Source organism: Lepidochelys kempii, chromosome 7 (genome assembly GCF_965140285.1).
Source record: "Lepidochelys kempii isolate rLepKem1 chromosome 7, rLepKem1.hap1, whole genome shotgun sequence".
NCBI lineage: Eukaryota > Metazoa > Chordata > Testudines > Cheloniidae > Lepidochelys > Lepidochelys kempii.
The window spans coordinates 85,893,031-86,128,183 of record NC_136386.1 but is presented as its reverse complement, the minus strand read 5'-3'; the positions used below and the strand labels follow the sequence as shown (position 1 = coordinate 86,128,183).

The 235,153-nt window shown below is 41.3% G+C and overlaps 8 protein-coding genes across 42 annotated transcripts; 5 read left to right on the top strand and 3 right to left on the bottom strand.

Moving 5' to 3' along the window:
* Positions 1-15,298: 15,298 nt before the first annotated feature.
* Positions 15,299-27,490, bottom strand: CISD1 (CDGSH iron sulfur domain 1). Its single transcript, XM_073353674.1, has 3 exons — positions 27,369-27,490; positions 23,196-23,401; positions 15,299-15,640 (listed from the first exon to the last, which is right to left on the bottom strand). Exons 1-3 carry the CDS (start codon positions 27,397-27,399, stop codon positions 15,551-15,553), a joined length of 327 nt encoding a protein of 108 aa, XP_073209775.1. The 5' UTR covers positions 27,400-27,490; the 3' UTR covers positions 15,299-15,550.
* An 8,995-nt stretch (positions 27,491-36,485) lies between these two features.
* UBE2D1 (ubiquitin conjugating enzyme E2 D1) lies at positions 36,486-61,595 on the top strand. Of its 3 annotated transcripts, XM_073353673.2 has the most exons (9): positions 38,319-38,479; positions 46,889-46,952; positions 47,051-47,082; positions 47,994-48,079; positions 51,844-51,961; positions 52,499-52,576; positions 53,076-53,181; positions 56,491-56,584; positions 60,702-61,595. In XM_073353673.2, exons 5-9 carry the CDS (start codon positions 51,911-51,913, stop codon positions 60,745-60,747), a joined length of 375 nt encoding a protein of 124 aa, XP_073209774.1. In that variant the 5' UTR covers positions 38,319-38,479; positions 46,889-46,952; positions 47,051-47,082; positions 47,994-48,079; positions 51,844-51,910; the 3' UTR covers positions 60,748-61,595. The 3 variants fall into 3 exon arrangements, with proteins under 3 accessions (XP_073209772.1, XP_073209774.1, XP_073209773.1); XM_073353671.2 differs by lacking the exons at positions 38,319-38,479; positions 47,994-48,079; positions 51,844-51,961 and adding an exon at positions 36,486-36,691; XM_073353672.2 differs by lacking the exons at positions 38,319-38,479; positions 46,889-46,952; positions 47,051-47,082 and having other exon boundaries at positions 47,098-48,079.
* Positions 61,596-66,887: 5,292 nt separating this feature from the next.
* Positions 66,888-86,980, top strand: TFAM (transcription factor A, mitochondrial). Its single transcript, XM_073353670.1, has 7 exons — positions 66,888-67,038; positions 67,608-67,741; positions 70,704-70,774; positions 77,165-77,314; positions 80,133-80,228; positions 82,448-82,504; positions 86,063-86,980. Exons 1-7 carry the CDS (start codon positions 66,977-66,979, stop codon positions 86,327-86,329), a joined length of 837 nt encoding a protein of 278 aa, XP_073209771.1. The 5' UTR covers positions 66,888-66,976; the 3' UTR covers positions 86,330-86,980.
* Positions 86,981-87,479: 499 nt separating this feature from the next.
* Positions 87,480-112,538, top strand: DNAJC9 (DnaJ heat shock protein family (Hsp40) member C9). 13 transcript variants are annotated; one of them, XR_012160013.2, is made up of 9 exons: positions 87,481-88,041; positions 88,238-88,378; positions 88,810-88,866; positions 92,385-92,639; positions 93,732-93,818; positions 96,193-96,300; positions 98,791-98,855; positions 99,514-103,789; positions 111,827-112,538. XR_012160013.2 is itself a non-coding variant. In XM_073353665.1 (8 exons), exons 1-7 carry the CDS (start codon positions 87,862-87,864, stop codon positions 98,839-98,841), a joined length of 879 nt encoding a protein of 292 aa, XP_073209766.1. In that variant the 5' UTR covers positions 87,481-87,861; the 3' UTR covers positions 98,842-98,855; positions 105,313-105,419. The 13 variants fall into 13 exon arrangements, 4 of the variants coding, with proteins under 4 accessions (XP_073209768.1, XP_073209770.1, XP_073209766.1 ...); XR_012160014.2 differs by lacking the exon at positions 111,827-112,538 and adding an exon at positions 104,790-105,419 and having other exon boundaries at positions 103,678-103,789; XR_012160011.2 differs by lacking the exon at positions 111,827-112,538 and adding an exon at positions 104,790-105,419 and having other exon boundaries at positions 99,530-103,789.
* On the bottom strand, positions 99,212-121,775 carry FAM149B1 (family with sequence similarity 149 member B1). 8 transcript variants are annotated; one of them, XM_073353649.2, is made up of 15 exons: positions 121,147-121,766; positions 118,776-118,880; positions 117,259-117,391; positions 116,014-116,156; positions 115,159-115,278; positions 114,370-114,540; positions 111,834-112,027; positions 110,712-110,845; positions 110,011-110,064; positions 109,370-109,482; positions 108,080-108,304; positions 105,523-105,649; positions 104,982-105,107; positions 103,696-103,777; positions 99,212-100,543 (listed from the first exon to the last, which is right to left on the bottom strand). In XM_073353649.2, exons 1-15 carry the CDS (start codon positions 121,200-121,202, stop codon positions 100,467-100,469), a joined length of 1,860 nt encoding a protein of 619 aa, XP_073209750.1. In that variant the 5' UTR covers positions 121,203-121,766; the 3' UTR covers positions 99,212-100,466. The 8 variants fall into 8 exon arrangements, with proteins under 8 accessions (XP_073209750.1, XP_073209754.1, XP_073209752.1 ...); XM_073353653.2 differs by lacking the exon at positions 105,523-105,649 and having other exon boundaries at positions 100,457-100,543; positions 121,147-121,770; XM_073353645.2 differs by lacking the exon at positions 99,212-100,543 and having other exon boundaries at positions 100,552-103,777; positions 121,147-121,775.
* Positions 121,041-139,206, top strand: ECD (ecdysoneless cell cycle regulator). 4 transcript variants are annotated; one of them, XM_073353656.2, is made up of 14 exons: positions 121,041-121,328; positions 122,037-122,263; positions 123,367-123,484; positions 124,951-125,038; positions 126,705-126,883; positions 127,672-127,864; positions 130,374-130,502; positions 131,753-131,878; positions 133,971-134,056; positions 134,148-134,254; positions 134,688-134,871; positions 136,914-136,981; positions 137,063-137,280; positions 137,957-139,206. In XM_073353656.2, the coding sequence occupies exons 2-14, from the start codon at positions 122,059-122,061 to the stop codon at positions 138,197-138,199; spliced, it is 1,944 nt and encodes a 647-aa protein (XP_073209757.1). In that variant the 5' UTR covers positions 121,041-121,328; positions 122,037-122,058; the 3' UTR covers positions 138,200-139,206. The 4 variants fall into 4 exon arrangements, with proteins under 4 accessions (XP_073209757.1, XP_073209756.1, XP_073209755.1 ...); XM_073353655.1 differs by having other exon boundaries at positions 121,041-121,335; XM_073353654.2 differs by having other exon boundaries at positions 121,041-121,700.
* Positions 130,308-152,806, bottom strand: NUDT13 (nudix hydrolase 13). Of its 4 annotated transcripts, none has more exons than XM_073353660.2 (9): positions 152,748-152,806; positions 149,757-149,864; positions 148,647-148,786; positions 147,611-147,718; positions 147,055-147,161; positions 145,947-146,072; positions 145,561-145,672; positions 144,605-144,759; positions 130,308-131,159 (listed from the first exon to the last, which is right to left on the bottom strand). In XM_073353660.2, exons 2-9 carry the CDS (start codon positions 149,840-149,842, stop codon positions 131,097-131,099), a joined length of 897 nt encoding a protein of 298 aa, XP_073209761.1. In that variant the 5' UTR covers positions 149,843-149,864; positions 152,748-152,806; the 3' UTR covers positions 130,308-131,096. The 4 variants fall into 4 exon arrangements, with proteins under 4 accessions (XP_073209761.1, XP_073209759.1, XP_073209764.1 ...); XM_073353658.2 differs by lacking the exon at positions 130,308-131,159 and adding an exon at positions 140,450-143,820; XM_073353663.2 differs by lacking the exons at positions 130,308-131,159; positions 147,611-147,718; positions 148,647-148,786; positions 149,757-149,864; positions 152,748-152,806 and adding exons at positions 140,450-143,820; positions 147,389-147,604.
* A 13,560-nt stretch (positions 152,807-166,366) lies between these two features.
* P4HA1 (prolyl 4-hydroxylase subunit alpha 1) lies at positions 166,367-232,399 on the top strand. Of its 8 annotated transcripts, none has more exons than XM_073353638.2 (16): positions 166,367-166,621; positions 182,694-182,888; positions 183,536-183,652; positions 184,694-184,790; positions 189,765-189,916; positions 191,900-192,037; positions 198,724-198,963; positions 201,997-202,193; positions 204,044-204,220; positions 208,468-208,538; positions 214,709-214,808; positions 219,220-219,273; positions 222,136-222,201; positions 226,941-227,009; positions 229,303-229,399; positions 229,713-232,399. In XM_073353638.2, exons 3-16 carry the CDS (start codon positions 183,565-183,567, stop codon positions 229,781-229,783), a joined length of 1,617 nt encoding a protein of 538 aa, XP_073209739.1. In that variant the 5' UTR covers positions 166,367-166,621; positions 182,694-182,888; positions 183,536-183,564; the 3' UTR covers positions 229,784-232,399. The 8 variants fall into 8 exon arrangements, 7 of the variants coding, with proteins under 7 accessions (XP_073209739.1, XP_073209740.1, XP_073209737.1 ...); XM_073353639.2 differs by lacking the exons at positions 208,468-208,538; positions 219,220-219,273 and adding exons at positions 207,308-207,378; positions 219,341-219,394; XM_073353636.2 differs by lacking the exon at positions 208,468-208,538 and adding an exon at positions 207,308-207,378.
* Positions 232,400-235,153: the final 2,754 nt, after the last annotated feature.

Genomic DNA, 235,153 nt, shown 5'->3' with positions numbered 1-235,153 from the left:
TTCTGCAAAAGCTGTGCGAGCTTTTCGGTTTGCAGAGAAAACCTCCCGCGGCGCCAAGGCCAGGCCTGCAGGGGTAGCATCCTCCAAACACACCTGAGCTGAGCTTTATGACCGCGGGGCCTGTGCTCCCCAAGCTGAACATAAGAATGGTACTATTGGGTCAGACCAAAGGTCCATCGAGCCCAGTCTCCTGTTTTCCGACAGTGGCTAGTGCCAGGTGCTCCAGAGGGAATGAACGGAACAGGTAGTCATCAAGTGATCCATCCTCTGTCCCACATTTCCAGCTTCCGGCAACAGAGGATAGACACCATTCCTGCCCATCCTGGCTAATAGCCATTGATGGACCTATCCTTTGTGAATTTATCTTTTTCTTTTTTGAACCGTGATATGGTCTTGGCCTTCACAACATCCTCTGGCAAGGAGTTCCACAGGTTGACTGTGTTGTGTGAAGAAATACGTCCTTTTATTTGTTTTAAACCTGCTGCATATTAATTTCATTTGGTGACCCCTAGTTCTTGTGTTATGAGAAGTAGCAAACAACACTTTCTTATCTACTTTCTCTACACCGGTCATAATTTTATAGACCTCAATCATATCTCCCCTTAGCTGTCTCTTTTCCAAGCTGAAAAGTCCCAGTCTTATTCATCTCTCCTCATATAGAAGCCGTTCCATACCCCTAATCATTTTTGTTGCCCTTTTCTAAACCTTTTCCAATTCCAATATATCTTTTTTGAGATGGGGCAACCACATCTGCCCACTATTCAAGATGTGGGTGTACCATGGATTTATATAGAGTCAACATGATATTTTCTGTCCTATTATCTATCCCTTTCTTAATTATTCCCAGCATTCTGTTAGCTTTTTTGAGTGCTGCTGTACATTGAGTGGATGTTTTAAGAGAACTATTCACAATGACTCCAAGATCTCTTTCTTGAGTGGTAACAGCTAATTTAGACCCCATCATTTTATATGTAAAATTGGGATTATTCTTTCCAATGTGCATTACTTTGCATTTATCAACATTAAATTTCATCTGCCATGTTGTTGCCCAGTCACCCAGTTTTGAGAGATCCTTTTGTCGCTGTTTGCAGTCTGCCTGGGTCTTAACTATCTTTAGTAATTTTGCATCATCTGCAAATTTTGCCACCTCACTGTTTGCCCCTTTTTCCAGATTATTTATGAATATGTTGAATAGGACTGGTCCCAGAACAGATCCCTGGGGGACACTACTATTTACGTCTCGCTATTCTGAAAACTGACCATTGATACCTACCCTTTGTTTCCTATCTTTTAACCAGTTAGCAATCCATGAGAGCACCTTTCCTCTTATCCCATGGTAGTTTACTTTGTGTAAGAGCCTGTGGTGAGAGACCTTGTTGAAGGCTTTCTGAATATCTAAGTACATTATATCCACTATCCCCTTGGTCCACACCCTGGTTGACCCCCTCAAGCACCCACAGCATGTTGGCAGGATTAGAGCTGTCACAAGAGCTTTCAGGCTTCCTCCAAACTAGGCAGTTTTAGGTGGATGAGGGAGAAGATACCACTGGTGCTACCACTGGCTTCCAGAGGAGCCCAATGGTAAACAAAGCTCTTGTGGACAGGGGATAGACCTGTTTCTAATACGAATTTAAGTAAACCTGCTCCTCTACAGATTGGATTGAGTGTTGTAAAACCAGACTCAGGCTGCCAGCTAAATTCAGTGGTAGTACACGGATGGGATTTTTCTTCTCTCTAAAATTCCTTATGGTAAACAAAGTCTGCTGTCTATTGTTTCTACATGTAGATTGACTATGGCCATGTCTTCAAGGGAAAGGCTGCTGCTACATCACTGTGGTACCTCAGTGTGTAGACCCTCACTTTCTTCTCGCCTCCCCCAAGAGAATTATCAGCTCTTCCTGTCATGCTGTAATGACTGTAGTTTCTTTTCCCCATTTCTCTTTCTTCGTAAGATTTATCACCTCCTGCATTTGCAACCACCAGATCTGCACTTTGGCACAGCAGCTTACCTGGTTGTAATTAGATAAGTAATCAAGTCAATTGTATTATGTCTCCCACATGACAGTTGGCACCTCCTGGAGAAACATATGTCACGTAACATCATGCTGGGGCATTGGTTCAGTAAGAGAGTAGAAAAGGAAGGAAACCCAGGGGAATCCGAACAGTGTAAGAGACAGGGAGTTATTGCAAGGCATAGAATACTTACTAGGGCATAGTGACAAGTACCTTATTCCAGTGAAAAGTAATAGTATATAGCAGCTCAATTTGAACCTTGATTAAGGTCTTTTTTTTTTTCTTTTCAGACCCCTAATTGCTTAGTATAGAGAGTATAGCAATAAAAGTTCAGCAGGACCAATCCTAGACTGAAAAGACTGCTCATCTCCCTTGAAAAGGTCCATCCCTTCCCACTGTACATCCAATCAATCTCCTGTGCTCAACTTCAAGATTTTGGGCAGCAGGATAGTTGTGAAAGTTAGCTGCTCTCTTCCTCCAAGCACAATAAAGCCATCTAGATTTCTTCCAGAATGATGCTGATAAGGAATTTTAAGACTAGGAACTACGGCTGTCAATCGCAGTTAACTCAAGCAATTAACTCAAAACTAATTAACTCAATTTAAAAAATTAATTGCACTGTTAAAAAATAGAATACCAATTTAAATGTATTATAAATATTTTTGGATATTCTCTATTTTCAAAATTATTTATTTCAATTACAATACAAAGTGTACAGTGCTCACTTTAGATTATTATTTTGATTACAAATATTTGCACTGTAAAAAACAAAATAAATAGTATTTTTCAATTCAGCTCATACAAGTACTGTAGTGCAATCTCTTTATCATCGAATTGCAACTTACAATGTAGATCTTTTGTTGTTGTTACATAACTGCACTCAAAAACAAAACAATGTAAAACTTTAGAGCCAATGTAAAACTTTAGGTCCAATCAGTCCTACTACTTGTTCAGCCAATCGCTAAGACAAACAGGTTTGTTTACATTTACAAGAGAAAATGCTGCCCACTTCTTATTTACAACGTCACCTGAAAGTGAGAACAGGTGTTCACAGGGCACTTTTATAGCCAGCATTGCAAGGTATTTACATGCCAAATAGGCTAACCCAGAGGTTCTCAAACGGTGGTCTGCAGATAGTTCCCTCTAAGGTACACATCTGGGTGGCTGCACACAAGAGAATGAAGGGACAACCACCTAATTAGTGGAGCCACGAAGGCATGGCTCCACTAATTAGGTGCCTGGACCCTGGAGAAGATGCACATGTAAGGTGAGGTGGTGGCCTTGGGGGGAATAGGGGGTAGGTGGGAGGGGGCAGTGGGGTGAGAAGAGAGGGAGGGGGAAATTTGGGATCTGCAGGGCTGCAGTGGCCAGAGAAAGAGGCGACTTTCCCCAGCTCTAGGGCTGCGGCCACCGGGGAGAGACCCCCCCTCCTTCCCAGCCTCAGTTCAGGGGCTGCTGCAGTGGGGGAAGAGAGGGAGAGACCCCACTCCTTCCCAGCCCCAGCCTGGGGGGCTGCTGTGGCTGGGAGAGAGGGCACATCCATCACATTAGAAAGGTAAGACATATTAAAATTTGAGTTGTGTGCTTCTATTTGTGGAGCAAAAAAACGTTAATTATTATTGTTTTTTATATTGCGCTTGTGACGGGTTGGATCACAGAAACCTCCTGGGAGCTGCCACCTGATGTGTCCAGACTACTTCTGTCCCTGCTTTCCTGCCCTGGCAGCTTAGGACTTCAGTGCCCTGCCTTGTTGGAGCCAGACCCACTAGCCTGCTACAGACCCAGACTCAGGCCTGAACCACGTCCCCTAACAGATGTAGGCTTAACAGAAAGCAGTTTACAGAAGTGTGCCTGCCTTTAATACTCAGATGCCCAACTCCCAATGGGGTCCAAACCCTAAATAAATCCATTTTACCATAAAGCTTATACAGGGTAAACTCATAAATTGTTCACCCTCTATAACACTGATAGAGAGAGATGTACAGCTGTTTCCCCCTGCCCCCAAGTGTTAATACATACTCTGGGTTAATTAATAAGTAAAAAGTGATTTTATAAAATACAGAAAGTAGGATTTAAGTGGTTCCAAGTAGTAACAGTCAGAACAAAGTGAATTACCAAGCAAAATAAAACAAAACACGCAAGTCTATGTCTAATCAAACTGAATACAGATAAAATCCTCACCAGTTCCAGTAAGCTCTCTTTTACAGACTAGTCTCTTTCTAGTCTGGGTCCAGCAATCACTCACACCCCCTGTAGTTACTGTCCTTTGTTCCAGTTTCTTTCAGGTATCCTTGGGCGTGGAGAGGCTATCTCCTTAGCCAGCTGAAGACAAAATGGAGGGGTCTCCCACAGGCTTAAATAGACTTTCTCTTGTGGGTGGAGACCCCTCCTCTCTCCTATGCAAAGTCCAGCTCCAAGATGGAGTTTTGGAGTCACCGGGGCAAATCACATGTCCATGCATGACTCACAGTTTTTACAGGCAGAAGCCATTGCTGACATGGCATCTTGAATGTCTCCAGGAAGACTTCTTATGTGGATTGGAGCATTCCAAGGTGCATTGTTCCTTAAGTGCTTCTTGATTGGACACTTAACTTTGCAAATTCCTTTCTCCAGGAACTGACCAAATGCTCTACTAAGGTTATTTAGAAATCAAACGAGTACATGGCCAATATTCATAACTTCGAATACAAAAATGATAGGATACAAATAGGATTAACAGATTCAGTAGATCATAACCTTTACATAGATATGTTACATATTTACACATATGTTACATATTCCAATTATGTCATATATACATTCATAAGCATATTTCCATAAAGCCTTATGGGGGACACCGTCACAGCGCTTTTATCCAAAGCACTTTACAATAGTTAGCTAACAGTACAGACAACATTTGGAAAGATCATTAAGTGGTCTGCTGAGACCCTTAGCGATTTTTAAGTGGTCAACGAAAAAAAAGTTTGAGAACCACTGGGCTAAACATTCATATGCCCCTTAATACTTCAGCCACCATTCCAGAGGGCATTCTTCCATGCTGCTGATGCTTGTTAAAAAAATAATGCATTAATTAAATCTGTGACTGAACTCCTGGGGGGAGAATTGTTTCCTGCTCTGTAGTTTTACCCGCATTCTGCCATATATTTTGTGTTATGGCAGTCTCTGATGATGACCAATTACATGTTCGCAAAAAGAAAAGGAGTACTTGTGGCACCTTAGAGACTAACCAATTTATTTGAGCATAAGCTTTCGTGAGCTACAGCTCACTTCATCGGATGCATCGGAGCTGTAGCTCACGAAAGCTTATGCTCAAATAAATTGGTTAGTCTCTAAGGTGCCACAAGTACTCCTTTTCTTTTTGCAAATACAGACTAACACGGCTGTTACTCTGAAACCAACCATTACATGTTGTTCAATTTAAGAACACTTTCACTGCAGATTTGACAAAATACAAAGAAGGTACCAATGTGAGATTTCTAAAGAGAGCTACAGCACTCGACAAGAAGGTTTAAGTGCCTTCTAAAAGCTGAGAGGGATGAGGTATGGAGCATGCTTTCAGAAGTCTTAAAAGAGCAACACTCAGATGCAGAAACTATGGAACCCGACCCACCAAAAAAGAAAATCAACCTTCTGTTGGTTGCATCTCACTCAAATGATGAAAATAAACGTGTGCCAGTCTGCACTGCTTTGGATCAGTATCAATCAGGACCCATCATCAGAATGGAAGCATGTCCTCTGGAATGGTGGTCAAAGCATGAAGGGGCATACAGATGTTTAGCATGTCTGGCACATAAATACATTACAATGCCATGTGAATGCTTGTCTCACTTTCAGGTGACATAAATAAGTACCAAGTCTAAGATTTCATGATAATTTCGGATAGGAAGCAAAGAAGCACATACCTAAGTAGAAGAGTATTCTGAACATTATTCTGCTCTTCAAATTCTTTTGACACTTTTGGTGTTTGAGTAAGGCCCCAGGCAATCCTGCAAACATACACGTTTAACTTTACTATTGTGAGTTGTCCACTTTAACTCAAGGGAGCAGAGTTAAGTATATGTGTAAGTGTTTGCAGGATCTGGGCCTAAAAGGCAAATGTCAGCAAATAGCACTGATTGATTAGTCCACTTTAAGGAATTAAGCCATAATTTGTCTAGTGTAGACTCCAAATGCCTCAAAATTAAACCCTTCTACAAATATATGTTCAAACGCTTTAATTTTTTATTTCTTTTTTTAAATTGTCTCAAACTCCAAAACATGGCAATAAAAGTTTTGTAACATTGATTCCCTAATGAAAGATATTTTCACTATTCTATATTTCTTTTTCAAACGTACATTATAATGACTTTAAGCCACTCCTCATCTTGACTTCCATGTTGAAATATTAGAGTTAGCTACAAACTACTACAAAATGTTCCTTTGAATTTCTAAATGACGTTCTTAACCCATCTATCTCTGAAGTACAGCCTCATTTCTCTATCACGGCCTTGCAATGAGTGCTAAAGGCATTCACTGTGGTGGGTGTAACAGTTTTGTGTTTACATTTGTATGACTATATGTTCAAAGTCATATCCTGCTGGTTTAGCATTACCTAAGGTAATAATCACTAGCAACCCAGCATTGACTTAAAATGATCAAGGCCTACTATATCAAGAAGTTGTTAAAGAAGCTCTCTAGCTGTGTGTTTGCAAACGTCAGTTTCGTTGGGTCAGTTCAGAGTAAAACTAAATAGAAAGTTCAGCTGTCTGAAAAGGCAGATACCTGGTATAAACAAAGCTGAAAGTACTCAGGGTTTTATACAGATGCTTTTGCATAGAAAGTGATAGAATGTTAATCCTTAAAATACCATTTAACTTTCAGGGAACTAACTTTACACAGCTGTTGGAGTCAAGAGTAAGAATCACAGGGCATGATCCTGCTCCCTTTGAAAACAGAAGGAGTTTTAACAGTGATTGCAGTGAAAGTCTGAGTGGGCCCAAAGGCTGGAGCTTTTTACAAGCTTTGCAGGAGCAAACAGGACAGTGTGTTTTAGTGAGTTTTATCCATGTAAGGTAATATTTGCCAGATACAGAAAACTATGTGAGAAAAGTCATGTAGCAAGTGAAATTATTCTTATTCAGCTTCTTTTGCCAGCTTACGGAACTGCAAAAACATTTCAGCTACTGTACTGATTGTTGCAATATGCTGAGTTTTTAAAACTTTGCACATTTATGGTACCACTTCTGTAGCTTTCATGAAACTTCTGTTTTCTGTGATTGCTGAAGAGGCAGCATTGTTTTTTTTATAATTCATTGGAGTTGCAGAGGGAAAGCTGTAGTTTGCATGACAAAAATGAAAAATACCAGACCAAGAACAGTCCAAGGTCACATCAGAAAGAGGGTATAGTTAATTATTCAAGGTATTAAGAAGGGCTAATCTCAAGAAATAACCCTCAGCGTTTTTCGTATTTTTCCCTGCTATATCTAAGTGCAGATTTCTTTGATACCCTGGATGAATCAACCTTTTCAATAGTCTGTCATATACAGTGTATGAGAAAGATGAGTCAGATGCTGCTTTCACCTTCAGTGATATAAATCTGGACTAATTTCACCAACTTTAATGGGTGTAATAGAAATTTACAATGACACAGCTGAGATAAGACTCTGGGCTGCTAAATATAATTTTAAGTTGCCCAAGACTCAAAAGTTGAAGGAAGAGCTGCATGCCATCCACAGTTAATATTTTATACAAATTATGGTACATACTATAGAGACAGAATGAAATAGAATGTATACAGAACAGAAATAATTTCTTGCACTTTAGCTTAATCCTTCCTGCAACCCCCTAAAAATGGTACTGGTAAAATCTTCTGTAGCTTTTTCCCCCCTCTCCTCTCTTATCATTTCTCTTTCTTTTCCTCTTCCTTCTCTTCTTTATGCTCAGTGCTGTGTCTAGCCTCTTGCCCCCATCGGAAAGTGTTACACAGGCATCGCAGTGGTCATGTAATGGTGCTGTTTTTACCACACTAGTGCTTCCTCATGAGAAGGAAATGAGGTTACTTACCTGCAACGGAATGTTCTTCAAGATTTGTGGTCCCTATCTGTATTCCACTGAGGGTTATGCGCATGCACCATGTGGCCAGAGCTGGAGCTTTTGAAAATAGTACTGTTCGGCAGTCTGCATATACGCCCTGTGCCACGTAACGGTCTTGCCCAAGGCACTAAAGGGCACGGCGAGCCATAGGTATCTCCACTTCCTTCTCACTGCTGCATGATCCGAGTCAGAGCTTCTACTCTCCTATCATCCTTGTGATGCATTTTTCAAAAAAAATCCTTAGTACTGTTCATAGTTTAGATTTCCTAGTTCTACATTTATTTTTTTGTTTTCTGTTCGATATGTCGTTTCGTACCAGATTTAGGAGTTGGGGCGCTGCTTCGTTGGGGTTTCTGGCTAAACTTTACACACAGATCCTGCCCCATCTCCAGTACCCAGTCATGGGTAATGGATTATGCTGAAGACATGGGTTCAAAACCTGTGCTTCCTGCCCTCACTCGTTTTCCATCAGCGACAGGCACCAGCACTGTTTGTACTGCTTGGAGGAAGCCCACATTGCGTCTAGATGCAGTATCTGTCTCTCCTTTCCTGCCCATAATCAGGAGAACCAGACTCTCTGCCTCAGGAAACATTTTATTAGAGGCTGACATGGGATCGACATCAGATCCTGGGTGGGTAACTCCCTCCCACCCCCCGATACCTGGTACATCGGCCTGAACAGACAAAGAGTGCCACCCCTGGCCATGGAACCCCCATCAGACTCCGCCGGTACCAGTGCTAAGGACTCCATGCTCAGAATAGTCCCAGGTACTTACCTGAGAACAGGGCCGTACGGATGGGAGGGAGCCTTGCTTCCTTCCTCCCCCCCCCCCCCACCCCACCCCCGTTTTCCCCAAGGTGTAAGTAAATAAATACCAATGGTTAAAGTCTCAATTTTCCCCTCTATTCAAATAGTAGATGATGCCATTTTTAGCAATAGCTCTGTGAGACCATGCCCAGTTAGGTTATTTCTAAACAATGATTTGTTCATTCATTTTAAAACATTTTCTTATCTAGTAAATAATTACAGTACCACCAATTACTGCAGTTTTTCCTTCAACTCTAAACTTTCATAGCTCTTGTGAATTCAGTCTGCACCAATGCTTAAATCATATACTGGAAACCTTACATCTAGGGCCAGTATGGAACACTAGAACTATGAGAATTCGCTTCTCTAAAAAGTGTCTTATCGCTCGCCTCTACCATATACACGGAGTTCTTAGAGGAAGCTAACATTTTGAACCCTAGATAGGTTGTAAAAGTAAAAAATAACTGTCCAGAAGGATTCCATCACCTGAAAACGTATTCATGACTTTGAATATATCATCTCATTCACCCAAAATTGATGTGTATAGTTTTATTTAAACATTGTAGTGATGGCAGGCTTCTATAGAGCTCTAAACTCCTCTACTAGCTGCCTAAAATTAAATTAAAAGTAACATTGGATCAAATCCTACAATCCTTATTCTGTCGTTTTGACAGAATTCCTTTAGAATTTGCCCAGGTAAGGACCTCAGATACAGATGACAACCTTTTGTAGATCATGATGTATAAATTGTACTCCATAACTTCTTTTTCTGGTTTCCTCTTATTTCATTCTGGTCCTGGAGTATTCTTCATTTAATTTCCATTTATACAAACCTTTACATGTTCTGTATCTTTGTTCCAAGCTTTATCCTACATTAACTGCATATTTTGAGCAATACAGTAGATGTCAAAACAGCAGTGACTGACTATTCACCTACTCAAGAAGTTTGCATGGGAAGATCGTGCTTATCACAATATCTCAAGGGGAGATGCTGGGATCCAGGGTCCCGCTCCACATTTCCTGTCTAAAACTGAGTTTAGGTTTGATAGCTCTACTTCTTGTGGTTATCTTGTATACTAAGTTTTAAATCAATGAACTTTTAAATAACGGAGTTATAAACCCTTGAAAAATTAAGTTTCATTAGCCTGTTTCATCTACAGTGGTTTTAAGATTCTGAACTAGGGTATCATGAGGTAGCTTAATTTTGAAAACTAACTTTTATCTATTTCAATTGATGAGTACTAGAGACAGTGTTAGCAAGAGGATTGTAGTGAAGTCACATTTCCCTAATATCTTGATCCTGTAAACATTTAAATATGTGATAATTATTCTGGTGAGTGGGTCCTCATGCATATAAATTGTTACAGGATTGGTACTTTAATTTGTGGTGCTTTCTTTCCAAAAAGGGGGAGATGTAGAAAGTTATCAAATATGGAAGTTAAACTAAATTTAACCTCAAAAGAAGTGCTCTCCATGCCACAAGTCTGAAAGTTATACATGACAGACCTGACTTTTGACTGGGTATGAAAACTACTCTTTTACAATATAATTTCTCAAAACTTTACAGTAGCCCTCTTTACATTCTTTATGGCCACTAAACATGTTAGTTTTTAGAGCCACAGTTCACTTCTAATCCTCAGTTATGTGAACAGAATGTCAAAAAACAGATTAAAAAGCAAATACAGTACACAGGTGGGAAGCATTCAGTTAGTTTCCTGATTAAAAAAAAGTTACCATAGTTTATATATACACTGTTTTTCACTTCTGTTTGTCAGGATAGCCAGCACATAAGTTCATTTTTCATTACCAAGTTCAAAAGAACCTCAGAAGTAACATCTGGTGGCAAGCACATTAAGAAGTTAGCATCAAACTACAGAAGTACTAATTTAATCATTTTATGGCAAAGTTAAACAAACATGGCATTTCTTCAAGCTGCCCTATTTTCAACAGAAATGCACAGGATGTAAAGCAGCATAGAATTTGGCTTAGTCAATCTTCCCAAAAAGCTTTTCACTAAATGAACTCCCCTTACCCTAAAACAAAAGGAAATATTTTACTGATAGACTTCAGGAAGCAATTTACAACTAGGGGACTCATCTTGAAACTTTTGAACTTGAATTACTGAAAGTCTATAAACATCCAGTGGCATTTTATTTGTTCAGTGGCAGTCAAATATCGCTTTTAATTCTGTTATTTCTTTCCACACTACCTGACATGCACACAAGTTTCTAGTGACAGTAATCTTTTGTGTACAAGTGTACCTATAAAGTAACTTTCTTTTAGAAAAAAGTAGAGTGCAACACCTGTATTGTCGACTAGGCAGATAATCACTGTCAGTCCTACTGTGTATTTGAGAAATAAAGAAACTTAATTCTGCAGTGACATACTTTCATTAAAGCTAAACTCCTCCTGTTTTGGATGAAATCACTGTTTCGTGGAATTTTTTTTTTACCTTGCTGGTACTTTTACTCTGTGTTTGTGTGTGTGTCTCTGTCAGGGTTTCTTACCCCCTCTGAACTCTAGGGTACAGATGTGGGGACCCGCATGAAAGACCCCCTAAGCTTATTCTTACCAACTTACATTAAAAACTTTGCCTTGTCCTTGAACAGTATGCTGCCAACACCAAGCGTTTTAAACAAAGAACAGGGAAAGAGCCCACTTGGAGACGTCTTCCCCGAAAATATCCCCCCCAAGCCCTACACCCCTTTCCTGGCGAAGGCTTGATAATAATCCTTACCAATTTGTACAGGTGAACACAGACCCAAACCCTTGGATCTTAAGAACAATGAAAAATCAATCAGGTTCTTAAAAGAAGAATTTTAATTAAAGAAAAGGTAAAAGAATCACCTCTGTAAAATCAGGATGGAAAATACTTTACAGGGTATTCAGATTCAAAACCCAGAGGATTCCTTTTTGGGCAAAACCTTAAAGTTACAGAAAACAGGAATAAACCTCCCTCTTAACACAGGAAAAATTCACATAAAACGAAAGATGAACTAATTTGCCTTGGCTGGCTTACCTATACTGGTTGCAATATTGGAGACTTGGATTAGGATGGGTTGGAGGAGATGGATTTCTGTCTGGCCTTTCTCAGTCCCAAGAGAGAATCACCATGTAAACATGTGACTTTGTCCTTACCCATAACTACTTCACATTTGGGGACAATGTATACCTTCAGATCAGCGGCACTGCTATGGGTACCCGCATGGCCCCACAGTATGCCAACATTTTTATGGCTGATTTAGAACAACGCTTCCTCAGCTCTCGTCCCCTAAAGCCCCTACTCTACTTGTGCTATATTGATGACATCTTCATCATCTGGACCCATGGAAAAGAAGCCCTTGAGGAATTCCACCATGATTTCAACAATTTCCATCCCACCACCAACCTCAGCCTGGTCCAGTCCACACAAGAGATCCACTTCCTGGACACTACAGTGCTAATAAACAATGGTCACATAAACACCACCCTATACCGGAAACCTACTGACCGCTATTCCTACCTGCATGCCTCCAGCTTTCACCCTGACCACACCACACGATCCATCGTCTACAGCCAAACTCTGCGATACAACCGCATTTGCTCCAACCCCTCAGACAGAGACAAACACCTACAAGATCTCTGTCAAGCTTTCTTACAACTACAATACCCACCTGCGGAAGTAAAGAAACAGATTGATAGAGCCAGAAGAGTTCCCAGAAGTTACCTACTACAGGACAGGCCTAACAAAGAAAATAACAGAACGCCGCTAGCCATCACCTTCAGCCCCCAACTAAAACCCCTCCAACGCATTATTAAGGATCTACAACCTATCCTAAAGGATGACCCAACACTCTCACAAATCTTGGGAGACAGGCCAGTCCTTGCCTACAGACAGCCCCGCAACCTGAAGCAAATACTCACCAACAACCACATACCACACAACAGAACCACTAACCCAGGAACTTATCCTTGCAACAAAGCCCGTTGCCAACTGTGCCCACATATCTATTCAGGGGACACCATCACAGGGCCTAATAACATCAGCCACACTATCAGAGGCTCGTTCACCTGCACATCCACCAATGTGATATATGCCATCATGTGCCAGCAATGCCCCTCTGCCATGTACATTGGTCAAACTGGACAGTCTCTACGTAAAAGAATAAATGGACACAAATCAGATGTCAAGAATTATAACATTCATAAACCAGTCGGAGAACACTTCAATCTCTCTGGTCACGCGATCACAGACATGAAGGTCGCTATCTTAAAACAAAAAAACTTCAAATCCAGACTCCAGCGAGAAACTGCTGAATTGGAATTCATTTGCAAATTGGATACTATTAATTTAGGCTTAAATAGAGACTTGGAGTGGCTAAGTCATTATGCAAGGTAGCCTGTTTCCTCTTGTTTTTTCCTACCCCCCCCCCCCAGATGTTCTGGTTTAACTTGGATTTTAACTTGAAGAGTGGTCAGTTTGGATGAGCTATTACCAGCAGGAGAGTGAGTTTGTGTGTGTATGGGGGTGGGGGGGATGTGAGAACCTGGATTTATGCAGGAAATAGCCCAGCTTGATTGTCATGCACATTGTGTAAAGAGTTGTCACTTTGGATGGGCTATCACCAGCAGGAGAGTGAATCTGTGTGGGGGGGTGGAGGGTGAGAAAACCTGGATTTGTGCTGGAAATCACTTTAGATAAGCTATTACCAGCAGGACAGTGGGGTGGGAATAGGTATTGTTTCATATTCTCTGTGTATATATAAAGCCTGCTGCAGTTTCCACGATATGCATCTGAGGAAGTGAGCTGTAGCTCACGAAAGCTTATGCTCTAATAAATTGGTTAGTCTCTAAGGTGCCACAAGTCCTCCTTTTCTTTTCATGTAAACAAAGAGCACAAACAAAAGCCTTCCTTTTCCCCCCCCCTCAAGATTTGAAAGTATCTTGTCCCCTTATTGGTCCTTTGGGTCAGGTGCCAGACAGGTTAGCTGAGCTTCTTAACCCCTTTACAGGTAACAGGAGGATGCCTCTGGCCAGGAGGGATTTTATAGCACTGTATACAGAAAGGTGGTTACCCTTCCCTTTATATTTATGACAGTGCCTGACACCTTTACTTGGCAAAACAGGAAAAAAAGGTGGAAACATTTAATCACAGCTTCACCTAGTAGTCTCAGATAGCAAATTAGTTAATTTGCTTCAACTCCACCTCTGCTGAAATCATAAATCACCTCTCACTCTGGACTAAGTTCTTTCTTTTCAGTCTCTGTGGAGGTCAGCAACGTTGAAGGGAGTGCAGAATTTGGCCCACTGGCTACTGCAGTTTTTCTATGACACCGTGTCCCAAAGTTCCAGTCTTAGCAGTATGTTGCTACTTTGTGTCTCAGAAGATAAGCACTCATCACCCCCACTCTAAAAGATCCACTTCAGTGATGAAGACGGAGGGTACATACAGGACCTTGGTTAAAATTCTGTCCTATTGAACAGCGCTGGGCAGATTTCCCTATCTCCAATAGTCATCCCCTTTCTGGACACTGGTAAATCAGGGTTGCATAGCATGTAAAGTTACTGGTTACACAACACGCTTCGCTGAGTTATGAGAGCTGGGTCTAATATGAAGTTGTCCCCTATCCCCTCCTCTAATCCAAATCCTGGACTTTTGTTTTCGGAAATGCTTTGTGCATATCTGTGTAAGTGGGGATGAATATGCAATAAACTGATTTTATGGTTTGTCTATCACAGAATTGCAATGGGAAGCAAAATTTTAAATGGCAGAAGGTGTGCCAAACCACCACCAGTGGCTGAAGTTTTGAAAAACTTAGATGAACATGCCCTAATAGGGAAGATTTAATAAGGCATTCTCTGGCATATAAAGGAAGTTGTGCTTCAAAAAAAGAACCCAGTCTCATACAAGCGTGTACATGCACACACCCCCTCCTAATCCCTATCCCACCCCCAAAGACAGTTCTACAACTCTAGACACCACACACACTCTAAGGTTTCAGTTCAACTCTGGTGTAACTCCATTGATTTTAGTAGAATAATGGCCTGTTTGCAGTACGTATGACCCTACCTACTTAATTTTTGGTACATTCTTACAGTAAGCCTTTTTGTTTATTCTTATTAGTGTTTTAACTTGGATTTTTATTGAAGCTGTAATGTACAACTGTTTTAAAAGAATAAAACAGTTATTCTTAATCACTGTATGCACTACACTTTGTGGATGTAGTAAGTTACATTTCGTGCACTTGGCACCATGATTTTTCTGCCATTAATGCCTTTTCAACAGAATCTCATTTGCATCTGAGTATCAGCCATCTTTTCTGTAGTTTCAGATTACTTAGTAAGGAATTTGTTGTTCTACTTAAAGATGGTTTTCCAGTAGAACACAAGTATTTGAGAATAATTTAATATATTATCTTCATACAGTTCTGAGTACAATTGTCACTTTAATTTCATACTTAATGAAAATGTATACACAGTTCAGGAGACAAATAGCCTTAAGCCATTAATATTTTACATTTAGTGTTTAAAACAAGGCAAGCACCATGAAATACACATGTTGGAGCCTACTTTGTACCACACCCAAAAATCTTCAGTGACATGACTAAGACAGAACTTCTTTACTCCAATTACAAATAAGCAGATAATGTGACAAATCATGGCCTCAAACCATCCCGTTTATGCTTCCTTTCTCTTGATGATCAGAGGCCCAACGTTGTCCCCAGTTTCATCATTGTGCTTCGTGTGAGAACCGTCACATAATGGAAACTGAAAAAGAAAACCAGTACAATATAAAAGAATGGGTGCATTTAAAACTAAGTGAGAAGGAAATATAACCCTAAAGTTATGAAAATGGCTTCACACGGTAAAGATACATTTACAATGCAAGTGGTACCTCAAAATGTGTTATTACAAGAACTTAAATATTTGCTAGACATGTTTAAGTGTTCATTAATATTACCTGTGAGTGTAATGTACAAGAGCACTGTAACTAGGGAAAGAACCCAAACTCACAACGCACTTTGGCGCTCCAATCTCAGACTCTTGTCAAAAACAAGCAGCCTAGGCTGGCCTCAAACTTCCTTTTCACCTCCCCCACATCACTCCCTATTTCCTCGGGAGGGCTCTGGAGTGCAGTGAAGATTACTTAAGGTTTGCACAAGCGTCTCAGTTTCTGGATCCTCTCCTTTAAGAGGAAAGTAGGTCCTTGCATACACTAGAACAGGTTTGTCAGTATAGCTACCAGAAAACCCTGCTAATGGGGAAACAGCTTATACTGACACAAGTTCTTTTGCCGTATAGCTAGTCAGTTCCCCAAATGAAGTAAGCCACACCGTTTCCCTCTCCCCACCCCCAAAAAAGTCCTTTTGTTGGTATAACTGCATCTACACTAAGGTTTTTGCCACCATGGAGTGTTTGGTTGTTTAGGAGATCGCCGACATTGCCATACTGGCAACAGTTTCTAGTGTAGATCTGGTAAAAACCTTTAGAACCCCACTTCTGTAAAGAAGCGATCTTTAAAGTCTTTCTTGCTATATTGGGGAAATAAGACAGACACTCTTCACCTAAAGCAAAACCCACAGCAGAGCTCTGTTAGCTAGGTGTAGCAACTTGGCTGTTTAATCATCTCTCAACAACTGTCTCCTGTGCCCGAGACAACATCCATCGAAGTCAATGGAAGTTAGGCCAGACCTTCTAACTGCTCCAGGATGGTTTGTAGAGGCTGTTAAACATAGCTGGTTATTGTCATTCTGCAACTATTTCCTTATCAGTGCTGCAAGTGGCAAATGGAAGTTTCCAAGTAAACAGAAAAGTTTTACAGAATACTAATATTCCTGCATCAGAGATTTCTTTACCACCAAATCAGTCAGTCACTTTGACTTGAGTAATACTCAGCAAAACTTCAAGGCAACCAGAGTGTTTGATGAAATACTGATTAATTCACTCAAAGCTACTGATAGATGAAATTTGGTTTTTCATTTCAACGCAATGGTATGTCTTACGTAAGAATTCCTGCCCCACCTCTGACTCAACCAAAAGGTTTAGAAACCTAGATTTAACAGCAAAACACAGGGGAGAACTCCAGATCTGCATGTTATCATTCCTATTTTTGAAATCATAACCAAGGAAGTATCTGCAAGTTACACAAGACACTTTTGGCAGAATAATGTTCTTAGAAGCTAGAGGATTATGTTATAAGAAACACTGGTGTTTGAGAGCATCCTGATTAACTTGTTTCTTGATGCATCAAAGAGTTGCTTTTAGTTTTAAGTGTTATCAATGTAAAGGCTCTGACTTAAGGGGGGAAAAAAGCTATCAGTAGAGCCACAGTTTGAACAAGATATTGGCAGCCACTAACATTTCAGATAACTAATGCATGTCTAGAGGATATGTTAAGATGGTGGTGAAGACACCAGCACCACCAGTGCTCAGAAAGTTATACCGCTGATCAAACTGCACCAGTGACAGGGTACTTTAAAGGGGGGGAGGGGGGGAAGAGGCTAATGTAAACATCCCCTTAGTAAGCCATAAGGATATTTAAGCACTGGAACATTATACTATATCATGACAACATGACATACTAGCTTAAATAAATCTGTCACCGACATGTGCAGCATAGAAATGCTTTCAACCATAAAGCTTGGTTACAGTATATAGTTTAACATGCCTTAAGTTTTCCCTCACAGTCATTCGGTAGTGAAGAGCAGATTCACTTAGTGAAGAGCAGATTCACTAAGAGACCCAAGAGAGGAAGAAGAAAAACAAAAAGCAAAAAAAAAAAACCCCCAAAATTCCCTCTTCATTCTCTATCCCCACTGATCTTATCAAATACTCTAGATAGTAAACCCCTATACCACACAGCACTTGTCCTATGCCTTGTGAATTAGGCAGACCATATTAGAGTTTTTAGGATCCAATTTATGGATGGGGGAGAACAATAAGTATTGTTCAGTGCTGAGATGCTCTTTCCCACTGAATCTGTTGTATTAACTATGAAGTTTGGGATGGCTGACGGGAGAACATTAGTGACATACACTATGAGTACAGCAGCAAAGAGAGGGGGTGAGAAGAAGTCTTCAATAGAGAGAGTGCACAACAGCTAAGGAACTTTCACCACTTAACTAATCTGGAGTCAGAAGCATCATCCACATCAGAAGAGGAATGCAAACAAAAAGTGTCTGATGTTTGCGGGCGCAGGCTGGCAAAGAGGAAAAAGTGAAAACAAAGGAGGAAGGCAGAAGGTCAAAAAAAGATTTCAAGCTGTAATGATATAACACTAAATTCTAGAGTGAATACCAAATGTTAGTTTAGTCCTTTTGGAGTTCTTAGTTTTAAAATATATATATATATAAATCATCAAATACTTGAACAAAAAAGTAGAAAATATTAGATTACCGGAAGGGTATGTGCTATGCTTTATAGAAGTTATGCTCCATTTATTTATTGAACGAAAGTTGTATTTTCAGTTTGAGCCCAAATGAAGCCAATGCCAAACCCCTAACTACGTACTGTGAGCCTCATAGCTTGTCACCCAAACCAAACCCTAACATTAGATGAGAAATCCTTACACAACTGGATACTTGCTGTTAATTTGCACCTTTCGATCATGGAAAGGTACAAATAGCCTCAAGTTAAAGAGCCCTTTCATGGGATCTAACCCAAGTGTAGAAATTTCATATGAAGTACGTGAAGAGATATACTGCCCCAAAATATTTTGGGGCCAAGAAAAATCAATTATGAAGGATAAATATATTCCAATATACTTTCACTGGTTATCTAATTTATCATCCAAAAGAACAATATAAATAATCTACCATTACTAGTTGAAAAGATTTAGTATTTTGTTATTGAGATTGATTTATAACAGAGGGTAATTTTTTGAATTAAAATGTTCTCTATAATAGCATATTTGAGAGACCAAATATATTTAAGGGAAAAAACTGTGGAAGGCTGAAGTTGATTTAAGAAAATGTCTGTGGAGTCCTTTAAGGCCACCAAGAACTTTTGTCATCTGGAGGGGGCAGGGGAGGGGGAATTCCCTCCCCTCCTCCATCAGATTCTCCCAGGGCCACAAGTTCTCCCTGTGTTAAGTCGCTTGAGGGTTCAGGCTTCCCCTTCTCCTGGAGACTGTTTCCACTCATCTTTATTCCCTTCAAGTCTCCCTCTGCATAACTGAGGGATACTGTCCTTAACTTGCCCCCTTTCCTGCATGCTTGCTGTGGAAAGTTACAATCCCATTATTCTGGGACAAGAGGGTAGGACCAGTTCCAGGAACTTCTCCCAACTCATTTTTAAAAACTAACTCCATTTCAACCTGATGTATCCTCTTCACCTTGATCAAAGGAAAAGAATTAGTGGGGGGAGGGCGGCACATTCAATTGAAAATAAAATGAAAAAAATACAGACTTAAAATTCAGACAACTTTAATACAACTGTTGATAAACATGACGTTTGCATTCAGAAGTTAAGAAATAACATTAGATACTCCGAGTAATTTGACATTGTCAAATTAGCCTGAATGAGGTATGTATCTAACCATATGAAGAAAAATAGCATGACTTTTTCAACCTGCACCAGAGACCCAAGAATTCCCTGTTATATAAATTTGAATCCCCCCCCACCCCCCAAACTTTGATATGCGGCTTGACCGTACCACAGATTAATGTTCCTTCATTTCCACCCTAGCAAAAAGAAAGAATGAGTAAGCTAACCAAGACACAGACTTCACATCCTCTAGCAAAATAACTGACACTTTAGATTACAAAGAATTATTAAGTTGACTAACAGTAATGGACTTCAGACTGTAGTACCATGATGCAAAGATAAGCTTTGCGGACAGAGATTTGTAGGTTTTAAAACTGGGTCCAAGACTTGGTGTCAATAATAGAACTAGAAATAGACACGGATGGATCTTACTCCCTCCTCCTGTCAGTCTTTTATGACCTTTCCTCTGTGTTATCTTGTGCTTAGGAAAATAACCAATTAAGGACAAAACTGACAGGCAGGAACAGTGAAACTTAAATCCCCTATCCCCAAAACTGTTCATCTTGACTATCTCCTAAAGCAGAACGGTTAGATGGAGACCAGATGGTTTCAGAAGATTGATAAAGGAACAGGCCTTTTACTTGTAGGTCATTGCTCTTAATCTGGCTCAAATTGGCTGTTATTGGAAGTTGTTGCCATTTGATGGTTGTTCAGTGAGCTTGGTTTTGTTATCTTAGTACCACATCCAGCAGAGGAGTGTCCATATCACAAAATCCACCATCACAGTTGTCATCTTTGCTAACTGACCTCAGCAGAAAAGGCAAGGATTGAACAGGCAGGGAGACAATTATCCAGTGATACTAGTAGTTGAGTCTATAGAACAGACTGTCCCTCTTGCTTTGTCCAAGTTTGGCACAAGTTTAGATTTTGTAAAGATAGCCTTTTGCAAATCTTAAGTCCACAGAAATATGTTTGTGAACATAACATTGTCCTATAGTGTTTGCAAGCATCAAAGCACCATGCTACTACAGCTTCACTTTCACTTGCTCATGACTCAAACTGAAGTAGCAGATTAGTCCAAGGCAAAATACATGCAAAAAAATACTCCTTGGGGAATTTTGCGCCAAAAAATTAAAAATTCTGCAACAAAAATATAAAATTCTGCACACGCTATTTTAAAATTCTGCATATTTTATTTGTCAAAACAATAGAATCACACCAGTTTCAATTATTTTTTGGTCATTTATTTCAAAATAAATGTCAGCAAGTATGTCTCTAACAATATAGGCAAAAAAGATTCAGGAAACGTTTTTTGACAAATAGATTCCTTACTAGGCATACTAATACGGAACTCTGAGTAATAATTCATTTAAGCTACAATACAGAACCATATTCCTCACACCCTTCAGAAGCAGTGCAAAGGCTTGGGGGGAGCCAGTGGTAACAGAGGAGCTGATGAAGAGGGAAGTAAATATCTGAGAAGGAGCTGGGATGTGAACTTGTTGGGTATGGGTGGGAAAAGTATGGAACAGGTTGGGGGGCAGGGGGGGATTGTTCAGGAGCTTCCCCCATGCAGACCTGGGCTGACCCCTAGCCTCTCCCACTCAGTCAGGCACATCTGCCCTGTCCCCCTGTGGCCCTGCACCTCTCTCCCCCTGTGGCCCCAATCCCATTCAGCCCCTGTCCCAGTCTGTCCTCCCCTACTAGCTCATATGAGCCCGTTTGACCCCCACCCCCAGACCCCACTCTGTATGTCTCCCCATAGCCTCTATCTCCTGACCTGGCCAGCGCTGTGAAGAAGGCAGGCTCTCTCTCTTCTCTACCTGGCTGGGAGCTGCTGTGTTCTGTCACCATAGCGCCCTCTGGTGGGCAAAAGGTGGAACTGCAGAAGTTATTTTCTGCTGGGAGCTACTGCTGTTCTTGTGCCACAGCGCCCTCTGATGGGCAAAAGGCAGAACTTCAGCAACATTTCAGCAGAATTTTTCTGCACAAAAATTAAAAATATGCATGGCTCATTACTTACGCACACATGCAGTAGTGCATAATTCCCCCAGGAGTAGCAAAAGGCGTCTTCACATCTGAGCTGTTTAGCAATGTTCATTGTGTTCTGTTTAAACAGACAGTGCTCCTAAGAATTTAGGTACAAGCTGTTTTTAATCTGAGTATTTCTTTAAAAAACTAAAAATAAAATAAAAAAACAATGGTGGGGCAGAAATAATGCTGTTTCTTCATTATTCACACACACGACAGAGGACTTTGAGAACCTGGCACTTTTTTTGCTATACATTCTCTTAAATGTTAAGAAAAAACAGCTGGGTAAAACTGAATTAATTCCCATCTAAACAGCGTTATGTCGGTTCTACTCTAAGAATAATGTCAACATTACATTAAAAAGATGTGTTACATCTCAGGTAAATTTTAAGACTTGTGAGGAATGCACATTAGAAATGTTCAACCTTAATGAAGAGTAAGAATGAGCTCATTTTACAACTCGGAAGATTTGATTCAATGCATGGATACACTGAAGTTCTTGAAGTTTATACAGACTCAGAGGGAGACAGCTATTTGAGAGAAAACTGGGGCACTAGCGGTAGAACACCAGTCATGCTTCCTTCCCAGATTGGCAGTGACTAAAAATTATTATTCAATAATGGTTTGATGGTCTATGTCAGGGGTGGTCAACCTGAGCCTGGAAAGGAGCAAGAATTTACCAATGTACACTGCCAAAGAGCCACAGTAACATATCAGCAGCTCCCTCCCCCCACCCCACCTCCACCAAAATCAGCTCCCCCAGCACCTACCACTCACCAGCACCCCTCCGCAGCAGCTCCCCGTCCCTCCCCGCACCTATCGATCAGCTGTTTTGTGGCATACAGGAAGCTCGGGGGGTAGGGGGGGAGCGAGCGAGGGAACTGCAGGCTCAGAAGAGGGCATGGGAAGGGGTGGAGTGGTGGCAGGGCTTGTGGCAGAGCCAGGAATTGAGCGGTGAGCACCCCTTGGCACACTGGAAAGTTTGCTCCTGTAGTTCCAGCCCTGGAGTTGGTGCCTATACAAGGAGCCGCATATTAACTTCTGAAGAGCTACACGTGGCTCCAGACAGGTTGGCCACCCCTGGTCTATGTGACTTGATTTTGGTAGTTTCTCCCTGGTTCCTTGTTCTGCCACTCATTATGGATTGTTAAACTGTAGGAGAACCAGTAGCAGAGCAAGCCAAATCAGAAACTTCCTTAGTCTTTATATTCCCCAGCATGCTACATTAATAATGAAATTGTGTCTCTATGCACTTATAATTCCTCCCGTTCCCCATCCCCACTTCTTTCTCTAACACAAGAGAAGAATGAATCCCTTCAGTATAACATGCAATTAAAGAGCTATATGCATAGCTTGACCCCAACAACAAAAACCTGGAGTTCCCACTTATTCCAATGTTATCTACAGGAGATAATGACAATAATTTAGGCCTACAGACAGATCTCACTGATTCACAGACAGTGGATTTGTCAACCAGTTTAAGTGTTGGGTTCCTGTGCTAATAGAGCAATTACTAGATCCTGCCAGCTATGAGGATCTCTAGAATTACATGGCCATTTTGCAGAATCCATGGCTTGAACACCCTCCTTTATTATTAAAACCATTTATGCAGTATAAGAAAATCTGAAGCTTTACAACTGCATGCATTTTACATTTTAGTTTTGTACATTACATAATTACTAATTTAGAAATAGTGTAGGAGTGAAATGTAGCAATAGCTTGTTTTCTTCAACAGACCAAGTATCAAATAATACAACTGAGACGAGCTTAAGAGGATTCTTGCACATTTACAATTTTCCCCTCTCACCTTCTTAGATCTCCAGCAACGACAGTACACAGCTTTGTCTCCCAGATCTTCCATATCAAATGCATGGACTACCTTGGGGTTATCTTTCTGTATATGGAGATTTACCATTGCCTTGCAGCATTTGTCTTTAGAGAGGAATCTTGTGTATGCTAGATATCCAACAGCAGCTGCTCCTGCAGCTAAAGAGATTGCAGCAACCCATTCAACTAGAGCAAGAGATAAAAAAAAGAAAGATTGGCAAAACCTTAAATGGAATTTTTCATTCAATTTAGCTCCCAAAGTCATATTTGTGCTTAAAGGACAGTTCTACTACTTTGACAGTGTTATGAAAATAAAAACCACTTTCTTCCTACACCCATCCAATTAATTTGTCCCCTTCTATTGAACAGGAGGAACAGGAGAAACCTATGGGGAAAAATAGAACTAATGTGGCTTTCCATTTATTTTTTGCTCAGGCATCTGCATCACTGATGAGGTCAACACAGCTCTACAAACAAAATCAGCCACATTTTGTTCATAACGGATTTAATTAAAGATAATGAATGCTAGGCACTGGGCTCAAGAGGAACTGATTTTACATTATAAATACAAAATTGTGATACTTGTAATTGTTTACTTTTTTAAAGGGATCTGATATAAAGCTAAAAGATTAAATCCCCATGTAAACATCACCAGTGTGAACCTGCATTTCTCACAGGCCGTAAGAGAACAAGTTCTACCTGTCTTATCTGTACTAAAGTCTTGAGTGTCTCAAAGATGCTGTTTATATAAACAAATGTTTTTCTCCCCATTTCTCACTTTTCTTTTATCATCTTATGCTCATCTCTGCAACTCTACATCTTTGCACTCTTCTTTGTCTCACTTGATATCATTTTCCTTCTCTGCAATTAATCCACTTTTTTTAAAGTCCTGCTTTCAGGTTTTTGCCTTGTGTCTTCCACTTGAAAGTACCTTGAGTTTCTGCCCAACTGTCACAGAATTCTCCTGCCTGGTTGCCGTAACACCCAGCTCTAGAAGTGGCAGGAGTCACTCCCTCCAGACAAAAAGTCAGCAGCAGGACAATTTGAGGGATCAGTCCCACTCAGATGTTCTCCTACTAAGTATGTAAACACTGTCTGACTCTCAACTGCTCATCCATAAATCAGATGGGCATCTGAGGTCTACAAGGTTCTTTCCACATATTTAAAAGACACTCCTGTGGCGATGCTATAACCAGCAAAGCCATCTCAGACTAGGAATTTCAGTCTGGCTTAGCCTGTATTGTTTATGGTTTAGAAGAGATGTCAATCACATGATACAGTAGGAGTCCCTCATTCTAACCCTAGAGAATAAAACATGCTAACACTTAACATATTCCATCCCTACCTCTATTCTGGGACTTTTACTTACCCTCTTCCTAGTGCTCTTGCCAAAGAGCCGAGTTCCTCTTGCACCATTTGCTTTGGACAGCCTGCTCTCTCCCTTTTCCCACTCACTCCTCTAAAGGCTACATGGACCTAGGCCTTTGCTTCTGCAATATCTGGTCCCTGTTAAAAGGAGCAGCAGCTCAGAAACAACTCTGCACTTCCCCAGCATGGGGAACAGGGGAGGAAGAGAGAGCTTTTACCAGGACAACTTTTCTTCTTAAAAAAGCTCTCCTGCAGGCATAATTAAATCACCCCTAGTGAGCAACGGTAGCTAAGTTGGCAAGACAGCATCTCCCACCAGCACATACATGGCTGTCCACACTGGTTCTTTTGTCAGTCGGGGGGTGGTGTTTTCTTACACCCCAACCAACAAAAGTTTTACCCAAAAAAGTGCTAGTGTAATCAAATCCATATTTGCCCTCAAGAGCCAAATTAGACGTTCCTGAAGTAGATTAGGACCTCATGTTAACATCATTAAATGTACTTTTTACACAGACACACTGCATCCCACACAATGTTCATAAAGTGTAATTGCTTATGATACTCATTACAACAAAGAATTAAATCAAGAATAGATTCTGCAACTTGTCACTGTTATCTTCATCACAGATGAATTTTTTAGCTACATCCTCTGAACAAGATATGTATCCAAGAAGTTTAACTAATTAAAGCCCCTTAAAGACCAGGCAAATGTAAGTTACCAACACTGAGATTAGACACCTTAGTCACATTTAGCACTATTCCTCTTTCCAAATGAAAAAAAGAGTTTAGTCTCAATATACTCCTCCCACCCCCCAAGCTATTCTCCACACCAAAAACAGCATTCTTGGTTGGCAGCATTTAAAACTAATTAAGCTCCCATGAACTTCACCACTTTATGCTTAGAATCATTATACCAGTTCTCATCACCATTACTACCTACTAGTTTCTTTTCATGGGTATTGGGGGGGGGGGGAGGGGAGAAGAATCAAACTGAGTAGACAGATTTATTCATTTTAAAGAGTTTGCACCAACCTACTTAACAGATCCTACACTAGACATATGATGGTTGAATAAGAACAAAGCCTACTTGTGAAAGCTACTTTAAGAAACAAGTCAGACTACTGAAAGAAAAGTTTTTAATTTAACTGTATTACACGGAAGAAAGACTCAACCAGGATTACAAAGACCAGAAGAACACAAGAACACTGCATCACATTTAATTTTAAATGCCTGTAGACACCTATGTAATTATTTTAAAACTGTTCTAAATCACAGACTATAAAAAGAAAAGGAGTACTTGTGGCACCTTAGAGACTAACCAATTTATTTGAGCATAAGCTTTCGTGAGCTACAGCTCACTTCATCAGATGCATAGACTAGACTATGCAGTAGTTTTCAAGGATTTCCAAAAGCTTTTCATGTTAATCCCAAATTTTAGACCTATTATGTAACTTACTTATATCTCACAGTGAAGTACCTGCACCTGGCCGCTCATCAACACTACCCAGTCACATGATCCCCTACGGCCAAGGTTGTACAAGAATTGTATTTTACTACAGGTTTACTATTGAGTTATTCACTTTGGGGAAGGGTTCTTTGTATTTTGCAGTACGAGTCAACAACTTACAACAGTAAACACCTTTTACTGCCTACATTTGTAGCTATAAGAAATTTCCCTCACCTTTTTGCTGAGTTACTCTTCTAGAATATGATACTAGGTAGGTAGCAACATTGTGAGGTTAATAGCCACTAATAGAAATGCTGCTCTTAAATCCTACAAGCTAGAGAAATGCCGACATTTTTAATTTAAAATTAAATTTAAAAACCAGACAGTCTGCGATTTTCAAGAGAAGATCAATCAGCCACTAGTTTCTTCATTTTCAGCAGAGAAGCCAAGCATCCACTACAAGGCACATGGTCAGAGGGGGAAAAATGCACTCAAAGGATTCTTTAGTAAGAGAATGCCTATCAAAGGGCTGCTCCGAAGCAAAAATGGGTGTGTAAAAGAAGGGGCGTTTGCTATGCTTCCACAGCACCTACGACCATGAATGGCCAATCCTGGGGCTTCTAGATACTATTACAAAACACAACATACCAGACCTCAGTGGATGTAACCATTTTGCTAGATTAATAATTTACGACTAGTGGTTATCATAGAAGGTTAGGGTTGCAAGGGACCTCAGGAGGTCATCTAGTCCAACCCCCTGCTTGAAGCAGGACCAATCCCCAATTTTTGACCCAGATCCCTAAATGACCCCCTCAAGGATTGAACTCACAACACTGGGTTTAGCAGGCCTATGCTAAAACCACTGAGCTATCCCTTGGATAAACTCTTGCACGAAGGGGTCAGCCGCATAAGAGAGGCGGTGAAGGTCACTGCATTTCCCAGGGAAGCCCCATCCTCTGCAAAGCAATCGGGACCCTTCTGCAAGTGGGTCCCTTTCCTGTGGGTCAGTCAACGCTTCCTCTGCATCGTGATACTGCACCACCACGACACAGCCACCCAGCTATTGCACACCTATTACAATGACCTGCAAGATAGAGGAATAAGGAATTCTAGCTAGGCCCCTCCTGCAAAACAGGGGTGGAATCGCAACCTTCCGCGTTCAGATACACCCCTTGCCCGAGCAGGAAGGGCCCCAAGGTGAGAATAAGGGGGGAGGGGGCGCCCCAAGCAGTGCAATTGGAAGTGACTTGTGAAGGCGGCGAGCACACAGGAGACAACCCCCAGCGGAGCGGAGCGCACCATCCCGCTGCTCCCCTGCCCGCCCGCCCGCCCGCCTACCCCGCACGGAGGAGTTCGATCCGAGCCCCATCGCTCCCGCACCCAGCGCTCCTCGCCGCCGACCTCCCGAACACCCAGAGGGCACAAACGCTGCTCAGACGCAATGGCGCGTGCGTACAGGAACTCCCACGATAGCAGCGGCGGGCCTTGGTCTTAAAGGGGCAGTGCTGCTGGGCCGCGGAGGCAGGGGCGCGACTTGCGCGTGTCCCCGCCGCTGGGGAGCGGGATCCTGCTGCTTCCCACCTGCGCATGGATACTGAAACGGGCTCGCGGGCCCCGCGCCCGCAAACGTCAGGATTTTAGGCGAGGCCCTGCACCCCTGCCGCTCAAGCCTGGGGGACCTGAGGCCTCGGTGGGCTCTTGTGCAGCCTCCCTACCCAAGTGCTCTGTTAGCATGAGCCAGGGGTCTGGAAAGCATGAGACTAAAGTAACACGTTGGTCCATTGTATGGGGTCCCGTTTTCAGACTTTTCCCCACCGCCTAGAAACTAAAAATTATATCTGAGATACTCACCTGACTCCAGGAGCTGGGGCATGGACCACCTTGATTTTCATACGCGTTGTGAGGAGAGTGGTCACTTTGGATAAGCTATTACCAGCAGGAGAGTGAGTTTGTGTGTGTGGTTTTTGGAGGGGGTGGGGGGGTGAGAAAACCTGGATTTGTGCTGGAAATGGCCCATCTTGATTATCATACACATTTTAAAGAGAGTGGTCACTTTGGATGGGCTATTACCAGCAGGAGAGTGAGTTGCGGGGGGGAGGGGCGGAGGGTGAGAAAACCTGGATTTGTGCTGGAAATGGCCCAACTTGATGATCACTTTAGATAAGCTATTACCAGCAGGAGAGTGGGGTGGGAGGAGGTATTGTTTCATGGTCTCTGTGTATATAATGTCTTCTGCAGTTTCCACAGTATGCATCCGATGAAGTGAGCTGTAGCTCACGAAAGCTCATGCTCAAATAAATTGGTTAGTCTCTAAGGTGCCACAAGTGCTCCTTTTCTTTTTGCGAATACAGACTAACATGGCTGTTACTCTGAAACCAAATACCCTGAGACTTGCAATAAAATCCCACGAGTTTTAGCAACACTGCTTGTAAGTAGTGGGACAAGGGCCCTCGCACCCATATTGGTCCCCTGGGAACATTATCTCTACACAATCATGACGTGTCAGCCACAGATCAAGACAGAGACCCTTGCTTTCATGCAGGCCCCCTCCCAAATACTGAGATGGGCTGTAATATCTATGAAGGCTCATTGCAAACATCATGGGTGGGGAGCACAAATTCATAAGGAGCTCCTGTAAAGAAAAAATGCAGTGGTGGGGCCTTGCAGTTAATGGGTATTATCAATAATAATGATGATAATAATACTTAGCACTGCAGTAAGTGCTGGACAAACTTTAACTAATCATCCCACATCCACCATTGTAAAATGTAGCATTGAATTTTCACTTGCAATTGGATATTTTCTGTAACAATTTTGTATTCATTGTGTTGTGGCAGTAGAATTCCATTTGAAAAGTGGCACCTGTGAAATGATCCATATCAAATGCCTTCAGTTTACAAGTTTAAAAAGTTTTTTTCTAATTGCTAGTTCTGTACATTCAGCCTGGGATCTGAGAATCAAGCAGATTCATTCTTTCTCACACATCATCATTAGTAATAAGGGAGCTGTAAGACAAATTAGTCACTTGTGCAATCCAGTGTCTTCAAACTATGCTTCAGTGATGTTTATGTAGCCCCCTTGTTGTCAATGGGTTTGCACGAATGTAACTGATTGGAACTAAGTAAAGAATTCTATTGACAATGCATAAAAAGAAAGAGAATCCATCTTATTCTCTCTTAGCTGTGGTGGCTCTGCAGGGCTAACAGGAGTAAAACATTAAAAACATACTTTTTCAACTAAAGCAATCAGATAATACTGAGCAGGGAGCAGATCTGTTTAGTAAAATGGTGACAGTTGTACAGTCACTTTTCCAGTGTTGCCAACCCTCACAATTTTTTCATGTATCTCACTATATTTAAATCCCCATTCCTAGAGTTGCTACTCTGAAACCTGTCATTATTAACTGAGAATTTCAGCTTTTTTTTTAAGTACATTTCTCGATTTCATGGTTGCAGAGAAAACTTGAAAACATTACCCCTAAAGACTCAAAAACCAGAAAAACAAATACATACCCAAAATATTTTATTTATAAAATGCCAAGATTTGGCGGGACCTGTCTCATAATTTTTGCATGTTTGCATTTGGCAATACTGCTTTCCAGAGTACAGCCACACTTTAGGGAAACAAACTGCTGTGTTCAAAGCAAACAACTGAAGCAAAAGAGTTTTGCCTTGGAAGAGTGTTCACATTCTACTTAGACTCTGCAGGTTGGAATCTAAAGTTATGATCTAAAAAGTAACAATGTACATTTGTAATGTAATAACTACGCATTACCATGCAAGCTGACTTTCCATGAGCCCTCTCCAAAATGCTGCAAAACACCTCTATTCTGATATATAAACTTATAGAGGAATGAGGCTGGCTGATGTACATATAACACTACCCTACTGTCTCTGCTTTTCCCAGATGTCAAGAACATCAGCAAATATTTGCGTGGTAAAACTTTAATAGTGATTTTAAGGCTATATACCCAAAGTTCTTCAGTCTACAATATTCTAAAAGTTACTATGCAATTGTCTTGTGTGATTAATGTTCATGTATACAAGTTGTAAAACTCTGTGTAAACTCAAGTAACTATCATAAGTCCATTACATTCTGTGGATCAGCCACCACATGTAAGAAATGTGATCAGTCCATCAAATGGTAGTATTTGTGATATAACCTTACTTTTCCCATTACTCAGAGTGATTCTGAGAGATTTTTAGAGAGTAAAATGCATTTGACCTGAACTGTCCTTGAGGTACAAGAGACCATCCAAAGAAGCATCTCCAGTATTATTCTTTCATTCAGCCCTGTCCAAAGAGCAAAACACTTCCCTCAGAAAAGGATTACTTAGTTAAAACATTCACACTGAGAGAAGATTTTTAAAGCAACAAAGTCATATGCACTGAAGGACATTCTTTTCTTTTGGAATGAGGCACTTCCTCAGGAATCATGTATTAGAGGGGCAGCCGTGTTAGTCTGTATTCACAAAAACAACGAGGAGTCCTGTGGCACCTTAAAGACTAATAGATTTATTTGGACATAAGCTTTTGTGGATAAAAAACCCACTTCTTCAGATGCATGGAGTGAAAATTACAGATGCAGGTATAAATATACATCTGTAATTTTCACTGTATACATGTGAAGAAGTGGGTTTGTTACCCAGAAAAGCTTATATCCAAATAAATCTGTTAGTCTTTGGGTGCCATGGGACTCCTCGTTGTTTTCCTCAGGAATGGATCCACAACCTTATGGTCATGAATAATACAGACACTTTTGGCCCAAAAGGAGGCCCTCAAGGTCTTAGTTCAGCCCCACTACTGTTCACCGAATAAAGTGAGGTGACATCCATCTGGAAAAGAGGGAAGCTTGAACCCAGAGGAATCTTCTCAGGCACTTAGGGGGGGAAAGTTTCCATCCAATTAACAGAGCCACCTTAGATCAGGTAACCAGCAGTGGAAAAGGTGATTGTTACTCTAAGAAGAACAATTTTGAAGGAGTTTGTATTCTGCTGATTGTCCAAAAGCAAGTCAGCAGGTCTTTTTATAAGAAGAGGCTTTTCTTTTTTTAAAAGTGTTTCCTTTGTTTGTTTGTTTATTGTTTATTTATTTTTTTGATAAAAGATTATTTGGAACTGGACTTTGCCACACTTAGAATCAAAAGGGGTTTACAAACCCTTTCTGTACAAAAGGGGGAAGGGCAACTTAAACAAATGGCCTGGCAACAACAGACTTAGTAGCAGTTGATGGGTGTATATCAAGAAACACAGTGCACCTTCTCAGCAGTTGCAGCAATTCTAGCAACTTCTGTTCCAGAGGTTTACTAACCCTGCCTAACCTGCAGTCAAGCTTAACCCCATTTTATCCATTCTGGGCTGCTGTAAGGACAACCCGGGAGCTCACCTTGCTCTATTTGAATGGTGTACTATTGACAAAGGGGCTTATGAGATGTAGGCCCACAAATAACATCTCTTGACAGGGAAAGACAAGCTTCTTGCTAAGGCCTGGATGTTTTGGTGATTCAAGACTGATTATGTTAAAACAGTCATGCTAGGTTGCCTCTGGAGTGTCTTCTGAAGGGTCTGATGGAACAGTTTTGCCCTGGGACTTGACATGTAGTGCAATTCTATGTTCCTTATTATGGAGGTGTTGATTGCAGTTCCATCGTTAAGGTTGAGTTCTGTTTTGTGTTATATAGAAAATGCAACATATCTTTCCCCAAACTGGTAGCACTTGCTCCATGAATATAGAATAACTCTTCTGAGAATTTACAAGTAAATCTGGTGATTCAAACTAACTAGCAACTAGGTCCTTGAAGAAATATAGATCTCAGGCTATTCTTTTTTCTGAATGATCTTACTAACAAAATAATGCAGACATTTTAAATTTTCCATTCAGGTAAAATTAACTGAAATATTTTGTATTGGCTGTATTTGGTGAAATTTGGTTGTAATTAACCAAGGTATTAATAATTGTATCTAATTGCTCTGGTAATATAGGCTGTTGGTATCACAGGTAATTTAAGGGTGGGTCATGATTACATCACAGGTAACTCAACCAATCACCACTTCCTCTACAAATAAACTGCAGCTATTGATTGTAGTCGCTCAGTGGCACAGCAGAATTGCCAATCTCAGGTGCTCAAATGTTACGAGATTGTTTTAAAAACCATGATATTTTAATTAATAAAACTTGGAGTTTTTTCTTTGCCTTCTGTTTTTTAGGAATTCAGAATATTTGGGTCACACTTCAAGATTTCTTCTGCAATTCTGAGGCTTAGGAACTTACTTTTGTAAAGTAAATTGAGATTCTATTGTAATCACTTGTGTCCATGAGCTGGGACATCAGCTCACAAAAGCTTATGCTCACATAAATTTGTTAGTCTCTAAAGTGCCACAAGTCCTCCTTTTCTTTTTGCGGATACAGACTAACACAACTGTTACTCTGAAACAAAAAACACAAAATGTCAGGATACTTCATACTAAAATTGCAAGAGTTGGAAACACATCATGAGGGAGACTGAACATTTGTTATTGTTCTTCAAAGGTTCTGTCATTTATATTAGGGGTGCTGCACGGGGGGGCTGTGGGCCTTGACCAGAGAATACATGATGGAGGGGTGGCCAGGCCAAATCTGAGTGGCTCAGTGACCCTGGGTGTCAGGTTGTAATGCTTCTCACTCACGTTTGGCCTGACTGCCTCTCCATCATGATAGGAGGTGACCAGCCCAAATTTGAGAGGTGGTGTGAACCTGTGCACCTGCTTGCCCCCGCCCTCAACACTTCTGCAGGCCTTCCAGCACCCATGGGAACTAGGTAATCCCAGCCTCTGGGGAGAAAAGAAGCAGCAGGTTCCAGGAATGCCCAATCCTCAGAAATGTGGGAGGATTGGATCTGGACTTTTGTTACTTCCTGGGGAAGTGAAAACACAGGAGGAGGAGGATGGGGTCTGTGACTCCTAGAACTGCCTGGCTCCTGCTCGGGATGGTGCTCTTCAGCCTGACTGCTGCTCTGGGTAAGAGTTTGGGGCTGGGAGATCACAAGGGGAAGAGCTCAGAGTTGGGTTTGGGGCAATGTGGGGAAAGAGCACAGGGCTGGGTGTGGGGCAGCAGGAGGAGATTTAATATAAAGCTTGGTGTGGGGAAGTAGGGGTCTGGGTGCAGGGAGAGAGAGCTTGGGGCTAGATACAGAGCAGGAAAGGGACAGCTATGAACTCCCTCCTTAGGAAAATTCTTGTTGTGCCCCTGGGTTGCGTGCAAGCCTGGGCTCCAGTGCTTTTAAGGCTGCTCTGCTGGAATAGTTGAGGCCGGAGCAGGAGAGTCCTTAAATCACCCAGACATTGGGACTCAGGGATAGGATTCTCCCTGCCTTCTACCTTTATGTAGTGCTGATCTTGCATATGCTTTAACTGCTTTGAGTTGTTCTAGTGATTCAAAGCAGCTGTAGATCCACCTTATTTGGCTGATGTGCTCTGGCTACTTGATGTTTTGGTGTACTGCTGAATCGTCCCTTAAAAGTTAAAATAAATTAAGAATGATACTACATATAATCCAATCATTAGAAATAGTGCATGGTAGCATTTGCTTTGGGGTTTTTGTTTAGTATGAAATGTTTGTTTCTTTTAAAAACTTGTTTTATTTTGTTTGAGAATTTCCTTAGTGTTAAGATTGAGTTAAGTTTGAGAATGCATATCTCATTTAAGGGTAAAAAACACTAGAGATACTTGTCATTATCCCAAAGCCAAGCATTGTAAACTTAGGAAATTGAGAGTTAAGGTTACACGTAAAAGAAATCCAAATAGGATAAGGTAAGATATGCAGTAGGCATCCAAACAATCTTAACTCTGTCTTGTAGTAATACCACAAGAGGAAAGGAAACACAATAAAAATCTAATGTCTCTAAAAATCAGCATAAGCTAATCCTGAACCACAAACATTAAAATGCCTTAATCATATTCCTATAATTATTGGATGACACCACTACAGGGCAGAGTTAAGATCGTTAGTTTTAATCTATTTAGATTTCTTTTAAATGTAACCTTCAATCTGAATTTCCTAGGCTTATAATGCTTGGTTTTGGAATAATTACAAACATATGTGTAATTTTTATTATCTTAAATTACTGATACGTACCAGACTGATGCAACCATAACTCCATCTCAATTCTTTGTTGTTGTTGTTTTTTTGTCTTGGAATTCTAAGAAGGTCATTCTAATAAGTGCGTGCCTCTTTTGTGATTCTTTTACTAGAGTCACATGAGACGTCCCAGGGTCGTAGCTCTGAGTTCATTAAGCACTTTTCAGATCCTTGTATACAAGACCAAGAAAGTCTGAAATTCAATCAAAAAAAGGTAGACTTCTGCCCCGCTTGCACTAGATCTGATCAATCTCACCCAAGAACAATGTGGAATAAAGCAAGCAGTTGCTGCCTTTGTCTGAGTCTGCAAGCATTACAGAATAACTTGACTGCATACAGCCCAAAACTGTTCCACTGCTGGTTCTTTGTCCTGATGCAGAAGATGCCAATGGAATTCTCTTGGTTTCCAGTACTGTATATGGATATGCTTGTGTGTTCCCTCAGCAGAGTACAGATCTAGATTATGACTATTGCTTCAGGCTCCTCCTGCCAAAGACATAATCTCATGAGGTTCGTGTATAAACCAATGTATGTGCAAGGCAAGTGAGACCAGTGAGTGGCTAGCTAGGTCTTGGGTTGTCATTGGTGATGGAGAGCAGATATTGCTCTGTCAACTTATTGGATGACCAACCCAATGTAGAGAAACAAATTCCTATTTTTCTGTTGCAACTGATGTGGGTATAGAGCCTTCTAAGGTGGACTCTCACAAGATGTCACAGGCTTAGACCCAATATATGAATATAGGGTCTAATATGAATGGAGCAGGCTTACAAATAAAATTATAATGGAAAAAATAAAATGTGGTCCCAAATAACAGGGGAAATTTCTTGTGAGAAGTGTGCTTGACAAATGATGCCAATAATTATATACTCATTTTCATGAATCTGCATCTATCTAAATCTTATAATCAGACATGCAATTAAAATAACCACAGGTGCCTAAATTTGGAATATTCTATTAAAATAAGTGTATATCTGGAAGAGCAATCTTTCAATGTTTACGTTTTTAACCTTTTCGGAAGATCAAAGATGAGGGTAAACAGTGTCAGGAATTTTGCAAGTCATATGAGACCTGACTTTCTCAAGGAGAGTGCAGATGGTCTAACATTGGTGTAAAAACAGTGTAACTACTTCCCAGGCTGATTTATTCTTTGAACTGTATTAAACTGACTTGTTTACAAAACTAGTTTAAATTTGGGTAGCTTGGCCAAGGTTTAAAGTTGACATTCAAAGGAAAATAACATTGTCTGAGCCCAATTTTATTTCTTTATTATGCAATAAAGACCTGCTAAAATTTAAAGTATTATTTTTTGTTTGTTGTTTACATTAGAATTTCAGATCTAGCCTACCATGTTTTTTCTGGGAGAATCTATTGATGATCGGAGAATAAGTAGCATTATTACCTCACACTCACATGAACCAAGAGTGTGGCTAGCTAAGAGATGTTCAACTAGACTATTAAAAACTCTGGTTTTGTTAATATTTAGTTATTTAACTGCAATAACTGTCAAAAGATGGGAGAAAAGATTTCTTTGTGAAATCTTTCTCTGTGTGTTTTCATTAATTTCAAGACCAGAAGAGACCATTATGATCATCTAGTTGTATAACACAGGTCTAAAGTATTTTTTGGAGCATATCACTTTGAAAAACACCCAATTTTGATTTAAAAATGGTCAGTGATATAGAATCCACCACAATCTGTGGTAAATTGTTCTAATGATTAATTACTAGATGGTTTTCTTAAATTATATATTATAAATAATAATCCTCAAACAGCAAACATCTTAATCATATTAATGTTTTTGACAGGGTAGAAGTGAACTTGCATTGCTACTTTGATAGGCTGGTTGCATATTGTGGCAGCATTAAAATCAGTGCAGCTTGGTCTTTGCATTGCTATAGCCTTCTTTAGTTATGTCTACACAGGGGACATTTTTGAAATATTCCCACTGGAACATCTGGGAGAGAGAACCATTTGGAATTTTTGAGTAAAGTTCCATAGTGAAGAAGACAAGGCCAAACTGCAACCTGAGTGCCCAAGGGGTTTGGTTGGTGGGGGTGGGACCAGGGTTAAGGTTGTGTGCACTTTCCATCCTTTCACATCTCTGTGGGAGAAATAACCATGGAGCAGATGTAACTGTAGCTTTGAATTTGCTCCTCGCATTTAATCCTAGGGTAAAGGCCCCTTGGGCTGCAGCTGGCAGCAATTGCCACCTCCGCCCTCTTGCTGCCCGCTGCATGGGCCTGCAGGCTCCGCAGTGGGACGGTAGGGGGCGCTGCGCCGCCCTCCCGCCTCCGGACTACATGCCCCAGAATGCAGCTGGCGCGGGGCTCCGTCTATAAGTAAAAGCGGAAACAAAAGAGCCAGCGAGTGAGAGCGGAGAGGATCCGGTCCCGGTCCCTCACGTCCTGAGCCCGGCCTCCGTCCGGAGCGACCGCACGCGCCCAGCTGGGGAGTAGCCGCCCGCCGCCGCCTCCCAGACCCCCGAGCCGGAGCGCGTCCCAGCCCGCAGTATCGCCCCCCATGGCGCTGAAGCGGATACAGAAAGTAAGTGCGGCCGCGCCGGGCCCTGCAGTTGGGCGCCGGGCCTGGGGCTGAGCCGCGGGGAGCCCGGGCTCCGTGGGAGCGGGCGGAGGTTCTGTCGCGGGAGAGCGGGGTCGCGGGAGAGCGGGGCCACGGGGGGGGGGGTGCGAGGGGAAGGGAGGATCGTATTGTGGGAGCGGGGCTGGTGAGGGGAGAGGGAGGCTCTAGTGTCGGGGAAGCGGTTATGGGGGAGAGGGAGAACTGCAGGGAAAGGGCTACATGGCGGGGGAGCTGGGGAGAGGGAGGATCGTGCTAGAAGGGAAGCCGGTGGTAGGGGAGAGGGAGGATTGTCTCGGGGAAGGGAGGCTGGATGGGCGCCGAGGAGAACGTCGTGTGTCAAAGGGTAGAATAATGGGTGTTGGATCTTGGCTGTAGTTCTGCTCCTCGGCGTAGTGGGGCTTTCATATCTTTGCTATACCAATGGGGATATCGGTAGTTTATTGCTTCTGGGAGACTGTTCTTTGTTTCTCCTCCCCCATGGAAGTGGAATGTCAGTCTGTAGGTTGGAGGAGGATTACTTGTAGCACAGTATAGTAATGATGCTTCGCAGCTGCATGGCAATCTGGATACAGTTTAACATTAACCTTCACAAGGCCCAGGTGAGGTGGGCAGTTACAGTTATCTTACAGCTGGGGAAACTGAGGCAACAAGCAGTTGAAGGCTTGCCTATACAAAGGAAATATTGTGTGGTGCTGACAGCAGGTGTCAACAATGCAGTTTAGTTGCAAGTGTAAACAAGGGGGAACTGTGTTCAATGCCACTTCAGAAACTGCTTTAATTCTGGTATGGCCAGTGACTGGCCTGAGGTTCCTCAGCAGGTCAGTGGCAGAGCTGAGACTAGAATTTGGGGTTCCTGTCTCTCAGCTCTTACCTTTATTCACCAGAAGATCATGTTGCTTCTAGACAGGATCAGTGTTTTGGTGGAGGGGTCACAGCAGTTCTGATACATCCTTCATTAATCTCAGAGGGACTTTGTATGGGTCTAATTCATCTTGTTCCCCTCTGTAAGAATTGCTCTCCTAAATCTCTGAATGTGATAGAAATGTAAATAAGAGCCTGCTCAGTAAAGCAGCTTGCTATGTACTTTAGTTGATCATTTCCTTCCCGGTGTTGCATACTGTGTGCAAAGGCTAGCAGTGTCTCACTTTGAAGAGAGGGGACTCTCTTACTTAGGCCATGTCTAGGTTACAAGTGCTACAGTGGCATGGCTACAGTGCCATAGCTATGTTGCGGTAGCATGATATTGTATATGCTTCCTAGAGCAATGGAAGGGGTTTTCCCGTCGCTTTAGGAACACCACCTTTGTGAGTGACAGAACTTATCACACCCTTGAGCACTATAATTGTGTTGACGTAACTTTTAAGCGTAGACCAGACCTCAGGTAGTCCTGCCCCAAAGAGCTTACAATCTTTTTGCTTTTGCTCTATTTGTACAGTGCCTAGCTTAATGGAGTCCTGGTCCATGATTGAGACTCCTAGGCACTTTGATAATACAAAAAATAATAATTACTGATAAGCCACTTAAGTGCCCTGCTGCTGCCACATTAGGTCCGACACAACTGCAGTGGAAATGTAGCTGCTACTAACCACTGTGATGGCTGTCATTTAGGATATCTTGTCATGATCTGTCTGAGGAGCATGTTTCTATCTGGCAGCTTTATCACATGAAATATACAACCTGGACATCTAGCAGGAACTCTGCACCAAGGAAAGACCAGTCCAGGTCAAGGCACGGTTGTTATGTCCAAGCAAAGTAAGCATAAATGTAGGGTTTTGTGGTTTAACGATGGGGAGGGTGTAGCAGAGGGAGAATTCTTTCAGTCATTTATACGTTAGGCCGCAACAATCAAGGAAACAGCATATGTGTAGGATATCCCATTTTTAATTTGTCATTAATGTCAGGAGATTGATCAAACTGACTATTGACACATTTCTTATCTTGAGCGTAAGGCTATACTGTTATGACTAGGGCTCCATGTTTGTCATGGAGATCATGGATTCTGTGACTTCCTGCGACCTCCGTGACTCCTGCAGTGGCCCATATGGCTGACCCCAGGGTTACCCGAGCAGTTGGCTCCAGGGACAGTCACACCTGCCACTGCTGGAGCGGCTCTACAGCCCGCCACTCAGGGTCCCGCTGCCGGAGTGGCTCCGGTGCCAGCCTCTGCTCTGGCAGCTCCGGGCAGCTGGCCCCGTGGACGGCCCAAGCAACAGCCGATGCAGCTGGCCTTGGGGACTGCCTGAGCAGCGGTCCTAGCAGTGGCCAGAGTGGCCACTGGCCTCCTTGGGACTCCCTTTACAGCGCTGGCCAGAGCTGTGGCTGGCGCCACCCCTCTCCCTCCCTTTTCTCCTCCCCTCCCCCCCCGGCAGGCCCCCCTGGGGCAGCTGCTCCCAGTGGTGGCAGCACCCCACCTAAAATTCAATCAGGAGTATTCATGGTATAAATCATGGACAGGTCACAGGCTGTGATTTTTTTGTTTCTTGCCCATGACCTGTTCATGACTGTTACTAAAAATACCCGTGATTACATCATAGCCTTAGTTGTGAGCCACTCGGTCAAAGGTAAAGTACCATCATATAAAGTATCAGGCTATTATGCTGATGCAGAAATGTTATACTTACAACTTTAACGTTTTGAGAACATAGCTAACTAATCCTGGTTTTCTTTCCAATAATGTTCTATCCGATCCACAATTAGAAACATTGTCAGCCTATTTGGCCCTTGAACATATCACAAATGAGTTTGTAAATGGCATCTGTAAATGTCAAGGATTTAAATGAGAAAACTTCTTCTAAAAAAAGCCACCCACCTCTCTTTCCCAAATACTACTTGCCCTATCAGAATCAGTCTTTCATTGCAACAAAAGAGATGTTTGTTATGAAAGGTAAGAAACATGGGTGCTCGGAATATTTATACGTATAGCTTATCTAAGGTTATAAAACTGATATGTACTTCATGTTGCTATTGTTGATGCTGTGAAATTAATGTGTTGTTTTCATCTAACCCACTATTTTGCTCTGTTCACATGAATAATTGCTTGATTTCTGCATTACTTTACGGTTGATGGTGGAAATGGAGGTTGGTGGTTCTGTAGTATCCAATTAACATGCTGTTAGTGAAGATATGACTTCAAATGTACCAACTGCTGAAGGTAAAATCAAGAGATTAAAGCACAGGTTGGGAATTGGGAGATCTAAGTCTGTTCTGCCACAGACTGTGTTTGTGTTGTTGAGCAAGTTATTTAACCCTCTCTGCATCATTTTCCTCTCTGTAAAATGAAAACAATTCCTGCCTACCTCACATGGGTTTTAAGGTTCACTAAAATGTTAGCATAGTGCTTTGAGGTCCTTGGATGAAAGGTGCTTTATAAATGCAAAGTATGAGTGTATTTAAAGTTGTTTTGGTGTTGCTCTAGTACTCTTTTAACCAGTTGCTGTCCTCGTTACAAATTGGGACTGCTTTAATGACAATAGCCAGCACGCAAGTGGGAATGTTGGAATTGCTATCTTGGATCAGGTCCATTTAGTTCAGCATCCTGTCTCCAACAGTGGCCAGTATCAGATGCATCAGAAGAAGATGTAGGAACTCAACAGTGGGTAGATCTGGGATATTTTGCCCCCCATGTTAGGTCTCATCCTGATCTCTAATATATGGAGACTGACTCAAACCCTGAAGGATGAGGCTTAATATCCCTCCCCAAATCATCATCAGTCATGATAATTCTGGTTGATCATCTTATCCATATAAATTTACAATCCCTTTTTGAATCTTGCTAAATTTTTGGCCTGAATTTCTGTGGCAATGTTACTTTTTCACATAACACGTAATTTGACTGTATTTCCTTTTATCCATTTCGAATTTGCCATGTTTTGCTTTCTGTGAACGACCCCTTGTTCTTGTGTTATGAGCCAAGGAGAACAGACACTGAGTTTTTCAAAGTTTGGATCATGACCCAGTACTGAGTTGCAGAATGCAAGGCGCTGGGTCGCCTTGCTCAGCACCCAGGGACCCGAGTGGCCGGCCAGTAAAAACTAGTAGTCCCTACCTCTTCTGACACCACGGTGGACCCCGGAAGCGGCCAGCAGCAGGTCTGACTCGTGAGGGGGGGGAGGGGCCACGAGGCTCTGCACCAGCTGTGGGGGTGGTGCCTGTGGGCAAGAGCCGTGCAGAGCTGCTTGCACACCTCTGCCTTGGAGCCAGACTTGCTGGCTGCTTCCGGGGCACAGCATGGTGTCAGAACAGGTAGGGACCAGGAGACACTAGAGATAAGCCTGTACCCCAATCCCCTGTCCCAACCCTACCCCCCCCCCCGCAACCTGGAGCCTCTTCCTGCACCCCAACCCCCTCATTCCTGACCCCCCCACCCCAGAGCCCTGAGCCCCCTCCTGCACCCTGAACCCCTCATTCCTGGCCTGCACCCCAACCCTCTGCCTCAGCCCCCTCCCAAACCCCTCATCCCCAGCTCTGTTGAATTTTGGGCATCAACAATTTTCTTCAACTGGGTTGCCAGAAAAAAAGTTTGAAAACCACTGATCTATATCATTCTTTATCTTATATACTTTTATTATGTCTCCTTTCTAAGATAAACAGTCACAATCTTCTCTAATTTTTTTTTTTATACGTGAGTTTTGCCAAGCCTTTTCTGGACCCCTTCTCATTTCTACACTTTTGTTTGTGATGGGTTGATCAGTACCGTATGCAGTAATCCAAATGCGGACTGCAACATTGAATTTTACATAAAGGAATTATATTTTCTGCATTAATCTGCATCCCATTCCTTATGTATCCATCTTTTTTTAATCTTCCTTGTGTTGGAGTGAATACCACAACTTGTATGGTCAGAATATTTTAAGGAATAGCATCTGTTAGGTGCTTGAATGACTTGTGAATAAATTTGTACACTAAGAGCTTGTGCTGTGTACCTTATTAGTATTTCAAAATGGGGGAGATGAGAATCAGTTAGTCTTAACTACAGATAAACCATCTTAACTACACAATTGTTTTTAATCTGAAATAACTGAAGAAATGCCAAAGGAGGAGTGTGACGGGGTGGATGAGGCCCACAGGCCCCCTGCTGGAGGCTTCAGAGTTCTGCCACACTCGTCCCAGATACGGAGCAGTTGGAGAGGCTGTCCAAACAGGCTAGAAGGGCCCTGTAAAAAGGAGCTCCAGAGACAGTTCAGTTCCTTACTGGAGCTAGAGGAGCGCAGAAGGGCTCCTGGCTGGCAAAGGGAACTGCAGCACAATGGACAGTTCAGAGCTAGTGGGGAGCAAGGAAGAGCTCCTGACTGGCTAGGGGGCCTGATCTTAGAAGAGCCCTGAGCTAAGGGTAAGGCATTGGTGAAGGCTGGGGCTGCAGGGAAGTGGCCCAGAGAATTGAAGGTAGTTTTACGAAAGGGACACAGTGGCATATGGCTACTATTCTGAAGGTTCCTGGGCCAGGACCCAGAGTAGTGGGTGGGCCCTGTTTCCCTCCCGTAGGCCATTGAGAAATGGCCTACAATTGGACATCAGTAAACCTCCAGAAGGGGACTGAATTGTCAGGATGCCCAAGCTGAAGACTGGGGCCAAACCAGACTAAGTGGGCAAAACCATTGCCTCCAGGGAGGAAGCCCTGCGGATACAGCTCGATGGCAGGGCTGGGACTGGTTTAAAGACTGCGGACACACCCAACCAGAGGGGGCGCTCAGGAGAGGTGGGTGCCAACCCTGTTACAAGTAGATATGGAAGGGAAGCTGAAGTTGGTAGGTCCAAAATTAGACACCTTTTTCTTCTAGTTTGGGAAGTGAAGATGTTTGTATTCTCAGGTCTCTTTCCTCTTCCCCTCCCCCCTTTTCCCCTGAACACCTCACCCTCTGGAAATTTAAAAAAAAAAAAGGGGGTGGAGAGGATTTTGTCATCAGCCAAGCTTCATGAATGGTACTACAATAACAAACTAGCATGCATGGATGAGAAAAATGGTAAGGAACCAGATTTCACTTTCAAATGGATCATTAAACTAAGGGAAAACCAGTTAAAAAAGATGAAATACCCTGACATCGTCTCCTTAAATGATGTACAGTTTTCCTACATGATTACAAAACCTAAAAAGACTAACTCTAGATGAAGGTATCTTATAAAATTTAGTTTTAAGTTGGCATTTTTAGCCCACCTGAGAAGATGACAACTAGAACTCAGTGACTGTTCAGGTTTACTGTAAATGTTGGTGGTTATGTTGTGGGGCCTTAAGTCTATGGGGGTATATAGAGGGCTCTGAGCAGATAGAATACAGTGAGGTCTTCATAGCTTTAGCAAGTACCTCAAAGAACTCTGGGAAGAACAAAGGGCTGGCAGATAATGCAATGAAGTCACTTAGAAATTCATGTCTATATAGACATACTGTCTCTGGCTAAGCTTGAGTGTTCTTATGACAGCTAGAAATTTTATATCTTAAAAATAGCTATGGGACTTGGGAGTTCTGTGAGATCAAGTGTCTGCTCAGATTAATAGTTCTAATAACATTTATGTTAAAGATGGCAGTATCTACTAAGGAAATGAGCTGTAATATATAGTGAACATTAGTAAGTGAACATATTTTCTTTTTTTTTAGTGTGTGTTGGTACTCTAACATCTCGCTAGTATCAGCATCATAGTTTCTGCTGTACCATATCTTTTTCTTGATGATCTATCCCGTAACACTGTTTCCAGACAAGGCACTTTCAGAGGTGTACAGCACACAGGCTCCTAGAGCAAACTAATACCTGAAAAGAGGTATTCTACACCATGGGAGAGCTATAGCCAAACCAGCCAAAAGCTAATGATCAGGAGATAATTGTAAATGAAGGATTCTCACATATTAGCGAATAAGTGAAGGCAGAACAGTAAGGCTTGTCCATTGTGTCCTCACTACTAGACTAAACTTCACCAGTTGCTCCCAACTCTGTGACAAACCTGTCTTGAGTCCCTCAGATTTCCCTCTCTGTACTCCAGAGTGCATTTTAATCTGCCTCACACTAATAGGGACCCCTTGACTGCCTCTGGTCAGTGATCTGCTTTGCCATAGGACACAAGGGAGTTGATAGATTTGTGTCATCAAAATCATAGATTTAGACTGCACAATGTCTGATCTACACTGGAAGCTCCTTGGGACAGGAACAGCATCTCCTGTTATCTGTGTACTGTGCAGCACCATGTACGTAGTCAGCACTAAACAAATAAAATATATACAAAATTCACTTCTGAGACTCTTGATGCTTGTAAGTTCTAATTGATTTCATAATGTATAGTAGTGTGCTGCAGTGTAAACTAGACTTGGGGGTTCTGCAGATGAGTCTTCTGTAATTAGCAAATCTTTGAAAATTGGGGAGAGGCTATCACTGTTTGGTGCTAAGTATGAATATGCATGCTGTAAGGTCTTGCTGTATCTAATGTTAGGTAGCTCAGTGAATTTGTTCACATGGCTCTTCTGTGAAGAGCTGTTGTACTATGGTTGGTGCTCAGAACCCTTCATTTTCATCTCTGTTCATGGACTTTGGCTATCATGTATTATAGGGTTCGTTGAGAAGACACTTTCTTTATAAGCTACTATTTTTCCAGGGCTTACCTCTAGTGATCAAGAGGAAATGCGGTTTCTGATGCTTGTTCATAGCTCAAACTTAATTATTTGGAAATACTTGAAAAATTCTTTTTGGCTGTTCTTGTTTCGAGTGTGGAGGAACTTGGATGTATTTTACTTCAGAAAAATTATTTTTGAAAATTTAAATAAGTGGCTTTTGACACATTTTTGAAGTAACTAAGTTTAAAAATAAAGGGTGTTGTAGTCTTGTAGTGTACACAACTTTATTTTTTCCACTAAATTGAAATGTAAAGAGACGTTCATACACTTAACTGTCAGTGAAATAACACATCTGTGTTTCAATATATAATCACATGTGCATGCAAATGGTCAAACATCATCCACTAATTTGAATCTTACAATTCAAAAAGTGTTTTCATTTGTTCCTATAAACTAGCAAAATAAATATAAAAAGAAAGCAAAATTGTATTTGCCAATGTAAATATATAATTGTCTGATTGACCTGGAGCAGAGTTATGGCTTAGAATTTCACATTTAACCTAACAGTAACATACATGTGTAGGGGAAAATATTGTCTGTTGAGAACCATAATCTAAAGTTTGCTCATTAATAGTTTTCTTTGTATTGAATTATGATGCACTTGTTGGATGATAAAAATAATCTTGGGAAAAAGGTAAAAAGTTTTTTATTTAAGCAACATGATATGAAGTGTTACTTAGTCTGTGTTAGGCTTCTTAAATTCATGGAGAATTAAGAATCATTACATTTTCATGTTAAGTGTATAAGCAATGCATTTAGACACTTGTGGGAAGTTAATTTCAAAAGCAGATAAACCAGTAGCTGTCTAGGGGGAATCAATAGAAAGTGAGGTTGTGATATATAATTACACTCAAGCAAAAAAATAAAAAGTGTAACTATAGTAAGCATGGGACATACACTTTGATTTTAAATATTGGGGCAAGGAGGAGGAAAAGTGGGATTTCTAATCTCTTTTGGTATAAAAATTCTGAAAACTAATCCTGTTAATGATGTTGGCTGATGGCATGGACTTCAGTCTTTTGTTAGTCTTTCTCTTCAGCAAAAAAGATAGGACTGTGTAAATAGAACACTTCTTTGAATCCAGAAATTCTAGGGCTGATCTCTAATTAGAGTATCTAGACTAAAGGATTTTATGGCATGTGCCCACATTATCAGAACAATTGGTTATAATAACCGATATTGAAAGTACAATTTAAAATGAGCTATTCATCTTAAATGTTTCAGCAGTCTTTCTGTAATCAACCATTGGCTAATTAAGCATGCTGATTGAACACTGACTTCTTAGAATAGGAGATGGTGACACCTTATTTGAAGGGAATATTGCATTTAATTTCTTCCCATGAAGTGAAAGTAACTATAAATTTATTTTAATTACAATACAAACAAGAAATGCAATGCTTCATAAACCCCTTATCGCTTGCTCAGTATACAATAGGCAGTGCCTCCATCAGCTGAAATGTGTGAATCCAGTGCTCATGCCCTTGGGTATCCTTTGTTGTTAATAAATTACTATAGTCTCATTTTAAGGAACAACTAACTTTATTTTCCATCCCAAAAATTTGTTCATGAGCTCTTACACCCTTGGCAGCTATTGAGTTTGTTTCTACACTTTTTAATTTATATTCCATTTTTATTAACTGAACATGAATACAGTAGGCACTGATAGTGGCTTTCAGCAACAGCAGGTGGTTACCCAGCAGGAGTGTTTAAAAAAAGAGGGTGGTTGTCACAACCTCCAATAAGGAGGACTGTTGATAGTAGCTAGGGACAAGGAAGACATATGCAATATTCCCCTTTGGAAAGGCTATATCTAAGGACTAAAATAAAAACATGAACAGCAAGGAAGGGTAAATTAGCCAAGATTGACTTTATACCCTTTCGTAATGAAAAATATCATACTTGTAAAATACTCTATGAAGATTTCTGTTCAATTTTAACCTTTCTTGTTTTGTAAGTCTGAAAAATAAGATTTACGAAAGTAAAGAAGCTGTTTATCCAGAAATATCAATGGGAGGCTAAATTCTGTTAGCTTTCAGGCTCATTTATGAGTATTCTTAATAACAGTACATTTGTGGAGCACCTTTTGGGAAAATCAGACATTTTACAAACTAGTTTAAATCAGTTAATGTACATGGATGGATGGGGCCAAGATTAGGTTATGCAAAACATTGCAAAGTTAAAGGAACACTCAGTTAAGCATTTAAAATTTTTCCTTAATACTTTAAATAATTGAACTTAAAATAACACTTAATCTTAATTTTTTTCATCTTACGCTTGACATTTCACTGTAGAGTTGATTTATTTATAATTTGCAGATCTATTTTACATGTCAGTAGCACAGTACTGCAGTTCTTGAGTTGCAAACACTGCAAGGAATGTTTATTTATTTGGGAAAACTTTCCATTTTCACTGGCACTTACATTTCTATTGTTTTTTGGTTTTAAATGTCCTAGATGTCTTATTTTAATCTAAGTATGATTAGAACTGAATTTGGCTTGATTCTTAGTTACCTCATTCTTCCTTGTAAATATTTTTAATCATTTACCATATTTTCATGTTTTTCATAGGAACTAAGTGATCTGCAACGTGACCCACCTGCCCACTGTTCTGCAGGGCCTGTTGGAGATGACTGTAAGCTCTTAATCATTTACTGCAAAGGTCTTAGTATATTTTTGTCAGTTGAGGGAGGAGAAAAATTGTCTAAAAACTTAATGTGTTTTGTCTTTCAGTGTTCCACTGGCAAGCAACTATTATGGGACCTGTAAGTATGTAATTCATATAATTGAAATAATCTTAAACCCCTTAGAAAGTAGGCCTGAGGTATTGACTTTTCTGATTGTGGAAAGGATTCATTTCATACAAGCATTTGCACACCTATAAGCACCATAGTCTTGGATTAAACTATCAGATATTCAGGTTAAATATTTGGGGGAAACTTTTTGCTATTGTAGTAGTTTAGTACTTAAAGTATTCTACATACTCCACCTACTTTGTCACACTTAACTTTCACTTTCAGTAAAACTTAAAAAATCCCTCCTTTTCCTCTTGAAACTAAAAACAATTTAACCGTAAACAACATCAGTCTACATAGAACCTTTGGTTTACTATTCTGTTTCCTAAATGAAAAGCCTGTTGTGTGTTGTTTCTCTTTTTCCCCAGGGATGATCAGTTAAATACTGTTATATGTTAGCTTCATCAGTCCAAATGGAAAACCATTATAGTAATTCATTTAGTAGTTCTAAATAGAATTGTCGTGGCACAGGGTGCGCTTGGGTCTTTAAAGGGTTAAAGTTCCTCCCATTCCTGTGATGTGGTTCTACCAAAAACAGCAATGTTTTGACTTGTTGTACAGCAATCATGGAAACCATAGGCTGCTGTATATAACGGATCTGCTTTCCTTAGTCTGAAGGAGGTCTGGGAGATGTTAGGATTTGCTGTAAGGCTCTCTCCCCAGTAGGTGGTTAGGGAAGGGCAAAAGTGCTAACTTTGTCAAAGGAAAAGTGCTTAAGAACAGAAAGAAGCCTGAAAAGGAAGCCTGAAGAAGATCTGAGCAAAGGAATATTTGGGAGAAATACATAGAGTGAACCTCTGAGGGAAGAGATGTTTTACCCAGACCCTGATAAGGGGATCATAGCCCAGATGTCTTTCCTTTTGGACTTTTTGTTACCACAGAGAGAGGATTTTTGGTTCCGTTGGAGGGCTAAGCCATCGAGCCAACAGGGGAAACTGAGGCCCTAGCCAAATCTGATGACAAGAAGGTGAGCAACAGCATTACAGGGTGAAAAGGAGAAAAAGGGAGTTGTGACTACTCTGGGACAACTTGTTTCAGCATATTTAAATACAACTCCTGCCTCCTCAGGAAAAGGATTAGGTCTTAACCTACCAATGGAACATTAGAACCTGTTGTCTGACACTGTCTCTTGGTGGTTTTATCCGACTTGCCACTGACCCACAAGCTCTGTGACTGACTGACTTGGGCCTGCTTTATCAATAGCGGATTCATATTCACATGAGCTGAAGCTACCCTTCTGATTTAATGACTGCTTCCTTTCTTCTACCCCCTTTGCACTACTGAAAGGTGAACGGCAAAACTGTGAAGGGACGTAGAGTTCTGATGAAATGTATGTGGTGAATGTCCCCATTAACAATGCTGTGAGGCTTGTTCAGCACAAAAAATGGAGGAAGTAGAGGAAATCTTTTAAAAGAAATCTAGAATTTGTCCCAATAGTGAATTACCTTAATGACCTGAATAACACACACCCTCATCCGGCTCCCTGCCCTTTTCAGTTCACCTTTAATATCCTGTAGCAGAAACATTCTTTTCTCTCCATGTATTGAACTTGCACAAGAATGAAGATATACTTATCTAGTGGAGAATGGGAACAGATCCCTTTTCAGTCCATCTTCCATCCATATCTGGCATTAGGGAAGGCCATGATATTCGCATAGTGCACTTGATATTGAGAGACATATGAAAAATGACATATATTTCAATGCTCCAATTTCCTGCTGGACTGTAGAAAGCACAGGACTAAAATTCACTTTCAGAATTAATGTCCCATGTCTGGAAGTAGGATAACTTGTATGCTACTTTTGCGTCCACTCAAGGTAAATATTGCACACTGACTATGTTTCAAATGACAAGTCTGGAGGGGTAAAGTATCTCTCTAGATACTAACTTTCAACCAGTAGCTAACTTTTACAGGTACAGTTACAACAACAACAAAAACTAGGGCTGTCGATTAATCGCAGTGAACTCATACAATTAACTTAAAAAAATTAATCGCGATTAATCACACTGTTAAGCAACAGAATACCAATTGAAATTTATTAAATATTTTTGGATGTTTTTCTACATTTTCAAATATATTGATTTCTGTTACAGCACAGAATACAAAGTATACAGTGCTCACTTTATATCATTTTTATTACAAATATTTGCACTGTAAAAATGATAAACAAAAGTATTTTTCAGTTCACCTCATACAAATACTGTACTGCAAACTCTATCGTAAAATTGTAACTTGCAAATGTAGATTTTATTTTTATTTATTTATTTATTTGGTTACATAACTGCACTCAAAAACAAAACAATGTAAAGCTTTAGCGCCTACAGGTCCACTCAGTTCTACTTCTTGTTCAGCCAATCACAAAGAGAAACAAAATTGTGTACGTTTACGGGAGATAATGCTGCCCGCTTTTTGTTTACAATGTCACCTGTAAGTCAGAATAGGCGTTCGCAGGGCACTTTTGTAGCCAGCATTGGAAAGTATTTACATGCCAGCTATGCTAAACATTTGTACACCTCTTCATGCTTCAGCCAACATTCTGGAGGACATGCTTCCATGCTGATGATGCTCGTTAAAAAAATAGTTTGTTAATTAAATTTGTGACTGAACTGCTTAGCGGAGAATTGTCTCCCCTGCTCTGTTTTACCCGCGTTCTGCCATATATTTCATGTTATAGCAGTCTTGGATGATGACCCAGCACATGTTTATTTTAAGAACACTTTCACTGCAGATTTGACAAAATGCAAAGAAGGCACCAATGTGAGATTTCTAAAAATAGCTACAGCACTCGACCCAAGGTTTAAGAATCTGAAGTGCCTTCCAAAATCTGAGAGGGACAAGTTGTGGAGCATGCTTTCAGAACTCTTAAAAGAACAACACTCTGGTGCGGAAACTACAGAACCTGAACCACCGAAAAAGAAAATCAATCTTCTGCTGGTGGCATCTGACTCAGATGATGAAAATTAACATGAGTTGGTCTGCTCTGCTTTGGGTCATTATTGAGCAGAACCTGTCAACTGCATGGACCTACATCCTCTGGAATGGTGGTTGAACCATGAAGGGACATATGAATCTTTAGCACATCTGGCATGTAAATATCTTGTGACGCTGGTTACAATAGAATGACAGATGACATTGTAAACAAAAAGCAGGCAGCATTATCTCCTGCAAATGTAACCGAACTTGTTTGTCTGAGCGAATGGCTGAAGTAGGACTGGGTGGACTTTATAGGCTCTAAAGTTTTCTACATTATTTTATTTTTGATTGCAGATTTTTTTTGTACATAATTCTACATTTGTAAGTTCAACTCTCATGATAGAGATTGCATCCGATGAAGTGAGTTGTAGCTCATGAAAGCTTATGCTCAAATAAATTTGTTAGTTCTCTAAGGTGCCACAAGTACTCCTTTTCTCTTCACTTCAGTACTTGTATTAGATGAATTAAAATATACTATTTCTTTTGTTTTTTACAGTGCAAATATTTGTAATAAAAATATAAAGTGAGCACTGTACACTTTGTATTCTGTGTAGTAATTGAAATCAGTATATTTGAAAATGTAGAAAACATTTAAATGGTAATCCATTGTTTAACAGTGTGATTAATCACTTGACAGCCCTACAAAAAACATTAGAGTTCATAATCTAACTATTGGAGCCTTTGTGTAGTGTTATAAATCAGGGTACAGTATGTGAGTTGTAGATTTGGCAGAATTCTTTTTTTATCATTTTGACAATTATTTTAAGCATCTTTTTATTTTTATCAATTTAAACTTTCACTTACCTGGTTAAGGTAAAGCTTTCTAACCATTAAAACACAAATTGTCAATATCACATGTCAAAATATACAAAGAGAATATCTTAAATCAAACTTTCATAAGTTCTTAAGCAGCAGTTTTCTCAACTTGTTTATCTGTACATTTTGATTAGTATTGATGGAAATATTTTTTGTTGGTTTGTATGTGTTTGGTGAAATTGACACTTACCAATAAACATCTAATCCTTCCAAGCCTAGTTCTCCAACGTTAAGCGATTAAGTAAAGGATTGTCTTCATTCTGAATTTTTATATGTGGTACATGCCAAACGCAGTGTAAATTTGTTTTTCCTCTTCATCAATGTTAAATTTGTTTGATCTTAAAAGCTTTTAAGATGGACAGGTCCATTTAGTATGCATGCAAACTGTCGTCTTATTCCTAGCTAGAAGTATTGTGACAACCACTTTTGGTTTGGTATTACGTAATACTGACTTCTTAGCAGTACTGTTTTCAAACTTTTCTCTTACTGAAAAATTTCTTCATTTGAAATCTTTACATGAAGTGTTCACATGGCTTTCCCTATGGCACTCTTTCCTAAATAAGTAAAAATGATTTTTAAGATAGATATTTTTTTCCCCTTCTCCTCCAAAACAAAGAGCAACAGGCCACCTTAGATCTACATAGGGAATCTGAGAAGCCAGCGTACTTGCACTATTTTGTTGCAGGCATCAGATTCTTAGCAATTACATTAAGGATACCAAAGAAATTCGAAACTATTATTTTTTCTTAGTCAGAAGTCACAGGGATGCTTTAGCTTTGAGGCCCTCAACCGCCTAATCTTGGGGTTTTTTTCCTTCATAATTATGAAAATGAAGGGTTTCCTCAACAGATGACTGCAACAGAAAGATATTTCTCTTTTAACTGTGTGCAACCTGGACTTAAACCTGTGCACATGTTCTCTAACAAAATGCATGTTCACAGATTGTACAGGTCACAAAGATGTTGTGTGTTTTAAAAACTCCCTGATGTCGTCATGATCAGCTGAGTAATGCTGGAAAACCCTACTCTTTGCACCTGCAAAGAGAAATCCCTTCCGAAGGTAAGTATATTTGTGGCTTAAAGCTGGAGGAAGGCCCTGATTGTAGCAGAGTAATTGTGGTTCTGTTGCACAGAGGGCATGATAAGGAGGGCCTGCTCAGAGGTTCTGTGCTGCCATGGAACTGAGTTCCAGGAGCACTTCGCTGCCCAAACATGCAGGGGGAGCTAGCTTGGAGCTGGTGGATCAGCAAGTAAGTAGATTCACCAGCCAAACATTCTTCCTTCTCTCTTTTTTCTCCCAAAAAGTGATGTTCAGTAGGGTGTGGGTTTCTGCAGTAGTGGTCAGGGATGGCTCCGCTGTTGCTCCACAGCCTTGGGGGAGGATTCCATCCCTCATTGTCAGCCGCATGCCTTCCCAGCACAATGCCCGCATACTTGGGCTGTGTGTTGGTGAATAGATTTTGCCATAATAGAATAGATTGTGTGTTGGTGAATAGATTTTGCCAAAGTTGCCATAGTTTTGAGAAGGCTCTTTAAATTCAGAAAGGACCCTTAAAAAAAACCCAGTAGCATAAATCCTGTTTTTTGTCTTTTACAGCCTGATAGTGCATATCAAGGGGGAGTGTTTTTTCTCACAGTACATTTTCCAACAGACTATCCTTTCAAACCACCAAAGGTAAATACTTAATTGTCCTAAAAGTGTTATAAAAGTCCTAGGTTGGGGCTTTGTTTCTGTGTCTTACCTGTTTAAAACCCAATTTTTTGAGTTAAAAGCAATAAAGTCAAATACCTATTCATATTGATTAATATAGCAGACCAAATGTTAAAACTGGGTTATAGGGTCAGATATTTGTACAATAGGCTATGGTTTGAGCATTGGCCTGCTAAACCCAGGGTTGTGAGTTCAATCCTGGAGGGGGCCATTTAGGGATCTGGGGCAAAAATTGGGGATTGGTCCTGCTTTGAGCAGGGGGTTGGACTAGATGACCTCCTGAGGTCCCTTCTAACCCTGATATTCTATGGTTCTATGATTAGTGGTGATAAAAGTCCACATTGTGTTACTTCTGTGAGTAGCAACTCTAAAAATAAATGACTGGATATTAAAGGGGCAACACTTATGGTGCCAGTTGTAATAAGCAGAGCTTGAAGCTAACCTCTTTGTTTGTTGTTCACAGATTGCTTTCACAACAAAAATATACCATCCAAACATAAACAGTAATGGGAGTATTTGCCTTGATATCCTGAGGTCACAGTGGTCACCAGCTTTGACTGTATCAAAAGGTAACTCCATAGACGTGCTAATGATTTTATGCATCTGTAATAGTAATGATGGTGAACATTTTGATGATAATATGGCATTTTTAGGTCAGCCTTACTGTGTATTCCTACACTGACAGTAGCTGGAAAACAGCAGTAGCAAGAACTTTTATCCTACACAGTATTTTAAATGGGAAATTCCACAAGATTCCTGACTCTTTCAGATCATGCAACCTTTTTTACACTTCAGATGTCACATTAGTCAGTGAATCATATATATGACTAGCAACTATTATTCAAGTTGTGCCACTTAAGTGTGGGACGCTGGGAATGGAAAAAGAATTTACATGTAGGCATTGTATTTAGTATTTTAACATTAAAGAGGTGTCATGGGCGCTGGCTCTGAGTGGTCAGGCACCCTGCCTCCCTGTGACTGGCTCAGTTAAGGAGGATAAGCTAACACAGATCTGTCTGTGAATAGTTAATTGGAGAAGTAGCTGGGTGTTGTTTAATTAGTTAAGGAACACTTGAGCCTTATAAAGGATTATGAGGGCTCAGGTAGGAGCCCAGAATACAGAGAGAAAGCTCTTGAGATTGTTCCTAAATGGGGCTGGGTAGGAGACTATTCCCAGTAAAATCTCCTCGCAGAGCAGGGGAGAGGAACCACACCCAGAATGTGCCAGAGGAGACAGACAGTAAAGCTTCCCAGGGAGGGAGGCCTGAGAGACCCTGAGTTAGCAAGGGAGAGACTTCAGAGGTGTCAGCAGCAGAGAAGCCTGGGGACTTCTGGCAGAAGGAGAGGCTTGTTTGCATACCACGTGTGGCCGTTGATTAAATAAACCCAGACCCCTGTAAGGGCATTGTTCACTGAATACAAGCCTCATTGAACTTATCGAAAGCGCACCAGGGGAAACTGAGGCAGAGACATAACTATGATTGCACAAAGGGCTTCCAGGGGGTGCTCCAAGGGAGGGTAGCTGGTATATCATGGGGAGTTCTGTAGTGTGTGTGTGTGTGTATATATAAAAAAAAAATAAATCACAAAACAATAGGTTTACTCTCTCCTCTATATGCGCATGTAGTGTATAAAAAACGTTCACTACATGCGCATATAAAGGAGAGAGTAAACTGTATGTTTTCTGATTTATCGTAAACCCACAAAAGCAAGGAGATTCCAATTAAATGGAAAATCCTATCCTTCACCCATCCTGTCCTTTATCCATGGCTTGGTATTGAGGCAGATCTAAAATATCAGATGGCTCACTGCTTTGGAGATCCTTGCTACATGTTAGCATAAATAGATGAATTTAGGGTGGTGATCGGGACTGGCTCTGAATCATCATCTTGTGGGGTAAATCTAGCCTTTTAATTATGCTTTTGTGGGGGTAAGGGAAACTGTTCTGACTATATCACATTCTTGTGTGAGATTGCACAGTCTGTTGGCCCTCAAATCTTCAGCAAATAAAACTGCTGAATTATCTAACCAATCTAGTGTAGCATTCAGATTTTCTCAAGTTTTGAAGCATGTTACTCTTGGAACAGTAAGGCTGAGGTTAGATAGTTTTGCCTGGCACAGCTCTTCATATTATTGGGGTTGTAGGAGTTCCACATAAGGTGTATCTTTCTTCAAGTGTAGGCACCAGAACTGCTTTTCATTTCTCATCCATACTACTCATTACACTTACCCACTCATTTCCTTGACACTCTGTATATAGTGATATAAAATACAATCCAACTATTAATGATGGAACTTCTTTAAAAATGTACAGGGTTAAACAATGTAATGTTTCCTTAGGTACTTAATAACGCCCTAAACAATGTCTCCTTTTAGAATAGTGTCATTACATTTTCAGTTGGAACAAGACAAAATTGTTAGTCTTCATCTGATCTAAATTGCTCCATTCAGGTGCAGCTATTATAGCTTCTTGTATAATGCAGCTGCTGCCCACACACCCCAATTCTGTGCAGGACAGACTCAATAGCTACATAAAAAGTCTCTAAATTTACTTTGATTGCGGGGTAGATGCGTAAGGAACATCTTGTGTATATTCGATCTGCAGCTTTCTGTATAAATTGGCCACTTGTCCTGTCACTGAGCAACCATTGTCTTGTTCCCTATTAATGTCAGAGGACATATTAAAAAAAAAAAAAAAAAAAAAAGGGGAGGAAAAAAAAGATGTCAGCCATTTGCATCTTATCATTGTCTCAGATTTAAAGGCTACACTCCATGTTTTTCTTAAATGCTCTTTTATTAGTAGTGGTGAGTGGTCTGTCCCCTGGTTCACACTTTAGGTAGAATGCTTTTATAGTCTTAATTTCGTTCATGTGCGTATATGTTGCATATCTCAAACTGGTGCCTCACCTGAATGGTTGATGGAAGTTTTTGTTTTCACTTGCACATATGTTCTTGCTGAGCAGGATTAAAGGACTTTGATGTGACCATATGTCTGCTAAAGTGGTCACTGCTCAATGTGACCAGTCAAGCAACTTGAGTTGTCAAATATTAGTGTCTTATGTTGATATTAGTAAGTGCCAAAAACTTCAGCACAAAATGATTGAAACTGCCACAGCCCAAAATATCATTTTGAATTCAGTTTAATACTACTTTTAATGTGGTAAAATTAAATCTGCCTGAGAATGCCAAGAAATTAGTACTGACATCTGTTTGTGGCAAAACTTGTAGTGTTTAGAATTAAAAATCTAATACCTAGTGTATTCAAATTGGGTGAAAATTTTCATATGCAGTCTTACTGGAGAAAATAAATCTAAGATGGCTACAAAATGAAAAAATACACTAAAATCTGGTGTTGCACGATAGTGACACAGAACATAAAATAGATGCATTTGTAATTAGTACATGCTGATCCTGTGACCCTGCCCTAAGCCCTCTGTCAGAAAGTCAGTCTCTCTCAATAAGAAACTAATTGTATTGGTTTTAAAGCAAAATGGCTTACAGTCTGATAAAATGTTCACATGACCGTATGTAGTTTTCTTTAACGTGTGTAAGTCAAAATGGTCAGTTTCACTTCTAAGGCCTAAGTCCTGCAATGAATTCCTCACAGGCACATGGGTCTGCATGGTTTGTTGTATTTTGCATCAAGTTCTTTGAGTGTACACTCTCTGGGTCAGGAACCATATCCTCATGTATGTCTGTACAGCATTGAGCAGAATGGGACCATGATCCTGAGTGAGGTTTCTGGGCAGACTTGTAGTATAAAGATTTAATACGAATGATGTGCATTTGTTTCCCAAAATTTATCACTGTATATAGTAAGGTATTCTAGAAAATAAGACAAAGCAGTAATCCCTTCCTTAATCTATTTTTTTTTTTAGTTTTATTGTCCATATGCTCCTTACTTTGTGATCCTAATCCTGATGACCCTTTAGTACCAGATATTGCACAAATCTACAAGTCAGACAAGGAAAAGTAAGTATAACTTTTTGATATTTAGAGGCTTGCTTTTAATCTGCTACACATAAAACGTTCCCTCTCATTCTTCGAAGACATTCTCTTCATATATGCTCTCAAAACTTAGGTATACCAAAGATATACATAGCTAAGCCTTTAAACAATAGAATTTTAACAAGAACCCATGTAATAATTTTATAACTTCAACTAAACCACTTTAGTAGACTGTAGGGTTACACAAATCAACATTGATATTTCCTAATATTTTAGTGCACAAATCTGTACATACAACCTTGACACTTCTTTTGTATGTTTACATTAGTTTTAAATTACATGAGGACAAATAACAGAATATATTATTTGAGATGGGATGTTGGTCCTGTTATGAAAGACTTGTTAGACTTATGCCTCTGCTAAAAGGTTAAAAGATATTGAACATGGATATTAAATTTTGACATTTGATTTCCCAAATACAACTTCTGTCTAAAATATAGAAAATATTGAGAAGTTTTTTCCATAGCCACATTCATCTAACAAACAAGAAAATCCTACAGCAAAAATAGACCTTTCTTCACCTTGACCTCAATTTAGAACTGGTGGGATAGCTTGTATCTGGATGGCAACCTAGGCAATTAGTGGCTGCAGTAGTGCATACTTCTGGTGCAGAAGAGATTTAAATTGAAAGGATTTAATCTCTAAAGGTATCATATTGACTGGATTCCTACTCTTTGGTCTTAGTCTTGTTCTCAAAGCGCGCCTGGAACTCCCAAAGCTGAATTTTGATGGTTTCAGGCAGCACTCTGTTACACATCCCTGCCATGGGGTGGCTTGAAGCACTGTGATCCAAGTACATTGCATGGCTGTAGCCCCGGGAACGTCTGGTACCAGTGTTTTGTGGTCAGCTGAGTCTCCAGGTCTTTGGCACAGAGTGGAAGCTTCTCTCCAGAACAGTGCTGTGCAATATGAATTCTCTGAGCATTTCAGACTCTAGAGGATTGTCTCTGGATATCTCAGGAAGTTGATGCCTTGGCACACTATGGGGCACTTCACATGGGGGTGGCTATAGGCTCTGGGCCCTCAGAATATTGCAGACCAGATTTGGGAATTTCCAAAAGGTTCCCTGGAGTAAATTTGGAATGCCAGTGTCTTTGAATCTCTGGAGCTTTCCCCTGGTGTATCAGACACTAGCACTGTGAGAGTGGCTTGAAGAGCCAGGTGGTGGTAGCTCAGGGGGTGGGGAGAAGGCAGAGGAGGAGCTCTGTATCTCAGAGAGCTTGTACTTGAGACAATCTCCTCCACAAGTAAAGCTGCTTATTTCCAATGAGACAGGAACATCTGTATATGCTTCCTTCTTCTAATTCCTGTTTCTAAACCTTTTTCTTACGTTCAGCAGGAATATGGATCCATTGGTCCTATAACCACAATCTGAGTGTTTTAACAGTCATTCCAAATGGTGGAATGATTGACTACTCTAATGAACAATTGATGTGATAACAGAGTAACTTGGAGGTGCACCAGTCTTCCACACCAGGGTGCTCAAAGTAGTTGGGAGATTGAACTTTCTTCCTAGAGGTCCTGTGGGACATACTGTTTCTTGGTTTGGATAGTCCAAGTCCAGGATGTGGTCTGACTCTTTGCTAAAACAGACATATTGAAACTCTGTTGCAGCATATGCCCTAAACTGTGTTCTGCAACAGTATTCGAGTACCTGTGACATCTGAACCACATAAGAGCATTTTAGTGGGCCTGAAAACACAATACATAATATCAGTGAAGATGCAGTAAACGCAATGTCTTGCTCTTAGTGATGGTCTTAAGCCCTTCCAGATTCCACAAATTCATATTGTTCACTCTTTGGATCGAGTATTTGGTAGACACTATTAGGTTGGTGGATGTTGTGTTTGGGATGCATGTTGGCTACCTTTGATTCTGGCTGAAATCCTAGCCCTATTCAAGTCATTGGGAGTATTGCCATTGACTTCAGTGGGGCAGTATTTCACTCGTGGTGTTTATGCTAATTGTTGGTAGCCTCGGGGGCCTTTTCTTTATTACCTTAATCAGTTACACTCATTGGTCCAGGATCTCTAGAGCCTGTATGGAATATCTGGAAGAGATCACAACTGCTTGTAACATGTGAACAAGCTTGTGTGTGCCTGCTGCAATAATACTCATTAATAGCAGCACTAAGATGAAAGGTACTTACCAGGAAAATGTGTGACATTGACTGTCATCTACATATTACAGATAGAATCCGATTTAGCTTTTTAATACTCATCCATTCAGGAACTTTTTGGTACACCTGCAGATGGGCCGTAGTTCCTCCTCACTGGGCACAGTTTTCTGAAGGTAACTGAAGATTGTTTTCAATTTGAAAACTGTTCTATTTGTCAAGTTGTGTTGGGGTCTTTGCTTATGTTAGATGGAGGTTATGGTCGTCTTAAAGGATATTCCTCTGCTGAAACAGTCTTCCTTGTCCATGCAGTGGATATTTTTGCAGACTGCTAAGATGTTTTTTCTTGCCAGTTATGATGTTTGGTGTAATCAAATTGTCTGACCCATTTTGCAAGCACCTGCCCCAATATTTGAACTTGTTTGTATATCTACCTTATAATACAAACCCTATTGTTCTCAAGATGAAGAAACCAGGGCTCAGCCTTTGCCTGTTCATTTACTCAATATTTCTTCCTCCTGTTGTTGATTGGGGGGCGGGGGAGTGGTGTTGAAAAGTCTCCACATTTCTTAAGGTGGTGTGGAAATTCCCATACAGTTTCTTGGAGAATCTCTTGGTTTATGGAGACTCCCTCTTTAAAGTGAGGACTAAGAATCCAATCGGTATGGAATGGTTTGAGAGAGGAAAATTTGCCTGTAACTCTGCTTCATTGAAGTTATCCTTTGGTTGGCTTTCTATTAAACTTATCTCCTCTCAGATTTGGTCTGTGAAAGTTATGGCTGACTAAACTCTGGTTATGCTATACACCGACTTCTACCAATATTAACTTAAAGTCCAAGGAGTTATGTTCCATTAGCATGTGTTTTGCAGATTATGGAGACTACTGCAGTTAGTGCACTAATTACATATATTGGCATCTTAAAGGGAGGCAATTAGGTTTTGCAAAAGTTCTTGCTTCAACCTTTTATTTGAAGAAGGAACTAACAGGTGGGGGCACAAGAGGCTACAGAGCCTACAGTCAGGTGTTTAATATACCCAAGTGCTGCTACCAAGGCATGGAGAGAGTTGGCAGTCCCCAAACTCCTAGATTTGGGAGTTCTGGCCAGCCTTAGAAAGGAAGAGAAAAGGAAAAGGCCCAAGGATAGAAATCCAGTCAAATGATACTTTCGGAGAAGCATGATTACTTCCCTTTTGAGTGTCAAAGTTCATATGTTGTTAGTTGTGACACTAATTGACAACTATAAGGAGAATTACAAAAAAAAAAACTTCCTAGGTTTTGACCTAGTTCAATAAGACCTTTTATACCTAAATGATATTTTGGAAATAACTTTCTAATAATGACATTAATAATTTGACCTTGTTCAGTCTAATGATATGTAATTAGCTTTAATGCAATTCTTACCTTTCTTCTAGGAAAAGTCTTTAAAAACTTGTTTAAATTAACTTACTGTAAAGTGAATTTCTACAGCCAAAATAGAGTTGACATTGAGAAACAGATGGTGGAATAAAATAATCTTGTGCTTCAGTATATGGTGTGCATTGTTTTAATGACCTACTACTTGCCTGTATTAATTAGCTAATGTGTTTCTAATAGTCATAAGTATGCTAGAGTTGTTGATTTTGGCACTGTTTAGTGCACTGTAGAACTATTAGCAAAAGACTGATTACATATGCACAAACTGTAGATTTCTTACATTTTAATGCAATCATCGAAGACTGCTGTGGTTAGACTTTATTTTTTTAGGTAGCTCCAAAACTGAGCATGTGTATCTATATGCTATGAATTACGTATTTTGTTTCTTGAGGAAAGAGAGTTGCTATGTAAAACATTCTTTATATTTCACAAGTTTATAATCAATCCCAAAAGGTAAAGAGCCAGTAAAGCATCATTTGAGTACTTACATAGATGCTGTGGATCATATATATACCTATCTTCATTGAAATGCCTTCTTTCTATACATACAGATACAACAGACATGCAAGAGAATGGACTCAGAAATATGCAATGTAAACTTGTGAAGACTTTTTCATATATACCACAGAGTACTGTAAATTCTAGGTTTTTTCAAAATTAGAAGTAAATGGAGCACAGTTGACTGTTTCAATGTACCATGAGGCCCTTTTTAATTTTTACCCATGTAAGTGTTTCTGGAGCAAGAAAAAACAAACTTCCAAAAATAATCTTAAAACTGTGATGAGACTATTTATCCTTTTTGTATGCTTTGCAAAAGACATTTATTGTGGTTTTTAAGACTCTTGGACTTCTGCATCTTCAGCTACAAGATCCCTAATGCAGTTGTAAAGGAACCAACTTATTTTTTGCTGAAAAACTAGATGCTTTACATGAGAAATACTGTATGTGTCTTTAAGATATGTTGTCAATTTCATGAGTCCGTTCAAAATTTCATTCTGTTAGTTGTTATATAATTTGTATTTTTTTACTGTATAGACTAAATATATTTTATTTACCATGCAAATTAATTCATTTAGACTTTTTTCCCTTTAGCACAGTATTGACATGATACAACTGCTAGTAATGAAATCAATGAGGTGTTGCTCCCTATGGGCTATTATAGAGACTGATTGCAGATTTCTTAAAACCTAAAATGATCTTTGCACTGTAATTCTTAACATGCTGATTATGGAGAAACACTTGGTTTTTTTTATTCTGTTGCATACTTGACTTAATTTTATTGCAATGTGAACTAATTGCACTGCTATGTAGAAAGATGTAACTGTTCTGTTTGTTGCTATTCATGACTGATTTTTTCCCCCTCTGTTGGCAACATAATATTCTCATAGACCTTTTACAAATCTTACTGTAGCTTTTTCCATATAAATAAAATGCATTTTCTATTATTTGTCTTGGCTATTATTTAAATCTTGCATAACCTTGTAAGTGCTTGCTCTAAAATTAAAAGATCAAAATATTAAGTTATGCATGTGAATTATAGACAAAGGGGAAAATAAAGCCATGCATCTGATATTAATTCTAACTGTTGCAATTAATTTTGTTAGCTGTAGCCCAATTTATTTAACATGTTATGCCCATTGCTTTGTATTGTGTGGGATTCAACTTTGCTGAAATCCTACACTAAACACATACAAGTAATTCTCTTTTGACAAGGAAAAAATCACATATGTTTGGGCATCAGACACTTCTCATAAATTGATATAAATGTATACTTTCAATATCAGAATGTCATGGTAAAGAATCTTCCCTCATTTATGTCTAACAATATTTTGGTCTAATATTTTTCACACGTGAAGCTAACTTTTCCATTAACTGTGTCATCTAAGTCTACTTCACAATGCATGTAGAAAATCCATAGTATTGGAAAAGCAGATTTTGTTTTTAAACTAAAAATGAAAGCATTTTAATCTCAAACCACAGATTCCCCTCCCTCCCCTTAGGATGCTAAATTAAATAATTGTGTGTTTAAAAAAAAAATGCTTTGAACTTTCTGCATTAAGCAAAACTGGATTGAATGGGAAATTTGCCACCACAGGAACCAAAACCTTTGAGTGCAAGCTAACTCCAGTGCTTTCTCTTACACCAAGGAAAAAATGCCATTTACTGTAGCAAACACCTAACTGGAATGTGTAGAACAGCATGCATGCTAGAAACTTTTTCTACCACTGGAATTTTTTATTAATTAATACTTGTTTAAAACTCCTTGATTCACCATTGCCAAGAATATGAAACAGCAGCACAAATTGGTCAGTTGTGAAATGTCACTTTTTTTTCTAATACATACAGTTGACTTTTGAGATCAACACTTAGTGGAGAAGCACTAAAGTTTTTTCTTTGCACTGCTTCAAAGAATGTCCTGGTTATACACTGTAGAATATATCATCTTTAAAATGGTCAATAAAAGTCTTTAATAGTAAAAATAAATGAGTAATTCCACTCTACTTGAAATGGGATATTACTGCTAAGGAAGCTAAACTATTCACCATTCATTTGTTTTGTGTAATATCTCTAGTGGGTAGAAAAGGCTTCTGAGTAACAGAATCTTTCCCAGAATTCTTTTACATTTGTGTTTCTTACATTTTTGTTAGTTATATGCTTGTACCAGAACAAATGGTTTAAATAGTTCTTTGTGTCTTATGCTTAACTATGTGAAATTTGGAAGCTTGACTTGCATGTTAAAAGGAATTAATTATTCTTTGTCTTTTACTTTACTAAAACATCAAGGCTAGTTTGAAAATATTTATACGTAAATTGGCAATATTTGAGTATACACCATACAAAAAGGAATAGCTTCCCATCATAATGCAAGATCTTTGGGATGAGCAATAGAAATCAAATTAACTGACAATGATGATCTGACTGCAGCACTAGTTTTTACTCTAACCTTATAGGATTCTTTGAAGATAAGTGTCTTGAAGACATTCTTTGTAGAAGTTTTCTCAGTGGTATTCGGTCTCTGACTCAGCTATCAATCTACCTTACGTAGTCTAAACTTTCTGTCCAAGAAATATCATACCTACTATCTATAAGTCTGATACTTTGATTTCTTTGACTGGCATTTTAGGTAATCCCAAACTTCATCCACCAGGACAACATTTAAGCCATTGTTGAATAAGCAAGGATTTTAAGAATTTCCTGGTAAATGTTCTGTCATCACTTATTAGATGATGCATTATGAAGACTTTTTCTTTTCTCTCTTCAGAAGGTTGCTCCGTCCTGCTGCTTTCATTATGATGGAATAAACAATGTATAAATAATCTGTGCTTCCCTCCTCTCTATCGAGTCATATTCTACTGTTCACTGTAAAATGCTTCATCTGATTGTCCTCTCTACGGTGACATTGCCACAACTAAAGGATCTCTGTATCTCTGGAAATTCTTGAAAATGTAACCTTAGTTTTATTCTTATTTATTCTTACTCTAATATTACAGATGGCTTTCTTTCTAATAACTTGTTCAACAAATTTCTGATGTTTGTGTGGTATTTTCTGCCTAAAGATGCCAACTGAGGCCTAAAAGATAAAAATTAAAAATGTTTATCTGTCTCTGTTAAAGAATAATTTGCTCTTTAAGTACTCATATGTCTAATCGTACATTTTCAGTATTATGTTCAACTGCTAAGGAATGAATTGGGGTTATTAAAAGCAGCTTTGTATATGGGGAATAGTGGTTTGGGGACTGCAGTGGGTGTAAAAAGCAGCTGGGAAGAATATTGAAGACACTGTTTTGATGAATGCATCATTCCCTCAGAAGGAAACTGCTGTTCCTCACTGAGGGAAACAGAGGAGAAAAGGGCAAGAGAATTCTCTATGGAATGAAAAAAGATAAGGTGCAAAACAGCATAATTAGAGAAGAATTACTGTAGGCTAAATACTCTTCTCTAAAAATACCATCAGCAAGATTCTCACTCACACAAGAAGTGGAGGGGATGTTGCAAAAGAGTGAAGCTACTACTAGTGGAAAAAGGGAGCTTGTTCTATATTTGTATCAACTTATTCCTCTTTGTACTGCTAACACAACAGCAATATCAAACGCAACATTGAAGTCTTGACCGATTTTTTTTTTTAAATAAGCAAACAAAATAAGGGACACACTGAAAGAAAACAAAAGTGATGGGTGCGTTTGGCTTTTTACTCTGGAATTGAGCTCTAAAGCGGAGTTGAAAAGTCCTACCTCTGAGGGTGAAATCCAAGCAAGGAGGGCCAGTGGGAAGGGAATCTTAGGAACCCTGAGTTCCATTCCTTGCTTGGGCCTAAACTTCATAGGTGACCTTAGGTAAATCATTTAGGCCCACTTGACAGATGGGGAATTGAAGCACAGAGAGACTTGGGACCAGATCCTCAAAGGTATTTAGGTACCTAACTACCATCAAAATCATTGGAAGTTAAACATGTATTGCTGAGGACCTGGGTTTAGCCTCTGTGCCTCAGTTGCCCATCTCTTAAATGGGAATATTTCTTCCCTACGTGCCAGCTGTGTTGAGAGGATAAATTAAAAAAGTGCCCAGATACTCCTACGGGGGGGCTATTTTAAAGCATTTTTTTAATGAAAGAGGACCACTTAGTAGATTGGCAGATGGTTTTCTAGGGAAACAGCTGAGATGGACTGTTATGTAATGGTTGTGTCTCAAAATAAGTAAGTTTTGACATAGCCTTCTGGTTTCAGACTGCAGCAATGCAATCAGACATCCATTTAGCTGTGATTGTCCTAGTAAAAATATTGCCTGATACATTAGTGTCAAAAGAAACAAAATTGGATGGGTCTGTCACAGTGATGCACCTGCCTATCACAGAGAAACCTGTATAGCATGAGGAAAATGTTGCTACAATAATAGTCTAAGGTTGAACGCATGGTGAGGAATCTCAGTAGAATCACAATACAATTATTATTATAAAATCTAGTATAAGGTGGATCAGTCAGCTGTGTGAGCAAGAGTGGCTGCCACCAGAAATGACTTCCCACATGTGGAAAAAAAAACTTCACTTGAGTTGAGTAGTCCTAAACGACCCTTCATCAACTTTATCAGGACCATTTATCTTGCAACACAGGTGCCTCTGCTGGGTGGTTTCAATGTTAAAAATATGACAAGGTGTTTTAAGACACTAAGTGGTCTCCTTTCCCTTTTGGACATTAAAGTAGGAAAAACGGTACTGGTATTTCTGGACCAATAGACAAAAGAAGCCCCTGGGCTTTGAGACAGGCACTAATTGAACTAGATTCTGGGTAATAAACTGCCTAACAACTTCCATGTCAGAGTACTAAGGACAATGTTGTCACACAACTGTACCAACAAGCAGAAACAGCCTGGTGACATTGTGGCACTGACCAAAAAGAGGCACCAAAATAAAGAAAAAACATATCAGTGTGTCAAAAGAAAGAACAGCCCTAGAGTACCAAAAACAGTGCTTAGCCCTAAAGACTAGTGCTATCTCCCACTACAGTGGACACTGAAGTAATGATACAATGGTGTCAAAAATCTATAAAATCACACTGAAACTGACTAGAAGACAAAGCTATTAGTAAGAAAAGAATCCCCCAGAAAAGTTGGTTAGGATCTGCTAAAGAGGTGAAACAGTGGCTCCTGAGGTGCAGGCTTGTCCTGAAAGCTATTTCATTACAGTAAAGAAGAAATTGAAAGGTCAAGGACAGCACATATACTCTCCTGCAGATAGCACATGACAGCCAATAGAGGCTTGTCTGATTTGCACTCTTTGCAGCTACTCCTGCCCTAAACAAAGCTGTATATGCAATGTAGTTATAGCTGTGTGAGAATCCCATAGGATATTAAAGCGACATGGTGGGTGAGGTAATATCTTACAATGGACCAACTTGTGTGTGTGTGAGAGAGAGAGAGGGCGACAAGCTTTCAAGCCACAAATGAAGAAGAGCTGTGTGGCTTGAGAGCTTGTCACAGAAGTAAATTGATCCAAGAAATTAACCCACCTTGTCTCTGAGTAACACTAGGGAGGCTCCGCCAGTCTCCCACGAAGAGGCTAAAACTCAAGTGTGAGAATCCTGTACAGACACTATCTTTAGAGAAAAATCGTAACTTTAATGCATGCTTACTGACAGCATATAAAAGGGCTTCAAGTGAGGGAATGCAATGATCACCCGCGTGAGTTTCTTCAAATACCTGTATTGGATCGACTTTTTTTTTTAAAGGCAGAATATATTGATTTCAGCGGGGATAGCTGCCTAAAAACTGGTATGTGAGCCGTGAGCTATTCCTGCGCAATTCCAATCTGAGCTAACCGAGTCAAAGAAAGGGCGCGGTGTGGGCGACGGCAGGCGCATTGGAAGGCTGCACAGTGCCCACACATCATTGGAAAAGGCTCCGTAAAGCACTTGTCCGCCTCTGTTTCTCCTTTAGCTCGCAAATCTTTGGGGGAGGGGCCGGCTCGAGATCCGTCATAGGGCACTGAACAGCTCGGATAACACCTAAACGGGGCCAGCTGGGCTTGAGGGGCTGGCCTGAGCCCGAGCCTCGCGGGGGAGGGACCCAGCCGCTACTGGGTCCCCCCGGAAGCCGCTACAGGAAGGGGCGCGCCGAACCCCCAGCTCACCCCCCCCCCCGCCCTTTGCACGCGGCGTCCTCCTCCTCTCCCCCCGCCAGCCGGGGGACGGTTCGGAGCATGCGCTTTGGGGACTAGCTGCCTTGAGGCCCTGTTCCATCAAAGAGGCGGGGCCTGCTTCTTCCCACATTGCACCGCGTCAGCAGCGCGCGCGGCTCTGAGGGGAGCCGCGTCCTGTTTTTGTCTGCCTGTGCTATGGCGGTCGCGCTGCTGGGCCGGGCTCTGGCCGCTTTTCCCAGCCTCCGGCACATTCTCAGGTGAAGGCGCCGCCCGGGGCTAGTGGCGAAACTTTGGAGTGAGCCGGCCGCATTTGGTCCTCCCAGCGCATCTGTCTGTATCCCGCCCCAGCCGCGCTCGTCTCGTCCCCTCGCTCCGTCTTCCCCCTATCGGCAGCACCCCTGGGTGCCCCCCGCGCAGCGTCCCTATCTCCGTCCCGCGCCGCCGGACCCTTCGGGCACCCTCCGCGCATCGTCCCCTCCCTGGCCGCCGCACCCCTTCGGGCACCCTCCGCGCATCCTTCCCTTCTCCCGTTCTGCCCTGTGGCCCTCTTTACTCCTAGGAGGGAGCGTGTCCTTGGGTGGCGGTGATGGAAGTGGCTGACCCAAGCCTGGTTACAAATGCGGAGTTGTTTCTGGGGGAGCTCCTGTGCCTTTTGGCTAGGAACATGATGGGCTGTAAATGTTAGTTGTGGGCTTATTCTGGAGTCTGGTCATACTGTTTACTTTTGGATTGTAAACTAATGGTCACGTTATTTTGAAGTGTAATTTACAGCTAAGTTTACATATTGATGTATTTTTAATATCTGATAACTTTGTGTGTGTTAAAGATGCAGCACTACATACTCAGTGGAGAAGTGGTTTTCAAAACAGATCAGTTCCGATAATCCTCCAAAGCGACCCTTAACAGCCTACTTTCGTTTTGTAAAAGATCAGCAGCCCATTTTTAGGGAACAAAATCCAGGTAAGGAACTCTCTAAAGAAATTTGGTATTAGAATAACTTTTTTTTTTTCATAAACTGATTAGCAACGTAAATAAAATAATTTTATTTTAGTATGAATTAGTTAAAATGTGTTGGCAGTTCTGTTTATTGAACCCAGTTTTATTTCAGATGTGTATGCACTTTTTTCAGTTTTCTTTGGCTAAAAAATTAGACGAGTATTTGAGTCAAACTAAATATTATATGAATAACTAAACTTTATTAACTTTAAAAGAACATATTAAAGTGATAAAATCCAGTAAAATTAAATATCAGGATTGGATGTTAGATACACATACTGCCCATACTTTATATTAGCTCTAAAAAAACTTTGAATTTTAATTCATTCAGAGTAGAATAAATATTTGTTATATTGATAGGGTACTTAAAATGAGAACTTCAAAAAAGAACCCGATTAAATATTTGCGTTGTAATGATTAGCATTCTCTCATTGCATGTGAATATTTATTTTCATGGATACTAAAAAGGTAACTTTTGATTATGTACCAATGCCCAGTACAAGCTTTTATCCTGATGCTTTATCTAGTAATTTGCTGGGCTTTGAAAATGGTGGGTCTGTCCATGACCTAAATTGGGAAAGAGCAAATATTTTTAAGAGTGGGTGTCTTTCCCTTGAATATTTTTAGTTGTCCTAAAGTATGCATGTGTTAATGAGCACCAGATCAGGCTTTCATTCCTATTCGTAGCCAGTGAGAGCTGCAAAATTGAATGATGTTCTGATATGGAAAAAATCATTTGAGAATGGGGAAACTTGGTCTAATTGAGGATTACTGTATATAGAAATTATTATTTTAAAGTACTGAAACTAAATTATGGTTTGATTATCTTGGACAAGTTTTGAGGTAACTCACTTTAAATTATAAACAGTTGAGAATTCTTAAGTCATTTGGCTGTAGAGAGGTTGTAATCAGAAAGTTCTCCTATAAAAATATGCTTGAAGTTCTCGTTCAGTTACCTACCCAGATCCCAGTGCATGATCCCTTTCTGTGACGTAGGCTTTGTCTACACTACCAAGTTTTGTGGCCAAAAACCACTTTGGGCACCACCCTGAAACTAAACGGCAGTTAATGCAGATCACAGAGCATTATGCATTCCTGGTATGAAATATTAAGATGTGCTAACACATTTAATGCTAACTTAAGTTATAGATGGTAGGAAGATGTAGCGAAAGGACAATAGTCTAGCCTAAAGGTGACAGATATGAATAACTGTAGCATATTATTTATCTGGGAAAAAACCACTGTTGTACTTGTGGTCTGAAACACTCTTCTATATTGGCCAGATGCAACAATTGCTGCCTGAGCATCCATGAGCCATCCAGAATCTATAAAAATCCTTAAATTGTAAATCTATGCTACAAATAGCACCATGCGCCCCTCCCCTTTCAAAACTGCAGGGCCAAGTATATGACCTCTGAGTGTGCTGCTCCCTTTGGGGAACAAAGAGCATATCATTGGAATACTCCTGTTCTGCCCTGCACTAGGAACACAGCAGCCCCTGCTTTGACATTCCTCAGCACAGAGAGCTCACAGAGCTACTCATGATGCCACTCCCGGCAGCTGAGGAAGCTGTGGGAGAACATGGAGGGAATCCTCCCAAGGTGCGCAGCGATCAGCTCTGCCTTCCCACAACACTGCACTGTGGGATACATACCCACGCTGTCGATGATGGTGCCGACAATGTGGACATGATCTGTCGACAGAGGAAGCAAGCGTGAACACCCTTTTGTGATTTTGTTTTGTCGACCTTTGGGTGTCAACATAAGTTTTGTCGACAAAACTTGGTAGTGTAGACACAGCCTTTGTCTGCAAATTAGTATATTCCATCCCATGGGCACAAAAAGTTTTTTGTAGACCTGATAAAGTAGTAGTCTTCCTCATCTTGATAAAGTTATCCTTCTTTTCTCCGAAAAGCTAATAATCCATGGCAAAATGTGGCATTGTTGAGTGGAGTGTGAAAGGAGAGGCTGACCCATGTATTTTAGGTCTGTCTTGTCTGCCTATACTTTTTGAGCCTGAATTAGTTACTGAATGCTTAGGTTCAGTCATGTCAATAGTGGAAAAGCGGAACTGGCATTTTTGGAAAGGTGACCTGCAAAAGTGTGTTGGCGGGGAGGAATTGAGCCTGTGCCCTTTCTCTCACTAAGATGTTTAAAGAAAGCCTTAAAAGATTTTTGTCAACAAAAATTTTAACTGCTTCTATTTTACAAGGTCAAGTCTTGTTTGACCTGAAAAACTTTCTGATTGAAGGATTCATGACATGATGATATTACAGAAGTAAGGAGTGAAAGCTAATTGAGAAGGGAAGGGCATTTTAGGCTAATTCTCTAAACCGTTGTTTGTGGGAAATTGGGGATTGGTTAACACTTCAATGATTGACATTTTAAATGAAGTACCTGCCATTTGAAGATTCAACACCACTTCTCATTCAGTTAAGGTGTGAAGCTGAACCTGTACCTGGTGTATTTCAGCAGATCCTCTGGCAAAACGAGGGAAGTTGAGACTTGACTATCCTGTTATTTCTAAGTAAGAAACCAAAACAAAAGCAAGGAGAAACTTTAAACTTTAAAAAAACAAACAAAAAACTCTTTCAGTATGCAGTGTAATGAAGAAAAAAGAAACATAAGCCCAACTTCTAAAAATTTCTGTATAGGTCACACACAAAAAAATTCCTGTTTCTGAAATAGTGACATTTAATCTTTCTGTTAGGAATAAAAGAAAAGCTATTTTATTCACCTGGTGTTCAGTTTCTCGTACTGGCATGTTAAGACAGATTTTATGGAAAAAGAATGTCTGTGGCAGAAAAATACAAGTAGCAAATTCTTTCCTGGGGAAAACGAAGAACATTTTAAACATTAAAACAAGTTCAATTTTCTTACTCTCTTCCTTGTAAACAAAAAAGTTAAAATTTTCTTTTGTTTCACAGATGTGAGCATTTTGGAGATAGCAAAAAAAATTGCATATGCTTGGAAAGAGTTACCAGTGTCAGAGAAACAAGTAAGCTTGATTTTTTTTTTCTTTTGTTTTATGCTCTTTCAGTTGCATATTGAGTCTTATCTTTATGTTGGCTGGGTTTGGTGTGTCTTATCGAAGGAAAATTTGTTGAAAAGTTTGTAGCATGGTAATTTATAGTATTCTGGAGTTCTCAGATTTTTGGGACCACCCCATCACTCCGGTTTTAGACCTGGATATGGGGCATATGGTATTGCAGAAATTGATCTCTCCTACTAACGATGAACAAGAATAAAGTGTGTACTGATTCTTTTTGAACTGTTGCCTTAAACACCTGATCATAAAGTGGTGTTGACTGATTTGCAGTCCTTAGCAAATGTCTTAACTTCTTTCATAATGAGAATTCCCAGAGGATAGTACTTTGGACAGTTGCTCATCTTCCCTGAGAGAAGTGTCATGGGATTCTACAAGGTTCTGTTTTACTCCCCTTTGATCAATTAATATATGTAGTTTTTGTGATGGTTAGGAAGGAAATACGTGCCATTGTGTTTTTCAGTGTGTTGAGAAAAAGCTCTGGTTTTTTTCCTCATCTGATCCTATTGGGACATATTACTTGGTATCTCCATGAGAGCTGGCTGAGGTTCAATCCAGAGAAAACCGAAATAGTACTTGTAGGTTATTAAACAGTTGGAAGGATTGGCAAAGGCTGTAGTGACACCCCTAAGGGTACATGGTGCTGTTTGTAGTGTAGATTTACAATTTAGGGATTTTTATAGATCCTGGATGGCTCATGGATGCTCAGGTGGCAATTGTGGTCTGAAACACTCCGTTCTATATTGGCCAGATGAGACAAGTGCAACAGTGTTTTTTTTCCCAGATGAATAATTTGCTACAGTTATTCATATCTGTCACCTTTAGGCTAGACTATTGTCCTCTCTATATGTCTACATCTTCCTACCATCCATAACTTAAGTTAGTATTGAATGTGTTAGTACATATTAATATTTCATACCAGGAATGCATAACACCGGTGCTCTGTGATCTTCATTAACTGCCATTTTGTTTCGGGTTGGAGTCCAAGGTGTTGATTTTAAGATATAAAATTCTAAATGGTTTGGAATCTGATTAACTTTAAATTTGTCTGTCACTGTGTGATATCTAGAGGTGTGGAAGTGGGCTTGTGGTAGGGCATTTTCTAAGAAAGGGACTTCAGATCTGGAACTCTTTTTTTTTTCCTCTTCCACAAGAAACCTGGCTTTAACTTTTGGGGCCTGCTGTTAATGCACTTTTTTTTCCCTTGCGTGTTCATGGAAGAAGCAAGCTGAAGTATTTAAGATGTTTAGATTTCTATTGGTTGTATTTCGGGGGGGAACTATTACAAGGATTCTAATTTTGATTTTAATTGTAATAGTATTAAATCTATGTGCTTTGTAATATACAAGTGAAATAAACTGCATAAATCTTGTTGCTCAAATATAGCATCTAATCTTGTTGCATTATAGAAAATAGCTATTCAGAGGGGTCCCACATGATTATACTAACCTGTATGTTTCCTGTTTCTCTTGGTCTCCTGTCTTTGTGCTGTTATGGTAAATGACTCACATTTTGTAAGAGATCACGTAGTACAGTCTTTCCTCCTGATGAGATTATTATCCTGGAGTTTAGGCTCTAATCTGTTGAAAATAATTTCTCTAAAGGTACTATCTGTGTGAGATTTTTCAGTTGTAGGTCTTAACTTCTCAGTGCAAGACTGGGAAACTTGTCCGTTACCTCTCCCTTTGATCCTTGAAGGCAGCAGTAGAGAGGTAGAGTATGAGCTAGGTCCCTAGTGCAGTTGCTACCCACTGCAGAATATAAATGCTGCCCTTGGAACATTCCAAGCCAGTTCCTTCTTGACTACAGTTATCAAAGGAACTCCCTTTTGGAGGCAGCACCTGACTGTCCATTGCCCTAGTTTCCAGTAACATATTAGGTATTTATCTTCAGGTTTCCTCTCTGCTTTCCTGTCAAATCCGCTCTGTTAACTATATTTTTGAGGCCTTTGCTTTGGGTACTTTGGTGACTCAGCACTTTGACACCTGCTTTGGCTCTTGAGTGCAAGTCGCTTCTGGTACTCTGCACTACTTTGGCACTCCAGCACTTGTCATCTTGGCCATTCCATCCTTGCTGTGGTGCTAGCAGTGTTCTAAGATGGGTTCTCAGGACACATTTTTTGGTGGCCTCAGAGTGCGGCCACCAACTCTTGCTGGTGGTTACTCTCATATTTTTTTTCCCTAAAATACTTGATTAGCTTTAGGAAAAACAAATAAATATGCACATATACGTGTCCAAATCATTGTAATTTATTTTTGATAGCTAGTAAGTCTGCTGTGAAAAATGATAACAAACATACAAGTATCACTTTTCACGGCAGACTTACTCAGCCCTGGCAAGCCTTGGGACAAATTAAGCCCTGGATTGGCAGGGAGGAGGGGTGTTGGGGAGGCAGTGGGAGTCAGAGACAATGGGGTGTGTGGATGGCTGGGGGAGGAAGCGGGGGGCTGGAGCCTGAAGCCTTGTGTCCAGATCCCAAAGCCCCAGGGACGGGGGATGGAGCCTGAATCTGTGCAACTGGAACCTGGGGCCTGCTGCCACATAGCTGGAGCTCTGGGATGGAGCCCGAAGCCCCGCTGCCAGAGCCTGCTGCCTTGCCTCCCCAGAGCTGAAGCCCAAAGTCTGAGCCCCACTGCCCCGGGGAAGGTGGGGAACTCACTGTCTGCCTGCTCCTCCAGCGTTATGCCCCAGGTGTCTCTGGAGGGCAGCAGTGGCCAACCCCTGCTGGCAGCCCTGCAACCAACACCAAGGCAGTGCATCCAAGAGAAACAAGGAGGGACAACTACTTTGCCACTCTCTCCCCTACCCCCTACCATCACAGCCCTGGAGACTGGCCACAAGAAAAGCCCCTGGTGGCTGTATTTGAGAAACGCTGTTCTAAGAGCATGAGTGCTTGAGTTCGTGTTTCAGTGCCACAGTTAAGGCTGCCTTGTTATTCCTGCACCAAATGCACCTGTTTTGCAGTGTGGTGTTTATTTTCTTTGGTTCTGTCCTTCTCTCAGCAAATTCCAAACTTCCTTCCACCCCAGTAAGCCCACCAGGGCAGCTTCACCACCAAAGCACTCTATGCCACCACCACAAGCAAAACCAATGACTTCACTGAGCATGAGCTTCTCAGTGCTCTTGGACCTCTGTACTCCACTTTTGTAATGAACTTCTGCTCATTGGATAAGGCAGAGCATCTTTATGAGAGGCTGAGTCTGGAGGTGCCAGGAGAGGGCCAATAACCTCTTGATATACCTCTTTTGAAACCCTGGCTCCATGAAGGTCTCTGTCAAGACCTGTTTAGATTTTTGCTTTACTCTCATGTGATTGAAGTGGAAAGGAGATGGTGATGTCCTTGTTAATCTGGGTCAATCATTCTTGGTCCTTCTCAAAGCCCGCAATCTTGACTTCAAGGCGTTCCCTTTGCTGTGCAGCAGCAGATATAGGAACTCTTGTGATGGTTGGAGAGCTTTTGCGCAGAGGTTAATGTGTCCTAACTCAGACCTCTAATGTCAGAGCTCTCAGCACAGAGGCACTAGCGGTCTTTGCGTCTTGCACTAGGGCTGCTATTTGCCCTTGGAAGGTTGAAGTACTTACTTGATGCCAAATAATTCCCTACTACAGAAGAATGCTATGACAGCAACTCACAGGGGAAGATTTAACCTTCCCCTAGGTTTTACAAAAGCTGTCCAAATGGCTGATTTTTTTTTTCCCTGTTGAAATCATTCCAGGAATCTAAAGAGCTTCAGTTGAGATATGTGGGCTTGAAACGCTTGTCCCATAGGTTGGTTTTGCCTTTCATCAACTGGCCCATATTGTATAAACAAGACTTCCCCAGAAATCTGTACTTGTGCTGATGTTCTTAGTGTATATATACAGCTGACCAGCCGCCCACCTCGGCAACGAAGTTCACATATGCTGATGACATCTGCTTGGCAATAGCCAGAAAGGAGCTCTGAGGAACTGGAGTCCTGCCTGTCATCTGACCTTGACATCTGGTCAGGTATTTTTCAAAGTGGTGACTTAAACTAAACACAATAAAGACAGCGTCATCTCATTTCCATCTTGCCTACTGGTTATCTCATCAATAGCCGCAGGCCTTTCTGAACAATCAGCTGATATATTTTATTTTTTTTTACCATACCCTACTTATTTGGGGTTACAGCTAAACTGTTCTCTGTGTTCTTTTGACAACATTGAGAAGACACACTAAAATTCAGTTGAAATTTGCACTCCTCCACAGGCTTGCTAGCAGCTCATAGGGCGCTAGTGCTCACAAGGTGCTAATTATTGCACCTGCCAAATACTGTGCGGCAGCATGGGGCTCCAGTCATCAGTATGTCACACTGGTCTCAACGATCAGCTTTGCTCTTCAAATCATCACCGGTGTGACCCTGATAGCTCCAGCCTCCAACTTCCCAGTCCTGGCTGGCATTGCTCTTCCAACAATTAGGCGTGAAGGCAGGGCCCTGGCCACACTGACTGTCAAGACAGCTTACTTCACAATTTTGTCTCAAAACCACATAAGAAAGCCAGCTAAAGTCAAGCTGCCTCTTTTCTGAAATAGTTTGCCTCTTAGGCAATACATTAGACACAACCTTTCTAAGGAACAGGAGCAACAGATGATGTAGGACTATATTTTGGATCGATGCTTTTCTTGTCAGGTAGTCAACTCAGATCTACATCCTCTAGTCTCTCCTGATCAGCTCCTCCGTGGCCCTCAGAACAACCATATGATCCTTCTTTGTTACAATAGGATACCTTGTGGTCATGGGCAGTTTAACCTACATCTTTACTACTGGGGTTTCTCCACCTCCTTGTCCTGCCCCTGTGGAGCTCAAAAGCACAGTGTGCTAGGCTGTTACCATCTTGATGGTGAATAGATGCACTTGACTTTTCCAGATGCTGCTGCTGTAATAGTTGTTACATCACTTACCAAACATCTAATTTGTTTGTATTTGTGCCATGAGAAGCTATAATGTCAGAACACGAACTGGCCTAAAATAGATTGCTCACACGACTGCGCCAGGCTTGAAGGTTGATTGAAAGTATGTACTTCTGGGGGATGCTGCTAGTTAAATTTCTCACCCTCTCCAGGAGAATGGGGAAGTGGTCATTATTAGCGGGAAGATTGTATTGCTGCGCATACTACTGAAATCCTCACAAACAACTTCAGTGAAATCTTTAATTTTTCATTACTTTGGTATCCTTTTGATACTGAAATTGGGATGTGAGAGGAGGGAATAGGATGGTATTTAGGGGAAATCAGGAGAGTAACTCCTCAGCTGTTCTTGAGCTTGCATGCAGCCAGCTTGACAAGTGACAGAGCTAGTGTGCTCTGAGTTGTTACACCTGTCTCTGAAGGCCAGTCAGGAGCATTCAGAGATATTAGGAGGCCCATCACTGGTGTAGTTGCTGCATTAGCACTTAAGTAATGGAATATGACATAATGATAGTTAACACATTAGTTAGATTTTCAATCCAAATGATGGTGTAAATGGTATGTACCATTGATACAGTTGCTGTGAATGCATAGGATACATGCATGGCAGAGGGTCTAAAGATTAGTTATATCGAATTACTCTTGTGTAGATCATGAGGTTACTTCATCCTGAAGACTAACTCCCATGGATTATGTCCCCCCTGGAAAAGGAGGGGCAGGACAAAGATATGGGGCTGTTACACATGGGAGGTGAGGGCTCATGTTACAAGAACTCTTCTTTGCTAGAGATGATGTGCATCTCTGCTGCACTGATTATTTCTAGGGACTCTGTGAAGCCTGATGATTCTGTTTACTGCATGGCAGGCCAACAGCTGTATCCTGCTATAGCCTGCATGGTTTGGAAGGCTGTTTGATCTTTAGAATGTTTTAAAGCAGTGGTTCTCAACCAGAGGTACTCATATTCTTGGGGGTATGCAGAGGTCTTCCAGGGGATATATAAGTTCATCTAGATATTTGCGTTTTTGTATAACAGACTACATAAAAAGCATTAATGAAGTCAGTACAAACTAAAATTTCATAGACAATGACTTGTTTATACTGCTCTATACACTGAAATGTAAGTACAGTATTTATATTCCAGTTGATTAATTTTATAATTATATGGTAAAAATGAGAAAGTAAGCAATTTTTCAATAATAGTATGCAGGGTCACTTGTCTTTTTATGTCTGATTTTGTAAGCAAGTAGTTTTTAAGTGAGGTGAAATTTGGGGATACGCAAAACAAATAAGACTCCTGAAAGGGGTACAGTTGTCTGGAGAGGTTGAGAGTCACTGTTTTAAAAGTAGAATGTTTAGCTGAAATGGTCAGTTATGTTTGCTTTCTTTGGTTGTTTTCATGGTTTTTGTGCTTATAGACATATGAAGCAGCTGCAAAGGTAGAGAGGCAAGCATACAAAGAAGAGCTGGCCATATACAAAGCACAGTTAAGTCCAGCCCAGATAGTAGCTTTGAAAGAAGAAAGGAGACAAAAACGGGCAAAAAGAAAAGCAATGAGGAAAAAGAGGGTAAGTACTCAAAATGTGATTTCATTTTCACTTTTAAGGTAACTTAAATGTATTAATCTGGTTGTTTCAAATGGTTATTAGACATGGATCATGATTACAATGCAAGGCTAGAAATAATGTTTTAAAGGAATGCTGTCAGGTTAAAAATCGTACTTAAATCATTACTGATGTTCCCATAATAGTTGGGTTTATTAATTGATTACTTTATTTAATTTGCTTCTCACTATGTTATACTTTTTTCCATTTCACTTAACTGAGACCATGAAAGTAGACCAGCCAGTTTCACCTTCTGGTGCATGAGAATCAGCACAGTCCTGCAATATTTGGTTGCAGATGCTGCGAAGCCACGTATTAATCCTGATTTGCCACCGCCTGGAACAGTCTCCCCTCTGCCAAGGGTAAAGATGGCAGATAATTCCAGCAAAAAGAACAAGTAACAGTGACTAGGTAGCAAGTGCTCTGCTCCAGTTATTTCTCATATGGATGGTGTCCTGGAGGAGGCCTGTCAGGAGGAATCAGCAACACCGGAGGTGTCCTGGAAATAGCTTTCCATGAACATTCAGTCCACCAGCCCCTGAATTTGGCAGCTCCAGGATGTCATCCAGTTGATTAAGTCTCCCCAAAACCATTGTAGCCACCAACACCTATACTAGATAGGGGTAGTAAGCTTGGCACTTCACGTGTCCTTTGTATCAGAATAAGAAATCCAGAATTAAGAAATGTAAATATTCTCCTTCCACTCCTTCTGTGATGGGTTCACCCTGGGGTGCCACCTGGAACTTGAGTACCACTGAGCCCCCAAACCCACCAGTCTGGGCTCCCTCTCTCACTGCACTGCTGTGACAAGCTGCATAGCCCTCCAGCCTACACTTTCACCAGCATTTATACAGGTAAGGGACACACCTAGCTGCAGTTACACACAGGCTCTCTAACCATCAGCTTCCCAGCCTGGGACCCCAGAGCAGTACCATCCTGCCCTGGTCAATTCTGGCCAGTATATGGGTTTAATATCTGATCCGCCTCTCCCTCAATATGAAGAGAACAGTGCATGCTTGGTTACCATAAGTAGAGATATTCCCTAAGCACTCCAGTGAAAGCTCACTGGTTTAGATTAAAATAAAAACAAGTTTTTATTAACTACAAATGGTTTAGATTTATTAGGTTATTAAATTTTTAAGTGATTATAAGGGATAGCAAACAGATCAAAGCAGATTGCCTAGCAAATAAACAAAAAACGCACACTAAGCTTAATATACTAGATAGGTTATGAATTAGCAGATTCTCACCCTAAGAGATGATACAAGCAGGCTGCAGATTCTTAAGGGGCAAGATGCACTTGCTTTACAGCTTGGAATCCCCAGCTGTTTCATACACAGGCTAGAAATCCCTTTAGTCTAGCACTTCTCCCAGTTCAGTCTTTGATCCTCAGGTGTTTCCAGGAGTCTTCTTGTGTGGGGAGTGAAGAACCACAGATGATGTTACTCCCTGCCATGTATAGCTTTAGCATATGGCGGGAACCCTTTGTTTCAAAACTTGGTTCCCAGACCAGTTTGTGGAAAAATACTGACATCCCAAGATGGAATCCAGAATCCTGTGACCTGGTCACATGTCCTTGTAGAGTCATAGCAGCCATTACTTACAGGCTGTTAGGAGTGTCCTCAGGAAGGCTCACCAGGTGGGAGATAAGCTTCTCTGAAGGCCTATTTTTTTTTTCCCTAATGGCTCATTGCCCTGAATATGCCCTTCCCAATGACCTATCTAGACTGAAAGCATCTTGTCTAGTGGGCATCACCCAGGTGTAGCTACATTTGAAATACAGATACACAGTCAATATTCATAACTTCAGATACAAAAATGATACATGCCTACAAATAGGATAATCCTATTCAGCAAATCCTAACTTTTCCAATGACACCTCACATGACTTATCTTGCATAAAATACATCATAATTATGCTATAATCATATAATATAATAATATTACTATGAAGAATACAGGGTGCCATGTGTCACCTTCATCTTCCCCTGAAGAAGGGGCACTTTTGGATTTAAAACTACAGGTAATGGAAGAAACAGGAAAAGCTCTTTAAAGCAGACTGTTTTGGTGTAATGCTTTGCAATGTAGTCACCTCTCAGTATGAGTCCAGAGTCTGTCCAATGAGTGCAGGAAAATCCTGATCAGGAGTAAGGTGAAACTACCAAACAACTTCTCCATTGTCCTAAAGAAAGAGCTGTCTATCTTCCTCTAATCAATGCTTGAAAATATCATAAGATCACAACTGGAGCAATCCAACAAATAGAGGTTCCCAGGCAAGACCAGAAATTGTATGCTGTTTAATATCAAAGGCAAATTGTTAACCTGCTGAAGAGAAATGTGGCAGCCTTACTAATAAATTAACCACTCATTTTTGTTCAAGGAGTCCACTGATAGCCAAATAAAAATGACCCTCAGAAGAAACTGAGATGTTTAGTGCAGCCCTCCACACTTTGGTTCATGTAGCTAGTCATGATCCCTTCCTCCAGTGGGCTCAAATCTATCTTATTGTCTCAATCTGGGTTAAAGTATGAGTGGTTCACAAATGAAGACTAGTTTGGTGTTAGGGTAAACCTTAACGCTCTCTTGTCCCCAGTGCAATGCAATTTTGCATAAGAAATTGATCTTTTTGTAAAATGCTTCTTTTTTTTTTTTTAGTAAGTGTAAAATGGCCAATAAAAAGCTAATGATATAATCAGCTTTGCTAAAATGAATTGAAACAAATATATTCAATGGGTTCACTCATTCACAGAAAAATAACTTCTACTTTCTTACAATTTTTTAGGAATTAACAGTGCTTGGAAAGCCTAAAAGACCTCGTACTGGCTTTAACATTTTTATGTCTGAACACTTCCAAGAAGCTAAGGGAGTTTCAGTTCAGGTAAACAAGACAAAATTGGTTAATTTTAGATTTCTTCATTGTTAAAATGACCATCTTCCAAAATTTGTTACATTCAGAAAATGTGTTCTAGCTTCTCTTATAGGTAACAATTCAAATAGTTCAGTATTTCTGGATCTTCCTTTGCTAGGCAGAAGTTGGAATTTTTAGGGCATGGTTGAACACTTGCTGTTAATTGCTTGCTATCCAAACTGAGCCACTCAATGGATGCATAGACTTAATACATCAGAAAGTCTTGCAGTACTGTATACACTCTGAAGACTTAGGGCTTGTCTACACTTACATTTTATAGCACTCTAACTTGCTGGCTCATGGGTGTGAAAAATCACCCCCCTGAGCACAGCAAGTCTGAGCGCTTTAAAGCGCTAGTGTAGACAGGCTCCAAGCTAATCCCCTCGTGGAGGTGGATGTGCTGAGAGAGCTTCTTCAAAGTGCTGCTGCGGGAGTGTTCCCGCGACAGCATTTTGAAGTTTCCAGTGTAGCCATGTCCTTACTCCCTCTTATTCAGTAACTGGATAATTGCATCTTTCCCTGCCTCTTTCTTAGGTCTAAACACAAGGTTGCATCACTTTAATGAAGACCTTGTCTGCACAAGAAATTTGCACCAATTTAAATTCAGGTGTGAAATTAAACGGATTGGAGTAAATCAGTAAAAACCCTTGTGTGGACATGATGACTTTGGTTTAAGTGTGGCTTATTTTGGATTAGCTTCAGCCTATTCCAAATTGATTTAAACTATAAATAAGCCATACAGAAGGGTGCTCCAGTTTAACCAAATCAGCACTTGTCTATACAGTGGGGTAATGCGTTCTACTGTGTGCGATTTCTAAAGCATGCTAATGTGTTGATTGGTCTATGTAGACCCTGCTAGTGTGCCATAAAGGTTCCCTAGTACACTTTAACATAGTACTGTTTCAAACAGCACTACCTGAAAGCACACCAGTAGGGTCTACAAATGCACACCTAATTAAAATAGATTCAGATCATGATTAAAGTTGATCTGACTGGATAGAAAACTATGTTTAACCATGCTTAATATCAAGGCCACTAATTTCCCAGCAGAGTGGAAGGAACTCTTTGATATCCTGCAATTACATTTGATTATATGGAGGGAGGGGTCAGCAAGTGATGCAAGGCATTTCTCTTTGAGGTGGTCCATTCATATAATCAACCAGCTTATTCCCTAGAACTAAGATGATCAGGAATAGTAAATGTAAACTGTATGTCTCATGAAGGTATAGGTCAGTGGCTCTCAATCTTTCCAGACTACTGTATCCCTTTCAGGAGTCTGATTTGTTTTGCATACCCCCAAGTTTCACCTCACTTAAAAACTAACTAGATGGACAACAACAGAAATATATAGATGATCCCCTCGGCAGACTACCCATAAGTCTGCTCATTCATGCTTGAACTTCTTAGTTAATTGGTTTTTGTTTCACTTTTGTATTGGAGCAGACTTTTAGCGATGGGGAAGTATCCACCTCCCAAAAAGTCAGACTATCACTTATGAGTGGTGTCTTCATTCCACCTTGTTTAGTCTCCTCTTCTTGCTCTCTGCTTACCTTCCTTGTACCCTCAATTTTCCATCTGTTTTCTAACATCTACCCATCTTCCAATTCAGCAAACACCTTCATCTTCTATCCTTACTTTCCCCCATAACCAATTGTATTCCTAGTTAGCTTCCTCATATTTACCCCTTCTGTCTTTCTTCCCACGTTTGCTCCCCCTGGCTCTAGTCCCCTTTCTGTGACGTTCTGGGTGCCCATGAGCAAGTCAATTCACCTCTATTTCTCTATCTGTAAAAAGGTCAAAATTACTAGTCCCAGTTTACCTGTTTCATGAAGACTTTGACAGTATTTGTAAAGTTCAAATAATATTTACAAACTGAGTGAAATTATCAAGGTGTCTAATTTGTAAAGTGCAGAGAGCACTTCAGAGATTTTGGTAATTTTCGTGTTGATGCTTATTCATGAACTACAGTGTGTGCTGGTATTCTGTACTGGCACATACTGTTCCATCTCAAGCAGTGCACAACTTTCCATTTTAAGAGCAGGAAGAATGGTGGTTTTTACTGGAATCAAAGGTATTTAGCTGTCAACTAATTTTGCTTTAGGAGGACTTTAGTCCCTTTTAGCCTATACCCTTGAGAATCTCATGATCCAACCTTTTTACATGCGTTTAAGAGAGTTTGTATTTTGTAGGCAAAGATGAAGAATTTATTTGAAGAATGGCAAGATCTATCCAGTTCTCAAAAGCAGGTATGTGTCTAGCTTTTTGTGAAGCTCCAGTCCAGCTAAGTGTTATCCAACTACAGAAGGACAGTTTAGTCATTCTGACTCCGGGACACTCTTGTAAATTCTAGTTACACCAACCTTTTATTATAGTAAAAAATGCACTTTAACTAAAGGATTTTATTTTCATTTATTTTATAAATTCTTGAAACCAATTACACTTCAAGCTGAAATGTCTCATATTGATTCTTAACACAACAGTGACCACTTTTTAAAAAATACTGATAACCTTTCATTAAGCAGTGGAATGGGTGGGTGCCATTGGGGAGGAATATTGATTCCTGAGTATGGAAGGAAAAAGCTTAATCAGTTAAATTTTTTTTCAAATTAACTTCTTGCTTTCATAAATGAAATGAGATCTTTTAAAAAAACTTCAAACTAGTAATGGATTTGGTTCTTATGGGGAATGAGTCCTTTTGCTGTGTTTAATAGAAATTTTAAAATAACACTGTTATGTGCCTGGGAAACATCTTACTTCATGTGTCTTTTTTTTGCTGTCTTTAACGGTGCACTGAGGTATGATGCTCCAGATCTGTGTTTAAGAATATTTGAAGCATTCCACATTAAAACAGTATAAAAACTAGGGCTGTTGATTAATCAGTTAACTCACGCGATTAACTAAAAAAAATTAATCACAATTAAAAAATTAATTGTGATTAATCAGTTTTAATTGCACTGTTAAACAATAGAATACCAGTTGACATTTATTAAATTTTTTGTTTTTCTGCATTTTAACATATATTGTATTCTGTGTTGTAGTTGAAATCGAAGTGTATATTTTTTATTACAAATATTTGCACTGTGAAAATGATAAAGTATTTTTCAGTTCACCTCATACAAATAGTGTAGTGCAATCTCTGTTGTGGAAGTGCTACTTACAAATTTAGATTTTTTTTTGTTACATATTTGCACTCAATAATAAAACAATGTCAAACTTCAGAGCCTACAAGTCCACCCATTCCTACTTCTTGTTCAGCCAATTGCTATGACAAAAAAGTTTGTTTACATTTACAGGAGATAATGCTGCCCTCTTCTTATTTACAGTGTCACCAGAAAGTGAGAACAGGCCATTCACATGGCACTTTTGTAGCCGGTATTGCAACGTATTTACATGCCAGATACGCCAAAATATTAATATGCCCCTTTATGCTTCAGCCAACAATCCAGAGGACATGCTTCCATGATGATGATGCTCGTTTTAAAAAAACAAAACAAAAAAATGCTTTAATTGTGACTGAATTCCTTTGGGGAGAATTCTATGTCCCTTGCTTTGTTTTACCCACATTCTGACATATATTTCATGTTATAGCAGTCTCAGATGATGACCCAGGACATGTTGCTCATTTTAAGAACGCTTTCACTCCAGATTTCACAAAACACAAAGAAGGTACCAGTGAGAGATTTCTAAAAAGAGCTATGGCACTCAACCCAAGGTTTAAGAATCTGAAGTGCCTTCCAAAATCTGAGAGAGACAGGATGTGGAGCATGCTTTCAGAAGTCTTAAAAGAGCAACACTTCAGTGCAGAAACTACAGAACCTGAACCACCAAAAAAGAAAATCAATCTTCTGCTGGTGGCATCTGACTCAAATAATGAAAATGAACATGCGTCAGTCCATACTGTTTTGGATTGTTATTGAGCAGAACCCATCATCAGCGTGGACACGTCCCCAAGAATGGTGGCTGAAGCATGAAGGGACATATAAATCTTTAGTGCATCTGGCAGGTAAATATCTTGCAATGCCAGTTACAAAAATGCTATGCGAATGGTCTGTTCTCACTTTCAGGTGATATGGTAAACAAGAAGCGGGCAGCATCATCTCCTGCAAATGTAAACAAACTTGTTTGTCTGAGCAATTGGCTGAACAAAAAGTAGGACTGAATGGACTTTGTTTCATTTTTGAATGCAGGTTTTTTACCTAATTCTATGTTTGTAAATTCAACTTTCATGATAAAGCGATTGCATTACAGTACTTGTATTAGGTGATTTGAAAAATACTATTTCTTTTGTTTTTTTACAGTGCAAATATTTGTAATCAAAAATAAATATAAAGCGGGCACCTTACTCTTTATATTCTGTTTTGGAATTGAAATCAATATATTTGAAAATGTAGAAAACATCCAAAAATATATAAATAAATAGTATTCTATTATTGTTTAATAGTGTGATTAATTTTTTTAATCGCTTGACAGCCCTAATAAAAACCCAATTGGCCTTTCTTAATCTTGACTTTCTTTTAAACCTGGCATTCCTTGTCCTGAATTTCCTCTGTCCAAATAATGTTTGTTTGAATGTGTAGGTGGAGCACACAGCTATTTTATATTTCATACGCCTTTCTAGAGAGAGAATTGAGTTTGAAATTGGTTGTGCAGAAATATCTGTTTGGTTTCTCTTTCCAGCTGTAATCCTTATGTACCCCAGCTTCATCAAACTTGTACTCCAATGCAAAACCTTAATGACCTCAGAAATGGTAAGGCAGAATCATTTCCCAAATGCATGGAGTGTGACAGTCAGATGTGCTGATCTGTTGGCATAACTGATATAAAAGAATATGATCTTATTGTTAAGGTTTTGTGTTAAAGTGCAAATTTGAAGTTGAGGTCGTGTATTGCTTTTTGGTTTTTGTTGGAAACAAAAGCCTTATGGAGTATTGGAGTACATTATCAAATCAATAGTTGAATGGAGAGAAATGCACAAGTCTTTCTACTTAACTTTTTATTTCCATTCTTCTCAAGTTCTGGATGGATGGAATTTGTCCTGTTGTAACCTTAACTGTCCCTAAACATAGTATTTCTTAGCTAATATTTACTTAGCAATGGGGAAAAGGGAGAGTTAAAGATTTTATCTGGAGGTCTAATGAGTCTGTGCAAAAAGGTAAAACGCTTCTCATGTACTCTCATAAGAAGACTTCATGCAAACAGAGTATATTATATTGTAAGCTCAAGATGGGGACTTGTCTGTCTGGGTAAAGCATCAGGCCATACAAATAGTTTTTCTAACATTTAAAATTGAAAAGGCAGTTTCTTCATTGAAGTATTAAGTCTGAAATCTCAACATGGTTTCACTGCTCATGAGTTTATTAGAGCATACAGCTAATGCTTTATCTGGTTTAGCTGAAATTGCTTAAAACATTCCAGAAGAGTAAATTTGCAAATTTTAAATACGCAATTGTCTGAATATTCTACCTCAACATAAGACCCTAGGATGGAGGGAAAATTGAAGGTGTAGGGAGCCTGAAGGTCTCAAGAAGCAGAAGAAATGACAGCTCTTAGGAAAGTGAAGGTAGAGGTTACTGAGGAATTTGAAATAGACTCTTATGTTGTTTAAAGAGATAAATAACTTACTATGCAGCAACTTATTATTGCTTTCATTTGTGAGTGAATTTGATTCTAAGAAACAGATGCTTCAAATTCTTGTGGAGCATTGGGAAGGGGAAAATGCCATGGGATTTGGCAGAATTTCCATTTCCAGTAACAGCCAGAATTTTACTTAAAGAAATATTGAAACATTTTAAATCATTTCTCAGACATATCTACAGCTTGCTGAAGATGACAAGGTTCGGTATGAAAATGAAATGAAGTCATGGGAGGAGCAAATGGTTGATGTTGGACGTGAAGATCTGATACGTTACAAAAACAGAAGACTCAAAAAGTCAAGAGTTGCAACAGAGAAGAAAACCGTAAAAAAGGTTATTTCAAAAAAGAGAGTTAAAACTATAAAGATTCAAAGAACTAAAGAGTCTTCATCGCCAGAAGTTAAGGCAAAATTAAAAACAACAAGTTCTGAAGAATAAAGCTGGTAAATGTTTTATATTTAATTCCTTGATTGCCATGACTTTATTCTGCTTGTAAGTGTTAGTGCTAGTGCTAAGTGCATTGAATTTTTGGGGAAAAAATGATTGTTTATATAAGATATATTTAAGAAAAAATTGGGTAAGAGGGATTTGAATCTCTCTCAGAATTATCCAGAGAAATTATTTCTGCAGGTGTAACATAGTCTGTATAAACACAATCAAAATTAATCAAGCTGTGAATACTTTTCATACTGACTGATCGTGATGGGGAAGAGCATTCTTGAGCCCACAATAATGCAGACAAGTGTTAGTTTTTGTAACTTATACAATATTTTAATGAAAGCAACCATAATCTACAATATTACCTTCTAGATGTTGTAACTAATTAGAAGGTGAAGCTTGAATTTACAACAGAGGTATGTTCTGTTCCCTCCCTAATGTTAACAGCGCATGCATTAGCTGGAAATAAATGTCTAGGTGTGTATTTTTGGTAATTTCAGTTCTTCTCTCAAAAATGTAAACTTCAGAATTATGTACACATTTAGTTTTATTACTTCCATATTCATCTGTATACCACTTCCTATGTATCACACATCTATGCATACATTTAAGTTGCATAGAATAAAAAATCAGTGAGTTTTGTACAAAGTATTTTCCCTTGAGTTTTATGCCATTACTTCAAAAATCTGCAAAACACCATTTTGTCATTCAGTTTTGGGGTAGTTTCCAAGGGAAGCAATATACACTTTTTAAAAGTTATCAGCTGTTACAAAACAGTGCTTTCTGATAAATGTGGGTTTTGCCAAGAACTGATTGGTGTCTCTTGGAGCCTTCTCCTCCCCTTGCTGAAGTCAGCAGCAACACTCCAGGCCTCTAGAGAAGTTACATTTTAGAAACAAAAACGCAAATTAAAAACACAAACTATTTTCTCTTTTATTTCCAAACGTGGTCCACAACTCAAGATTTTTTTAATTCTTGTGGTTGTCAATTTATCGCGGTGTTGTGAGCCTATAGCGCCCACCCTGTGCTTACGCTCCTCCCGGTGCGCCATCACTTCCCCCCTGGACAGAGTCCCAGAGCAGCGGGGAAGACGCTGTCATTAGGTCTGAGGCCTGGCTTCCGCAGATGGGACCGAGCATGCTCAGTAACAGCCGCGACACAAAAGTGCGTCAGGCAGCGGAAGCGCGGCCCCAATGTGGGATCACACCGGCCCGGTGCTGCGGCCCGCAACGCCTCGCTGAGTCTCGGGAGGAGGCACAGGGCAGGGACACGTGGGCAGCGGCCAGTCCCGCTTCCTACGGGGAAGTCCCAGGGACGGCCAGTCCCTGCGAGCGGCCAGCCCGCCGTTCCAACGCGAAACCTCCTGCGGGCGGGGCCGTGGCCGCAACAGCTAAAGGCTGCGGGATTGAGTTGCTCTGCCTGCCTCAACTGCGCGTCTTTGCGGCAGTTCCGGACCTGGCCGTAAAGCAGCGCGGGTCGCAGACGTAGCGCGCGCGCTAAACTCGGCCTGCGAAGGAGGCGCCGGCGGCGGGATGGGGCTGCTGGAGCAGTGCGAGGCGGCGTTCGGCGCCGCCGACCTCTATCAAGTGCTGGGCGTCAGGCGGGAGGCCGCGGGGGACGAGATCCGCCGCGGCTACCACAGGGTCTCGCTGCGGGTCCATCCGGACCGCGCGGCCCCGGACCGCAAGGAGGAGGCGACCCGGCGCTTCCAGGTGAGCTGCGGCGCAGCCGGAGCTCGGCGGGCGCAGCGCCTGGGGCGGCAGCGGCTTGTGGGCGGCGTCCTGAATCCCCCGCAGCAAAGGCTGCTTCTGTTGGCTGCCGAGGGGGAGGGGGAGACTGAGCCGCGAGAAGGGGAGCGCGCCGCTGCTTGGAGCGACTCGTTGCGGAGGGTGACGGTTGTTTCCTCAGCTCCTAGGCAAGGTGTACGCGGTACTGAGCGACCAGGACCAGCGGGCGCTGTACGACGAGCAGGGGATTGTAGATGAGGAGTCAGACGCACTGAGCCGGGACCGCAACTGGGAGGAATACTGGAGACTGCTCTTCAAGAAGGTAGGGGCTGTCGGAGTGAGCCAGGGGAATTCTCAGCACTGCGACTGGGGGAGTCCCAGATCTAGTGCTCCTAGGAGGGAGGATGTGTCGGGAATTGCTAGATCATGGTCTCTGCAGCTGGTGCATGCTGGAAAAGTGCTGCAGCCCTGGTGAAGGGGAACTTGTTTTCTTTCTAGCTATCTACCATATCTGCTCTAGTGTTGTAAAGCGCTGGGCAGTTGCTAATTCTATTGCTCTACCATTCTCTCACTAGAAGGGAAAACCTATAATGGCAGCAGGCCGTAAAAGAGACACAGTTTGGGAATATTTTAATGACGTTCCTCTACCTGTGGGTAAGACAGGCATATGTGCAAAATGCAAACAGTGCAACAAACAAATGCAAAGCCTGGTTTGCTGAATGAAACAACATCATGAGAAGTGTTCCTTCTCAGGAGGAGGCTGTGCTGAAGATGATGAAAGGAACATGTCTGAACATTCAGGATCTTCAGGTTGGTAAACTTTTTTATTTCATACTCCTTTCTTAAGGGCTGCCTGTCTTCCTTCTGGGCTATTCTTGAATTCTCATGTTAGAGCAAAAAAATATAGTTGTTAGTTGAGAGGGTACTATCATTTTAGATGCAGTTGTGATAAAAAATAAATAGTTGAAATAGGCAGATCTTCCTTTTACAATTTCACCTTTAAAGTAGTGCTTGGTGTCAGTGGATGCAATGAGTAATATTAAGTGATCAGTATGGGAATAATAAATAACTGCATTGACTGACTTATTTTGTTTAGGAGAATCCACCCTCAACATACAGGATTCTGAAGACTATCCACCTTCAAGATCACCATCATTTTCTATAGTTTCAGTTATCTGCCAATGATATTGTTTCAGTTCCATCATGTATGTCACATAGCTGCAGTATATCACCTGTAGTAAAAAAAAAAAAAAAACTCCATCGTCCAGAAACAACCATAGATAAATTTGTGATAAAAACCAGCAGATTACAAAAAGAGCTAATTGATGAAAAAATTGCCCGGTTTGTTTATGCAACAAACTCTCCTTTCCGTATGATTGAGAACCCACACTTCATTAACATGGTGCAGTCATTAAGACCAAGATACAATCCACCCAACAGAGCAGATGTCACAGGCAAATTGCTGGATAAAGTGTATGAAAGAGAAATCGAGCAGTGTGCAACAGGTCTAGAGGGTGAAATTGTTAACCTGAGTCTTGATGGGTGGAGCAATGTCCACAATGATCCTGTTGTATGTGCTTGTGTGACAACAGAAGAAGGGAATGTCTTCCTTACAGAAACAATTGATACATCAGGAAATGCACAAACAGCAGAATACTTACAAGAAGTAGCAGTAAAATCTATAATAAACTGAAAAAAAATTCAAATGTCTAGTATGCAGCTTGGTCACAGACCTTGTTGCCAATGTATCCAAGATGAGAAGAAATTTAGAAGAGAGTGAAGAGATTCCGAAGCTAATAACATACGGTTGCAGTGCTCATTTGATGCACCTCCTAGCCAAAGACTTCAGTGTACCAGAAAGAAAGGCTAATGTTTTTGAAATTGCAGAATACTTCCGTAACAACCACTTTGCAGTAGCTGCTCTGAAAAAAGCGGGAGGAACCAAGCTAACTCTCCCACAAGACGTGCGGTGGAACTCAGTAGTGGACTGTTTTGAGCACTATATCAAGAACTGGCCTAATCTGATGACAGTTTGTGAACAAAATAGTGAAAAAATAGATGGCATTTTACAGCCAAAGTTCTCAACATTGGGCTTAAAAGAAATGTTGAAGACATGCTGAGTATTCTGAAGCCTATTTCTGTAGTTTTGAACAAAATGCAGGGAAATAGCTGTTTTATTGCTGATGCTGTTGAAATTTGGAAGGAACTGAGTGAGATCTTAAAAAGAGAAATATGCAGTGACAGAGTTAAATTACAAGCATTAAAAAAAAGAATGGGACAAGCACTATCTCCAGCTCACTTTCTTGCAAATATTCTCAATACTCGGTACCAGGGTCAAACCTTAACGGCTGAAGAAGAGGAGGTGGCTATGACATGGACATCCAGCAGTCATCCCTCCATAATGCCAACTATAATAAACTTCAGAGCTAAGGGTGAACCATTCAAGAAATATATGTTTGATGATGATGTTTTAAAGAAAGTCACACCAGTGAACTGGTGGAAGTCACTTAAGCACTTGGATTCAGAGACCGTTGAAGTGATAATCTCACTTTTAACAGCAGTGGCTTCTTCTGCTGGTGTAGAAAGAATATTTTCTTCCTTTGGACTAATTCATTCCAAATTGAGAAATCGTTTGGGACCTGAAAAAGTAGGAAAGCTTGTTTTTTCTTTTCCAGATTATGAACAAACAGGAAAATGAAGGTGAAGATGACTGAGTTCGCTGCAGAAGCCAATATTTTAAGTTTCTCATGTTGACCTGGCTGACGTAGTCGATTTAATTTTTTTAATAAATATTTAACTATTTTAGTTCAAAACAATTTTAACAAAAACAAACCTGATTTAAAAGAACTAAATTCAAAAATTCATATGTTTGTTTTGTTAAAATATTATATATTTGCAGTTGAAGAAAAAAATCCAGAATACAGAATGTTGTTGTTAAAACAATTTAAATGTCTGTCTGGTGGTGATTTCCTCCTAATACAGCATGGCAAGAAAACCCTCTGAATATTAGTGACTAACCTGTTGAATTGGAGATAGTTCACCTCCCAATGACTTCATAAATATCTGCTTCAATCACCTTTGATAAATGAAATAACCAAACAATCATTCATTTTCTGATATAGCTGTAAAACTAATCTGAAAAGTCTTCAAAATAAATCACTTTAAAAATGTGTAGTGTGTACCTCTATCTCTGAGTTGTGAAGAATATGTATTAAGGTTAACAGCCAACAAGAATGCACTTTTATGTAGAAATCCATGATTAAATCGAGCCTTCCTGACTAGTGATGTAAATCAAATCCACCCTGCTCTAGCTGAATTAAAACATGTCACTGATCACTTGGGAATATGTTCATCTACCTCAATAAAATGCTTCAGGTGTAAAACAAGAGCAAAGTGATGGTTAGGGCTCTAGAAGAGACCTAGAAGAAGATAGTGGGCAGAAAACTTTCCGTTGGCTTTACATAGGCTCACTAGATTGCCTTCACCAAGGCTCAGACAACAGTGGCTTACTGCAATGAGCTTACCGTGTGCTTTGCCCCAAATCTGATCAATCTAAAACTGCAGTGGTGTCAAAGGAGAGGGCAAACACACAGTCTTCTCTCAGGCATCCTTGATAATACTAGTTATTTCAATGGGCTTTTATCATGAGATGCTGGTGATGCAAAAGTCAGTTGTAGTTAAATTCCTTCTGGAGATAGCCTGGAGGCTGATGCTCTTTATTCGTTCTCTTCAACTTGAATGTGTAGTTGATTTTAAGGGGAGCAGTGGGGGCAAAAAATCTAACTGGCTTCAAGACTCAGTTTGATAAGTTTATGGAGTGGATGGTATGATGGGACAGCCTACAGTGGCATGTGGCCCATTGGCGACTGCCAGTAGCAAAAATACCCATTGGCCAGAGATGGGATGCTAGATGGGGAGGTCTCTGAGTTACTGCAGATAATTCTTTCCCAGGTATCTGCCTGGTGCATCTTGCCCACGTGCTCAGGGTCTAACTGAAACCCATATTTGGGGTCAGGAAGGAGTTTTACACCAGGTCAGATTGGCAGAGACCACCTTCCTTTGCAGCATGGGACATGGGTCACTTGCAGGTTTAAACTAGTGTAAACGGTGAATTCTTTGTAACTTTGGGTAGAGTCCTTCCTAAAGAACTCCCATTACTGGCGAATAACTTTCATTTCCCTTTTTAGAATAATTTTAACATCAAATTTTGGGCTGGAAAACTTGAATGTGTCTCTAAATTTCTTTTCTAATCGGACTTTGAGAATTTGCCTTCTGTGGTAAATAAATCTTGTAATTCATGATGTTTTACTTAATTTTTAAAATTTCAGATCACCATAAAAGATATTGAAGACTTTGAAAAGAAGTACAAAGGTTCAGAAGAAGAGCTGGCTGACGTTAAAGCAGCTTATAAAGATTTCAAGGGAGACATAGACAAAATTATGGAATCTGTGCTGTGTGTTGATTATACAGATGAGCCAAGAATAAGGAAGATTATACAGCAAGCCATTGACTCTGGAGAAGTTCCATCCTACAAAGTCTTTGTAAAAGAGTCTAAGCAAAAAATGAATGCAAGGAAAAGGAGGGTATGTTGCTGCACATGCAAGAGGTCAAAGGGGAAAATTATTCAATATTTACACTTGGCAGGAAGTATTCTTTTCAAATCCATGTAAACTGTGCCTCACTTTACTTACAAATTCTCTGCCCATTGGAAAAACATAGGATGAGTTTTATAAAGACAGGACTGAGACACCATCATGAATTGCTGGACTTAAAATTTGAATCTGAGTCTAGAAACTTTCTATTTTGTCTTTTCAACAGTAACTAAGGCTTTGTCTACACTAGCACTTTTGTTTGCAAAACTTTTGTCACTCAGAGGTGTGGAAAAAAACCAACCCCTGATTGACATAAGTTTCATCAACAAAAGCGCCAGTGTGGACAGCACTGTGTTGGCAGGAGATGTTCTCCTGCTGACATAATTATTGCCAGTCATTGGGGGGTGGTTTAATTATGCCGGCAGGAGAGCTCTTTCCCACCAGCGTAGAGTGGCTACACAGGTGACCTTACAGTGGCGCAGTGCAGCTGTGCCGCTGTAAGGTCTGTAGTGTAGATACAGCCTTAGTTTTTCAAATATCATGTCATTTAATTGCAGTCTGTTTGCTGCTAAGGGTTTCAGTGCAATAATAGGCACTTGTATATTACTTTCTGTTTACATTTCATGTGTTTGAATACCACACCCACTTTGCTAACAGCTTATCAAAGTTCAAAAATTGGAGCAGATCAGTGTCTCTTGACTGACCCAAATCTAACAGGACAATGTTAGGCCAAAAACTGACTTCTGGAATCCTACTATATATTTATTCTTTATACCAGACAGTTCATGCATCAATTTTATTGATAGTTGAATGATAAAAGTTGTTAAAATTCAGATGTGAAGAAGCAAAAACATGGTAGGATTTCCTAATAGCAGAACCAGTATTGGACATTTGTTTAATGCAGACAACACTTTAAGGCCAAACAACTTTGAACAAATATCTTTTTCCACTAGAGTTTTTTGCTACTTTGCTCCTCTGGTTTGTATTTAGACACAAAAGGAATTATTCAATGACTGTTGTAATAAAACTTTGATCAAATAACCTGCTGTTTGTTTTCGTCTAAGCAGCTAGTTACTATTTCAGGCTCAAGAAGAAGCTAAAGAGGCAGAAAAGACCAGGGAGGAACTCGGTCTTGGTGATGGGGAAGATGACTTGAAAGCACTAATTCAAGTAAGATTTGAGGATCTCTGTAGAGAAGGCATTTTTATGTCTTTGACTTCAGATAGTTGTTACCTTTTGGTGTCCAAATGCCAATAGGCTAATATGCTTACAGATTATTGCATATTGGAAAAAAAAAATCTACTGGAGATTAGAATGAGTCCTAGTGTTGAATTTTATGCCTTTCATTTAGTCTTCAGAAGGCTCTGATTAACGCTGAATATGATGCAAAATTTTATTTAATAAATTCACTTACACTAAGATAACCTGGTTCACTGTAGTTATACTTATTCTGGTCCCAAATAAACCATGAAAGTTTAGATTAGGAACCTAGAAATTGCTATACTAAATAGATACTACAGTAAAGGAGCCATTGGTGTGTTTGCAGTCCCTGATGGGTGTAGACAGGAATGTTCTTCATTGGCTTCATTCTTTACTCCCTGAAAGATTTCACAGGTCATGTGGTGGTAGTCTGCCCTGAGGTCTCTATCCTGTTGGGTACCATAAGGAACTAGTCTGTCATCCCTTATTCAATGTGCATGTGAGGCCACTCGCTAGTGAGATGTGTCGAAGTGTTCTTATGCTGATAACACCTACCTTTATATAGGTAGCTTGTCCATCCCAGAGCATGTTGTCAAGTAGGCAAATTTGGGCTCTGAGTAAGGGCAAGAAAGCTAAGTTTGAATCCTGAGAATATTAGCGATTATGAAGTTTGAAAGATGCAACTTGTAGTTAGCAGAGATTTTATAATTTCCTCCAATTACAAATGAAGGCCAGACATCCTCACAGGTCATATCTTGAGGGATGTAGTTAAATTCTCAGCTGTTTTTAAAGGACAAAAGAGCATCTACAACCAAGTTGGCTTTTTACTATCTGTGTCTGGCCAGGAGCTTGCATTCTTTTTTTTTTTTTTTTTCTGAGGTGGACCATGCTGCTATGATCTGTGCTTCTGTCTCCTGTAGGTAGGACAGCTACAGTGCAGTCTACATGAGGTTACACCTTAAATTTATTTAAAATCTGAAGCTATGAAGAATGTAGCTATGAAGAATGTAGTTAAGTGAAGGGTCTTGCTGTGAACACATGATATCTGTACTCCCAAGAGCTTTAGTGGCTGCTTAATGTTTTCCAGGTGGAGTTTAAGGTATTGATTTTTACCTATAAAGTTCAGTGGCCTGCTTCTCAGAAGTGCTGAGCACCCACTAGTCCATTGAAGTCCAATGAGAACTGCATGCTCAGCCCCTTCGAAAAGCAAGCTGTAACTGACCTGAGATTTTTCTGTTTGAGGAATTGCGTTACTCCCCATGCCATACTGTCGCTGTTGAGGCTGATGGAGGTGCCTGAGTTTGACTTTGAGCTCCCTCTGTATATGTGAGTGCGCTTCTGACAAAGGGTGTTGCATGAAGAACCCTTGACTTTGGAATTCACTGCATCTGTTCTCCCTGCCTTGATCTGAAATAGCCTGAATCTGCTGATCTTCCCTGTATGCAGCAAGGCCCATCTGAATAGGCATTTAGCGAACACTGAGGTGGCTATGGGAGGGATGGTTTGCTTTGGAAGGGGATGTGAAGATGCTAATTTGAATTATGCTTGCTGATATGTTTGTAGGGGTGGAGGAGGAAATGTGCTGCTGTTTACGTTATATTTTTGAATTGTACCTATTTTAGTTAATGGCAAGAGAATCTCTTATGCTGTATTTGTATAAACAAATTAGATCCCTAGATCATTTTTCCTTTCCAGAATATAGTTCTGGTCTGTTACCTCCTTCTAGGAACCCGCGCTTATTGTCAATCAGTAAATATTTTTGTTGCCCTTTTGTAGCCTTGCTTAACATTTATTTTTAGATATTAAATTAAGGTGGACCACAGATTTTTACATAATTATAGGTTTCAGAGTAGCAGCCATATTAGTCTGTATCCGCAAAAAGAACAAGAGTACTTGTGGCACCTTAGAGACTAATTACATTACTAATCATTACACATATTGAATCTATTTCCTTAAGTATCCTCACACCTTCTTGTCAACTGTCTAAATGGGACATCTTGATCATCACTACAAAAGTTTTTTTCTCCTGCTGATAATAGCTCATCTTAACTAATTAGCCTCTCACAGTTTGTATGGTAACTTCCAGCTTATCTGTATGTGTGTATATATATATCTTACTATATGTTCCATTCTGTGAATCCGATGAAGTGGGCTGTAGCCCACGAAAGCTTATGGTCTAATAAATTTGTTAATCTCTAAGGTGCCACAAGTACTCCTGTTCTTTTTACATAATAGTAATACATCTTCCATATTCTCAACATCTTATTTAACTATACAGAGTATTCTAATGAAGTTGGATCTCACAATGACTTTTTGGTAAATAGATTTCTCATTCATTTTATAGAGCAGAAATAAAGATAGAAAAAAAGAAATAGATGACTTTCTGGCTCAGATGGAAGCAAAGTATGGAAACAATTCCAAAAAAGGAAGAAAGAAAACAGCACCCAAGAAGGCAAAGAAATAATTATCTATTGACTTTCTAGCCTTTGTCAATCCACAAATGAACACCTAAGTTCCAGTGAATCTCTGCAACCTTCCTGACTTCCAGTGTAGAGCACATGCGCATCGGTGCATTGTGGCTGGGAAGATATGATAGCAAGTGAGATGAAAACGAACTTTTTGGTGACACTATTTTAAATCTTCTTCTCCTAAATTTTAGTTAGTATTAAATAGGTTATTGGATTACCATTGTGCCCCAGATAAGGGTTGTAAATTTACTATTTGGATCTATGTCTTTCAAAATTTGAATTGTGGAAGCACATCAAAACCCATATGGTGAGATTGCTGGTGGCAAAACAATGTAACTTAACAGGATTGTCTTTAAAATGTTGGTCTGTGTGGCCTGTTACCTGAATATCTTATTTTCTAGTTCTGTTCATGCTTACCAGTATCTTCTGTAATACCCTGTTGCTCTTCTTATGGTCTTTGCACTTCTGATAAGCAGGGCAAGAGTTTTTCAAATATTTGTGGTTTTATTAAAGATATTTTTGAAAACTAGCTTTAATAAAAGTTTTTTGCAAAACTGCAGTACTCGTTTTTTCACCCCCATGTTTTTGCAAGTGTTTTTATAGATGTCTAAAATAGAACAGTAATAATGAAATTGACTATCTGTTCAAACACCTGATGTTGGATTGCCTAACATGAAGTAATACTACATGATTTTAGCATCTGACAGAAAACCAATCATTTAAGCAAAATGATGGACATATATTCCCACAATGGCATGTGATTATGTAGACACTTGTCCTGCAAGAGGCCTAACTGTCACCAGTTCATTATTTCCATAATGAAGCCCTCTTTCTGTAAGTTGTATGAAAGTTCTCATAGAACTGGTCTATTGTAAAAATACACAAAGTTGCTTACATTACTTAAGAAAAAAATCTAAGTGAAGGAATAGTTCTGTAGTAAGTTTAGTAAGAATAATTTAAAGACAGCAGAAATGCATGTAATATGCCTTGGTATAAATTGGAGGGGCAGTTAATTTAAAAAACGCATTAGCTGAATGAAACCTATTTTTGTAGGCCTCTTTAGTAGCCAGGTGCTGAACATTTGCAATTTGAAGGTAATGGAAGTTACAGGTACTCATCAGTTTCTAAGATCACCCCCTGAATTTAAGATTGCCTAGAACTGTATTGAAATGATTGATTGACTTTTTAAGGAGGAGAATAGTATTTCATGGTATGTGTTACCTCATTGCTTTTAACAGTTCTGAAGCTGACAGACAAGCTATATTAAATCATTAAGTAACTATGATTTGGTGCAAAACAAATCTTACCAAACAAAAGCATTCAGTAGTGCAAACTTTTGACATCTGTTGGCCCCTTTCTATCACACACAGGAATTGTATCTGTAATGATTGAATTTTGGTAAAAATAAGTCTCCAGAGCTGGTCTCTGGCCAATTTTGTAATGTATCTGCTGGTCTTAGGCTACAAACATGTACCTTTAGTTAGGGGCCATAATACCACCGAAGCTGCATTTGTCTTGTGTGTGTAAATAGGGTATCACAAACAGAGGAGTGGTGGAGAAAAATATTTTGGTCCCAACACAAGTGTTGCCATATGACCTGATTTGAACTACTTTGACTGTTTTAATTTAAATAATTTTCATTTCCTTAAAGGAAGGAACCTTTGTAGCGACCAAGATGAGTAGACTGTGTGGATTCAGTTAGAGAGAGGTTATAATTGGTCAATCAACTGGTACAGCCCACTTAGTGCCCTGGAAAAGACAGTGATTGCCTGTAACTATCATGTTTTAAGTTAATGCCTTTAGCTAATTCAGTGGTGCTTTGGTGTGTTGTGTATCATTCTGTCTGTAACCATCTGAGATAAGACCACTAAATCTTAAGGAAGGGAACCCCATGTCTGTTAAGGATTGTTCCATGTTGTACAGCACCTAGCACAATGGGGTTGTGGTCTGCCTATGGCTCCTAAGCACCACAAGAATATAAATAGATTCATAGATACTAAGGTCAGAAGGGACCATTATGATCATCTAGTCTGACCTCCAGCACAACACAGGCCACAGAATCTCACCCACCCACTCCTGCGAAAAACCTCCCACCTATGTCTGAGCTATTGAAGTCCTCAAATCATGGTTTAAAGGCTTCAAGGAGCAGAGAATCCTCCAGCAAGTGACCCGTGCCCCATGCTACAGAGGAAGGCAAAAAACCTCCAGGGCCTCTTCCAATCTGCCCTGGAGGAAAATTCCTTCCCGACTCCAAATATGGTGATCAGCTGAACCCTGAGCATATGGGCAAGACTCACCAGCCAGATACCCAGGAGAGAATTCTCTGTAGTAACTCAGATCCCACCCCATCTAACATCCCATCACAGGCCATTGGGCCTATTTACCATGAATAGTTAAAGATCAATTAATTACCAAAATCGTGTTATCCCATCATAAGTCTTTTGCCAACACTATTCTTTCATTTTTCTGAACAGAGAATGGTTGAACCAAGAAGACAGGAGAGGGTTGGACTGCTTTTCCATTAACAGGAATTTTTGAGGTGAGGTCTTTGAATGAGGAGGGGAGGGAGGAAAATCTGAGTAAAAAAGTTGCTAAAAGACACAAAGTGGTTAGTGGAATTTGTAACATGTTTTTTGGTGAGAGAGAGGGCTAAATTGCTGCATCTGCTAACAGACTATGATTGTAAAGGATATTTTTTCCTCTGTCTGAGCAAGATGACTTCTAGTGGTAATGGGACTTATGTGGCCACTAAAGAACAAATGTGCCCTGGAATAGTCATTTCAGTCTCGATTCATGAAGCTTGCATCATGTATGTATTTTCAGTAGGCAACAATGAAGCCATTTGACAAAACACATCTATTGTTCCTCAGTATTTTCAAATCACAAACGAACAGATGAAGTTTAAAAAGCTTCTTTTTAATTGCATATAAAAGGTGACAATTTTTTTATTAAAGAATCAGTTTGCTCAAAGTAACTCTCTTCACATTGTAGCAGAATATCTTTTGTTCAAAAATAACAGGTTCCCCTCAATTTATGACATATATTTGCAGTCTAGCACTTACTGTTAATAGTAAGACCTGAATATAATGTTTGTAGTTAAAATGAATTACAGTTTAGCTGCTTTACTGTGAAACTGTTGCATTTAATGTATAAGCGACATTTATGTCTTAATGGTAACCGTTTCTAAAATATCTCAGTATGTCTGTCTTACAGAAGCGGAATATGTCTGTGCCTAAGAAAGCTCTCGTGGGCGACTGAAATGGTGAATGATGCTGGTGCACAGAAACATTTCTTTAGTCACCCTAATTTGTTTCAAAATGGAGACATCCATCTGCTGAAATTACTTAAAATATTTAATCAAGAAGAATACTTAAAGGATTCTCTTACTGAGTAGTGTGTGGGAATAAATTTTCAGCAAAATAAGATTGCTTTTGTCCCTTGAGAACACTTGCCTGAGTCACTGGTGGAGAAGAATTAGTTTATAATACAGGAAGGGACAGTAGCATGCTACAGTTAAGACTGCAAGTTAAAATTAGCAAATGTGGAAGCACAAGATTTCTTCATTTGCTACCTTATTTTATGCAACTGTTGTTGTAGCTGGTGTTCTCACCATAGGATCCACAGTTTGTCCAAATTATCTGTACACAACAGTTGTACAGGCAGCATTATATGCAATAAGTCTACTCATTTTTAATAGAGAAATCATGCCAGAAATATCAACGTAATAATTAAGTTTTTTTAAAAAAAAATCCTTTTATATAGTAAATAGATTACTGTGAAAAGTGCAATAGTCTTTCACAAAGTTAGGCAACTGTTCTAGTAGTGCTCCTACTGCAGTAACAGGAACCAAAGAGTCCTGAGCCAAAGTCCTTTTTAATATGAAAAATATTAGCAGTGGTTTAGCGGAAAAATTGGTAGACTTTTAGGGTACAAGCTTTAGTGTTCACCAGAATAGCAAAACCTGGTCTACAGGAAGAAAACTGAAATGTGCTGAGTACCCTATAGTCTTTGGCAGCTACTTTTTAAAAATATAACATGTTCTTAAATTCTTCTGTAAACAAGTTTAATATTGCTGAGATTCAACACTTTCATGAGTGTCCAGCTGGGCTCACTGCATCATGGTGAGGGATGGATCCTTGTTCATTACCCATTACAATGCTTGTCTGCTTCTTGTAACTGATCCACCTCTGCTGTGAGCTCTTACAGAACCCTGTAGCTGAAGACCTACTACATAAAGATTAGGTAAAACATCAATTTTAGTATCTGCTAGAAGTCTTAAATACCAAAACTATATATATACACTTTTTCAATGTTAAAATATGCTTTAATTTATTTATTAGTAATGGCAGTATCTTCATTTTAAAAACCAAGGCTGATTATATTCAATAATAAAATATGCCTTTTATGAAACTTTCTGAAGGTAAGAAAGGTATGAAAATCCTTGGTTGAAAGTAGCTGCTGTATTATTGTGGAATGTTCTGTGACATGATCCATCAAAGAAGCTTTGTACTAAGAATACTTGATAAATTCCAGTGCGTGTGAGAAGTACCAGCATGAGGACAGGAGAGTCTAATATTTACCATCCTAAAAAATCATGAGAAACCAACTCACAAAACTGACCAAAAAAAAACAAAAACATCATGACTTAAGACAGTTTCTTCTTTTGGTCTATCTTCTAAGCATAGTCAGCAATACTCACTTTGGCTATGGATGTTTCAGCTTGAAAAATCAGTGTGAAATGTACATAAAACATACCATTCAGGCACCAATTTCCCTTCTTTTCTTTCTTGATGCTAGATCATGCATCCTAGTTCCTTCCTCTGTGTTCCACTCAGAGATGCCATTGAGCACTCTCCAGCCTGAGCCCTATTCAGATACTCTGATAATGGTGGGTTAAGTACCTAGGCTCCTAGTCTGTGCGCTCTACAAAGTCTGGCAGCAATGGGAGAGGAGGAGTTGAGGGGAGCTTGGCCTGAGAAGGAACTGATTCCCTGGAGGCTTGGAGGGGAGGGAGAAACACATGCATACTTGTGCCCTTAGGGCTTGTCTACATGGCAAGTTTACTGTGTGGCAAGCTAGGGTAAGATTTTAAATCACAGCAGTTTGTCATATTACACAATAATGTCCTGCTAAGGAGCATAAAGTCCTGGACATTGGCTTGGCACACTACTACTTGAAGTGCACTATATCAAAGTCCACACAGGGTGTTACTGCATGGTAAGCTAGTGCACTGTAGCTTCACAACCTGGCTTGCTGCACAGTAACGTGCTGTTTAAAGTATTTAATACCCTCCCTCCACCCCAGTCCAGAACTGAGTAGGGGAGATAACATGGAGCTGCTGCTGGAGCAAGTTGGTGTGCATTTCGTTCCTGGAGAATTTATATGCCAGACCCTTCCTGTTGCTATCCCTTCTTGGGCAGGTTTCTGCTGTGCTCACTAGCTGAGTGAGTGGCTGCTTCACTGCACTCCATTCCACTGATTCTGAAGGAGGGAAAAGTATGCCTTATTAGAGTTAACACCACAAATCATGGGACTCAAGAATTCCCACAGAAAGGGGCAACCTCTGAGAGCTTTCTAATAGTACCCACAACAGACAGCAACAGGTCAATTCTCCACCCACTCCCTCTTTTTCCCCCCTGACCATGTGCTTCAACACTGAGGTGAAGGAACCATCAGATGCTCTCTCTGACTGTTCAATCATTGACAAGGATACCAGCCCCAGTTGCCTACTTTCACGCAGTAAATAAGCACTCCGATTTTCACAATAAGCCAAAAATCACGCTAATCCCATTTCAAAACAAGGCCAAAACAAACCAATCCCTAAGGACCCCAACACTCTACGTGACTAATCTTCCCAGCGTGCACTCTGGGACTGGGGTGGGCCCGCTGTGCACCCCTGACACTCTCCCCACTTGCCCCTGCTTACCAGGAGCCAACCAAAAAAAAAGAAGCAACAAGCCAAAAACTAGCCAACAAGCCAATTAAGCCAAAAACAAGCCCAGTTTCTGCATTTTTTCCATGGGTTTGGCATGTCTGATACCAGCTCAGATAATAAATACCATCCTAACACCTATCTACTAGGAATCTGACAGACCAACAACTATCAGATACAAACGCACCAAGAACATTTAACAGTTCTCAAGTCTCCTGCCTCATTTCTTACCCAATGGAGAATGATCTCTCTCCTCATCAAAAGAATGACCCAGAGCATGATGGTGAAAAGAACTAATACAGGAAGAACTAGATATCCCTAATGTGATTCCCCTCACTCTTATGTTAATAGAATCTGTAGAATAATAAACATTCCAGTATTAAAATAGATACAGAGGATGGGTTTTGAGTTTGAGGTGAAAAGCTTATACCACTTAAGGATTTACAATCCAGACCATTTTCCAAGGTAAACAACCCAGCCATACCTGAAAACAATATATACTGTATAGATTTGGTTAACTGATTTTTAGTGCTGTGTAATTGCATAGTACGATGACTGACATCCTCCCTACAGTAATCCTGAGATCTCTGAAGCAAGAGTTGATGGAGACAAGAGGCCTCCCTCCTTAGATGATTTCTATGGCAAAAGTACAGTTGCACACACACCGCTTCATGTACCCTGCTGCTAAGTCACAGAATGGTAGTGGGGGTTGTATCTGAAGCATATAAGAATGGCTTTGTTGTAAAAGTTAAAGATTGTATCATTAGCATTTCTAGAACAGTAGGGCAGTTCAGGCTAGGGAATGCATATTATCTGCCACTAAATTCATCCCCTCCCCTCCCCATGCAAAACCTCGTCTACATTTAGAAGCTGCACTGGTTTAACTAAAAGTGGATTTTGAGAGAGAGAGTGTGTGTGTGTATTCAGCTTAATTGGGTTACAAGTCAAATGAAGCTAAATTGATGTATGGGGTTTAAACTGATGTGAAAGTATCCCTATAGGGATTTTGCCACCTTGATTCAACTACATTGACTTTCAGTTAAACCAGCACAGCTTTTAATATAGGCAAGGCCTTAGTTACACACGTAGTGAACCAGAACCAACAGAAAAATATAACTTTGAATTTCACACGTATAGTACTTGATCTTTCTTTCACTTCAGTCAATTTCCATGTATTTTAATAGGAGAAGGATCAAGGTCCACAGTGTAAAAAGTCCTTTGAATTATTTAAACTGTTACATATGGCAGGAGGAAAAACCACACAAGCGCCATATCTGTGAAACTTTGTATAATAGTAGATCAGAAGAATAAATCAAATATAAAATAAAAGTATTAATAGAGGTTTTCTGTTCATGTTGCAGATATAACTTAAGTGATGTGATATGAAAGCAGCAAATACCCCACATCACATCCATTATTATTATTTCAGTCAAAATATTGCATGTACCTGTGCCTGCTGATCCTCTACTGGTCCGGGTTTGATTCGCATAATCAATAACTGTGCAAGAACGGCGATACGGTGGATCCGGCTGAAAGATAAGGTGAACTAGTTTTGAATACTTGCAGTAACAGGATTTTTAAAAATGGCAAAGTCCCAATACCAAGAATTTTATTAAAACAGAACACTTTTAATGTTGCCCAGTAACTCCAGACCTCATAAGTATACTATATGAGCCTCATATACAAAGATTAATATCTTGAGGTTGTTCTCCCTTGGGTTAAATTGGACAGAAGACACAACGCTGCTGTCCACACTCCCTCCCCCAATCTACTATATATTACTTGGAAGCATCACTAGCCATTCATGCATCTGATGAAGTGGGTATTCACGAAAGCTTATGCTCCAATACGTCTGTTAGTCTATAAGGTGCCCCACAGGACTCTTTGCCGCTTTAGCCATTCATTATCATTATTTCAGTTTCTGAAACTACTTAAGTTTCAAGATAGGAAGCCCAAGTGTTCCTAATTAGTAATTCAGCAATGCCAAAACTGTACATGAAAATCATGAGCTGTGCTGCAGGATTCAATACTCACAAAGCTTAATATAATATAAAAGTTTAGTTAAAGCTGGGACAAGAAGCCATCCAGACTGTTCCCCAGTAAATTTTAAAATAAAGAGCTATACAGCAGCATCTGATAATGAAATTGAACTATAGGGATTTTACAAATAATATGGGGTTGTTCAGGAAACTTAAGAAAACTATCCTTCAGTTATGCAGGAGGTTGAGTAGATAGCCCAACAAGCCCTTTAAGTTTACAAAGCAAAGCATTTTTTTCTTCCCCATTTCTTCATGAGTGTAATTCTCATGAAAGATACTGGCTTGAAAAACTCTGAAGATTAAAGTCAAATTTCGATCAAGAGCAGTACAAGCTTCTCCACAATATACCTCAAACTTGTTCTGGAAGGATCATCTCTAAGGAGAAGAGTGTAGTTCGAATAGCTGAAAATACTGACAATAAAGAGAGCTGGTTGTGGGAAATTTGGAGGCATGGACACTTAACCTCTAGGAACTGGACTGAGGTCACATTGTCATTTCACAGGTGCCAAACAACTTTACATCTACCAACCTGGGCAGATTTGAAATGGGGATTTAGGACTTAAAGGTTCTGCACCAATCACTTGAGCCATCCAGTTCTCCATTAAGTATTTATAAATGCTAACAGCTAAAGCAAAATCTACCAAACAATCTCTCTGGATCTACATACTATTTGGATACATTTGCCACTTTTTACCCAAAATGCATGTGTTGTATTAGGCCTGGAGAAATGATCAGGTAAGAAAAGCCTCTCCTGTGGCTGCTGATGGTTAATCTCATCTTCCATTGCACTCTGAGCTCGACTGGAATTCCCTCGGGGATCCTACATCAAAGTACAGGAAAATTAACAATCAGACTATTTTTGATCGTGACTACTTTAAAGATAAAATCTTGGAATCAGAGTCTAATAATCTATGAGCATCTTCACAGGAAACAGAAAATGGTTCCTACTTTCACTGGGTCTGAAAAGCACTCAACTTTGTTCCAGTTTGTTGGTCAAAACTCATGATCTTATTTTTGTATTACAGCATTTTATTATCATAACTATGAGGAAGAACGTCTAAGAACATCAGGATAATTTGGATAACAACAAAAATATAAACCAAAAATAAAAATACAAGAATTCTTGAATTTGCCAATGCAATCTGTTGTGAGATAAATTCAACTTTAACATGTCTCTCATTTCCAAAGAATATAATTAAATGTGTTTTCATATGACATACAAATTGGGAGGTTACCGTTTGCCTTTGGGATCCCACGGTGTTCAAGTGTTCCACAACGTCAGCAGTACTAATAGGTGGCAGAAGATTATTTCGGCTCAAGGGCATTAAGGAGGGTGAGAACAGCTGGTCATGTGCAGTAGGACTGGATTCCGCCACCACCAACAACCAAAAATATACATTAATACCCGAGATTATGAGACTGATGTGAGCTAAAGCAAATGAAACAATAAAACTCAGGACAACACATGCAGAATTTTAATTTAAGACGCTGGGTTGTTGTGTGGAGAGTATAGGAGAACTGGGCTTCAAGGGCGAGCACTGCACTGGAATAAACTTGAAATTATTTTTTAAAAGTTACAAAATTGTTTTAGCCAGTAATTTCTTGTATTCCCTTGTTAGTAGGCTTGGGATTGCTCTTCATGCATTTTGTCAATGTATCCCTTGGGAAGGGAAACCTTCCAGAGACCCTGAGGTATGCTATGGTCCAGTCAATGGTCAAAATACCAGTCGTCTCAGCAGTTTCACTACATCTCAGATCTTCACAACCCTAAGCAAGGTCATGGGAAAGGTAACAGGAGCCCAGCTCTAGCAGCGCATAATTACTTATTGCTAGATCCCTCCCAGATACGTTTCAGACCTAGCTATGACATTGAGACAGCAAGGTAACGCCCATCTTTTCATGTACTGTGTCTATATACCTGCTACGTGCATCTGATGAAGTGGGTTCTAGCCCACGAAAGCTTATGCCCAAATAAATTTTAGTCTCTAAGGTGCCACAAGGACTCCTCGTTGTTTTTGCTGAAATGTGTGTTTTAGCAAGAGATTCTCCCACACAGCTCTGTTTCTCATCCTGCTTTTCTATGAAATCACTAACTGTGATCTCACAAATTTTACTTCATTACAGGAACAAAAAGGTAAGTTGTAAAAGGCTTGTTAAGAGCAAATCCTTTTTTTAAGAAGGTGAACTCAGAAGCTTTCTACCCAACAAAAGGCAAACTCAGTATTTATATTACAAAGTTGATGGAATCAATGACATCTAAAACAAGACAGGGAGCAGCACTCCTTGGCTTCTCTGAGGTCTGAGTGATGATTAATTAGCAACTATTGCAGAGAAGACACAAAATTTAAGTCTTGACAATTAAGCAAAAAGGGAAATGATTTTTAACTATTCTGCTTTAAATTGTGATGTTTAAATCTACATAATATTTGTATTAATAATCTGAGAGGTTAAGGAATAACTACAAATGTGCAAACAAAAGTAGAAAGTTGTAAAATAGGTATTCTGCTCTGAAAATACTGCAATTTATATGCGAATAGAGTTCATTTATGAGATAAGTATTGAAGATATTCAGTATTGGGTATTATATGCATACATTATGAGATTGCCAGATTGGGAGGACATTCTGGAATTATGTGTTACAAGAGCTTGAAAACATAACCAAATTTTTTAATACCTCTCCCTGGAACCCACTGTCTGCATTTAGTATATATATGCCAAGAATAAAGGGGGTAATTCAAGAACTGTGAAATGAATCTCTGGGTCTGAGAATAGCGAAGAGAGACATTACAAGACATTGGAAGAAAAAAGGAGAATCATCTATTAAGTAATTTACAGCTGAGTTGGTAATAATGACAACATCTAAAAAAAGATGTAGAGAAGACAGGCTAGATTGGATGAGGTTAAAAGAACACGAGTCCATTCTTAAATATAGATGGAAAAGTCAAGTCAGTTCCAGAAACACATGCAGAATTCCGCCACTAGCCTGCCTGCAAAGGACATTCAACAGAGAAAGAAACTTTAATTCACCTTTCTAAACAAAACATTTTTAGGGTCTGTGAAATCCAGTGACTCTTCTGGGTTTACTAGCAATGCTGCACAATATATCATTCTGGGTTGTCACAGGTACCAGAAGCTTCAGAAATCAATTAGAGACTTTTGGTACTTGTGGCTTCCCAGAATGATGCATTTTGGCGTGTCATTTCTAAATCCAGAAGAGCCAGCTTTGGTACTCGCACTCCAGGGTGACTCAGCTGCTTTCAAAGTATAAAAGTCTGTTTTGGATGCAGGCAAAAGACTAGAGGAAAATGAAAATAATTTCATTCTAGATTTGATCCAAAGCCCATTGAGGTCAATGGGAGTCTTTCCACTGACTTCAGTGGGCTTTGGAACAGACTCACTAAGATTAGCATCCTCTGTAGCTATCATATTGTACATCTTTTCATGCAACTCTCCTCCTCTCTCCAAGGCAGCAATTAATAAAATTAAGTTTGCTCTCCAGTTGCTTGAAAGCTTATAGGGATGTAGTCTCTCTTATACAGCAATGCACAGCATCACATGCTTAGGCAATTTTCAGAAACATAGGTTGCAGCTAAAACGTTACGTCAGTTTTAGGAAATGTAGCAATTTCAGCTTTCTCAGGAGACAGTGATTTAATTTGCAATTATTTTTTTTTTAATAAAAAAATCATAGATACTGTCTCCATTTGACAGCTTTTTCACTTTACATGTACTCGGTTCTATAAACCATTGGTTATAATAATTTGTAGAGTGAAAAACTGGTTTTTAAACATACAGTCGTGTTCCCCTGATGACTTCATCCATGGATCTTGGTGTCCCAGAACGAGAGTGGTTAGTGTTGATGGGATGCAGGGTGCGTGGTGGTGGGTTGCGTCTTCTAGCAGAATGAGCAGAATATGACAGAGAAGACGTACTCAGCTCTAGAGTGCGATTTGGTCGCGTTCTTGTTGAGAGGATGGAACTGGAGCCTGGCCTCAATAGCGATTTGTCATCCAGATCCCTAACAACACAATCAAGGAACCAAATGAAACATACATAAACATGTTCATTATGACAGATTTCATACTGTTAGCACAGTCCTTGTCTGAAAATTACAATAGCAACATTATGTACTGATAAAGTTGGTACACTTTTGATACCATTATATAAGATGTCACGGAGGGCTGTGCTACCAAGGAATAGGGCAAGGAACAGAAAGAAAGGAGTTAGGCTTTATTTTTAATCATCATGAAATGTTCCAGACTGAAGAGAATAGAAATGGAAGAATTACTATTATTCACAGAACAAATGCAGCAACAACATAGAGAGTGGGAATGTAAGCTAAACCCTCACATCCTTGGCTTTGTGCCTCAGACCAGACCAAACAGGTCTATCTCTAGGGATAAGAGGGCACATTAGTTTCCAGTTCCATTCAACCTGTCATTGTCCTCTTCAGGATGACAAAAGCTATGCCAGCTAGTACCAGGTTGTGATTCAGACCACAGCTCACTAAGTGATAAACTAGCCATATTAAAAAAAGAAATTTTAAAAGTTTGGGATTAGATGTCTTAATGGGTTAGTGCATTAATCTTTCACCTCTGTAGACCAAGTTGAAATCATATTTAAATCAGAAACAAAAAGGTGTTGAGTTTGCTTGTTCAATCTGTTGCATGTCACAAAACCACCACACAATTTGCCATTTGGCAAGAGGGGCCTTTCTTTAATAGAGACTCATTATATGAAACAGCAGGCTTGTTACAGATCCAGACTATGGTATATTGGGTTCCCTGATGAAATCATAGATCCTGATTCAGCAAGGTATTTAAGCATGTGCCTAACTTTAATCATGTGAGTAGTCCCAGTGGGTTTACACAGGAGCTTAAAATTAGTCATGTGCAAGTGTAGTAAATATATTGCATCACTGAGAACAGATAAATAGGTGAGAAAATAATTGAGAACCGCTGCTTACACTATGGGAGATTAATTTCCTTGACACTGGGTTTAATCTCAATACATTCTTCTTTCCCAGCATTAAAGAGCTCAACTTTACTACAGTACTACAAAGACAAAAAGTTACTACTCTTACAATATTTTGTCTATTAGAGGCAGATTCCTTTGTTGTAAGTGTATCCCATGTATCACCATCAAACCATTCAGATTTTGTTGAGGGCCACCACTTGATCCTTGAGAGACATTTATCTGTAAATCAGAAAAAAATAGATTTACTTTTGACATGATGATGATACATACACTCACCTATGTTCTTGCCCTTGCCAAATAATCACTGGAAAACAACAGAAGCTGAATGCTTCCAACCAAAGCAGAGTATATTCATATACATCATTCTCATGTTTTAGCTAAGTATCCTATAAATAACAGTTGAAGCTTGGTCTTGCAAATGATGGCACTTAGCAGATATTTTAAAATAAAAATATATACTACCGTACTATACTATATATTGTACTTAAAGCTTCACAACTGAGGCTTTCATTTGCAGGAAACAATCTTGTGACATGGTGCACAAATGAGTGTGATATAAGTAACTACTGTCGGAGAATCTTTATGATCTCACTTTACAATGTGTTGGGCACTTCTTTTATGTCAAGAACAAAACTGGAAAATCCTCTCCTTGTAACTCAGGCTGATCTGGAAAAATGGCAAATTCCACCCACCACAATGACACCAAAAGTAAGAACAATAGAGCTTTAATCTCTCCAGCATACATACTTTAGGTGATTTTCTCCTCTTTTTGGTTTTGCGGCTACATCTGGGTTGTGGGCACTACACATACAATAAGGCAAACATGAGGAAGAGGTAGAGGATTATACAGGAAAAGTGGGAAGAAAGAAATAAAAAGGAAAGAATGGAATTAAAAACTGATGGAATATAGATAACATTTTTGGTGCTTGCCACTTTAGGGACATCTAATCCTAAAGTAGAACATGCAGGGCCAGAATCAATATCTAAAAAAAAATTTTTTTTTTAAATCATGTTTTAAATGTACAGTCACTTACCACTTCACAGAGACTAGACTCTAATCTCTAGTTTCTAATGACCTTGGAAATGGCTGGGCTGACAGTGACTAGGACATCTCTTGTGCACAGTAATCAGAACCTCACAATATAACTCAAGCAATGTTAAGTATGGAAAGAATTTACACCATTACCATCCAAAACTCACCGTATCTTGGTACATTATAAATGATACTACAAAAACAACAACAAAATTTAAAACAGCAAAACAGGGATAAAAAACAATTGTGACTGTGAGGCATAACAAAACTAAAGTTTTAGAAAGGGCAGTTAGTGATCATGTGTCTAATTTTAAGAAGAGGTCGACACACAAATCTCCCTCTAGAAAACTTTAGCCTCTCTGGCCAGGCAGTGTTACTCGAACTCAACCTTAACCACTTGGCCAGTAGAGCTTACCAAATTTGAGGTGATGGAGGGCATTTTAGCTTGTGGCACTCGTGGTAACACCAATGGCAGAGGTTCAAACTGCAGAAAAGGGCTTCCAGGATCCATTCTCATTGTTTCTGCAGTTATGACATTTTTCTCATCATCTATGCAAAACAAGAAGAGTGGAGAATCCACATCATTACAAATTATCAGCATTGCCACTTTTATGGGCAATACTTTGAATCCAAAGATTTTAGGCTCTTTTTTGATAGATTTCACTCAGGTGTTTAACTCTGCTTAATATTGTTAAATTCATGTCTCATCAAGTTGCAAAATCAAGGTACTGTGTTGTCTTTAAAGGGTCATCACAAAAATATGTCTCTCTTTCATTTCATTCCATGATTTTTCTCACAGGCAGGCAGATTATAAGTTGTTTAAAGAGTAATATCAACTACAAATTTTAAAATCCCTTGAAAATATAATGTGGTGGGGAATACTATCTAAAATATTTTTTAATTTTCAATTTACCCCATTCACTGCTCTTTAAAGAAACAAAAACAAAACACTACCAATACATTACTGCAATATCTCTGCTCTGATCATGCAGGACAGCAGCTAACCAAAAGATGAAATAAGTGTACCTCAAACCTGTGTGGTTATCAAAGACACTAGTGAACTGATTATTTTTGGGTAGTGGGAAGACAAATAGTGTTTCCCAAATGGAACAGAGCGACAAGTGTTATTTATAGGATTCTAAAATAATATTGGAAACTATGGAAGGTATAAAAAGTATACTAAGTAATAAAAAGTATTGACAACCACTCTTTAAAGTATGATTTAATGTACAAATATTGCCTCCAGAAATACAGTATATCCTACAAGGCTAAGGCTTACTAATTTTAAGCACTCCAAAGAGTATCCTTTTTAAAGAGAAAAGGAGTACTTGTGGCATCTTAGAGACTAACGAATTTATTTGAGCATAAGCTTTCGTGAGCTATAAGCTTATGCTCAAATAAATTTGTTAGTCTCTAAGGTGCTACAAGTACTCCTTTTCTTTTTGCGGATACAGACTAACACGGCTGCTACTCTGAACCCTTTTTAAAGAGAGCATCGGAGTATTACATCCATTTCAAATTTTGTTTCAGCACTGACCCTTACCGGAGACTGATCCTTCCCAGTGCCGGCAGATTAACCCCTCCACAGAGCCCAGGACTTCACTCCACACATCATCAAACACATATGTGAGCACAGCATCCTTCATGCAGTAACATGGAGATATAGGAGGGAAACCTAATTTCTGTCTGTCAGATGAGAGTCCCATTTTCCTTTCATGCAACTCTTCCTCCCTGTAAAGAGAGGGTGAGCAAGATTTCTATCTTGACTTAAACAAACTGCTTTCTCTATCCTTTGCATTCTTGTTGTAATCATTTAATGTTTTAAATGGCTGGTTATATGTCTGTTACATACGTGCACCTCTGTTAGACTTCGGTTCGATTTCCTTTTAAGTTAAAATGGGTAGGTCAGGACAGCTGGCTGCATGATTACAAGAAATGACTTCAACAGAAATGGCGTATTTCTCACAGATTACTGTCTGTTGAGGGGTGGCAGTGCACTCAACAAATAAGAGCAGATAACCCACTGACTCTAGTATTGGAGGCAGAACACTTCTGTGGATACAGCACTGACACGAGAATATATTTCAGAGTCTGCCACTGATCTGTGTGATATTCAGTAAATCACTTTACCTCTCTGTGCCTTGATTTTCTGATCTGTAAAATTAGTATAATGATTTTTATTCTCCTTTGTAAAGTGCTTTGAGATTCAAGAATAAAAAGTGCTATATAAAAATATATATTGATATTTACAATTTGAGTACTTTGGCTTCCAGCGGGACTATTATCTTTATTCATCTCCCCACTAGGCAGCAGTCTTGCAAGGCACATCACTACAAAGTCTCTAATTTTGGCAACTAACTGCAGTTGTTTAGTAGCATTTCCTGTCTGTTGACCTAACAGCCACCAAATACTTAGAATATAGAACCAACTTAATTTCAGAGAATTAAAAAGAAATAAAGCTCTTTTATTTAAAAGATATAAAAAGAAAGCTCAGGGGCAGCAAGAGACCCCAGCTGCAGGATCTTCCACAAGACAGGACGTGTACTGAGTTCTGAAGCCCAGGAAATATCTGCTGCATTCAAGAACATGATGGGTCAGCCAAAAGATTTCACATGCTGACACAGAATAAAAAATATTTCAGCATCTATTTTTTACAGCATCAATATCTTCTATTTAATATTTAACATAAAAAGCTATACATTTTGAAGATAAGGAAGGGCCAGCATTAAAGGAGTTTTCTATACTGACTACTTAATACCTTACAGAATTCTCTGCTGTTTGTTCACTGCAATACTCATCTCCTACTGGCCTGGTCAGCTTATGCCATACAGTGCCATACAGGTTTTCAAACTGGAGTAGCTGTACCCCTACGGGTACATGAGAAAAGTCATGTAATGGCGGAGGTTGCATTTCTTTGTACAGATGTTTTCAAATTGTGGGGTACGCCCCCCTGGGGGGGCACACAGGAATGTTTAGGGGGCCCCCTTTGAGTTACAATTTTTGGTTGCACCCTTCAACACAGACAGGATGGGTGGCCCACTGACGTGAGTCAACAGGGGGGGATGGTGCTCCCTCCCCGAGTCCTGTGGCACGGGGCTGGCCTGAGCCACCTGGCGTCACTGTCCGTCCCCCTGAATGTTCCCCTGCGTCCCCCAAGAGGGCGCGCCCCATAGTTTGAAAAGCTCTACAAGCTGTTGCTAAATGGAAGGCAGAAATCTGGCAGGGGGTGGGGGAAGGGCGCGTTACCCTCCCCTACGTGTCGCCTCTACCTATCTCAGATGGGGATATGCAGTAGACTACATTATTTGGAAAGGAGTACCCAGCCTAAAAAGTTTGAAAACCACTGCTATACACCAATCAGAAAGTCATGATCTGATGAGTGTGACTTTGTTTTTTCAAACTAGTTAACTTGTGACCAACTAACAAACCAACAGGTCATACAGATTTCTTACTTACTTTTGTTTCCATTAGGCAAGTTGTACAAAATAAGTGGTGTTTCCAACTGACACCCTTAATTTCCTTCTTTTGATGGAAACAAATGTAAACTATTTTCTCATAAATCGTGAATCCAGAACAACTTAAATTGCTCTTATGGAGGTGGAAAGGTGTAATACTACCTAAGCACTAGCAATCTGGACACTGAAATGCGGACACAGCACCAAGCACATTGTTGATACTTAACAACTAACAACAAACTTTACATTCAGAATCATGTAACAGACCCTCGGCTATTATGTTATAAACCACCCCAGGCCAGAAACAGAAGCAACTAGTTTGAACAGTTATAGAAAAGAATTAAGACAAATACTTTGAGGAGAAAAATATAGCATAGCAAAATTACTAATTCAAGGAGGTGGATAGACCTACATGGGTTTAAAAGCTCCTCTCCAGGCTTAAACATTTTAAATTTCTTTCATTGGATGACGTGAGAGAAGATTCAGTTAAAGTATTGTTTTGTCATATTAACTGTCATCCCAATGTCAAGAACAAATGTAATATATTATCATTTAGCAACAGAAATTCCAGGCCACCAGTACTAGAAGTATTGTTATAGATTAATATTCAATACCTACACATCTCTGCAGTCAAATGCTAAATATTCCTCCATTATTCCTTCAGAGACAATTACTCCATCTTCACCTTCTTCACTCTCCACAGAGCAAACAGTAGGAGGTTTTGAAAAGTCAGCATCTTTATGAATGGGAGTAACCCACAGAGGTATCTTCTTGCCCAAAATACTAAACCTTAACAAACAAAATATTTTTCAAAAAGCAGAAAATAAAACAAATTTGTTATTCTATTTATAATAGCAGAATTTAGCTTTTTCTGTATGGTTGACTGAGAGACATAAGATGGTTTGGTTGTAAGACCAAATGGGTACATTAATGGGTTAGGTACTGGAGAGGACAGTAAGCCTACATATTGTGTATTTTAATGCTGTATATTTTTAATACTTATACAAGAGTCTACAGTCTCAGAGAATAAGTTTATAAAACAATTGTAAAGAAAAAAGTGCTTTATATCTTTAAAGCATTGTACCAACATTAATAATTAATTAATGTCACTGGCAACTACTATATATACAAATCCTCAAAAAGCTAACTATCAACTTATTAGGTCAATTTGTAGTCTACCGCACCTCAAAAATAGACTCATCTGGAAGGTCTAACCATCCTGAATCTAGTAACATTTCTTTTGGCTACTAATCCATGCTTTGTCCAAAAACGTACCAAACAAAGAATGCTGAAGCTTGACTTCATATACAACTCATAAATTAAGAAAAGAAATTGATTGTTGCAATCCTTGAGCAGAAAGATCACCTTCAGATACTGATACAATCTGGGAAATCTACTGATACTTACTCACTAGAATCTCTTTCTTGTACTGGGCTGACATCCAGTGAACCTAAGCTGCTAGAAGGTGAACTTGAATACCACCCAAAACCTTCATCTGTGGGGATTACTACCTGCTTCCCCAAAATCCTATAATATTAAAAAGAAAATTTTAAAAAATTAGACAATGTGATACGTAAAATGGCTGAATGATTTATTATACAAGAAAGTAAACAACGTTTATTGGGAAGCCATATGAACACCATAGAAATAGTGAGGTTGCTTGTATCTCACACATATAGCTTTGAAAATATACTTGTCAAATGAGAGAAATTTTCTGCTTTGCAGATTATATTTTAATGTGGTTTGAGGTATTTTCTCTACACATATTCCATGGCATCATGCATATGTGTTAAGAGAATTCTTTTGCTTTCTCCTCTTCTAACACTAATGCCTTAAGCATTGGCAAACCTGTCAAATGTAAGACTAAGATTTAAGTCTCCAAACAGCCACCATAACTGGCAAGCTATTCATTTGTAGAGCAAGGATGAAATTTTGGTGTTTTTTAATTATAAAAAATAAACATCCATAACTTCTAAGAAAAAATGCCTTGCAACTTTTTCTAAGAAAAAAATTGCTATTTTAGGGCCCAATGTAGTGGAAAATATCATCAGTCTTCCAAGCACCTGAATGAACTAAACATGAGCCTTGCAGCAGTGGGGAAGAGGTGGGAGCCGACAGACAATTTTATCTCCACATATTGTATAATCACACACACTCACATCAATTCTAACAATGTTTAAAAATACAGCCATTTTCACCACTAGCAATTTGGTTCTTTAATAATTCTGTGACAGTAACAGCATTAGTCCATCAATACAATACCTGAGATGAGGAAAGCTAGATGTCCATTGTTGGCACTCTACTTGCAGACCCTCAACATGCACACTTTCTTTCTGTTCATATAAAAGCTCATCAATGTGTCTGAACATCTGCTGAACTTGTCGTGTGGCAGCTTTATCAAATTCCTAGGAAGGAAAATTATCCAAAAAAATGTTAAAAGGGAGGATTTGGGGTGAGAATTTTTTTAAGCCACCTACATTGAAAAAACATTAGTTTACTTAAACTTTAGCAGGATTGATTTAAACAGAAGGACCTCTCTCACGCATGCATGTTAACCTTAAGTCATCTTTCCACTGGAAAGAACACGGATTGATGTAAGTGCTGATCCCAAGTACACACAAAATTTAGATTAGCACTGTCCCTATTGGATGGTTTAATAGAAAAGACATCAGAAGGTTTTAGAATATTTGTTTTAAATCAATAATAAGAAAGAAAATTATGTCAGTTGAGACATGGCAATTCAGGTTAATTACCTAGAAACATGAAAAAATAAGACTCATCCAAATTTCAGTGAAATGGAAAATTAATCATGCCATAGATGGTGACAGAGAATGGAAAAACAATGCTAACTGGTATCAGATGTTGCCACAAATTTGACACTGAATAGTAATCAAGAGTTGATAGGTGCCAAATCCTCTATGTAGCCAGTAAACAACTGAGGATGCTTCTCCAGAAAGACAACAACTGAAGATGTTTCTCAAGTCATTTGAAATTCAAAAATTTTTCTGTCTCCACTGTGGAGAGAACAATAGCACCTGTTAATCAGAGCCTATGTCAGAATATGAAAGAGAAAAAATATCAGTGGCTTTAATATGCTTTGAGAAGCACAGAGGTTTTCCAACATACAGTTTGGTCAATCCAACCACATGAAAACGACACACTGGCATGTGAGGTTCAACAATTATGACATATATGCTGTATACATTAACTTTACTCATCAAATCACCTGTGATCCGAAAGTTTTAGGCTAAAAATGCAGACTATACGATATTCAGGTATTAGTAGAAGATGTCCTGATTAGACAATAAAGAAAAGAGGGTTGGGAGGGGTTAAGAGAGAAAGACCCTCCATTTCTTTTCCCATAACAAATACCATTGCATTATTTACAGCTCTCATCTTAACCTGGATTTTGCAAATAAATTTACTCAAAATGCTACTTTAAATGTGTCAGCACAACCTTTCAGCTGTCTCTGATAATTTTATGCTGGAGGACTGTGTTCTACTCACATCGTAGCCCCAAGAGAAGACTGAGCTGTCTTCAGTGGAGGTTCCTGTGTAACTCTGACTAGCAGACCATGAGCTCCCATTGTCAGCTGCAGTAATATCTGGGTAATTTGATTCCTTCAAGATTTCAGACTCCCTAAAATGCACATTTTGTGGGGTGCGGGAGAAAAAATTCTCATGAGATACATTCACAAATATGTGGATGAGTAAACTATTTTTCCTGTATAGAAAGGCATGTATATAACATTTTAGATTCCAGTAGAGGGCTGCAGGATTAGGCTCTTCACATGTTCATTTTCCAAGAGTTATTTTACTACCGTCTCCCTTTAACTACATAGAGAATTACCAGTTCATCTTCTCCACACCTCAGAAAATCACTCTCCCTCTCTCCTGCTTCTAACATAAAAATGAGATGACCCACAACATTCACAAGATGTGACAATCAAAAGAATTTAACTAGTCTGAAAATTATTCCCAAACACTACATGTGTTCCCATATATGTATACTAGGGATTGAAAAAGTATATCATATTGTCTTTCCAAAATGAAAGGGAGGGCAACCAGCAAGGCATAGAGCAAATTTTTGGCAAATTTTTTGGCCCGAGGGCCACATCGGGGTTGCAAAATGGTATGGAGGGCCAGGTAGGGAAGGCTGTGCCTCCGCAAAGAAGCCTGGTCCCCACCCCCTATGCGCCCCCTCCCACTTCCCGCCCCCTGACTGCCCTCCTCAGAACGCCTGACCCATCCACCCCCTGTCTCCTTGTCCCCTGACCGCCCCCTCCCAAGACCCCTGTCCCTAACTGCCCCCCCAGGACCCCACCCCCTATCCAACACCCCCTGCTCCCTGTCTCCTGACTGCCCCCCTCCCCGAACCTCTGCCCCATCCAACCACCCCCTGTCCCCTGAATGCCCCCTGAGATCTCTTTACCATGCCACTCAGAGCGGCAGGACAGGCTTACTGGAAAGCCTGGGAGGTGGGCGGGCGCAAGCCGCGCTACCCGCACGGTGGCGTAACTACAGGGGAGGGGGGATAGCGGGGAAGGGGCCAGGGGCTAGCCTCCCCGGCCGGGAGCTCAGGAGCTGGGCAGAATGGTCCCATGGGCCAGATGTGGCCCACAGGCCGTAGTTTGCCCACCTCTCGCATAGAGTCACTACCCTAGTGAGAAGCCTGGGTCAAGCTGCTGGGACGGGGACAGGTGCTGGGATTCAATTGTCTCCAGCCTCATTATGACCCCAGTCCAAGAAGCTGTTCTATGTTGGGGATCTCTTTGCCCATGCAGAGTCCCATTAATTTCACTGGCAACTTGTGCGAGTGCAGACCTCTGAGGTCTATATGGTATTATCTCTGGGAATCAAGCATTAGTAACGTAGTTATACTGTGGATTCATGCCACTGTGAATCAACATATATACCACCTAATTTAATAGACTGTGTCACTGTGATAGCTTTATAATGCGGACACAACACAAAAGTTGTTTCTCTGTCGTCTCCTGACAAAAATATTTTATTACTCCAGATACCTCAAGACTTCTTCATAGCTTTCAGTGGCCGGTGTAGCAGGGTAAATGTCATCTCGTGGCTCTGGCAGGGGATGATGCTCTAAAGCATTTTTTGCAAGTCCATGGCTAAAAGAAACATAAAATAAATAAGCTCAATTTGACATTAGTTCTGAGAATAAACACCACAACTGAAAACTTCTGCAGAGTTCCAGGGCATTAGAGGTTTTTGATGATTTTCAAGGAAACAGTAACATGCACACCTGAACTGAGTTTGTATCCCTAGAGGATTAGTGCCACTATATTAAATATCTACCAGTATTCCGTTACAAATCGCTATTGTCATCAAAGTCTTAGAATTTAAACATAAAAATTAACTCCAGAATGAAGTTTGAAATAAAAGATCTTGGTTTAGGATCCACTGTCTCCCTTTAAACTAAGCTTATTTGGCCATAATTCATCAAATTAATGCTTTCAGAATAACATAAATACATGACAACACTGATCATAAACAATAAGTATTTTATTTACAATAATAGTTGTTTTTATTTTGTTTGGATACTGTATCCAGTCCACCACTACTGCTTCCACAATATTATTTACATTTTAACAAATCTTTTCAAAAAACACAGAGATCAGACAGGTTCCTTCACACTTTATTTTGGCTATCACTTTCTATACTTCAAAGAGACTTAGATTAAGATGGGGCTGCAAAACAATCTCCAGGGCAAATGGGGTCCTGAGTTATGTTGTAGATTTCTTTCAGAGTAGCAGCCGTGTTAGTCTGTATTTGCAAAAAGAAAAGGAGTACTTGTGGCACCTTAGAGACTAACACATTTATTTGAACATAAGCTTTCATGAGCTACTGTTCACTTCATCGGATGCATTCAGTGGAAAATACAGTGGGGAGATTTATATACATAGAGAACATGAAAGAATGGGTGTCACCATACACACTGTAACTGAGAGTAATCACTTAAGGTGAGCTATTACCCACGGGCAGGGGGGAGGAGGGAGGAGAGGAACCTTTTGTAGTGATAATCAAGGTGGGCCATTTCCAGCAGTTGACAAGAAAGTCTGAGGAACAGTGGAGGGTGGGGGGGGGGGGGCGGCGGAATAAATATGGGGAAATAGTTTTAGTTTGTGTAATGACCCATCCACTCCAAGTCCACATAACTGTGTCCACATATCTATTCAGGGGACACCATCATAGGGCCTAATCACATCAGCCACGCTATCAGAGGCTTGTTCACCTGCACATCTATCAATGTGATATATGCCATCATGTGCCAGCAATGCCCCTCTGCCATGTACATTGGTCAAACTGGACAGTCTCTACGTAAAAGAATAAATGGACACAAATCAGACGTCAAGAATTATAACATTCAAAAACCAGTCGGAGAACACTTCAATCTCTCTGGTCACTCGATTTCTGATCTCAAAGTGACTATCCTTCAACAAATAAACTTCAAAAACAGACTCCAACGAGAGACTGCTGAATTGGAATTAATTTTCAAACTGGATACAATTAACTTAGGTTTGAATAAAGACTTGGAGTGGATGGGTCATTACACAAAGTAAAACTACTTCCCCATGTTTATTTCCCCCCCCCCTCCACTGTTCCTCAGACGTTCTTGTCAACTGCTGGAAATGGCCCACCTTGATTATCACTGCAAAAGGTTTCTCTCCCCCACCCCCCTTTCCTGCTGGTAATAGCTCACCTTAAATGATTACTCTCGTTACAGTGTGTATGGTAACATCCACTGTTTCATGTTCTCTATGTATATAAATCTCCCCACTGTATTTTCCACTGAATGCATCTGATGAAGTGAGCTGTAGCTCACGAAAGCTTATGCTCAAATAAATTGGTTCGTCTCTAAGGTGCCACAAGTCCTCCTTTTCTTGTTGTAGATTTCTGTTTGATAAACTACTGTCACTCCTAAAGAATCAAAGACTGATAGCTCTAGCTATTCTTAGGGCAGCTCCTGTGAAACATATTCAATGTAGCCAACTCTGGCAACTGGATTACAGTTCTCGCAATATTTGATGCTTTACTTAAAACCCAAACTCGTATGAGGGGGGAGAGGATCTTGGGGCCCGTGCTGCAGTGAGGCCGGGTGGGAAGGGCTAGGCCCTGTGGGGGAGGGAGGGGTGCCGTGATCGGGGGCGGGGGGGGGACGCGGGTCATGGGGGGGAGCTGCTATCAGGCTGGGGGGGGGGCTCGGGCCCTATGTGAGGGTTGTTGCTGGCACGCCAGGGGGCAGGCCCTGTGTGCGGGGTGCAGCTGTCAGGGTGGGGAGCAGTGAGGTCTCGGCCGTTGGGGCCGTTACCGCCAAATCTCCCGCGTGTGGTTCGGGGCTGGCCCTAGCCGGGCTGCAGCGACGGGGGCACTCACATCTCCAGGGCGCCGGGGGGCACCGGCTTCCGCGTGTATCGCGAGATCATCCTCATCCCTCATCGCGGCTTCTCCGGCCGCCCGGCTCTGCCTCCGGCCGCCATGGCGACGCCCCACCCCCCCCAGCGGAAGCTGCCGCTGGCGCGCGGTGACGACTGGCGCAGCAGGGAGCGCGCCGGCTGGTGAGGGGTGAGCTGAGGCGACTGTAACGGGCCGTGGTGCCGCGGGCAGAGTCCTCGGGGCCCTCCGCGATCGGGCTTCCCACGTTCTCCGGCCTCGTGTGGCGGGCTGGCCTAGGCCGCCCGCACTTCCCTGGGGGCGCGAGGCCGGGCGGTCTAACGCTCGCACTCGCGCGCCGGGGCCCTCGCCAGGCGCTCTGCCCCCGCAGCTCCCCGGGAAGCCGCTGGCCGCGTCAGGGTGTCCGGGCTGGGCGCAGTAGCCGCGGAGGGGTCGGAAGCGGCTGGTGCGGTTTGCGGAGAAGAGGCCGCGGGGCATTAGCCCTGCGCGGTGGAGGGCAGCGGGACCCGCTCCGCTCTGTGGCTGTGATGGTGGAGGTGGGTGACAGGCCAAGTGTTTCTTTCGGGGATGACCCTGATGTGTGTCTGTGGCACCCGTTGCCATGGCTCTGGCTACAGGTTGCCTGACATAGGGCTGAGCTCTCTAGTTCATACTTCTTCTGAGACAACTTTTAAGGTTTCCCTCTGCTGTAGAATTGGTTTGCTCCGTAAAGTAAATAAAGGGTTTTCTTATCCGATGTGACTGGCTGGGGCAATGTAGAAGAGCATCAGGAATGTTTGGAATAGATAACATGGCTGAATATATCATTTTGGAGGGTGGGTTACTTAATATTTACTGGTTTTGAATGGTTGAACCTATTTTTTTTTTTGAAGGACACCTTTATAAAAGTTCAGAATGGAAGGGGAGCTGAGAGTGGCAACTGCAGAAGATGCCGTGCAGTACCAGCTCTTTCTGATAACTTGTGAACCAGGTGACCCAGACCAACGCAGAGAAGTTCTTCAGCAGTACATTGAGAAGATATTGGTCCAGTTTGCACCCATATTAGTTTCTTATATCTGGCAAAATCAACCTTTTAATCTCAAATATAAACCTGCTAAAGGTAAAACTACTGCATTTGTTTTAATCTGGTAGAGGGTGGGATTTCTACCTGCTTACTACTATGAAAATAAAACATGCTGGTGATATTACTGAGGAATGTCTGTAAATCTTTGGGGCCAAGAGGAGGAAAATCTGAAACTGTTATGAATTTGTTCACTGAAAACTCAGGGTTTTTTTATAGTATTGTTGTTTAACCCCTTTCCTCAAGTGAAAAGTTGCAAATCATTCTCCATATTTTGTTGGGTTGGTACTGCAGTTCTCACTAAGGTTGCCTACTGCTTATCTTGCTTTCTTTGTTTGATATCGCTGTTAACAGAACTACTAGCACAAAACATTCATCATTTCAACTGCTGAGTCATGTTCTCTCCCATTTCTCCCCACCTCCAGTTTTATTACATAGTGCAGCATTTCTCAAACTGGGATCCCCGAGAGTACTCCAGGGTGTCCGTGGGCCCCGCTAATCAACTCCTCCCCCTCCCTCTATCTCCCAGAGCCTACTGAAGCCAACCCAGGAGATTTTAGGTGCTAAAAGTCTGGCAGGGCTAAGGCAGGCTCCTTGCCTGCCCTGGCTCTGTGCCGCTCCCAGAAGTGGCCAATACGTCCCTGTGACCCTGGGCGGGGGGTGTGTGTTTCTGCGTGCTGCCCCTGCCCCAAGCACAGACTCCGGAGCTCCCATTGGCTGGGAACTGTGGTCAATGGGAGCTGTGGGAATGGTGCTTGTGGGCAAGGACAGCAGGTGGAGACCCCGTGGCTGCCCTGCCTAGGAACCGCTGCCAAAGAGATGTGCTGGTTGCTTTTCAGGGGGGTGGGGGGAGCTTGGGAATCCCCGAAAAATTTTATTTCAAAATGAGGGTCCTCGGGTTGCAAAAGTTTGAGAACTGCTGACATAGTGAATAGATTGAAACAACGAGGAGTCCAGTGGCACCTTAAAGACTAACAGGTTTATTTGGGTATTAGTCTTTTAGGTGCCACCGGACTCCTTGTTGTTTTTGTGGATACAGACTAATGCGGCTACCTCTCTGATTGACCATGTTTTACAGACCATTAATAGAGGTGATACTGCTTAACTTCTGTCTTGAATCTTTTTTTAATCCTTCCTCCCAGGAGATATCCCTGCACATATTGGTGGTGTGACTAAATTTGGGGATAATATTGAAGATGAATGGTTTATTGTGTACCTCATACAGCAAATAACAAAGAAGTTTCCAGAATTAGCAGCAAGGTACCTCTAACACATTTTCAGCGTTTTGTGAAACTGTAAATTAAAAGCCTTTTAAGCTCCTTCAATGACAGCTATTGTTGTACTCTAAACCTCACCAGGATAATATTAAATTGCTTTTTCAAAAACACACTTCTGTTGTCAAGATGGGGGGAAATGAAAGACAAATAACTTTTCCTTCTAAAACAGCTTGAAAGTGTTAACTGGAGTCTTACCATTTACTTCAGTACATGTGGGCTAGATCCCAGGTCTACACTTAAAACCCTGCAAGTTAAGACGCTCCTATGCTGTTGGGAGAGCTTTTCCTGTTGGCGTAGTTAATCCACCTTCTCGAGAGGTAGTGGCTATGTCAATGGGAGAAACTCTCTCATCAACATAACACTGTCTACATGGGGAGTTAGGTCAATATAACTGTGTCATTCGGGTGTGGATTCTTTATACCCTGGAGCAACATACTTATACCGATATAGGTCTATAGCGTAGACCTGGCCACAGTGTTTGTGTCAGACGTCTGAGTTTGTAAAGTATTTATTGAAAATAGAAATCATAGTAGTGGCTTTGTACTAATGGTTTCTTGTCATATAGGAGAAAGTAAGGGAAAAGAGCTTAACAGTTGAGTTGCCCACTGTTAGTACGTTCAGAAAAGTACACAAGTAATTTGTCTCTCCTACTGGTCTTTCTGTAGACTGTTCCTTGAGGGTCCAATTTAGCAAAGTGCGTAATCATGTGCTTAATTTTAAGCACATGCATAGTCCCTTTGAATTTAGTTAAGCATGGTCTTAAGTGCTTTGGTGTACCAGAGCCTGAGGGAGAATACGAATCTCTGTAGTTTGAATTTTAGGTTTACTATATAACAATATCTTCTCGATTTCAAATTTTACTCTCTTCTAGGATAGATGAAATAAAAGTGCCTTTTAGGGTGACCAGAATAAAATATGGTTAGTGCTTGACATTGCAAAATCTGTGTATAGAAATAATATTCCCCCAGTCTTGTTCTTAATTGTGTTTCTATATAAACTGTACTTAAGCATATAGCATGTTTCCAATCTTTTCCTAATACATGGCTCAAAGAAATGAGTCCTATTCTTGTTCATAATACAAATGTGACTAAAAATTCTGCAGACCTGTTAATTTATTTTCAATAAAAGAACTCGTTCAAGTGGAGGAAACATTAGTTGACTTCCAAATAGGAACATGCAAAAAATAATCCTGGAAACCCTATTTAAGGCTGCTACCAAGTAAAAGGGAAAATGCTTTTCCTAAAAGGACCAGGCAGCTGAAACCTTTAACCATGTTTCTATCTTGTTGTAGAGGATTAAGAGGGGAAAAAATCTTTTACAATGAATGTTTAAAAAAAAAAAAAAAAAAAAGTGAAGAAGCCCCCTTTCACTGAAGCAATAACGAGTAATTATTTATCATTGTGCTATACAGGACCATGTTTAATATGACACTGATTTCTATTTGATTAGGGTTGATGACAATGATGGTGAGTTCCTGCTGATAGAGGCAGCTGACTTCCTCCCAAAGTGGTTAAAACCTGAAAATAGTACCAATCGGGTAGGTGAAATTGTCATGCAAGCAGGCAGGTAATTCAATGATGTATTGAGTTAATTGCAGTAGCCTTTTACCCCTGCAGACTTAAAATCAAATCCCAGCTTAAGCTGCAAATGAAATTAGTTGACCTGTCTTATTCTCCTACCTCCATCACAAATCTACACTTGTCACATTGTTTGTAAAGGCAGTCTCTGGACTGAACCAAAGTCTTGTGATCAGCTGCTTGATCTCTTTGACCACAGTCTAGCTTTCTTTTCTTCTGTTTTGTTTTTTAATAGCTATGCTTACCACAAAAACTTACTACAGGCTTACCAGTTGAACACGTCCAGTGCAGTTGGACATACTATGTGTTCTAACATCCCATTCGTTTGAATGTTGTTCTCTAGGAAACTCTTGAATTCTGATAGTTCTGAAGTACTTGATCTACCCTTGGTTTATCAGCATGTCTGGGTATCTGAAGGTGCAAATAAGAAGAAAGCCAGATTAATAACCTATACATGTCATCTAAATTTGTTAGTTAGAAATATTCTCTAATAGTTAAGAAGGTGTGATTACCCAGCATGCTTTTTCCTCACAAAATGGTTCTCTCACACAAATCATGCTTAAAATTTCGGTTTGCCTTTAAAGTTACCTGAACTTCTGTATACATAATACCAATATTACATAAACCAGTGTAAATGCTCATGTAGGCTGTGTGTGACACTACTGATACTATGTAATCAGTAAATATAAGTGAGTATCTTGGCAGCAATTAGTTTAAATGGCAGGACAGAATGATACTTATTGGCAGGGTTGTTTCTTCTCCCAAATGCTCTTTATTTGGAAAAAAAACCCAAACCACCACACACACACACAACCCCACACAACCTTCTTTGGATATATAGCGCTATTTTAACTCCCTTACAAGGAGATCAAAAGTGCTTTACAAATGTTCAGCAAGGAGAGAGGAGTGTTCTCTGTTCTACAGATGGGGAAACTGAGACAGAGCGATTACACAGCCAGGCAGTGTCAGTACTGAGATTTGATCCTAAGCCTCCCTGCCTCCTTTCTCTGAGTGAGGAGACCTCAGATAGAAGACCAAGCATGTTATCTGTCCTGTTAAAGAAACTGAAATAAATTAAAAATTCATTTGACTGGACCTGTTGCCGTCAGAATTGTTCTGAATCAATGATTAAGTCCCGAGTCTTTGCTGCACCCAGTGAGACTCTCTGAATAATTACCTCCTTTCCTCAACTTCTGCTTCTTGGATCAATTCTCTTCTCATACTCCTAATTTCTAATGTGTTCTCTGAAGTTTGGATAAATGCAAAAAAGGACATCTAATAGATAAATTCATTAATCTGTATGTGAATATGGATGTTCCTTCTGATGTGCCATTTTGATCCTCTCTAACCATCCCTTCACATGGAGAAAGTTTTTGTAACTACACCTCTACCCCGATATAATGCAACCCGATATAACTTGGTAAAGCAGTGCTCCGGAGGGGCGGGGTTGCACGCTCCGGTGAATCAAAGCAAGTTTGATATAACATATTAAGATTTTTTGGCTCCGGAGGACAGCGTTATATCAGGGTAGAGGTGTATGTATAAATTCACCAGTCATTCATTAATTTAAGACCTGTATGGAACGCTGGCAAAATTTTGCCTAATGAACATGTTACATTTTGTCAGGTTTTTTTCCACCAAGGAGAATTGTGCATCATTCCACAGCCAAAGACTCTTGGAGAGGAGCCTTGGCTACCTGTCACCAATCCAACAATCCTGCAGGCGTTAATGCTATTGTATGCACACCCAGAGGACTTCCTGGCCACAAAATCTATTAGAGCAGCTGTATATAAACGCATCAGTGGGTACGTGGATTATTTTTTCTGATATTCTTTACCAGAATGTTCTGATCCTGAGCTTCTCGGGAACTTACCTCCTGTATCTAAGTATCCATGGTATCTAAACCATTTTCCTGTTAACTACAATGAGGTTACTCCTATCCTGACAAATCTATGCTAATTTCTGTGGCATTCTTATGGTGGGGACCCTAACAACGCTAGTCCCATACACTATATTCTGATCTCAGCACTGACACCTCAGTGGTTCAGGGCTAAATTCCAGGCTTTTACAAAAGGACAACATTATTTCTTCATTCATGACTTCCAGGAAGGCTGACGCAATTTGAGCCTTTCCATAGAAGTGTATGTCTGGATCTCTTCCTGGGCTCTCGGCTGAGAGACAGAAGTAGAATGGCCTTCAGACCATCAACTTGCATTCAGGATTGGCCAGTAAGGGTCACTGGATTGGTGGTAGAAATTCCTTTGCAGAAGTTGACAACCTGGGGCTGAGCAAAATGACTGTAATTTGACTCCTCTGTTTATTACCAAGAAGCTATACAGCTAGCCTGTTTGGCTAGTTGACAATCATGCATTTCCCCAAAACGGGGTGGGGAATGGAATTTCATTGATCTTGGCAAAAGAGCTTGGCTATGCAAGTCTTGTAGAAACATTGTTGACTAGTATTCTAATTTGATTTCAGAGTATTTTAATAATCTGGCATAATGTACATTCTGATATTAAATGACAGAGGAAACAGGCCTATATTAAATGGCTGGTCATGTCTGTAGTATTTTTTGTATTATTGCCTGCCACAGGTATCCTGAGAAAGTCCAGGCCTCCCTTCACCAAGCCCACTGTTACCTTCCAGCAGGCATTGTGGTAGTGTTGAAGCATCGCCCTGCACTGGTTGCTGCAGCAGTCCAGGCCTTTTATCTGCGAGATCCCATTGACTTACAAGCATGTTGCCCTTTCAAAATTTTCTTGCCCAACAAATGTGTAATGACTTCAGTAAGTGATCTTTCTGCCTGTAACTTATTGCCATTCTACTGACTGCTTGATTGATGGATATACTGTTTGTTCCGTAGTCATGTTAGGAAATGTATGGCTTTCAATTTTAAAACAGTATGTTTCAAGTTGCAGTGGGGGAGGTTTAGATTGGATATTAGGAAAAACTTTTTCACTAAGAGGGTGGTGAAACACTGGAATGCGTTACCTAGGGAGGTGGTAGAATCTCCTTCCTTAGAGGTTTTTAAGGTCAGGCTTGACAAAGCCCTGGCTGGGATGATTTAACTGGGAATTGGTCCTGCTTCAAGCAGGGGGTTGGACTAGATGACCTTCTGGGGTCCCTTCCAACCCTGATATTCTATGATTCTATGTTTGCAAATTCATATTTCTTGAGGACAGTCATGAATTTCTGTTTGCTTTAGGAATCTTATGTTTTACTACTATATACTCCAACAGTAACGGGAACTAAATGATTATAGACTATAAAAAGTTTTGTCTCACCCTTTGTTAGGATCTAGATATTCAGGCCTGTCTGCAAAGGCCTGTAGTTTAAGAATTTAGGTGTATTCTTATCACTTGGCTAGTTCTAGAGGTATAAAAGAAAGAATCAAAATCACTGTCTGCTTGTGTAAGGGCCTTCTCTTACTGTGACAGTTTGAGGCCCTGTTCTTAGGCTAAGGCCTGTGGCTAAGCAGCAGAGGCAGCCATAAGCTAGGAAGCAAACAGTCACACCCTCACATTTCAATATGACTAGTTTGGAATAAGGTGCTGTTGGGCTGTTAGGCACTATCAGGACAGGATTGTATTCCTGTCATCTCCAGAGAAAGGGAAGTGCCTAGAAAATGTAAAAGGAAACTTAGTTTGATAGCATCCTGTCTGGCAAGAACTCACTTATCAATAGCTGGGATGTGAAATCCTCACTTCTGTATTGTTTTGTCATTATAGTTCCCACTTTGCTATTGTTTGTCTGTATAATCTCTGCCTGGTTCTGTGATTGTTCTTGTCTGCTGTATAATTAATTTTGCTGGGTGTAAACTAATTAAGGTGGTGGGATATAATTGGGTACATAATCATGTTACAATATGACAGGTTTCAGAGTAACAGCCGTGTTAGTCTGTATTCGCAAAAAGAAAAGGAGTACTTGTGGCACCTTAGAGACTAACCAATTTATTTGAGCATGAGCTTTCGTGAGCTACAGCTCACTTCCTCGGATGCATACCATGGAAACTGCAGCAGACTTTATATATACACAGAGAATATGAAACAATACCTCCTCCCACCCCACTGTCCTGCTGGTAATAGCTTATCTAAAGTGATCATCAGGTGGGCCATTTCCAGCACAAATCCAGGTTTTCTCACCCTCCACCCCCCCACACAAATTCACTCTCCTGCTGGATGGGCTATCACCAGCAGGAGAGTGAATTTGTGTGGGGGGGAGGAGGGTGAGAAAACCTGGATTTGTGCTGGAAATGGCCCACCTGATGATCACTTTAGATAAGCTATTACCAGCAGGACAGTGGGGTGGGAGGAGGTATTGTTTCATATTCTCTGTGTATATATAAAGTCTGCTGCAGTTTCCATGGTATGCATCCGAGGAAGTGAGCTGTAGCTCACGAAAGCTCATGCTCAAATAAATTGGTTAGTCTCTAAGGTGCCACAAGTACTCCTTTTCTTCATGTTACAATATGTTAGGATTGGTTAGTTAAATTTCAGGAACATGATTGGTTAAGGTATAGCAAAGCAGAAGTCAAGTTTTATTATATAGTCTGCAGTCAATCAGGAAGTAGGGGGGTGGGGGAAATGGGAACAGGGAATGGGGCTGGGGAAACTGGAATCATGTTTGGCTAAGGGCAGGAATGGGAACAGGGACACAGGTGTAAGGCTCTGTGGTGTCAGAGCTGGGAAGGAGGATACTAAGGAAGGAAACTGGAATCATGCTTGCTGGAAGTTCACCCCAATAAACATCGAACTGTTTGCACCTTTGGACTTCGGGTATTGTTGCTTTCTGTTCATGCGAGAAGGACCAGGGAAGTGAGTGGGTGAAGGTTAAAGCACCCTAACACCCTTCCCCAAGACAACCCTAAAATTAGAAAAAGTCTAAATTCCTTTTATCTACTTTTTCTGCCCCAATAACTAGGCGAAACTCCTTCTTCAAATTTTATTGTGCAGGGTGGGTGGTACTCTGCCACTCTTTTTCTTCCTGCCATTGCTCCCAAACCCGTTCCTCACCAGAGTAAGGCCTCTCAGCAACCACCTGATGACTTTATGTATACAATAAGGCCTTGCTGAAGTCATCCAGCTCACAGAAGGAGGATACTGGAATTGTGACATAAAAAATGTGGGCGGGGGGATCACCAATCAAATCACCAGTCTTTAAGTAACATTGTAAGTGTTACTTTTAACAACTGCAGGTGTAAAATAAGATTCAGACAAAAGTATGGCTTTTTATTTAAGTTGGTGCGTCTTCTAGAAAATCATGCTACAATATGTTTATTTGTTTTAATATTTACAGGTCACATTCACTAAATGTTTATATGCACAATTAATGCAGCAGAAGTTTGTTCCAGACAGACGCAGTGGATATACATTGCCTTCTCCTGTACACCATCAATACAAAGCACATGAGCTAGGCATGAAACTGGTAATGTCTTTTTACATGTCTCCTACACTTATGCTTGTTTTTTGTTTTCCCCTCTAGTTCATATTTTTGGGGGTGGTTGAATCATTAAGCGTGCCTCTTTATTTTCCCCTGGCTTGCTTACAGAGAGAACTTGAAGCCAAACAGCAGCTTACGTCCCCAAAAGGATGCTGTATCAGACCGCTGTAGAGGATTGTTTTTACAGATTGGGCACGGGTATTTCTTCCAAGTACTTTCCCTTTAAGCAAATCCATTCCTTTTTCTCAAACTTTACTCTCTCCCTCCCCCCATCTGAATGTAGTTCCCAGCTTTGCTTCTCCCAAGTCATTAAAGAAAAAATTTTCCACTCTTCTTGCAAGAGTCTTATCTGTCCCAGAAAAATAGAAACTCATAACTGGTTACTCGTGCATCTCCTCCACTGGAAGTTGTACCAGAAGGATCCAGATATTCTTACCACCATGTTGTCTTTGTTGAAAAACTAAGTTTTATTCTAGGAAAATGGAAATGAGACCTTTGTGAAGATGAAAGATCTCCTTTGTCCTTGCAGCTCAGGAGAAATAGATGGTCCTCCTCTTGAAGCCTGTCAACGCATCTTAATCACTTGTTAGGGTTGCTACTGAGTGTCATGGGCAGGGATCCTACTTTTTCCACGATAAAAACCTCAAAATTAAAAAAAAAAAAAAACATAAAAAGCCTTCTTTTTCTGTGATTGAAATGAATTGCTGAACTTTAGTTTCTCTAGCCAGAATATATATGAAGATCAATTGAACACAATATTTTATTGATATATTTACAATTTTTAGGGTGACAGCCCAAGACCTGCCACAAACGGCTGACAGTCCAAGCCCTACCTATTCTCCTGATTATCTGAATTTTTGATTATCCGATCTGGCCCCAGTCCCAATTAGATCAGATAATTGGGGTTCCACTGTATATATTTGTTTCCCCACAAAATGTAAAGAACTAAAGATTCTCTGTTTTTAAAAGAATAAATAAATCCATTTTTTTACCTGCAGCAAATGGATTTCTAGGATCCCTGATCATGGGCCCACCCCCTTGCTATTCTGGAATTTGAGAACTCTGCCTCTGCAGTACTCCCAGGCAGTTATGTCCCAGGAAGCAGGCATCAAATCATTTCTCTCATGACAGAATCTGGAGCTTATCACTACTGAGTTCTTTGTGCAGTCATTTAAAGCAAACTTTAACAAACATGTCATAGTTAAGAGCCTATGTTTCCTGCATCTCTTATATAGGCTCATGGCTTTGAAATATTATGCTCCAAGTGCAACACAGTTTCTCCTGATTCCAAGAGGCAAGTATTAAACACCCCCTTTTGGGCTGGTTTCCTCAACAGCCTGAAGAAAAATAATTATTTCAAGGTAAGGAACTGTCTCTGTCTCTCTTTGTATAACTCAGGAAAAACAAAACCAGCTTTCAAATTTCGGTCAAAATTTACAGCAGATTTTAGATAGAGGCCGAGGAACATAATTCCTCTCATCATGAAAGATAAGCTCATGTCATGGTAGGAACCACTCCTAAATTCTGTATACAGTACCTTTTATTTCCCTTCCCCCACCCCACCAAATAGTTTAGAATAAAATGTCTTTACAAATGAAAAGATATTGTAGGATTTGGGGATGAGCTCCTACCTATCATGAATGAGAGGATAGACTTGAAGGAAGGAAGCCAAAATGACAAGTGCTGTTGCATGCAAGTGCTTTTATTTGTATATATTGAAAACAATAATATGAAATAGTAAATGTATTGGGGAATATTGTTTTGTAATGATTTTGTTTCACAAATCAAATATACTTAAATTCCACACTTGGAATTTAACATCATGCCCATTGATCCCTCTGGTCTCCTGCAGATGATGATTTAAAAAAAAAAATCACCAAAGTCTCTTAATTCTGACCTGTCATTCCTTGGCTTATAGTTTAAGTTGACAAGTCCTAACCTTTTTGGTATGTTTGTAAAATATTATTAAATGCAAAAAAGTACACTCCTGCGACGCCACACTTATGACTGTAAATGCACAAACATCAGGAAATTCATCTATGGTTCTCACAGCATCTGTAACCCTGCCTCTTTTTTGTTATATATTAATATATTCAGTGTGGTATGGTTCCCACGGTACCAAACTTTGCATTTCCTGATTTCTTTGTGTGTAAGATCAACTATATTGCTGCATAACACTTTTTTGGCATGTTTTCTTTTCGTTTTAATTCATGCCCTACTATTAGCAAAACGTATGCCCATTTTCTGCCCTCTACTTTTTGTGAGAGGAAAGTAGTATAATTTACATCATTGTACTAGAGAGACTAGGTGCATGAGGTAATATCTGTGTAATCTCAAAAACTTGTCTCTCTCACCAATAGAAGTTGGTCCAATAATAGATTTACCTCCCCTGCCTTGTATTCTAGGACCAACACTGCTACAGTAACACTACAAACCACCATTGTTATGGTCACTGCTTAATTGCTCTTGTTTACTCTAGGCTGCACTTAGTTGGATTTTTCCTAAAGAGCCAATGTATGCAAACCAATAACTAGGGCCCTACCAAATTCACAGCCCATTTTGGTCAATTTCACCATCATAGAATTTTAAAAATAATTAATTTCATGATTTCAGCTATTTACATCTGAAATGTCATGGTGTTGTAATTGTAGGGGTCCTGACCCATAAAGGAGTTTGTGGGGGGAGATCACAAGGTTATTGTATGGGGGTTGTGATACTGCTACCCTGATTTCTGCTCTGCTGCTGGTGGCAGTGCTGCCTTCGGAGCTGAGCAGCTGGAGAGCAGCGGCTGCTGGCTAGGGAGCCCAGCTCTGAAGGCAGAGCAGCCACTAGTACCAGTGCAGAAGTAAGAATGGCATGCTATGGTATTGCTATCCTTCTGCACTGCTGCCTACAGAGCTGGGCCCTCACTCAGCAGCCGCCACTCTCTGGCCACCCAGTTCTGAAGGCAGCAGCACAGCAGTAAGGGGGGCATGGTATGGCATTGCCACCCTTACTTCGCCAGCAGCAGTGCAGGCGAACTGCCTTCAGAGCTGGGTGCCTGCTTACAGCTGCCACTCTCCAGCCCCCCAGCTCTGAAGGCAGCACAGAAGTAAGGGTAACAATACTGCCACCCCCCCTAAAATAACCTTGTGACACCCCCCACCCCCGAAACTCCCTTTTGGTCAGGACCCCACAGTTTGAGAAACGCTGATCTCCCCTGTGAAATCTGTACAATATAGGGTAAAAGCACACAAAAGATAAGATTTCATGAAGGGAGACCAGATTTCACAGTCCGTAACGCATTTTTCATGGCCATGAATTTGGTAGGGCCCTACCAATAACTAAGCAAGGAAACTGCATTGTGATACTCACCCCCATTTCACTATTAGTGGTAGTTCCTCTGGGCACTGCTATGAAAGGGAAGTTGAGGGAGGATTTGATACACTAGTGTTGATGACCTGTTTTAAATAGGGAGAACTCGAAGGATCTGCTAAGTACCTGGACCAGCTGCATATGGCAGAGAATTACTTCCAGCAGTCTGTTATCAAGCCTAAAAGGTAAGAGTTACTGTAAACTGATATTGTTAATGTATGTATGTTCAATTAGATTTCATGGGATTTTACAGATGTGGGGGATTTTTTCTTTTAGCACTGTTGCTATGAGTCCAGGTGAAGAAATCTTGACCTTGCTACAGACGTTGTCCTTTAATTTGGATGAACTTGAAAAAGAAGCTGCTAGTCTTCCTCCTGAGGATGGTGAGTGAAGGTGGTGTCGTAGGAAATTAGGCACTTCTCTTTATATGACAAGTGGCTACAGAAGTTCAGTCTCCATGTATATTCAATTTCAGCCTTTGTGCTGAGACTGCCACAAGCTTTTTTGTGATCTTGCCTAGTGGAAAACTCTCTACTAGTTAGAACAACCAGTTTGTTTTGCGTAAGCCACCAAATATGAGCTGGTCTGTTGATAAGATGTGTCAGAAGTATTTGTCAAGTAACCTTTTCAATCCCTTCATAGTTTTTCTCATTATCAAACATTTCAGTATTTCCATATAAAGTATTCAGGATTTACAATAAGTAGGCATTGTGTTAACATTTATCTTGCTGATCAATATTTCCTCCATTTTAAAGTTACAGCATTCCCAATTTGATCTTGTAGGTTGACAAATATGTTCCCTTTCTGTTATTTCAGATGATGGTTGGTTGGAGATCTCTCCGGATGATCTGGATCAGATCCTGAGTGAGGCGTCAGGTAGAAATGAGTCCATTCCTCCCTCAAATGAGGAAGATCAGAAGTATGATTTGGCAGAGGTTACTGAAAGCATGAAGGCTTTTATATCTAAAGTCTCAACACATGAAGGAGCAGAAACTCCATGGTATTTGTTTAAATAATGGTGTATGTAGTGCATTGCTTTTTATGTTACAACCCTATTAGTAATGCTGCAATTCTGGTTAGGATTCAGCTTTTCAAACCAGCATAGTTAAGCTTGAGTGATTTGTTAAAGTCACTAGAATCCTGAAGCAGAATTACATTCTTAGTTTATATACTCTTTTATAACATGTTGAGCTGGTACCAGTAAAAATATCTGAAAGCTGTCTTATTTTCCAAAACTCTTACTTCGTTTTTTTGTTTGAATCCATTTTTCTTAATTTAGGTTCCTCATGCCCATCACCATAGTATCTGAACAACATTGGGGCTCTTTGGATTGTATACATCTGAGGATGGTTGTTTTCTTGTGTATTGTGAACTTTTCTGACTACAGAGGATTACTAAAAATGTCTCTAATCAGGCTGCACGTAGGCAAATTTATAACTTATGGCTATGTTGGGAGCGCCAGACCTCTTAAGATGAAGACAGTGCATTAGTATAATAACTTAGAATTCATAAAGGCAAACATTCCAACTAAGCAGTGCAGAACAGCAGTGTGTAACACCTGCTTTCTTATATATAACAAAAATGAGGAAGTGCTTCCCATTCCAAAACACAGCCCAAAGAGTGAAAAAAATCCTCACTGTTGGTGTTTCAGTATTTTCTCACTTGCTTATTTGACAGTAACACATCTGCTAAGTTTCTTGTTACACTGAGCAAGATATTCACTGTAAACATTAACAGCCACCTCTTACTTACAAGTAAGTATAAGTTGCAGTGGTAGTTCTCGAGTAACAGCGGTATTAGTCTGTATTCGCAAAAAGAAAAGGAGGACTTGTGGCACCTTAGAGACTAACCAATTTATTTGAGCATAAGCTTTCGTGAGCTACAGCTCACTTCATCGGATGCATAGTGGTGGTTCTGTTTCAGCATTATGGGTGTTGAGAATGTCTAGTACAGAGGTGGGCAAACTACGGCCCGCAGGCCAGATGTGGCCTGCGGGACCCTCCTGCCTGGCCCCTGAGCTCCTGGCCTGGAAGGCTAGCCCCCAGCCCCTCCCCTGCTGTTCTCCCTCCCCCGCAGCCTCAGCTCACTGCACCACTGGTGCAGTGCTCTGGGCAGCGGGGCTGTGAGCTCTTGCTGGGCAGCGCAGCTGCAGAGCTGCGGCCAGACCTAGTGCTCTGTGCTGTGCGGTGGTGTGGCTGGCTCCAGCCAGGCGGCACGGCTGACTGTCATGGCGCTCTGAGCAGCATGGCTGTAGTGCCACCAGCCACCGGTGCTCCAGGCAGCGCGCTAAGGAGGCAGGGATTGGGGAGGTTTGGGGTGGCGATCAGGGGGTGGGGGTGTGGATAGGGGTTGGGGCGGTCAGAGGGCAGGGAACGGGGGTTGAATGGGGGCATGGGTCCCAGGGGGGCAGTCAGGAAGGAGAGGGGGGATTGGATGGGGCGACAGGGAGCAGTCAGGGGCAGGGGGTCTGGAGGCGGTCAGGGGAGAGGGAGGGGTGGATGGGGCAGGGGGCGGTCAGGGGACAGGGAACGGGGGTGTCGGATAGGGGGCGGTGGCCAGGCCATGCCTGGCTGTTTGGGGAGGCACAGCCGTCCCTAACCAGCCCTCCATACAATTTTGGAAACCCAGGGTGGCCCTCAGGCCAAAAAGTTTGCCCACTCCTGGTCTAGCAAGTCCTTACTTTTAAGAGCTTGAGAGTTGGCTATTTTGAGTGGACTATTGTGAAATTTTTTAATAGCTACATTAATATTGAGACTAGAAGCATAATCCTACCTATGAACAAATTCAGAGCCTTATCAGTTCCCACTCCCCTTATTTTTACCCACTTTAAAGTGTAAGAACTTGATTTTGATCACGTATGCAGATGTCTGACACGTGCAGAGAAGCAGTGTATTGTACTGCCAGTAGATCACCAGGCCAACACCCCAAACTTTTCACTCCTAATTCTGCCTGCCAAGGTTGATGCCAAATGTTCTTGCCCAAGTATACCACACCAGATGTACAAGAGAATGGATTTATGGAGTAATTGTTCTTAAATTTCAGGTCACCTGCTGAGGCCTGTGTCACCTTTGATGTTGACTCTTTTACAAATGCTTTAGACAGAATTTTAGGTGAGATCTAGTTTCTTTATTAACATTCTACTCTTGTTCCTGGCCATCCATATACATTGCATTGACTTGATTTGTTTATAGGCGCTGACTCAGAAGAGCTGGACTCAGATGATCTGGATGAGGAGGAGCAGTTTGAGTTCTTGGACAGCGATGAAGACTTGGATTCTGAAGCCCATGGTCAAGAGGAAAAGGCATTGCCAAATAAAATGATGGGAAGTCTCAGATCATACATGGATGAGATGGACTGTGAACTGACACACACCAATGTTGGTAAAAGCTTCGTCACCCCAAGGAAAGTGGTATGTATGTTTTTGGGTTTTGTAATTTATCTCCTTCCATGAAAGAGGAGGTAGGGAGTAGAATAATAATCTAAGCATACATGGCTGATGTTCCTGATCTCTGAGCATGTGCTCTTTCCAAAGAAAGATCCTATGTGCAAACAATGTGTGCTGTAGCTATACCACGAGACTGATTCCGTATATAAAAAACTAAACTTTTGACTTCCACAGTAGCTTCAAGTCCTGGCTTCATTTCTGCATTTTACTAGTACTACAAGCAGCTGTCTCATGATCTCTTGGAGCTATTGAAGTCCTAGATGACTTCCAGGTGAAACCCCAGGCAGGGCCAGTAATTTTCCATATCCTTCTCTTGTGACTTCTTCTGCATGATGATTCTGATAGCGTGATTGTTTGGTTCATGAACTCCTATCCTCCATGATTGGGTAGTACATACTGGACTTTAACTTGGCTTCTAAAGTATCTGCTTAACTCACTTGTGGTGGGTTTTTTTCCTCCACTGCTTGATTGTGAAGAGCAATTCTGGTAGTTTCATAGATCAGTCTGTGCCTTCCCTGCTGTCTTAGTCAGGAGCTTCTCCCACTATGGTTGCTTTTCATATACCACCAGCGATTGTCATAAAGAACCTACATGTAATCAAATATTTGTTTTCAAAATTTACTCTCTGTATGTGCTACAGGCTAGTTCTGCTAAAGGACCTCTGTCTCGAGATGCTGACTGTGCCTTAGAAGATGATTCTGATGCAGGAGATGCTGATTTGACACCTGTAGATGTAGACCTGAACCTAGTGACTAACCTGCTGGAATCATATAGTGCTCAAGCTGGACTTGCAGGACCTGCCTCTAACATCCTACAGAGTATGGGGGTGCATTTACCTGAAAATTCAGACCGTAGATGTATTAGCAGCACAGCAACAGATTAATCTGTTATCCTAGTTCAGAGGACAGTTTGTGCTTCTACTCTCATCCTGCAGAGTAGCAGTGGTATAGCAGACACTATGAACGGTTTCAGTACTAAACACTTCAATACATTTTACATGGCTTTAGATGTGTGTGCAAAATACTTAACTGATAAAGTCTGTCTGATCTCTTAAATGCAAAAAGTTACCTTGGGAATAAAGCAGAGTTTTCTCTTGTGCTAATATATTTTAGAAAAATTGTGAAGGTGGTTCTGATTTGAATGAAAATCTCCTATGTCTATTATAAAGCTGTATATCCAATATAAAGATCATAATCTAAGTGATACTGTCACTCTGGGAAGACTCCAAGTCTTGCTTGCTTTTTCTTTGCCACTCACAATTTTTTTTTGGCCCTTGTAGCCATTAATAAATGTTTTATTTTAGTGGCTAAAATATGGATGAGATGCAGACCCTCTTGAACTGCTGGCTGTGTCAAGAAGGATATAAAAGAGATCACACACCAGCAGTAGTACCCTCTTCTGTCGTCGTCTTTTTGCTGTTGATATCCACAAACATCCGTCTACCCAACAAGCACCCACCCACCCACAGTTTCTAAAATGCAAAAGCTTCAGTGTAAGCAGTTTTGATGAGTAGTAGTGAAAACTATATAGATTTCTTCAAATAATGGAGAAATGTAGATTTACCAGCCTGGGTATTTTAATATATTTTTCTATAAGCATTTTTCTAATTTATTTAAATAAAGATCTAGAAAAGTATAACTTGGTTGCTGTAACTTTTTTTTCCTTTGAAGTTGCACTTATTTTTCTCAGGGCAGTATTGCAAATCCTCAGAATAAAAAGCATTTCTCAACATCACTGTATTTGAAAGAAAGCTCATGACCAAACTTGGCTTTTGTTTGAACTACCCACTACCTCAAGGGACTGAAAAATGATTTTGTACCAACAGTATCTGTATGTGGGCCCAATCTAAACAAGTCTGTTTTGCTTTAATAAAAGTTTAATTGGAAGATACTCAACATTTCATTTCTATACTGAATTGAAAAACTTAAAATTACATCAGTTAAAACTATCTAGCAAACCATTTAAGTTATCCATATGAAGACTGTCTTATTCCTCTAGTTAATATTTCAAATAAATATATAAAAGGTTCCTCCTTCACTTACTTGCCAAGACTGATTCAGATTTCTGTGCAGTTTCCTTACCTATTAACATCAGGCACCTTAAGTGTAGGAAAAGCTCCATATTTTGCTTTGGAGATTAGTACGGTCAAACTCTCAAGGAAGCAGAAGCCTCAATACTGGTCCTAGCAGGCAAGTGAAGGCAAAACTGATTTTCTAAGTACTGTTCTTAAATACATCTGAAAATCGGAACATAGGTTTAGTCACTTGAAATTGCAACTAGATTTTTATTTAAAAATTCTTGTACAAAAATTCTGCCATTTTCTTGACGCTAAAGAAGAGATTAGCAACTAGTGTCTTGTACTGCTGATGTTGAATGTCACACCAGTATTCCAGCCACCACCAGTAGGAGGCTTATTAGATCTTTTATAAGGGAGGAAACACTGTCCAGTTTCCAGACCAGGTGAGTTGAAAGTTAGGAAGGGAAATCTTTAAACTGTTTAAATTGTCGTACTTCCAGGGAAGTCACTGGCTGAGGCTCTGCCACAACCTTGCTGAGACACCTTGGCCTGTGTCTGTTTCCCCATTTGTAAAATGAATAGTTTGCTCACATTTGTAAAGTTTTATGGATCTCTGATAAGATACTGCAAGTGCCAGAATTTGACCATCTGTATAGGTACAAGGTGAAAAATATCCTAAATTATTAATGCGTAAAACAGCAAAACAGCAGCAATTTCTTCTACTCTCCTACTGCTGATTTTTGTCTTGATTATATCTGTCTTAGTTAAATCCCTATTATTAAGAATTTTATTTATTCCAACCATTTATATTTATCAACTTATCTCAGGGTGTTGTACAAATACCCACATTAGAATTCAGCATATAAAAATAGTTACATGCTATAATAAACATTGTCGTCTTGCCTTTTTGACTGTTTTGAAGAATGTACTAAAACATTTTTGCTTTTAATTATAATAGGGTTTTTATAGTGAGTGAAGTCTGATGGTTTCAGAGTAACAGCCGTGTTAGTCTGTATTCGCAAAAAGAAAAGGAGTACTTGTGGCACCTTAGAGACTAACCAATTTATTTGAGCATGAGCTTTCGTGAGCTCATGCTCAAATAAATTGGTTAGTCTCTAAGGTGCCACAAGTACTCCTTTTCTTTTTGTGAAGTCTGATGGTATCCCAGTATGGTAATCAAAGGAGTAGGAACAGTGTTTCTTAACTTTTGCTGTCAAAGTTTCCAGCAAAACCTAATCTTGTTTTACTAGACCTGCATTTGTATGTGATAAAATTCCCTGGTTCAGGTGAGTATCCGCTTCTGTTGCGGAAGCGTTTATGTAGAACTTCTGACAATTTAACTTTTTTCTACTTGTGGCCTGAAGCCTGGGACAGAGCCTAGCATGAATGGATTAATTAGCTGCAAGCTTGCTATTTTAGGCAGGAAGATAAATAATGTATCTTCATTCCTCTTGATGCAGCACACACTCTAGCAGGATCATAACCAGCCTACAGTATTCTAATTCCTATGAAGGTGTCTAATCTTGGATAATAATTGATTCAGCTATTACGAAATTAAATTACCACCTAACTCACTGGAAACAAATGTGGGATCTCTTGCAGCAATGGAAGGGAAAATGAGCCTCTCTTTCTTAAGGCTTTATCTACTTGTCTGTGCATGCAGTTTCTCTCAAGTCACACTGCATCATCAGTACTTTTAGATCAAGTGTGAATCCTCTGTGGCTGGAGTGGGGCTTGGCCGAGTCTCCCTTTTTGAAAATCAAGAAAGCTTTTTTTTTTCTTTGGGCTTTGGGCTGACAGAGAGCAAAAAAATCCAGGTAGTCAAATGCCTTCAGCCACATATTTATCACTCTGAAGTCAAGATTTCAGAGGGGGAGGCCTGTACTACAGGAATCCCAACTGGAGCTGAAAGGCCAGCTGGCTAGAGAGGAGCATCCTGAACTCTTGGGAGCACAGAGCAACTTTAGCATCAAACACTATGGAGATGGGGCAGGATAGCAGCTTCCCCCCTCACCTTTGTCAGAAGGGTGGAGGAAGCAGTGCTGATTTTTAGCTTGCTGTGTTTGGTGGTCACCCAGCACGCAAATGAAGTCCCACTAAATAGTCCTTGGCAGCAGAGTAGAAGAGACAAAAGTTGAAAAGGCTGAGAGGCAGCAAGGTGTAGAGCTGTGGGAAGCTAAAAATTGCTGTGGCATTTGTGTAAATGTGAACATTCTTTAGTGACTTTGAAAAATGGACTTTGCGTGTTTATGCTCTTCTAATTAAAATTCATTTGGAAGTATTGTAAAAGCTGAACAGAGCACAACACAGATGCAGTCTCAGTACTTTTAGAGTACACTGGGTGTGAGGCCTCTTAAGATAGGCATATGTCTCTAGCAGACCATTCTAGGGCTTAATGACAAACATACATGGTAAATATATATTGTATATTTATAAAACTTGGAGAAAGATCGCGAAGAGGTACACACCCTGTTTTGTCCTAAAAATAAATCCCCACAGGCTGCAGAAGTTGCAAAATACTTCCACATTTCTTTGACATACCAAAACATGTTTTTCCTTTTGAGTTTTGACATGTGGACTACACTGCAATTATGAGTTTCTCATCTCATCTGTCTGAGCCACTCCTTTTCTTCTTGTCGTTGCCTTGGGCTGCCCTGAGCTACTCACACTTTCCTCTGCCTCTCCATAATCAGTAGTCATGGTTTGAGTGGATGGGGGGGGGGGGCGCGGGGGAGAGAGAGAGAGGTGTTGGAGGAGGCATCAAGAAGTTGATGCACCGAAGTAGAGTTCTGTGCACATGAGAAAAACAGGTTCCAGAGGCAGGCTAGAAAACAATAGAAAATGGAAATAAGAAGACAAGACTGATCTACACCCATTCTCTACCTCATTCCTAATTCCCCTGTATTCCAGCAAGGGAAAGAAAGGATGATGAGAGTAAGAGCCAGGAAGAGGGAACCCAGACACCACACATGCAGGGGAAGAATGGAAAACAAACCAGCAGAGCTATAGTAAATTACATTTTAAAAAAAGCTGGATGCCAGACTGTTACAACACAACAATGCGTGACTATAGAAAATGTGTAGCTAGCAGTGTTTGGCCAGGAGCAGGATCAATTGGTGAGAATTAAAAATGCACTTCTCCCTCCAGATGTCCATACTAATAGCCTTGGAACTGTGGGCATCTGTGCATTTTCCCAAGAACTCAACCAAGTAAGCAGAAGGTGAAGCCACCCTGAATTCTTCCAGTTTAATTACCAGCAAATCAGAAATCCAGGTAACTCCATTATTAGGCTATTAGTCTCTGCCTGCCCAAGGCTATGCTTCAGTGGGTCTCCCAGAGGGTGATAACCTGCTATTCCACCAGTACAAGGGGAGCACGTATCTAGCCAAACCCGTGAACCTTGTGACTGGACTCTCTGCTCCACAGAAATGCTCCGTAGTTAAGCAATGCATGGAGTTAAGAGTGATACCCCGTGAACTGAGACGGAAATGTAGTTCCTAAGGCTCTCAGTGATTTCTATTACCCTTGAGTCATGGAGGCTCTTCCAGAATATCAAGCAAGTTAAAGCTTTATGCAGGTTTTGTTCCTCTGCTGTTTATCATCAAATCTTGCTCCCTGGGGATGAAACGCTGTAGAGGCAATGTGCTCGGCACTGAGGGAGGGCCTTGTAATACTTTTTGCTGCTAAGTCCAATATGAACAAATGTAGCAGCAAAGGAAATCAAGGGTATTTTTGTATGAAGATGAGCATAATGGGAGACTTGATGGGGCAGGGGAGCAATAGAAGGAGGGAACTTAATGAAATTTGCACTCCCACTATTCCCACACTTCATCAAAAAATGCAAGAGCAGCACTAGGACCAACACTGACAGGCCCTAAATGGAATCCTACCTAGTCCTCTGTCAAAAAGAGTGAGGCTCTATTGTGTGACAGCAGAGATGTCTAAGGGGTAAAACAGAGGAAAATGAGTGGAATCCTTTATTCCAAGAGGACTCGAGGAAAAACGTGGTAGGGCTTGACCATTCTGATGTCTATCATGCAGGCTTGTAGCTGGTTTGATGACACGCTGGTTTGGGCTTTTGGGGTTTTTTTAGATTTACTGGAACTTATGGTATTGTGTCTAATTGATGACTCTTTGTGTATCAGAGTTGCTGGGGCTTATCCAAATATGCGTCTGTGCCCCAGGTGTACCTGAATATAAGATAGTTTATGAGCCATTCTGGCTGGGTCACCACTGTGAGAACTTGTCCTCACTTGTTTTTCCTGCTAAAATAAAGGCTTGATAGACTGTGCCTAAGCAGGCGTGGAAGCCTGCAGCTTAATCCACTCCTGAATCAGTTGGTGGGCTATGGCCCACTTGGGTGGCAGACAAAGTGAAAAGCTGCCATCCTCCTGTTTCAAAGGCTTAGGCTCCCGTCCGAATGCTTCCATTATCTCCTCCAGGCTGAACCAGCCGGCTGCTTCCAACTCCAGTTTGTTCACGCTGATCTGGAAAGGATTCAAAATGTACGAAGGACTTAAATGGCTTTAAAAGCAGCAACCTCGGACTTCATAATTCCTGTATCTACAGGACTTTCTGGCAAAAAAGGCTAATGAACTCTGGGTTCCAATGTATTCTGTGAGGCTGCTCAGTGGCTTATGTGAAATGAATTAGTAGTATTTGGCTAGCACTAGGTCTTCGCATCATACCTGTTCCTGGGGTGGCAGTCTCCACAAAGGGGCTAAGGCCTCAATGGAAATGGAGACTGAACTACTCAGCCACGAAGCAGGCTTCCAAAACAATGACAGCTTTTATACTTTAAATATCTATTATGAGACAATGCATTGACCACTAGTTGCCAATAAATTAAAAAATTGCCACTAACAGAATCTATTGCCCGCTAATATTTTGTGGGCTTTGGTTTCCTTTGATGTAACAATTAGCCAGTACACACTATTCCATTACCTTGCTTGTAATAGTGGTGCTGGTGGATGAACAAGGAACTTTAGCAATAGGAAATCAAATCAGAGCTTGCCTCATCTGCAGAGGGTGGATCTAGAGTACAGTGGTGTTTGGATCTGGATGTTGGTTCATACACATTGCAGCACAAAATACACCGTGTTTTTGAAACAGAAAAGGAGTATTTTCAAGCTTTTAAAAGGATCCCACACTCACTTCAGTAGAACTCATTGAAAGTTGCATTTAAAAGGATTTGACAATGCAGCAGTTACGTGGACTGGGAAAGGAGATTCACCAAGCAAGAAAGGTAATAAAATCTTGGGGGCTGCTCACCTTGGTCTGTTGTGGCTGCACCATGGCATGACAAGCTATCATTAGGGAGCTGTTGGGAAAGGGCCAGTGCTGAGAAGCAGAATACCACAGAGACTCCACCTCCAATCCCACCTCTTCTGCCACCTCCCGTTGGACTGTCTCCTCCAGAGTCTCACCTGGAAACACTCAAGTTAGTCAGGGACAGCCTCCCCATCAGGTAAGATAATGCTGGCAGGTTTTCCCCAGGATAGGAAAGTATCCCTTGTGCCACATAAAAATGGGTGGGATTTTAGGAATTCTTAGGAATTTTATGTTTGACTTCCCAAGTAGTATAAGTCTCTGTAAGATGAGTCATTCTGAAATCACTTTAGCATCAGGCCACAATAACAAATCCATCAACTATCTTTAGTCCCCTTCAAATTTGCTTTTTGGATACCTCTCCTAGGCACCAAAGACATTCAAATAGTAAGGTGGTGGGGGCCATATAAGTATATACTGTAGACAGAAAGAATAAGCTACTCTGACCTTCTTTCATTTTTAAAGCCACTTTCTCTCTCACTCACTAAAAGCACCACACTTTTTCTTGTAAGTTCCCCAACACACCCACTTCCACTAGCCCAGAAAAAAGATGTTAGAAGGAGAGTTCTTGGATTTAACTCAAAGATCTCATACGTGGATATGAGCACAGACAGTGCCCTGTTGCTGAATCCCATGATTTTACCCGTTACAGCGCCTTTTCTTTTTCAGATAAACACAAGCAATTTTACACTTCAGCTGGATGAGCAAAGCTGCTCTAGTAACATCCCTCCCCTTTTTCCAGAACATTACCTCTGGGCATGAGCTCCACTGAATGGGGGGAGCTACACGTCTGTAACTGGTTCCCAGACTCAAGTCTCCCACCATGCAGCACACAATCCTGTTATCAAACACAGCGTTATGCATTTGAGTGCAAAACAGTCGGTCAGAAGCTTCCTTACCCACATCACAGAAGCCTGCCAGAGCACTGTACATCCCCTTTGGGAATGACGCCTGTCGGGCAAGAAGGCACCGGCTCCCATCAGACACCAAAGTGATAACCACTGGGGACATCTAGACAACATACCAAACAGCAAAGCAACTAGGAATCAGAGTTCAGACAAGCTGATTGTTACATGAAAACTCGAGTAAGTGAGAACACAGACTATTGCTATTGCTTTTTCTAGAAGATTTCAGGGGACATTGGACAAATAATAAAGAAAAAGTACACAACTAAATAGCAAGCTCTTGCTCTTGAGTTTCACAAATTCCCTCTTATTAAGTCCAACAACTTTGGCTAGTCACTGCTGTGATCATGTGTCAGTTGTCCCACCATTCAGATGCTAACCTGTGGGTAATAAATTATTCCATTGGTACGGCAAACACGCTTGCTGCCAGCTAGGTTCTTCTGGGTAGGCTGCCCAGTTTTGCTACAGTACTGATGGGTGTCATGCCAACGAAGAAGGGCCTGAGCCTATAAACACCAAAACATAAATACCGTCAGTTAACATCAGAACATAGGGCTCATTCAGTGCAGTCATGCCATTCTCCCTGAGCGATACTTTGCCATCCTTTTCCAGTCATGCATCCTTGTGGATCAAATCACAGTTCATCAGGTCAGGCAGCCCTGAAAGTGCACATGAAATTAAGGAGCTGCTTTGAAAAGTGGCTGTAGCCACACAATGTTTCAAGCTCCTCATTTTGAATTTAAATTCCCATCCCTTTCAGCATGTCTAGGAGAGAAGAAGAAAAAGAAGTTGCTGTGTTTTGGGATTGAATAGTAACAATAACTGGAATTGAACCATGCCTTGAAGTAATGCCGAGACCAGATCTGTTTCTTGCTGTATAGCACATGTACCACAACTCTTTCAAAAAGGGGAATGATGAGCTATTTCTATTTATGGGCTAATGGACCTGATTTTAGCACACCTGCTTTTTGACGGGGCTTCCAAAAATAAATTAGGGTATCTGCAGAGTAATGGCTCAAAAAGGAGCAGTTTTAAAAGGAGAACAACACAATGAGAAAACCACTTTTTCCTCCTTCAAACCCCTTCTTTGCATTAACTTCTGCTGGGATGCATACAGAAAACTGCCCCCTGATAGTGGTGAGGCAGGTGACAAGTTGTGATTACTGTGACTATTGTTACTGACTGGTTTGTTACATTTACAAAGTGGGCAGAGAGTTAGTCCATGTTAAATCAGCATATTATTACTGTTATTCTGTCCTCTTTCCCCAGCCACTCACTTCTCTGTTTCATCCACCTGTTACATCTTGTCTTTCAGACAGAGGCTGCCATTTAATATGTGTTTGTACAGTGTCTGGCACAATGTCTCACAAACTGGTGGGGCTCCTAGGTACTGCCACAATATACATAAAATAATAAACTAATGATTGCAAGCAGGAGATCTGGTGCAAGCAATCACAATTTCTATACGTGAAATATCCTATATCATACCGAGGACAACAAGGGTGCATCTTTCCCATCTAGTTGAAAGAAAGCCTTCCGTAACTCAGTAAATGACCCCTTCAATTCAGATTCAATGACAGATTTCTCCAAGGATCCTGGAATTGAATAAATCTGTGGGAATCAGAAATTTCAGTTACCACCCCTACCCCACACCCCTCTTTGTTCCTATTAAGAGTATAAAATCTCTGAACATTTCCATAGAGCTGCTGATGACAGAATCATGTTAGTATGGAAATGACATTACATCAACCATAATACAGTCCCCAAAAGTTGGGAACTACAAACATACCAACTTTACTAAAAACAAAGAAAGAAGTAATACCATTATATAAAAATTCCATAAAGTGGCTCCCGTGAAGTCACAGTACTTCCCATCAAGGATGAGTGAGGACTTCCTTCAGAAGCAACTTCTCAACCATCGAGGACTAAGCACGCTGCCTAAACAGCATCTCCATCAGTGTGCCTGGGCTTCCTTTACTTGCAGATTTAAGTGAACAAATATAGCAGCCAATGGCTGAGACATAGATGGAGGCATAATTCTAACCTAGATCCAGGGCAAAGTATGCCATGCATTCATCTGAACAGCCAATCAGCACTGAGTCCTCTATCATCTGTTCATTCTGTTTGAACTTCCCCAGCATGCTTTTCATTTCTAAACAAGAGAGGAAAAGGGAGGAGAAAGCTGTGATAAACTTACACTAAAAAACAACAGCTTAATATTTAAGGCTCCTACAGCCCAGGCCAATGGAACTAGGCCACATCACAGAAGGGATTTCCTATGTCTTGTGGAAAAGGTGTGAGACTGGGCAAACACCTTGAAATAGCTGACTCACGGTGCTGTTGACAACTATCCCCTGAAGTGCGGAGAGTAGTAACCCATTACACCTTCCCATCCAAGGGAAAAGCCTCAAGACAAAGCTCACATGTGGGGAAGGTATGTGGTGGTTCTAGAATGAAAGGAGTCAGGTGGAAATTGAGAATCCAGTTTATTCACCAGCTTTTGGACCATGATTGTGCAGAGCAAGAAGAGCATACAGTCTAGTGCTCGGGGACCTACAATGTGCCTCTCCCCTACAATTATTTGTGTCTCAGAATGTATTGTATTTCCCACAGAGAAACCTTCCCAGGTTATACCAAATACCCTCCACCTTCCTTGTCAACTTTATATCTCACTTACAAAGGAAATGGCTTCAAAGGAAATGGCCACACATATTTAAACCAGATTAAAAATATTGTCTCTAAATAAATATTAGTAAACGGATTAGACCTGTGTAGATACCATTTATACTTACAAAGAATTAGTTCATGTCCATGTGCCAGGGCTTTAGATGGTAATCCTAAACACAGTTATTTGATGTTAATAAATAATACCCGGAACATAAAGTGGAGAACACACTCCCATATGGCTTAATAGATTTCCTGATTCTTCATCATGATCAGTCTGAGATAAAAGGACAAAGCTCTGAGATCTTTACAACATACATGGTATCAACTAAAATCTGGTTAGTGGAAGAAACTTGGGTGTACATCATTTTGGCTGGTAAATCTATGAAGATGTTTACTACTGACCATCAGCTTACCTGCTACACTTATCTGTGGTGCCAAGTACTTGCTCCCAACTTTCTTAAGGAATGGAGAGAGATTGTGAAAGAGGTAGAATGTTCCTGAGTTCTGGGCTTTCCTACAAATGCCATCATCTTCCTTTAGCTCAAACAAGTATCTGCAGTTGTGAAAGAATCAGGAAGATCATTGCAAGACCAAGCCTAGATCAGGAATGATACACTCACTATGAACAGAGAAATGGAACAGAATACATGGTATAGTATCTTTCATATTCCAGATATTTCCAAAGCTTTGCAGAGCAAGATGCTAGTTGTTGGTGGGTAGTGACTGTACAGGTGAAGGCAAAACAATCATGCACTCACCTCACAAGAAGCCTTGAATGTTGGACACTATTTTCAAACACACTATAACCCAGCCCCAAACATATGTCCTCTATTTTATATACACAATAATTTCTGTGAAGAAATAGAATAGATGTCTTTCTACCTCACAAAGGTGCTTGGAGCCCTGAGGATCCTACTCGTCATTTGTATTGTATTTCCCCATTTTTGAAGGCTCTAAGTGATGTTTGACTGTCTTTACAAACAAGGAAGGCTGGGTATGTCTACTCTTAAGTCAGTAAACACAGCTCCTAATTTGGATGACTGGATCATTAAGCAATATGAGACTCTCCCTGTCCTGCTGATTCAGGAAGTAAAGATGAAGCTCAAATCTTGAAAAAAGGCAGTCCATGTTGGACTGCATCTACACTTGGGAAATGAATCATAGTTGATAACGGGTAACAGAAATTGCTATGCTCAAACTGTTTGAAGTGGTACTGAAAACTGTTGCTGAGCTGTTGATCAAGTTCAAGGAATATTTGAGAAACCTCACTGCTAGCATGCTTTCCAACAATAGGGATTGACTTCAGTTTACCTGACTTCAGCAGTTTTCAGCACTATTGGAAGGGAGCTGGGCCTTTCGACACCTGTTGTGTAGTCAGAGCTGTGAAGTGCACTGTGTAATCACTGGACTATAGGATTAGCCCCAGATGCAGAATTTTAACAAGGACACATATGGAACATTGGATACATGAGCACCAACTTCTGGTCTTCCTGCTCTGTAACGCAAATAAGATAAGAACTTACCGCATTTTTCTAACATAGGTAGAATGTAACCTGCACCACAGAGAGGAAGTTCTTCTGTATACACCTTGATAAATCATAGCTCTCATCAGAACCTGAGAGAAGCTGCCTCTGACCAAAACAAAAGCACAGCATGCAGTGTAATGAATTTCCATGAATGGGTTCTGTTTAAAAAGGGACAATGTCCCAATGTAAAAAGAAATATATCTCTCTTCTACAGAGTCCATAGGATGTTGAGGGCACACTTGCTAAAATATTGTTCAATTTGGCCTTGGGCTTCGTCCACTCCCCAGGAACCTCATTTTCCGAACTCAGTTTTATACACTTTTCAAAGGAAGTTCCAACATAGCTCAGTTTTTATATATTTATATATATATTTATTGTTTGTGTCCGTCAAGAAGGTCTTGTAGAAATTGCTGTAAACAAAGATTAAATTGTGCTGTCCTAACGTGTGTGTCTCTGTGATTAAGGATAATAAAGTTAATTACTATGTTGTCTGTTTTCTAAAGAAAGCTATTCCAGCTCATCAAACTGAACATCCGAATACAACAGCCAGAAAATCTACTGGAAATGCAATAATGACCGTGAAGAATTAAAGACAAAACATCAGGTGCAGAAGAGAACTCTCCAAGTTAGAAAGAAGACAGCAGTTGCAGCTGCATCAGTCTCTCTAGGAAGTTGATGATTTTGTGCAACGCTTTTAGCTGAGGCAAATACATAATCTACTCTGCCCTCAACTCCAAAATGTCAGGAAGACAACTACCCAGAAGGCAATGTTATCTATAGTATCTTTTCTGACGAACTGATGAACAGTAATTCTTAATTAATTATTAATATTTGGCTCTTATACAGCACTTCCTAACCATAGATCTCAAAGCATTTTACAAAGGAAGTTAAGTACTACTAGCCTCATTCAGAGGTGCTGGAAGTAGGGGTGCTGCCATCCCCTGGCTGGAAGTGGTTTCCACTATATAAGGAGTTTATAGTTCGGTGCAATGGCTCTCAGCACCCCCACTATAAAAATTGTTCCAGTACTCCAGCCTCATTTTACAGATGGAGAAATTTAATCAAAGGAAAAGAAGATTCCGTGGATACTCCATGCAATTCTACACTAGCCATTATGGAAAGTACTCTGTTCCTGACACTTTATCCACAGAAATGGGAACTTATAAAAATATTGCAAAACTGCATACATGATTATGACATGAAATTACTGAAAGAGCTTAATTGTCTCAATGATCAGATTTGAATGGGATCTGAGGTGTCAGGTTAAAAATTATGTGGCTCTAGCAGGAACCAGTCTTTGATCTTTGTTTCTCCATCCCTACTACTCCCAGATCAGTTGGGATTCTTTTTTTTCCCCCGGTGTAATTCTGGATGAACTGATTGTAGACTGAGAGTTGGGAAAAAATTTGGATAGATCCTGGCAACCAGCAAGGCATTTCTGTTTTATTCCTTTTCCTGGTTTGGATGCTATGGAGCAGCACTGTCTCCTCCTGATTCTACCACCAGATGTATGTTCATCGAAGTACCAGGCAATTTTCATCCCTGGGATACCTTCACTGACTTCAGTGGAGTCACAGCAAGGTTGAATTTTGGCCATCCTTTTTAAGGACCTTCCTTCCAGCCCTTATATAAGAACTTTTTTTCAGTACTAACGAAGTTTTTTTAAATGGAAAATAATTCCCCTTATTTTAACAAAATTAATTTGGAAGCACTGTGAGCTCTGTACATGGTATCATTACTTGCAGGATTCTATGAAATGGAACATTTTGATAGTCTAGTCAAGGGGTGGGCAAACTTTTTGGCATCAGGGCCACATCGGGGTTCCGAAACAATATGGCGGGACGGGTGGGGAAGGCTGTGCCTCCCCAAACAGCCTGGCCCCCACCGCCTATCTGCTCCCTTCCACTTCCTGCCCCCCTCACGGCCCCCGACCGATCCAACCCCCCCCCCCTTCTTGTCCCCTAACCGCCCCTCCGGGACCTCACCCCCTATCCAACTCCCCCCGCGCCCTGTCTCCTGACTGCCCCAACCCCTATCCACACCCCCACCCCTTGACAGGCCTCCCGGGACTCCCACGCCTATCCAACCCCCCTGCTCCCCGTTACTTGACCACCTCCCCCGGACCCTCCGCCCCATCCAACTGCCCCCTGCTCCTTGTCCCCTGACTGCCCCCCCGGGACTCCCTGCGCCTTATCCAACCCCCCCCTTTACCATGCCGCTCAGAGCACCAGGACTGGCAGCTGCGCCGCCCGGCGGGAGCCAGCCACACTGCTGCGCAGCCCAGAGCACCGGGACAGGCCGGCGGCTCTCGCAGCCCCGCCGCCCAGAGCTCTGGCGGCACCGCGAGCTGAGGCTGCGGGGCAGGGGGGACAGCAAAGGAGGAGCCCGGGGCTCGCCTCTCCAGCCGGGAGCTCAAGGGCCAGGCGGGATACTGCCATAGTTTGTCCACCTTTGATCTAGTCTGTGAAAATCCCAAACACAGCATAAAGTTTAAGGGCAGATCAGTGTAGGAGTTAACAGAAAACTCTGTACTTTGCTCTAGAACGGGCAGCTGGGAGAGGGTTCAGAATCTGCCTGCAGAGGGAGAGAGTCTCGGGATGAATCATAGAATATCAAGGTTGGAAGGGACCTCAGGAGATCATCTAGTCCAACCCCCTGCTCAAAGCAGGACCAGTCCCCAATGTTTGCCCCAGATCCCTAAATGGCCCCCTTGAGGACTGAACTCACAACCCTGGGTTTAGCAGGCCAATGCGCAAACCAGGGCAAAAACTCCTTCTTATAATAATAACATGCAAAATCGGGAGATGAGGAGCCTTTAACTCCTTAATTCCTTGGCGCCCCAAGAAGCACGGTTTGTATTTAGCAATAATGAATTCAGGCGCTCTCATGCACAGTCAGAGCTGCCACCCTGTCAATCCTGTCTATGTTGCGTGCACCCTGAGTAGGTGGGTGTCAGCCAATGAAAGTCCACCCATTTCTGGAACTTACTGTAGTCAGTGCAGAAGGAATGCTACCTCGGAGAGCCGGAAGTGCCTCGTAAAAGCCACACGCTGACCCACAGGATGTGAAAGGAAATGCAGCGGGTCTGTGACTCGGCTCCACGTTTTTCAGAATGCCTTTCCCCACAGGGAGCTCTGGGAAGTGTAGTTCCACAAAGACTGCTTCAGAAGCCCCTCGCACTGTGGAGGCTGTGTTTGACAGGTCACTGTACAATTGCTCTTATTTTTCTTAACTCTTTGCATTAGTGGTGCTTTCTTGTAGTGAATTATTGATTTTCTACTAACAGTTCATTAAATCAGAGAACCAACTCGCTAGATGCCCCCAAAATAAACATGTAACAGGCAACAGCGATGCTAGTGCTGTGTTTTGATCTATTTTTATAGAACCTAGTAGTATTTTTTGCAAGCTTTCTCTTTTTTTATGTCTGAAATGTGGGGAAACTATTTTAATGAGTAAGCTTAAGGATCTGAATCCTCCCTATGCCCTTAATAAAGACAAATGTGTAAATATCAATATGCATGTGACAGGTTTCAGAGTAGTAGCCCGTGTTAGTCAGTGTCCGCAAAAAGAACAGGAGGACTTGTGGCACCTTAGAGACTAACACATTTATTTGAGCATAAGCTTTCGTGAGCTACAGCTCATGTGGTTTGCAGTGTTGGTGTAACTGTGTTGGTCCCAGAATATTAGAGCGACAAGGTGGGTGAGGTAATGTCTTTTGTCGAACTTCTGCTGGTGAGACAGACAAGCTTTGGAGGCCCCACAGACCTCCACTTCAGGTCTGGGAAATGTATTCAGGGTGTCACAGCTAACACATATTTCAAGGGACCTTTCAAGGGGAAGTGATCCCTTGAAATATGTGTTTAATTACTTCTGCTAAACAATCTGTTCCACCTCGTATTTAGCTGCGACACTCTGAGTACATTTCCTGGACCTGAAGAAGAGCTCTGTGGAAGCTGGAAAACTTGTCTCTCTTACCAAAAGAAATTGGTCCAATAAAAGATATTACTTCAGGCCCCTTCTCTCTTTGTGCAGGGGAGGGAGGAAAGGAGATTGACAGATCTGTATAGTTTCAAAGCACTCAAGACTATGTTTGAAATTGCAAGCACACAACTGTGATTAGAAAGTGAACTTTGTCAAGTGAGATGTCAATATAATTAAAGAGACAATCTTTTTCCTGCATTTATAATTGAACCAGAAAAGTGATTCTTCTCCAGTGGTGAAAAACATCAGTTCTGGGCTGAGATCTCCATTTAGCATGAAGAGTATCTTTATAACTGTATAACAATAAATGTGATTTACAAAGAATATTGATAGGTTTCAGAGTAGCAACCGTGTCAGTCTGTATTTGCAAAAAGAAAAGGCGTACTTGTGGCACCTTAGAGACTAACAAATTTATCTGAGCATAAGCTTTTGTGAGCTACAGCTCACTTCATCAGATGCATTCAGTGAAAAGAATATTGACAGACACTTATTTATTTTGTCATGAATTAAGATACTATAATAAGGAATTCCAGACATTTAATTAGAGAGCATAGGTCATAAAAACAACAAATGAGATACTTAGGGAAAACAGCACACTTGTTACTAGAGTGATGTACAATTATGTTACATTTAATTATGTTTGACTGTTGTTACTTGTGTGCTTTCTGAAATAGAGCAAACCCTCAACATATTAATCCACTAAGCTAACTGGATTAATTTAGAAAACAAAACAAACAAATATTTTCTTAACAAGATAAAGGATTGAAGTATAATCTTTATGGAAAATGCCCATCCTGCTGTTAATATATCTAATCTATCTATCTATATATATATTTTTACCATGTCTGCACTAGGGTGACCAGATAGCAACTGTGAAAAATCAGGACGGGGGTGGGGAGTTTATGTAAAAAAAAAAGCCCCAAATATCAGGACTGTCCCAATAAAATCAGGACATCTGGTCACCCTAATCTGCACTGATATATGAAATTTGTTGCATTGCATAGCCTGGAAAATTATTTTCTGCACCACAATAGCCAGGTAGCTGGTTTTCAAAATCATGCAGCCATTCTCATCATATAATTCATTAAAGATGATAAGTGGTGCCAATCACTTTGGCATGTAGATGCTTTATTACATGTAAATGTTATGGGGCAGATCCTCAGTTGGTATAAACTGTTAGACATAGCTCCATCAATGCAGCTACGCAGAATGCAGCTGAGGGGCTGCACCTACATTAGGGTGGCTACTCATGCATTCCTAGAACACTAGACATTCCAGTACTTCAGGGAGTGGCCTGGGCTTGCCCTGTCAGCATGACCCGCCATGCCAATGTGACCTCACACACGGTGTGTGCAAGGTAATGCCCGGAGAATGGCACACTCTTCAAAATGACATCCCCCATCCAATACCAGACATATCCATGTCCAATTTTATTTCAAAACCTGATGGAGGACAAACCACCCCAAAAAGAGGACTGTCCAGTGTCAAATCTGATGAATGGCCTGCCTAACCTATGTATTACATTAAATTCCTCATTCCATGTGTCAGTGGTAATCCCATCAGCTAAGTAAAGGCTTGTCTAAATAAATAAATTTCACACAGATTTCTGAAGCTTGATATGTCTGAGCTTTGGCAGGCCTCCAGAGGAAGTGAGCTCCAGAGGTTTAGGCTTTCCTCTGAGAATACCTTGGTGCTGGATCACAGGCTCAGCACCTGACTTTTAGGTGCCTAGAAAATTACAGGAACAATACTGCAAGCCACAAAACCTGATTTAGGCACCTAGGTTCCTATGCAATGAATTGGGGCAGTGTAGGCACCTTAGAATGCAATCTATAAAAACCAGCACTGTAGGCAGGGAGCTGCCTAAACAAGCCAAAGGGACATACTGATGTGGTCTAAGCCCCACACCTCTCTTGGAGATAGGTGCCTAAATCCTGGCTGCAGAGACATGCCTATTTCTATTTAGCAATTCATAAATGGGAACCCATCTCCTGTAGTCAGGTGGCTTAAGTGCCTAAGTAGTTTCTTACAGGCAGGGGTGTGTGCAGAAATTTAAATTTAACCCCTCTGGGGGAGGGGGAGAAGCCTCAGAAGCTTGCTGCCCCTCCTTCCCCCCCCCAGCCCCTGGAGGAGCTCAATTTTCCCTCCCTCCAGCCTGCCCTGGCCCCACCCCAAGCTCAATCTTCCCTCCCAGCCCTGGCCCTGGGCAAGAGCTCAATCTTCCCTGCCTCTGCAGCCCCAGGGCCAGAGAAGTTCTGGGCCCCCACTAATTATTGGGGTGCATGCCCCTCCTTGCAGGAAAGAATTAGGTACTGCTTTGGCCCACACGAACCAGCTGGATGAGGAAGTAGTGGTGGTGCCATCAGCTAGCTTGTAATTGTTAGTCCAATGAATTGAGCACTCACCTGGGATATAGCAAACCCAAGTTCAATTCCCCTATTATCTGTCCCCCTGCCTGATGGGGAGAAAGGATTTGAACTTTCAGGAGGATGTGCTAACTACTGAATTATGGGATGTTCTGATGTGGAGGGCTCCTTCAATCTCTTTTGTTGAAGCTGTTCCACTGTGGATAAATATTGAAAGAGTAATGGGAGCAGGGGCACTGGATCTCCTACGTAGGTACCCTCACCACCAGACTATAGAACCATTCTCTTGTTCTTTCTTTCTAACCCACTGACTGTTTCACTGTGCATAAATACTTAAATAGTCATTGGGCTGAGCAAGAGAAAGTGAGAATTACTCTGTAACCTGGTGGTTAGAGCACCCACCTGGTGGGTGGGAGACCGAGAAGCCAGTGTCCCTGATTAAATTGCTTTTTTATTATTCATCCTGTCAGGAATAAAGACCTGCAGCTGAGAATGGGACTAGCCAGCTGAGTCTCCTGGCAAACTAATGAGCCCAGGTAAGCTACAGCAGAACCACCTGATTGACCAACCTGCCTGATGGGCTGAGGGGAACCAGCAGGCATGTTCTTAAGCCCAGCAGCAGCAATTTGCTGGGTATTAGATGTTTATGCTAGTAGTTACAATTGTGCTTGCCTTGTTCTAGCCCTGCTTGTCTTCTGGTTCTGACCACACAAGTCTCAGTTGCTGAGGTATCCACAGTGGAAGAAAATCAATAAGAGGGAGCCCCCATAACAGACTATCTCAGCTTTGTGGTTAGAGTACTCTCCTGAGAGCTGGGAGACATCTGTTCAACTTTTCTCCCCATCAGGCAGAAATGGAGGAATTGAACTAGGGTCTCACCTCCCAAGTGAGTGTTCTATGGCTGTGCTGTAAGGTGGGCTCCATTTGCTTGTTAGTGGCCTCTTACCCCACCCACCAGAGCAGACCCTACATGTGAGATAGGTGAGTGACCACCCATCTTCCCCTAGTTTGTGGATTGTTCTGGGGTTTAGCTGGGAGATAGACGTCCAGATGCTAAAAAGAGCAACAGTGCATCTGCCCAGAGGCAGAAACTGAGTTACTGAGTGAACTTTATCCTGAAAATCTGGGCACTGAGCGAGTTTAGATGCCAATAGTGTTTGGTGGGAGTTCTGTGGATTGCAGTAGTGCCCAAATCTTGGGTTTAGGTGCTTAAGGACCTTTGTAGCACGGGGCCTGATTACTAAGGCTGAGCCAAAAGCCCTCGTCCTGCAAATATCTGGACACATGCTTATTTTTATCCCATGATTAGTCTCATTCAGTTGAACTACTGAAAGCAAGAGAACAAGCTTCTTGGGTCTGTTTCTTTTAAAATTGATTTAAGAGGGAGCAACGAGAAACACTGCTTTCTGTAGGTGACTAGTTGGCTGTTGATTAACTGATGAATTGAAAAAGAAAAAATGGATGAAGAGTGAAAGCAGGATAGGCCCTGCTATTAAGAGAAGTCTGTTGATTGTATTGTGGAGGAGGGGACATTTGCATGTTAGGCTGTTGTTTCACTGGGTGATTCAAGATGATGAAAACACTGGGATAGGAAATATCTGAGGACCCTACGCAGTTTCTTGTTTAATGGCAATGTTGTGTGAACCAAAAAACATTTGGGAGACACATTGTGGTAGTTGTGATAATCAAGGATATGATTAGTTTTCCCATGTGGATGTTGCTGTTAGGGTAAGATCACACATTTCAAAAGCTTTCCAACATTACGTTGTAAAAAATGCTTATCTGCATGAATGATTCATGACAGACTGGCAAGCCAAAGAAATCATTGACACCTTACCCTTAGACTGTCTGGATATAAATGAGGAAGAGATTGACTGCAGTAATTGAGAGAGGGGATTATTCCACTCTATTCAGCACTGGTGAGGCAATATCTGGAGTATTGCATCCAATTTTGGGCCCTGAACTCCAGAAAGGATGTGGACAAATTGGAGAGAATCCAGTGGAGGGCACTGCAAATGATTAGGGGGCTGGGCACATGACTTATGAGGAGAGGCTGAGGGAACTGGGCTTATTTAGACTGCAGAAGAGAAGAGTGAGGGGCGATTTGATAGCAGCCTTCAACTACCTGAAGGGGGGTTCCAAAGAGGATGGAGCTAGGCTGTTCTCAGTGGTGGCAGATGACAAAACAAGGAGCAACCGTCTCCAGTTGCAGTGGGGGAGGTCTAGGTTGGATATTAGGAAAAACTATTTCACTAGGGTGGTGGTGAAGCACTGGAATGGGTTACTTAGGGAGCTGGTGGATTCTCCATCTGTAGAGGTTTTTAAGACCTGGCTTGACACAGGCCTGGCTGGGATGATTTAGTTGGGGTTGGTTCTGTTTTGAGCAGGGGGTTGGACTGGATGACCTCCTGAGGTCTTTTCCAACCCTAATCTTCTATGAACTAGTGTAGGTGGGGAAAAAGAGTGGTTCTATTTCTTACAAATCCTTTGGTTTCTATTAATGGTTGAACTGGTAACATGGCATATTGCTTTATATAGACAAAATAACAGAACGTAACGACTGACCTTTACAAATAACTGCAGTGATTATTTGCTTTAAATATATAATCTAGCAATCAGCTTGATAAATTTGTTCTAGAAACTAACATAGTGAAACTTCAGAAAACCTCTTGATAGAAAATTTTCTTTACTAGGAAGAGTTCCTCCAGAACAAGGTTGAGGCACCATGGCCTTACTATTTTTATGGGGTACCCATAGTCAGCTAGTCACTGAGACTGCCAGTCTAATCAACTTTTTATATAAACACCTGTCTGTTAGGATCTGGACAAAAAAGACAAATTTTCTTTATAGATAAATTTTAACATTAAAAATGACCAAGCTCTTCTTCTACTGCTAACATTGTGATTGGCTGACAGAAAGTAGTGAGCCAAGTTCTGCTCAATTATATCCATGCAGTCAGACTTTGGAACAGCCTAGCTCCATCAGCTGCTTTTACTGCATGTGCAGGGATTCTTTCTCTAATACTTTCTAGGCTGCCTAGCTCTTGGGTACCTAAGCATCCTTCATTCCTTACCTCATGAGAGAAGCTTGAATTGGCCAGGATGTTGAGATTTCAGCAATCATTGAAATCATGTTCTTTCTTTATGTAATGACACAAAATATCTTGAACATTTAATTGAATTGTGTCAGGGGTTGAAGTTTCCCATCTCTCTGCTAAAAATCTCAAACGTATTACAAAAAGAAAAGGAGGACTTGTGGCACCTTAGAGACTAACAAATTTATTTGAGCATAAGCTTTCGTGACCTACAGCTCACTTCATCGGATATATTCGATCACGAAAGCTTATGCTCAAATAAATTTGTTAGTCTCTAAGGTGCCACAAGTCCTCCTTTTCTTTTTGCAAATACAGACTAACACGGCTGCTACTCTGAAACGTATTACAGTCAATGATACAAAACTAGAGCCCTTCCTGAGGAAGCTGACCATCCATAACAAGAAAAGTAACTGAATCTGGCTTACAGAATAGCACAAAAATAACAAGTATGACATGGAATCTAAACTCTAGCCAACCAGTTCAAATTTGGCTCGGCCTCATTGCAGTCAGAAATCGCTGCAAGCAGATGTTTGATCAGTCACTCATTGGAAGTTAGTTTTATTTTTTGGAGGGAGAGGGAAGCCTTATCCAGATCCTAATAGACAGGTGTCTATATAAAAAGTTTATTACTCTGGCAGTCTCAGTGACTAGCTGACTTTGGCAATGTCTACACTACGAAATTAGGTCGAATTTATAGAAGTCAATTTTTTAGAAATCGATTTTATACAGTTGATTGTGTGTGTCCCCACTTAAGACCATTAAGTCGGCAGAGTGCGTCGACAGTACTGAGGCTAGCGTTGACTTCCGGAGCGTTGCACTGTGGGTAGCTATCCCACAGTTCCCGCAGTCTCCGCCGCGCATTGGAATTCTGGGTGGAGATCCCAATGCCTGATGGGGCAAAAACCATTGTCGCAGGTGGTTCTGGGTACATGTCGTCAGGCCCGCCCTCCCTCCCTCCGTGAAAGCAATGGCAGACAATCGTTTCGTGCCTTTTTTCCCGGGTTACCCATGCAGATGCCATACCACAGCAAGCATGGAGCCCGCTCAGCTCACCGTCACCATACATCTCCTGGGTGCTGGCAGACATGGGACTGCATTGCTACACAGCAGCAGCTCACTGCCGTGGGGCAGCAGATGGTGCATTATGACTGGTAGCCATCCTCGTTGTCTCCTGGGTGCTCTTGGCCGGCCTTGGTGAGGTCGGTCGGGGTGCCTGGGCAGACATGGGTGCTCCTGGCAAATCTCAGTGAGGTCTGTCAGGGGCACCTGGACATAAATGGGAGTGACTCAGGTCATTCTCTTCTTTAAGTTTGTCTAATGGAGATTCAGTTCTGCCTGGAATATTGGCAGAGGGATAGCTCAGTGGTCTGAGCGTTGCCCTGCTAAACCCAGACCTGTGAGTTCAATTCTTGTGGGGGTCATTCTGCCTTAGGCTGCTCTCCGAGCCAGCGGCACCGAGAGCACCCAGGGGATGATGACGGCTAGCAGTTGTACTGCACCGTCTGCTGCCAGCCTACCGCTTGCTCCTCCCTCTGTGAAAGCAACTGCCGACAATCATTTCGCGCCTTTTTCCGTGCGGGCGCCATATTGCTGTCAGCATCGTCATCCGCCCACCACTTCTGCTGCCATTCTGCTCTTCTGCAAACGCCATACCATGGCAAGCATGGAGCCTGCTCAGATCACTGTGCCAGTTATGACCGTTCTAAACACCACGTGCATTATCCAGCAGTATATGCAGAACCAGTACCTGCAAAAGCAGGTGAGTAGGCGACGGCAGCACGGTGAGGAGAGTGATGAAGACATGGACACAGACTTCTCTCAAAGTATGGGCCCTGGCAATGTGGACATCATGGTGGTAATGGGGCAGGTTCATGCCGTGGAACACCGATTCTGGGTCTGGGAAACAAGCACAGACTGGTGGGACCGCATAGTGTTGCAGGTCTTGGATGATTCCCAACGGCTGTGAAACTTTCGCATGCGTAAGGGCACTTTCATGGAACTTTGACTTGCTTTCCCCTGCCCTGAAGCGCAAGAATACCAAGATGAGAGCAGCTCACAAGCGAGTGGCGATAGCCCTGTGGAAGCTTGCAATGTCAGACAGCTACCGGTCAGTCGGGAATCAATTTGGAGTGGGCAAATCTACTGTGGGGGCTGCTGTGATCCAAGTAGCCAACGCAATCACTGAGCTGCTACTCTCAAGGGTAGTGACTCTGGGAAATGTGCAGGTCATAGTGGATGGCTTTGTTGCAATGGGATTCCCTAACTGTGGTGGGCCGATAGATGGAACCCATATCCCTATCTTGGCACCGGAGCACCAAGGCAGCGAGTACATAAACCGAAAGGGGTACTTTTCCATGGTGCTGCAAGCACTGGTGGATCACAAGGGACGTTTCACCAACATCAACGTGGGATGGCCAGGAAAGATACATGACGCTCGCATCTTCAGTAACTCTGGTCTGTTTCAACAGGTGCAGCAAGGGACTTTCTTCCCAGACCAGCAAATAATCTTTGGGGATGTTGAAATGCCTATAGTTATCCTTGGGGACGCAGCCTACCCCTTAATGCCATGGCTCATGAAGCCATACGCAGGCAGCCTGGACATTAGTCAGGAGCTGTTCAACTATAGGCTGAGCAAGTGCAGAATGGTGGTAGAATGTGCATTTGGACATTTAAAAGTGCGCTGGCGCAGTTTACTGACTCGGTTAGACCTCAGCAAAACCAGTATTCCCATTGTTATTACTGCTTGCTGTGCGCTCCACAATATCTGTGAGAGTAAGGGGGAGATGTTTATGGTGGGGTGGGAGGTTGAGGCAAATTGCCTGGCCGCGCAGCCAGACACCAGGATGGTTAGAGTACAGGAGGGCACATTGCGCATCAGAGAAGCTTTGAAAACCAGTTTCATGACTGGCCAAGCTACGGTGTGAGAGTTCTGTTTGTTTCTCCTTGGTGAAAACCCACGCCCCTTGATTCACTCTACTTCCCTGTAAGCTAACCACCCTCCCCTCCCCCCTTCGATCACTGCTTGCAGAGGCAATAAAGTCATTGTTGCTTCAAATTCATGCGTTCTTTATTTATTCATGACGCAAATAGGGGGGTAACTGCCAAGGTAGCCCGGGAGGGGTGAGGGAGGACAAGGCCACACTGCACTTTGAAACTTATTGAATGCCAGCTTTCTGTTGCTTGGGCAGTCCTCTGGGGTGGAGTGGTTGTGTGCCTGGAGGCCCCTCCCCCCCGCATTCTTGGGCATCTGGGTGAGGAGGCTATGAAACTTGGAAAGGAGGGCGATTGGTTACACAGGGGCTGTAGCGGGGGTCTGTGCTCATGCTGCCTTTCCTGCACCTCAACCATATGCTGGAGCATATCAGTTTGATCGATCCTCCAGGAGCCTCAGCATTGACTCCTGCCTTCTGTCAGCAAGCTGACCCCATCTATCATCTTCAACCTACCACCTGTCCTTGCATTCATATTGTGCTTTCCTGGACTCTAACATTGTCTGCCTCCACACATTCTGCTGGGCTCTTTCAGTGTGGGAGGACTGCATGAGCTCAGAAAACTTTTCATCATGAGTGTGTTTTTTTTCACCTTCTAATCTTCGCTAGGCTCTGGGATGGAGATGATAGGGGGAGCGTTGAAACATTTGCAGCTGTGGGAGGGGGGAAAAAAGGGAGAGTAGAAGTTAAAGACACATTTTAGAGAACAATGCTCATAACATTACTGTTAACGTTACATAGCACATGTGCATTTGGTACAAGGTTGCATTTTGCTTCTTATATTGAGGGTCTGCTGGTTTGGTGTGAGTTATCACACACGCAGGGTTGGCGGGCAACAGAATTCGGCTTGCAGGCAGCCATGGTAAGCCACAGTCTTTTGGCTTCTTTAACCTTCATAAAGTGGGAATGGTTTCAAACAGCAGCACCCTCATTTCCCATACCAAACAGCCATTGGGTTGGCCATTTAAAATGGGTTGGCAATTTAAAAGGAGGGGCTGCGGTTTTCGGGTTAAAGTGCAGCACAAACTCAACTAAACCCGCCGCACACACACCAATTCTCTGGGATGATCACTTCACCCCTCCTCACACTGCGTGGCTAACAGGGGGGAAGATTTCTGTTCAGCCACAGGCAGACAGCCCAGCAGGAACAGCCACCTTTGAATGTCCCCTTAATAAAATTCCCCTATTTCAACAAAGTAACCATGAATGATATCACTCTTCTGAGGATAACACAGAGAGATAAAGAATGGATGTTGCTTGAATGCCAGGAAACACCAGGACCACACGCTGCCATGCTTTCTTATGCAATGACTCCAGACTACGTGATACTGGCCTGGTGGTAAAGTGTCCTACCATGGAGGATGGAATAAGGCTGCCCTCTCCAGAAACCTTTTGCAAAGGCTTTGGGAGTACATCCAGGAGAGCTTTATGGAGATGTCCCTGGAGGATTTCCGCTCCATTCCTGGACACGTTAACAGACTTTTCCAGTACAAGGTTGGTACAAGGTTGCATTTTGCTTCTTATATTGAGGGTCTGCTGGTTTGGACCATAAATTAATCATTAAACATGCTTGCTTTTAAACCATGTATTATATTTACAAAGGTACACCTTCTCCGCCTGGTGGGTCCGGGACCCTGCCTTGGGTGGGTTCGGGGGATACTGGCTCCAGGTCCAGGGTGAGAAACAGTTCCTGGCTCTCCGGGAAAATGGTTTCTCTGCTTGCTTGCTGTGCGCTATCTTCAACCTCCTCCTCCTCCTCATCTTCCTCATCCCCAAAATGTTGTGTGATGATCCATTGATGGAGTCAAAGCACAGGGGTGGGGTAGTGGTGGCTGCACCCCCTAGAATGGCATGCAGCTCATCATAGAAGTGGCATGTCTGGGGCTTTGACCCCAAGCAGCCGTTTGCGCCTCTGGTTTTTTGGTAGGCTTGCCTGAGCTCCTTAAGTTTCAAGCAGCACTGTTGCGGGTCCCTGTTATAGCCCTTGGAGATTTTTTCAAATGTTTGAGCATTTCGTCTTTTGGAACGGATTTCTGATAGCACGGATTCGTCTCCCCATACAGCGATCAGATCCCGTACCTCCCGTTTGGTCCATGCTGGAGCTCTTTTGTGATTCTGGGACTCCATCATGGAGTTTTGTTTTGTTTTTAATAGGACCAACATCCTGTGGAGAGTTGTACTAAGTCATATTTCTACTCCTCTTCCCCTTATTTACATCTTTATTTTAGTGCATGGTTACACCACTCTTTCTCCCCCCAATCATAAAGTCAACGCACATTTGTAATCCTTGATTTCATTCCTTTTATTCTGGTATTTAAATAATACCCTTATGAGTGGCTCAGAGTATTTCATGAGCAAAGGTGACACTCTGCTTTGTTTCTGAAATCTGAGAAAGATGTGGGAAAGCAATGAGACAGCCTTTTGGATGTCCGTCTCCTTATGAAACTTTTTCTTGACTTTACTGTTCCATTCTTGGGTGATCTCTCCCCTACATTTTATTACCACTCTTTATTTTGACTTGCTTGTTCAATACCTTATTCCCAAGAGGACACAGACATGTTTTCTAATCCTTTAATCATTCTTGTATCTTTTCTCTGAACCCTCTCCTATTTACCAAAACCCTTCTTGAATTGTCCAGAGCTGGACAAAGTATTCCGGTAGCAGTTGCACCACTGCCAAATACACCGGTAAAATAACCTCGCTACTTGTATTCAATATTCAACTGTTCACATCTCCAAGAATTGCACTACTCCTTTGGGGCATTAGGCATCAGCAAGGTAAGAGCGATGACCTATACATCCTGATAAAGGATACCTGATATGAGGGAAACATTGAGGTATTATCAATAGTTGCTTCTGGCAAACTACAGCCATTATGAAAGACACCAGACTACAGTATGTACCAAAGATTTAATGACTCCCAGTGAATGCTTCCAACAAGTAGTGGCCAAAAGTGTCTCAGAACTTTGTTTTTAAAATGAAAAATGGCTTTTGACTACATTTTTTTTCTGTGAAAGTTTCTATCTTTATCTAAAATGTCTGGTTTTTGTCAAAGCATTTGGGTTTTCTGATTGAGAAATTTTGTATTTGACATTTTTATCCTGCCAAAAAATTAAATTACCATGTGAGCTCTATCCCATTCTATTTGCAGTGATCTTATTGCTGCTGGGAAAGGAGCATAGGGCACAGGACTGTGAGAACCGAATGAGGGTTGTATGAATACTCATGCAACATGATCCTCTCTAAAGCCCATAGTTAGTTACCTAAACTCAACATATTGGATATAAGGAGCTTTTGGTCATGTGAGCTGGAGCATATCTTTTCATGGTAGGTAGGTAGGTACCTCCAGTGCTTAATTTGTGCCAGGACTGATCCTGATTCCCTGGTGCCTCTAGGCTGGGCAGTTCATAGCCCCAGTACCATGGGTGGGGTGTATAAGAGGCTGTGGGAGGCCTCCCCCAAAAGGACTAGCCATGCAGGAGAACAAATGCCATAGATGCTATGCAGATCACCTCCTTGTGGAGGCATGCTTGCTCACTGCCTTTGGAGTTTCAGAGTAACAGCCCAGTTCGTCTGTATTCGCAAAAAGAAAAGGAGTACTTGTAGCACCTTAGAGACTAACCAATTTATTTGAGCATAAATTTCGTGGAGTGCCAGAAACAGTGCTACCTAGACATGGGGGGGGCATGAGCAGTGAGGGGCTTCAGGGGAAGAGGCAGAGTGGGGAGGGACCTGGGTACAGGCAGCAGTATCCCCCCCCCCGCACCTTCTGGGGAGTGTCTGGGGCTGAAGCCTTCCCCAACAGAAGATTCACGCAGTGCCTGTGCCCAGCACCTTAAGCCTTGCTGTGTCAATTATGAAAGTAAAAAAATTGCTTGAGCCCCAGCAACTGAAAGCACTGGATGCCTCTGTCTACTTTGGGTGGAGAGCCTGCCTCAGTTTCTCTCCATCCTGCCCCCACGGTAAATCCTAACTCTTCTCTCGTGGGCCTGCGCTAGGGGAGAGGGCACAATCAGGGGCTGGGGTGGCGTTGCGGTAAGGGGCGTGGGGGGGAGGGGTATGCAGCTGCCAGGGGACCATGCAATTTGCCCACTGTTCCAGCCCGAGGCGCGCACGTAGCCACGCCCCCGAACAAGCCACGCCTACATAGTTTGCAGGGTGACCGCCCCCCACAGGCTGCTGCGCTTGCGCAGGGCGCTGCTGCTGTGCTCGAGCTCACGTAGACGCAGCGTGGCCAGCAGCTGTGGGTCCCCCCCACATCGGCGGGCGGAGCGACACGGGCCCGGCCGATATAAAGATTCCGAAGAGGCCCAGGCGGCTCTTGGGCTGCGCCACACGCCAGGTCCTACCGTGTCTACCGGCGGCTCGGCGCGGCGCAGGGAGAGCGGGGCCCGTGTCCCAGCAGGAGCAGCCAGCAGCCGCCTTCCCGCAGGTGAGGCGCCGCCCGACCTGCAGCCCCGCCCCGCCCCCGCGGCGTGAGGGGAGCCGCGGGCGGCCTGACCCCGCCGAGGCGGCCTTTCTGGGGAGTCTCTTCCCTTGGGGCCGCGGCTGCTTTTCCCTCCCGCCTCTCGCCTGTTGTCGTCAGGAGCCTGCTCCACCCGCGTCGGGGTTCTGCGGCGGGCCGGACCCGCCGGGTGGCGGGGGGGGGGGGGTTAAAAGCGGCGGGAGCTCGCGGGCCCCGAGAGAACCTGTGCGGTCCGGAGCGGGTCCGAGGGTCTTTTCTGGCCGTGAGCCGCGCCAGCAGCCCCTCTCGGGCCCAGCTGGAAGGGGTGGGGGGGGGTCCAGGCAGATGAAGTCATCCACCCACTTTAGGAGCTCCGTCCTCCTGCTGATCCCGAATCTCCTTTCCGTGAAGGAAGCATATCTGCGTATTGATCAGGATACGCACGTGTTTGCTACTTCTGAAATGGGATCAGACTTCTCTAGTCAAGTGCAGTTATGGAATGGATTTTCCATCCATATTCTTAGTCTGTGCCCATTGTCATGGCACCAGAGCGCATATTAGCTATGTTTGTTTAAACAAGAATACTGTAGCTGGAGGCTACACACATGGGTTTTCCTTGTAACTCCTGATTTCCAGTCTTCAGCAGACTGAATTGCATTGGGGCTGTTTAAAGCAGTTTCTTTAAATTAGAAGGGGAAAAAACTTGTAATAAGTTTTCGGGCTAATTTTATTTGTGCATCAGATGCTAGGAATATGTTTTTAATGCTGAGCTCTGTAGAGTGATCTCTGCAAGCAGTGGAAAAGACATGAGAATCAAGAATTAGTTGTCGCAAGCAAAGTTTATATACTTCGGTACAAAACTTTGATTTTCTAGTTTATTTTAGAGGTGTAGATCTTTTTTGAGATTCCCATTGGAAAGAAATTTGGAGAGATGAAATGTCCATTACGTGAGTGGGGGAGGGGGTGATACGTGGCAGTAGCATTCTTTCACTAACCATTTGCTTGCTTTATAAACTTCTGGAAAGAAGTTTATTTCATTTTCTCCTATTTACAGTTAGTGTTTCATAAAATGAATAAAGAGCATGCAATTTAATCAAAAATATACAGATGTGAAAAACCTGACATTACACAAATCCCATTACTTTCTTCTAATTTTTGGTCACTATTTTTTCAGAGAAAGAGGTTACTCCAAGCTACTTGTGATTTTATCTGGAACTGCTAGTCTAAGCAGTTCTTATTTTGAGAAGTTGAAAGTTGCATTACCCTCTCAGTTAGCTGAGACTAAACAGAATTTTAAATGTACTTTTGTTCCTACAAAACTCAGTTTAACGGACTTGAGTTATGTACATAACTGTTAAAAGCAAAATATAAATGAGATTTTAAATTGAACTAGATTTAATTGTAGCTTATGTTTAAGTGGGAATATGAGTTGTAGACGATGATTGGGTCAGCAGAAGCTTTGCATACATCATAACTTTTTTTTTATCTTGTGGCAAGCAGTTTAATTGCTAGAGGCTTGGTAAATTTATTTTCACATTTAAGATCCTGAAAAAGACCACTTCGTGCATTCTGACCTTAACTTTGTAATGCAGTACTTTCCAAACTAGCACTGGACATAGGTTACACTAGAGACAATTTTTTTTTCTGCTTGTAAGGCTGGGTCTACACTATGAACCTTACAGCTGCACAGCTCCTGCTAGCTACTCTTAGCTGGCGGGGGAGAGCTTGCAGGTATGTCACTATAGCTTACACGCTTACTACCACGATGGAAGAATTCTATCATCGACCTGGCTGCATGTACAGTGGGGGTTAGGTTGGCCTAATGACATCGCACAGGGTGTGAAGTTTTTCATAGCTCTGAGCAAAGTTTTTAGGTTGACCCAAGTTTTAGGTGTAGACCAGGCTGTAATGTAAGCTGGAGCGAAGGCAAAAGAAAATATCAGACTAGATGTACCTTTTTAGTAATACTGTTGTATGAATATAGGAAAATTCAGAAGCAAATTACTGTACTAACCCAGCTAAACATGACAGAGAAACCCCCTGATGTTTGTTTATAGTAAACATATCAAATGTTTTACAGATAATTTTCTTAATGTCCAGTTGTGAGCTGGTGGGTGGCCTAATAGGCTTGTGCATTGCTGTGAAGGAGCCCTGTGTTCCTTTCCAGCTCACTCCATTCGTTTGGGGCTGGGAGTCTGCAGAAGGAATGTCAGTCTCAAGCAAATAGTTTGTTCTGCACTGCTTGCTATGAATCCCTTTGGCAAATGAGGTTCTACCTATATATTAGAGATTTCCACTAGTGTAGTTACATCAATACAAACTCCCTGCATAGCTGTAATGCACTGCATAGCTTTGAAGTGGGGTTTACACCTGTGTTAATAATCGGATCCTACACTGGATCAAGGTAATTGCACCATCATAAGCAATGCTCTTACATCTTTGTCCTCACCCATAACTATTTCACATTTGGGGACAATGTATACCTTCAAATCAGCGGCACTGCTATGGGTACCCGCGTGGCCCCACAGTATGCCAACATTTTTATGGCTGACTTAGAACAACGCTTCCTCAGGTCTCATCCCCTAATGCCTCTACTCTGCTTGTGGTATATTGATGACATCTTTGTCATCTGGACCCATGGAAAAGAAGCCCTTGAGGAATTCTACCATGATTTCAACAATTTCCATCCCACCATCGACCTCAGCCTGGACCAGTCCACACAAGAGATCCACTTCCTGGACACTACGGTGCTGATAAGCGATGGTCACATAAACACCACCCTATACCGGAAACCTACTGACCGCTATTCCTACCTACATGCCTCCAGCTTTCACCCAGACCACACCACACAATCCATTGTCTACAGCCAAGCTCTACGATACAACTGCATTTGCTCCAACCCCTCAGACAGAGACAAACACCTACAAGATCTCTATCAAGCATTCTTACAACTACAGTACCCACCTGCTGAAGTGAAGAAACAGATGGACAGAGCCAGAAGAGTACCCAGAAGTCACCTATTACAGGACAAGCTCAACAAAGAAAATAACAGAACGCCACTAGCCATCACCTTCAGCCCCCAACTAAAACCTCTCCAACACATCATCAGGGATCTACAACCTATCCTGAAGGACAACCTATCACTCTCACAAATCTTGGGAGACAGGCCAGTCCTTGCCTACAGACAGCCCCCCAACCTGAAGCAAATACTCACCAGCAACCACACAACAGAACCACTAAACCAGGAACCTATCCTTGCAACAAAGCCCGTTGCCAACTGTGCCCACATACCTATTCAGGGGACACCATCATAGGGCCTAATCACATCAGCCACACTATCGGAGGCTCGTTCACTTGCACATCTACCAACGTGATATATGCCATCATGTGCCAGCAATGCCCCTCTGCCATGTACATTGGTCAAACTGGACAGTCTCTACATAAAAGAATAAATGGACACAAATCAGATGTCAAGAATTATAACATTCATAAACCAGTCGAAGAACACTTCGGTCTCTCTGGTCACTCGATTACAGACCTAAAAGTCGCAATATTACAACAAAAAGACTTCAAAAACAGACTCCAATGAGAGACTGCTGAATTGGAATTAATTTGCAAATTGGATACAATTAACTTAGGCTTGAATAGAGACTGGGAGTGGTTGAGTCATTACACAAAGTAAAACTATTTCCCCTTGTTTATTTCCCCCCTCCACCCCCCCCCACCCCCAGATGTTCTTGTTAACTGCTGGAAATGGGCCACCTTGATTATCACTACAAAGGGTTTTCTCTCCTCCCCCCAACTCTCCTGCTGGTAATAGCTCATCTTAAGTGATCACTCTCCTTACAGTGTGCATGATAAACACCCATTTTTTCATGTTCTGTGTGTATATAAATCTCCTCACTGTATTTTCCACTGAATGCATCCGATGAAGTGAGCTGTAGCTCACGAAAGCTTATGCTCAAATAAATTGGTTAGTCTCTAAGGTGGCACAAGTTGTCCTTTTCTTTTTGCGAATACAGACTAACACGGCTGCTACTCTGAAATCTGCTCTTACACCTGTGTAGTGTAGCTACATTAGGGGTTTGCATTGGTGTAACTAATATAGACAGGGTGTAAATCTTACTCCTGGGGGAATTCTGTGCCAAAACATGAAAAATTATGCACACAATATTTTAAAATTCTGCAAATTTTATTTGTCAAAATAACACTATATAATCACTCCAGTTTCAGTTGTTTTTGGTAATTTATTTCAAAATACCTATTGGCAAGTATGTTTGTAACGAATAAGACATACACACAGATTCCCCCAGGAGCAGAGAGTTAGAAACCAGAGTTCCTGTTTCTCTGTCCTTTCCCTTCCAGAGCCCAGTCATGGGGGCCCCCCGCCTAGAGACACTCCCTCTCCCCCCCCAGAGCCCAGCTTTGGGGCTTCCCTGGCCCAGACACACTCACCTCTTACTCCCCTCAGGGTAGCTCTGTAGGGCCCCCGTCCCAGCCCACACACTCTCACTTCCTACCCTCCTAGAGCCCAGGGATCCAGAGGGAGAAACCGCCTGATGCTGGTCCTGGGCTTGCACAGAGTTTCCTGTGTGTTGTCGTGTCCTTTTAGGGCATGCTGGGAACTGCAGCTGCCAGGAACCCTCCAGCTCCCTCGTCCTCCCCTCTGGCGCTGTCTTCTATTTGCAAGCTGGGCTCTGCTGGGTCCAGCGGCCACTAGTGGCAGCCAGGAGCTCTGCAGACCATTTCTGGGGGAGGGGAGGAAGGAAATTCTGCACACACAACACTAATTTCCGCAAAATGCATTGTGCAGTGGCACAGAATTCCCCCAGGAGTACCTGCAACTCTGCATCTAGCCATGAGGGTGTGCCCTAGAGTTAAGGATGCCTGAGGGGGTGTGAGTGGCTGGTCTGGGCAGGGGGAACTTGAATTTTTGTCTGTATTGTTACAGACATACTTGCTGATATTTATTTTGAAATAAATTGCCAAAATAATTGAAACTGGCATGATTATATAGTGTTGTTTTGACAAATAAAATTTGCAGAATTTAAAAATATTGTGTACATAATTTTTTGGCACAGAATTCCACTGGGAGTAGTTGCAGGAAACTTGGCCTCTAGCACTCCCTCCTGGTGGCCACTTTCCCAGCCATGGTGATCCCTCTCAGACAGTCTCTTACCCAGACTCCTGCACTGGATCTTTTTGGCTCAACCCTGTGGCAGAGTTCTGTAACAGTTCAGTTTGCTTCTGGGGTTCAGGACTAAACAAAAGGTCCTTTACCAGTTCTGAGCTCAACTCCAAACTGCAAGTGTTTTTTGCTATTCCTGTATTTGACTCCAGTTCCCTTACCCATGCAGACCCTGGATCAGGACTCCTCTCTGTCAGAGAGACCGGTCTCCTCTACAGTCTTTTTCCAGCTGTGTTCTTTCAGGGCACGTTAGATCAACTTATTACTGTGGTGGTTCATGCCCAGACTACCCTTGTTCTGTCAGTAGTGTGTGTCCTTACCAGGAGGGCTTCCACTGACTTAAGAGGGGCAGTGTGGGGGGAGCTCCACATGAAACTCTGTGCCGGGAGCCTGGCTCCCTGCCACTGGGGTCTAGCGGTCCCCCAGGGCTTCCTGCTGCTGCTAAGGATGTAAGCTGCCTTATGTTGACCGAAGTCTATCATGTAGACCAAGCCTCAGTCTACTTATATGGCTTAGCTCCGCCTCTTTTATCCAGGATGTGGTTAGATTCCCCCCCCCCCAAAAAATAAAAAAAAAATTGGAGCATGACTATATGGGTCCCTTGCCTTGCTGATGATGGTAGTTAAGCCCAGTCACAGACTGCATCCGTGCTCAGACTTGTACTGCCTATGAAGCTGAACAATATTGTCTCATAGTTTACTTGTGCTCCCCTGTCAGTTTATATCCGGGTGGATTGATTTAAATCAAAGCGATTTTAAATAACTGATTTTAATGATGATTTGAATCAGCAAACGGGAAATATTGATTTAAAATAATCAATTCTAATCAAGTTTTGCATTTGTACTTTTTGGTTGTTTTCCTATTGAAAAATTCTCATTGGTTGGTAACCATTTTAGATTTGCAACTAAACGTAGCCTTTACACTAAATTTGGTGGTTGTTTTTGCTAACTGGGAAGAGACACTATGTCTGGACTAATTTATTTAAGCAATTATATAGGTGTTTTTGTTTTTTGGTGCTTTGTGTCATGCTCTACTTGAATGGAAATTCAATTAAATGCACAAACCCAACATTTTAATTTTTTTAAATTAAATTACCTTAAGTGTGCTGGATATGTAAGGAAAAATAATTACAATTTTTTAAATTAAAAACTAATTTATTAAATAAACTACTACCTGTTAGGGAATTGAAGTGAGTTGTTTTTTTTTGTCACCATGTCCTTCAAGATTTTAGAACTAGTAGATTTCATCCTCTCCTCACTAGTTTTTATTCGTAGATTGGAAAAGGAAAACAAACTTTCCTGCTTTTTCGATTGGTTTCTTAACTTCTGAATGAACTCGTCCTTGCACTGAGCTAACTGAATAAACTGAAATGAAAATCTGGTTTAGAATTGCAGCAAACTGATTCCAGGTGCTTAGTCAGGGGCTTCCACCAGTTCACCAGGTCTGACTTTTTTTAAAACAAAGCTGCAAACATGTACAGTTCAATATTTTTTTTATTTAATTTGAATGCTTTTAATATAATAAATTTAGATCTTAACATAATTGTCAATTTTAAATTTACTTTTAAAGTGTTTAAAACTCCTGTATTTAAATTAAATAAAAACACATTTAAAACTCTTTATCCATCCTGGTCTCTATCTGTTGTTCGTTGTCAGAATTAGACTGTAAGTCCCTTGGGGAAAGACTGTCTTTTTTGTTCTGTGTTTGTACAATGCCTTGCACAATGGGATCACAGTCTATGACTAGAGCCACTAGGTAGGTTCTACAATAATCAGTTTTAATTCATATCTCTTGTTGTTTATCATTTGATTTTAGTTATTTTTGTGCAAGTCTGTGTGTAGACATTTCTGTTTCAAAATTGGAAGTAGCTAGAGTTAATTTTAATTAAAGTTGGTCAATTACCAACTTTAACTAAAATAGTTTAAGCTACTTTAATTCCAAAATAGCATGCATACATACTTGCACAGAAATAACCAAATTAGTTTTAATTCACACTTCTTATTTCAGTATAATTTTTTGTGTAGACCAGCCTGGAGTAGAGATGAGAATATTTTTTAAAAAACAAAACAAAAAAAACAGCCCCTCATCTCTTCATAGAACTGGAAGGGACCTCAAGAAGTTGTGTAGTCCAGTTCCCTGCACTCAGGTATTCTCTCTGACAAGTGTTTGTCCAGCCTGCTCTTAAAAATCCCCAATGACGGAGATTCCACAACCTCCCTAGGCAATTTATTCCAGTGCTTAACCACTCTGACGGTTTTTAGGAAGTTTTTGTCCAACCTAAACCGCCCTTGCTGCAATTTAAACCTATTGCTTCTTGTCCTATCCTCAGAGGTTAAGAAGAACAATTTTTCTCCCTCCTCCTTCTAACAATCTTTTATGTACTTGAAAACTTATCATGCCCCCTCTGTCTTCTCTTCTCCAGACTAAACAAATGCAATTTTTTCAATCTTCCCTCATAGATCATGTTTTCTAGACCTTTAATCACTTTGTTGCTCTTCTTTGGACTTTCTCCAATTTGTCCACATCTTTCCTGAAATGTGGCACCCAGAACTGGACACAATACTCCAGTTGAGGCGTAATCAGTGCAGAGTAGAGCAGAATAATTACTTCTCGTGTCTTGCTTACAATACTCCTGCTAATACATCCCAGAATGATGTTTACTTTTTTGCAACAGTGTTACACTGTTGACTCATATTTAGTTTGTGATCCACTATGACCCCCAAATCCCTTTCTGCAGTACTACTTCGTAGGCAGTCATTTCCCATTTTGTATGTGTACAACTGATCGCTCCTTCCTAAGTGGAGTACTTTGCATTTGTCCTTATTGAATTTCATCCTGTTTACTTCAGACCATTTCTCCAATTTGTCCAGATCATTTTGAATTTCAGTCCTATACTCCAAAGCACTTGCAACCCCTCCCAGCTTGGTATCATCTGCAAACTTTATAAGTGTACTCTCTATGCCGTTATCTAAATCATTGATGAAGATACTGAACAGAGCCTGACCCAGAACTGATCCCTGCGGGACCTCACTCATTATGTCCTTCCAGCATGATTGTGAACCACTGATATAACTGATTGGAAAATCGTTCCTAGAGAGTAGTTATGCACCCACCTTATAGTAGCTCCATCTAGGTTGTATTTCCCTAGTTTGTTATGAGAAGGTCATGTGAGACAGTATCAGAAGCCTTACTAAAGTCAAGATATACCACATCTGCTGCCGCCCGCGCCCCCCCCCCCCCCAAATCCACAAGACTTGTTACCCTGTCAAAGAAACCTATCAGGTTGGTTTGACACAATTTGTTCTAGATAAATCCATGCTGATTGTTACATATCACCTCATTATCTTCTAGGTGTTTGCAAATTGATTTCTTAACTATTTGCTCCATTATCTTTCTGGGTACAGAAGTTAAGCTGACTGGTCTGTAATTCCCCAGGTTGTCCTTATTTCCCTTTTTATAGATGGGTGCTATATTTGCCCTTTTCCAGTCTTCTGGAATGTCTCCCATCTTCCATGACTTTTTAAAGATAATTGCGAATATCTCCTCAGATATCTCCTCAGTCAGCTCCTTGAGTATTCTAGGATGCATTTCATCAGGCCCTGGTGATTTGAAAACATCTAAGTTGTCTAAGTAATTTTTGACTTGTTCTTTCCCCATTTTAGACTCTGATCCTACCTCATTTTCACTGGCATTCACTATGTTAGATGTCCAGTCGCCACCAACCTTCTTGGTGAAAACCGAAACAAAGAAGTCATTAAGCACCTCTGCCATTTCCACATTTTCTGTTGTTGTCTTTCCCCCCTCATTGAGTAACGGGCCTGCTCTGTCCTTGGTCTTCCTCTTGCTTCTAATGTATTTGTAGAATGTTTTCTTGTTACCCTTTACGTCCCTAGCTAGTTTGATCTCATTTTGTGCCTTGGCCTTTCTAATTTTGTCCCTACATACTTGTGGTGTTTGTTCATATTCATCCTTTGTTTCCACTTTCTGTAGGCCTTTTTTTTGGGGGTGGGGGCGGATGATTTTGTTAGTTGTTTAAAAAAAGCCTCCTTTTCCTGGTTTGGTAGTCCTCTACCATGACACCACCTTGGTTTTTACCCCTTTTATCCTTATCCAGAGACTTTCAACAAGTCTGTCTCTTATTTCTATCTCCACCTCAGTCCAAGTGTATACATTTTTAATATACAAGGCAACATCACCTCCCTTTTTTCCCTGGCTGTCCTTCCTGAGCAAGCTGTACCTTTCTGTACCAATTTTCCAGTCATGCGTATTCTCACCAAGTTTCCATGATGCCAGCTATGTCATAGTTGTGTTTATTTACTAGTATTTCGAGTTCTTCCTGCTTATTCTTCTCGCATTAGTAAAGAAACATCTAAGATACTGATTTGATTTCTCCTCTTTTCTCCCCCCTTATTTCTGCTATAACAGCCTATGCTTCCCCCCCCAAATGTCCACCCTTTTAACACTGCTGCCTTTAGGAATTCCACGAGTAAAGGATTTTTCTTCTCCTGTCTGAACAGCTTCTTGTCCATCATTTCCCATCTCGACCTCAGTATTTTCCTTAGCAGTTCTAAAGCTTGTCTCCATTCTCCTGAGCTTTCCCTTTTAGCTTATGTCCAAGTATGTTACACAAATATTAAAGAATTCCTTCACATGTGACTTGTTCCTTTTTAAGCCTCTTCATATCAGGAAAGTTCACTGGGGTTAGCTTTATTACTACACCTCTACCCCGTTATAACGCGGTCCTCGGGAGCCAAAAAAAAATCTTACTGCGTTATAGGTGAAACTGCATTATATCGCACTTTGCTTTGGCCTCAAGCATCTCCATTATTAATAGTCACTTCTCGCCCCCTGACTGACCCCTCAGAACCCCCGACCCATCCAAACCCCCCCACTCCTTGTCCCCTGACTACCCCCTCCAGAGACCTCCCTGCTCCTTGTCCCAGGACCCCAACCTCCCTGTCCCCTGACTGCCCTGACCCCTATCCACACCTCCTCCTCCTCCTCACAGGCCCCCCCCGGACTCCCATGCCCTATCCAACCCCCCTCCCCTGACCGCCCCCGAGACCCTCTGCCCCTTATCCAACCCCTCGGCCCTGGCTCGGCACCCATAACACGCCGCTCAGAGCAGCGTGTTGGAGCCAGATACGCTGACGTGCTGGAGCGCGCAGCCCCGCCCCCCCAGTGCTGCTTTACTGCGTTATATCTGAATTCGTGTTATATCGGGTCTCATTATATCGGGGGAGAGGTGTATTTTAAATAGCTGATTCTCAGCCTTCAGATGCTGAACAGCCAATAAGCATATCATACTGTATTGTTACAAGTCCTGAATTTGGGGTCATAAAAATTTTGCAGCATGATGTGTCGGATGAAGGGTGGTCTAGTGGTTAGGGCATTAGCTTAGCATGTGGAAGAGCCAGGTTCAATTCCTTGCTCTGCTACAGACTTCCTGAATGATCTGAGCAAGTCACTTAAGATTTGTCCATAAGGTTATTCTAGAGCAGTGCCTCTCAAAGTGTGGAGGGAGGAGGAATGTTATTTGGGGGGGATGTGTGGGGATGAGAGGGAGTGCCCCCCAGTTCTGCTCCGCCCTCACTCCTTTTCTGCCCCCAGACCAGCTCCGATTCTGGCTGCAGCTCCATTCTGCCCCCTGTTCTGGCCCCAGCCCACCTCTGCCCTCATTCCTTCTCCATCCGCAGACCAGTTTCGCCCCCAGCTCCGCCTTCAGCCCAGGCTCTGCTGCTGAGGAAACCTTGGCTATGCTGTAATGGAGGGGGGGCATGGACCAATTCTGTTACTGGTAAGTGGGGGGGAAGCATGACTGGAAAAGTTTGAGCACCACTTTTCTAGAGTAAGATAAGACATGAATTTTAAAGCAGACCAGCTATACTAGAATAGCTATATGTGTAGACAGACCTTCTGCCTAACTGTAAAATGGTGCTAATATCACTTTCCCTACCACATTGCGGTGTTGTGAGGATAAATACATTAAAGGTTGTAAGACACTCAGATATTTCAGTGATTTGTGCTAAATAAGTATCTTATTTCACATCTTCAAAAATTCAACATTGATAGGATGAAAAACATTATTTGACTTCCACTAAGCAAAGAATTAACTCCAGCCTCATCTCTCTCAAAGGTGTTAGGAAAGTGGAGGCCTGATCAGGCGCTCCAAAGAAAATATTACTATTAAAAACAATTGAGTGATTGGATGGAAGAGGATTTTGTGGAACTTTGCCTCCTCCCAGCAGTTATTACAAGCTAAGGTTTAATCCAAGTTTGGAAAAGCAGGAAGTTTGGAACTGGCAAAGTTTTGCTTAGTTTCTTTTAATGTGGGCACACGGCGGGTCAAGAATAAAGCCTTGGATAAAAATTTCACTTGGTGAAAGACTTACCTTGTTGCTGAAAAAGCTGTTCCTTTGTTGGCACGTTGGGCTACATAGAAGACCATAAACAACCTCCTAAACTTTTACATCCATGTTTTAAATGGATCAGATTGTGTTGGTATATAACTAGTGGAGTGCGGATACCAGAACTGGTGTGTTGCAGTTGGATCCTTGCTTATAAGACAATACACATATCGTTGGGGAACTGGTTGCTAAGGAATTACATGATTGAAAGAACTTCAAAATTAAAGTTCTGGTACCCACACTATACTGCCTTCTGAGATGTATCCTTGGTAACCCTAAATTCAGTTAGAGAAATTAGGATTTCTTTGCACAAACCTCCCTAATTGAGACGCTTCATCAAGAAGTGAAGTTTGTTTTTTTTTCCTCACTGCTATGCTGTATTTTCTACCAGTATATTTAGTGAAGCTGCACAGGATAATTGATGAAACGCTGAACCCTGATTATCAAGTTAGATAACTCATGATTTTCTGATATAGTCCTCTGGGGAGATCTGAATAGCAGTTTTTGCATTTTGCCTCTTTAAAGCACACCTGCATTTTTAACAGGAGGAACTAAGGAGCACTCTGGGAGCTTAACAAAGACAAGTTAAACAAGATATGAATAATTGGCATGGCATTATATTAGTATGCTTATAACTGCTTTAATTTTACTTTGTTCACAGGGTCACTTACTTTTCCTATACTCTCCCACTGAAATTTTTGCACATTTACTCTGACAGTAACTCTCTTGCAATCTCCCATCAGTCTGTAGAGCACAAAGAGAGTGAATATTTATAGCACTTATTTTAAAAAAGATGTAATCCTCTTCTGTTTGGTACGAGAGAGATGCAGACCTAAGTGTGGGATCTGTTCCTTTAAAAACAAAAACCTACACCCATATTCCTCTAGGAGCAGTACTTACTGTTATAAAGAAAATCTATTTATTTGCTTACAGAGGACGTCTTTGTCATTGTGATCTTGAGATGGTTGCTATCATAGGCCCCAACTTCCACTGTTCCTGGGGGGTGCTTAACCCTACCCATGCCCCTGCACTGCCTCACCCCATTCCACCCCTTCCCCAAAGTCCTTGCCTCTTCTCTGCGTCCTCCTTTGAGTGTGTCACGTCCTCGCTCCTCCCCTGTCCCGAAGCACCGCCAAACAGCTGTTTGGCATCGGGAAGCGCTGGGAGGTAGGTGGAGGAGCGGGGACGCGGTGCACTTGGGGGGGGCGGGAAGGGGCTTGGCTGTTGGTGGGTGCAGAGTACCGACTAACTTTTCCCCAGGGGTTCTCCAACCCTAGAGCACCCACGGAGTCGGCGCCTATGGTTGCTATCTTAGCTGGAGCTATTTTAGAGGAGAAAACTGTAGAACTGTCTGGAATTTATATTAGAAGACAATTGAAGGACTTGGAAGCTTCAAATGGCAAAGAGGAGAAAAGTAAAGTTTCTGTTTAACTTTTAACTTTTTTTTTTTTTGGTAGTATGCCATTTGTTCTGAGGGGTGGGTGCATGCATGTATGTTTCCCATGACATGAACACACACATCAAAGACATTTTGAAGAAGAGAGGTTAAAGAAAAATAACCTATCTTCTGATATTCCTGGGGATCAGGAGGAGGGAGTAGGTGGAATTGTGGTGGGCTTTACAATCCTACTGCAAGTAATATGTAGAAGAAGTGGAGACAAAACACGATTTTGAATGCTTTAAACCATGTATAACTTACTGTTTTATAAGTAAGATATTTTTCTCAGAATATCTGAGCTCCAGCAGGGAGGGAAGCCTTCTGGGATGGTAATAGAGGTTGTGGGAGGATCCAGAGATGCCAGGAAAGATTCCATCTAGGCCAGGGCTCTCAAACTCAATTTACCTTAGTGCCAGTCCTCAAATCCTCCCAGTAGGCCAATAATGTCACTCATGCTGCCCAAAAAAACTCTACCCCCCACCTACCTAAGGCTCTGGGAGGGAGTTTGGGTGGGGCAGGGGGGCTGGGGGTGCTGGGTGCAGGCTCTGGGCTGGGGGTGGGGTTGCAGGCCCTCAGATGGAGGAGGGGTGCAGGCTCTGGGAGGGAGTTTGGGGGCGGGAAGGGATGGGGGTGCAGGCTCAGGAAGGGGGGGTGGCCGCACTTACCTGGGGCTCCGGGCCGGGCCAGGGGGCTTCCGCATGCTGTTTCACCCAGGCACTGCTCCCGCACCTTCCCATTAGCCGCAGGGGCAATGCGTGGAGGCACAGCCCTGCCCAGGGGCCGCAAGGAGGGGCCGGCAGCCATGTGGAGCAAGCGTGCAGGAAGCTGCTCAGCTCTGGTGCACTGCCAGTGGTGAGAGGGGCCCCGGGCCGTTTTAAATTGCCTGGGGGACGCGTGGGCGGGGGAGCACCCTGGGGTGGCAGGCAGGGCCAAGGGAGAGATCCTGCCCCCAAATTGCTGGAGCTCCGTGGGCCATTTTGGGGAGGTTCTCGGGCTGCAAATGGCTGGGACTTTGAGACCCCTGATCTAGGCAATGAAAAGAGTGTGGGATGGTTGAGAGAGAGGGTTTGGAGGGAGTTGGATACAACTGCAGCTGGGGCCAGAAGCTTTCTGGGAGATTGCCACACTGTTAGAAGAAGCTGTGAGGGAAGGTGAAGGGGGGAAAACTTCGATGCTAGAGTACATCAGTCTAGAAGTTTCTAAGACCTCATTGTGATATTGTTTGACATTGTGGAAGGATTTCAGCTCATGCACATGGCATAGGAGACAAATCTGATCCTTTCCAATCAATTTGTTTGAAGTAGATAACTTACAAAAAACTCTGTTCTTGTATTTTGCATGAATATACAGTGTACTGATAGTTCAATGTATTCCAAGTACTGATAATTCAAAGTTAGCAAATATTTATAGTGTAGTAGAACTGTTTGTGCTTTCAGAGTAACAGCCGTGTTAGTCTGTATTCGCAAAAAGAAAAGGAGGACTTGTGGCACCTTAGAGACTAACCAATTTATTTGAGCATAAGCTTTCGTGAGCTACAGTTTATGCTCAGATAAATTGGTTAGTCTCTAAGGTGCCACAAGTACTCCTTTTCTTTTTGTTTGTGCTTTGTAATCAATGCAGAGATTTATTTGCTTGCTTCAGTTGAATGTGTGGGAGGTGCTGAACTTCCTTGGAAATAAAATATGAAGTTCAGCAGTCACATTAAGGGTATGTTTAGACTGCAGCTGGGAGTTTTCCTCCCAGTCTTGGTAGACTTTAGCACACTGGCTCAAACAGAGCTAGCACAGAATAGCGTTGTAGACGTTGCTGCACAGGCAGTAGCTTGGGCTAGCTGCCCAAGTCCAAGCCTGTCTGATCTTGGGTGGCTGAATCAGCACCTGTGTAGCAATGTCCACACGGCTATTTTCATGCTAGCTCTGAGGTAGCACAGTAAATTGGTCTACCTAGGCTGCGAGGCATGCTCCCAGCTACAGTACAAATGTACCCCCTAACCGTCCAGGCAATCTGTTTCTACTCTGAAGACTTTCTTTTGGCACCTTAAGGGTCCCAATTGTGTGGATGCGGCTTCCTGTGAATAAAGGAGAACGGAACTGGGTCATTTGGGGAGCATATTAATTTCTGATGTAACTAACTCGATCTGCTTCAGGGGAATTATACCAGGGAGAATTTTGCTCTGGTGAGAACTTCAGACCTGGTGTAAACAGGTGTTGTTTCTATGTTCGTTCCCAGACTCAGTTCACTGGTTCTCATAATAGGTTGTGTACTTATTGCAAGTTGGTTAGAGAACAGGTGCCCAGTAGTGACAATTTATACTAATGCTTATTCTTGTTAGCAGAGCCAACTGGTTGTTTGGGTGAATAATTTTTTTTTGTTTGGCCAGTGAAGTGAAAAATCGGGGAAATACTCAGTTTGAAAAGTCCTCAGAATTTATCAGCAAATCAGGAAAGTCCATTTCAGTTGTTTTTTAAGGGCCAGCTTCAGAGAGACAAGGTGGGTGAGGTAATAGCTGTTGTTGGACCTACTTCTGTTGTTGAGTGAGACAAGCTTTCCAGCTTTCACAGAGCTCTTCTTTTAATCTGTAGAGTCATTTGTGCACGTGTGAGTGCTCTCTCTCTCCCCTTCTTCTCCCCGCCCCCCCACCACTGAAGCTAGCCCTAAAATCTTTTTCCGAGATGAAGCTAATGGGGTCAAATTTGTGAATGCTTTTGAGTTGATCGAAACTGTGTTTTTCAGCAGATCTATTTGTCTAAAATATTTTCCCCAGCTCTAGTACAAACATCAACATTTCTAGCCCCCAAATCTCACAGATCCATGTAGATCTCAGGTGCTCTACAGGAGATCAGGGTCTGGAGTCGCCATGCTGCTCTGTTGGTGCTGGGGTCCTCATAGCTATCCAATAGTTTCTGATAGTAGCTCACCGTTGCCAGTGCTGCCTTCACTGTTCCTGTCAGCTGCTGTGACAGACCCTCTCCTCTGTGGAAATGGTAAATGCACTTAGGACTACTTTTTTTTTTTTTTTTTTTTAAGTGGTGTTCCTACTGGATACTGAAAGATGAGGACAGCACACATTCTCTTTCCTCAAGCCTGCTCCTCTCCTCTCCTGATTTGAACCCACAGAAAGAAGTTATAGGGAGAAAATTCTAGGCTCTGGTGAAAGTCCGGGACTTTGAAAGGCTATAAAACTTTGGCAGCAGTTCATGGGAGGAAATACAGTAGCCTCTAGTGAGTAACTGGTATCAGCTGGCTTATAAATACTGTATGCCTTCAGAAATGTATTATGTATGTTATGATGGGGAACGAATGATTTATTAATGGAATTTGTCAATATGGGATCTCTTTCAATCATGTTTATTCCATAGGCATTTGTTTTAGTGGCTCAGTTTGAAAACAGATATTTTGTATTTACACTGGAAAAATTAACTTTGATGCAATATATAGGGATTCATTTTTGATTCTGTCTAGTTCTGTTTATTTTTTGGGCTTTAAAAAATTTTTTAATTGTATTATGATGGTGCTGCCTTCAACATTGCTGGGACTTCTTAGAGGTTTTCTTTCTGAAAACATGCCTTCTTGGTGTGTCTCTTTTTTTCTCCATTTTACTGTATAAGGGAGCAATACAAGTGCTGTTTGCAGAATGTTGTCAGTCCTTTGGGAGGATTTCTACTTCCTAGAGTACTGCAGCCTGGAGGGAAAGAATTCCAAAAGAGTAATGTGTTAATAGGGAGAAAAATTGTTTAATACAACTGTGACCCCCATACAAACTTCAGGTGAAACAGTGTGAATAAAAAACCTCTTTATCTGATGTGGGGGTAAAATCTGGCTAAGTGCTATGGTGTATACAAGTCTGTTAATCACTCTTTCTCTTGTAGGTGTGTACTGAGGCAACAGCTATTGGACTATGGCATCCGTAAAGGTTTGGTGTATTTTAGTCCTGAGCTTTCTGCTGCCTCATTCTTATGCCCATATGGACTTCTTCACTTCAATTGGTGAGATTTACTTCTGTATGTACAGTGAATAACTGCAGAGCTGTGTCTGCCAACTTTCAGAACTGTCTCTGCGGTGATGTGATTAAAGATGAAGCTGTGTGCTCTATTAATTAGCATAGCTCTAAATGCACCAATAGTTTTACATGCCCTGCTTGCTTTTTTTTATCTTTTTGAGGGAAAATTTGTATTCAAATCAGTTCTGTTAAAATGACAAGAGGTCAGGATACACAATCATTGTCTACTATTACAGATATTGGATTCAAAACCATACTTTGGTTTGAGAGCTGCTTTTTGTGAATTGAGTACATGAAATAACTCTTGATTAGGATGTACAATTCCAGCATTTCAGGATCCCATCTTTCTCCTCCTCGATGTTTTAATTGTGTATGAAGCATTTGTTAAACTAGCATTTACCCTAAGGTTAAGTGGTTCAGCTGCCTGTTTGCTGTATTTCCTGTAGGATTTACTGCTTTATGAATTTGTAGCTGAGAAACAATCTGTCAGTGCAAGCAAAGCAATTTAAACAAATACTACTTTGTGTATCGCCATAATTAATTCTTTCCATATTTGCTATGTACCAGATGTATTTGAACAAGAGCTTACTCCTTCGTAGCCTTTATTCTCTTCTAAATGAGTCCTGAATTAGTCATAATGTTAAATTTGTGACACTCCATTCACTTCCATGGCAACAAGCTATGTCAAACACAGGACTGTGTCTCTCTACTGTAAGTTCCATCAAAAGGAGAGAAATCTTTTTTGAACACCTCTTCATGGATAATAACACCACAGAATGTCCAGCCAAGTAAACACGTTCTTGAATGTTTTCTTTTTTTGTGTGCCCAAGTTTGTTCCAATGGGAAATCTCTCTGAAATCAGTGTTTCTCAACTTTCTTGATACCAGGGACTGGCTTGCTGCCTTCCTAAGGTGTGTCAGAGAGATCTCAGGGGCCAGAGACAGGGCCAGTGGTTGAGAAACACTGCTCTAAATGAGGAGGATCAAGAAGATCTAATAATCAATTGAAATCATTACTTCCTCTCTAGGTCACATGACAGACTTAATTAACACAGAAAAAGACCTGGTGACATCACTGAAAGATTATATTAAGGCAGAAGAGAGCAAGCTGGAACAGATCAAAAAGTAAGCAGCTGGTTTCATAACACTAATATTTAATTGTGATTTCATCTTCATGTACAAGAAGGTTCCTGAAGGCTGAACAGGAATTTATTGCCTGTGGGGATAAAGATTAATTTGTAATTTCTGCAAGATTTTTGTCCTAAATGAATGTCTCTTTTGTGAGACATCATTTTGTTTTATTAATTATTTTTTATGGTGGTGAGTCTAATTTCTGTATTGAGAAATTCTGATTTCTCTTGGCAGGATTCCCAGGTGAGTCTAGTTCTTTCAAAAACATGCGTTGCTGATAGGAAATGAGCAAACCAAAAGTGTGTGTTAGAGAAAACATAATGATGTGCTGTAGCTTAAAAAGTTTTAATGTATATTGCAGTGGCTGCAGTGTGGGTAAGCTGTAACTAGTCCAACAGGCCTCCCAAATGAATTCTAGTAAGTCATTACAAAAACACCCCATGCCATCATCTCTTCTGTATATGTGTGACATTGCACTCTCTATGCTTTTATAAAAATATGCTAATGAGTGTAAATATAATGTAACTGGAATATGCTTCATGCAAAAGGTCTCTTGTAAGGTATCATTACAAAGCTTACAATCTACTGAGTGTGGGCATCCTATTTGTATAAATGTATCACTCCTGTATCTAAAACTAGAAATATAAAATATAACTGTTATTTCAAAGTAGTTATGCAAAGTGTGGGCCATTAATAGTGGTTTGGAATCATAATGGCTCCCATTAGCCAGGACAGTTACCTGTAGATGGCTGTTTTTTACTTGTAAGTCTTCCTGTATACCTGTGGACTGGCAAGTGGGTAATGAAGTCTTACAGTGACATGTGATCATGTCACTTGAACTGGAATCCATCTTCAACCTGGTGCTTTTCCATTGAGAAGAGGGGTGGGAACCCAGAGGGACAAAGGATTCCCGCCTTATGCCAAAGATATATAAATGGGTGGAACAGAACAAAGGGAGCGGCCATCATGAGAAATCCCCTAGCTACCACCTAGGCTGGAACAAGGGCTGTACCGGGGAAAGGATTGTGCCCGGACTAGGAAGGAGTCCAGTCTGTGAAAGAAACTTACTGAAACATCTCTGAGGGTGAAATTTTATCTGTATTCAGTTTTATTACTGTACTAGACTTAGACTTGCAGGTTTTATTTTATTTTGCTTGGTAATTCACTGTTACTACTTGCAACCACTTAAATTCTACTTTCTGAAGTTAATAAAATCACTTTTTACTTTTTAATTAACCCAGAGTATGTATTAATACCTGGAGGGGGAGGGAACTGTTCGTATCTCTATCAGTGTTACAGAGGATAAACAATTTGAGTTTACCTTGTATAAGCTTTATACAGGGTAAAATGGATTTATTTGGGGTTTGGACCCCATTGGGAGTTGTGCATCTGAGTGTCAAAGACAGGAACACTTCTTAAGTTGCTTTCAATTAGGTCTGCAGCTTTGGGGCATGTGGGTCAGACCCTGGATCTGTGTTGGAGCAGGCGGGCGTGTGTGGCTCAGCAAGACAGGGTGCTGGAGTCCCAAGCTGGTAGGGAAAGCAGGGACAGAAGTAGTCATGGCACATCAGCTGGCCACCCCAAGGGGGTTTCTGTGATCCAACCCGTCACAATATTCCATATATTTTCATAAAAGCTGAGTTGGTTTAAATAAAAAAACAACTACTTTGAAACTGTACCAACTAACATTTTGTCCAACAGTAAAGATTTTAGGGGAAAGGCCCAATATCTCAAAATGTATCAGCGTTGGGGATGGGGGGGGGGGGGGGGGGGAGGAACCTTGTCCCGCTGGAAAGGGGAATTCCTAGCTTTCAAATGACTTTTTTCTATGTAACTTAATCTCTTCGTAGCATAGCCATGGTGGGATATGAGTTTTATGACCATTCATTATGTTAGCGGTCCAAAAGATTACTGCCTGTATTACATCTTGGAGCAATGTAACTTAAAGAAGGAAACTTTTATGTCCAGCTATATTTATTTATTTACTTTATTTTTGTGGCTTTATAAAATACATCTGTTTGAAGTCATACATAGGTTTGAAATGTTAGAAGTCACAAATTAGTGATCACTGGGCAGATGAAACCGTCAAAGGAGTGGAACTTTATCACATAAGCATCATTACTGCATGTGTATGTTATATAGACATTGAATTCTTTGGTTTTTAACCTGCTGATATACAAGTTAAAACAAAAACTTCCTGTCTTTAAAACTTACTGGACACCATTCTACATCTGCAGGGAATGAATACATTCCATTGGCTCCTGAAGTTGGGAAAATAGGGCCCATCAATCTGTGGCTGGATTATGGTTGGGTTTATACAGTATGGAAGCTTATTAGGAACGAAATCTTGGCTTCAGCCTCCAGTCTTATGGTTGTAAAGATGGTTTGTAGCCACTTATTAACTTTAAAATGGTCATATACTAGTAAAAATGCTATCAATTCAGTGAAATCCCATTATCAGTCTTTTTTGTTAACACATTGTTAAAATCTGGAAGCGTTACACAGAGCAGCCTGTTCAATCCCCGGCCACAGAATAAAAGCACAGTGCATGTTAAAAATCCTGTATTGGCTGGCAAATAGCACTAGCACTTCCAGGAGAGAGCCATGTCCAATTATAGGGCTGGTCTACACTGGGAACTTACATCACCATACCTGGGGGTCTCAGAGGTGTGACAAGTCCATACCCTGGAGTGAAGTATCTATGCTGACCTAACCCACATTGTAGACAGCAATAGCTTGACAGAAGAATTCTTCTGTAGACCTACCTTCCACTTCTCGGGGAGGTGGATTACTTACGTTATACCAATAAAATAAAAACCAGCAGGATCTTATTAAAGGGGAAAAGGCAAAATGCCACATTTACTGTGAATACAGAAAGAATCATAGTAAGCAGTTAGTTATAGCTAGAACATTCCATTCAATTTCATATTTATTCACACATTTGTTCTCACTCACGTATGTTCTGCAAGGTTGTTACCAGCCTTAGAGTTGCTCGTGCCAAGCCACTGGCCAGGGCGCCTGGACATGAGGAGGGAACAGGGCCTTGTCAGATGCATATCTGACGCTCCTGGAAGTTGGTTTGCAGAATCAGACCCCAAAGTTCTCACTTTCTAGAGTCTATTTTTATAGGAATTTATTCCTATGCCAGTCTATGGGAATTACTTCATCATGCTGTTGCTGAATCAATCAGCAGATGGCACATTCCTGATGAACAACACGGAGCCTTCGGTTCTCCCATCTTTGAAGCTTTTGGGTGGATTCCGGTCTGCCCTCCCTAGGGGTCCTCTGGTTGTTTCCACTTGACGCGTTCTTTGGCCGATGGACACTGCATTCTTGGACTGGCACCTCCCTGATCATTCGGTTATTATCCACACCAAGCATCCATCCACATACATCCTCTATCTCTATTTTAATCACAATTGTTAACAAAGCGAGATAAATACAACAAAAGGGTGGGGAGTCTCTGTGTGCTGTTCCTGTTGTTACAATGTATTGCTTTGAGGACAGACTCTGTCTTAGGATGTACTAACGCAATTAGCAGCTTGCAGGTTTCACGCAGAGAGGGAGAGAAACAGTACCAAAACCCAAGAGACCTCTTAATTAGTAATACCCTGGAATTTAAACTATGGAATCAAACTCATTTGTGATTTTAATGCAGAACTTCTTTAATATGATCCAACACTTATGCCCACAGAAGAGCCCCTCACATCAGTGTAGGTAGTGTCTACACTGAAGCACTACAGGTTTAAGTGTAGACATACCCATGCTCTGCTGTTGGGGAGGGTCACCGCAACATGGGGCTTCTGTGGGCAGGAAAGGGCTTCAACAGAGGTTTGGAGGATCGAATACAAATGAATTTTTTTTACTACCCAAGAGCCCAGAAGGAGCAGTGAGTCAACTAGATGAACTTACTTTTTGTGTGTCTAAATATAAAGCCTATTTACTGTCTCGATCTAGGTTTATGCAAGATCCCTGCTTTCTGCTGTGGCAGACTAGGAATTCTTTGGCAGCTTTATATGAATATTGAAATAGTATTTTTTATTTGTGTGTGTATAAAAATATAGAAATTACTGAATCAAAAGTTAAATTTTGTAATAGCAGCCCTTGTTTTTCATATTACATTGATTTTACTCTGCCCCTATACTTTGTTTTCAAGATGCTGCTGATTTTTATTTAGCATTGCACTGTAGAAATTGTTGAAGGGAAGCTTGGAGATTTTTGCAACTGGATAGGGGACAACTTCTCACAGATACATATTTTAGGCTTCCTGCAGATACAGGAATATAGTGCTACATCAGCTTGCAATCAGTTCTTGTATAGGAGGTTTTGTTTAGAACCATGAGAGCCAGCTTTTATTTAAAAAAAAAAAAAAAAACACAAACTTAGATTCTAGAGCACAGTTTCCTGGCAAAGACCAGAATATATGGCCCCGGGTTGAGCATGCTTGGTGACTAACTTTCAAAATTTAATATTTAGCCACTGATATTTTTTCCCTGTTAAGAGTAAAACGTGTTTTCAACTACTGTTTTTGGAAAGTACAAAAATATATCTAAACATTACATATTAATAAATTACCAAGACCCTGGGTAAGATTTTATATTGGACTATTCATTCCTGAGTACAATTTTATACAGGAATTGCTGAGATACTACCTATGGCAGTATGTATTTACCTTTCTTCCTGCATATTGTAGAGGAGTCCTATGTTGGTGCATTGTGCTTTAATGCTGAAGGATCATGAGAATGATGCTACTTCAAGGTTTACACCAGCAGAGGGAGGGCTGAGAAAGATGACATTTTTGATTCCTTGCAGATAAACTTTGCATACAGAGAAAGTAAAAATAAACAACTTGTACTGGAAGCTTTATCAGCCAAGAGAGTCATGTAGCTTAGCATTAGTTTTACAATACATAGGAAAATATTTAGGTGATACCATATTAAGCTTATTCCTAATATATATGTTTCATAGATGGGCAGAGAAGTTAGATCAACTGACAGACACTGCTACAAAAGACCCAGAAGGATTCTTGGGGCATCCTGTAAATGCATTCAAGTTAATGAAACGACTTAACACCGAGTGGGGTGAACTGGAGAATCTGGTCCTGAAGGACATGTCAGATGGTAAGTTTGAGGAGATTTTGGAGTTATCGACGCACAACTATTGCTCTGATTAACATTATCACCCTAATGCCAAGCAAAGCACAACTTTGTATTTTGAGGAACATACTTTTTTTTGTACTGCACCTGCAGTAGAAATAACAATGGTCAAACACTTTTGCTGAGAGAATTATTTGACTTGTATCTTGCATGCATTGTCATTGAAATTGGATTTCTGTCATGTTTTCCATGACTTTGTGAGTCTCTCTGTAGAAGAAGACCCTGTTTTTTCTGTATGTAGGTACATGTAATGCATTTATCACCTTTTCAAATTGCTGATTGTGCTGGTAAAAAGTTGAACCAGCTCTGAGCTATTCAGAAAGAGATCAAAAGCTCACCAATAAAACTTCAGTGACAAAGGGAGTAAATTCAGAGAGCTCGAACTCCTCAAAGTGGACTATTTGTGATGGTTCTTGGGGTGTCCAGGACTGAGTCACCTTGTTACCCCTCTGCCTCCAGCAAAAGGGAAACTTGCTTGTGTTTTAACTGGGTGTCAGCTCCCTGAAACAGCAGTCTGAGTGGCTAACGATCTCCTCAGGGCTTTGCCAGCCCTTACTTTGCCTTGCAAGTTAACAATAGGTGCACCCCAGTCCCCAAGACCTTTTGAAGCATTCCATTGTAGTATTTAACACCTTATCTGCTGAGCACTCCCAGTAATACCACGTATGCCCCCCCAAAGCGAACCGTATACTTACCTGTTTACTCATAGACTTTAAGGGCTAGAAGGGGACCATCATGCTCATCTAGTCTCACCTCCTGCACATTGCAGGCCACAGAACCTAACCCACCCATTCCTGCACAAGGTCCATAGCCCCTTGCTGATTTAGTGAAGTCCTCAAATCTTGATTTAAAGAGTTCAAAGTTACAGAAAAATTCAGCATTTACTTCAGTTCAAGCCAGCAGGCAACCAGTGCCCCGTGCTGCAGTGGAAGGTGAAACCCCCCGCAGCGTCTCTGCCAGTCTGAGTTGGGGGAAAAAGAGAGAGAGCAACCCCCTGTGGTTCAGTCTCCAGTGTCTTGTCTCCCTGTTGACTTAGTATGTGAATGGGGGGCCTCCGTTGTGTTAAGTTCACAACACTTAATTTACATTAATTTGTACCCCTTTCACCATCCTAAAACAATTCTTCTCTCCCTCCAACATCCTAAAACAGAACATAGAAGAAAAAAATTAATTTGAAGGACTGATATTCAGACGTATCCTCTAGTTTGAATCCGGGTTTTCATTCATGTAAAGTATTGTGAAAATTAGACTTAAACTTATTTAATACAGAGAAACTCTCCCACATTTTCCATATAAACTTCTACTAAAATAAGGCATCTTTCAACATACTTGCATGTGAAATTAGTGATTGTCTGTTCCCTATACATTTGCTGAAAAAATATCTCAGATCCTGCCTCAAGGTTGGTCCTGCATGGGTAGTAACAGTGATACAATTTTTTTTCCCTCTATGCTACTTTATCTCAAACCATTACCATGATATTGCATAGGGATTCTTTTGGAAGAAGAGCCTTAAGACAACAGATAAAGAAACTATGTTAAAATTAATTATCCTTGTCTTTGAATTTGCTGTGTATTGGTTATTGATTTACTTATTTTTAAAAACATTTCAGCATGGTTGGTCTTGTGTGTGATGTTTGGTTCATTGGCCTGTTAGGACACTCATGAAATGACTATTGAATAATCAAGAGAGGTGCACTGTTAGCATATTACTGCTCCGTACAAATAGGTTTACACACTGTTTATCTAGAGTTCCACCCAAAGGTGGTAGCTTTTCCAAGAAGATCTGCCTCTGATTTAATAATAGCCTGCAGTGACATGCTAGTTTTCATCCAACAACTTGTATAGGGATATTTATTTGTAATTAAATGTTGTTAATGTAAAACTCCCAGGACAAGAAAGCCCAGTCCTTTTCTTGATCTCTCTGACCTTTCTTTTTTTTTTCCGAAGGCTTTATCTCTAATATGACTATCCAACGCCAGTATTTTCCTAATGATGAAGATCAGGCTGGTGCAGCCAAAGCTCTCCTACGGCTGCAGGATACCTACAATTTGGATACAGACACCCTCTCCAGGGGGAATCTTCCGGGTAAGAAGCACCTGAGCTAGTTTGGAAAAATAGCGGTGCAGTTACAGAATATCTAGATTATAAACCCTTTTCTTCATGCCTGTCTATAAAGCGCCTAGCATGCTGTTAACAATAGGAAAAAACCCAGACTTTCCTAGTCTTCAGCCAGTCTCTGATAACCTGGCCCACAGCACACAAGCTTATGTAAACTGAACTGCTGCAGGGAGTTGTAAGTCGCATCTCCCGGTGTCAGCCTGTACTGTAGAGAACACTCTACTCAAGGCAGGATGAGCACTGGTATCATAGCACTTCCTTGGGATTTTCCGATGGGGATTTTTCCGTACTGAAACGCTATGTGCCCCACCCACACTCCTTCCCAGGCTCACTTTTTGGGTGTGTTGGTCTTTTCTTCAGTTCTTTGGTGGTGAGTATGTTGCAGCTGTTTTTCTTCATCACTTTCTCTTCCTCTGATGGGCTTTCTGCTGCCAGGACCTTGTGCTTGGGTTTAGAATGGCAAAAATTGGCATTAAACTCCAACTGTATCTAGCCCTCTCTGTGTAAGTCAATGTTAGTATGTAGGAGGAATAAACATCTGGTAGTTTTATTTGTCATATTTTTGGCTTCTTACGGAGCTATTGCCTCTGATCAAGCAAAGCTGCACTCTGTCTCTCCTAGAGCAAGATTAGTTGCTCAATATTTAAAGTTGCAATTGAGTTTCCATTTATAAGTCCACTGCATAGCTCCTCTCTAAAATACCACAGAATTAGCACACTTGGCTAGATAAATATTCCTATTATGTTAATGCAAGCCTTTAACCTATGGCTTGTGTATAAAACTGAGTTCAGTAGGTAAACAAATCACTGCACTAATCACTGATGGTTAAAATGTGCCAATTTTGGTTAAAATATACCTATTCTGTACATTTATTGTTAGAGTATTTCATGCTGTTATGTTAAAGAAAAATATTAAACAGGAATGAGATATTGATTAAGAGTAAATATTGTAATCGGCAAGCTGTATTTTAAAAGTCTGTATCTGAATGTGTGCAGTGGAAAGCATGTTAGTAAAAAAGAATGCTATTATATTTATATTATATTTATATTATATTTATATTATATTTATATTATATTTATATTTATTTATTATATTTATTTATTATATTTATATTATATTTATATTATATTTATATTATATATGTTTATTTACGTCCATTCCACATTAGGTGTGCACACGCTGCATGCACGAATGTTGGAAACTTTTTCCCTTAGCGGCTCCCGGCGGGCCCCCTGAGTGGCGCCGCTGTGCATATATACCCCTACCGGTTTGACCCCTCGAGTTCCTTCTTACCATTTGTGGTGGCGTTGGAACACCTCTTCCCCTCCCCTTTCCCCCCAGTAGTCCCTTAGCCTTTAGAGTAGCTGTTATCAGTTTGTTTACATACAGATTGTGGACACTTAAGTCATTAGGTGCTTGGAGGCCTCCAGCACCTGCTCCAGGGCTTCAAGGCTTGCACCACGTGCTGTAAACCTATGCCGGTTAGTGACCCCCCACGACTCATGTCTAAGTTGCCTGGGGGATGGACATCAAACTGAAAGGTGTAGGATTTGCAAGGCATTTAAGCCAAGGACAAGGAAAGAAAGAGACTGTATGGGAAGAACCCTCTGACGCCCATGCCTCGGGTGCCGACGAGGGGTAAGCTGGCAATGGTGTGCCACTCGAGGACACGCTCCCGGCACCCCTCCCGGAGTTGGTCTGGGTCGAGCTCCGACTCTGCAGACTCGCACTTGCCAGGGGCGCAGAAGGAGGTTGCGGCACCGGCACCGGGTCAAAGCGAAGAAGCACCAGAAAGGGCACGCAGCTCTCCGGCACTGCCCAGAGACCAGCGCCGGGAGGAGCTGAGATGGCCCTTGCCAGAGGTCTCCCGCAGACAGTCCCAGTCCAGGGAATGCCAGCACTGGTCCCAGTCCAGATCCTGGTCCCGGTACCAGGGATACCGGTACTGTTCCTGGTCCCGCTCAGCCAGGAGCTGCTCGTTCTCCCGCTGGCGCAGATTGTTGGCACTGCCATGGCCTTCGCGATCGGCGTCGCCACAGTCCGGCGCCGGCTTCGGCTGCTATAGCTACCCGCACCGGGGCCCAGAAAGCAGGGACCCTCAGGGGAGCTGGCAACGTGAATGGGGGCCACCAGGCCATTGGCCCTTCTGGACCCCTTGGGCCTATCAGGAGCACCAAGGGGCCCCGTCCAGGGCACGTTACTTGGTGCAGAGGTCCCGGTCCCTGCACCGATGCCAGAGGTGCCAGAGGCAACAGTATCCTGGCCTCCAGCATTCCCCCCCAAGCATAGACCGGAGAGTCCGGCACCAAGTCCAGTGCCATTCCATGGACCCCCACCCTGGCCTGAGCCAGAGGCCCTTACCACAGGAGATGGGGAGCAGGAGGACCAACCAGAGGGGTTTGAGCAGCAGCTAACCTCCTAATCTTCCCCCGATGAGGTGGTGGAGGGTACAGAGGTGTCTGGCCCTCTGCCGATAGACCATAGAGCCCACCAGGAACTGCTGCACAGAGTTTCCCAAATTTTGGGGTTGCAGGCCGAGGAGACGGTTGAGCAGGAAGACCCCATGGTGGACATTTTGAGCCCCAAAGGTCCATCCAGAATAGCGCTCCTGCTCATTAAGACCATTCAGTCTAACTATAAGACTATATGGCAGACCCCGTCCTCCAGCACTCCAACGGCTAAAGGAGTAGAGCATAAATACTTTGCCCCATCTAAGGGCTGTGAGTTCCTGTTCTGCCACCCAAGTCCATGCTCCCTAGTGGTGTTTCGGTGGTGAATGAAAGGGAGCACCATGGTCAGCAGGCCCCGGCCCCTAAGGCCAAGGAGGCGAAACGCCTGGACGTTTTTGGTAGAAAGGTGTACTCATTTGGGGGCCTTCAGTTGAGGATTGCTAACCAGCAGGCCATCCTCAACAGGCACAATTTCAGCTCCTGGGCAGTGGTGGGGAAGTTTAAGGACTACCTCCCGCAAGGTTCCCAACAGGAGTTCACAGCCCTGGTGGGCGAGGGCAAGGCAGTAGCCAAGACCTCTCTCCAGGCCTCCCTGGATTCGGCAGACGCGGTGGCTAGAACTATTGCATCAGGGGTGGTCATGAGGCGCTCAGTGTGGCTCCAGGAGTCAGGCCTGCCGCCCGAGATCCAGAATACACTCCAGAACCTCCCCTTTGAAGGGTCTGGGGGCTCTTCTCGGACCAGACGGATTCAAGGCTGCATAGCCTCAAGGACTCATGACCTACGCTCAAGTCGCTGGGTATGCACACCCTGGCAACCCAGAAGAAGCCCTTTAAGCCGCAGCCTTCCCCTCAATGCCAGTACCAGCCTCGCCGTAGGCATGAGCCTTACCATAGGCGAGGCAGGGATAACAGGCGACGGCGCAATAACAGTAATGCACCAGGCCAGAACCAAGGCCAGCACAAACCCCAGCCGGGCACTAAGTCAGGCTTTTGAAGGTGTGCTCGAGGACACCTAGAGGAGGAAGTCCGCTCGCTGCTAGAGGTGGGGGCAGTAGAGGCGGTGCCTCACAGCCTAAGGGGAAAAGGGTTCTACTCTCTGTACTGCTCATCCCCAAGGCCAAAGGGGGCCTTCGCCCATCCTAGACCAGCGCGGGCTCAACAAATTCCTGGTCAAGGCCCGGTTCTGCATGGTTTCTCTGGGCATCATCATCCCTTCCCTGGATCCGGGGGACTGGTACGCTGCCTTCAACATGAAGGACGCATACTTGCATATCGCCATCTTCCCACCACATCGGTGGTTCCTACGCTTCACCGGGGACCAAGAACATTACCAGTTTGTGGTTCTCCCGTTCGGTCTAGCCGCGGCTCCAAGGGTGTTCATGAAGTGCATGGCAGTGATGGCGGCCTTCTTACGGAGGCAGAGAATCCGGGTGTACCTGCACCTCAACGACTGGCTCCTGGCGGGCTGATCCGAGGTGGAGGTGCAGGGCCATGTGGAGGTGGCCCTGAGATTGTTCCGTGAACTGGGGCTCCTGGTCAACATCCCCAAGTCCACGCTCGTACCCACACAGAGAGTAGAATTCATAGGGGCGGTCCTGGACACGGTGGAGGCCAGGGCAAGCCTTCCAGTATCCCAATTCAGGCTATTCAACAAGTAGTGGCCTCCCTGCGCCAGTTTCCAACGACAGTGGCCAGGTGCTGCCTGCAGCTGCTGGGCCACATGGCAGCATGCACGCATGTGGTCAGGCATGCCAGACTGAGACTCGGGACTCTAGAGGCGTGGCTTGCTCGGGTGTACTGCCCAGGCAGGAACCCCCCTGGACTTGGTAGTGACAGCCCCAAGGGATGTGCTGGACCCCCTGCTGTGGTGGCAGTTCCAGCCTGTGGTTTGCAAAGGCATCCCCTTTGCCGCCCCACTTCTGGACCTGATGCTGGTGACGGATGCGTCAGACCACAGATGGGGGGCTCACCTGGGGGACCTCATGACGCAGGGGTTGCGGTCTGAAGCAGAGCGGTTGCTCCATATCAACGTGAAGGAGCTCAAGGCGGATTTTTATCATTTGTTGTCTTCTATAAGAAATTAAGTGAATTTATGGACCATATTCTACTATCTTTCTTGGAAGCAAGCCTGTGCAGCCCAAACTGTGTGCTGCCTGCTAGTATAATTCTGCTTTTGAATAGTATTGTGATAAAATTGCATCAGAGAACCCATCATAATTCCTGATAAGTTACATTTTCATTCTAGAAGTAAAATTCTCTAGTTTTCTTGGCCTCCAGGGCTAATGGAATTCTAAATCTCTAGTATTTTATCGGTTTTGGTCACCATTTGTCTTCTGTATGATTTTTCAGTCACTTAATGTGTCCAGTTTTCCCCCACAATCTCTCCACTTTCTCCAATTCAGTTGAGCATTGCTGCTACTTTGCCTAATTCTTCTGCTTTTCGATCTTCTGCATTTCAGATCTTGCTGTTTTTTAAACTGATATTGTACTAAGCAGTTGCCCTGGCTATTTCTGTAGCAAAATGAACAATTACTGTAGAATTTCCCTGACAAATAAATCTGTTTAGTTATCAGTGCTAGTGATGTGATGAGTGTGGACCCTGTGCTCAGCACTTTGTTTATATTAGGGCTCCTTAAATTTAGTTCATCTGTGGATGTTCAGTTTCCTGAGCCATCTACATCAGACCTGCAAGCAACTAACGTTATGGGAGAGGAGGCTCGAGGCTGTGCCCTTTTGAAACAGAATCCCAAGAGGGTAGGCTCCCAACAACCTTCCTCTGCTACCTCTTTTTGCACTGTAGACATACCAAAAAAAAACCATTTGTGGCTGGTCCAGGTCAGCTGACTCAAGCTTTCCGGGGCTGGGCTGTGGAGCTATAAAATTGCAGACTAGGTATTTGGCGTCAGGCTGGAGCCCAGGCTGAGACCCACGAGGAGGGAGGGTCCCAGAGCCCAGGCTCCAGCCTGAGACTGAACTGCTATGTTAGAGCTCCATGAGTTAGCTGACCCAGGCCAGCCACACATGTTCTATTGCAGTGTAGATGTACTCTAAGAGGTTGAAGGTGGTTTAACTTCTCTGGGACAGTTGGTATGAAATCTCAAGACAGTCTAAAACTCAAGAGTTTAATTAAAAACAAATCTTAAGAAGAAGAGATCCGATTTAAACAAAAGAAATTGAATGCGCAACCTATTTAGTCTGAAACCCTGAAAAAGCTCATCTCTGGTTTAATTACAGTGAATAGAAAAATGATATTGCACTGTTAGAGAACTCCTTTTTCCATTCTCATCCTTTTGGCAGGTTAGTCTCTCAGGGCTGGTGTTTCCCAGAAAATTTCATTGTTAGAATGCAACCTTGAGAAGTTGCAGGGCAGAGGTCAGATTCTGCAGAATAGAAAACAATGAAATCCATAATTTATGTCCATGATTTCTTTAACTTCAGGTGTAAACGAAAAGCAGTTAAGCTGATACAATGTCATGGACAATGAAGGATACTGCATTTTTCTGTAGAGGTGTTTTTTCACTCCACCCTGTATTTCCATATATTTGCCATTCCCTTTTTACAAGACAGAATTTGATTCTTCAATGGGCCCTGAATTACAGTGGCAAAAATAGAAACCTATAATTTACTTATGAAGACTTCAAATTAAACTTTCAAATAGAGGCCATTTTAGACTCTGCTTCTAAACGTGAGTTACTTCAAAACCTTTGCCAGTTGTGCAGTTACTGATTATCATAGTTGATGCTTTTTTCCCTCCCTCATTCTAATCATCTTGCCAGTTGCTAATAAGATGTCCCAGACAAGCTTTTGAGAAATAAAATGTATATGGAAAGTGCCTAACCCAAGATCTAGGGCCAGTGCTTGAACAATTCTTAAAACTACTGCTGGTAGAAAAGAAAATTTAAGTTGATTTAGGTCAATATTGTTTCTGCATAATGTGCTTTTCAGTCACAAAAACCTTTGTAGAATTCGCAGCGACTAGTCAATGAAAAACTTTGTGCCCTAGGGATTTAACTTCTGAGGATTCAACAATATAGCCACTAACAAAGGTAAGTACATTCTAAACTCTGGGAGCCAGCACTAAACAGAACTTAATTTGTTCAGTGGGGAGTGAGAAAATGTGTGACAACTGAACACAGGTGTGCTATTCAAAATATTATGATTCCAAATCCTACATACCTTGTCTGTCTGTTGCTTTCTATAGGTGTAAAGCACAAGTCTTTTTTAACAGCTGAAGATTGCTTTGAATTGGGCAAGATTGCATACACTGAGGCAGACTACTATCATACTGAGCTGTGGATGGAGCAAGCTCTGAAACAGCTTGATGATGGAGAGGTGTCTACTGTTGACAGAGTCTCCATTCTAGATTATTTGAGTTATGCTGTGTATCAGCAGGGGGACCTGGACAAAGCAATGATGCTCACCAAGCGACTTCTTGAACTGGGTATGTTGTTAAGAGACTAGATCCACAATATATTGTAAAACTGGTCGGGAAATTCTGTGATGTAGCAGTTTTCATAATATGGTCTGTAGATTACTTTTGTTTCAGAGTAATTGTGGGTAGCTGCTTCTGTCATACAGGTGAACGTCTGCCAAAATAAAATGGGTGAGGAATCATAGACTTTAAGTTCAGAAGGGACCATTATGATCGTCTAGTCTGACCTCCTGCACAACGCAGGCCACAGAACCTCACTCACCCACTCCTGTAACAAACCCCTATCCTATGTCTGAACTATTGAAGTCCTCAAATTGTGGCTTAAAGACTTCAAGGTGCAGAGAATCCTCCAGCAAGTGACCCGTGCCCCACACTGCAGAGGAAGGCGAACAACCCCCAGGGCCTCTGCCAATCTGACCTGGAGAAAAATTCCTTCCTGACCCCAAATATGGCGATCAGCCAAACCCTGAGCATGTGGGCAAGACTCATCAGCCAGACACCCAGGAAAGAATTCTCTGTAGTAACTCAGATCCTACCCCATCTAACATCCCATCACAGGCCATTGGGCATATTTACTGCTAATAGTCAAAGATCAGTTAAATGCCAAAATTAGGCCATCCCATCATACCATCCCCTCCATAAACTTATCAAGCTTAGTCTTGAAGCCAGATATGTCTTTTGCCCACACTGCTCCCCTTGGAAGGCTGTTCCAGAACTTCACTCCTCTGATGGTTAGAAACCTTTGTCTAATTTCAAGTCTAAACTTCCTGATGGCCAGTTTATATCCATTTGTTCTTGTGTCCACATTGGTACTGAGCTTAAATAATTCCTCTCCCTCCTTGGTATTTATCCCTCTGATATATTTATGGAGAGCAGTCCTATCTCCCCTCAGCCTTCTTTTGGTTAGGCTAAACAAGCCAAGCTCTTTGAGTCTCCTTTCATAAGACAGGAAGGTATCCAATCCAGCAGTTACACCCATTGTATTAAAAGATGATGCAAATAATCTTCCCTAATATTACTTTTTCAAATAAGAATAGCTGCTGCAAGGATATTATGGGATCAGCACTGGGAGTTTGGCAAGGGAGGAGGGCCACAAAAGTATGCCTGCCTTAAGAAATGATCTGTAACATGAAGCTGACTACTTGAGGTACATCTGAATTCATTTTTGGATGGGAGTTTGCATTTGAGGGAATGGTTGTTTCTGTTTTGGCCTAAATTTTACTCCTTGCATACATTTGTTTCCAAGAAGGGTAAATGGAAAATTAAAAATTCCATCCTTAAAGAAAGGAAGAGACAAATACTTCTTGTAGAATTGGGCAGTTCCTGCCATGTTATAAGTTCTTTTGGCATGGAGTCTCTTCCTGTGTGATTATACAGTGACTTGCACAGTGGAGGGTTGCCAGCTGTCCAGTTTTCAACTGAACACCTGGTCGAAAAGGGACCCTCTCCAGCCCAGTGAAAATGAGCGAGTGAGTGAAGGTGAGGGAGAGCAAGGGAGGGAGTGGCAGGACCTCAGAGAAGGGGTGGGGCAAGGGTGTTCGGTTTTGTTTGTTGAGAAAGTTGGCAACCCTAGGGGGCCCTGATTGTCGTTGAAGCATTTGGGTGCTACTTTTAATACAAATGATGATGATATAGAAAAATATGCAAGTAACTTTGACTAAAACTCTTTTTACAGGGATTATAAATTTGGCCTCAAATATGCTGTATGCTTAAACTTGACATTCAAAATCAGTGTATTTTTATAAATTGATTTATAATCCATTTTGGCTTTGCATAGCTACAAAATTGTATCTGGTTTAAAACTTGATTATGGTGTTAGTTTCATAGCAATGTTGCATCAAATTAATATGTTTAATAACCAAGATATGTCAGTGACTGCATGTTTAATCATTTAGAAGTTCAGTTCTGTTCTAATGTACTATGTAAAAATAGCAGCTTGCTCAGCACTTGCTCTTGTGTATATCCTTTCTCTCTAGGCACTCACATAGCTCTCATCGCCACAGTATCTGAACACCATGTAGAGTCAACGCTTCTTTATTTTCTAAATTGTCTAAAATTTGTTTTACTGTCTTTTCATTCTTCTTTGCTATACAATCAGTATAGCTTCCCTCTCCTAAAGATGAATTCTGTTCTTCTGTGTACATAAACACAGTTGTTTATACTGAGTTCAGAATGCAGGATCTCTCTTGTTAATTGTACATGAGGCTGGAAAAACCCATATTGAGTCTGCAGAGCTGGCCCATGAAAACTATCTTTTAAATTGCGGACTGAGCAGTTTTTATTTGGAATAATTGAAAGACAACAAATATAGAATCCAGTAATGGCTTGCCTAGTGATATTTAAACACAATGGCATAGTATATCTAGGCATTTGTCATTTTCATCACTGTATGGTATCTGAGTGCCTGAATGAGGATGTTCTAATCTTAATTCTGAATTAATCCTTTCACAGCAGTAAAACCCCTTCATCAGTAAATGGAGGAATGAGCTGGCATAGTTTGTTAAACTAGCACTTTTTTCTACCAAATTTTGTCAGCTGTCAGTATTCCTGGCCCAACTCTCTCCCTGTTGAGTTTCCTGATGGGACAATGCAGTCTATTTCACACACAATATCCTCATTTCTCTGTCTCCCTTTATAGTCTTGCAGGCTGTCTCCCCCATGGAATAGTTTAAAGTTTATTCTATCTCTTAACTGTTGCTGGGTAGTACTGCTTCCAGTGGAGGTGTCAGTTTCTTGGATTTAGAGGGTTTAAGCTAAGGTTTTCCTTGCCCATTCTCTGCTTCCCTGTACAATGAGCAATGAGAACACAGAAATGTATTACATCCCCACTTGTCACCTATTGAATGGGTCAGGCTTTCAGCTATATTTTTGTTCTGATTTAACTGTGTAAGCATGTTGGATCACTAAGCATTAATTTTTACAACTTCTGTTCCAGAATGAAGAGTGTTTTTCTTTTCAAGGAGATGCTTTTATATACCCTTTCAGGTTGACTTCTACCAGTTGCAAACTTATCTGTGGTGCCTCTCCTTTCTTCTCCATTAGATCCTGAACATCAGAGAGCAAATGGTAACTTAAAATACTTTGAATATATCATGTCTAAAGAAAAAGAAGCAAATAAGTCTACTACCAAAACAGATAGCCAGACTGACAAGGAAACAAAGAAAAAGGAACCAAACAAAGATTACCTGCCAGAGAGACAGAAGTATGAAATGCTGTGCCGTGGGGAGGGTCTCAGAATGGTAAAGTGGAATAGCCTGTTTGTTTTTGTTTTTTGTTTAATCTACAAAACCAGTTATGCAGGACTCATTTAGGCGTGTCGGCAAGTTCTGGTGCTAAAGAGAAAGGTCAGTCAGCTTGCAGGGATGAGCTGGCTCACCTTTAGAACACTGTTTTCCCTCTTACTCCTGTCTTTATGGTGGCCTGCGTTCAAAGTATTTTTGATGAACGTTTGCAAGAAGTTTTGTATCGAGCTTGAACATAAGGAAATCATTTTAGCAATAGGTTTCAGAGTAGCAGCCGTGTTAGTGTGTATCCGCAAAAAGAGAGAGAGTACTTGTGGCACCTTAGAGACTAACAAATTTATTTGAGCACAAGCTTTCGTGAGCTAGGGCACAGCTGTAGCTCACGAAAGCTTATGCTCAAATAAATTTGTTAATCTCTAAGGTGCCACAAGTACTCCTTTTCTTATTGTAGCAATAGAATGACTATAGACCTATAGTGGAGGGAATGAAGAGGGACAGTGCAGCATCTCTGAATGAAGAAATAGTAACCCATGTTTGAGGATGCTGCCCTCTAACCCTAATGTATTTTAATACCAGTTAGTGCACTGAGAATCAAATAAGGTTATTGCATTACAACAAAGATTGTATTACACACATTGTATTACACACAGCATTGAACATTGTTCATCTTAAGACGAACTGTAAAGTTAATGTTTGCTCTAAGATGTGTCTAATATTAAACTTGCTGAGAGCATGGTTTCTCAAACAATGTGCTTGACCTCCCTAAGGAGACTCCAGTCTCCTCAATTGGTAAAATACAAGTAGACATAGGGAAAATGAATTACTGTGTTTTGTTCTTCTCAGAATGAAGGAAAGGCTGATGCCAATCACAGCAGTGAATGAATAGTCTAAGTGCCTATGAATTCATTCATCTAGGTTTTCCAAAAAGTGATGGACTCTTTCAATCCAGTGTCTAAATACTGCTCAGCTGATGCTGTTTAGGAGCTAAAAGATAGACTTCTTCCTTCCTGAATTTGTTGTAATCATATGCAAAATTTCTCTTCATTGACTTACTATTTAACTTATTAATTATAAATTGTTTGTTTTGTTATATTTAATTTGTTTGCTGAAGGACCACCCCTCACCCCCTTAAGGATATGTCTACACAGCATAGTCTACCGCGGATCTTTCCCAGGTTTTAGCCTTAGCCCCCCTACTATCCACACTGGGTTTGTAGGTGTTTTAAGCCCAGGTTTGTTTATCCCAGCTAGGAGTGTGGGTTAGAACCTGGGCTCCACTTTAAGTTGGGCCGGAGCCCACCCACTTCGCAGTGAGGATACAGGCTAAACCATTCAAGTTCTGATAGTCCTCTAATGCCCTTTCCACAATTCCCCCTAAAAGATTGTTCTCCTACAATTGACTGGAAAAGAATCCTAGATCATCTCACCACAAAGAACAATGAGATATTCCCCCCAGACACACATGGGTGAATGGAGAAAGTCATAACACAGTGCTATGGGTAGGGCTTGGCAGAGGGGACATTCACACCTGGGCAAAGCTAACTTGGATGCTCAGACCTGGGTGAAGGGTACAGACATAGCCATAGTGTTATGTGCTTGCCATATGAATATGTGTAAGAACACCAACAGAGAAAGTGGTCAGGTTTATAGATGGAATATGACAGGTCAACAAGTTCCATGGTGTGAATATACGATATATATATACCTACGCTAGTTGTGTCACATTAGATGCATTTCTGTCATAATGTGTAATTTTTTATATTTAAAAAAGAAATGCGTGTGTCCTGTAATGGTGTTAATGTGAGCAAGCACTTGATTCTTTTTGTGTTTGTTCTGCCTTGATTTCAGACACCTCGGAGACAGAAGAAACTCTTCTGCCGCTATTACAATGGAAACCAGAATCCCAAGTATGTTCTGGGACCTGTCAAACAGGAGGATGAATGGGACAAACCTCGGATTGTTCGCTTCCTTGAAATTATTTCTGATGAAGAAATTGAAACTGTGAAAGAACTAGCAAAGCCAAGGGTAAAGAGCTTCAGATTCCTCTTGTTTTGGAAACTTCCATGCCATCTATAGTGTTCTATGTGCATGAACTCAATTCACCTCTTGAATTAGGAGTTTGTAAAGTTAGCTTGGGCGAATGGTGTTATGCACACACACGCATGCACACACGCACACAGAGTAATGTTTTCTCTGCATGGCTTATGCAGATTCACCAAACTGTTCTGCTGGATAAGATTTTTGTGAATGCTATTATGGAGGAGAAGAGAACCTCCTTGAACTCCACAATAGTCCCAGCATGAAACTTCCCCCTATTGCAACTGGCCTGCCTCAGTATGCTGCCACCGCTACCACCACTCTTAATTTATGTTGAATACTCGTCACAGTCACTATGGCGTATAAATGACAGTTAATTTGTATGGAGATGCCATTTAGGAGCCACCATATCTGTGATCATGGACACCAGATAATCCGAATTTACCATATGGACATCTACAAAATAGTAGTACTCTTCTTTAGTCATCTGAAACAGACTCAGGGGCATGAGGTGCTCTGGGGCAGTTACATAAGTCCTTTTCAGCAAATCTCACCCTAGCTTCATTTAACTTCAAACTAAAAGAGGTGTAATAGGTTAGACCTAACATAACCTTCGTTCTCCCACTTCATCACCTCAACTCTCCAATCCCATTTCAAGAACCAGATTCCAAAGGACCAGTCTCTGAATCTGAAATAACCTAAGACTGGCTTATTGTCAAGGCAGCCATGAGAGCCCAGGTCAAACAAAAAAGCTATTTTGCTGGAAGTCACCCAGGACAATATGATTGGCAGCTGCAATACCAGGACAGATTAAATCTGTTAAGAAACTTGTGGTGTACCAATGTAGTAAATATAACACAACTTGTCTCAGTTTAACTCTATCTCAAGACTTGCACTTGAGGTGAAGCTATTCTAATTAATCCATGTTTGTACAGGTCACCAACTACTTCTGAAATCAGATGCAAACAATATAAGTGCATCATTTCTCCAGCACTACTTCTGTTTATGCTAAACAGATACTTATTGGGAAAGAGCGGAGCGAATGAAGGATAAACACTGTGTGGATAGGTACATCAGAATTACCTAAGAGAAATTATCCAACCATTTCTTCTTTATTCAAGCAAATCAAAGGCCTTATCCATAATCAAGTCAAGAATGGTGCTGCCTTTGTTAGCCACCAACTTGAGTACTGAAGAGCATCAAGTGAAGAGTAGGCTCACTATCACCTGACATTCTTTGTTCTTGAGGTAACACCCCAGACTAAACCAGTGGATCTGATTTCAAGTGCTGTGCTCCTTCCCTACACCTAAAACATCTCTTCTTGCCTATGCTTCCCATGTCGATCACATCAGGAATCAGAGCCCAGTTTGTGTGGTAATTCCTATTTTGTTGTGTTACAATGGAAAATGATACCACTGATGATTGGGCTGCATTGTTGCTGTAGGAAACACTGGTGTTGCCTCTTTGGAGTGTAACTAAAGCTGTTCTTTATGGAGTGAAAAGAAAACCTTTCTGTTATACGGATCACTGAAAACGATACACAGATGATAGTGGATTTAAACTAAACTTTCTGGGACCATTGTTTTTTAGTCCGATAAATGTTCAGCCTGTTACAAAGCTGTGCCAATTTCGGGTACTAATATCTTGCGTTGAAAAATGTGGAACATTCAAACTTAAAGCCTAGACATTGCAGAGTTCAGTGGTTGATGCTGCATGAGACTATGTTTTGGGGTTGAAAGTTCATCTCTTGTATTCCAGCTATTGGGAGTGTCACAGAAGTCTTAGAGCCTAGAAGTGAAAGGGTGTGTAATCCCTACCCAGTCTTCTGCTCCTTTGTCATCAGCTGGCACGAGAAAAGCTTAATTCAGTCTTTCGAGACTGTCTGTCTGCTTTTGAGTAGTAAGCTGTGTGCAGTGATCCAGCTCCTCACCCCATTTTGTCCCATGGGTAAAGAACAGTGCAGATTAAGGGGTTCCCTGATTCTTTGCTTAGATCAATAAGGTCTGAGATGCTTTGAGCCTTTATTGCAAAATAAAAACTAGTAGTAAAACACTTGCCCAGATGTGACACACACACAGGACTCAATAAACCCTCCTTGGCCTGGAGCCACCATAATGCAGGTCTGTCAATGACCGTCTCGTGCTTCTAATGCTGGAGCACTGCAACTGAAACTTTCCCAATTATGGGTCGCTGTACCGTAGCTGAACGTGCAGTCGCAACATGCAGTTTGCTTGTGGTGGTGCCATGACTCCGTATGGCAGAAACCGATTTTGTGGAAATGGAGCAGAACAGGACACTGACTAAAATGGGATGGAAGCAAATTACTTGACAATGGTGCAGTGTGTTGGCTGGAGAAGAGAGGCCCTAGAACAGTCTTGGTCCAAAGTCTTATTTCTGGACGATCAAAAAACGTGGGAAGTATTTCACATGATTTGTGATCATGGTGTAGCTGACGGGTCTGCATTCTGGAACAGAGAATGCAAAACACAGATCAATTATTCAACCAACTAATGCAGATAATAAGTTAGAGATATTTTTCAGATTCTGAGGTAAGGTTTCCTTCATGTCCCCCCCACCCCCACGGTTAAAACTTTTACTCAGTGTGTTCCTTATTGATGATTTAACTCTAAAGTGCATCCTGGATGTACCGTATATCATTAACAAAGCAAGAGTTGTACATCCTTGACATACATGCTGTATAACTTCCAGCAATTGAAAGGAGTTGAAAGATGTTACAGGAAATAGCTTTACTTATCTAACCAGCTCGCTCTTGTTGCTCCCCAGAAACTGGAGTATTGCTTCTAGGAAAAAATGTACCACTCATTCGCTCCCTCTTCTCTAAGAAGGAACTGAAGTATCTCCTTTTTATTCGTGTTAGAGGTTTCCCCACCTTCGCCACCACACACATACTCTTTCTGCTATAAAACATGTAAAACACCACAATGGAAACTGATTGGATGAAGTGCATGGCTTGTGTGGAAATTTTTTTCCCCTCTGTAGGTTTCTGAATGGTCGGATTAATGTGATGCGATATTTACTTTGTAATGCAACTATTCTGATTGGTTCGCTTCACAGCTGAGGCGAGCCACCATTTCAAACCCCATAACGGGAGTCTTGGAGACGGCACATTACAGAATTAGCAAAAGGTAAGAGACTTCGTACACCAAACATTCTGGGCCTGTAATGAGTGCTTGTTCTCTGCTCATTCAGGGATAGAGAGGTGGTCTAAAAACATACTTTAGACTTTCTAAACCATCTCTTTAATATGTACAGATATTGTAACAGGCTGTTACTGCTGAGTTTCTCAGTCTTTTCCTCTAACTAGAAGTTCTGTTTTTTGCCGTTTTAGCGAATATTCCTTTTTTCAAATAGTATTTTGTACAGGTGCATAGAATGTGCATAGGTGCAAAACTCAGTGGAGGTTCCCTTGTATGTGATTTCCCTGACCACATATACCAACAAAAATTTGTCATTGCTCTCTTTGCTAAATCTGGCAGACTCTCTGAGGATCCCTTGCATTCAGAAGTGGAGTCACATTATCCTGCATAACAGTTGCATTGGCATGCAGAAGCATTTGTTCATTAGTCATATAAAATACAATTGTCCAAGATAATCTGTCTTCCTCCGGTCTGTTTTGTTTGTTTGTTTTGGCTGCCTCCTAACTCAAACCTTGAAGAAAGCAGCAGTATTTTTTTCTTTACCGGCTTCCAAGTTCTCTCCACTTTGCTAAAAAGCACTGCAGATTTGTGAATTTGAGTTTTGTTTTCTGAAAAAAGTTTGATAATGTCTTCGCATTTGCACCTCTCCAAAAGACGTCTTTAGGAGCTGCATAGTAAAGGTCCAGTCCTCCATTAGCTGTTTTGTTTTCCTCACAAAAATCCTGTTCTTCAGCATTTAACAAAAACAAGAAAAGAACATTAAACTTCTGGATACAGAGGAATTTTCTTTGAAACTCAGCACTATGAACTATTTGCAGAAAGTCTCTAGTTTTTAAAAAAAAAAAAAAAAAAAGAGAGAGGAAAGAAAAAAGTGAAAGGACATTCTAACCAAATTTGTCCACCCAATTCTTCATTTTGGAAATGGCAGCTGCAACTACTGTCTCCCTTCTAAATACTGCTGCTGATCTGAGAGCATTGCATACCATCCAGACCAATCGGAAACCCTTCCAATCACCTGTGGCTTGTCAAAAAGAAGCCTGCTATCAGAGTAAGCCCTTGTCCTTTCTCTTTTTGTAGCTGAGCCGGGCTACTGTACATGACCCTCAGACTGGGAAACTGACCACAGCACATTACAGAGTCTCTAAGAGGTAAGGGGAATGTGTTCCAAAGGTATATCTAACACCTAGGAAATCTGTTCTGTAGCTAACCTGTTAAATCTTCTAGTTGCAGATCTGAGATGAGGGAAGATTATACATATTTGTTTCTTGTGCTCATTTCTATTTAGAAGAGATGAGGTGGCCTAAAAATTACCTGGCACGTATTGTTGCAAATGGGCTGCTTAAATAGGACATTTTAAAGCATTCCTGTTAGCTAAAAGGAAAGCTGCTACTGCTTTTCTGTCTGCATGGTCCTGAATAACACAAATAGCATACTAAAAACCTGCTAAAAAAATGGGAAGATTCCCACCTAAACTAAAATTCAGAAAGGGCTGCACTTGTTATTTGTACCATTGTACCAATATATGTTTAAAATTAAGCACTTGAGATTTGTTATAATGAATAGCAACAACAGCATGAGTAGAGAGCTTGAGAACTTTAGTTCAAAAATTCTTTGTTTATTGTTTGTTTATCACAACACTAACTAGTTGTTCATTTACTCTGCTAGTTGATTTAATATAAAATCCAGCATTCATTGGAAAATATTAGAGCCGCATTTTGTTTGATTAAATTATCTTTTGAACAAATGAAACTATCATTAAAGGGTTTTTGTCCATAGTTTTAACCTCAGCATTTGAATAGTGTTTTTTAAAAAGGGGTAAAAATGAATTGGGTTTACAGAGATGTAAAATTTCTGAAATATTCTCCCCCTGCCACAAAAACCATTAGCTTTTAGTTAGTTATGTGAGCAGTGAGTTTAGAACCCTTATGAACAAGAAGACTACTACTAATTAAATACTAGATTATTAGAAATTCTGTTCCAAAAGGATTGGTAGTAAAAAGACTTGTTAAGGAAATATCCTCCTCTTAGGGCTTTTTGACTGAGCTGGTTTGGATTCCAGATAAATCCTTACTACTGAAAACCAGAAACGATATGCTCTATTTCCTGGGTTGTGTTTTTTGTTTTTTTTTTTAAATAGATGGCTGCTTCCCCACTCCAAACATTACAGGCATTCTTTCCTAGTCATTGCCCTTCTAAATTACAGCATTCCTCTATGAGGAGACTACTGTTCACTCAGCAGTACGTGGCAGACTGTGTTAACAGGGGCATGTTGCCAGCTGCATGAAGAGGCATGTCAAGCCTTGCTGTATGCAGTACAAGAATATATCCAGACAGTTTGACACAGCTTTCAAGGAAACTAGTGGTTTTTGAGGCAGCCAGTTAGAATCCGTAGCATACGAGGTTAGTGTTTACCCTTCAGGAATATCCGCCTCTGCTTTTATTTTAATCACTGCTCTTTCTCTAAAGGAAGTGTATTTAGACCATCCTTAGTATGTAAAGATGTTAGTAATGTTGTATTTTATATATCTCATAACAAAGCCAATGAGTAGGTTATAGTCAACCTTTTAAGAAATGACTAGAAATGTTAAGGAAGGGGAGTAAATGTAATTGCAATTTTTAACTGTTCATTTGTAATAAGGTCAGACATCCATTTCCCAATTTTTTTTTAATTTTCAAGTTGAGAAAATGTTAAATATCCACCAGTGTGGATTTAAAACGCTTCATAAAATATTTTATGTAAAATACAGTGTGGCAGAATGTTTCTAATTCAGGTGTACAGATCATGCTGTACATGAAGAGCTTCTGAAGGGGAGAGGCTAAATGTTATGTTCTGACAATGGCAGCAATGATAACTAGACCTTTCTACCCTTCAGGGAATCTCTAAGAATTTTGGCTTTTTGAAGTGGCACAAAGAAAAGTCCTATGTTAGCTTCCCTGTGATTCCCTCTTAAAGTAAAATGGAAAAATGCTTGTGGGCTTCGCGAGTAAAAGGGGTTTCAAAAGAATTATTTTCCACCAGGAAAAAAAAGCTCCTCTTAATGTGGATGATAGTCTTTTCGATGTAAGGTTACCTGTCTGTAACGTTCACTTGAAGCATAATGATACTTCTAATGAGTGAAATTGTTTTCTGGCTAGTAGAAGTTGAAGGAAAAGTTACACTGAAGGGCAAGAGCCTGGCATGCATTTCACAAGAGCTGCTCTGATCCTTAAATCCACACTTGAATAGTTCAGCTAGTTGAGCACAATTTTCTAACTGATTACTAATCCTATAATCACAAAAGCTTATGCTCAAATAAATTTTAGTCTCTAAGGTGCCACAAGTACTCCTTTTCTTTTTGTGGATACAGACTAACACGGCTGCTACTCTGAAACTAATCCTATAGTGCAATTACCAGTGGAAAAATGTCTTCAGGTTTGTGTGAGAGAAGGGTAGTGGAGCAAGTGAAATGAAGTTTTTCAAGTGGAGGATTTCTGTCCCTGTGGAGCAGCCCTCACTGTACATACCTACCTTGGCTGCTTTGATAGTGAGCTCTGCAAGAGATAGACAGAACAGCTCCCTTAGACTGACTTTTTTTTTTTTTTTAAATACCCATGGAGAACAAAAGTTGAGACCAGCAGCAAAAATGGATGATACAGATGGGCTCATATTCCTGAAGGGCAGATAGACAAATCCTGTTGGAAGTTGCAGTTCTGGAGGAACCTCTTCATATGCATAATAAAAGCCAATGGAGCTTACTAGAGCAGCGGTTCTCAATCTGGGGTCAGGACTGCAAAGTAGGTCACGACATCATTTTAATAGGGTCACCAGGATCAGCACAGACTTGCCCAGGGTGGCTCAGGCCCCCTCTCCCTCCATCCGAGGTGGTGGAACCCATCCTCCCCCCCTTCATTTAGTAAATTTGTTGTCAGAAGGAGGTTGTGATGCAATGAAGTTTGAGAACTTCTGCACTAGAGGCTTAGAGAACTACCAGAGGCTAGTTGGTGCTGGAAAATCAATCTAGAGCTAGGAATACGCAAATCCTCCTGAGCTGTGATAGGAACTGAGGAAGTAGACTCAGTGATGCTTATGGGTGACAACTTGTGCCAAATGTCTTGCTAGAAGTCATTATTCAACTCTACCAAGTAGCTTTCACTGCCAAGTTACTCTTCCAAAGTATGTATGATGCTTTACCAGAAATAAGACTGATGCTTCATAGTCTTTCTTCACAAAAGTTTGCTTTATCTGGATCATCTGTTTCCTTCTGTTCTCTGTCACACGGCTGTGGTCAGGAAACAACTGCCAGACCCAGAAAGCTGTCTCAGGTCTGGCAAATATGAAAATGCAAGATCATCCCCCCCCCCACCCCCACTACTGCCCCTTCAATCTTATATGCTATGGTAACGGGGGGCTAAATAAATACTTGAGTGCCTCAGACTCTATTGTATTTATCCTTCCACCACTTGTGTGAAGTAGGCAGGTTCTGTTTTCCCCATTTTACAAAAGGTGTACTGTAACACAGACTAAGTGAATTGCCTGTGGAAGTCTGTGGTGGAGCAGGGCATTGAACTTGAGTTGAATCTAGTCCTAACCACTAGACTACCTGTCTTCTCTTTCGTACTCAAGAGGGAGGTGAAAGCTACTTGGTAGAGTTGAATAGTGACTTCTAGCAAGTATGGATTGAATTGGGCGTGATGGCGTAGCCTGATAGTAACAAAATGGTCTTATTGTGGTGGTTTTTTGTGTGTTGTTGTTACAGTGCCTTTCTGAGGACAGTGTTGCATGTTCTGGGGTTTTAATTTTCAATATGCAGTGTTGTGGGAAATGCTTCATATGCACACATTCCTCTTCCTTTCCTTCTTGATCATTCCAAACAGAATCAGGATAGTCTGCTTTTAACACTTTCTTATGCTAACAATTGTTCAAAAGTATTTTTATAAATACTCCCAGTGTGCTGAAGTCCTCATTTTGAGATGGACTGCATTTACGTACTGTTCTGTACATGGTGAATATTTAAACAGATTTCATGTTTGCCCTTGGAGATTCTGTAACCTGTGTCAGTACCATGTGTTGTAGGAACGTGTTTTGCTGCTTCTCTTGATGTGGGGCGTTCTGGGGCTTTTAAAAATACACTGATGTTAGTAGGTGAAAAATTGTTATAAACCTTTGAACCAACGTACATACTGATTTGCCAGTTCACTGGTTCTCAGATTGGTCTGTGGGCACCGGTGTTCAAGTGTTGTGGGCTTCTAGTTTCCCACTGTTTTATAGGTATCTAAACTTTTCATTGCAAAGATGATCCAGGGAGTTAGCTGTGCGGCTAGGAGGAGTTATCACATAAAAGGGTTGTAAACACCAAGGGAGCAGAGTCACCAGTGTTTCGTGTTGTACATGAGAGAGGACACTCTGGTGAAGAAAAAGAAGAGGAAAAGATGGCTGGGTAGCATATGCAAAGAGGAAGAAAAAAGGGACTAGAGAAAAGGAAGCTATATTGCTGGAGACACATCAGGATTGTTATATGTTCATGAGGGCTAAGGGAAATGGTCCAGTAGACGGGCTCAGATGTGATGACACGAAGTTTGAGCCCTGCTGCATTAGTCGGTAATACTCAAGTTAAATCATTACCTTTGAATACAGTCGTTATTTTTACATTGCTTGACTTTCAAGAATGGACGTAACAAACGGGATAACATTGTGATTTGTCTTCTCCATACCTGCAAAATGATACATTGGTTCAGTAGTCTGTGTCTGGATGAAGACAGCGGATTCATACTGAAGGCTTACATAGTATCAGTTATTTCTGCACCTATTTTATTTCTGTCTGAACTCATTTTTTCCCCAAAGTATCTTAATTGCAAAGGAAGCTCTTGGTTCCAAGTTTGAAACATCATCATTTAAAGGTAGCAAAGTTCTAAAATGATTTTCAGGACTTTGAGGCTGACCTTTTTAGGAAGCTGGAGAATATTTAAAAAATGATACTGGGTAATATTTGCTTACTCAAGTAAAGCAGAACTATTTGCTAAATACTGAATATTCTACAAGCTGTTCTGGTAAGAATTCCTGAACAAGGAGGAGAGAAATTAAAATACCTTTTTCGTGTATTCAGATTTTTTCGTTTTTAAATATACTTTGCTCTTGCCACCAATGAGGGAAGATGGGGAAACTTTGGCCATTTCATATTCTATTCTCCAGAAGCCTTTCTGAAAATAGATGTTTATCTCGAGAGCCCACAAAAAGTTGTTCCTGTTCTATTTAAAAAAAGAGGACAGCTACAGTAAAGCTAGTATAGTATTGCTCACTGCATAAACATTTGGACTGTGCTTTATGTGGATCTATGCTGTTATGCTTGGAATATGGAGGTAGTCCCTTTGCCACATTTCTCTAGTGCCTTTCTTCCTCTCTCATGAGAACACATGGTTACAGGGGAAATTAAAGCAGCTGTCCAAACAGGGCTTTGATTGAGATGGGTTGACAACCCAGTCCCTCCTACCCCCACCATTTATTTATTTATTTTAAGGCACTCCTCTTATTCTTTAGAATTTCCATTTTTTTTAAAAAAAAAAATGTTACATCTCTAGTCCTTATAGTTGCAGAGAAAGCATTAAAATGTGAAACCAAATGTCAGTGCAGTATGTCTGGAAAAAATAGGTCTGAGGGATGTGAATTGCCCTATTTATTTCATTGTCTGTCTGATAATGGAAGACTTGTCAGTGAAGTTTCATTGTTGTTAAAGCAAGCAAGTAAGAAGTGAGGGAGAGTGTGGAAATCACAAATCTGTATAACCTGAGAGGATAGTGTTTGGGAGAGTTGAGTTGCAATCGCCATAGTCCTGTGTATGCTGAGCCAAAAACAGAGATAAGGGTCCATGTTTAAACACTGCTTCGACTGCATAAGTTCCTACCATGGATTGGCTGTTCAGAATAGACAGGGCAAAACTTGTGTTTGCAAGCTTGTTCAAAATTATTGTTAGAACCTGACATAAAATAATGGAATACAGTTTTTAGTCCTGTTCACCCCAGCTGGCCAAATAGTATTGGAAAGTAACTTACCTCGTTTAAAAAGTTTAAATATGGTTCCTTTGATCACTTCCTAGCCTCTTATAGAAACTAGGTGCCTTATTCAAGACGCTGATATTACCAAAGTGACAAAGGTAATCTCTGGTAAGAGAAGCCTCACAAATGTGGGACCTGGCAATGCCAGTAATTATAGTATTAGCCTAAAGAATTGTCTACAGATGGCTCTAAGTCTTTATACACATTTTAGAAATTATAAAACTCTGTTCCACTTATAACACAAGCTTGTGGTATGTTACTAGCAAATCATTTTCCTTTTTTAATTTAGTGCCTGGTTGTCTGGATATGAAAGCCCTGTGGTATCTCGCATTAACCTGAGGATACAGGACCTAACAGGACTGGATGTTTCCACAGCAGAGGAACTACAGGTGTGTAAATGAGTATTTCAGTAACTAGTCACACCAGACTTTGGTTTGAATTAAATGGACTTTAAAATCTACTGAACAGCAGACATCCATGTAGTCTTCAGACAGCTGCTTTGGGGGATATATGCAGAGGCTTCTTTTTTGGTGTGCACTCAACTCCTTCAGGTGTTACTGAAAGTCAGACCTAATCAATATGGGAAGAACATCAATGCCTTGTTGTTTAAGTTGAGTAACTGAGCCAAATTCAGTCTTGGTATAGAGGGGAACCAATTCCATTTTCAGTGGAGCAGCACCTGCTTGTCCCAGGGCTGAGTTTGACTTAGAACCTGGAGGGAAGTAGAGAACAGTTGAAATTTCTGCTCTTTAAAGTGAGTGAGGTTTTTTGTTTAGAAAACTTTTTTTATTGCCAGCAATAAAACCAGGTTTTCTGATGGTAGCTCAAATTTTCGTGGGAACGGTCTCTAGAGAAATACTGGTTTTGACTAATATTTAAGGGAATGGGTTGTTTTCTCTGAATCCATCTCAAGATTAGAAAGTCTCAGGAAACTGATTGAGGACTTTATCCTTAATTCATCAGCATTGTTAGACATGGGGAAGATTGTGACTGCACGTGTATATTTTAAGTGAATTAAATAAATTCAGTAGTTGCAGTAGGCTGTGCTGCGGGATTTGGGGTCTTAATTTATCAACGTGGAAGCATCACATCTTACACGTAATGTGAATGGCAGTAAATGTTAACACTGTTGCAAAAAAAAAGCAAACATAATTCTGGGCTGCATTAGCAGGGGTGTTGTAAGCAAGACACAAGCAGTAATTCTTCCACTCTACTCCATGCTGATTAGGCATGTTTATCTCGAGAGCCCACAAAAAGTTGTTCCTGTTCTATTTAAAAAAAGAGGACAGCTACAGTAAAGCTAGTATAGTATTGCTCACTGCATAAACATTTGGACTGTGCTTTATGTGGATCTATGCTGTTATGCTTGGAATATGGAGGTAGTCCCTTTGCCACATTTCTCTAGTGCCTTTCTTCCTCTCTCTCATGAGAACACATGGTTACAGGGGAAATTAAAGCAGCTGTCCAAACAGGGCTTTGATTGAGATGGGTTGACAACCCAGTCCCTCCTACCCCCACCATTTATTTATTTATTTTTAAGGCACTCCTCTTATTCTTTATACCTCAACTGGAGTATTGTATCTAGTATGGGTGCCACATTTCAGGAAAGATGAGAAGACTGAGGGAGTACAGAACAATTTTCAAGTACATAAAAGGTGGTTACAAGGAGGAGGGAGAGAGAAACTGTTCTTTAACTCCTGAGGATAGGACAAGAAGCAATGGACTTAAGTTGCAGCAAGGGCAGTTTATGTTGGACATTAGGAAAAACTTTCTAACAGGCTGATTAAGCACTGGAATAAATTGCCTAGGGAAGTTGTGGAATCTCTATCATTGTCTAACCTGCTCTTAAAAATCTCCAAACATCCTGTCAGGGATGGTCTAGATAATACTTCCTTAAGTGCAGGGGACTGGACTAGAAGACTGCTCGAGGTCCCTTCCAGTCCTACGATTCTCTGATTAAGACGTAGAAAGTGTGACTGCTGATCATGAAACCAGGCTTGCCACCCTAAACAAAGTTCACATGAGGATAAAATGCCCAGGTATCCAGCTCAGAATAGAGGGCTCTTTAGAGCAGGGGTGGGCAAACTACGACCCGCGGGCCATAGCTGGCTTGCCACCTGATTTAATCCAGCCCTTGAGCTCCCGCTGGAGAGAGGGGTGTGGGGCTTGCCCTGCTCCCGCATTGGAGCGGGATGGGGGGGCCACTCCGCGCACACGTGCCACAGCTACCAGAAACTGCGGTGTGTCCCCCTTCCAACTCCGATGTTTAGGGGCAGCCAGGGGGCTCGTTGCACAGGTGCTGCCCCCGCAGATCTCATTGGTCAGGAACTGCAGCCAGTGGGAGCTGCAGGGGCGGCACCTGCGGATAGGGCAGCGCACAGAGCTGCCTGTCTGAGCCTCTGCGTAGGAGACAGAGGGGGGACATGTCGCTGCTTCCGGGAACTGCTTGAGGTAAGTGCCACCTGGAGCCTGCACCCCTGACCCCTTCCTGTGCCCCAACCCCCTGACCCAGCCCTGTTTCCCCCTCCCATCCTCCAAACTGATCAGTCCCTGCCCAGAGCACCTTCCTGCACCTGAAACCCCTCATTCCCATCCACATGCCAGAGCCTGCATCCCCTCCTGCACCCCAACCCAATTTTGTGAGCATTCATGGCCTGCCATACAATTTTCATACCCAGATGTGGCCCTCGGGCCAAAAAGTTTGCCCATCCCTGCTTTAGAGTGTTGTGTAGGATAAAGTGGCAGATGGAAGTCAGTAATATAGTGGACAAGAGAAAATGTGATCAGGCTGGTTACTAATATCCAAAACTGAGCTTGGTTTGAGGGAGAGCTTAGTTTGAGAGGGAGAGTTCCTGTTAAAGGATGGGGAAGTGATTTGGAGTGACACACAAGGATGTGTTAAGAACAATTTTGTAAGTCTTTTATAGAAGCTAATTACTATTTTATCTATGACTTGGATAAAGGACTTCTTGGTATAAAACAGACAGCCATTACAGGAGGGGAACATTACTCAAAATGACTGATAGACTAGAGGCAAGCAGGGACAGATGATCGCTCTTACACTTCTCTGAACAGAACTGCAGAAGCTGTAGTATCAAAAAGGTTTCAGAGTAGCAGCTGTGTTAGTCTGTATCCGCAAAAAGAACAGGAGTACTTGTGGTACCTTAGAGACTAACAAATTTATGTGAGCATAAGCTTTCATGGGCTACAGCTCACTTCATCGGATGCAAAAAGGTGACTCTCTTTGTTGATACTCTGTGCAATGGAGGAGTATTTGAAGGAGAGATGGTTCCAGCTGTGATCGTCAGTAAAGTAACCGCAGTGGAGTGAAATATTAGAGCTCTCACTTCAAAAACAGACTCTGCTGCAGAGTCCTAACTCATAAATAGTCTTGGATTCACTTCTGCTGAGCTAGTCTAACACTGCATGAAGGGTTAATTACCTGATTTTTTTCAAAGATGCCGAGCATCCCAACGCAGGAGTCTGACAGCTGAAGATGCTCAGCATCTTTAAAAAATCATACTTGGACCTGACCACCTTCAGGATTTTAGAGAAGGATTGTACAAGTCTATAGACTTTCTTAGTGTACATTCTGTCTGTGTATAAATACAATTTAAAGTGTCTATATGACTTAACATGGGAGAAGAGTGCAGGAAAGTTAATTCAGGGTAACAGAAAATGAAGATGTATTTGGCTGTCTCGAGGGCAGCATTTTCTCAGATGTAGCCACTTTGGCTGCATGAGGCCATCAGGGACTTGTCTTCTGGCTCTTCTTTCCCCCTCCCCCAATTGCCCCTGCTGCCTCCTCCGGCCGTGGGCTTTGGCCTTGTGGTGGCAGGTTTACCACTTATCGCCCCCGGTGCCTTCTCCGACCACACGGCAGCAGACTCCGTCCCCTGGCTGTGGGATTGGAGCTTGGGCCCCAGGATCCAACCCTGGCCATGCAGCGGATCTGCCCAGGGCTCACCCCCCAATAACCCCTGGCTCCCCATTTAGGGCTTAATTTGTTCCCATGCTTGCTGGGGCTGAGTAAGTCTGCTATGAAAGGTGATATTTGTATGTTTGTTAATGTCACTTTTCACAGCAGACTGAGTAGCTAGCTGAGTGGGAGGCTGTGAAATGTGATATTAACATACAAATATCACTTTTCACAGCAACAGACTTACTAGCAAGCAAGTCTTTTACGAAGAAAAAAACCACCCGAAAAAGACAAGAATGTGCAAAGCACCTTATTTGTGTTTCTATTGTGTTTAGGTCCAGTAAAGAATAGAGACAAGTGTAAATTATTTTTATTACTGAGTCTGCAAAAAAACAACCACCCCTCCCCACGTAAATAAATTACAATAATTTTGAGATGTATATGTGCATATTTATTTTTTTCCCTAAACTTAATTCAGTATTTTAGGAAAAATTGTTAGTGGCCACCGCAAGAGTTGGTGGCTGCACTCCAGGGCCACCAAAAAACCTTGAGAACCCCTATTCTAGGGTTTGAAATGCTATCATGAGATAGCTGTAAAAATGAACCCGAGACTCTCAGCTCAGAGCTAAACTCCTGCTTGTATTCTCATGAGTAGTCTGATTCATTGAAATCAATGGAACTATTCATGAGAGTAGGTTTAATAGGATTTAACTCTTTGTTATTTCACGGTATGCCCTACAGGGGAGGGATTTATTTTTTATGACTTCGAATTTTTTGTAGATGAAAGTTTTAAGTGTACAGGCTGGAGTCAAATATTCATTCTCTCTCCTCCAGATAATATACTGCTTTATTAGATTTTTATGCTTCTCCTTTCACTATAGGTAGCCAACTACGGCGTAGGAGGCCAGTACGAGCCTCATTTTGATTTTGGAAGGGTAAGTTCCTCTACTTCTCTGCCTTCACGGCTTTCTACTTCACATGCACTGTGTTTCTCTTTTTCAGGTGGCAAATTATGGAGTGGGAGGACAGTATGAACCCCACTTTGACTTTGCACGGGCAAGTAAAGAGGTGGAGGGGTAAAAATGACATACTGAAGCCTAGGCCTGTTGACTATGGCACAATATATTTTCTTTAACTTGTGTTAAATTTCATAGCCTATTAGCTCTTCTAATCCATATTAATGGGTAAAGCCCTCTAAACCACCAACTGAACAGGCATTATAAAGCAGTAAGATCTCCTTTCAAACTGTAAAACAGTATTTTATTGAGGGAGGTGACTAATTCTTTCAAACTGAAGGTATTAACCCCATTTTAGAAATGGGAGATGGACCAGGTATGACTGGCTCAGCGAACTGTAATAATGAAAAGTCAATGTAATAATCTTTAGTCACTGGTGCAAGTTGAACCAAAGTCTGCAGTGAATCAAAGTCACTACTACTGATGTCTGTTTTGGTGACGTATGGAAAATGATGATGTGGTCTCAATCAACAGTTTTCACTCTCACAAATTACCACAATTTGCACCCCCCTAGGTAGTCTCTTCAGAGAGACCAGGAACTGAATGGGCCTGGAGACTTAATTATCTTCTCTTTTCTAGAGAGAGTCCCTGCAGGTCAGGATTGTCTGGACAGTGTGGTGAAGTGTGCATTTGCTACTGCCTATTGCTATACCTTTAACGTGGAGAGAGAATTTCATTTCCCAGAGCTGTGAGTTTTAGCACCTTTCACTAGCAGTAAATTCTCGTACATCAATCCACTGCTTTTTCTGGTTTATAAATTGCATTAAAAAATTAATTGCCCAAAGAAAAAAATTAAGAGATGGCAAAAGCCTTTTATGTTCCCTCCCCTCCCAAACTCTGCTTTTGTTTGTTGCTTATTTGATAAACAATTTGAATTGCCTCATCTCTCCCTATCCCAACTGAATTTCACATGACTGGAAGTAATGCCATTTCAGCTGGTTGTTTAATGGGCATTTTATGTGTGATTAACATTGTCCTGTGAACCAAAACCAACAAATATGAAAAGTCCTGTCATCAAAGACATTGAAAATCATTAACAGTTTGTTTTCAGCTGCATGAATTAATTTCTAAAATAATGGCTTCTCAGAAGAATGACTCCAGTACACAAAAATATACGATGTTATTGTGCAGGGGGAAGGCATTGGAGACCGTCCCACAGATGAATATGTAACAGTAATTCGTCTCAACCAGAAGGAAAGAGTTTCCTGGCCCACAGTGTGGATGGTTCCTCTTGTGATGCAAGGGATACAGTTTTAAAAATGTTCTTTAGGGCAGCTCTTTGTTATAGCAGTGCCATTGTGGCATACGAAGGGAGGAAGTCAAAATTTATTTTTTTTAGTTGCTTTCTAGCTAACTCAGTATTAAATCAGTAATGTGGGCATGGCTTCTTGATTGGCTGAACTTCAGTAATTGCATTAAAATTAGGGCTGTCAAAGGATTAATTGCGTGAGTAATCACAGTTTTTTTAATCACACTGTTAAACACTAGAATGCCATTTATTTAAATATTTTTGGATATTTTCTACATTTTCTAATAGATTGATTTCAATTATAACAGAATAAAAAGTGTAGCGTGCTCTTTATATTTATTACAGATATTTGCACTGTGAAAAGTTTTTTTAGTTCACTTAAGAGATTGCTCTACAGTACTTGTATTATCATAAAAGTTGAACTTACAAATGTTATGTACAAAAAAAACCTTGCATTCAAAAATAAAAAAAGTAGAACTTGAGCCTACAAGTCCACTCTGTCCTACTTCTTGTTCAGCCAATCATTAAGAGAAACAAATTTGTTTCCATTTACAGGAGGTAATGCTGCCCGCTTCTTAATTACAGTGTCACCTGAAAGTGAGAACAGGTGTTCTCATGGCACTGTTGTAGCCAGTGTTACAAGATATTTAAATGCCAGATGCGCTAAAGATTCATGTGTCCCTTGATGCTTCAACCACCATTACAGAGGACATGCATCCATGCTGATGACACAGAGGCTTGGATCTTTATATAAATACATCTTAGAATATACATTTTATGCATTAATGCATGGTCATATTTTATCAGCAGCTTCAGCAATTAGAGCCAGACATCCTGCTTCTGAGAAATTGCAGCTGTAACACTAAGAATTGGATAATTTAATATCTAAGCTGTATAAAATGTGAAAGTTAAGAAAGCCAAATAGCACTGGCAGCAACATCATGGCACAAGGGCAAATACAGTAACTAGCAGGTATAGTCCCTACCAAAGGGTCACTTGTGCACTAGTATAAAGAATGGGGGCAGAAAAGGGAAAAGCAGATGGAAAAAGGGAGAAGGCTAAAAATCAGGAAAAGAGCCAAAATAGAGGTAGGGTTGCTGCATGTGTTAAAGGCAGCCAGTGAGGTATGTCCCCAAGGAAGTCCTGACCTCAGCCTGCTTCTCACTCAACTGAGGCAGTGAGGAGCAGATTTCCTTTGTGTAAACTCAGGTGCTTGTCAGTTACAATTAGACAAGTACTTAAGGCCTAGATTATGAAGGGGTTATATTAATTTTTAAGACAAACACAAAGGGCCATTTTCAACTTGTCATGTGGGCTGGAACCTTTTAATTTCAGTAGTTTTAGCAAAGGAAAAATATTTAACAAATAAACCAATATATACAATTTCCTTGCGCTCTGTATCCCGAGCTCTTTGATTTTTTTTCTGCATGAGTTTGTTTGCTGGCACTGCAAGTGTCTGTCCACTGGTGTGCAAATTACATGATTAAAATAATGAGCATTTTATTAAATCAGTGTGTTGCTTTCTTTCACAGAAAGATGAGCCAGATGCTTTTAAAGAATTGGGAACAGGCAACAGAATTGCTACTTGGTTGTTTTATGTAAGTGAGACATTTTTAGCCATATCATTGCAAACTGTTTCTGCCAAAAATGTTAGTTTCTATTTCCGCATCTTTATCTTAGGCACTTGAGTGATTTCAGTTATTCTGATTTATGTAATCTGCAAATAAAGGCAGCTAATAATTGCTCAGTGGTAAATAAGAGTACCTTTTAAAATTAGGCCAACTTAAAAAAAAAAATTAAGAAAACTTACAGCCTTGAAGGTCTTTTCTTTAGGTGCTTGAGGCTTTTTTTTTTTTAAATCTGAAAGGTAGTTAACAGGTCTGACACTTCCTGTGAATACCCAAAGTTGTGAGGCACTTCGCTACCATCTGCCCTTCATGTAAGGAAGCCTTCTCTGTACATAGCAGGAGTCAGCTCTGCAACTCCTGACCCAGATCAACACAAGCACTTCCATCTAGGCATTGCTGGTTCAACTATTACTCTGTATTTTAGCAATAAGCCCACTACAACCCTCAGGCTTTCCAAGCATCTCCCTGGAGTCTTCACTCCCTTTTCCTCTGGACACATGGTATTTACAGATTTGGTGTGTCCAAAGAAATAGTACACTCCAGTTTACCCATTCCACCTCACATCACCTTTGCGCTTCACACAGCACTTAAATATGTTTACAGTGAAATCAAGTAGGTTTATTTAACAAAACATAGCGATTCAAGTAATAGCAAGTAGTAGTACTGGAAGCAAAAGGCTTACATTTAAAATAGAATCATAACATGCATTCTACAGCCTAGACTTAATTAAATAGATTCTTGCAGAGTTATGCTCACCAAAAGTCCTTGTAGTGTTTTACAGCCAGTCTTGGCTGTAATCCTGTTTTCATGAGAGAGACATGCTGTCAGATTGTCTCCGAGATGAAGGACTCAGTGTTTCTTTGACTCCCCAGATATACAAATCCTATTCTTAGTCTTCATTCATAAACAGAACACACACCCATAGACCCTGCTGATTTGTTTTTTCTTACAGATTTTCTCCCATAGATTGTATAACTGTTGAACTCGCACCTGGCTCAGTCTGTATATAAGCCTCCAGTGTGAGGCAGACAATACACAATATGCATGACCAGACAGGGAGAGAAGTGTCTGTTTCCTCCTGCCTGAAAGGAACCTGTGCAAGACCTGTTGTCTCGTGGTGCCCTGAGTTAAGAACCCAAATTCTTATACCTTAAGAACATAACTGAAACATACTTTTCAGTATAAATATGTAACTTCTTAAATATTACCTATACATACATTTTGCAGTGATTTGATGACCATTGGGCTACTGGTCTCAGAGACGGTACAACTTTTTTGTGAACTATTATGCATCTGTTTGACCCAGGGGATCCCTGTGCACCACCTGTGCCTTCTACCAGTTGGCAACAAGCAGTCCCAACAGGCACATGCAGGAAGTTGTCCATCGGTCCATGCCTCTCCTTGTGCTCCGAACTGAAGATAAGGAGTGGTGCAGATCAGCTCCCTCTTACCCAGCACTTGGCCTGAGTCAGAAATCTCTGTCCAAATCCATTTTTGCAGAATCTGCAAATATACAATCTGTATTTGTACATAGTTTAAGTATTCTTAGCTTCTTAGAGTTTATGGTCTAGTTAGCTTAGTTTCTTCTTGCCTCATGGAGCTTCTTCCTGCAGAGAAGGATTATACTCCGTCTTGGGGTTTAAGAACTGTCTTCTGCCCCAGCTCCTTCAGTCAGTGATGAACACCAGCATTGCCTTTACTTAGAGGCTCACAACCACCAAGTGCAGCCTTTGTCACGAACCTGAGGCACGAGAGCACCGTGTGAGGAAATACCACATGGAGAAGGCCACAAGATCCCAGTAAGAGAGAGACCCCTCCAGTGGCCTCAGACTGTAGGCAATGACCCTATGAGCACAAGTTCTAGAGCAGAGGCTATAACAGCGCTAAGCCCAAAAAACCACTGCCTCTTACCAGAGTAAGGGGCATTCTTGTGGGAATAAGAGATCCCCTTCTAGATCTTCCTTAAAATGAAAGTATCCCTCTCCAAATAGGTCCAAGTCAGGTAAGTCCTTGCCTACAGGTCCTGAGGAGTTAGATCCACCTAAATCTTCCGTTCAAGAGGGGAAGTTGTGAAGGAAGAAGAATCAGCCAGTTCTAGATCCAGCTCATAGGACAAAGGATCAGCATCTACCAGGATGGACTGGGAATTTGACTTTGGACTGCCCTTCAACAGCACTGACATTCCAGCAGGGATTGGCCAACTACCATGCTCTCAGGTGCATCAGTCCCAACCTCCAGAACTCCAGTGTGGTCTGAAACTTTTACCTTGCCAGAGGATAGTTGTCTTACTCTGCCCACAACCTCCTTTCCTCCTCAGGCATGGAAGAAACTACCCCGAGGATTCTCCCCTACCTTTTCCACAAGCTGGAACATTTCTCTACCAGTAGATTGCCGGTAGATTATGAACCTACTTTCTCATCTGTTGAGTCCAATGTTCTAGATGAGTCTGTCTCCTCCTAGGGAGACTAACCCAACAGAACCTCTAAGAGGTCTTGGAACGGTCCTCCTTCAAGATACAACTGCCCACAGAACTGCATTAGTGGGGTATTGGTCCCACAGGAGCCGTATGCCAGACAGCCCAGATCTGTGCACAAGCCCTACCAGCACTCTTCTCCTAGCTGATACCAAATGACTGAGTACACAGAGGAAGAAATTAAACTAGAGGATCCACTGGTACTGATTGTCCCAACAGGCATGTCATTGTCGTCACCCAGAGGTGGTCACTCCATTATTGCCATATCAATTGATGGCTACAGCTAATATCAGGTGTTTTTGCAGGGGATGGTGACTGAGCTCCAGCTCTCTCTTGATGAGGTCCGTGATGCACGTTCTAAACTCCTTGACCTCTTAGAACCCTTGGGCCCTTCTCTGGTGGTCCTCCCAATGAACTAGGGCATTTTGGCATACCTCTGCACACTCATCCCAGGGAGGCTAAAAGAGCAGAATTCCTCTTTACCCACCTAGTGGGTAACTCCCTAGTGGTGCAGGCAGCCACAGAGAGATCAAGATTACAACACCCCAGGGCAGCTCTAACAGATAAAGTCTCTAAATGCAGCAAATGCCTTGACCTTCTGGAAAGGATTTTCATCAACCAACCTCCAAGTCAGAATTTGCTAACTACAAGGTCATGCTTCCTCAGGAGGACAGGACTCAATTCCAAGACCTCATAGAGGAAATCAAACTGGTGCCTGAGACCTCATTCCAAGCGGCAGTGGATGTGGGTGATCCCATGTTTAGAGCTGTTGCTAAAGCTATAGTTATGATGCTTGAATCATGCCTTGATTCTTCAGGATTCCCCAGGGAGGTCCAGAATATCATTGAGGATTTGCCCTTACAGTCTAACTCTTCAGCAGGAAAGTTGATGAGTCATTGCACTTGTGTAAGGACTCCGGACAATTCTCCACTCCCTGGGCATTTATATCCCAGCCCCAAAGAGAAAACAACACAAGCAGGGTTATAAACCCAGACGTGCCTCTCAGCCATTTTATCACTAGCACTTATACAAGCTGCCATCCAGTGTAAGAGCATACAAAGATGCGGATATACTGCTTCCTCCGCCTCAACTGTCACTGCTCTCTCCCACTCCACCACCTGGGGGTTTCTTTTGATGGGGCACTCTGTGTAGCTCTACTGACGCCATGCCATTCCTTGCTAACACCAGACTTCTGGTGGTTGCCTTGCCCACAACTTCCTAATTCCAATGAGAGGAGACTTCATTCTCATGACATCAGATGGGCTTTGGCATTCTGTCTGCAAAGAACAAAACCAATTAGGAAGTCTTGAAGGTTAGTTGTTGAAATAGAGTGATTGCAAGGAAAAGCATTACCTGCGCGCGCGTGCTCTCTCTCAGCTGGTGCGTATTCCTCCTTTAGACAGGTGAAAGCACTAGACCACGAGCAACCTCAACAGCATCTTTTACAGAGGTACCTATACTACATATTTGTAGAGCGGCTACCCTGGAGTGCCATCCATATCTTCATGAAACATTATGCCTTAGTGTAGGCCTCTTTTGCAGCTGTTGGGACACAGTTTTACAGACATCTATACCAACTGCATCTTCGCACCCTCCTTCTTTTTGAATACTGCTTACCAACCATCCACATGTGGAATACACATAGGGACCAGTACTTGAAGAAATACTTATCTGTAACTGGAGGTTCTTTGAAGTGTGGAGTCCCTATTTGTATGCTACTACCTGCCCTCCTTCCCCTCTGCTTCCGATCTTCCTTGATTCATGGTAAGAAGAACAACTGGAAAGGTGTTGGTTTGCACTGTCCTTTATAGCCTCAGTTTGAGCATGAGGAGACCAAGTGTGTGGGTGCAGAACAATAGACATTACTTGCTAAGAAATTTCCAGTCTAGGTGAATGGAGTACATGCATATCCATGTGTGGAATACAGATAGGGCTGACACATGTCAAAGAACCTCTAGCTACAGATAAGTGATCTCCATTTTTCTAGCTGCCACAGTATTTGTACTCTGCTCATCATTGAGGCATCTGAAAGTCTTACAAATTCTGGAACAAGAATGGCTATCACATATTGTGTTTAATGCTACAGGGCCATAGCAAATGTGATTTTACAGCTAGTCACAGAAATTGTGCCCTTAATGAGGAGTCAGAAATGAAGGTTTTTAGTAACTTAATATTTTATTGATGTGGTTTTGGGAAAGCACTGAGTAAAAGTGCTCTTATTTTCTCTCCTTTACAGATGAGTGATGTATCAGCAGGGGGAGCTACTGTATTCCCTGAAGTAGGAGCTAGTGTTTGGCCAAAAAAGGTAAGATGAGTTTTAATGCAACTTAGATGTTACTCTCCCACTTTCCCTCCATTAATATCCAGCTGTGAGGAACTGTATATTTGGATGTTTAAATGTAAAATGAAAACTTCCAAATGAATTGATTAAAGAAAGTACTAGGCCACCAATCCTGCAAACACTTAAGCAGTACCATTTATTTCAGTGGAGCTACCTATGCAAGTAAAATTGCAGGTCAAATCTAGCTGTGCTTGTGCAGAGTTTCTGTTTGCTGTTCTGCATGATTATGATTCAATGCATGTTAAAACTTCATAGACTGCTGAAGCCAATAGGTCCGAAACACAAAACTTACCTTACTTGTAATTTGGGTCAAACTCTATTTGCAGGGGAAACCCAGACTAGCCAAGCAGTGCACAGAATAAAACTCCTTTTTAGAAAAATTTGGGTTGTCTTGTCCTCTGTAGGGAGAGAGCTGGGTTCCAGGGCCACTTGGCAACCTGGCTATACTGCCCCAGACACATCAGGGTCATGCCCTTCCAAGCCTGGACAAAATAGTATGGTGGGGGCCAGCTGGGAGGGAGAGGGCTGCTTAGTGAAGTTGAGCCAGGGCGATATGGACAGGATCAATAGGCCACTTGGCCTGCATTCTAATGTTCAGTTGCCACAATGACCACTCACTCCTACCAACAAGTTTTCTTTGTTTAAAAGAAACCAACTCCTCTCCCCACCCCCAACTAGGACATCAAATGGGAAAAAAAAATTAACACAGTTCAGGTTTCCCAGGGGCAGCTAGTGCCTTTCCAGAACATCGAGTTCAGCAAAACTCATTCAGAAAACCAGGAAATAAGGAGTTAAGGTAAATGCCACATAACTTTACCTCTGCTCCCCTGGAGCTGACAGTAGTCACTGTGAATTATCTACATGCACTGCAGCTGCATTCAACGTGAGTGTTTTAACTGTACTAAATGGTTTTAATGGTGGAGGCAGCAGGGGGGTAGACATTTGTTTGTGAGCTGAGAAGAGTCACAGAACTGCGAGTATATGAGAAGTTCAGGATTTGCACCCCACCTCCTGTGTGTGAGGAAAGGAAAACAAACAGCACATGTACCTTGAGGAGCCACTGTGGATCATTTTATTACAAAATTTTGTAGGTTGTTTCAGGAGCAAGTTTCGGGAGGGTCTTGCCATGTAAGGTGGAACATGAGAACAGTTTGTAGATGGGTAAGGGAAAGTAGAGGTTTAGGTGGTATCCTGTAAGTGTGAAGCAGCTGTTTAAATTTTACAAGTGTGCTGTGCTGTCAGGAGAGTAGAGTGAATGAGTGTAGGGCAGGTACAGGAAGCTTTTTTCCTTTTCACTGTAAATTAGAGTATGTGGGTTATGGGGCATTGCTCAAAGAGGGCAATGTTAAGGTTTATGTGGGTGGTTTACCTTAACTTTGCATTTCCTAGTTTTCTGAAGTTTGTCTTGCTTAACCCAAACTTCTGGAAGGACATGAGAAGTCACTGGAAATCTTAACTCTGTGATAACAAAGGTTGTTGCCATTTAAATAAACCTTACATTCTGGATGCACACAGGGAAAAAAAGTCAAATGTTTTGGATTTATTAAAACAAAGGAACGAACTATGGCTAGTGAATTTTAATTGATTGTCACCATACCCTTCATGATTTTAGCGGATCTCAAAAGTTCAGACCTAGGGCTTGTCTACATGGTGAGGTAATTTTGCACTTTTACTCTGTTCTAGAAATCCCTGCACCCACAGTGTTGCACATTAATTGGTACATGTAGACACTGGTGCACACTTCTAAAGGTTCCCTAGTGCACTTTAACAAACAACACTTTAGGAATCACCTCCCCATAATGTTTATTATTCCACACTGAAGACAAGTTTTTATTCATAGCTTGGAAGAGAGAAGTGTGTTTGCTTTTTCAGTTCCCACTCAGTTTCTTAACTTTGAGTGAACGAGTTGAAGAAACTGAAATGAAGAAAATGTTTTCTTTGCACCTGCAGAAGAGGTTGCTGCCATCAAAAGCTGGTGTAGCACTGCAGCAAACTCAGGTTCCAGGTGCTTAGCCAGTGACTTCCTGCAGTTTCAGTGCTTTGACTCTCTTTAGAACTTGGCAGAAAACATACTTTAATATTATATTTTGTATTCAATTTAAATGAATATTAAGTTTAGGCTTTAACGGGTTGTCAAGTTTAATTTTAAATACATTCATTTAAAAAATTATTGTAAAAGTCATTGATTATTAGCCCTGCTAGAAGTAAACTTTGTGTTGCATAAAGTAAAATATTATGTTTGTATTGAAATTTCCAGGGAACAGCTGTATTCTGGTACAATCTTTTTCCAAGTGGAGAAGGAGATTACAGCACAAGGCATGCAGCCTGTCCAGTACTAGTTGGAAACAAGTGGGGTAGGTATCCGTTTTCTGCCAAATGTCTGATTTTAGTTTCTTTTTACTTCGCTGCTTGTGGTAGAATACAGTAGAGCCAAAGCTGCCAGCTCTTTTCAAAAGAAGAGAGCTAGTACGTACCTAGCTACTTCATACTAAGGTTTTCCCAATTTGCAAATATTGTGGGGTTTTCTTCTTAGGCTTAGTATGTCAAGTTTCAGGCTATTGCTTTGACATTTATATTTGGGGAATAAAGCTTTTCTGATGCATGTGCTGATAACGTGTATTTAGTTTAAATAGAAGTGGTGACCAATGCTATTTTTGTGTCTCACAGTATCCAATAAATGGATCCATGAACGTGGTCAGGAATTCCGAAGACGGTGCACTTTATCAGAGTTGGAATGATGCAAACTTTTCCCTGTCCTGTACTCGTTTGTGTAAAATATGTCTCCCCCATTTAACTTTCTACAATTTATTAACACTCCACTACAGGTACAATCTCCAACCACATCCAGTATTTCATCTGTGAAGAAACACCTACATTGTTTTAGTTCACTCTACAATATCCCTTTTAGAGAGAATATAGTGAGATTTTAAATTTTTCAGGCTAGAAGGACAAAATATAGTTGTCAGAAATAACAGGGATAATTTGTGATTTATAGTACCCTTTACTCTGTAGAATCTCTGATCAGCAGAGAAAGCCAGTATGTGATTTCTGTTAGTCCTCACAAGCTTGAGTTTACCAGTGGTAAAAAACATGAACAGTCTAATTTCAAGCACAGACTTATTGTTTGGAGGGATGCATTAAACCAGTCCTTGTCTCCAGCTCTCAATTCTTTGTTGTAGTGTGCCTGACCACTACAGTTGAACTGTGGGCATGGTTTGTGTTTCTCCTAGCCTGTTTTTCCACTACTACAGAAGCCCAGACTTAACTGACTTGTAAATTCTCTCTCATGTCTCTGCAGTGAATTTGACTTGTAACCCAGAGAATGTGAGCCTGCAGTCATATACACATATGTGTTTTGGCTGTGCTGTGTCAGATACCTGTGTGCATCAGAACAGCCTGACAGAAATCATGACCTGCTTTCCAGGTCTAGTTTTGTTTTAATGACTTAGTTTGTCCATTAAAAAAAAATCTGCGTCTTAGTAATAAACCTTTACATTCGTTTTGGGGACAGTACCATCTTTGATTAAACAAAGCATTGTGCCTTAGGAACTGGAATTTTCAAAGTGGTTATGAGGTAATACGCAAGCCTCAAAGGCTTATTTGTAAAAAGCCAAATTTTCCCATGCTGAAATCTTTTGTGACAAAGGCAATCTATTTATAATCTTCACAAATGCTTTTTATTTTGTGTATGTTTTGATATGTTGTGGATATTGAATGCATGCCATAATTGTGACTGGCTTTTTACCAACTCTTGACTGAATTCATACAGGATGTACATGAAAGTAAAAGTGAGGCACACCAGAACCTAGCAGGCCACCCTCTGTCTGTCTAATCTTGGATTATTAAATGCTGAAAATTTAATAGTGTACAGGTAGCCCCATTTCAGATAATTGGATTTTCTACCTGAGTGAAAACCTGAATATTGAGCCCAAAAGGTCAGAGAATCCAACTATTAACCTATGCAAATACTTTGTAGTACCTTTAAATTGCATCCCTCTTCAGAAGGATTATAATAAAAAAAGTTAAATCAAGTAATCAATGGCAAAATAAAATCTAGCAAAGAAATACACACCAACCGAACAGAGTTCTTGTTCTCTGAATTTTGACTCTTTTACAAGAGGAAAGAAAGGGGCACTGAGCGGGGGAGATGAAAAATTTGTTAATCCCCTCATTTATGTTTGTCACTCAATTTTTTCTTCTTTGTCCATTCATTCCTTTCATATGCTTTCTTGTGGTAGCAATGGCTGAAGTTTAGTCCTGCAATTTTTCAGGAAAATAGAGTGGACATGGCTAAGACAGATTGATAGACAGGAACAAAAAACCAAAACACCTCCATTCCAGTACCCCCCTCTATGTAATCAAACAGTTTCTCTTGTTAGAGACATCCAAGTAATAGTGTGGCAGCAAAGAGTCTGTATTTTCTTCTTAAGCAAAACTCACTCTTCTTACATTTTGTCAGTGCCTTTTTTTAAACTCTGAGATTTCCCATTTTTTTCTTTTAAGAAGTTAAACAGTCAGTGGTCATCTAAGTTACTGCTATATGCTTGCTTGAAATATCTATTGCTCAAACTGGAAGAAAGCCAGGCTATGCTCCAACCCATCTTTTACTTTCAGTCAGCAGTAGTGAGAAGATGGGGGTATAGCATACCAACCTGTAACTCCCAACTCAGTGCAAGCAAAGACAAACACACCTTCCTTCAAAAGATGGCTAAACAATGGTTTGGGGCCTATTAGACTTCAGTTGGTAAATTCAGAAAATAGTGTCTCCTTCTGCACCCACCCATCAATAAGCATTTCTAATGTTCATAGAAACTTATCTAAAATTCTAATTAGTATTGTTTCAATTGCATGATGCTTAAGATCCAGAAGTAAAATCACTTGATAGTGAAAATGGACAAAAGAAATGAACTAAGTGAAATTTAGTTTCCTACTAGTGAAAATGTTCCATTGGATAAAGTTATATCTAAGACTGGTTAAAGGTGTTGAAAATCATTAAAAACTGAATCCTTCCAAGCCTGGTTAGTAGGAAAAGAAACTATTTACTTTAATTGTTGAAGACCCATCTTTCATTTTTCCTACTTGAAGCATTCATACATTTTAACACTATATAAATGTAAAAGTACTATTGCTTGCTGCCTTATCTATTAACTTTCTAAAAAGGGCTTTCAGATCAAGAGTTTGGCTCCTGTGTGAATGCAGTTTAGTATTAAATATGAATGACAACTATCCGGTTCATAGTGACTGACATTTGAAAACATTGCCTATTAATTTTTTTGTAAAAGTTTTTTAAATGTAAAGAACAGGCTTAAAATAAAAAGTCACTGCCACTTGCAGTGAAAATCCTCAACATCAAACTTTTGTGATCTGTTACTGTCCATTTGTCAGTTCCTAGACATGAGTTTCTAGGAACTGTAACATGGAGTACTATGTATTAACTGTTCTCCACAACAACAGACATGAGGTTTAATCATGTGTGTCCAAGTGAGACAAGATAAGGGACCAAGGAAGAAGAAAATAAACCTTTAACAATGAATAGCAGTACCCAGAAGATCTTAGTTTCCAAATACACAGCCCTTTCATTAATGTAACACTTGTAAAAGTAAGCAGCTTGTGTTAAGAATTTCAGAAGGAGATTAAATACCCTTGTTAGTTTAACTGCACTCTTTAGGCTTTCTTTAATGAAATACATCCAGGGCTTCTGTTTTTGGGGTGGTAGTATTTTTAGCAATTTGATTTTTAGGTGGTTCTTCAAGTGCTGTCCCTGTGGGTGTTCCACTTTAGGTAGCTGTCCAAAAATCAGGTTTTCAGGTCTCTTTGAAATAGTACTATGTTAAAATACATTTACAAAAAGTACTAGGCTAAGCCTAGTAGGGATCTTTAGTATGCACCAGGTTAGTCTACACAAACCAATTAATGTGCAACATATTTAAGTGCGTGTTAGAGACTACACCCTGTAGTCTGCATTATTGTTCTATGTAGAGAGTCCCTTCGACCCTAAACCATTTCTGGTAGGATAGACCACCTTTGTTTTGGTATTGGGGGTGTTTTATTGGTGTTCATCAGTTTAAAACCTAAAGTCAGAAGCTATAAATGTATCCCAGATGGAATCTGAGTTGAATCCAAGTATCTCAAGCTTCATCAGTTGATGTTGTATAGATCTGGCAGCTTGTACGGGAAATCTATACAGGGATTTCTAACCTAAAGCCAAGGGTAGCAGTAAGGAGACAGATGTGTTGGAAGCCTTGCCAGAAATTTCCTGTTTTTAAATATTTAGAAGAAGCTTTCCTATGGCACCCTAACCTTTGGACGGCTCACATGAGAGGGTAGTTAGAGGTGTATGTCCATGGTGTTTAACACTATACTGTTTCCTGTGGACTCAATCCTACAGTTCTGACAAACCACAAACATTTTTCAGATGAGATGCTAAAGAAATAGCATTGCCATGTGGTAATCCCATCAATCAAATAGTCTTCTAATTTAAGAAACACTTGCTATAGATGCTGTTGATAGATTAACAAAACTGCACCTTAGGGAGTTAAAAAAAATCTTGATCTCGAAACCTATTTAAAGGGTGTTTGGGATCTAGACTTTTGGTCCTAAGCATGAAATTCACTCAGGCTGGGAGGCAGGGTCAGTCCCAAGGTAGCAGCAAGGGGGATTGCAATTGTCCAGTCAATTTAAAATAAAAACACCAGCACAACCTTGAGCTTTTGGAAAGCCTGGCATGAACTAGCAGAAAATGTTTGATTCTCTCTTTAGGGTCTCAAGGTTTGTCTACATGGTGGGATAATGTGCACTAAGGGGTGTGACTTCTGAAGTCCCCTCACGTGTATATTAATGGGTCTGTGCAGGTGCTGCTGGTGAACACAAACATTCCTTAGAGTGCTTTAATTTAGTTCCCACCAGCCCTGTTTACATGGACCCATTAACATACTTTAGAAACTTGAAGTCACACTATCCCCTACCATCAGTGTGCATTGTGCCACAGTGTAGACATGCCCTTGGCCTCCTTTAACTTTCTCCCCAGCAGGCTGACACTTTAGCATCCATTACACAGTCACTTGTTTTCATACAAAGAGTCCTCAGTTGCTTCCTGCCCAGACCTAACATAACCTCCCTTGTACTGCACATTCGTTATGCAGTCTTATCTGAGCTAATGAAAGTTTTCTGTGATGGTATTTATATAGTACTTCACTACACCCTATGAAATTCTTGGTCATTTTTCTCTTTGTGGCTACATACAACAGGGCAACTCGAGAGGATGGATGTGTTGTGAAAGATATCCAAATGTAGTTTCTTGTCCATATTCCTTGTTTACAATTTGGGAAGTTATGTACACTATCAAAAGCATTAGTCTGCTGTTACCTGTCCCAGAATGTGGCTTCTACTATTTATTCCTTATTGTACCTGCTGCTACTCTCTGAGAAGGGATTTGGACATCAGAGGTAATTCAGTTCATCCCACTTGTACAGGCAATTTGCATACTGTAATCCTGTTAAGATGCTCATTTTTTGTTACACTGAAGCTAGATTCTCAAACCAGTCTTTCTGGGTGACAGGACTGTAGTTCAAATGAATCTTCACTCTACTAGAACAGAGTGAATGCACAGGAATGGTTCTATATATACCCAGTCACACATTATGATAGCATAGCTTGACTTTTAAAGTCTCTACAGCAGGAGGAATGCACAGTTCATTTCGATAACTCATTGAGCCATTCCTCTCTGTACAGGTCCATGAGACTCCTCAGCTGTCTAACCAAAGTCTTATGGATCCAGATCTGCCCACAAAGGCAGCTACATTTGAAGTTGAGTTGTAAAGCCACATGGGCAGAATTGGACCCTCAAAGAATGTAGCTTTTTAAAGTGTCAAGTAATTCTTAATTTGTTTGAGGTGGTTTATGTTGTCTCACCTCACTAGCCATGCTTTTGCTTACTCTTTAAAACATGTTCTGATGGTTGCATTACTGTAGTAACCACTATGAGGATAAACTGTGACTTGTATTCCACAATTATAACACAGCTACACTCATTCCAGTCAAGTTTTAGGGTTTCTCTAAATAAAGAGAGCAATATATCAAAACTGAAGCTGATCTTCAGCTAGTGTAAA

Coding starts and splice junctions, on each gene's coding strand:
- TFAM (XM_073353670.1), top strand. CDS start 66,977: ATGGCGGTCGCGCTGCTGGGCCGGGCTCTGGCCGCTTTTCCCAGCCTC. Junction 70,775..77,164: donor TACCAGTGTCAGAGAAACAA/GTAAGCTTGATT, acceptor TTGTGCTTATAG/ACATATGAAGCAGCTGCAAA. Junction 82,505..86,062: donor TATCCAGTTCTCAAAAGCAG/GTATGTGTCTAG, acceptor ATCATTTCTCAG/ACATATCTACAGCTTGCTGA.
- NUDT13 (XM_073353658.2), bottom strand. CDS start 149,842: ATGAGAGCTATGATTTATCAAGGTGTATACAGAAGAACTTCCTCTCTG. Junction 147,162..147,610: donor ATACTTTGCCCTGGATCTAG/GTTAGAATTATG, acceptor ATTCAATTCCAG/GATCCTTGGAGAAATCTGTC. Junction 144,760..145,560: donor GGCAGGCTTCTGTGATGTGG/GTAAGGAAGCTT, acceptor GAGTGTTTCCAG/GTGAGACTCTGGAGGAGACA.
- DNAJC9 (XM_073353665.1), top strand. CDS start 87,862: ATGGGGCTGCTGGAGCAGTGCGAGGCGGCGTTCGGCGCCGCCGACCTC. Junction 88,042..88,237: donor AGGCGACCCGGCGCTTCCAG/GTGAGCTGCGGC, acceptor TTGTTTCCTCAG/CTCCTAGGCAAGGTGTACGC. Junction 93,819..96,192: donor ACTTGAAAGCACTAATTCAA/GTAAGATTTGAG, acceptor TTCATTTTATAG/AGCAGAAATAAAGATAGAAA.
- CISD1 (XM_073353674.1), bottom strand. CDS start 27,399: ATGGGGCTCGGATCGAACTCCTCCGTGCGGG. Junction 23,402..27,368: donor ATCGAACTCCTCCGTGCGGG/GTAGGCGGGCGG, acceptor CTCTTGCTCTAG/TTGAATGGGTTGCTGCAATC. Junction 15,641..23,195: donor GTTGCTGGAGATCTAAGAAG/GTGAGAGGGGAA, acceptor TTTCTTTTTCAG/TTTCCATTATGTGACGGTTC.
- UBE2D1 (XM_073353671.2), top strand. CDS start 36,668: ATGGCGCTGAAGCGGATACAGAAA. Junction 46,953..47,050: donor AGGGCCTGTTGGAGATGACT/GTAAGCTCTTAA, acceptor TTTGTCTTTCAG/TGTTCCACTGGCAAGCAACT. Junction 47,083..52,498: donor AAGCAACTATTATGGGACCT/GTAAGTATGTAA, acceptor TGTCTTTTACAG/CCTGATAGTGCATATCAAGG.
- ECD (XM_073353656.2), top strand. CDS start 122,059: ATGGAAGGGGAGCTGAGAGTGGCAACTGCAGAAGATGCCGTGCAGTAC. Junction 126,884..127,671: donor GTATATAAACGCATCAGTGG/GTACGTGGATTA, acceptor TGCCTGCCACAG/GTATCCTGAGAAAGTCCAGG. Junction 134,255..134,687: donor TAGTCTTCCTCCTGAGGATG/GTGAGTGAAGGT, acceptor CTGTTATTTCAG/ATGATGGTTGGTTGGAGATC.
- P4HA1 (XM_073353637.2), top strand. CDS start 183,565: ATGGCATCCGTAAAGGTTTGGTGTATTTTAGTCCTGAGCTTTCTGCTG. Junction 184,791..189,764: donor AAGCTGGAACAGATCAAAAA/GTAAGCAGCTGG, acceptor TATGTTTCATAG/ATGGGCAGAGAAGTTAGATC. Junction 202,194..204,043: donor GTGGGGAGGGTCTCAGAATG/GTAAAGTGGAAT, acceptor CCTTGATTTCAG/ACACCTCGGAGACAGAAGAA.
- FAM149B1 (XM_073353645.2), bottom strand. CDS start 121,202: ATGAGGATGATCTCGCGATACACGCGGAAGCCGGTGCCCCCCGGCGCC. Junction 112,028..114,369: donor GCATTTGACTGCAGAGATGT/GTAGGTATTGAA, acceptor CTCTCTTTACAG/GGAGGAAGAGTTGCATGAAA. Junction 103,778..104,981: donor ATACAACACATGCATTTTGG/GTAAAAAGTGGC, acceptor CTTATCTTTCAG/CCGGATCCACCGTATCGCCG.